This window comes from Trichosurus vulpecula, chromosome 1, assembly GCF_011100635.1.
Source record: "Trichosurus vulpecula isolate mTriVul1 chromosome 1, mTriVul1.pri, whole genome shotgun sequence".
Lineage (NCBI taxonomy): Eukaryota > Metazoa > Chordata > Mammalia > Diprotodontia > Phalangeridae > Trichosurus > Trichosurus vulpecula.
The window spans coordinates 547,123,553-547,411,910 of NC_050573.1; the positions used below are offsets into that span (position 1 = coordinate 547,123,553).

A 288,358-nucleotide genomic window follows, 5' to 3' on the forward strand; every position below is an offset into this window, starting at 1 on the left:
TATCCTTAAGGAGTTTAAATTTTAATCGGGTAATACAATTTATTAAAAGGAGCTGAAAAGCAGGGACTGGGGAGGAACATAGTTCATCCTATTCATTAGTCTGGAGAATCAGAAGCTGAAACAGAGCGGGGAAATGAAAGATGTTTTGTCTGGGCTACTACCCAAAATGGAGGGTTCAGAAGGAACTCACCAATGGGAGATAAGGCCTGGGGATACAGAGAGAGGATCCAGGTATTGAGGGAGTCACTAAAACTTTCTGGGTTTCAGCTTCTTCATCTGTAAAATGGTGTTGGTCTAGATGGCTTCTGAGATCCCTTTCAGCTCTAGCTCTACAATCCTATTATCACTATTCAAAGTACAGAGGCAATTATTTGTAGGTCTAATAATAACGATACAAAATAATTTTGAACTGGGAATGATAGAACAAGAAAAAAAGGGAAGTGATACCCAAGATTAATAAGGAGGTAGTTAAAATGTACTTATCTGCCCTTGAATTCAAGTCACTTGATCCTAATGAAATACCTCCCAGGATCCCTAGTGAACTGGTAGATGTGAATGTTGAGTCACTGCTAGTGAAATCTGAAAGATCATGGAAAGTAAGAGAGGTACCATAAGATTGGAGAAAGGCAAATGCTGTCCCAACTTTTGACAAAAAGTTGAAGAGAGTCTGCAAATCACATGCCAAATGAGCTTGACTTCAATTTGTGGGGAAATTGTAAAATATATCATGAAAGAGATAGTTGGTGACCCCTTAGAAAGGGAGGTGTTCATTGCGAAGGATCAGCATGGCTTCATCAAGAACAGGTCATGACAGACTAACCTCATTTTCTTTTTTGACAGCATTGCTAAACAAGTGGACCTGTGAAATGCTGTGGATACAGCTTAGATCTTAACAAAGCTTTTGATAATGCATCTCACACTATTCTTATACAGAAGATGGACATATGGATTAGACAAGAGTACAATCAGATAAGTTCAGAGTACAATTAGATGGTTAGATAGCTTCAATCAATGAACAGTCCTTAAGGGTTAAACACCAATGTGGTAGAAGGTCTCCAGTGGAGTACCCCAGGGATTTATACTGGGCCCCCTGTCGTTTAGCATTTTTATCAGTGACTTAGATAAAGTTGCCGATATCATTTCATCAATATTTGATGAGCATAGATGGCATGTGAATCAAATCGGCAGATGACAGCAAATTGGGAAGGCTAGCTAACGCAGCGGCTTACTGAATCTGGATCCAAAAGTTTAGAGCAATGAGGAAGGAGACATTTATTAAGTACTTACTACATGCCAGGCACTGTATTAAGCACGTTACAGATATTGTTTTATTTGATCCTCACAACAGATCTGAGGGAGGTAGGTGCTTTTATTGGCCTCATTTTTTAGTTGAGGAAACCGAGACAGACAGAGGTTGCCTTGGGTTACACAGCTAGTAATCAATTAAGCAGAAACACAACAGGGATAAGTAGAGTCTTGCTCTTAAATAATAACTCTAAGTAATAATAATAATGATAATGATAAAAACCTACTCTAATAGTATGAAATGGGGGAGGCCATGATTAGATAACAGTTATAAAAATGCCCTCAGAGTTTCAGTGGACTTCAAGTTCAATGTAAGTTAGTAATGTGATGGGACAGCCAAGAAAACTAATATAATCTTGGGCCTGTGGTATGAAAAGCATAGTTTCCAGGAATAAGGAAGTGATGGTCTCTTTGTCAGACCTCATCTGGGGTACCATGTTCAGTACTGGGCACCATGGTTTAAGAAGGATACTGATAATCTAGAGAATGTTCAGAAGCAAGCAATTTAGGATGGAGAAGGCCTTGAGGCCATCTCATATAAAGATCAGTTGAAGGAAACAGGCATGCTTAGCCTTTAGCAGAAAAGCCTCAGGGTTAAGAAGTAGAAGAAATACCTAGAACCTCTAGTTCTTTTCCTTAAAAATCAGTCAATCATTAAATATGTATTAAGCACTGTAAGAAAAGTAAAAACATGAAACTTGCCCTCAAGAAGCTTCCATTCTAATGGGGGAGAAAACATGCAAACTACTATGAACATACACAATACATACAGTGCAAACAGGAGGTAATCTCAGAGGAAAGGCAGTGGCAATAGGGGATGAGGGAAGCGTAGAACAGGAAAGGCCTCTTATAGAAGGTGGGATTTGACTCAGATCACCTTGAGGTGATAAAGGCCTGTACCCAGGGTGGTTGGTGTGAGTGGAGAGAAGGCATATATGAGAGATGCTGCAGATGACAAGACTTGGCAACCAATTGGACTTGGTGGGGTGGGAAAGTAAGAAGCTGAGGATGGCAGCAAAGTTGTGAGCTTGGGTAACTGGGAGGATGGGGGTGGGTGGATGGGAAGATAATGAGTTCAGCTTTGGATATGTTGAATTGAGGTGGCTTTGGGAAATACACTTTGAGATGCCCAATGGGCATCTCAATGGGTAGAGATGATAATTGAATTCTTTGGGGGCCAGTGAGCAAGTATAGGGGGATAAAAGAGGAAGGCCCAGGACAGAAACCTGGGTACACTTTCAGTGAGCAGGCATGTCTTGGAAAAAGATCCAGCAAAGGAGACTGAGGACCAGTCAGACAAGCAGGAGAACCAGGAAAGAAAGTTGCTTTACCTCCATGGGCCTCAATTTGCTTGTCTATATATCCATAACATGGGGTTGCATTAAATCAGAAGTTCCCAAACTTATTTGGCCTACTGTCCCCTTTGAAAAAGATTACTCAGTACCCCTGTGGAAAGCTACTTTCTTTAACCCTTTAACTGGGTCTTTTTTTTTTAAATTTGCATTACTTCAAAAAAATATAAAATATATATATTTTAAAATGACACATCTTAAATTTAATAATTTATTGTAAATTTGTGGGTTTTTTCCAGCATTGAAATTTTGATGATGTAATATTGCATCATGTAACCATATAGTATCATATTGCAAACAAGTCTTTACAGGCACATATTCCTGCCAATGAATGCTGGACTTCCCAACAATGTACAACACACTCTCCTGCCAACACTTGCTTGTTAAGAAATGTCAGCGGACTTAACCGCTGATGGGTTATAACTTGCATTTTGTGTGTTTATTTGGAAGATAATGTAATCACTATCACTTTAATTCTGTTACACAACAGATAAAACATGTTTGGTTTTTCAAAGTTTTCTTCTCTTCTTTCCTTATGCTTCCACTGCCCCCTTATTTTTAATGTCCCCCAATTGCAAAAGCTACTACAGCGCCCCTGGTATTGTCCCCTTTGGGATCCTCCGGAAATGATCGCTGAGATCTGCTCTAAATTTATCATCCTATAGAAATCAAATTCAGGTTTTTTGACTACAGGTCCAGCCTGCTTACAACTTCTTTTAACTGCAAGTCCAGTGCTTGTTTCATTGTGCCTGGTGAAGAAAACAGTGAGCAAGTGCATAACACTGTTTAGGGTAAAGACACAGAGAAGATAAATACCTACTTTGGGAGGAGGGGAAGGGAGGAGGGAAAGAGGTCATTTGAAGGGTATAGAAAATATATTCTTAAGAACAAACTTTTATCAAGACCTAAAAGCCTCCTTAGTTCCATGGAGACACTCCTTTCACCCAACTCCATTTCCAACACCTTCTTTCCAGGGTTGAACCCTTCTTGGCTGGCTATCCAGATCCTTGAAGATATTTCTAATTATCCATAAACCATGGAGCAAAACTAAATATAAAATTAAAAGTGTGTGCATATATAGGGGTGGTAGAGAGAGAGAGAGAGAGAGAGAGAGAGAGAGAGAGAGAGAGAGAGAAAAGCATGAGAAGCATGGTATTCTGAAAAGCTAGCTTTGGAGGCAGAGGGTCTAGGATCAAGTTTACACTACCTGTGTGACCATAGGCAAATACTAAGGTCTCCACTCCCTGGTCTCCATTTTCCCTTCTGTCAGACTAAGTACCTGGATTGGATGACCTCGAAGATCCCTTCTGGCTCTAAGGCTATGAAAATAATGGTTAGACATGGAGAAGACTTTCTGTACTTGCTTTCTGAAGCAGGGGTTCAGGCCAGAGATGTCATGAGTATCCTGGAAGTTTTCTTTACAACCTTCCTTTTCAGTGTCCCCTTCTAAGCTACAAGAATTTTTTTTAAACATGCGAGAAGCTCAGCCCCATCATGCTTTCCCCCTCCTCCTTCACCCCTCCTTAGATTGGAGGGGATTGGTTACTATTTGTAAGATGTAGGGGAGTCAGCCGAGGTGACAACACATATACAGAGATCCTAAGGATGGAAGGGATAATTTTTTCTTTTCAGCTGCATCAAAGGGAAAAGAAGGGAAGGGGGGAGAGGGAGCGAGGAAGGGAGAGTGGGTGGAGAAGAGAGGGAGGGGGGAGGGAGAGAGAGAGAGAGAGAGAGTGAGGTGGGGGGAGAGAGAGAGGAGGAGGAAAGCCAGAGAAAAGAGAGACAGGAGAGGAGAGAAAGGGGAGAGACATGGGGGACAGGAGAGGAGAGAGAGAAGAAAGATGGATGAGGCAGATGAGAGAAGGGAGAGAAAGACAGAGAAGAAGGGGAGACAGACTAGAAGAGAGAGGTGTGAGAGAAAAAAGAGAGATGAAGGAGAGGAAAGTAGAGAGAGAAGATAGAAGGGGGGAGGAAGAGAGAGAGAGGAAAGCCAGAGAAAAGAGAGACAGGAGAGAAAGGGGAGAGGCATGGGGGGCAGGAGGGGAGAGAGAAGAAAGATAGCAAAACAGAGAAGAAAGACAGATGAGACAGACCAGAGAAGAAGGGGAGACAGACTAGAAGAGAGAGGTGTGAGAGAAAAAAGAGAGGAGAGGAAAAGAGAGAGAGAATATAGAAGGGAGAGACAGAGGGAAGAAGAAGGAGGAGGAGGAGAAGAAGAGGAGGAGGAGGAGGAGGAGGAAGAGGAGGAGGAGGAGGAGAAAAGCGAGAGACGCGAGAAGAGAAAGAGAGACATGGGGGACAGGAGAGGAGAGAGAGAAGAGGAGAGGGAGAGAAGGGAAGAGAGGGGGAGAGAAGAGAGAGGGGGGAGGGGGAAGTGGGGGAAGGGAGAGAGAGACACGACAGGAGAGAAATATGAGAGAATGAGAAAGAGGAAGAGAAGGAAGAGACTGAGAGATGGGGACAGAGGGACTGACTTACCAGGAGCAAACCAACGAATGACTTGCCCCAAGGCCAAGGTCGGGAGTGGGGAGGAGGGAAGCTGGGGAAGGAGGGAAGCTGGGGAAGGCAGGAAGTTACAGCCCGGGGCACCCGCAGGGATCCCCTGGGGCGGGCGGGGCTCCCCAACCACCTCCCCCACCCCAGCCCAGTCATCGCGGCCGCGGCTGCGGAGGGGCGGGCGCTCCCTCCGTCGTGACCGCGCTCCTCCTCAGTCCACTTTGGTCCCTGAACTTAGTTTGTGCTCTGTGCCCGGAAGCCTGCCCCTGCGGGCGCCAGCTCTCCGCCGCCGGGGCCGCCCGGTTCGTGCCCCTAGGACCAGGACCGGGACCGGGGCCGCGCCGTCCAGGCCCCCCCCCACCCCCAGCTCGGAGGCGGGAGGGCGATGCCCATCCCCGCACTCGGTCGGCCGCCCAGCAGTGCGGGCAGCGCTCTCCAGGCCGGCCCTCGGGACAGCTGAGCAGCGGCGCCGCGAGCCCACGGGGTCCTCAGCCGATCGACGGCGGTCCCTTCCTCCTCCTCCTCTTCCTCCGCTCCTCCTTCCCTAGCCGCTTCCTCCTCCTCCTCGCCTGCTCCTCCTGGGCTGGGGCTGCTCCCAGGCTCGCGCTCTTGCTTCTGCTCCTCCTCCTGCTGGGAGCCGCCGCCGCTTCCTCCTCCCTCGCCTCCTCCTCCCGCTCGGGCTCCCCGCCTCCTCCTCCTCCACCGCCGCCTCCTCCTCCTCCTCCTCCTCCTCCTCCGCCGCCGCCGCCCGGCCGGGCCCAGGCCGCTCCAGAGCAGAGCCGCTCCCGCCCAGCCCGGGGCTCCCGGCGGCTAGCCATGAGCGGAAGCGCGGCCGCCGCCGCTCCTGCCCCGGCCGCCGCCGCCGCAGCCGCTCCCTTCCCGCCGCCGCCGCCCGGGGCCAGCCTCCCGGAGCACGGCCGGCGCCACCGCCACCGCCACCCAAGGCAGCCGCATCGCCCCGAGGCCGGAGGAGGGGGCGCCGGGGGCCACGCCGCCTCCGGCCCTACCGGCCCCGGGCACCAGAGGGCGGCCCCCGGCGGCGCCGGCAGCAGAACCCACGGAGCAGGTAGGGGGGCTGGGGAAACGAGGCGGGGCCGGCGCCGGGGAGCCGCCGGGGGGCGGGGCGGGGCGGGACCCCAAAACCCCCCCACTCCAGGCTCGCTGGGGCAAGTGGGGTGTGGGAGGGAGCGAGGAAGACCCGCGAGCTCACTTGCCCAGATGTTCAGTTAGACTGACTGACACTTTCCCCCGGGGCTGGGGCGGGGGAGGGGGTAGCAAAGGGCAGATGTTGGGGCATCTTGGCAGGGGGAGGGAAGAAAGAAGCTGGATCTAGGGAAAAGGAAACTGGAGCGGGCGGGGGGGGGGCGGGAGTGGGAAGTGGAAAAGAAAAAAAAAACGGAATGAGAAGTGTAGGGAATGCAGGGGAGAAGGAGCCTCCGCGTTTGCAGGGCTTTTAGAAAGAGTTTTAGGGTGAGGGAACAGGGCTGCGAATGATTGTGAAACTTTTCGGCCGGGGGCTCTGGCAGTGCCCGGGAGCCGTGGGACCACCGGCGTGCCTCACCTGCTTCGCGCTTTCCAGCCCTTCCTCCTCCCTGCCTGGCTAACCCCCCTCCTACCCTTACTCTCCAACCCCACCCCACCCGCTGCAAAAATCTTCCACTTAATTAATGCGAGACCTTCCTCGCTTTTGATGAGACCGCAGTGAGTTTGTCACTATATTTAAAAAAAATTCCATCAAATGACTTTATCCCTAAATGAAAGTGAACACGTGCTTTCCCGCACAGTTTCCATAAGAAACCCTGCGGGCTACCACTTAAGACCACACCTTGAGAACCGCTGGACTAGGGGGCGGTCCTGGGGAAGAATGAAGGGGTCCGAAGAATAAGGAGTCAGTCCTACGGTGCAGGAATGAAGGAAGTTCGGTAGATTGGACACTGGTGTGTTAGGAAGGGGGAGAGGTAATGGGAGCGGTGACCCGGAGGGCGAAAAGGAACTTTCTTTTGGATCTTGGTGTGGTTGTTTGTGTTTTTACTGGGGGTACAGCTTGAAGGGGAGAGACTAGAGGAATCTGTTTTTACTGGGGGTGCAACTTGAAGGGGAGAGACTTGGAGGAATCCTTTTTCTTGAGTAGGTGGAAGTGAAGGAAAACTGATTTGAAAAAAAGTAGGGAAGAAAGGAAAAGAAGTCTTGGCTTACTTTAGAGGGGAAGAGAGAATGGGACAGAGGAGAGGGTTAGGGTGTCTCATCTAGAGGAGAAGGGATTGAAAGTTAACTGAGTAATAGATTTTTATCATCTTGAAAGTGTGGTAGATAGTGTGTTGGAGACTTAGCAGTTCTTTACTATTTTGTTATTTCATGAAGTTCCCTTTGATTTCCTTTGATGAACAGTGCTTTAAAAAAAGTTCTCTTCCTTCTCATACGAGGTTCAATCTTTGTCAGTGCTGAAGATGAAAGAATAATTAGCAAATTCATTAGAACCCTGTCGTGCAAGGTTTATTTAAGATAGCTGCTCTAACTACAAAGTACACTCATACAATTCATGTTATGTTTGAATTTGAGTTTTATGTAGGCAGTCAAAATTTAGGATCCCAAGCTAATTATTTTTCATATTGCAATAGCCTGATTCATAAATTTGCTAATTGTCCTCCAACTAGACCGTTTTGTCTTTAATCCTAACATGTCTATGAGGAGTGTAGAATTAACAAATGGTAATTAACATTCAGTAATGGCGTATATGAAATAATTTATCCATGATGTGTAGTCCTGAAATTTCATTAGAAAAGGGACTATGCCTGATGTTCACTTTGGAGAGGAAGCTTTGTACAATGTACTTCTTTAAAAATATTTGTCCCGTATTAGGTGTTGATTAGATTCTCATGGTAGGTCTCACTTTTGAACTATGACAAGTACTTCTGAGACTTTAAGAAGGTTGGCTAAGTCAGTCATTTAATTTTGGACCTATATCATGTGTTTTTGAGGCTAAAGGTCAATCAGTCATTCCACCAGTATTTATTATAAGTGCCTGCTGTGTGCCAGGCACTACACTAAGTATGGGGAATACAAAAAACAAAAAGGCAAAACAAAACAGTCTGCTAGAGTTACTGTTCTGGGAAAATTCTCCTTTATGAGAAGCTTATATTAGATCAAAACCATACACTTGACCTTATCACTGTGTTCAATTGAGCTGAGATTATGCTTAAAAGCTGAAAGTTCATTCATAGGTATGTATCCGAATGTATGCCTACATACACACATATAAATATACCTGTATATATAAATAACTAATTAGAGAGCTCTGAGATATATTAAAGAAAGAATCTATAGAAATAGTAGGGTATCTGGGGGGAAAAAGAGAGAGGAGTAACTTTTTCATATTCTTGAATTTCAGTTTTGAGTCCAAAGTAAAAAAAAAACTTATTCATGTAATTTTCCCTTTAGTGAGTTGTCTCAACTAAAAGTTGTCTTTACTGCAGTTGTCTGCAGTAATAGCCCTGAATCCCTCTGAGGTTAGAATGGTGGTGTTCTAGATAACATATTCTGGAAATATTTGCCTATTTTGTCAAGGGTTGTTATTTGTTTTTATCTTTGGGAGGGGAAGGAGGGGGAGATGGTAACGAAATTTCTGCCCTCACAGGATTTTTTAGAAACAATAGCAGTGTGTCTTGACAGCAGTTGGCATAGAAGGGCATGATTTTACTGGCTCTAGGTGTAGTGGTGTGATTGAAGTGGTGTTTTCTTACTTTTCTCTTTTATTATTTTCTAAAATATGTTTGAGAAAAGGAAATGGAAGGGTTATTCTTAGGTGCTCTTACTGATATTTGACTGAATTTTACTTTTCACCTTTCTAAGGGGATGAACATAAAAATTAAACTATTCTAATAGTGTCTGATGATAAAACTAGGAAAATAAATCATCTAAATATTTTATAGCAGATTTGGACACAATTACATTTAAGTGGTTATCTCAATCTTTAATATTCTGATTATTTAGAAATTAGTTATGCTGATTGATAATGAACTGTAAGGAGTAGGTAAATTATGCTGTAGGGACTGCTTTGGTTTTTGAAGACCTGACTAATCTAATAATGTAAAGAATTAACATTTAAGTGTTTACTACAGACTCCTCAGCTTTTGCAGGAGGTTTTCATCTCTTGGCATGATCTTCTCAATCTACTGATGAAAAGGCAATAGGATGAAGTGGAAAGAGCACAGACCTGAGGGTCAGGAAAATTGAGTTCCGCTCTTTAGTCTGCAGCTGCCTAGCGGCTACTTTACTTGTGTGGGTGTCATTTTTCTCATCTGTAAAATTGAGAAACTGGATGTCTAGTAATTCTTTTAGCTCTGAAATTCTGAAGATTATGGCCTGGAAGGTACCTCTCAGCTCCCGATGACCAGGCTATGGAAGAGATTTGTACCTGAAACTGAGGTGACAACTGTTGCTCCCTCTTTCTCGGCTACTCTTACTAGTGATCTGGCCCTGAGGACACCAGAACTGACCCGGACATTCTCCATAGCAAGGCTGATTTCAGAAAGATATCAAAATTTCTGGAACACAGACTATCTCATAGAGGTGGTTAGGTTGGAGATGGCCTAGAAGTATTTAGTTGGAAGGGTGGAGTTAACAACTAAATGCAGATAATTTTTAAAAATTATCAATTGAAAGTTGGCAATTAAAATGATGGGGACATTTTTGGATAATTAAGATAAATTTTGAGGTTTTATATTTAAAACTTTAGAAACTTAAAAATATAATCTTTTAAGGGAGTATTTTGAACTGGCAAGGTACTGAGCTGTTATTTCGTTAAATTGTAAACTCTACAGGACCATACCCAGAAGGTATTTATGAACTTGTATGAATCATAGAATTTCAGAGTTAGCAGTGACCTCAGAAGTTACCTACTTTAACTACTGACTGAAGCATGTATCATTTTTATGGCATCCTCTACAAGTGGTCATCTGGTCTCTGCTTAAAGATATTCAGTGAGGAGGAACTCATTACTTAATAAGGCAACCCATTCCACTTTTCTTATTCACTAAGCTCATTGAAACAGGTGTTGTATTAGAAAGACCTTGAACTGAAATCTTCTTCCTTTACCTTTTACCAACTAACTGGTCTTAGTTCTGCCCTTTTGGACTGAGCAGAATATGTCTAGTTCTACTTCCAAATGACAGTACTTCAAATATTTTAGTACGTGATTATATTCTATCCCATCCCCCTGCTCCCCATCATGCTTTTCATTTCTTAAAAACAATATTTTGTTGATGTCTGTCTTAATAATATCATCGTTTCTCCTAGGGTCCCACTTTGAGAACCGTTCCATATTACAGATAGTTTTTTTTTTAAAGACAGACAAAAGAACAGGAGTAAAAATCAGCATAACTGATCAATACTTCAAAAAAGTTTGAAAATATGTTCAGTGTACAAAACTCGTATACCTTCTACTTCTGCAAATTGTTGGGGCCTCATCACTTCTTTTGAGCCATTCTTTGTTCTTTAGAATTTTGAAGGATTCATTGTTGGGGTGTGTGTGTGTGTGTGTCTTTCCATTTACATTTTTGAAGTTGTGTGTATTATTTTCTTGGCTTTGCTTGTTTCATTCTGCATCACTTACGTGTAGATCTTTCCATCCTTCTCTGTATTCATCACATCTCATTTCTTACAGCACAGTAATGTTCCAGTGTATTCATGTACCACAGTTTGTTTAGCCATTCCCCAATTGATGGGCATCTGCTTTGTTTCTAATTCTTTGCTATAGGGAAAAAATCCAACATGCTTTTCTTCAGGTGAATCATTTCTCATTTAACACTGTGTTTCTCCGTGCTGGTTACCCTTCTCTGGACACACTCAAGCTTATCAATATTCTTGTTTATATGTGTCTAGGCCAGACCACATCTGGAATATTACATTCAGACAGGGACAGAATATGGTTTGACTATCACTAACCTTCTCCTGGACCCTATAATTTTACCATAGCAATTCAAGATCAAATTAGCTTTGTTGTATTAACTCATTCAGCTATGCTAAAGCTGGCAAGTCTAACCATGTGCCCCACGCTTGGCACTTGTAAGATTTATTTTTTGAACCTAAGTGCTGGGATTTGACTATTAAATATCTTGTTTGCTTCTGGCTTACGCATATCTTTTTTAGGGTTAGGAGTAGAGTCAGAACTGTGCATTTAGGGTTAGAGTTGGATCTTTTTCATATCATTTTTAACAAATTAGTTATCCCTCTAGGCTTTTTGTCTTCTCCAGATTGGACAAATATATTCTTTTTATCTTTATTTTGCCTTTGACACTAGCTATGTGAACTTGAGCCTCTTGGCTATAAAATGGTGTCACAAATACCCCTAGGGGTAGTAGGAGACTCACATGGGATGATGTTTGTAAAAGCACTTTGGAAATTGTAACACACTATATAAGTGTCAGTTATTGCTACTATCACTTTTATTTTTCCAAATCATTGATAGAAATGTTGGTCTTCATGCAGGATGCTGAATTTCTTGTTTCTTGGAATTTTCATTGGCATTTTCCCATCCCTGGAATTGTTTCCTTCCTCATTTCTATCTCTTGCCTCCCCTATTTCCTTCAAGTCCCAGTTAAAATCCCACCTACACATAAGAAACCTTTTCCGATTCCTCTTAGTGCTAGTAAATTCCACCTCCCTGATCGTCCTTCTGTATCTTATTTGTACATAGTTGTTTGTGGGTTGTCTCCCCCATTAGACTGAGTTTTTCTAGAGCAGGGATGATTTTTTGCCTTTCTTCACACCTCCAGAACTTAGCACAGTGCCTGGCACATAGTAGGTGCTTAATAAATGCTTTTAACTTGACTTGTAAGCCATATCTTTTTAAAATTATTATTCATTCTTCTTGTTTGGGCTGTACATAGGCAGCTTATTCAGAAATAATTTCCACATCAGTAACATCTTTGACTAAGACTTTTGAGACACCCTGTATTTCATTCCTTATGGTTTTTTTTGGTGTTCACCATTCCTGCCTCTCTATGTTAAAAGATGAGGTAAAGTGGGCATGTTCTTCATAATCAGCTGTGTACTTTTTGTCTTGGAGCCACATCAGGTTCATCGAATTTGCCTTTTTAAAAAATTATAACTGGAGCACTTCCTGCTATTGCTCACAAATCTTCAGAAACAATAGTTTACCAATCGTATTTGTAGGTTCATTCAGTGCCCTGCAATGTAATGTGAGGTTTTAGTTGCCGTTTGAACTTTCCTACTATATCCTTTTCAATGCAGAGATTGATCTCTCAGTTCTCCTTTCCCATTAGAATGTGTTATCATTAACCCATTCCTTCTATGCTACGGGCTTATCCTATCCTTAGTCTTCAGTCTGCGTGCTGCCAACTGTGGCAGCGTGGCACGGGACCCAGGCCCGAATTCTAGAACAGATTGTTAAATTGACTAGTTTGTGAGACTGCTTGAAAAAGGTTCATTATATATGTTTGTGATGGTAGAATGATTCATTGAATTTTCTTCCAGAGAAAGCTCATCATCTCTTAGGCATAGTTCCTACGCATTTGATGTTGAGTAAATATTGGTTTTCTTTCTTTTAGCTGATAACTGTATTTTCCTAGTTTTTTTTTTTAAATAAGATATATTATCCATTCAAAATGAGATGTTATTTATATTATGTTTATTATGTTAGTTGCCTTTTATTTTTAACTTTTAATGGAGGTTTTTTTTTTTTGAAAGCCTCCAGCACACTTAATTAATTTCCAAAAAGCATTTATGAAAGACTTTGGTAGGAATCCTAGAATGAAAAAGGGTGGAGTGGTTTGTCAGTGGAGGCAACAGCCTTACTGAAGTAGTCATGGATTTGTCAAAAGAAGAATTTTATTTTTTGTCTTTCTCTTTTTGGTTAGTGTATTAGGAGGGCAGAGTTTATAATCTCAAAGAGGATCATAAACATGTCTGAAACGTTCGGAACCGCCGGATAGAAGAAACTCTCAAAGTAGAAGGCAGAAGAATCAAAACATTTATTTAGGCTCCACAGTAACCAACCCATGAACCAGCAACCCCATTTTGATATATTGATCAAAAGCTTCCAGGCCCAATAAGTACGCCTTGAAAGAGTAACCAGGATGCTACAGAGAAGCATGATTGCGTAAAGCAAAATCATGTTTCCCCCTCTATGGTAATAAGATTACCCACTGGCCTGAAGTCTTTGTTCAGCTTTCTCCCGTAGGTCAGCTCTGCTACTGGCAGCTCCTGCTTCAGCTGTGGCTGTGGCTGTAACTGTAGCTGTAACTGTCGCTCTAACTGTCGCTGTAACTGTCGCTGTAACTGTCTCTGGCTCCAACCGGAAAAGGAAAAGAGGATCTTCAAGCTGTCCTCTCCCCTCTTATAGAGTTTTTGACATCATCAAGCACCGCCTGAACGACCAGGGCCGATTGGTTCTTGACTTGGCCCCTCCCCCTAGCGTAGCCGTTAACACCTCCCCTCAGCCAGCCCCATGACTCATCACACAGGAAGTTGTCTGCTTCCTGGAATGCTCTTTGGGCTTCCTGCCCCGGAAGAGCAAGCCACAGTGTCCAGAGGCTCAATGAGGTAAGCTGAGTCATTCAAAGAAAACAAAGGCCATTCTGGCTACAGTTAGTAACTTTAAAATGCCACGGTCTTGTGGTATTTAAGAATAAAAAGCTCTTATCTAAAATGATATCAAAACCTTGTTGGCACTGGAACCAAGAGGTCAAGTAAGTAAAGTTTTGTTTTTTTTTTCAAACTCACAGGATCATGTGGAAGAGTATATGTTGTATCACCGCTCACTGCCTGGTGGAATGCTTGCACTTTGTTGGGAGATTTCCTTTTTTTCTTCTTTGTAGCTCTAGTGCTTACACATAGTTGGCACTTAATGAATGTTGAACTTTGTTTAAAACAAAACGCTAATTACAGGGCAACTGTGCTCCTAAAGCATTATGGATGGTGACCCCAAAAGATCAAAATTATTAGATTAGGATATATAATATTCATAATGTTAATTACAAAATATATGCTAATTGTTATATCAGTAATATAAATTGTTAATAATAGTGATGTAGCAGCAACATTTGTATAGTGTGCCAGGCACTGTGCTAAGTGCTTTACAATTATCTCCTTTGATCCTCACAACAACCCTGGGAGGTAGGTGTAATAATAATAATATTAATAATTATAATAATAATAATAGCTAACATTTATATGGAGTTTAATATGTGCCAGGCACTGTGCCAAGTGCTTTACAAATATTATGTCATTTGATCCTCACAGCAATCCTGGGATGTAGGTGCTGTCATCATCCAACTTTACAGGTGAAGAAACTGAGACAGAGGGTATATGTCTTGCCCAGGGTCACAAGCTAGTATTTATAATTGCATAAAATGAGTTTTATTATTTTAGTTAATATTATTATTAACAATACTAGTACATTTATATAATGCTTTGCAGTAATAAAGTATTTATTTTCTCAAAAATAAAGTATTTTCTCGTAAGCTTTCTCATTTTGTTCTCAAAACACCTCTTTAAGGTAGGTAGTAAAAGTTTTATTTAACCCTGTTTTACAGGTGGAGAAGCTGAGACTCAGAGAGATTAAAGTATTTGGCAGATTAGAGCCTTGGTCTTCTAATTCCAGATCCAGTGATCCAGTAACTCTTTGAATATTATAAATGAGGCAGTTCGAGAAATATATATCATATATAAAGAATATTCTTTAGTTCTGACTTTAATTCCTTGTGCCCAGCATGATTTTTGTCTTGGCATCAAAAAGTCATTTGATTTATTCACAGGGATAGCAATGTGGTGTCATGAGCTAATTTGGTTCAATATTTTTTTATTTTTGGAGAAACAAACTGACAGTCATTTCAGAAGTGACATTTCATTTGAGTTTTGAAAAAGACAAAGAGAATCCATTTTATCTGTTTGTAAATAGAAATGAATCTAACAATTTATCTTTTTACTTTCTGTTTTTACGAATATGCCAACGGACCATAACTTTGATAACTTAATTGTTGGGGAAGTCAAGAAAACTGAGTTCAGATCCACCCACTTACTAGATGTGTGATTCTGGGCAAGTTACTTAAGTTACTTAACTTCTGTCTGCCCCAGCTTCTTAAGATGTAAAATGAGAATAATAATAATAGCACCAACCTCCTAGAGTTGTTGTGAGGATCAGATAAGACCATGTTATTGTAAAAAAGTGCTTAACAAAATGCCTGGCACACAGTAGGTGCTATATAAACGCTCATTCCCTTCCTCCCCTTCCTCTTAACTGGAAAACTTGATTTTCTTTTTGTATTTTTGAATGACTTTCTTCATTAGCATCATGCCATTCTTTTTTTTTAATACAGATATCTTTTCTAGGTACTAAACTCTTTTCATTATTCTTTTGCTTTCTCATTAGAAGGTGCTTGATTCTGCTATCCTGGAATGGTTCTTGGGTGGTTGGGCCTATAGTGAGGGGAGGAGAAGGGAAGAGGAGCTCTTCACAATTGTGTTTACTCTTTTCGAATGCTAGTAGCCAGTGGGGGGCTCCATTGTCTGTCTGTCTGTCTGTCTGTCTGTCTCCGTCTCCCGTCTCCGTCTCCCTCTCACTCGCTCTCTCGCTCTCTGGCTCTCGCTCTCGCTCTCTCTCTCTCTGCCAAAATTTAGACTGTGTATTACAAAAGCCCACCAAGGAATAATGACCACCAGTCTAGCTAATTAGTAGATCATGACTTGATATTTCTAGAAACATTGGATTTTATATTTAAGGGTGTAGAGGGCCAGCTCTGAGAAAGTCCATTCTGGGATAAGATACAGGCCAAAGGCCTGTTCTTCCTCTTGGGCTGATAACTTGGCACATAGGCTCTCCATCACCTACCTCAGCATGCACCTGCTGCTCAGGTTGAAGGCTCTTCAAGCCTCCTTGGTACACACGTGCTCTCTCCAAAACCCCCATGGCACACACGTGCTAAACACCACCTGTGGGCTATTGACACAATATCATTTAGGGCAAAAGGGGAACAAAAGCAGGAGGAAATCATGCATTATGCAAATTTGTTGATTCTGCTTGCCTAAAAGGTATATAAAAGCCTTGTCCCTCAGTTAAATAAACGGAGCTGTTCCTTACTCTTCCACCTGGCCTGTGTTGTGTGTTTTTCTTTTCACTCTCTGTGACATTCCGCCGTTTTGGCACCACAGCCGCTGGTGGCATAAGGGTCATCAAAAACACTTAGAAAAAGAGTGTTTAAACTCTGGTTACATTTCATTGAGAGCAGAACAGTAAATGTGAGTGAAGTTTATGACTTTCTCAGGCTGACAGAATGATGGAATATCACACAGCTGGATAGGACTTTAGGAATAATTTCATCTCAGCACTTTATCGCTAAGGGAAACTGAGGCCTTCAGAGTTTAAGTTCAAGGTCTCAAAATTGTGAAATGGTGGATCTAGTAGTAATGGGTAAATGTTGCAAAGAGATACATTTAATGGCTTTGTGTAAGAAGGATCTCCCTAACAGTTAGAGTGATTCCAGGGCGGGTTAGGTTGTATCTGAAGGGAATAATTCCCTTTCACTGGAGGCCTCGAAGCAAAAATTAGACGATCACTTATATATGTTATTGAGGGAATTCTGGTTGTCCTTTTCGGTTCTCAAATTCTGTTCTGATAACAGCAACAGCAGTAGTGATAAGAGCTAGCATTTATACAGCGCCTTAGGTTTTACAGAGTATTTTACAAATAATATCTCATTTGACCCTTGCAACAACCTTTGGAGGTTGGAGTTACTACTGTTATCCCCATTTTACAAATTAGGAAACTGAGGCAAACAGTGACTTCCCCAGGGTCACGCAAGTAGCGAAGCATCTAAGGCCAAATTTGAAATTGGGTTTTCCTGACTCCAGATCCAGCATTCTATCTGCCGTGCCACCTTGCTGCCTCATCGGGTTCTTTGTCTTGCGCTTTTCAAAATTATATCATCAAAAATGTTTGTTTGTCTCCATTAGATAGAATGTAAGCTCCTTGAGATCTGGTTCTGTCTGTCTTTTCGGTTTATATCCCCAGTACTTAGCATGGTGCTTGGCATATCGTTAAGTGCTTAAATTCTTTTCATTCATTCAAAAGTGGTATTTCTAATGAAACATTGTATGCATCAAGTTTTTGTGTGTGTCTGTGTAAGATGCTTGTGTCCAGTGGGCTGTCTCAATGTGTCTCAAGGGAGGCATTGATAGATGTTTCAGGGATCTTGCCCATCTCTCCAACCTGAGTTCAAATCTAGCATTGGACATTAACTGTGTGACTCTGGGCAAGTCACTTAACCCCTGTTTGCCTCAGTTTCTTCAACTGTAAAATTAGGACACTGTAATAACATCTACCTTCCAGGTTGTTGATATCAAATGAGATGTTTGTAAAGCACTTAGCACAGTGCTTGGCACCTAGCAGACACTTAATAAATGCTTATTTTCTTCCTTGCTTTCCTTCTCCAGTGGAGGCTCAGATTCATGCTTTGAAGGGGGCTGGGGGAGTAGGAGAAGGACCATGAGACACTGTTCTTTTCTCTAGTCTCTGAGAGGAATACTGGATTAAAATGATATCTACAGTCTTGCCCACCCACCCCCATTTTTTTTTACCCTTTTAAGGGTCATTATTTTAGGTTCAAAACAAAAACCTGGTGCTGCCTTTTAAAGGGAGGAAGAAAAGTTATCCAAAATTTACACCAGCAGGTGTATCTCCTTCCTCTCAAACACTTTACACAAAAGACCATGCCATCTGATAGCAAGCAAACCCATTTATCTAAGCAGGAAACCGGGGACATGTCCCCTACAAGTCTATAGTGTCTGAAGTCTTTCTCTCTCCATGTGTCTGAAAGAGACTCTGACACCATTTATGTCTCTTCAAATATTTTTCACTAACTCTGCCCCTCATGCAGATCCACAGATCTGTAGCCTTTGTCAGTATTCTCTCTAGCTGTCCATAGTCTGCCTCATTGAAAACACCCCAGGCTTGAAAACCTGAGTTACGCTCAAGTAGGTGTATTTAGCCTGCTCCTTTAACAAAAAGAAACCTTTTTAATTTCAAATTTTACCTACCATTATTTTTTAATATAACTTTTACTTTTTTAATTAACAAGCATTACATTTCTCACACGCCTACCTCCATTGTCGCCATTATTTTTAAATAGTTATTTTATCCGCTGTCATATACCTTTCCTTGCCAAATTTCTAAGAATTCCATAAATAAAATCATTTGACATTGTCAGTAACTTTACCAAATACAAAGGGGAAAAATCCTACTTTAAAAACACCTTTGTTACTGGGTAAAATGGGAAGAATTTTTGTTGAAGCAAGAGATGAATTACATCAAACACAGAAAAGTCAGACGTAAAATGTTCTTCTATATACGCTGTAACTTAAAATGTAAGCAAAAGTTAAATGAATAATTATTTGCTTTACAAAAAACTCATTTCACACATTTATTCCCACCCAATAGGATTTGCTGACCCACTCATTTGGCCTTGTGTTTTCAAATACATTTGATTTAAATTTTTATCAATATCTTTTGTTTCTATGTACTCTTCATTTCCAAATATATCTGTTCCCTCCGCTCCCAGGGAGCCTGCCCTTGTAGCACTAGCAAAAAAAAAAAAAAAGAAATAAGAAAAAAACAACAGTTCAGCAGAACTAATCAGTGTATCAATTGAGTCTGACAGTATATGCAGTGTTCCATACTCATTCTCCCACACCTGCAAGAAAAGAAAGGAAGGAACATTTTCTGACATTTTTCAGGGACAAACTTGGCCGTATAACTTAATTTTTAAGTCTGATTTATAGCCACTTTCCAGACACACCTGTTTTATACAGATGTTCTAGTACTCTGGAAAAACTCCAGATTCAAAAGGAAGAAAAAAGCCTTTTCTGAAGGGCTTTAAGATAAATTATGTACTTGTCCTTTTTCCAGAAATTAAAAAATGGATAACTTAAAATAATTCCACTGATTATTAAAGCTCATAATTTTAATATCATTTAATGACATTGAATGATGACTGTTGCTTCCCAACTTTATAGAGATTTTGACAAAAGGTCTAAATCTATGTTCTTATCAGCTAAAAGATTGGGATATAAAAATATATGTAAGTATATATATAAAAATATAAAGAGGTGTTCACATATTGGGTTACAGGGTTGTTGTGAGGCTCTATACAAATACTATTATTATAACTAATTATTACAATATTATTACTAATATATTTTTAGCTTTAATGGAAGAACTATGTTAATAAATACTACATACACATGTTAATGCTTATGGAGCAATTAAATAAAATTAATGTTATCTTGTCCACCCTGTTCCTCAAAGCTACCATGTAGCTATCTAAATCTCTCCAGAACAATCACTATCACCATCACCGCTGCTTTAATGTTCTTTTTTTAAAAAAAAATTCTAAAGTATCACCATCTTCCTTACATTGTAGCTTCTTTATCTAGGATCAGGAAAGAGACTGATACACTAACAACTGACTTAGAAACCAGAAGAAAAAAAAGACAACTTTATTGAGAGTCAACAAAAAAATTATGAGGAAAAACCTGTAAACCTGTAAAAACTGTGTACTTGGGTTGGGTAGTAAGCTTCATATGGCGCTAAATTCTACAAACCTTAGAAAAATTTGCTAATAAAAGAAGTGGTTCAGTCAGTTTTCAATTGTGTGCAACTCTTCATGACCCCATTTGGGGATTTCTTGGCAGAGACACTGGAATGGTTTACCATTTCCTTCTCCAACTCATTTTGCATATAAGAAAACTGAGACAAATGGGGTTAAATGACTTGCTCAGGGTCACACAGCTGGGAAGTGGCAGAGACCAGATTTGAACTCAAGAAATGAGGCCCCAGCATTCTATCCTCTTTGCCACCTAGCTTCCCCATAAGTGAAGATGGCTGCTACAGGTTAAGCCATCATTAGTATTAGAACAGTGAGTACAGAGGTACATCTCTTAATTTGATGGAGGTTAATAAATGTTATCTAGGTGATAGATTAACTTGTCTGGAACTCAACATGGTGGCAGATATAAATGTTACCTAGAGGTTGACCAGAAGGTACTATTTACCCACCAAAGATAGTTTGACATCATGTGGTTATCAGTACTATTACTCTACTGAGAAATAGCTGCTTTCCCTTGTTTTTTAATTCCTGAATTTTGGTAGTGTTTTTCTGTTTAAAACCTTCCATTCGGGTGTACTGTGAAACAGGGTTTCTTTGGGGTAGATATGTTTTAAACCACATAGATGTAAATTAGCCTTTCAGTTACTACTCAGGTGTGTGTGTGTGTGTGTGTGTGTGTGTGTGTATGTGTGTGTAAACCTAATATAGATCAAATACTTTTTTGAATATCTGTGTACTTAGGACTTTTGGGGGGCACTATACAAAAAACTAAAGTATTTTATACTATTTGAGACTAGATCCATTTGGAGAGAATTCTAGATAGAAAAATGTCTTTTTTCCTATTTTATTATTTAATATTTTTAGTTTTCAACATTGATTTCCACAAGATTTTGAGTTACAAATGTTCTCCCCATTTCTACCCTCCCCCACTCCAAGATGGCATATATTCTGATTGCCTTGTTCCCCAATCAGCCCTCCCTTCTGTCACTGCTCCCCATCCCCTTTTCCCTTACTTTCTTGTAGGCCAAGATAGATTTCTGCTCCCCATTGCCTGTATATCTTATTTCCCAGTTGCATACAAAAACAACTGGTTGTTTTTTTGAGTATCTGCTTTTAGAACTTTGAGTTCCAAATTTTCTCCCTTCTTCCCTTCCCACCCACCCTCCCTAAGAAGGCAAGCAATTCAACATAGGCCACACTTGTATCATTATGCAAAACACTTCCACAATAATCATATTGTGAAAGACTAACTATACTTCCCTCCGTTCTATCTTGTCCCCCTTTATTCGGTTTTTTCCCTTGACCCTGTCCCTTTTTAAAAGTTTTTGCTTTTGATTACCTCCTCCCCTAATCTGCCCTCCTTTCTATCATCCCCCCTTTCTTATCCCCTTCTCCCTACTTTCCTGTGGGGTAAGATACCCAATTGAGTGTGTATGTTATTCCCTCCTCAAGTCAGATATGATGAGAGCAAGATTCATTCACTCCCTTTCACCTGCTCCCTCTTCCCTTCCAACAGAACTGCTTTTTCTTGCCACTTTTATGTGAGATAATTTACCCCATTCTATCTTTCCCTTTCTCCCTCTCTCAATATATTCCTCTCCCACCCCTTAATTTTATTTTATTTTTTAGATATCATCCCTTCATATTCAACTCACCTTGTATCCTCTGACTATATATATGTATATTCTCTTCAACTACCCTAATACTGAGAAAGGTCTCATGAATTACACACATCATCTTTCCATGTAGGAATGTAAACAAAACAGTTCAACTTTAGCAAGTCCCTTATAATTTCTCTTTCCTGTTTACCTTTTCGTGCTTCTCTTGATTCTTGTATTTGAAAGTCAGATTTTCTATTCATCTCTGGTCTTTTCATCAAGAAAGCTTAAAAGTCCTCTATTTTATTGAAAATCCATATTTTGCCTTGGAGCATGATACTGAGTTTTGCTGGGTAGGTGATTCTTGGTTTTGCTCCTAGCTCCTTTGACCTCCAGAATATCATATTCCAAGCCCTTCAATCCCTTAATGTGGAAGCTGCTAGATCTCATGTTATCCTGATTGTGTTTCCACAATACTCAAGTTGTTTCTTTCTGACTGCTTGCAGTATTTTCTCCTTGACCTGGAAACTCTGAAATTTGGTGACAGTATTCCTACTTTTCTTCTTGGAATCTTTTTCAAGAGGCGATCGATGGATTCTTTCAATTTCTATTTTACCCTCTGGCTCTAGAATATCAGGGTAGTTTTCCTTGATAATTTCTTGAAAGATGATATCTAGGCTCTTTTTTTGATCATGGCTTTCAGGTAGTCCAGTAATTTAAATTATCTCTCCTGGATGTATTCTCCAGGTCAGTGGTTTTTCCAATGAGAATATTTCACGTCATCTTACATTTTTTTATTCCTTTGGTTCTATTTTACAATTTTTTTATTTTTCATAAAATCAGTAGCTTGCACTTGCTCCAATCTAATTTTTAAGGTAGTATTTTCTTCAGTGGTCTTTTGGACCTCCTTTTCCATTTGGCTGATTCTGCCTTTCAAGGCATTCTTCTCCTCATTGGCTTTTTGGAACTCTTTTGCCGTTTGGGTTAGTCTATTTTTTAAGGTGTTATTTTTTGGGGGATCTCCTTTAGCAAGTCATTGGCTTGTTTTTCATGGTTTCCTGCATCACTCTCATTTCTCTTCCCAATTTTTCCTCTACTTCTCTAACTTGCTTTTCCAAATCCTTTTTGAGCTCTTCCATGGCCTGAGGCCAATTCATATTTTTCTTGTAGGCTTTTGATGTAGGCTCTTTGACTTTGTTGACAACTTCTGGCTGTGTGTTTTGATTTTCTTTTGATCTTTTGTCACCAAAAAAAGATTCAATGATCTGTGTCCTTTTTCGCTGCCTGTTCATGTTCCCAGCCTGCTACTTGACCCTTGAGCTTTTTGTCGGGGTATGACTGCTTGTAGAGTACAGTGTGCTTTGTCCTAAGCTTTAGGGTCCAAGCGCTCCTGTTTTCAGAGCTGCTTCTACTCCACAGTCACAGCAAGCTCTGCCATACCAGCACTCCTCCTCCCCCAAGAACTGCCAGTCAGGACCGTGACCCAGATCCAAGCAGGGCAAAACAAGAGAACACTGCCTCTGTGCCAGGAAAGCACTCCCTGCACTCCCTCTCTGATGCACTGCTTGATTCCTCCCACCAGATGGGCCTGGGGCTGGAAGCAACCACAGCTGGAGCTCTGGAAGCAGCCACAGGAGCTTCTTGTTGCTGCTGCTGCTGCTGCTGTAGCCCCAGCTTTACCTCCACCGCCCCTGGGGCTGGGGCCAGACCTGCACTTCTGTCTCCCTGATCCAGCAGTTTTCCCACTATCCTGCTACCTTGTCTTTGTGTTTGTGGGTTGTGAAGTCTGGTAACTGCTACAGCTCGGTGATTGATGGCCCTATGGTCTGCTCTGCCTGATCTCCTCAGTGCCTGGTTTGTCTCGGTGTGGCCCATGCTGGGCTGTGCTCCATTCCCAGCAACGTACAATAGACCCTTCCCAGTGACCATCCAGGCTGTCCTGCGCTGAGCCCTGCTTTCCTCTGCTATTTCGTGGGTTCTGTAGCTCTAGAATTTGTTCAGAGCCATTTTTATAGGTGTTTGGAGAGATTTGGGGTAGAGCTTAAGCGAGTCCCTGCTTTCCAGCTGCTGTCTTGGCTCTACCCCAGAAAAATGTCCTGCTGAGAGTATTTGAGCCAGGTTGATGTGCCCAGGGTGTCCAGGCTGCATTTACTAAGTATCAAGAAGGTAACTGTAGGAATGAATTTATTGCCTTCATCACTCTATGTTACTGCTAGAAGGAGCATAGTATGAGGAAAAGCTTCCGTAACAGTCATATGTGGACTCAGTGGAATGTTGCTGGGGAGAGAGAAAAATTGTTCTGCCTCAGGATTTGTGTATTAAAGCAAGTTAAAGGAATTGATAGACAGGAATTCATATGTGTGTGTGTTACAACCTTTTGGCACTATCTTCTTTAAGCCTCTTCTGTAAGCTTATGTTGTTTTAACAGCCTATTTTTCTCTGTTTTGGCTGCATTGTCTGTAATATCTTTCTGTTTCCTTTTGTTACCATTAATTTATTAGTATTTATTTTATTCATAGGTACCCTGTGTTAGCAAGGTTATCTGTGTCACTGTGGGTATTAGGCAGATCATGGGAGCTGAATGGGCATAAGGAGATGAGTCATGATTGCTCCACAGAGAGGTATGAAATAAAGACAAGAAGCTGAGGTTAGGGGTCTACCCCCATGTGGATAAGAGGTAAACCCTTGAGAAGTACTAATGGACAGCTAGGTGGCACAGTAGATTGAGTGCCAGAAAGACTCGTCTCCCTGATTTCAAATGTGGCCTCAGACACTTGATAGCTTTGTGACAAGTCACTTAGCCCTATCTGCCTCAGTGCCTCATCTGTAAAATTAGCTAAGAAAACCCCAAATGGGGTCATGAAGAGTCAGACGTGACTGAAACGACTGAACCACAACAAGCAAAGTTGATGGAATGAAGTCAACTAGCCTTGCCTGTATGTTAGCCCTCTGCCTGCCACTTGACTCATTATCTCTTTAAAAAAAAATGTTGTCATCAAAAAAAAAATAAAAAAAAATAAAAAAAATGTTGTCATCATGAGCTCTAAAGTAATCCATTGATATGCTATAATTTTTTCCTCATTCATACTATTGCAATGTCTCATTAATTAGCTAGTGCCTCCCACCCCAATACTTTAAATATTGCTTATTTGATGAATGATAAATATTATTTATTTAATGAATTGAAGAAATCTCCTTTCCCTGTAGTAACTATGCTTATTTTTATGTGGTCTAATAAATATTAAAATTGTTGAATATAGTTTGCACAGTGTAAGGGAAGGGATTCCAACCCCACCTCAACATAGAAGGCCCAGAAACTTCAAACGGATCAATGAATAGTTAAAACGATGAATAGTTTAAAGTAGAATTTTATTACAACCCCATTAGGATTTCCTCAAATCCCACATTAGTATTAATGTCTAAAGAAATTTCCTAACAATTAGAGTTCTGTGCAAGTAGCACTGGTGCCGCCAGAGACAATTGATTCCCTCTTTTTTGAAGGTTTTTAAGCAGAGACTCTGGCTGACCACTTGTGTATTTTATAGTTTAGTGTATGGGTTCAACTTCATGGCTACTGAGGCTCCCTCCAACTCAAATTTTCTGATTCTGTAATCCTGATTACTGAGTATATATAAAATGAGGTTTCTCCAATCTTCAAAAAAAAGTTCACATCAGATGGCCCCAGTTTTCTTAGAATGTAAGTAGCTGGGTCATTTAAGTATGGGGAATGGGATACAGTTGGTGACCAATAGAGAAGTTTGGACCAGTAATTTTCTAAAATGAGACAAGGATATGATGAAGAGTAGGCTTGTCAAAGAGAAACAAGGACTGAGTTCAGGTTATGTTCCATGATTTTGTGCTGGGTAAAATTAACTTTTTAATATCATGACTTTGTTCAGCAATGCTTAGTAGTCTAGGAGCAAAAATGAAGAATTCAGGTGAGGAGGGTTACCCAGGGATGAGGATCCATAAATAAGGACCTGGAGAAAGTTGAGGAAGCAAAAGATTTTAGATAATAGTGAAATATTAAAGTGCTAGCTGCTGGATTGTGGAAGCAAGCCAAAGCAGAGTGGGGAAGCTGGATTGAGAGGCTAGGATCAAGGACCCTCCCTTGGCTGTGGTGAAGAGTAGATTAAATGTGTGAGACAGTGAGAGAGGGAGAAGGAGGAAGGGGAGGAAATGGTACAATTCCAAGAGATGTTGAGGTCTAAGTTGTGACCGTGTCAGCGGTGGCCAATGTGGAGATTGTTGGAGTTGAGCAGGTCAAGGAATATGTGGTCAGGTTTTTAGAGGGATTGTTTGAAAGGAATAGTGAAGTTCATGAGGATAATAACAGGGAATGGAGTAGAGAGGAAGACCATAATTCAGGTACTAGGGTGATCAGCAAAGTTATGAAAATATCATTCTAGAATATGTATACCCTAACCAAGAATTTACTGGTACAACCTTAAAGAGAATACAACATAGCTGTATTCCTGAAACTGATCTTTCTATAGCTTCTGTGATTTCATTTCCTATCTATAGATCCATTATTTTCAGTTCAGACCAAGCAAATCTGAACCATGTTTAAAATTCTCTTTAGTAAAGCTCAGCTGCCTAAAACTTTTGTCCTCACTGGCATGCATGCTAAGGCTTAGTGACCCTGATCCCTTGAACCAGCCTCGGTTTCCCACCAGTCTTCCTCAGACTGATGGGTTTTTTTCAGACCTTGAGCTCATATTGGACAATTCATCAAGTCCCAGTTTTCAGCCTCCCTAGTTTCCACTTACCTATAAGATCCTGAATAAGACATTCTGTGAACCTGCATCTGAGTTTTATATAAAAGAATCTTGGGTAGCCTTTTTGTTTTGTTCCATTTGTTTCAATTGTGTCCAACTCTTTGTGACCCCATTTGGAGTTTTCTTGGCAAGGATACCAGAGTGGTTTGCCATTTCCATCCCCAGCTCATTTTACAGATGAGGAAAGTAAGGTAGAAAGGGTTAAGTGACTTGCCCAGGATCACACAACTTGTAAGTGTCCTCAGCCAGATATGAACTCAGGAAAATGAGTTTTCCTCATTCCAGGCCTCACTCTGTACCACTTAGCTGCCTATGCTATAAACAGTTAATGGTAAATAGGTGGACTATAGCCCTTAGTTTATCTTGATGGTCTATCCCTCAAACACCAAGAAGGAGTAAGATTTCTCAGAATGTCTTTTTTTTTTTAAAATAAGTTTTTATTGATGTTTTCTGTTTTTTACATCATCATAGTTTTATGCAGTATCCTTCTCCCTCCACCTCCCAGAGGGCCATCCATTAAAACAAATAGTATTTTTTAAAGACCCCCCCCCAAAAAAAGGAAAAAAAAATAGCTGTTCAATACATTGAAAAAAATCTGAAAATATGTGCAGTGTGTTAACACCTGTGGATTTGTATCCCTCTAGGAAAGGTTGGGGTAGAGGTGTCCCCTCATAGCTCTTCATTCAAGTCATATTTGATCTTTATAATTTTGTTATATTCACTTTTTATTTTTTGACATGTGGTTCTTTCCATTTATATTGTTGTTAGTCATCCACAAATTCATCAGGGCCTCAGTGCGAACTATAGTAATTTCCTTGCTCATCAAATGAATTTGTTTTAAAAGTCTAAAAATATGAAGATGTCGGGGGGAGGGGGGAAGAGGAGTAGGAAGAAGTGGAAAAAGGTCAGGAAAATTAGTTTTCACTTTCTCCTTCCCACCCCTAAAAGAAAATAATAAAATGGAAAATTCGGGGAATGATTTTCTTTTAGCATGATGAAGTGAATGTTTAATATAAAGAGCTCATATATTGCCAGTTGGCCTTTATTTCTCAAAAAAAAAAGATGTCTAAAGGACATGCAGTGGGAATATTTTAAAATTAAACTCTGTGCAATATAAAATATCATGTGAAAAATGCTTTACTTAATAAGTCAAAGAAGGAGGAGGAAATGGAGGGGAAAAAACATTGATCAAAACAGCTGAGGAAACAAAGACAGATTGGAGAAGACCCCATGCAACAAAAATTGAATTAAATGAATTTGGGGTTTTTTTTTCTATTCTCTCCATTCTTCCTAGCTCCCTTTTAAAAATAGTATTTTATTTTTTCCAATTATGTGTAAAGACAATTTTTTAACATTAATTTAAAAATTTTTTTGAGTTTCAGATTTTTCTTTATCCCTCCTTCCCCTTCCCCCTCCGTAAAACAGCAAGTAATTTAATATAGGTTATATATGTGCAATCATGTAAAACATTTCCATATTAGTCATATTGTGAAAGAAGATACAAACCAAAAGGAAAACAATAAAGTGAAAACAGTATATTTCAATATGCATTCATTCTCCATCAATTCTTTCTCTGGGTATGGATAGCATTTTCCATCACGAGTCCTTTGGAATTGTCTTGGATCATTGTATTGCTGAGAAGAGCCAAGTCATTTAGAGTTGATTATCACACATTGTTGCTGTTACTTTGAACAGTGTTCTCTTGGTTCTGTTCATTCCATTTGCATCAGTCCATGTAAGTCTTTCCAGGTTTTTCTGAAATCATCCTGCTTGTCATTTCTTATAGCATATTATTCCATTACATTCATATACCACAACTTGTTCAGCCGTTCCCCAGTTGAAGGGCATCAATTTCCCTTTTTTTGCTGCCACACAAAGAGCTGCTATAAACATTTTTGTACATGTGGGTCTTTTTCTATTTTTTATGATCTCTTTGGGATACAGACCTAGAAGTGGTATTGCTGGGTCAGAGGGTATACACAGTTTTATAGCCTTTGGGTGTAGCTGCAAATCGCTCTCCAGAATGGTTGGGTCAGTTCAAAACTCCACGGAGAATCCTAGCTCCCTCTCTAAAGCTGAGTGCTTACTAATTTAAAAAAATGTGTTTTATCTTTGTCTCGTTAGATAAATTGTATTATTTTTCTGTTCTTAAATGTATAAGTATGTGTATGTGTATATGCATACATACACATATATAAACACATATCTATACATATCCATACATCTGTGTTCAGAATTCTCAAGCACCAGCAACCCATCAGCCTCACCGTCTGTCTAGGAGCAGGAATTACCAGCAAGCGCCATTGTGCCCAGTCACGTCCTCAGTTTTAAAATCTTTTTCATTTATCTCTGTTTCTCTGCCAGAACCATATGATTATTATTTTTTTGATTCAGAATTTGGTGCTTTTAAGATGTGAGCAGGCTATGACAAGAATTTCTTCGCATTATTAGCTTTTCTGAATACAACTCGTGCTACAACTGATACTAGGTGTCCCAAAAGTCTTAGTGCAGTTGGAGCACCCTATATTAGCTGTAGCAGGAATTTGTCTTCAGGAAAGCTTGGCCTCTTTCTGTATCCCCAAGAGTTAGCAGAGTTAGCCTGGCACACAGTGGGCATACTTACTAAATGTTTATTAATTGATTGGTTTATTCCAATGATAGATCTGCTTGAGGCTAGATTTTTTTTTAAGCTTTAATACATTACCATTGCACTAAAACTTTTGGGACACCCCGTTTAATTACAAAGAAAGGGTCTATCGTTATTTTCAGACTCTGAAATGATGGTCTGGATGGTGTTTGATTTTGGTTATGGTTTGCAGCAAATCTGTTTCTATAACCGTCATTGCCCCTCTCCTGGTAATGGAGACCTCTGTTTCTATGCCATTTTCAGGGCTCCAGCTCCAGCTCCCCCCATTCCTTTTTACCACAAACAGTTCAGCAGTACTCATTAGAAAAGCCTACCTAAAAGGCTCCAGCTGTTCTCTGAAACACAGTTTGGTTCAGGAACTTTGGAGAAAGAAAGGTTGTGTGACATCCTTCTCTTCCTTTTTCCAAGTTTGGAGTACAAGTTGTTCACTTGTTTATTACTAGAGGGGTGTGCGTGTGTGTGTGTGTGTGTGTGTGTGTGTTCTTTCAGGATACCCACCTGTTGTTAATGTGATTTACAGCAATGTACTTACATTAAATCAAAGGACCATTTTAACAGAACATTTAGATGTTTCTTGCAACAATACTCCGTACTGCCTCACCCTCCCAGTTCATAGTTGGCTACATCTCATGATCAGGATTCTAGGGTCTTTTTGTAATGCTGTTGGCTTGAGATATCATTCCAGCTCTCCATTGTTATTCACCTAGTTCCATTTAACCAATTAGCATCAATTAGCTTTAAATAAAATAATAATAAAGGATAATAGGCAACGTTTATATAGTGCTTACTATGTATCAGCCACTGTGCTAAGAGCTTTACTATTTTATTATCTCATTTGATCCACACAATAACCCTGGAAGGTAAGTGCTATTATTATCCCCATTTCACAGTCGAGGTAATTGAGGCAAGAAGTGTCTGAGGTCAGAATTGAACTTAGGTTTTCCTGAGTCCAGGTCTGGTACTCTATCTACTAGGGGCCTTAAGCTGCCCATTAAAGAAATATTTTATTTTGAAGATACAGAAAGAATAAAGACTAGAAATACAAATATTCTCCCTTATGATAGGGGTGGGGGGGCAGCATGCAACGTCTACTCCCTCTACCACCCTAGTCCCTGAGGAGAGTGATGTGGTGTAGCTGGTGGTGAATGAGGTTGTACCTCTGTTGTTAAGCAGGTCTCTCAGTTCTTCACTCCTAAGTGTCTGGTTTCCAACAAATCCCAGCATGGACTCCAGGCCCAAGACTTCTAGTGGTTTTCTTTCCTGACCTTTCAGCACTCACAAAGTCATAGACAGAGCTAATATTCCACCTAATGGGACAGAATGGACATAACAGAGACAGAAGCAGGGCTATGCACTTTCACATTCGTGCCGGAGACCCACAACGGCTCAACCTCCTTGCCTAGTGACAGGCGAGAATGAGAATGCCCTTGCTTTGGCTGTTGAATGCCTTTTGAACCCACTTCTGGCTTTGCAGCCAAGCCGTGTTTAATCTCTTTATCACGTTGGCACACCAGAACCAGTTATAGAATGGCTCTGAATTGAGAAGTTGGCCCTTCTATTATATATCATCATGTCTTTCTGGAAGCTTGTTCCCCAGCCTTTTCCACGTGGGGATTTTATGTCAATTCCCTGTTACATTCAAATTATACATTTAGAACTGGAAAAGACCTTAGAGATGATTTATTGCGTGACTGCTACTATGTCAGTTATTTTCTTTTTTTGGCAGGGCAATCAGGGTTAAGTGACTTGCCCAAGGTCACACAGCTAGTACATGTGTCAAGTGTCTGAGGCTGGATTTGAACTCAGGTCCTCCTGACTCCAGGGCCGGTGCTGTACTCACTGCGCCACCTAGCTGCCCCAGTTAGTTATTTTCTAAAATACTCTTAGGTTTTTCTCTAACATACTTTATTTCAGCAGTTCTCAAAAGTTTTGGTTTCAAGACCTCTTTACACTCATAAAAAATTATTGAGGAACCCAAAGCACTTTTGTTTATGTGGCTTATATCTTTTGATATTTACCATATTAGAACTAAAGCTGATAAAGCTTTAAAATATTTGTTTATTTAATAATAATGCTAAACCCACTATATGTTAATATAAATAACATTTTAAAGAAAAATAACTACTTTTCAAAACAAATATTCGGTGAGATTACTTTAATGTCTGACAACAGAAGACAGCTAGATTCTCATGTCTGCTTTTTCATTCAGTTTATTGTGTGGGTTTTGTTTGAAGTATCTCAAGAAAATCCAGCCCCACACAGATCTATGACTGCAATTAATCAGCATTTATTAAGCACTCACTATGTGCCAGGTACTGCGCTAATTGCTGGGGATACAAAAAGAAGCTAAAACAAAAACCGGTCCCTGCCCTCCAGGAGTTTACAATCTAAGGAGAAAGGGAGGATGAATATTTTAATAGGGAAATAATGTCTTACTGTTATTATGAAAATGATTTTAATCTAAAATTCCCTCTGAAAGGGTTTTGGGGACCTTCAAGGGGCCCACACCCAGAACTGTTGAAAGAACTGAGTCTTTATCATAAACCCCAATTTGAGAGCCAAAGGCTGGTGAGTCATCTAAAAATATTATATACCTATTGGTTGAATTCAGAGGTGCTAAAGTAGTGCCTCTTCTCTGTCGAAGATTTTTATACTAAGTTATTTTGTTAGTTGTTAGATAATATCTCCAGTGAAAATTTCTTTCCCATCTCATGTCCACATCGCATCTTATCTTTTTTTCCATCTCTGTTGCCTAAATTCTATCCCATTATTCTAGGCCCAGTTCAGTGATATCACCCAACTCCAGAAGGCTTCTCTGATATTTCCAATTGTATATGACCTCTCTTTCATTTAAAAACAAAACAACAAACCAGCCCTACCACTTTTTGTCTTTTATCATATTGTATCTTTTGCTACAACTTAAGGGGCCTTGTCTTACTCATTTTTATATCCGCCGTGATAGTAGGCACTCTAAATATTTGTTGAATTGATTTGGCAGTTAAGATCCATATATTAACAAAAAGGAATGAGATATCTTTCAACTGTATTGCTTGGTATTTTGCATTGATTTGATTTTTATTTGTATGACTTTGGAAGTTATGTCCTGACTTTCATCAAATTTGATTGACTATTTCATCAAGAAACACCTTCTCTGCTTTTTTTTTTTTTGCCTTAATTTGCTATCTTGAAACAAAGTAATGGCTACTATTAAAAGCATTTAAATAGTCACTACTTCTTTACCATGCGAAAGACTGCAGCAAATTTTGGAATCTGGGTAAATGTGAAAGAAGAAGATAAAATCCTTAGAAAAAATTGTAAAACATTGTAAAACAAAGTGAGTTTATTTTCCACTGCTCTCCATTGCCTAATTCTATACTTATGAAATTACTAGCATATACAGTCAATGAGAAGTTATATATTAACAGATTGTCCACATTGCTGATTATCTGAGGTAAATATTTTCAAATTTGTGTTGCCTTTACTCTGCTTAATTAAGTACTGTTTTGTTGACATTATCCGTAGCTTTGTCTTACTTTAGCCCAGCAGGAGTAAGAAGAGGTTTTCAGCTAAAACAATTACATTCCTGCAGGGAAGGAATGAACCAGCAAGTTTTTAGAGAAAGCCCAGATTCAGTCTTTTATCAGGCTGACCCTTTGTATCAATATGAGAAGCAATTCAGTCCTTTCCCTGTTGATGACAGGAGGCAGTAGGTGGGGAGGGTAAAATAAGCAGTTAGTCTTTTACGGGTACATTATTTGGAAGAATCAGAAATTCAGAGTGTTAGACATTTCTATGTGAAATATAAATACAAAACTACATTCTGAAGCTGTTTAAATGATTTTTGATTTTTCTTTCACCTAGAATTGTCAGTACCATCATCTGCTCCTCCTTCATAATTTTAGATGGTAATGACCCTATCTTTCATCATAGCAAATTCTTTCTCAGTGACATGCCTGACTTTGACCATAAATTAAATACAATTTTATCTCATGTTGGCTAATTAATTATAAGGAGGTTATGTTGAAATTATTTTTATTTCTGGGCTTAGATTTGCTGTTGGCTTAGTTGCAGACTTCTCTGAGTTACTTTCTGTTTTCCCATGATTATCTTATACAAATGTAAGTTACTAGAAGACTTACTGTTAAAGCAGCCCTTAAATTTGGAATATAAGTTGTTCAAAATTATTCCTTCGCTTATAGTAATTGTAGTGAAGCCTATTATGTTTGATTAATTTTAACACCTATTTATAGTGAGCACTTTTGTAATACCAATGAACAGTGTTATACTTCAGATATAAATATAGCCTAATCCTATTTTTAGTCACCGGCCTCAAACAGCATGTTCCAGAAGTTTTAATGGCAAATTTAAGCTTTAATAGTTTAAAACTAAGACTTTTGGGACACCTTGTATAAGGGCCCATAAAAGAAAATGATTTTTTTAAAAATCACTTCCTCTCAGCCTCAGTTTTTTCATGTATAAAATAGGGGCTAGATAATCTCTAAGGTGCTTTGTTGCTCTAAATTCTTAGCTTGGGGTCTGTTAACTTGGGTTTAAAAAAAAAACACAAACATTTCCCTATTTCATTGTAATTGGCTTCCTTTGTAATTCTGTACATTTTATTTTAGGTATTTAAAAATATTATTCTGAAAAGGGTCCATAGTCTTAATCAGATTGTTAAAGAAGGGGTGGGATTCATGACAGAAAAAAGGATTGAGCCCCTCCCTCAGATCCAGAGATCCCTCTTCTATGTGTTTACTCTAAGGAGATCAAAGACAGAAAGAAAGGTCTAATATATACCAAAATATTCACAGCAGCAGGTTTTTATAGTAGCAAGGACCTGGAAACAACGCATGTTCTTATCATCTGGGAACAGCCGAAAATTATGATACCTGAATTATGACATTTTAAGTGTGCACCAATGCTGAGTGAAGTGAATAGAACTTGAAAAACTGAGTGTGTGTGTGTGTGTGTGTGTGTGTGTGTGTGTGTGTGTGTAGAGAAAGAGAGACCGAACAGCAGTGAAAATAAGAATAAAATAAAAACAAATGCTGTATAATAATAATGATGAAGGTTGGTCTGAGAGTTTGGGGACTATAGGTATGGAATGTTGGGTTGATATGTTGGTTGCTTTTGCTGAACTATCTTTTTTTCTTTTTTAACCTTTGCTACAGGGAAGGCTTGTTGGATAGGGGAGTAGAAAGGGCATGTTTGGAAAGAAACTTAATGTAAAAACAAAAAGCAATCAGTCTTTTAAAAAACAAAGAAAAATAAATCCTCTGATAATCCTATCTTCTGGGTAGAAGAAGAAACACCACCTTCTATACTATTTCCAAATGGATATGAGATGAGATTTTTAGTTAGATTCATTTCTTTTTTTGTCTTAAATTCATTTCTTGCATAAATTCAAATTCTGTTAGGCCTTCAGTACTGATAGGGAACAACCTTAAAGTGTATAAGCACAAAATAGTGGTTTCTATCCTGTCTTTGACTGTGACCTCTGGCAAGTTAATCTTTCTGGGTTTAGTTTCCTCCTCTGTAAAATGAAGGGGTTGGATTAGATGACCTCTACGGTCCCTTCTAGCACTGGATCTATGCTCCCCTGATTATATTAATGGGTATTATATGGTCCACTTTAATGGAAGATCCAAATTAATTTTTCACAGATATTTAAAATCAGAAATTTATACTACTCTGTGGGAGTTACAGGAAAAAAAGAAATTTGTGATAAGTGGTGTATATAGTCCCATATACTAAATATTTTACACAATAAGGAAAATAAAACTACCATAAGATAATATATTAAAAATACTGGTACATATCAAGTTTAATAAATTAAGGCAAAGGAGGAACTATGAAGATAATTTCTAAAATCATGAAAGGTATGGATAAATTGAACGTGGATTTACTGAATATTGGAATTGAGGGACCTCCTTTGGAACTTGAAAGAGGAAGTTATAAAATAATGTTAAAAGAAGTGCTGCCATACACAGTGATTACTAAATTCTGAAACCCCAAATTGGTATAGATAGAAAGTATAAAGAGATTTCAGAAGGGTTTATACACATTCATTGATAATAGAGGTTTGTGTCATAGATATCTCCACACTTCATAGATAGCTCCATGCTACCATATGAACTATCCTGGGACATCAGAGTTGGAGACCAGATACTTAATTAAATGGATCATTTTGCTAACCTGAGACAGCAAAGATGTGTGATAGTAAATGTTTAACAACTAGCTCTCCAGAAAAAGAAAGTATGCATGACATTTTAAAATTTAATCAACATTGTTAACATTTTATGCATCACTTTCTCAAGTTTAGATAATTAACAATACAATAAATCAAGCCCTAAAATATAGCATTTGCTGATTTCTGAGCTGTAAATGCTCACACTAAAATTTAATAATCAGCTATTGTAAGCCATGGCTCCAGCATACCTCTCATCTTACATGCTTTCTTAACAATAAGAACACACACACACACACACACACATACACACACACACACACACATACACACACACCCCCCTTTATCATATCATTGATTCAGTCATGTTAAGGACAGGGCCTGTGCTGTATATATCTTTATATCATTAACATTGCCTTGAATTATAATAATATTAACTAGCTCACAGTTATGTAATGCTTTAAGATCTGGAAAAATACTATATGTCATTTTATTCTTAAAACAAGGTCAGACATGGTATAGTAGACAGAAAACTGGCCTTGAAGCCAGGAAAACTTGGGTTCAAGTCTTGTTTCTGATATATACTAGACATGTGACCCTGGACTAGGCACTTAACTTCTTAATCCAGTAAACATTTGTTAAGTACCTATGTGCCAGACTTTGTGCTAAGAGCTGGAGATGCAATTAATAAAGAGACAGTCCCTGTCTTTGAGGAGCTTATAAGCTAGTGGCAATGATGACAACACACAAAAGGAGGCAGGAAAAGGGGGTAAGACGGGACAAATCTGGCACAGGAGCAGCTCGTTCCATGGAGTTATAACCAAGCAGAGCAGCAGATGCAAAATGGAGTGAGCTGAGAGTCTAGTTTCTGCCCTTTATAAGGGAAGTCATTGGAAGGAATTTGGTGCTCTACCCTCCAGCCCTCTAATCAGAGGGGGAGGAGGCTGAGGGAGATGGTGTCATTCAAGGTTGAGTTAGCAGCATGGTTTTCTAAATCAGTATGCATCCTGCAGGAATCCTTCTATTTGAGTTTAATGTAAAAGCTTCATTTAAATCCAAGTATAGATGTCTATGTCTTTTATATCTACAGTATTTCCCCATGTATAAGATGCACCTTAATTTTGGGGCCCGAAATTTGAAAAGAAACATATTACATAAAGTTATTGAACTCAAGTTTTATCCATCTGCTCATAGCTTTCAGGCATCTTTTGGGCTAGTCTGGTGCATGTACATATGCTTAGTCCATTCCATTTCATGAACCTGAAGCACCAATTGTGTCCTCCTTTGAAATCAGTAACTTCTTTTTCATCAGCAATTCTTCTTGCCTCATGCTGAACCATCTTTGTGGACACAGAAATTCCAATTGCCCTTTGCTCTTCAATCCATATCTTCAATTCCCTCTCTAAATCAGGCCATTTTGCTGACTTGCCTTTCATGGCCTTCTTCTGCCGTGGCATTTTCAGTAGCGTTTCTTCTTCCCGTAGCCAGTCTCGAAGTGGGAGGAGGACCACAGTGTAACCAGAATGGCCTTTGTTTTATTTGAGTGACTCAATTTATCTCAGTGAGCTTTACTAGGTGCTAAGCCTCAGGCCCAAACCCCATTAGGTGTTAATGTAATCCATGTGGATGTGAACCTCCCAGGGTCCTAAGGGGAGGGGCCAACTCAAGAACCAATCACCAGAGCCTGAGCCCTGGTGATTCAGATGATGTCTGATGATGTCTAAAGCCCTATAAGAAGGGAGGACAGAGCTATTGGTGTGGGGCTCTGGAGATGGTGTTGATGAGGAGACTCCGGGCAGCTGTAGCTAAGGAGCCCTCCAGCTTGTAAACCCGGATGTTGAAACTTTGTTGAACTGTGGTAACTATCTGTTGGGACTTGAATCAGACAAAGTCTATTGATGTCTGTAATTTGCATTTTGTTTTGAAGTTCAGGGTGCTGGTTTTTTTCCCCTGAACTAACTGAATGATATTTGAATTAAAAGTAAGCTTGTCAACCCCTTCACCTTGCTTTCCTTAATTAAGCAGATCGAAAGGACCTGTGCTGTTGGCAGCTTTCTGGGTGTTGGCTGTGGGTGAATCTTATACCCCCACAGAAGCTGCCAGCCAGGTTGTTGACACATATGGCGTAGTCGGCAGGATCTGGCTTTAACAAGGAAGCATGGCGTGTTGGGGTACTGGGTTGGTTGAATGTTTCCCAGGTTTTGGATTGCTCTTTGTACTTGGAGTGGCTATGGTTCTGTGCAGCCTCAGGAGCAACAAAGTCCTGAAGGAAAACAGGCTGGTGGAAGTGCTGGGCGTGGTTTCCCAGGGGCCCAGAGCAGATGATAATCCCTTCTTCCCAGGGCTTAAGCTGATAAGCCTGGCCCCGGAGGACTGTGCTAAAAGGATGAAAGTCTTGGGATTATATTGTATATGGAGTTTTGAAACAGGAGTGGAGAATGGCCTTGGAGAGTTGGAGAATGGCCTTCCTACAGATTTGGCAGGAGGGGCTGGTGAGGAGAAAGAAGAAGCAGACAGTGGCTGCCAAAATATTGATCCAAGAGACTGCCTGCATAAGAACTTTGGAAAGGTGAGAGCAGTGAGCTGCTTTCCAGCTGACTTTGGTGAGGTGAGCACAAAGATGGGGAGCCACCTACATCAGGATTCCAGGAGAAGCCAGGTGAGGCCAGCTGGAGTTGGAACCCAGGAGCCTGAAATCCAGCCCTGGGGCAAGATGAAAACTTTGCAGCGAGGCACTGAGTCTGCCTTTTTGGTCCCTTCAGCTTGGGCTGCTTGGGATCCAGGAGGGCGGCATGGATTTGTTTTTGTTGGGGTGGGGGAAGTGCCTTGGACCCCCAGGGACCCCACCCTGTTGGCTTTATTGCCCAGCAGACCCTCCGGACTTGGAACCGGGGACTGGAACTCAATGGGGAGAACAGACCCTAAAAGAACTTTGTTTGAACTCTTTCTTTGAAATTGGGACTTTGGGTGCCACGTGGAAGCCTGCAATGCCAGTGTGCTGCTGAATAAGCACTTTATTTGGACACTTTATGAGTTAAAGAGATTAACTGGCTTTGACCTAGGGGTGGACATTTGAATAGTTTACAGTTATTTTGGGAATGATTGATTGAAGAAATTATCTTGCTGGGACCTAGGGGTGGGTCACATTTGAATTGTAAATCAATATTTGGGAATGTCACTGAATGATATGTTTTGCTTTATTATGAATGACATGTTTTAGTTTCCTTTGTAATTGGATCACAATGTATGTTCTAGGACACATGGCTGATTAGATTATGTATCCTAGAACAAGGGGTGGAGTGTAACCAGAATGGCCTTTGTTTTATTTGAGTGACTCAATTTATCTCAGTGAGCTTTACTAGGTGCTAAGCCTCAGGCCCAAACCCCATTAGGTGTTAATGTAATCCATGTGGATGTGAACCTCCCAGGGTCCTAAGGGGAGGGGCCAACTCAAGAACCAATCACCAGAGCCTGAGCTCTGGTGATTCAGATGATGTCTGATGATGTCTAAAGCCCTATAAGAAGGGAGGACAGAGCTATTGGTGTGGGGCTCTGGAGATGGTGTTGATGAGGAGACTCCGGGCAGCTGTAGCTAAGGAGCCCTCCAGCTTGTAAACCCGGATGTTGAAACTTTGTTGAACTGTGGTAACTATCTGTTGGGACTTGAATCAGACAAAGTCTATTGATGTCTGTAATTTGCATTTTGTTTTGAAGTTCAGGGTGCTGGTTTTTTTCCCCTGAACTAACTGAATGATATTTGAATTAAAAGTAAGCTTGTCAACCCCTTCACCTTGCTTTCCTTAATTAAGCAGATCGAAAGGACCTGTGCTGTTGGCAGCTTTCTGGGTGTTGGCTGTGGGTGAATCTTATACCCCCACAGAAGCTGCCAGCCAGGTTGTTGACACACACACTTATGTTCAGCAGCACAATTTCCATTCACTTTTGTAAACTAGATCACTTTTAACTTGAATTTAGCACTGTACGAAAATCTTTTCTGAGCCATTTCTGGGCAGAATGTGGCAAAACATAACCTAATATACTGGTAACAAATGCGAAACAATGAGTGAAAAGACAACAAGCGCGAAAAAGCGGGAAATACAAGTAAAAAAATCTACTACCACTGTGTAAGACGCACCCAGTCTTTAGACCCCAAATTTTTTGAAAAAGGGTACGTCTTATAGATGGGGAAATACGGTAATTACATGCTTTTATAACTTAGAGCTTTTAGTCAAACCCCTTCATTTTTACAGATGAGGTCACTGATGTACAGAGAAATTGAGTGAGAGATACACCAGTACTAGGCAGAATCAAGATTCAAACCCAGGTTCATTGACTCCTAATTAATCAGTTGGTTGGCTGTTCATTCTCAAAAAGGACCAAAAATGACAGTACTATGTTAGAGTCAAGTTACAATGTATCTGACTGTGGCTAGTCAGACCAATATAAGGTCAGGCTGCTGTGCCACAGATTGGACACAAATAGTCCACGTGAACATTTAGGATAGATTCTTTAAATGTGCACATCTCATGTTTCTTTTGAGCTATTTCAGTTCTGCTTTGCTCAGAGAGCACAGCACCTTCCTTGATGTAGGGACACCATGCTGGGTAGTCCTTTGCCAGTGTCTTCCATGTCATGCAATCAATTCCAAAGTTCTTCAGAGAGACTTTGAGAGTATCCTTGTATCACTTCTTCTGACCACCATTGCCTTGTGTGAGTTCTCCACAAAATAGTCTTTTAGGCAAGCGTATGTTTGGCATTCAAACACCATGGCCAGCCCATCTGAGTTGTGCTCTCTGCAGTAGAGTTTGAATGCTTGGCAGTTAAGTTCAAGAAAGGACCTCAGTGTCCGGTACCTTCTCCTGCTAGGTGATCTTTAGCGTCTTCCTAAGACAATTCAAAAGGAAGTGATTCAGTTTCCTGACATGGCACTGGCAGACTGTCCAGCTTTCACGGGCATGCAACAAGGAGGTCAGCACAATGGCTCTGTAAGACCTTCAGTTTGGTAATCGGTCTAATACCTCTTCTCTCCCACACTTTCTTTTGGAGCCTTAACACTGACCTGGCTCTGGCAATTCATGTGTCAACCTCACATCAATGTGTACATCCCTAGAAAGTATCCTGCCAAGGTAAGTGAACTTATCCACCGTATTCAAAACTTCTCCATTTGCTGTAATCATTGGTTCCACATATGGCTGGTGAAGTGCTGGCTGTGTTTTCTTGATGTTAATTGTTAGGCCAAAATTAACACAAGCAGAAGAAAAGCTATCCATAACTTTGTTGCAGCTCACCTTCAGAAGCTGAGTGCATCTACAGTCATCTACAAATGAGATCACGTACCAACTCTCCCTCTACTTTAGTCTTGGCTTGTAGCCTTTTCAAGTTGAATAATTTACCATCAGTGCTGTAGCTGACCTTGATTCCATGTTCATCCTCATTGAAGGCATCTGACGACATTGCTAAAAACATCAGAAGCACGGGAGCAAGCACACAGCCTTGTTTCATTCCATTGGTGACTGGGAAAGCACGAGAGCATTGTCCATTATCCAGAACCTTGGAAAGCATGCCATCATGAAATTGAAATACAATACTGATGAACTTCTCCAGGCAACCAAATTTTCACATAACTTTCCTTAAGCCCTCACAGCTGACAGTAACAAAAGCTTTGGTCAGATCGATGAACATTGTGTACAGGTCTCTTTTCTGCTCCTGGCATTTCTCCTGGAGTTGTCAGGCAGAAAACACCATATCGGCTGTTACTTAGCCCTTTCCAAACCCTGCTGGCTCTTAGGTAGATGGCCATCTTCCAGGTGAAAGATCAGCCTATTAAAGGAGGACTCTGGCAAGAATCTTGCCATCGGTGACTAAGAGATAGGACAACCCCCCTTTCCTCCCTTCCCATGATTATCATAGGACAATTTATTTCCTTTACCTTTATAGAGATGGACAATAGAGGCATCCTTGAACTCCTGGGGGATAACTTCTTGCTATATAACCGGGAAAATTTCAGTCAGCTTTTGTATGAGCAGTGAACCCTCTACCTTGTAAATCTCAACTGGAGTAGAATCAGCACCAGGTACTTTGCCCACAGGAGAGGAGCCTAATGGCATTCAAAACCTCTTCTTAAGTTGGAAATTTGGCTAGAGAGGGATAGACTTAAACCTCAAGTAGATGGTTGCTGGCTTCAGCATTGATTGATGACGGTTTGTTGAGAGTACTATGGAAGTGTTCAACTTCTCTCTTAATGATCATGCCTTATCGTTAATCAGTGTGGCTCCATCAGCACTGAGTAGTTGGGATGCACCACATGTCTTTGGCCATAAATAGCAAATATTTAGCTTGGAGAGGATAAATCTATGATCGGTCCAGCACTCTGTGCCATACGTTGTCTTTGTCACTCTCACATCCTGTCTCTTCTCCTTACAATGACATAGTCTTTTAAATGCCGATGTTTGCTGCGAGGGCGCATCCATGAAGTTTTATTGTGTTTAAGTAAACATAAGACAGTGTTGGTGCTGAGAAGGTCAGGAGATACACAAGTCTTCAGTAGTGAGTGACTGTTGCTCTTGCATTTTCCAACTCTTTCTCCCAAGGAGTCCCTGCCATGTCTGGTAGTCTGAGCTTACTCTAGGATTAAAGTCACCCAGAATTATAAGCTTGTCCTCTTTTGGCACACTGATGATGAGGGTCTCCAGGTCTTCATAAAATTTTTCTTTAACTTCATCAGGGTTCATCATGGCTGGAGCGCAGGCACCGATGGTGGTGGTGCGGCAATTTCCTGCAAGCAGCAATGGCGTTGTCATGAGCCTCGTTGACTAGATTAGTTTTGATTTGAAAACCTGTGCCAGTTTCATGGCATTCCCCTTCCCTGTAGCCATTCCAAAAAGACATGTGTCCAACTCCAGATTTGGTAAGGTAGCCTTATTTCATTCAGGGCTGCTATTTGGATGTGACACCTGTTCAGTTCTCTCACAATGAGAGCTGTTCGTCTTTCAGGTCTACCGGATTTTGTGTTGTCCACAAATGTGAGCATATTCCATGTACTGATGGTGAGTAGAATCATCTTTGCAGAACTTTTCGTAGATATTTTTGTGTTTCAGCCACTGGATGGAATCTCTTCCTGCTGCAGTCATCAGGCCAAGGTTGGATAAGCAGACAATTTTTAGGGCACCTTTTCTAGCCCCTTCCTCACACCAGGAGGTGAACAGTGAGGTCCTTAAAAAGCTGCTCATTCACCCAGGGGGCTGGATGACTCAATGGCCTGGGTCACCTGTGTGCAGGGTTGTGAATACAGCTCCCAGTGTATCCACACCTGCTGCTCTGTCAATTGCCTTTTTCCATGGGACTTTGAGATAGGTAAAAATGATAAAGTGGTATGTTATGTCTTTTGATTAATGCATAAATTGGATTTAAGTGAGGTGCGGTTGCACGAAGTTGTCGGCTTTACTCCCTCTTCCAGAGTTGTCACAGTCCAGTAGCAGGACAGAGTCAAGACGACTGGTGATGGCTCAGGATGACCTTGGTGTCTTTGATGTCTAACCCCAAGCACCTCCTTCAGCTGCCTTCACGGCCTTTGGAACAAACTGTTCTTATCCTCCCATTCCACCAGGGGAGTGCTTGGGGTAGATAACCCCGTAATTCACCAACGGGTTTAAGGCCTATTAGTTACCCTCAACCTGGTTTAGCCTATCTGCCAAAACAGTTTACTGGCATGTGGCCACTGCACATACCACAGCCTCTTGGAGGTAGAGGTGAGAATTGAGTGGATCAAGTAGACACCAAAGGTGAAAAGCAGACCTCACGTCAGAGGTACTAGTCTTCCCTGAACACATCCTATACCCCAGTCAATCAGTAAGCTTTTATTAATCACCTAATCTGTTAGGTACTGTTCCAGAGCCAAACCAAAATAGCATTTCCTTTTCTCAAGAGGAAGCAGCACATAAATGTATAAATAAAAGCAAAATATAAACAAAATATGTAAGCTTTTGTTGGGGGGGTCTCCTTCCCTAGGAGAAGTGCAATTAGGTGGTGCAGTCTTCCCGACTCCAGGCCTGACACTCTTATCACTGTTCAACCAAGAGATGATAACAAGATCATTTAGAAAGCATTTAGTCCAGCCCTTTCATTTTGTAAGCACTCTGAGGTCAAGAAATTTTCTTAGATCCTGGCATACATTGGGATGCAATAGATGTTTCAGTATTCAAGCTGAACAATGTTATTCTTGGTCAAAAAGTATTTTTTTGTGGACCAGAGTCATGGTTTCTCCGACAGGACAATCATTGGGCCTCAGTTCTCTGCACCTGGAGGGTGCAGAATGTCTCAGGTGCTTCAGAATTTCTGCATTATAAACCTGGTTGATTCTTTAGTTTTTTGCGGGGGAGGATAAATTCTGTTTGAATAACACCATTAATGTCAAAGAAACAAGTCAACATCACCTTCATCCATGATTTTTGGTGAATATGATTGCTGAGCTGATATCAGTGATCACTGAAAAATCGGGATAAATGGAAGTATGTACCACAGGACTAGAGAAGGATACATGTCCCATATCTTGGAAGGTGGAAGAAAGTAGAGACTTAAAACTATAGGTCAAAGAGCTTGATTTTAATTTCTGGCAAAGTTCTAGAAAGTGTTATTAAAGGGATGTTTGTGATCGTTTAGAAAGGGAAGTACTGTTACTAAATGTCATCATGGCCTCATTAAAAGCAAGACATGCTAGATTAACCGAAATTTCTCTTTTTTTGGACAATTATAAATATATATGTGTGTGTATATATATAAAAGTATACATACATATGTGTACATATATACACATGTATGCATACATATATACACACACACATACGCACAACACACAAAGTATATCTGGAGTTCAGCAAAACATTTAACAGTCGCTCATGTACTTGCTTGTAGATAGGATGGAAAGATGTGGGCTAAATAAGTATATTCAAAACTGGCTGAATTATGAGACCAAATAAATCATTTTCAGTTCACAGTGAGTGCTGTAGTGCAGTGCCTAATTTTCGGCCCTATGTTGTTTTAAATTTGTTTGCAAGGCTTGGATGAAGGTATAGTTAGCATGTTTATTGGATTTGCTGATGAAGTGAAGCTGACAAACAGGATGATAGGATCTCAAACAGCCTTAATGGTGGGCAGAATCTAAGTGCAGGTTAAAGGAAAGGGTGGCTCCACAACGTATCTGGACTATTTAGAGCACTGCAAAGCTATGTATGAGTTCATTGTGTGACAAAGCAGCCAAAAACACTTAGTCATTGGCTGAATTTAAATTATCCAGGATAAGAGCATTGCTTTTTCCAATGCATTCAGCCCTGGTCTCATCACATCTAAATTATTATGTGAAATTCTGGACATCACATATTCAGAATGACATTGATAACCTGGAGAGAGAGCATTTAGAGGTGGGAAACCAAGATATGACTGTGTCATGTAGAGCTTGGATGTTTGTCTAGCTTAGAGAGGAGAAGATGTCTGAAGTTGGGGAGAAGGGAGCCATGATGGCTCTCATAGTATTTGAAGAACTGACATAGGAAAAAGGAAGCAGACTCATTCTGCTTGGCCTCCAAGGGCAGAAGTAGGAGTCATGGGTGGAAGTGGAAGTTGAAGATGGGCAAATTCAATCAGCAAGCATTTTTAGTGCTTTCCATATGCCAGGTACAATGCTAAGTGTTGGGGATACAAAGAAAAAAACAAAATAATCCCTGCCCTCAAAAAGCTTACATTCTAATGGGGAAGACAACATGCATATACACAGGTATGCATCACAGTAGATTGAAGTAACTTTAGAGGGGAAGGCACTAGTAACTGGGGGAGGGGAATGAGATACTGAAAGGTCTTTTGCAGAAGGGGGGCTTAAGCTGACTCCTTAAAATTTTTTTTTTATTTTAATATATTTCCTTCCCCTCCCCCTTCCTTTCCCTTCCTCTTCTCCTCTCCTCTCCCTCTCCTCCCCCTCTCCCAGTGCTCCTGCCCCTTGATCTGACTCTGAGGTGAATTCTTAGAAGCAAAAGTAAGGACAAAAAGCATTCCAATCATGGAGGACAGCCATATGCAAAGACATGGAGAAAAGTGATTAAGAAATGCAGTGCATAGGGTGTAAGCAACAACAATCCATCTACTCTGGTTGGATTGTAGAGTGAATGAAGGGGAATGATAAGGAAAAAGATAGGAAAGGGCCATATTGTGAGGTGCTTTCAGTATCAAACAAGTATTTATATTTGAAACTAGAAATAATAGGGAGCTACTGAAGTTCATTGAATAAAGGGGTGACATGGTTAGATGTATGCTTTAGAAAAATTATGTTGGCAGCTGAGTGGAGGATGAATTGGTGTGGTGAGAGACTTGAGGGAAGGAGTCTAGGAAGGAGTTAATGAGGGTCTGAAATACGGGTTGTGGGAGATAAGAGAAGGGGATATACATGAGAGAGGATATGGCAGCAGAAGTGATGAGATTTGGCAACCAATTGGATATATGGGGTGAGTGAATGTGAGAAGTCTAGAATGACATCTAGGTTGTGAATGGAGGTGATTGGGAGGATGGTGGTACCCTGAACAGTAATAGGGAATGTGGGAAGAGGATGAAGTTGTTGAGTGACAGGTGTTGAACCTGAAAGTTGGTTGAAGGAAACAACAGGCTAGGTGATAGAAAAAAAAATCATATTGCTTAGTTATTTATTCATCCCCTTCAACTTAACAGATACATGCATGCATGGGGGCCAGACTAAGTCTGACTCCTCTTATGACTCCCATGTATGTTAATTATGATACAAGACAAGGATTTTCCTTAGTGGAATAGATTGTCAATGCAGTAAGTCAGGATAGTTGACAAAGTGTCAATTGAAATTACAACCCAGGATCTCTGTGTTTAATTTGCCATTAACATTCCAGAACGTAGTATATGCCCATAAAATATTAAGATAAGGAAAAGTCACATAATTCAAGATAGTGTCTGGGGTCAAGGTTCTCACCCTTAATGGCCATGGACAGAGAAAGGAATGCTCTGAGTGTGTTGACATAAGAAGAGGCATCTCTGAGCTTACTCAGAGAACAAAGAGACTGTTAGGATCAGGCTTTTCTTCTGGTTAGTTCAGGCTCTGAGTCTTATTAAAATTACAAAAATGATATAAAATGGTATAAAATGTTCCACACAGGTTTGGTTTTGGACCAGAGGCCCACAGAACAAACAGTCTGAAATATTTTGATGTAAATGTGGCATGGGCATGGCATCCACCCCTTTTCCTCTTTGGGTTGATTTACTTAGCCAGGGTATACTACCTATGGCTGGTTAGGGATTCCAGAAAGGTTGGCTGTTCTGCCATGAATCATTGTTAGGGAACCCAAGGATAACCCTGGTGTGGGGAATGTTTCTACTGTTCACACTGTAGCACCTGAGGCTTCACTAGTATGCAAAACTTGAGTTCTTATTCTGTCTGGCCATGGGCCAGTTACTTTTCCTACACCAACCTCGGTTTCCTTGTCTCTAAAATGGGGACGATAATAACAGCTACTGCACAGGGTTGTCATGAGAATCAAATGAGATAGCATGTATGAAGTGCTTTGCAAACTTTTCAGCCTTATACCAGTATCATGAACAAATCAGTTAAGATGATACCATTAACTCCTAATCTGAAGTGCTTACTAAACGGAAGGTAGAGCAAGAAGAATTAAGACACAAGACCCTAGCCATCATTGAGGGACACACTTTTGCCATTATGTTTGTGGGAGTGGGGAGGAAAGTAGACACAAATCTAGAGAACCATAGCCTAGAGGCACTTATGTAGGGAATTGCCCGAGGCAATTCGGCCCACTGGAATGAAGACTTTAAAGTCCTTTGACTCCATCCGGGACTGTCTGCACAGCAATTGGGCTACCTACTGCTTTTCTGGGCCTCTACCTTCTGCTGGCCTGGGTTACTTTTCTGTTGATTGGGCTGCTGAAACAGAAACCCCAAGCCTGAGCTCTATAAAGAAAACAGAAACCCTAAGCATGAGATCCTTTTCTCTTTGGGTTGGTTTCGCAGTATCTCTCATAAATGCTCTTGTTTCTGGCTCTTTCCCATTATTGTAAGTCTTTAAGCAATTCCTGGATGACCTAGTGTCAGGGATATAATTTATTGAGGGGATTCTTGGTTTGATACTGTTGATGAGAGAGAGGAAAGGGAGCAGCTAGGTGGCAAAGAGGGTGCTGGGCCTAGAGTCAGGAAGACTCATCTTCCTGAGTTCAAATCTGACCTTAGACACTAATATTTGTGTAACCCTGGGCAGGTCACTTAACCCTGTCTCCCTCAGTTTCCTCATCTGTAAAACAAGTTGGAGAAGGAAATGGTGAATTACTCCATTATCTTTGAGAAGAAAACCCCAGATTGGGTCATGAAGAGTCAGACACAACTGAAAACAACTGAACAACAACAAAAACACAAGAAATCCCTCAATTTCCAGCTCTAAAGTTGCACCCCTACATCTGTTGGGGTCTCGTACTCTTGAGATTTTTTGGCCTTGATCTCGTTGTGCTAGAAAAGCAAACCTCATAAAAATCATGACAGTTTTGTTCTAGAGGCAAGTATTTATTGTCAGAATTCAGTCTATAAGGGAATTCTTAGCTCAGTAATAAAAATCTGGCCCATGAAAGGAATCATAAGTTTAACAACATAAATTTTATGAAAAATGGCATTTAAATAATTAAAAATGAAAATCTTTTACAAGAATCCTAGAAATATAATACACAAAATAATCCCTTAAAAGAGGAATGGGATTGCCTCTCCTAAATCCAGTTGGGCATATCTGGACATACATCTGTATGGACTTTACTAGAGATAGATTTAAAAAAGAAGAAAGGGACTGTAAAGCTAGACCTTCATCATGGCTTCCAGGAAAGGAAGAGGTCCCGAGCACAGCCCAGAGGTTATTCTCTTATCGCTAGTCTGCAGGAAAGAGGAGGGAAAAGTCTGGGCAGAGCTTCCAGGCTCCTATACCTCAGCAGACAGGGAGGGAACAACAGGGATAGGAGGCAAGGTGAAGGGCCAAGACTCAGGAAACATACCTACCAAACTAGTCATATCTTTTCAGTATTGCCTTCTCCGTTGATTAAATGTTTCACTGGAGTTCTGCCAACAAGAACTAATTTCGAACACGGGGAGTGTGTTAATGGAGTGAGAAGTCCCACTCCTTCAATTCTGTGACCATTGGGAAACATTTCTATGCTGGCAGAAGCTAGTTAGAGAAGAGATGGGTTTTGTACTGCCCTCATCCCCGTTCACAATAGCCAAAACTGCTTACCGTGGCACTACCCAATATGGGGGTACTAAAAACATGGCTACAAAGTATCAGTTATTAACTCTATTATTTCCAAGGAAATTGGTGCTGCAAGACTACAACAGCCAGGTTGACTGGAGGACCTTCAAGGTCTATTCCATTTTTGAACTTCTTTGATGCCATAGTTTCTTTCTTTCTTCTTTTTTTTTGTTTGTAACCTCAAGGATTTTGGAGTTTTCCAAAGAAAACCTGACTTTGACTCTGTATCTCTGGTTCATAGTCAGATCACCACATTTTGTTATAAGTTTCTGTTTCTCTTAAAAATATATAATTTTGTCCAGCTTTCTTTGCCTTCAAAAAAATCAGAAGAAATGGCGTCTTCCATCATGCATTGTTGATTATTTAAGATTCTTTCTTGTACAACTGTTGTAGAAGTTTTGCCTATGCTTTTGTTTCTTTATTTAAAGTTAATGTTTTAGTCATCATTTTTCACAGGTAATCGTCATTAAAATGAACTAACTCTCTGACCTTGTCATAATTTTTACTGGTTCTGGGGGTGTTTGGAGATGATTTAATGCATTATTGTTAACACCTATGCTTCTTTAAACTTTTTATTTTAGTCAGTGACTCTTGACCTTGACCTTATTTCATCCCAGATGAGTTTCTTTTAAGAAAATGACTTGCAGATTTAGCTCCACAAAATTTAATTCTTTTTTTATTTCCATGTTATTTGTTTTATGTTGATAGGAATCTACGTGCACTTTTCATTATAGCAACTAGGACAGGAATGATCTGCCAACTTTGAAAGTGCTGTTGCTTCGGACTAAAACATTCACACAGGTATAAGCTGTCATCATTTTTCTCTTTTGTGACGCTGAAACTAGGATGACTTGCTGCCCAAAACACACAAAAAAATCTAAAACTTTGAGCTGTTCTTAGGCCATTTGACATTGTGGTCACTTTAAGGGGAACAAGCATTGATAAAGTGCCATCTATGGAGCTGGCACTGTGCTAAGAGCCATTATCTCATTTTGTCCTCATGACAACCCTATGAGATAATAATGTTATTATCCTCATGTTGCAGTTGAAGAAACTGAGACAGACATAGGTTAAATGACAGCTAGTTTGGGGTTATGGAGAAGTGGGAGGATGAGAAAATAAAGGTTTGTTAAATCAAAAATAAAATAAAAATATATCCAGGCTATTAATAGCCTTATGGAAAAAGGCTCCAAATCAGTAATAAAGAAATGCAAATTAAAAAAATTCTGTAGTTCCCCCTCATGCCCATCAGATTGACAACAATTTCAGAAAAAAAGGATGGTGATTTGGAGGAACTGGGAGAAAACAGGAACATTAATGGACTGTTGGTGGAGCTGTGAACTGGTCCAGCCAGCCTGGAAAGTAATTTGGAGTTATGCTCAAATTACTTTTCCAATAGTTTGGAAAGTTCCTGAATTTACCAAAATTTAGTGAAATTTGTCACTAGTTACGAAGTCACTAAAAAGTAGTCATATTCTTTGACTCAGAGATACTAGACCTATTCCCCAGAAAGATCAAAGAAAGAGGGAAAGGACCCATATGTCCAAAAATATTTAAACAGCTTTTTTGGAGATTGTTGTTGTGGCAAAGAACCATAAACTGAGAGAGTGCTCATCAATGGGGGAATGGCCATGAACAAATTACTGTATATGAAGGTAACACTGTGATGTCCTACGAAATTATGAAAAGGGACTAGGTTTGTATGAACTGATGGAGAATGAAATGAGCAGAACCAGAAGAAACATTTATATAGTTATAAACATTATAAATAAGACAAATGACTAAAAGACTTCAGAAAAAAGAATGCTGCTCAGTTCAAAGCCTAACAGATAATTTTCTTTTTGATCCTGGAGGCAATGGGGAGCCAATGCAGCTTATTGGACAAGCAACATAACATGGTCAGACTTGCCCTTTATGAAGATCACTTTGACAGTTTGTTAATTGAAGAAAAGTAAGAGAAAAGTTAAAAGAGAGTGAGTCACACCAGACTAAACTAATTTTGTATAAGATTAGGAAACTGGTAGGTGAGGGGAGTACTGTAGATGCAGTGGCCTAGATTTGAGTGAAGCTTTTGATAAAGTATTTCATGATGTTCTTTTGAAGAGAATGGAGAGATGCGGGCCAGAGAAAAGATTTTCACCCCCTTTTTTACCAGTTGGTGTCGCTGTGGAGCAGAGTTTTGGCTACAAAGTTTGTTTTTCTCCTGTCTCCTTCCTTAGGAATTTGGTGAGGAACTGTTTCCTCACACTGGGCTGCCTGTGGCAGCCCACTAGTCTACACCCATTCTATCCTATCCACTATGGAGGCAGGAATTTCCATTAGCCGTACTGAGCAGCCACTGGCTATAGTAACTAACTGTTTACTCTTAACCCTAAGGACAAAAGAAAAGCCCCAGGATCTAGTTTAAATTCTTCCTGTTGAGGCAGTTTGTCACATATGATTAATAAAATCACAATTTTGAGGTTCTCTCACACGATCAGCTCTGGATCCCTCACATCAAAATCAAATCCTGACATTTTAAAATTCTGTGTGTGTTACCTCATCACTGGTACCTTTCATTTCCCCCTTTTATTCTGTTTATTAGGTTTAATATGGGGGTGGGGAGAGAGCCAAAAACTTCCTAACAGTGAAAGCTGTGAAAAGGTGTAATGGGCAGTCTTAAAGAGGTGATCAAGCAGAAGGAATTTGGGCATTCCTTCCATGTGTGGCTCAGATTTGAGAGCCACTGATTTCAATTCTCAAATTCTGCTATGCTGTCAAATGCAGAGTTTAAAAAGCAGAATAAAAATACAGGCATGTATGACAAAACATTCACAGTTGATCATGGATTTTTATGTTAAACAAAATCAGCATGAAAAAAATAGAAAAATCCTATCAAGGTTATCTATTAACAAATAGGCATAGGGACAGGGGATTTGGAGAGAGTAACTTTTTAAATGATTCCTCCTTTTTTAAAGTTATGGTTATAACTGGCATGTAGACTAAGTTCTGCCCAGAAGCTCCCCTTGTAAGCTTAAATCTCTAGACTTGGAGCCCATACTGTACCCCAAGAAACCTTCAGCACCTGATCACCATGATGCTGATGCTGTTGCTTACCTCTCTTTCTTCCACAGACTCACTCTAACTCCCTTCTCTGTCTCAGAGTGATTCAAAGGGCAAATCTCCATTCGCACAGGGCCTTGCTACTGTCTGGTCTTTCTCAAAGCTTGGGAGGGAATGCTGGCCTTCAAAAGACTATAGTTCTCATGATTCCTAGTGAAGTGAAAGTGTCAAAGCTGTTTCCTCTGCCCATGAAACCCATCTGAATACCCTGTAAAATTATTTGCAATGGGGTTCCATAATGTAAATCCATCTTTGCACTTTATTTATTTATTTATTGCACTTCTCGTTGTATCAGTTGTTCATGTGTTTAATTGTGTTCAACTCTTTGAGACCATGTATGGGATTTTCTTGGCAAAGATACTGGAGTAATTTGCTACTTCTTTCTCCAGTAGATTAGGCAAACAGAGGTTAAGTGGCTTCCTCAGGGTCACACAGCTAGTGAAATGTCTGAGGTTAGATATAAACTCAGGTCTTCCTGACTCCAGACCTGGCACTTTATCTACTGTGTTACTTAGCTTTCTCCAAGTTAAACACAGGTTAAGTCACTTGCCCAGGGTCATACAGCTAGTGATTATGTGAAGCTGGATTTGAACTCAAGACCTCCTGGCTCCAGGTCAGGCACTCTATCCACTGAGCATCCAGCTGCCTGTTGGTTACCTACCTCTAAAATGGGATTTTATCAACTGGATGGAGAAGGTGTAAATCAGTTGATGTTTTCTGTGTGTGTGTGTGCGTGTGTGTGTGTGTGTGTGTGTGTGTGTGTGTGTGTGTATCTGTATCTGGTTCCTGATCAACTACCTCCCCCCACCCCACACCCACACATTGTATCTTACCACATTGATTTTGTTACCTAACAAATGCATGGTGTCCCAAAAAGTTTTAGTGCAGTTCTAAGCTTTAGTAGCTTAAAACATTCCTTTCCCACCACACACCCTTTGATATCAAACCCTCCTTTATAACATAGAAAAAGTTAAATAGAACCAGCTAATCCAGAGACTGTGGCTGAGAGCCTGTGTAGCAGCCAGCATCCATAGTTGCTCAGCTTCTCCACAAGAAGTAAGTACTGTGTTTTATCATTTGTTCTTCAGGACAAAGAGCAGTCATTAAAGTTAATCAATGCTCACCTGCCTTTCTGGGATGTTTTTTATTTGCATTATTGCAATCATTTTCCATATTCTTGTTCTGCTTGTTTATCTCTGCATTTGACAGAATCCCAGAGTTTGAGAGTTGGAAGGCTCCTCAGTGGCTCTCATATCTGAGCCACATATGGAAGGAATCTCCACTATAACCTACCAGACAAGCATCTGCCTGACCACCTCCACCTCTTGAGATTGCCCATTCCACCTTTGCACCTTGTCAGGAAGTTGTTTTTTTTTTTCTCTGACATCAAATTTAGATTCACCTCTCTACAGCTTCCACCCATTGCTTCTGGTCTTTGTCCCCAGGGGCAAACAGAGCAAGTCTGATCCCTTTTCCACATGACAGCCCTTCAAATCCTTGAAGACAACTGTCCTATTCTTCCCTAACTCTTCTCTTCCTCAGACTCAAGGTCCTCCGTTCTTTCAAGCTATGCTTATAACGTTCTGGACTTAGAAACCTTCACCGTCATGGTCATCCTCCTCTGGATACTCTCTATCATATCCAGTGATTTCTTAAACTGCAGTGTCCAGAACTGAACATGATACTCTAGACTGGGTGTGCTGAGGGCCAAGGACAATGAGACCCGGCCCCTCCCTATTGTCAAATCTGTACGTCTCTTAATGGAGCCTGAGACTGCACAGGCTTTTCTTTGGGCTTCCTTGACTCGTACTGCTGACTCGCCTTGAGCTTACTGTCTGTTAAAATCTACAGTTATTTTTCAGACAAGCTACTGTCTTCCTGTGGTACTTCTGAAGTTGATTTTGTACCCAAGTGCAAGACTTTACATTTGTCCCTCTTGAATTTTATCTTAGTGATTTTGCCTAAGGTTTTAACATTTCAGGATCTTCTTGGATTCCAGTTTTGTCATCTATCATGTTAGCTGTTCCTCCCTGCTGGATGTGATCTGCAAATCTGATCAGACTATCATCTATCTTTTTTTTAATTCAAGTCACTGATAAGTGGGTTGGACAGCAAAAGGCCAGTACAGATCCCTGGGGTACTCCACTAGAGACTTCTTGCTATAATTGGCATTGAAATATTATCAAGTATTTTGTGACTCTAACCAGCCAGCCATTTCTGAACCTAAATGTCTCATTGTTTATAATTGTCTAAATTCATCTTTCCATTTTTTCCATAAGAATAATGAGATACTTTATAAAAAAATTCAAATTGAATTTTGTAAAATTATAATAGCTAAGTTTAACCCTAAAGAAAGATATAAAGAAAACACCTTCCTCTCTCTTTTCTCTCCTTTCCCCTCCTTGCTTCTTGCAGTGGTGAAAGACCCTAAGTGTGAAACACTTTAATATATACTTGTAAAAATAAAAAAAAGAAGAAGAAAAGGGGCAGCTAGGTGGCACAGTGGATACAGCATGGGCCCTGGAGTCTGGAGGACCTGAGTTAAAATCCAGCCTCAGACACTTAACACTTACTAGGTGTGTGACCCTGGGCAAGTCACTTAACCCTGATTGCCTCACTGCTCCCGCTTCCCCCCCCAAAAAGAAATACTTGTTAGTTTTGCCGAGCTTTGTTTCTTCTATTTCTTTCTTCTTGATTATAAAGGGATGGCTCTCTAGTCAGGAGAAGGGAAATGTAGGTGATATAAAAATCAAGCATCTCAGTAAAATTTATTTTGCTTTGTCACAATCTAGTAAAACTATTCCTACAACATACCCCTCATGCTAGTTAGTAAACCTGTCAAAAAAAAGGAAATGAGGTTTAGTCTGGCATGACTTGTTCTAGAAGAAGCTTACAATTTCAATGCACTGGTGATGAAACTGTGAACTGATCCAGTCATTATGAAAAGTACATTGGAATTATGCCCAAAAAACTATTAAATTGTGCGTGCCCTTTGACCCAGTGATACCACCACTACTACAAAGACCTCAGAGAAAGTGGAAAAGGACCCATGTGTATAAAAATATTTATAGCAGCTCTTTTTTTGTGTGTGGCAAAGAACTGGAAACCAAGGTGATACCCTGTAATGGCAAGCAAAGGGGACTTTTTGTTTTGCTCTTTTTTTTCTTTTGGAGTTCTAGTTCTTCTCAACACTAAGGCGATCAAGTGCCTTTGATTGAGACTTGCCTTTGTTTGAATCAAGAGTCTTTGATGACTTGCTTAAGTCAGAAGAAAGTCTAAGTCATATGAGTTGGAGTTACATGGTTGTGACGCCCTCTGTGGGCTGACCCTTAAGAAGCATATATATTCTTTGAAGTTAGCATTTTGCCTTGGGGGCTCACTCATTGGAAGAGCATTCCTGTGATTTTGCCAGAGGAGACTCTGGGTAGTCGTTAAGGAGCACGCTGTCCCTCCCTCCTCCCCAGCTTTGGTGCTTCTCTCTCTGGTAACTATGTGTGTATTGCTGTGGACGGACAGAAGCTCCATCTGCTGATTTGTGTTATTTGCTCTGTTTATACAATTTCTGCTTGTAATTGCTGTTTGTGTTTTCTCCGAACTTCAGGGTGCTGACTTTTTCTCTTGAACTAAGTGAATGATATATGTATGTTTAATTAGAGTAAGATTGTAAACCCCTTAAAGTTGCTTTCCTTACAAAAGCAGATCAGAGAACCTGTGCTAGCAGCCTTCCTGTGTGCTGGTGTTGTCGGTCTTACACCTCCACAGCAGCTGCAAGCAGCATTGTTGTTACATGCCCACAAATTGAGGAATGGCTGAACAAATTATGGTATATGTATGTGATGGAATACTCTTGTCTTATAATAAATGATGAAAGAGGTAGTTTCAGAGAATGCTGGGAAGACTCACATGAATTTATACAGTGAGGTGAGCAGGAGAACAATTTATTCAATAACCACAATATTGTAAAGATAAACAACTTTGAAGGACTTAGGGACTATGATTAACACAATGACCAACCACAATTCCAGAGGACTCATGATGAAAAATACTGCTTTGTTTTGTTCAAGTATATGTATTTTTTTTATTTTTTTTTTGGCATGGCAATTGGGGTTTAGTGACTTGCCGAGAGTCACACAGCTAGTAAATGTGTCAAGTGTCTGAGGTCACATTAGAACTCAGGTCCTCCTGACTTCAAGGCTGGTGCTCTACTCACTGCGCCACCTAGCTGCCCCCCCATATGTATTTTTAACAAGGCTTTTGTTTTTCTTGCTTTTTCAATTGGGGGAGGGAGGGAAGGAGGGAGAGGATAAACAGATGAGAGGGAAAGAATGTAGACTTGAAAATAAAATTTAATAAAAATGCGATGTCTTTTTAATCACGACTTCCTGTTCTAGATGTTTGCTGACCATCTCTTTAATGATCTATTCTTTTTTTAAAGCTCCCCCCGCCCCTCAAATGTTATGGATTTTGGTTGTGGTAAGAGATACCAGTTCATAGTACTGTCTGTAATGAAATACTGTGCCTGTTTCTCTATATTTCTCTCTTTAATTTCTACTTAGTATATTTCTCTATATTTCTTTTCTTTCTATTATTGATTTACTCATATGGATCTGTGATCCCATCAATTCAGCAGTTCCCTTCAGGGATACAGATTGCAACTTATCCATGCCTCTTCATTTTCTGTCCAAGTCCTTCAGAATATTCATGACGAGGTGCCTACCCAGTATGCTGAAGTCCTTCCTTGATTTTTCCTGACATTGCAAGAGTACCAAAGGATCACTCTGTCTACCTGTAATCTTTCACTTGTTTCCCATGACCAACTCATCATCTCTTCCTGTCATACATTTCCTTGATGATGACTCCTATTCTGAGTTAATTGGCAGTAGGTTGCAGCCTATCCATAGCCATCATGTGCCTCTCCACTACACTCTGTATGATACTATTTTTAGTTCTGAAGCAATTGTATTTCACTTCTTGCTTCCATAGAACAATGCCAGAAGGATTTTTAGTATGTGGCTAGAAAGTAATTTTTGGAGGGGCTATGGGAAGAAAGGCGTACTAATACAACGTTAGTGGAGTTGTTAATTAGTATGACCATTCTTGAAAGCAATTTAGAACTTTGCCTAAAAAGGAATTAAACTCTGCCTTCCCTTTCACCCAGTGATACTGTTACTAAGCATATACTCCAAAGAGATCAGAGTGAAAGGGAAAGGAAGCATAGGTACAAAAGTATGACAGCACTTTTTGTTGAAGCAAAGAACTGGAAACAAAGGAGTGTCCATTAATTGGGGAATGGTTGAACAGGTTATGTCATATGAAGGTAATAGAACATCATTGCATCATAAGCAATGACAGAAGGCATAGATGTAGAGAAATCTGGGAAGATTTTTGCAAACCTGATTATTTATCTTTCTTTTAGTCAGCCAAGATTTGCCTTCTCACCTTCCCGTCCCAAATTCTGCCGCCATTGGGAATACAGAAAACAAACAAACAAACTAAACAACCCATTATGCACACATGTACACAAAACAAATGTCCACATTGGCCATGTCCAAAAAACAATTTGTCTCATTCTGCATTGAGACTTTCACTCCTTTACAAGAGCTGGGAGGCGTGTTTCATCATTAGTCCTCTGAATCATGTTTGGTAATTAAACTGATAAAGAATTCAGCACAATAGTATTGTATCACATTTATATACCATAGCTTGTTTTTTCATTCCCTAATTTATACGCACCCCTCAGGCTCTCATTCTTTGCCACCTCATAAAGAGCGTTGTACATCCTTGGAATTTGTTTTGCTTAGAAATAATCCCTCCATCTAACTCACCTCCCCCCTTCTCCTATTTCGCTGTTGAGTGAAATATATTTCTATTCCAAACTCTGTGTATATTATTCTTTCTTTTGACCAGTTTTAGATGAAAGCTAGATTTAAGTGTCAGCTGCTCCCTTTACACCAAGGAGGTACCTCCTTACCTTCTTGTGTGTGTAGAATTTTACTTGTGCACCCTGATTTTATGAAATAAATTTCCCTAACCCTCCTTTCCTTTCCCCTTTCTTTGCCTTCTGGATTATCATAGTCCAAGTTCACTACTTTATAGTGGTGTGATCTAAATCATGTGCAATCCTGACTTTGGCTCCAAGAATCTTTGAATTCTTTCTTTTTGGCTGCTTGTAGTATTTTTTCTTTGACCTGGAAGCTCTGGATTTTGCTTATGATGTTCCTGAAAGTTTTCGTTTGGGTTTTTTTTTTCTTGGGAGGTGACTACTAGATTCTTTTGATTTCTGCTTTGCCCTCTGGTTCTAAGAAATCCAGAAAACTTTCTTTTAAGGTTTTTTGAAATATCTGGAATCTTTTGTGGGTCATGATGTTCAGATAGTCCAATGCTTTAAATTTTTTCTCCTTGATTTGTTTTCCAGGTGAGTTGTTTTTGCTTTTTAACCTTATACCATCTTCTATTTTTTTCAGTCTTTTGACTTTGTTTTAGTATTTCTGATAGCCTCATGGAGTCCTTGGCTTTTATTTGGTTCATTTAGGTTTTCAGAGAGTTTGTCACTTGGGTAAGGTTTTGTGCCTTTTGTGTGAAACTGTTAATTCTCTTTCCAATTCTTTCTTCTGTAACTCTCATCTCTTTTTCATTTTTTTTCCCTCAAGCATTCTCATTCCATTTATAAAAACATTTTAAAACCTTTTTAAAAATCTTGCATCATCTCTTCCAGGAATTCTAGCTGAGTTTGTGCCCAAGCTGCGTTTTTCTCTGGGGCTTTGTAGATGTTTTATAGTCATTTCTTCTGTCACCATAGTAGCTCGTTATGATGGAGTTCTTTTTTTGTTTGCCAGATATTAAGGCTGGGCTCTGTGTCATTTCTGGAGGGAAGGTCTGGGCTGGTCCTGTTGCTGTTTTCAGGAACAGTTTGGAACCTTCATGCTTTCAGTACTCCTAAAGTTGTCTTATTCAGGACAGAGTTTGAGCTCTGTAAATTCCTGACCTGAATTTGAGTCTGATCAAGGATAGACTGCTGCTGTACTCTGCTCCTGTCAGCCAACTGGAAAGCTCTTAGCTCAGAGTGTCAGAATTGTAGGCTTCCTTTTGGACCAAGATTCTCTTCCTAGTTATTTTTCACCAGGCTTGGCTGGAAGTGAGACCTCATTTTGCACCTGTGATCTGAGCCACACCACTGTTTCTGCTGCTGCTTCCGCTGGCTTTTGGACTTCCTTCTTCCACATACCATGTAGGGTCTCCCTACCTGGGAACGCTGCTGTGCACAAGTCTCCTCACTCCACCTTCCGATTGTGACCAGTAACTGGGTAGTAGTTGACAAAGCTGACACTTGACACCTATTCAGTCCCTGTGCCCCAGTGTATGTGTCTGAAAGTGTCCTAGTATGTCCCTGAGACCTCCTCATGCCCTAATTCTCAACCTCTCCGTGGGTATTGTAGTGCTGCATGGGCAATGTATTCCTGACTGATCCCTCCTTAGTGTCCACAGACCTCCCTGTCTGACTCCTAGTGCAAAGCTGGGCTGGACAAAGGATTCATTGTCACCTTTTATGGATTCGCCCATCAAGATTTGATCTGGAGCATTTTCTAGATCTCTTAGAATTTCGTGGAGAAGAACTCATTGCATTTCTTCCTATCACTCTGTCATCTTGACTTTGCTTTTAGACGATGATTCTTAACCTATTTTTGTGTCATGAGCTCCTTTGCCAGACTGGTAAAACCTATGGACGCTTAGAATAATGTTTTTAAATGCATAAATATTGACATTTCATTGTCAAAATATTTACAAAAACCAAACACAAGTTTATGGACTCCATGTTAAAAATTCTTACTCTAGCTTGTAGCTAGGTGGGACTAGGGAAAGCCTCCTGTAGAAAGTGCTGTTAGAGCTGAGTCTTGAAGTCTTGATGTCAAACGCCTCTTGGTACAGATGTAAGGACTAGGTGCAAAATGATATATGTGTGTATATATATATATATATATATATATCTATATATATATATATATTTAAAGTTACCTTTTTTGTTGTGAATTTAACAAATAACAACAAAAGGACATTTCTATATACAAAGTATATACTGCATTAAGCTCCAAATAAATGTGACCTAGTTATAAAATATCATACCATGAACAAATGAGATGCTGTAGCCAGAATGGACTTTGTTTTCTTTGAATGACTCAGCTTGCCTCGTTGAGCTTCCCTGGACTCTGGGGCTTGCTCTTCCAGGGCAGGACCAGAGCTTCCTGTGTGATGAGTCGTGGGGCTGGCTGAGGGGAGGTGTGTTAACGTGGTCTACGCTGGGGGAGGGGCCAAGTCAAGAACCAATCGGCCCTGGTCGTTCAGGCGGCGCTTGATGATGTCAAAAACTCTGTAAGAGGGGAGAGGACAGCTTGAAGATCCTCCTTTCCTTTTCCGGTTGGAGCCAGAGACACCTACAGCCGAAGCTGAGCTGCCGGTAGCAGAGCTGACTAGAGGCTAGTGGGTAATCTTCTTACCGTAGAGGGGAAGCATGTATACGATTTTGCCTTATACCATCTCGCTTCTCTGTGGCCTCCTGGTTACCCTTATAAGGCGGACTTATTGGGCCTGGAAGCTTTTGATGAAAATATCAAAATGGGGACGCTGGTTTGTGGGCTTGTTATTGTGGAGTGTAAATACATGCTTTAGTTCTCCTGCCTTCTGCCTAGAGAATTCCTTATATCCTGCGGTTCCGGACCTTTTAGGCACATATGAGATTCTCTTTGAAATCATAAATTCTACCTTCCTAATATAGATGCAAGAGACATTTTTACTCACAACCAATGCAACACCAGTTTGTCTTATTTAACTGTAGTTATTACAGTGTAGGGCTTTTATTTAGCAGGGACAGGAGAGTGGGAGTAATGATAGTGGTAAAAAAAAAAAGAAGAAAATTGAAAAAAAATGAAATATTTTAAATATATACTAAAGAGAAGAGAAGAAAGCTGAGAATGAATACAGATAAGCAGGACAATATTAGTTTTACCACTATATATATTTTTATATATGTATATAATTAAAGTTATACGTGTGTGTATATATATGTTAGATGTGTATATGTGTGTATGCCTATGTATACAAACACATACACACTTTTTTTAAAGGTTAAAAAACTTCCCTGGCTTTCAGCACAGCTTTTCTCAGAGTATTCTCTTATGATTCAGACACTCTTCCCAACTTTGTCTTCTTAAGTTCTGTTTCATTTTCTTTGCAGAGCACATTGTAGGCTGAGGTGTTAGTGTCCAAGTGTCACTGATGATGAAAATACATGGTTCCATTTTCTATTTGTTGTTCTCCTTCCATTCTCACCTATGAATATTTTGTCAATGAGGTGGCTCAGGTGTCATGCCAAATTATCCTTAGACTTGTTTTCACTTCCATTGTGACATTATTCATAATCTTCAGCGCTCCTCCTCCATAATGTTTTACCAAGGACTTTGTATTCTAAAACAATGTTGCCCTCTTCCTGCTGTCTGTGACATTACTCATAATCTTCAGCTCTTCCCTTTGAGTTTATATTCTAAACCAATGTTGCCCTTTTGCTGCCAACTTTCTTCACTTGGCAGGTAAATCAGTTATTTCTCTCAGATGGTTTTGAGGTTGTTATAACTTAACTAATTGCGGTGACTTTTTTGGATTGCTTCAACTTTTATAGGATACCCAGTGCCCAATTGATGGACACTCCATTAATTTTCATTTCTTTGCTACTGCAAAAAGTACTGCCATAAATATTTATATTTGTGAGTCCTTTACTTTTGACTTTGACTTTTGACTTCGGTACGTGCTTAGTAGTTCTGTATTTCTGGTGAAATAAGTAGACAAAGTTTAACGACTTTCTGGGTGTAGTTCCAAATTGCTTTTCAGATTGTCAGGACCAATTCACAAATCTACCATACTGCTTTCCTGTGTTTGTCTTCCTATAGTCCTGCTAATAATTATCATTTTCCTTTTTTGCCATCTTTGATAATGTGATGGGTATAAGGTAAAACATCAAGATTGTTTTAATTCCCACTTTTTACATAATTTCCCTTGAAATTCTTGACCTTTTTTTCCTCTAGATAAATTTTATTTTTTTATAGCTCTATAAAGTAATCCTTTTATAGGTTGATTGGTACGTCAGTGAACAAATAAGTTGATTTTAGTAGTTTTGTCGTTTTTATTATATAGACTCAGCCAATCCATGAACAATTAAATATTTCTCCAATTATTTTGGTCCTTTATTACTGTAAAATATTTTATGCCATAAAATTCCTGTGTATGTCTTTCTGTAGTGTCTAGGTAGGTAAGTTCCCAAATATTTTATATATTCCATTGTTATTTTAAATGGAATTTCTCTTTCTACTGGATTTTGTTGGTATATAAAGAAATGCTGGTGGTTTTGTGGATTTACTTATATCCTGCAACTTTGCTAAAGATTATTGTTTTTACTTAATTTTTTACTTGACTCTTTTGGCTTTTTTAGGTAGACCGTTAGATAATCTGCAGACCATGTTTTCTCTTTGCTGGTTCTTATTCCCTCAATTTCTTTTTCTCATCTTACTGATAAAGCTAGTTCTTTATACTCTTATACACATTCCTCCTCCGCCTGCTTTACAAAGAGGAAAATGGGGTGAAAAATGAATACAATCAGCACTAGAAATCTCTGATTAAAACTATCTGTTTTTGTTTTACTGTCCCTGCTCTTCTCCTTGCCCTGACCTCAGTCACTGATTCTTATCTTTTCTTTCTTTCCCTTTAATCCTTCCAAAACAGAAATTTTATTTTGCTTGTGACCATTCCTTCCCTGACTCTACTCATCCTCTTAAAACTTGCTCTCCCTTTTTTTGTTCTTGCCTGTCTCCTTGTTTAACTTAATGTATTATTAAGCCTAGCTCTTGTTTCTATATTTGGATAGTGCCCATGTGTATATGAGTTCAACCTTCCTCTGTATAGTTCAGAAAAGAATGAAGCCCAAATGATGCCTGGTTTCCACACACCTTACTCCTTGTTTTTATAATCCTCTCAGGCATCTCAATTATGAGAAAGAATCATTTCCATCCCCTTCTTCTTCATCTGTTCCCTAGTGTAGTCCTTTCTTCCTCCCTTTTCTTTACTTTTTAAAAATCATCCAGATAGAATAAACCACTCCCAGGCCTTCTCTTACTCTTATTTTCCTCCATATATGATCCTTGAAGACATCAAGATTTTGAAGAGACACATGTCTTTGCTTTCCCTATCAGAAAAATTACTTGTTCATCATCTAGCTCCTTCTAGTCACTCAACTCTATTTACCTTTTTAGGTTTCTCATGGCTCCTGTGTTTACCTCTAAACGTTTATATTAAGTCCTTAGTGTTTAAGTCCTCCCTTCCATTAAAGGTTCAATTTCTTCCCCTGTAGGATTATGCTTCTTCTTTCAGCCTAAATTATTCTTGGTTGTAAGCCCTTATCTTTTGCCTTTTGGAATACCCTTATCTCGGGTTTTCCTGTTATTTGTAGTAGCTACTATCAAGATTTAGGTGGTCTTCGTAATCTGAATTTTTCTAGTAGCTTACAGTATTTCTTTTTTGGCTTTGATAGTCTTGAATCTTTTCAGTTGGCATCCCTTTCAGGAGCTAATTGGCCAATTCTTTCCATTTTTATTTTGCCCATTAATTAGATCTGGACAGTCTTATTTATGACTCCTTGAAATATGGCACCCAAGGGATTCCCTGCTCCCCCCTCCCCCCATAATTTTCAAATAGTCTGATAATTCTTAAATTAGTTTTCCAGGTTAGTTTTTTTTTTATAGTAGATACTTTATATTTTCTTATATTTTTTCAATATTTTGACTTTGTTCCAATATTTCCTACTGTCTTTTGGAATCAATGAATTATTTACTCTGTGCCCATTTTCAGGGATTCTGTTACTTAGGTAAGGTTTCTCACCTCCTGTTATAAAGCATTGATTATCCTTATAATTTTTTCCTCCAGAGTGCTTTTTTCTCTTTTAGTTTCATTTTAATCTCTTGCTTCATTGCTTCCAAATTCTGTTTGTGGCCAAATCACTTCTCTCTCCAAGGCTTTCTTGTAATTTGTTCAGTGTCTTTGCTTTAATCATATTTCCAACTTCAATTCCTGGTTTGAGGCTTTGTGCGAGGCCCAGACTCCACTTCCTTCCACACTTCTAGATGGGTTTGGTCACACCCTGTTTTGTTCTGACTTTGGATTCTTGTGTTCCTGCTGTTGTCTTCCACCTCTCTTGATGCTTTTGTGCTCAGAGCTCTGATAGTTTTCAGGTCCCTCTGTGCTGTCCAGGGTCATAGTATTGTAGTCTTGAGGGCTATTTGGGGTCTGCACAGGGTCAGGGTCATCTCAGGACAAAGTCTGCCTTTTTGTGTTGTCTTTATTGTTGTTGTTTTTTTTTTTTCTCTTCAGATTCCTTGATCATTATTCAATCTGATGCCTTAGATCTTTGCAGAAGTAAATGTGAGAGAGCTGGTCTCCAGTACAATCTTTCCCACTATCTGCTCCCCTTGCTGCTCTGAAGAGGTGGGGACATACTGAATATAAAATCAGACTTTTATAGCATGTTGGTTAGTTTTGCTAAACATAACTTCCTTAGCCACTTAGCAGTCTAAAGCTGATTTTAGATGGGAGAATCATGGGAGTCTTAATCAACATAAAGCAGAGTTTTACAGCTTAAAAGAGGGGAAGAAGGAAGAAGGAAACTGAGAAAAGAATATGCAAGGAATGTAGCAAGTATGCTGCCAGACAGTTCTCCAAGGATGATAATCGTTATTCAAAGGGAGCATGGAAAGAGGGGAGATGATGTGCTATGACCTTGACAATCTGCTCTTCTTGCAAACATGCTGCCATGGTCTAAAGTTAAGAACCACACGTGATCCTCTGGGTCCTTGCCTTTTGACCCAGTGCAAGTTCTACAGAGCAAATCCTTTTATTAAGGGAATTTGTTCTGTGAAGTATGGATTCAGTCAAAGGGCTGAGCTTGAGGACCTAAAGGGCCACAGCTTCCCTACCCCTGTTCTAAACCAACTGTAATTGTAGTATAGTATGCCCTTCTGTAGTAGGACAGGTAGTCCACTGGTTTAGTGGAAAGGCTTAGATAACTTTATCTTCATTCCAAAGAAAAGACTACAGTCTTTGGAACAGCTAGGGAGAAGGAGGGAGGGAGCAGAGATTTATCTTTATGATTTGAGTTTATACTCACATACTTCAAAGGATTTTTTTCAGACTTCAGTCACTTTGTGAAGATACTTAGATTGACAGCTCCCTCCTTACTCATTTTTTACCAGCTATAGATTATATTAAGAACCTGAGTTTTGTTGGTCTAGGTTTGAATTCTAGCTCTGCTATTACCTCATTCTATGGCCTTAGGCAGATTATTTCATCTTCATGGGTCTCAGTTATTGCTGGAAATGAGAGAGTTGAAGTAGGTAGTCAACAGACTTTTCGAAGACTTAAATTCAGTGAACTCTGATGGCTCTCTGTTGCCTCCAAGATCAGATAGAAAATCTTCTGTTTGCTGTTTAAAGCAACCTGGTCCCTTCCTGCCTTTCCATTTTTTTTTACCTTTCCACCTTGATGTTCCTTAAGGAAGGCACTTTATCTCTTTACTCAGGACGTTTTTTTCTGTCTGTCTTCTACCTGGCACTCTTTCCGTCTTTGTCTTCTTTGCCTTTTGATTTCCATCAAATCTCAGCTAAAATCCCACCTTCTATAAGAAGCCTTTTCTATTTCTCCTTAACATTAGTACCTTCCCTCTGGGTTTATCTCTGATTTATCCTGTAATATATATATCTTGTTTGTCTATTGTTGATTGCATGCTATCTTCCCCACTCTATTAGACTGTGAGCTCCTTGAAAGAAGGGACTGTTGGAGGAGGCGGGGAGAGTGGGGCTGGGGGTGGCGGAGCCAAGATGGCTGCTGGAAAGCAGGAACTTGCTTAAGCTCTCCCCCAGGTCCCTCCAAACACCTATAAAAATTACTGAACAAATTCTAGAGCTGCAGAACCCATGAAATAGCAGAGGGAAGCAGGGCTTCAGCCCAGGACAGCCTGGATGGCCGCTGGGAAGGGTCTATCTCATGGAGCTGGAGTGGAGTGGAGCAGAGCCCAGCGTGGGCTGCGCCTGGACTAACCAGACCAGGAGCCAGACGGAATAGGCTGTAGACTCCATGAATCATTGAGCTGTGGCAGTTACCAGACTTCTTAACCCACAAACAACAAAGACAGCAGAGAAGGTTAGTGGGAAAAGTTGCTGGGACAGAGTGAAAGGAGTTAGTGATTTGGCCACTGCCCTGGGGGCAGCAGAGGTGATGCAGCTCTGAGGCTGCTTCCAGAGCTAGAGCCGCAGTTGCTTCCAGCCCCAGGCCCACCTGGTGGGAGGAATTAAGTGGTGGATTAGAGCAGGAGTGCAAAGCCTGCTTTGCCCTGCCTGGATCTGGGCTGCAATCTAGGTTGGCGATTCTTGGGGGAGAAGGAGCACTGGTTTGGCAGAGCTTGCTGTGTAGTAGTAGCTCTGAAAACAGCAGCACAAGGCCTCTAAAACTTGGGACAAAGTACTCTCTACTCTACAAGCAGTCACACCCCAATGAAAAGAAAACTCAAGGGTCAAATAGTTGGCTGGGAACATGAACAGGCAGTGAAAATGGACTCAGATTTGGACTCAGACTTTGGAATCTTTTTCTGGTGACAAAGAAGACCAAAACATAAAGCCAGAAGAAGTCAACAAAGTCAAAGAGCTTACATCACAAGCCTCCAAGAAAAACATGAACTGGTCTCAGACCATGGAAGAGCTCAAAAAGCAAGTTTTGGAAAGCAAGTAGGAGAAGTAGAGGAAAAATTGGGAAGAGAAATGAGAATGATGTGAGAAAATCATGAAAAACAAGTCAATGACTTGCTAAAGGAGACCCAAAAAAAATACTGAAGAAAATAACACCTTAAAAAGTAGAGTAACTCAAATGGCAAAAGAGCTCCAAAAAGCCAATGAGGAGAAGAATGCCTTGAAAGGCAGAATTAACTACATGGAAAAAGAGGTCCAAAAGACCACTGAAGAAAATACTACCTTAAAAATTGGATTGGAGTAAGTGCAAGCTAGTGACTTTATGAGAAATCAAGATATTATAAAACAGAACCAAAGAACGAAAAAATGGAAGACAGTGTGAAATATCTCATTGGAAAAACTACTGACCTAGAAAATAGATCCAGAAGAGATAATTTAAAAATTATTGGACTACCTGAAAGCCACGATCAACAAAAGAGCCTAGACATCATCTTTCAAGAAATTAACAAGGAAAACTGCCCTGATATTCTAGAACCAGAGGGTAAAATAGAAATTGAAAGAATCCACTGATCACCTCCTGAAAAAGATCCCAAAAAGAAAACTCCTAGGAGTATTGTTGCCAAATTCCAGAGCTCTCAGATCAAGGAGAAAATATTTCAGGCAGCCAGAAAGAAGCAATTTGAGTATTTTGGAAATACAATCAGGATAACTAACCTAAGATCTAGCAGCTTCTACATTAAGGGATTGAAGGACTTAGAATATGATATTCTGGAAGTCAATGGAGCTAGGATTAAAACCAAGAATCACGTACCCAGAAAAACTGAGTATCATGCTCTGTTGGGGTCCTCTGCCCCAACACCCAAGTTGTTGGGGTCTGTTATCCCCCAACACCCAGGCCTTTGTCCAACAAAGGACCTGGTCCGTTTTATTCAGGTTAAAAACAAACTTTTATATCTTTGGTTACATAGGCTTTAGGACTACCCTGGTTCCGCCTACTCTCTTCCCCTTCTCTTCTCCTGCTAACCCAAAGCTCCCTGCGGTCAGGCAGTCCAGATAAAGCCCAGACAAAGAGCTGGAAGTGCCATGTGGTCAAGCAGGTCGGGGCAAAGACCTGCAATTGCTACAGAGGCAACAAAGGCGAGACCCCTCCTCCTGGCTCCACCCATATCTCAGAGCCCTGAGTTTACCTCAGCAGGCTCTGGGCGTGGAGGTCCGAGGAGGGCAGGGGTCAGCTCTAACTCACCCCGTAACAATGCTCCAAGGCAAAATATGGATTTTCAATAAAACAGAGGACTTTCAAGCTTTCTCAGTGAAAATACCAGAGCTGAATAGAAAATTTGACTTTCAAACACAAGAATCAAGAGAATCATGAAAAGGTAAACAAGAAAGAGAACTCATAAGGGACTTACTGAAGTTGAACTGTTTTGTTTACATCCCTACGTGGAAAGATAATGTGTGTAATTCATGGGACCTATCTTAGTATTAGGGTAGTTGAAGGGAATATACATATATAGACAGAGGACACAGGGTGAGTTGAAGATGAAGGGATGATATCTAAAAAAATAAAATCAAATTAAAGGATGAGAGAGGAATATATTGAGAGGGAGAAAGGGAGAGATAGAATTGGGTAAATTATCTCACAAAAAAGTGGCGAGAAAAAGCAGTTCTGTAGGAAGGGAAAAGGGGGCAGGTGAGGGGGAATGAGTGAATTGTGCTCTCATTAGATTTGACTTGAGGAGGGAGTAACATACACACTCAATTGGGTATCTCACCCTACAGGAAAGTAGGGGGGAAGGGGATAAGAGAGGGGGGATGATAGAAGGGAGGGCAGATGGGGGAGGAGGCAATCAAAAGCAAACACTTTTGAAAAGGGACAAAGTCAAGGGAGAAAATTGAATAAAGGGGGACAGGATAGGAGGGAGCAAAATATAGTTAGTCTTTCACAACATGACTATTTATGGGAGTGTTTTGCATAATGATACATGTGTGGCCTATGTTGAATTGCTTGCCTTCTTAGGGAGGGTAGCTGGGGAGGGGAGAGGGGAGAGAATTTGGAACTCAAAGTTTCAAAAGCAGATGTTGGGAAAAAAAAAGTTGTTTTTGCATGCAACTGGGAAATAAGATACACAGGCAATGGGGCGTAGAAATCTATCTTGGCCTACAAGAAAGTAAGGGAAAAGGGGATGGGGGGAAGTGGGGTGACAGAAGGGAGGGCTGACTGGGGAACGGGGCAATCAGAATATATGCCATCTTAGAGTGGGGGAGGGTAGAAATGGGGAGAAAATTTTTAACTCAAAATCTTGTGGAAATCAATGCTGAAAACTAAAAATATTAAATTAATAATAAAATTAAAAAATAATTTAAAAAAAAGAAAGAAGGGACTGTCTTTTGCCTTTCTATGTTTTTCCTGGTGCTTATCATAGTGCCTGGCTCATAGCAGGTGCTTAATAAGTACTTGATGACTTGACTTACCAAATCAATTGATAAACATTTAAGTACTTACTACGTTCAAGTCACTGAGCATATAAAGACAAAAACAAAATAATCCTTGCCCTAAAAGAGCTCAAAATAACATGGGAAAAACAACTGAAATTTACATAGGACTTTAAAGTATAGGTGTATATTATTTCATTTTATTCTAATAGCTTCCCTGTAAGTATAGCTATTACCTTTTTTGTTTTAATCATTGAGAACCCTGAAGCACATAGAGGTTGTGACATGCCTATACCCACATAGCTTATAGATTTCAGAGGTAGAATTTGAACCCAGTCCTCTTTTGACTCCCAAGTCTAATACTGTCCATTATACTGCACTGCTGTTAAATCCCAAAGGCAGGATTTAACCGAGCTTTCTCTTGGCTTCAAGTCTTTCCAGTAGAGAACACTTCAAATTGTATTTGTTTTATGGACATTAAACGCTGAGCAATATGTCTGAATTCACAGTCATAGAAGTACAATACGTCAGTTTCCTAAAAAGGTTTTGGGTATGGTCCTGATTGTGGCCTATATGTATGTATCTTTTCTGAGGACTAGAAATTTTTGACCACAGCAACAAGTGAATAACTTCTATTAATTTATAGAAGGTTTGCGATTTCTATCTGGAGGGGAAGATACTTTTGGTAACAAATTTGCAGTTCTTTGGAGTACAAAAAAAAATCATTATAATACCTGGGGCCATCTTTTGGCCACTCCTGGAGTATTGTTTAGAAATCTGCCCATTGTATGTTATAATTGAATTCATTTAACATTTACTGAACCATGTGTTAGCTGTAGGAAAACAAAGATGTGAACAAAACAAGGTTCCCTTCCTTAAAGGAGCTTATAGAAAATCTCTTCTGATCCATCTTCCACACAGCGCCTGAGTGATTTTTCCTAAAGTGAAAGTGCTGGCAGCATTCCACATCTGTAGCACTCCCCTCACCTAATTTAAAAAAAAAATTAGCAGAAATCTATTTTCTCTCTTTCTCATTCCTTACCCCATGGAGGGGGGGTGGGGTGGAATCTTTTTTGCATGGTAAAGCTAAAGAAATTTCTTCAGTGGCTGTATACAAATGTGTGTGGATTCGAGTGTGTGTGTGTGTGTATATTCATATACACACCCACCCACCATATATATATATTATACATGTGTATGTGTGTGCATATATATATATATACACACACCACATCTATATATGATATATAAATGTGTACACATTCTGCACCCTGAATCCATTACCTCTGTGTCATGGATACCATGTTTCATCATTCATCCTTTAGAATGGATAGTCATTGTATTCATCATACCTCTTATACCTTTCAAAGCTGTTTTTTTTTTTACCATTTTGTTACCATATAAATTGTTCTGCTGATTCCATTTTTTATCAGTTTATAAAAGTCCTAAGAAGAAATATTTGACTTACCTTCTCCATAAATTCACAGGTTCACAAATTTAGACCTGAATTTAGAAGTCATCAAATTCTTCCTTCTTGTTTTATAAACAATGAAACTGAGTCCCAAGCAGGTTAAATGACTTTTCTAAGGCACAGGCTACATGTGATGGTGTTGGGATTTGACCTCCAAATCCCATGTCTTTTCAGGTATATAACATTTCTTACCAAATTCTATTACCAATCTTTTCCCTCTGCCATAATGTATAAGTGACCGTGTTTGCAATTTAGGCCCTTCACAAACCAGTATAATTATATATTTTTCTCCATACACTCCATGTTGCAGCAGAATTGGCCATCTCTATGATTCTTCATGCATGACACTTCATATCCTGCCTCATGCTTTTGCTGTAGCTGTCCCACGTGTCTGGAATGGACTCCCTTGCCCCCTCTAATCTCTAATTTCCTTCAAGACTCAACCCAAATGCTACCCTCTGCATGAATCCTTTTCTTATTCCCCCAGCTGATAGTGCCCATCTCGCAAATCATCTTGTATCTACTTTGTAGATAAGTATGTGTGTGTGTGTGTGTGTGTGTGTATGTACATGTGTATGTGTTGCTTCCCTTGGCTAAGCTAAGCTATAAGCACTTGGACAGCAGGAATGATTTCCCTCTTGTCTTTGTATACCCAGCACCTAGCATAGTATCTGACAGGTACTGGGCACCCACAAATGTTTATTAGTTAGTTGTATTATGAGGTTAGCAAAAAAAAAATTATTTCATTTTTTACTTAATAGGACAGATAAAATCTTAATCTCTATCCTTGACTTCTGCTTTGAGCCCTAGTTCCATTTTTCTGCTGGACATCTCCACCTGATTGTTCTACCAATACCTCAAACTCATGTGCCTAAAACTAATCTCATTTTCCTAGCAAAGCCTCCACTTCCTCCAACTTCTGCATTTTTACTGAGTTGATGGCAACGACATTCTTCCTGTCATCCAAACTCAGAACCTTAGCATAATTTTCCTTCTCCTTCATCCCATCAGCCCACTCAATCCTACTTTCTGGAATTCTACTTCTGGCTTCTGTGGGAGAAGTTTAGGGGAGAAGAAACGGGAGAAGGGAGAAGAAAGGACCTTCTTAATGTACCATATGTTACACATTCCTTTTTATTAGTCAGTCTACAACCATTTATTAACCACTTAGTAAGGGCCTAATTTCCTTAAGAGTGTACCTTCTTAGACTTATGATGGAAAATACTATCCACCTCCAGAGAAAGAACTGATGGAGTCCAAATGTGGATTGAAACAAACTTTTTGACTTCATTTTTCTTGGAGGTTTTTTTGGTCTGTTTTCCTTCACAACATGACCAATATCAAAATATATTTTACATGACTGTACATGTATAACCTATATCAAGTTGCTTACCTTCTTAGGGGGGAGGGGAGAGACAGAGAAAGAATTTGGAACCTAAACTTAAAAAATGAATGTTAAAATTGTTTTTTTTTACATGTAATTGGGAAAAAATAAAATATTTTTAAAAGAGTATATCTTCTTAATATATAGTGCTACAGATTCCTTTTTATTAGTCAGTAAGCATTTATTAACCACTTAGTCTGTTCTAGGTGCTATGCTAGGCACTGGGTATACAAGAACAAAAAAGAGAAAACAGTCTCAGCCCTTAGGAAGCTTGCATTCTATTGGGGAGATAACATGTACAACATATAAATGCATGTTTGACCATGTCACCCCCTTACTCATTAATCCGGGTCTTTGCCTTTATATTCTTAGAGCGTACCACAGATTCTGGCACATGGTAAGTGCTTAATAATGACATTTGTTGAGAATGATGACATACTTCTGTATATGTACAGGATAAATACAAAATACTAGTTTGGAAGGGAGGGCAGTAGATATTGGGATCAGGAAAGGCTCTGTAGAATTCTGAAGGTGATCCCTGAGCTGCATTTTGAAGGAAGTGAGGTATTCTAGGAGGAAGAAGTGCATTTCAGGCCTGGGAGACATATGTTGCAAAGGCAGGCACATGGGACAAGTACATGAGTGAAGAATGGAGAGAGAGCCAGTTTGGCTGAACTAGACCTAGTGGGAATTGGAATAATAGGAAAATTAGATGGAGCCAGATTTTGAAGGGCCATCCTAAGAGAGGAATTTCTATTTTAATCCTAGAGGCAGTAAGGAGCCACTGGAATTTATTGAGGAGGGGAGTGACTGGTGCTTGAGGAAAATCACTTTGGCAGCTGTGTTGGAGTTGAATTGGTGTGGAAACAAATTTGAGGCAGGGAGACTCATTAAGAGGCCCATTTCCGAAGTCTAGCTTAAATGTGGTAAGAGCCTGAATTGAGGTGGCAGCAATGTGAGTAGAGATTGGATCGCATATGAGAGATGTTGAAGTTACAGAATCTGGCAATGAAATCGATGTTGGGTTGAGGGTAAGCGAGGAGTTGAGGATAATGCCAAGGTGTTACAAAGCTAAGAGACTAGAATAGAGTTGGGGCCCTCTACAGAAATAGGAAAGTTTAGTACAGGGGGTGGATATGGAGTTCTGTTTTGAACATGTAAGTTTGAGATGTCCTGTCCTTCACATATATGTTGAAAAGGTATTGGTAAAGCAAATAAAGATCTGACTACAGCTCTCCCCACTCCAAAAACTCCAGTGCCTTCCTCTTGCCTCTAGGTTAAAATATACAATTCTACGTATTTAAGCCCTTCACAATCTGGTTCCATCTTAACTTCTTGGCTTATTACATTTCATTCACTTACGTGAGTATGTCTTATTCAATCTTGGTATCTTTTGTTTTTATATCCCTTACGTTTCCCCCATATGCCTTCCCTTTCCCCTTCCCAGAGAGCCATTACATATAACAATTTTTTTTTAAATAAGAGGAAAAAAATCAGCAAAACCAGTTAACACATGGGGAAAAAATCATTACATGCAGACCCCCTGTCTGCAAAGGGTATGAGGGAAGTGTCTTTCCCCAAATTCCTTGCTTTTTTTGGCAGGGGAAAGTATATAATAAATTCCATGGAAGAGCCCTCTGCTCCTCTTCCCTCTGAAGAGAGATTCCTCTGGGCTTTCTGTTTCTTAACCCATGTCTAGCGCGGCTAGGAAGGCTGCCAGCTTGACTTCCTGCTCTGGCTTTGGCTTTACTTGTAGCCCCCTTCCTTATTGCTTGTGGACTTCTGGATGACTTTTCTTGCAGGTTTGGGGTGGCATTACTCACAGTTATTTCTCATTGGATTTCTTGATAATTATTTGAAGTGCTGCAAGTTTTAAGTTTTTGTTTGGATTGGTATGTCTGTTTCTGTTCAGGCAGCCATCTTGGCCAGAAGATGTTTATCATTCAAGACTTGTTTTCTAATTATAGGTCTCCATTCCACCAATCTGTGGTGATACAGTGAAGTCAAACTTATCTCCTTTGATTAGGTTCACATAGCTTGTTACCCATACTTTGTGTTTCTGTCTATACAAATCCAATACCATGGGTTTTATTTCTGACTTCTTTCTTTGATTTTGTCTCCTGCGGATATCTGGGCATTTCTATTACTGTTTTTCCCCTACATCATTTTTAATTTCTAAGGTATCTGTCTTAGTGGATATAGGCGTGCCACTTTCTCTGGCTCCTTTTTCAGTTTAAAACCCTTTTTATTAGACTCACAAGTTCCCAGGCAAAAACATTTTTTAACCAGTTCCTGTTAGGCAACTTAATCTCTTACCCAAGAATCCATCATTCCTATATTTAAGGAATGATCTCAAAATGCGAATCCCTTTCTTGGACATCATCATTTTCTTTTTTTAAAATTGTATTTATTTTAATCTGAACTTTAAGAAATAAAACAAGCATTTTCATAACATTTTCATTTTCATAACAGAAAAAAGATAATTGTATATGAAACTGCAAATCTATTATGTGCAACTTGCTATTCTTTTTAAATATGTACTAGTTTTGTGACTTTTTTTCTTCCTTCTACCTCTTCCCACCCTAGACATGACTATACTGTCAGGCATAAGTGCATGTGTGTATATGTAAGTAAAACCATTCGATATATACTTCTATTGATCAGTTCTTTCTCTGGATGCAGATAGTGTCTTCCTTCATATGTCCATTGTAGTTAATAGTCAAAATGACTTAATTACTCAAAGTTCTTCTTAAAACAGTACACAATATTCTCTTGGTTCTGCTCATTTCACTCTTCATTATTTTGTTCAAGTTTTTACATGTTTTTTAAGATCATCGAGCTCATCACTTCTTATTACATAGTAATATTCCGTCAGAATTATCTACTGCAGCTTCTTTAGCCATTCCCCAATTGATGGATGTCCCTACAACTTCCAGTTCTTGCCACCACACAGAGAGCTGCTATAAATATAGGTTCTTTGCCTTTTTCCCTAAGCATCTTGAGAAATAGACCTAGTAGTGGAATTGCTGGATGAAAGGGTATAGGCAGTTTCATAACTCTTTGGACATAATTCCATTATCTTCTTAACCATTAGACTGTGAGCTCCTTGAGGATAGGTTCTGTCTTTTGCCTCTTTTTGTATCTCTAGTGCTTAGCACAGTGCCTGGCACATAGCCAGTGCTTAATAAATATTTATTGACTGACTGACTGACTGACTACTCGGCTGTTTACTTCCTAAATTTGTTTTTTATCTTCCAAAACTCTTGTCTTCAATTGGTAACAGTAAGGAAAATTCCACCTGGGCCCTAACTCTTATCAAAGACTTTGTAATCCTTAGCAATGCTTTCTAGATTCCTCCTGGCACTATTCATCTGTGCTGGAAGTGAGCAGTGGTTTCTTGTTTGACAAGTCTTGGTGGTTTTTCTGTCATGCTAGCTGCCCTGGGAAGACATAGAACTATCTTTTGTTATCAGATTGATGTAGAGGAGATTTGGATATCGGTTGAGTGGTCTCCAGGACACGAGGTATCAGTTTATCAAGAGGGAAAAAAGGCAGCAAAGGTGAGCATAATGAAGTCTTCTGTCCAGTTAGGCCTCACCTAACCAAGGCTTTTAACTGTAGAATGTAGAATGTAGCAAGACTTATAAAGAACTGAAGGTCTCATTTCAGCAGTTGTAGAGGACAAGCGGAATATTCTGATTACATGTAGAGATCATACATATAGATCATGTAGAGATACATTCCTGTCACTGCTACAGAACAACACATATGCATTGCACAAAATGCAAATTGGTCTCTTTATTACGAAGGCAGAGAAGGCCATTCTGCCCTTCAGATGGCTGGAGGAATGAAGTGTTTGGTTTTTTTTTTTAAGTGGACAGAGTGTTTCAATGGGAACATGAAGGAAAAGAACCCAGAGAGACATAGAGGTAATCCTAACCTGTGTTGTGAAGTTGAGGAAGGATAGAATTTAAGAAAGACAAAATGATACTTAAAAGCTTTGTGATAGTTTTGAGAAGCTGGGCCCTCTTTGATCTCCCACCTTTCTCAGTAAAAATTTTTGAGTACCTATATAGTTGGTTACAAATTTACATGTGTACTACTATACTGATAAATCATGTATATTATAGACACATATATAAACTGAGAAAAGATAAGATAAAGATTAAACAATTTGTAAAAATATTTTTATTTCATTTATCAGTGGGGCAAAAATTCTTTGCTCACTTAAACATGAATAATAATAATATATGTAGCAATGTAATATTAGATATAATACATGTTTGTTGTTGTTCAGTTATGTCTGACTCTTCCAAGACCCTGTGAACCATGCTATCCATGTGTTTTCTTGGCAAAGATATTGGAGTGGTTTGCCATTTTCTTCTCCAGTAGATTAAAGCAAACAGAGGTTAAGTGACTTGCTCAGGGTCACACAGCTAGTAAAGGTCTGAGACTGGATTTGAAATCAGCTTTTCTGACCCCAGGCCCAGTGCTCTATCCTCTGAGACATCTAGCTGCCCCATAAAAAATGTTATATATAACAATGTTTTTAGTGAGAACAGTGTTATCTAATAAATACTTCGTTTTTCTAAACCCTCTGTGTTTGCTAGGGGATAGGACAGACCTGTTGTTTATTCATTAATCAATATTATTAAGTTTATTTGATTAATGTAACTAGCCAAGCAGGTGAATTTCTTTTTTAGATATCTTTTAATTGAAAGATAAAGTAATTTGTTAATGGTTATTAATTATTCAGTTTAATATAACTAGCCCAGCAATTGAATTTCTTTTTAGATAATTTTTATTGAAAGATACACCTGACAATCAAATAATACATCATAACAGTAAGCATAATTTTTCAACAGGAATCATGTCTGTATACATGCACCATATACTATGCAAAGTGACTTGCAAAAGTGAATTGTCTCAGATTTCAAGTGAGCAGAAAGTTTCCAATATAAATACATTTCTCCTCACGTAGGTCTTCTCTAACATTTTTAGACATGCTCGGTAATTGCTTAGTTCCTAAACTTTCAAGTAACAGAAAATTTTGCTGGAACATTTTTCTGTTGGGCCACCTTCCCATCTTTCCTGAATTTGGAGTCCTGAGATGTCTGAGCTCTTAGTGTTATTTTCATCTTTTATAGGAGCATTTAAATTTAGCAGCAGCTCTAGTTTTTTTGTCCAAATAATCCGCAGCTGGTTTCAGTGGGTGAGTGGTTTTCCAATGTGCCTCTGAAGAATATGGCCTGAGTCTGTCCCTACCTGTGGGCAATGGATGACTGGCAGCATTAGAGATCACATCAGAAATAGGCCACAAGGGCCCGGCCATCTGATTGGCTTACCCAGCCCCTTTCCACCATCTTCTTTTTTTAACTTCATCTATTGGAGCTCTAGAGGGCTGCAGACTGGACAAATGTAGCAATCACACTTACCCTGGTGGTAAAGGCACTTCTTTAAGGACTCAGACCAATGACTCAAAGTCTACATAGAAGGCTGAGATCTGTTTAGGAGGTGTTTTCCTCTGCAAAATGAAACTATGAGGTGTCACCAGAAGAGCTGAGCAGGGCACTGAAGTCTACCATCTGTGATTTTCGTCCTCCTCCTTTTTTTTTCTGCCTATCTCAGTATCTTGATATCCACTCCAGTTAGAGACAGTCTGTCCTTTGGAGTAGTTTCATTCCTGGCTTCTTAATAGGTTTCCGGATTTTCAAACTCTTGACAACCTGGTTGCAGCCTTATTATATATTATATATTATTGACCATCACACAGTCTTTGATTCAGCCAAATTAGCCTTCTTACTAGTCCTCACGCAGGATACTCCATTTCCCATTTCCCTGTCTTAGGACTGAGTGTCCTGGACTTGGAATGTACTTCCTTCTCATCTCTAACTCTTAGAACCTCTATAGAGCTTCTGTCAAGGTTCAGTTCAAGCCCAAATTTCCACATGAAGCATTTCCTGATTTTCCAGCTGAGTATGGAGTCAGGAACACATGGGTCCAAATCACACCTCTGACCTTTACTAGGCATGTGACCAAGTCAGTTAACTCCTAAGCCTCAGTTCCTCATCTGTAAAATGAAGGGGTTGGACTATAGGACAGAACAGTTCTTACAGATGCTACTGACAGCTTACTCTAAAGAAAACAAAGAAATGTTTCTGTGTTGGTATTAGAAGCTGCCCAGATCCTCTGGAGTGTGTAGACTAAAGAGTCCCAAAGAAGAAAATTCTATCGTCTCCTTAAATAACTTGTTATTTCTCCTTAAAATTTTTAGGAAATTCTTTCTGAACAAATCTTAATCCATATCACTATAATTTTAATGCATTTCATCTTATCCTTTATGAAGAATATTTAAGTATTGTGATGAATTTCTGGTGCCTATTTCTGGAATACCCTCGGTCATCCTGTGTGAAATTCTCAAATCAAAGTTTGATTTCACTGAAGATTAATAGAAATGCAAGACTCACCACTCTTTTAGGGGGAGGGCCCTTGGGATGTGGGTAGGGAGTCATGAAATTAAGCAATCCCTGCTCTTGGAAATCATTGGCTTAGGAAACTATTTTGAATTTTTAAAATGGTAAGTTTTGGAAAAAAGCCACCAAGAGTCAGTAATGTTTAGTCCTTAAGTGTCATAAAGGAAAGGTGTAAGGGGCCTGGGTTCTAGTTGTGACTGTGCCATTAACTAACTGTATAACCTTGGCAACTCATTTAAAGCTCCCTGGCATCAGTTTCTTCCTGTAGATCTCCACCATCCCTTAAGCTCTTAGTCTGTGATTCCATATAGTGATTTTCCTCAAAACAATGCTGCAAGAGGTTTGAGTTCCCTGTTCCCTGGAATCAGGAGAGGGGGCCACCTCACCCTCAACTCTCTCCCCTATTTCTCCCATTTCTCCCCATCCCAGCCCCTCCTATCCCCCCACCCCCATCCCACCCCCTACACTTTCCTTCCTTTCCTCTTTCTCTTCATCTGACTGGTCCCAAAGGATCCTACATGTGTGTGTCTGTGTGTGCATGGGAGTGTATGAGGGAGGGGAAAAAAAGTCAGCCTAACTGATAGATGCATTCACAAACGTGTGCAATGTGAAACACCTGGTGACCCATCACCTCCAGGAAGAGGGAGGAAAAATAAATGTCAGCTCAACTACGTAACACACAGTCTGGGAACATTCCTGGTACCAGAGGCTTACTCTGTAGAAACACATCTCTTCTCAGAACACTCAGAGGACAAGATGCTCGTGGCAGGAGAAAGTCTTTCTTAGTACATTCCCATTACTACAGCCTTGCTCTCTGTGGAGTCAGAGCTAATCTCAGACCACTGAGAACACAATATACTTGTATGTAGTATGACCCATAGTCTTTGATAACATTTAAGTTGCCTCATGCTTGGTGTCTATAAAAGCTAATTGGTCATCTTGGTTATGGTCCATGAAAAATAAAGATAATCTGAGGCACAAAACAAAAACGAAAATGCAGCAGGACAAGTATTAATATCTCCTTTTCACAGATAAGGCAACTGAGGTTCTGTAACATTGAATGGCTTATCTAATGTCACACAGCTAGTAAGCTTGGGGCGGGAGGCAGGGTGGTGTAAGACTTGAATCCAGGTCTTTTAACACCAAACTCAATGAATTTCTACTATGCAATGTTGCCCTCACATAGATAATACAAAATGCTCAAATAATATAAAGTGGGTCGCAATTATTTTTTGAACATCATTGTCACCCTCCTATTCAGTCAACTCCAGTAGCTCCCACTTGCCTCCAGGATAAAATGTAAAACTCCCAGGCTTTTAAAATCCCCCATCACCTGGCCTGTTCCTACCTTTGTAGTCTTATTATTCCTTGTGCCTCCCCAGTACTCTATGATCCAGTGACACTGGCCTGCTTGTTCTCCCAATCACTAGATACTCTTCTCTAGACTTTGGGCATTCACTTGCTTTCCCCCATGCCTGGGATTCTCTCCATCCCCATTTCCACCTCCTGGTTTCCCTGACTTCTTTGAAGTCTCAGCTAAAATCTCACTTTCTGCAAGACACCTTTTCTCATTTCCCTTCATGCTATTGCCTTCCCTTGGTTGATTATTTCCACTTTATGCTGTATATGGCTTGTTTGTATGTTATTTCCCTCATTATATCATAAGCTCCTTGAGGGCAGGGATTGTCTTTTGTCTTTCTTTGTGTCCCCAGTGCTTAGCACCGTGTCTGGCACATGGTAGAAACTTAACAAATGATTGTTGATTTATGACAGCCATCAGTAACTTGCCATTTCTTCCTTCCTTCCTTCCTTCCTTCCTTCCTTCCTTCCTTCCTTCCTTCCTTCCTTCCTTCCTTCCTTCCCCTTTCTCTCTCTCTCTCTCTCTCTCTCTCTCTCTCTCTCTCTCTCTCCAGGGGGAAAGGCAGGACAATTCGAGTTAAGTGACTTGCCCAAGGTCACACAACTAGTAAGTGTGTCAAGTGCCTGAGGCTGGATTTGAACTCAGGTCCTCCTCACTCCAGGGCTGGTGCTCTACTCACAGCACCACCTAGCTGCCCCAATTTCTTTCTTTTTAAAAAAATATGTTAGTATTTTATTTTTCCCAGTTACATGTAAAAATAATTTTTAACATTAGTTTTTAAAACTTTGAGTTCCAAATTCTTTCCCTTCCTCCCCCCCCACCCCGCTCATTGAGAAGGTAAGCAGTTTAATATAGGTTATAAATGTGTAGTCATGCAAAACATTTCTGTATTAGTCATATTGTCAAAGAAAACATAGACCAAAAAAATTGCTTAGAATACCTAAGTCATCCACAGCTGATTGTCTTACAATATTGCTGTTACTTTGTATACAGTACATTTCACTTTGCATCAACTCATGTAAGTTTTTCCAGGTTTTTCTGAGAGTATCCTGCTCATTTCTTTTTTTTTCCCTAGTTATCAATTGCATTGATTTTTTAAAAATTTATTTAGTATTTTATTCTTCTCCATTGACATATAAAACAATTTTTAATATTGATTTTTGAAACTTTGAGTTCTAAATTATTCCCTTACTCCCTCCTTACCTCGCCTCATTGAGAAGGCAAGCAGTTTGATAAAGGTTATACATGTGTAGCCATGCAGAACTTTTCCATAAGAGTCATTTGTGAAAGAAAACATAGACCAAAAAAAAAAAACCTCAAGAAAAATGAAGAAAGTAAAAAAAGTATGCTTCAATCTGTATTCAGACAATTCTTTCTCTGAGGATGGATACCATTTTTCATCATAAGTCCTTTAGAGGTCTTGGATCATTATATTGCTGAGAACAGCTAAGTTGTTCACAGCTGATCATCTTACAATATTGCGTTACTTGATACACAGTACATTTCACTTTGCATCAGCTCGTGTAAACCTTTCCAGGTTTTTCTGAGAGCTTCCTGCTTGTCATTTCTTACAGCACTGCAGTATATTCCATTGTAATCACATACCACAATTTGTTCAATCATTCCCCATTTGATGGGCATCCCCTCAATTTCCAATTCTTTGCCACCAGAAAAAAAAGCTTCTATAAATATTTTTGTACATATAGATCCTTTTCATTTTTGTATTTGACTCTTTTGGGGTACAGATCAAGGAGTGGTATTGTTAGGTCAAAGGGTATGCGTGGTTTTACAGCCCTTTGAGTATAGAGTAACTTGCTATTTCAAAGTGCCACCAACTCCCAGTTTTCCATGTCAGGATTATTTTTGCATTGCTCATTAATTACATTTTCTCCAGCAATCTTTACTTCTGCATTCTTAATGTCCTTTCTACTGCTGTTGTGGAAGTTTCCTTCTTTAGATACTAACTAGCTATGAGATAGTTGGAAAATCCCTTAACTTCTCAGAACCTCTGTTTCTTTATCCATAAAATGGGGATAATAATACCTACCTCATAAGAATATTGTGAAGAAAATGTTTTGCAAATGTTAAAGTTACCCCACCTTTGCTTCTTATAAGGACAGTGCCTGTCTACCTCTCTGTCCCCTCTTACACATTTTGATCTTTCCAATTCAGAGGCTGCTATGGTTAAACCACAGGAAGAATATTAGCCATTTTGTGTTTTTCTTCCCATAATGCTGATTATCAAAATTATATAAACGTGTCTACAAACTAAAACAATACAACCAAGTGTTTCATATATCTAGGAGAATGAGTGTGCTTTCCCCAAAGTGAATTTGATCCCCTTTCAACAAGGAAGCTTTTTAGTGCTAAATAATTGTCCAGTTTTCTATTGAGAACACAGTAACAGATTTCAAAAGTAGGTTGTCCTGGAGGAAAACAAATCAGTGCTTATTGACAGGCTGGATTTAAAGTTTTTGGGTTTTTTTCCGTGTATTGCATGATGCTTCTGGGAAGGTCGATGGAATTTTTCAGTAGTTGTGTTTATTTTCATAGTATGGCGTCAGTCTCCAACTACCTTCCAATTGCATTGGTAATTAAGATGGGCTTTTAATACTTATTCATTCAAGTGCCCTTAAAGAGTTTGGCCTTAAATTAGGAGTCCTTGAAGAACTCATTGCCTCAAGGGAAAGCCTAGTTTACATGGGTTTGAGTGACATGTTTGTGACATCAGAGGCTTTTAGACCACGTGGATTTAAGTCACATTTTTGTGATGCTTTTAGGTCGCGTGTGTGACTCACCTTTGACCCTGAACAAGATATATAAACCCAGAGGTTGGCATTCTCCCTGGGGGCTCTGAGCCACAGGAGGAGTAGCGCATGACTCTGGGCCAGCCGTTTGTTATGAGCTCCCAGCTCCTGAACTCAGATGTTGGTTTCTTGGTAACTATGAATTGTATTTGGTCTGTTTATAAATGTATGTTTGTAATTTGTTTGTATTTGCTCTGAAGTTCAGGGTGCTGGCTTTTTCCCCTGAACTAGGTGAATGATATATGCATATGTTGGATTAAAGTTGTTAACCCCCTAACGCTACTTTCCTTAGTAAAGCAGATCAAAGAACCTATACTGGAGGACCAACCAGACCAGGAGCCGGGCAGAACAGGCAGTAGGGCCCTGAATCATTGAGCTGTGGCAGTTACCAGACTTCTTAACCCACAAACGCCAAAGACAGCAGAGCAGGTTAGTGGAAAAACTGCTGAATCTGAGAGGTATGCAGGGTCGGCCCCAACCGTGGGTCAGCAGAGGTGGTGCAGCTCTGGGCATGCTTCTGCAGCTTCTGAGCTGCAGTTGCTTCCAGCCCCAGGCCCACCCGCTGGGAGGAAATAAGCGGCCAATCAGAGCAGGAGTGCAGAGCTTGCTTTGCCCCGCTTGGATCTAGGTCGCAATCCTGGTTGGCAGTTTTTGGGGGAGGAGGAGCACTGCTGTGTATAAATAGCTCTGAAAACATCAGTGCAGCCCCTAAAGCTTGGGCCCAAATACACTCTATTCTACAAACAGTCGTACTCTGAAAAAAAGCTCAAGGGTCAACTACTTGCCTGGGAACATGAACAGGTAGCGAAAATGGACTCTGATTCAGACTTAGACTTTGGAATCTTTTTTTGGTAACAGAAGACTTTTCAAAACATACAGCCAGAAGAAGTCAACAAAGTCAAAGAGCTTACATCAAAAGCCTCCAAGAAAAATGTGAATTGGTCTCAGGCCAAGGAAGAGCTCAAAAAGCAAGTAAGAGAAGTAGAGGAAAAACTGGGAAAAGAAAGAAGAGTAATGCAAGAAAATCATGAAAAACAAGTCAATGACTTGCTAAAGGAGACCCCCAAAAATAATACCTTAAAAATAGACTAACTCAAATGGCAGAAGAGCTGCAAAAAGCCAATGAGGAGAAGAATGCCTTGAAAGGCAGAATTAGCCAAATGGAAAAGGAGGTCCAAAAGACCACTGAAGAAAATACCACCCTAAAAATTAGATTGGAGCAAGTGCAAGCTAGTGACTTTATGAGAAATCAAGATATTATAAAACAGAACCAAAGGAATGAAAAAATGGAAGACAATGTGAAATATCTTATTGGAAAAACCAATGACCTGGAGAATAGATCCAGAAGAGACAATTTAAAAATTATTGGACTACCTGAAAGCCATGATCAAAAAAAGAGCCTAGACATCATCTTTCAAGAAATTATCAAAGAAAACTGCCCTGATATTCTAGAGCCAGAGGGTAAAATGGAAATTGAAAGAATGTACTGATCACCTCTGGGAAAAGATCCCAAAAAGAAAACTCCTAGGAATATTGTTGCCAAATTCCAGAGCTCCCAGATGAGGGAGAAAATACTGCAAGCAGCCAGAAAGAAACAATTTGAGTATTGTGGAAACATAATCAGGATAACACAGGATCTGGCAGCTGCTACATTAAGGGATCAAAGGGCTTGGAATATGATATTCTGGAGGTCAGTGGAGCTAGGAATTAAAACCAAGAATCACCTACCCAGCAAAACTGAGTATAATGCTCCAAGGCAAAATATCGATTTTCAATAAAACAGAGGACTTTCAAGCTTTCTCAATGAAAAGACCAGAGCCGAATAGAAAATTTGACTTTCAAATACAAGAATCAAGAGAAGCATGAAAAGGTAAACAGGAAAGAGAAATCATAAGGTACTTACTAAAGTTGAACTGTTTTGTTTGCATTCCTTCATGGGAAGATGATGTGTGTAATTCATGAGACCCTTCTCAACATTAGGGTAGTTGAAGGGAATATAGTGTGTGTGTGTGTGTGTGTGTGTGTATACATATATATATATATGTGTGTGTGTGTGTGTGTGTGTGTGTACAGAGGGCACAGGGTGAGTTGAATATGAAGGGATGATATCTAAAAAATAAAATTAAGGGGTGAGAGAGGAATATATTGAGAGGGGGATAAAGGGAGAGATAGAATGGGGTAAATTATCTCACATAAAAGTGGCAAGAAAAAGCAGTTCTGTTGGAAGGGAAGAGAAGGCAGGTGGGGGGGAATGAGTGAATCTTGCTCTCATCGTATCTGACTTGAGGAGGGAATAACATACACATTCAATTGGGTATCTTACTCCACAGGAAAGTAAGGGGAAGGGATAAAGAAAAGGCGGGATGATAGAAGGGAGGGCAGATGGGGGAGGAGGTAATCAAAAGCAAACACTTTTGAAAAGGGACAGGGTCAAGGAAGAAAATTGAATAAAAGGGGACAGGATAAGATGGAGGGAAATATAGTTAGTCTTTCACAACATGATTGTTATGGAAGTGTTTTGCATAATTGATACGGGCCAAGTTAGAGCCGAGCCCTGCCCTTCTTGGACCTCCAAGCCCAGAGGCCTGCTGAGATAAACTCAGGGTCCTGAGATACGGGTGGAGCCAGGAGGAGGGGTCTCACCTTTGTTGCCTCCCTAGCAATTCCAGGTCTTTGCCCAGACCTGCTTGAGCACATGGAACTTCTGTCTCTCTGTCTGGGATTGCCAGAGCACATGGAACTTCTGGTTCTTTGCCTGGACTGCCTGCCCGCAGGGAGCTTTGGGTTAGTGAGGGAAGAGAAGGGGAGGAGAGTAGGCGGAGTTGGGGCGGTTCTAGTACCCAGGTGTCTTGATTTTTACCTGTCCTTCACCCACGTAACCAAAGAATGTACCTATGTCACTAAAGATATAAAAATGCTGCTTGCTGAAATAAAATTCGGAGTCATTCAGCATCTTTTGGCTCCCGCCCCATACATTGTCCGAGAGATCAGGCCCTTTGCTAGGCAAAGGCCTGGGTCTTGGGGGGATCCCCGAGTTTGTTGTGAGGCCGGGGACTCGCAACACATAATGATGCATGTGTGGCCTATGTTGAACTGTTTGCCTTCTTAGGGAGTGTGGGTGGGAAGCGAAGAGGGTAGAAAATTTGGAACTCTCAGATGCTCAAAAAAAAGTTGCTTTTGTATGCAACTGGGAAATAAGATATACAGGCAATGGGGCATAGAAGTCTATCTTGCCCTACAAGAAAGTAGGGGAAAAGGGGATGGGGGGATGTGACAGAAGGGAGGGCTGACTGGGGAATGGGACAATCAGAATACATGCCACCTTGGAGTGGGGGGAGGGTAGAAATGGGGAGAAAATTTGTATCTCAAAATCTTGTGGAAATCAATGCTGAAAACTAAAAAATATTAAATAATGAAATATGGAAGTAAAAAAAAAAGAACCTGTGCTGGCAGTGTTCTTCTTGTTGGGCTTATGTTGGTCTTTCACCCCCATAGCAGCCGCTAGCCGAATTGTTGTAACACCAATCAAAATGTTTTTCCTGCTATGCACATCACAAATACTGCTTGAAAAATTGAACTAAACTGAATTGAAAGTACAAATGGCTGTTACATAAATATCTTTTTTATTACATAGTGATGGGGAGAAGAAAAATTTTAATTGGATGGGGATTTCGTATAATTTATATCTTTTTTTATCTCTCCTTACTGAAATCCTGTTGCCCAGTTGAGTTGCCATCTCCTCCATGAAACCTTACCTGATCTCCCCATGAGAAGTAATCCCTTTTCCTGTAGCTCCTAGAGCATTTTCTCTACACCAGATCAAGTCAACAAAAATTTATTAAGCACCTACTCTGTGCTGGGCACTGTGCTGAGTGCAGTGGATTCAAAGATAGGCAAAAGGTAATCTCTGCCCTCCAAGAGCTTACAGTATCATGAGGGAGAATACATGCAAACAACTGTCTATATAGAGGATAAATTGGAAATAATCAACAGACAGAAAGTGCCAGCATTAATGATGATTAGGAAAGGCTTCTTGCAGAAGGTATGATTTTAGCTGAGACTCGAAGGAAACCAGGAGGCAGAAATGAGGGAGACAGTTCTAGGATAGGGAGACAGCTAGTGATAATGCCTGGAATTGGGAGATAAATTGTCTTGTTGAGGAAATAGCAAGAAGGCCAGTGTGCCTGCATTATAGAGCAATTGGAGGGAAGGAAGGTGTAAGAAGACTGGAAGAGTGAGAGTGTGTGTGTGTGTGTGTGTGTGTGTGTGTGTGTGTGGGTGTGGGTGGGTGTGTTTGTTTGTTAAAAAGACTTTAAAAGGCAGAGGTCCAGGAGTCAGGAAATGAGAGCCTGTACCAGGGTTTGTCCTTGTCATGTTCTACCTCATATCATTTATTTTTACACATTCATTATATTCTAAGTTCCCTTTCTCTCTCTCTCTCTCTCTCTTTCTCTCTCTCTCTCTCTCTCTAGCATGAAGGTCAAGATATTGAAAACAGCAAGTACTTAATAAATACAGGATATTCCAAAAATCTTAGTGAATTCTTAAGCTTTAATACCTCTTCACATCGCTGAATTGTCACTTGAGTTTAATATTTCAATTAAATGAGGCCATAATCTATGTATTTCCTATTTCTCTACTCTGCCCCAAGAAGCTCATTATTGGGACAACCTCGTCATCCTGCAAGATCTCACTAGCCTTAGTGCTCCCCCTCATCGCTCCCCTCTGATTGGAAGGGTGGAACCATGAACTCCAAAATCTTCCGTTTGAGGAGGGAGGTCAGTTCCGAAATCTTTTCATTTCTTACCTGACTGAACTACTCTGGGACTTCTCTTACTCATCTGCCGTGTCCTCCCTCTCCCTTTCAGCTTCCTTTTGTGTGTTGTCTTCACCCATTAGGTTGTAGACACTTTAAGGACAGGGAATTGTGTGTGTGTGTGTGTGTGTGTGTGTGTGTGTCCCCAGCACTTAGCACAATGCCTGGCACATAGTAGATGCTTAGTAAATATTTATTGACTGATGTTTCTAGAGCAAGTGGTATTTGAAGTCCTTTAAACAGTTACAAGTCTTGATATAATATAGGTGTAAAGTCTTGTAGAGCTAGATTAGTTGGTACTGTATACCATATAGACTCAGAAGTCTAGGCGCCCAATTTGACTACAATTGGTTGTTTCTTTTAAAAATTCAGGTCTTTTGTACAGTGACTGCCTACAATTAAAGCAGCTGTTATGCACTACTTAGTATGGTGTAATTTAAATTATTGGAGTTGATATTAATTAACTTTTGTCTTCTCCCTTTGCTTAGGAAGGCAAATTATTCTTAGGAATGAGTTGTGTTCACCAGTGAGATGTGACTGATATTTATTTACCTGACATTTTTCTTTCCCGAGGTGCTTTTTCATCAGATCACAGAATCATTGTTGGAAGGAACTTTAGAGGTTACCTTTTGCAACTCCTGCATTTTGTAGATGAGAAAATTGAGGCCTAGAGAAGTTAAATGACCTGCTCAAAGTTATGCCAAGTAATTATCTTGATGTATGTATATTAGAATTCAGTTAGGTACAACAGTGGATAGGGCCTCAAGTCAGAACACTCATCTTCCTGAGTTCAAATCTTGCCTCAGATACTTACTAGCTATGTGACCCTGGGCAAGTCACTTAACCCTGTTTGCCTCAGTTTCCTCATCTGTAAAATGAGCTAAGAAGAAAATGGCAAACCTCTCAAGTGTCTTTGCAAAAAGAACCAAACAAACAAACAAAAAAACCCCAAATGGAGTCATGAAGAGTCAGACACTGGGGAGTACCAAGAGTTTAAGTGACTTTTCCAAAATCCTACATCTGGTATATGTCAGAGGTAGGACTTAAATCTAAGTAGGACTTAGCTCCAGTTGCCTGGATATTTACTAGGCCTTTAATATCACCCCCAACTTTCTCCTCCCTTCAGTCAATGAGATGGCCTTTCTCTTTGCCAAGGCCAAGCCCTCCTAACTTCTGTAAGGGATCGTGACCTCAGTCTTTCATCCTCTTTTCTCTCTCCTCTCCCTCTCTTTCCATCCTATCCCTTACTCCCTTCTTCCTTTCCCCTCTTCCCGTACCTCCTCCTTTCTCTGTCTTTTGCTTTCTCTCTCCAACCCCAGCTGCCTACTTTTTGTTTCTTCCTCTCTTCTGGTTCCTTCTGTGTTGCCTTCAAACATGCTCATCCTTAAAAACCCCTCACTAGACCCTACTGTTCTCTCAAGCTATGGTCCTATATCTCTCCCCCCTTTCTCAGTCAAAACTCCTTTAAAAAGCTGTCTATGCCCGCTGCCTCCTTTTTCTCAGTCCTCAGACCTTTGCAGTCTGTCTTCCAACTTCATCATTTAATTGAAAACGCTTTCTCCAAAGTTATCAGTGGTCTCTTGGTTGTCAGTGGTAAAGTCCAGGTGAGGACCCAGGTGGAAAGGGATGCCAAATGAGGAGAGCTGAGCCTGAAAAACAGTTTATATGCTGATTATGATACTGTAAAAAAAAAAAAAGGTTTGACAGACTCAAGAACTCTGATCAATACGATGACCCATCACAGTTCTAGTGATTGATGATGAAACTTAATACCCAGCTCCCAACAAAGAGGTGATACACTCACGGTGCAGAATGAGATGAACATTTTTGGACATGGCTAATGTGGCTAATAATTGTTCTTTTGATTGTGCATACTTGTTACAAGGATTTTGTTATCCTTTTGGTTTTCAGGGGGTGGGGTAGGTGAGATGAAGAAAAATGCTTGTTATTTGAAAATAAAGTAAAAGTTTAAGGAAAAAAAAAGATTAAGAACTTGCCACATGCCAAAGACCATGCTAAGTGTTTGGGAAAGAGATTCAAAAAGAGAGACACACTTTTCCCTTAAGGAGCTCATGTTGTAATGGGGAAATAACACATATGAGGGGATATTGAAGGGATATTTTGGTTTGAGATGTTTCTAAGGTGGTGGGAGGGTACACGGGTTTAGAGTGATCCACCACTTCTTGAAGTAATTTGAAGTAATGACAGTTTATTTGATCGTGGTTCAGAACTGATAATTTTGAGTCGGGAGTGAGGTGGGGCCAGAGGCAGTACGGTAGCTGGTAAGGAGAGGATGGGGGCTTAACTCGAAGTACATGTGGTAGGTTACTGAGGCGGTAAGCAATCATAGGGGGCCTTCCAGGGATTAAAGAGTTAAATTCACTGGGACATGATTTCTGGTTCAGGCAGCCTGGTAGCTGTTCTGGAGAAGGCCAAGGATTGAAGTAAAGTGTAGCTGGAACCCAGGGGATGAAATGATCGGGAAACCTAGGGTAGTCAGATCTTCCAAAGGCCAGTGGTTTGTGGGCTTGTTTGTTTGTTTTTGCCAAAAAGTATGGGGAGCCAAAATGTAGGGACATAGCCACAGAATTGGTGCTTAGTTTGCATTCAAGCTGTGTCTTGGAAACTCAGGTCTTTTTTATTCTGGAGGCTAATATTCACAGCTCATAGCTAGTCTCGGTGGCCTGCTACTATTTCTGACTCAGCAATACTTGCTAAATTGTTGGCCATTATTCCTGGTTCTTTACCCCAGAATTCCTCCCTGGATTGGTGTTCCTGGTTTGGTAAAGTACTGTTAAAGTGTGGTTGGATTGGGGATGGGAAGGTGGGTAGGGTTTCATACAAGCTATGCTGACTTTCACATCCTTTTCTTCAGACCCTTCGTTTTGCCTGTGCACTAGGTTTAAGATTCTCCCTTGCCTTTGTGAACCAAAGCTATCCTATACATTAGATTTTCCCTGCAGGTACATCATTGGTAGTGGTAGGTGAGCCCATCTTGGACAGACCAATGGAGTATGTGGTGGATACACACTGGGGAGGATATTTCCTGCCAGCAGGCCTATAAACTTAGTAAATTAAGTGTGGAGAAGAGACATATTGCTAGGTAGATTGTACCTAGATTGTATTTCCAAGATAGTCATTGGGTTTGGCAACTATTGATAGTGAGACTGTCATATTCAAATCTGTTATGGATCAGTACTCTCTTCACCTAGAGATCTTTGTGGCCAGTGGCAAGTTAGAGCATCTGGCAATCTGAACACCACTAATTAAATGTACACATTTTTGCTCAAATATAATGAGGACCATCAAGTAAATGGAATCATAGATTTTGAATTTTAATAGTTCCTAGAGTCCATCTAATCTAATCCTGTCATTTTAAAAATGAGGAACCTTAGACCCAGAGAAGTTAAGTGACTTGTCCACTATCACACAGTGTGCAGAGCCAGGATTTGAACCTTGATTCTCTGACTTCAGGGTCATCACACTCTCATCACACTACCAACCAGGAAATTCCTAACTCAGTACAAACATACACTGAGAAAAAGCCCTGTTTGATTAGAATAGAATACTTAACAATAATCCTAAATAACATAAGACTTAAAATTGTTTTTGAAATGAGTGTGACAATGGATATTTCTCTTGGGTCTAGTTGTGCCTAACTTTAACTTGAGCCAATGCAGACTTTACAATTCTTAGTAGTGATAAAAGGAGAAAGAGAGACTGCAGGTACCTCTCCTTCCTAGCCAGAAGAGAATGAGCAAGGGTGATTTTAAAAGACTTGTCTTCAAGCCTCATGTACGACTGCCAGCAATATCAGGTCATATGGAAGAACCTAGTTCTGCTCAGCCTCACCTTCTGAGAGCTAGAGGCAAGATTTTATCTGTGATCTGAAGACTACTATTTTTCTGTGGAAGGAAGGAGTCTAGGGGCAGCTAGGTAGCCCAGTGAGTAGAGCACCAGTCCTGGAGTCAGAAGGACCTGAGTTCAAATGTGACCTCAGACAGTTAACACACTTACTAGCTGTGTGACCTTGGGCAAGTCACTTAACCCCAATTGCCCTGCCTTCCCCCCTCCAAAATAAATAAATAAATATAAGGAAGGAGTCCATTTTGCATCAGGGGTCCTGCACTATTCATAACACCTTTCTTCATAGTGTGGTCAGTATGACTTTCAGGGAACACTGATTGTTCTGGCTGGTGCCCGGTGGAAGAAGGATGAGGTGCTGTCTTTCCTCCAGCCCAATTCCAAGTCAGATTTCTTTGCTTTACCTGCAATAGGGTCTTGACCTATGCAATCAGAGAATGCATGTTGAATTAGATTAGATTAATATGATTATCATTATTAATTTTGTTATTGTGAACTTGACAAACATCAAAATATATGAACATTTTCATATACAAATAACAGAAGAAGAGAACTGTATATGGTTGTTTATTGTCCTTCGTGCTTGAAGAGGACCAAAATGACACCACTATGTCAGGGTCAAGGTATAGTGTATCTGATTATGGCCGATGAGACCAGTATGAGCTCAGAGGGCTCTGCCACAGGACTAGCGTAAATAGTCCATATGAACATTTGGAGTGGAGATGTCTCCGTATGCAAAGAACAAAAAAAGAGAACTGTATATGAAACCATAAATCTATGTGCAGCTTGTGGTTTTAAAGTATATAATAAATTTTGCACGATAGTTCCCGAATTGTCCTTCCTTTTTAAAGTCTTTTTTCCTGCATATTTTAAAGTATGTTCTTGATACTTCTTTCTTTTTGAGGAATCACTATCACTGGGCTCCTCTCTTCCATAATTCCCCCCCCCCATTTAAGTACATATGTATATAGGTATATATATACATATACACCTTTCCCTGTAACAAATAAGTATAATCAAGCAGAACATATTCACGTATTAGCTATATTTAAAGATGATGTCTCATTATGCACCACCAGGCCATCCGCTCTCTGTCAAGAGGTAGGGAACTGTGATCCATTATCACACGTATTCTGGAGTCATGGTGGTTCTTTGAATTGATCAGAGTTCATAAGCCTTTCAAGGTTCTATTCGTTTATAATGTCTTATTGTATGAATTTTTCTCATGGTTCTGCCCATTTCACTCTGCATGAGTTCAAACAAGTCTTCCCAAGTTTCTCTGAAACTGTTGCTTTCGTAGTTTAAGTCATACAATGGTCAGACCATTATGTTCATATATTACAATTTGTTCAGTCCTGAACAGATTGTAGCCATGTCCTTTTTTTTTAATGTTCTTTGTTATAACAAAAAGTTCTACTGAAAATATTTTTTGGATGTTGGTCCTTTTCCTCTTTCTTTTGTATCTTTGAGATATATGTCTCTTAGTGGTACCCCGGATCAAAGGGTACACACAGTTTAGTGACTTGTTGGGCTGAGTTCCAAATTGCTCTCCAGAATGACCAAGCTAATTTATAGCTCCATCAACAATGCCTTAGTGTACCTGACTTCCCACAGTCCCCCCCACCTCAATTGCCATTTTCCTTTTTTGTCATTTCTTTCAAGGACAAGGGATGTGAGGGAACGGTAGAAGCATCATCTCTTGCTATTCTGGTTGGACTTATGGTCATATGACTGGGAAGGTATGAGGATAAGAGCCACGTGTTATTATTTTAATTGAGACACATGGCATTAAGACTGAAAAATTGCTGCCAGATAAACTAGCATTTCCATAAAAGGCAAGGAAACTGACCCCCTGAGACTTAATTGGTCCAAGGAATTAAGGCTTTAAATTGTTGACATAGCTTCCTGGTTGCTTAAGGCTTAAAAGTATAGCTTATAGATTAGTAGGTGCTCCTTAGTCAAGCTTGTTGGATAGAGCACTGCTGTTGGCAAATGTTTAGTTGAAAGGAGTTACACCCAACTAAATCAACACTATCTTTACAGAATATCCTATCCGTACTGTTGTTAAAGTAAATTTTTTTTATTAACTCTTATATAGCCTGTGGCTGTCTTCTTTTATTCCATTCTTAAATCTGAAGTACCATACTGCCATAAGTTAGGCCTGGTCTAAAACATTTGTCATGACTAGTAAGATTGTATTGGAATGACTTTATGGCTGATGTATGCAGGAAAAGGTATGTAGAGAAAGAGGAGCTTTGGGTAATTGCATGGCTTACCAAGGGAGCTTTACACCCCATTACTGCCATACTTGTGGCCAAATACAACCAAATCTTAATGAAATAGGAAGGGGCACCTCGCCAACACAGTGGGATTACCCTGTTTGGTGTCAAAGGATGAATGCACTTCCAGGGCTCATAGTGCTTAGCTATTGCTGATGTTCTATGAAAGGCTAGATCACCAGAAAGAAAAAATTACATTGAACCCTTATGAGATCAGGGCTGTAAAGGAGGAGAATGAGAATCAGAGTGACAATCGAGAACCCATCCCTATCCTTGGATTTGCCCTACTCCTACCTCCTGAGGACGACTTCCTCCACTGGGGGAATTGGAGGTCAGGCTTTTACCATATAGAAACTTGAGAGTTTTTAGAATAAGTTTAAATAATAATTGATGAAGATGCAGCCTGGCAATCTCACAGAAGTCTTACAAAGTGAACTAAATTGGTTAGAGGCCTTTTGCCCTTTTTTTGGTGGTTAACGTGAGGAATTACAATAGGTTTGGTGGTTTGGCTCTCTATGCACAATACTTTGCTATGCCAGCTCCCTTCATACAACTGTGTGGCTAACAAGGAAGGTGGTTGGCACCTTGCTGTTTATAAAGAGGATTGTAGCAAACTCAACAAAGCTGTCATGCAAATTACTACAGCTTTACCTGATCTCAACAGTGTGATCAGCCAGAATTAATGATACCTTGACCTACAAGAGTCACAGCACCCCCCAGGAGTTCAGGTAGTATGGTAGGCCCTAGGAAGATGGACAGCAAAATCATCAGCAATGCAGGCAACAAAGTGGGTGTCAGCACAGGCAGTGATGGGGGCACCAAATAGTATGCCAGTAAGTCATTCATAGCTCTTCACTTACTGCAATATGGAAGTAACAAAGCTACCCTTTACTGTTGCCAGTGAAGTGTCTATAACTACACTCTACCCAAGAAGAAGGAATAGAAAAAAGACCCTGAGCTAACAGTAGAGTGAAGTCTTAAAGCAGCAGTTTAATTGTCATTCTTTGACCCCTCAGTTTGGGTTCCTACCTCCCACTTTAGGTGTCCGTGACAAATCTATGCAACCTCGTGAGGGAGAGCATTCTCTGATCTAGTGGTTCTTGGATATGGCCTCCCAAAGGACATACTTGACCAAGATGGGCCACTTTAAGATAATGTCTTGGGTCACATACTCTGACCCTTCTCTGTTCCATCCTGTTATGGGGTTTGCCCAAAACCTTGAGGTCCCTGCCTTCTCAGAAGACTCTGTATATCCTTAGGAAATTGCTTCTGTATCCCTTAATTGGTAGGCTTCCTTTGCCTGTGATGGCTTAGACAGCTTCTTCCCAGGTAGGGTGCGGGGATTCCAGTAGGTGAGGCTTTGGGGAGATGCCTTGTTTTCTAACCACACAGGGAAGATAAAACTATTTACTTGGAGGTAAGAGGATCCCTTAGTTGACTTGGTGGCAATCCTGAGTTACTAGGTGTAGGTGAGAAAGAGCTTTTGCTAAGTCCTGTAGAAGAAAGGTGCAGGTCCTCAGCAAAAGTCTCAGATGGACCACAGATTTGATATCAGCCCTCCACCTACCCACAATAGGGCACCCAAGGAGGGTAAGGTTCTACCTGCTGAGCACTGAGTAAACCTCAATATTGACTCAGGTTTTTTAAGTGATGGAAGACGGACTTTGTCACCAAAGGATGGGATGTGTTAGGAGCAAAATCTTACTGGTATATAATAATCTTATTGGTAACTGTGATAGCAAGATTGGAAGGTCTCTATGACATAGGCTACTTTTTCCCAAAAAAGCCAAAGAAACCGTTCTTGACACCTAATTCATTCATGGAATTAAGGCTCCAACTGTTGAGATAGCTTCCCAGTCACTTAAGATTTAAGCTCTTAAACTTTTTCCACTTGGCATTGCATGACCTGAGGGCATGCACAGTGCAAAGTGCACATGCTTTGTGTTCAGAACCAAGGCTTCAGTGAAGTTTCTTGAGGCAACATGGGCAAGTGCTGCCAGAAATACTTTGGATCCATTATGCATTTGATTTTTAATCAATTTTTGGTTGTTGCAAGTTCAGAAACCTTTTACTATTTCCAAATTTTTCGAGACCCACAATTTCAGAAGTGCTAACTTAAGGCATTAAAAATGCAGGCCATGAGCAGTTGGAACTCCTCTTGGTTGACTATTGTCCCAGTGCTTTGATAGCTAACACATCCTTCTGACTATGGCAAATGTGGAATCAAAGCTGTACCCAGCTGAAGCAACACTGTAGATTTCCTGAATATCCTTTTTTAGGCCATTGTCAACTAAACTTTACTTAAATGGTGTATGGCCTACTACTGTTTCATTTCCTTCTATACCAAGCCTGAACCACTGGGCTATCCAGAGTCAGGGCTTGATGAGAACTGAGATGTAACCTGAGTTGTTTTAATTTACATTTCTTTTCTGGACAGTTGGTGGTATGTAATGGACCTGGAGTGAGGAACAGCTAAACATACTTACAAGCTATGTGACCCTGGGCAAGTCACTTCACCTCTGTTTGCCTCAGTTTCCTTGTCTGTAAAATGGGGATAATAATTATCACCTACCTCCCCGGGTTGTTTTGAAAAGTGTAAAGCACTTAAGACAGTGCCTGGCACATAGTAGGTGCTATATAAACGTTATTATTGTTGTTAATACGGAACATTTTTATATGGTTGTTGATATCTTGTATTGCTTCATTTGAAAACTGCCTGTTCATATACTTTGAACATTCGTCTACCGGAGAGGAAAAACTCCTGTACTTGTGCATTTGCATGTATAATGACTCTTATCAGAAAAGTTTCCTGGAATGATTTTCGCCCCCAGCTTCCCTTCTGAATTTAACTGCATTGGTTTTGTTTATGTAAAACATTTGATGTATGAAAAATTGTCCATTTTATCTCCTGTGAGCCTTGCTATCTCATGTTTGGTCAAGGAATCTTACCTTATCTACACATGTGAAAAGTAGCTCCTTCCCTGTTCCTCTGATTTCTGTATGATGTGACCTCTTGCATCTGAGTTGTAGATCCCTTTTGAGCTTATTGTGTTGAATGGTGTGAGCTGTTACTCTAAATCTGACTTCTGCCGGATGGCTTTACAGTTTCCCCAGTAGTTTGTATCAAATATTGAGTCCTTCTCCTCAGTAGTTGATGTCCTTGGTTGTGTTGAACTCCATGTGGTTATGTTTGATTGTTCCTGGGCCTTGTTTATCTAATCTGTTCCATTAATGTACTAGTCTATTTTTAACTACTACCAAATAGTTTTAGATGATTACTACTTTGTTATGGGAGGGGGAAGTAGGAATCAGAAAAGCCCTCATGTGGTACATAAGCTTTATGTCAAAGGAGACCAGGTTTTCCCAGTGCTAGAGGTGAGGAGGGAGTACTTTACAAGAATGAGGCCCAGTCACTATGAAGGCTGAGAAACCAGTGATAGTATGTTATGTGTATGTATGTGAAACAGCAGAATATGAAGGGAATTAGAAGAAGACTGGAAAGATAGGAAGGGGATAGGTTCCAAAGAGATTTAAATATCTGAATAGTTTATGTTTTATCTTTGAGTCAATAGACAGGTATTGGAGTTTTTTGTTGAGAAGGTGGGGTGACATGGTCAGATGGGACTTGCCCAGAGTTACAGAGGTAGTATTTAATAAGCATTTAATAAATATTTGTTGAAAGAAATCTAGACCCTCTGCAATATGATTGTACTTTATATGTTTGAAGCTATAGATTATAATGTTGCCCAAGGCTTCCTCAAGCTAAGCATACCTGGTTCATCTGAGTAATTTCTCATATTGTTTTGGACCCTACTCGCCTTACCATCTTAGTATCCCTTCTCGGGATATACTTCAGATTATCAGTATGCTTCTTAAAATGTCATGTCTAGAGCCAAAGAAAGCATTCCAGATACAGTCTGACTTTGGCATAGGACTACTCTAGAGCCACTCACTGGAGCTGAGGGCTCTTGTTGTGAGTTACCACATTTGACATCAGTACCCTTTCCTAAACTCCACATCTGTACTCACAGTGGAGAGAGAGGATGATATTCATGCATAAAATTTATATGTCCCAAAGAGATTGACTGAAGGGTATTTCATATAGCTATTTGAGGCTTCAGGAAAATTGGAGCTGGGAATGGGATGCTGTGTCTATATTGGGGTAGTGGCATGGCAGTTCCAAAGATGGCTTCTTAGCCTTCCCTTTTTGTACAGGAAAAGTTCTGTCTCTGACATGTTAGAGGTGATCCCTTCTTTTAAGGGTTTGCCAGGATGGTGATTGGTGGGGAGCAAGATCTTAACTATTAACCCTGCTTTCAGATGTACACTTTAGGATCTTAGTAATTTCTTAAGGAGATGCAAATATGGAATAGGAATAATTCCCATTTTATTCAACATTAACTAACATGGAGGATGTGGGACCCTATCTGTGATATAAAGGGATATAGGACTGTTAAGACCCAAATGGACGTATTTATGAAACTCTAACTGGGGAAATGGATAGATTTTCTTGGCTAGTTTCAGTAATGAAAGGTGAATATAGCAAGAAGCCATTTAAAGGACTACGTAGATGTACAAGACACTAGCTCTTGAATATGGGCCTAAGTCTTTCCAGGGAGTTCTGTCTCTAAAGGGTCTGGACCCTGCCAGGAGAATAGCCTTAAGATCTTTTATCAAGTGATGATCAAAAGTGGTGCTAACAACTTTTCTCCTTGGGAGTCCACCTGTGAATGCTAACTCAGATTCTATAGGGGAGGGAGGAATAAACTTCCAGTACCAAAAGATTTTAACTTGCAGAGGAAGGCCTCAATTATTAATGGACAAATATGCATGTCTATCAAGCAATAGAAATTCATTTGCATTTCCCAGAGGAAGGAAAGCACTTGCATTTACAAGATTCTAAGAAGCTAACATGTCTTTACACCCAGCATAAGAAAGGTCATAGAAATCATAAAACAGATACTATGAAAGGCTGCAGATACAGCAGTCATTGTTTAAAGGGCCCTACAGCAAGTATTGCTTGATTATCGCCTTTCTTGCTTCGTTTATACCAAATTTTGCAGATTATGTTGTAACAAAATGATACATTCAAATGTGAATTTAAGTATTATGCAGCGTGGCTATAGCTGGGCACTGTGTACCTTTCCATGTAACTTAGGATGCTCTTTACTTTTTTGGTTGGCATTGTGGTCTCATCATGAGTTTAAACTACTAAAATTTCCATGTCTTTTTCACAGGAACTATTGTCTAGTCATATACTTTTGTAGAGTATAGAACTTCAGTTAATCATTAATTTTTTTTTACTGGATTCAGTCTATAATACTAGCCTATCAAGATCATTTGTTATTTTGACTATTATCCAGTGGATTAGTTATTCCTACCTCTACCCCTGCCTTACCACAGGCCATGTCACCAGATATTTGAAAAGCATGCTACATATATCTTCATCCAGGTCATTGGTAAAAATGCCAAAGAAAATGGGACCAAGGACACATCCCTAGGATACTACATTAAAGACTTCCCTTTATCAACTAATAACTATCAGCCTATTAATGCCTTTTCTTTGGTTTCCATCATTTTATCAGTTTGAAATTCATCTTATTGAACTATTATTCCACCTCCATCTCTGCATCTTGTATGCAAGGATAGCATCAGAAACTTTATTATATGCTACCCACCTCCAGATAGAGAACTGATGGACTCTGAGTGCAAATTGAAACATTTTTCCTTTCTTTTTCTTCTGTGCCCTGCCCCCACCCCAACATGGCTAATGTGGAAACAGGTTTTGCATAACTTCATAGGTATAATTGGTGTCATTTCTTGCCTTCTCAATTTGTGAGGGAGGGGTAGAGGGAAGGAAGGAATTTGGAACTGAAATTTTTTTTTAAAAAGGAAAAAATTAGAAATTTTATTATGCTCTGCTGAAATGCAGTTATATCTGTAGGGTTTCCAGGATCTTCTAGTCTAGGTAATCTGTCAAAAAAAATAAATAAAATAAAGAAGGTTAATCTGGAATGACTTTTTTTTTCTTCTTATGTGAGATTGATTAGTGTGCTGTTTTTATACTGCCGTAATTTCTTGATGCAGCCTTGCCCCTTTTAAACTCTTTTCTAACAAAAAAAAAGATAGTTAAGCAAAACCACTTTTAAAATGAGCCAGCATAGTCAACATTGTTTTCCTTTAATTCCCTGACTTCTCTCCCATGAACAGGAAAGTGTGCCATCATCTGTTCCCTGGGACCAATATTGATCATTGTAATTAGTCTGAATTTGTCTTTTATTGTCTTCATTTCTATTATTGTCATCATGTATGTTATCTTGGTTCTGTTTGCTTCACTCGGCACTAGTCTATACAAGTGTTTCCATATTTCTCTGAGTTCTCGCAGTCATCATTTCATATAGTGCTTAGAATTACATACCACAATTTATTTATCCATTCTTCCATCAGTCAGTGCTCTGTTATTTCTAGTGTTTTGCTACCACAGAAATGCTACTATGAATATTTTGATATATATGAGACCCTTCAATGAAACCTATTCTTTTTTTAAGGTTTCATTAATACTTTTAATATCCCTGTCATTTCCTACTAACTGCTGTCCACAGTAGGATCCCTTCCCTCTTTATAACAAAGTACATACAGTTAAGAAAAACAGACTAACATGTGGACCATATTTGGTACATGCCTCATTCGTTATCTCTAGTTTACTATTTTCTCTACCAAGAGGAGAGAGGTCTATTTTTTCCTCAGTCCTCTAGAGTCAAAATTGTTTGTCGCATTGTTCTGAGTTTTTGTTTTACTTTACATTATCGTGGTTGTTGTTTAGATATTATTCTCTTGGTTTTGGTTGCTGGTATGGGGGGGAAGTGCTTTTTATCCTGGCTTTAAGCTAACTACTGAACATTTTAAGTTTTTTTAAAAAAAAGTCAACTTATTTTTTATAGCAGAGAGTCAGTTTTTGCCTTATGCCTCCTTCAGTATCGAATGCTTCATAGATTAACTGGGGGGGGGGCAGTTAACTGTATTCTAAAACAGTTGATTATTTTTGTATTTCTGGAAATGAAATTCATCTTGTTAGGGTTCCAGACAGACCTCTTTTATTCTAATTTTTGTGCTTGAGCAGCTTGTGTTATAGAAAAGCTCTACATTTAAATCTGAATTTAAGTATTTTGCAGTATGGTTGTATCTTTGTCTTTCTCATAGAACTAACAAATTGAATTTTAAAATTATGCCATGTCCTGCAAGAACCAGTATTTCTGGTGTGGAATAATTTTAGTCCCCTAACAGAAGACATATAAAAAAACTAATTTCTAAAAGAGTGCAGTATTTAAAATAGTCCAAGAGGGTATTCATGCATTAGATAGTGGTTTGTGGTACATGTCCAGCTCTCTGAGATCCTGTGATTTGATGAATTCAAATTAATTGAATTAATTTGAATTGAAATGCTAAAAATCACACAATTTCAGATCTTGAAGGAACATCAGAACCTATAACTAAACTAAAATTTCTTTTACAATATATCCAGTGTGATGGTATTTCAGCTTTTGCTTGAAGACCTCCAGTGCTGGTAAACCTTCCTCATCTGTCCCAAGACAAACCATTCCCCTCTTTCTAAGCTCTAATTATGTTAGGTTTGTAGCTTGTACCCATTGCTCCTAGCTTTGTATTCTGGGGCCCAGAAGAACAAGTGTAGTTAATCCCTCAACCTTTGACAGCCCTTCAAATATTCTACAATAGTTATAATGTCCCCTACCCTGCATCTCCAAGGCTAACAACCAGATTTCTTCAGTGGATTCTCCTTGTCCTCTGAAGGCCACTTAACTTATCAACGATCTTCCTAACCTGTGGTGCCCAGAACGAAATGTGATAGACGTAGCTGGCAATATCACATTCGTAGCCTTAAACACAGTGTACCACCACCATCTACCCCACCCACATACACCTTTTAGTGTTTTTTTTTATTTCTCCTAAAAATTGATGCACATTTTACATACCATCTCCGATGTTTACCATCGTCTCTAGTCTAAGTGAAATAATAATAATTACTTCAAAGAGAAATCTCAGGGGAGCAGATAAAGCTATTACACACAAAGATATAGAAACATTTTAAGTAGCAGAAATATGGAAACACCCCCCCAAAAAACCTCTACCTTCTAAATCCAGAAAATATGATTTGCTTTACATACCAGTGATATTCATGAATGTTGTTATTGATGCAGGGGAAAGACTACTGTGTTTGCTTTCTGTGAATGACTTAGCAGCTGCACATAGCATGGAACCCAGCAAACGAAAACATCATGAATGTATACTTGCAGAATACGTTGGCAAGACAAGAGAATTTTTCCAGAGAAAATTAAGATGAACTTAGTAAGCGAAAACAGACTTTTAAAAAAATCCATGTCTGGGAAGTCACAAGGGTGGCTTGCAGTTGTGTAAAGTTGCTTATAGAATTACTAAATGTAAAAAGCCTTCCCTCTGCAGTATTCATCCATCTGGAAAATTCCTCCACATATTTAAATTCTTGTCATGTCTGACTTTGACTCTTCTGGGTTAGGAGGGGAAAAAATGTCATGGAACCACTCACTTTGAATTAAACAATGGAGACCAGTTAGACTTAGGAACTTTTTAGCAACCCAGAGAAAGAAATGAGTGTGAGATCATGGAACTGATCTCACTTACCTCATCTCTTGCTTGAGCTCCATGCTGTGGTATCGAATCTCCTGTGGGAATGTTGAACTGGCTGCATACTATGGCTTCTTGTTAAGATGGAAGTATCCTCAGGGTTGCCATATCACTCAACTATTGGCCTTAGAACTTATGTGGAGACTTTCATGAAGCTATTATTGTATGAGGGAATTAAGTTCTTTGTTTTTAAAATCAATTCCTTTAAAATAAGTAGGCCTTATGCTACCCTTCCTTAGATCACTCTAGAGAAGGGATTGGGTATATTTTTTTTATTATTTTTAAAAAATGCTAGTTCCATGTATAGCAATTGCTGTGAATGGTTCCATTTGCCGATAACATGATGAGTAGGAGAATTGTCCATATGTTTGAAGATTTTTGAGATCAATTGAGACACCAAATTTTATTTTGCATTGTAAATGGATAAAGCAGTAGAGGTGGACTTAAAGGCACTCATTTGCACATATGTACAATAAATTCAATAGAAAGTAGTTATTTCAAGTTAGAGAAATAGGGGAAAAGAAGGAGCTTGGAGTAAACAGCTTCAGTTTTCTCGGCAAAGAGTAAGGCAAGGGGCTGTATGTAATGAGGCTGGGCTAGGACAGGTTGGGGGTGGTAAGGAGAGAAGGAAAAACTTGAAACTGCCACTCTGGTGAGACAGAAAATTAACTAATGGAAGCAAAAGGATTGCCTTGCTGCAGTGAGGACCCAGTTAAGAAAATGTAAATTGGTAATGACTTTGTTCAATGGTATTTAGCAGTAAATGAGTAGGAGCAGAGGAGGCAGGTGATGGAAGTAATTTAGGAATGAGGTTTGATAAGGCAAGAACTGATATAGGACAAGGGGGCAAGGAATTTGAGATAGAGGACTGTGTGGTACTGAATTGGCTAACTTGCAGAGTCAGAATTAGCAAGGGAGAAAAATGAAGCCAGGACAGCTCATTCCTGTCTTTCTACACTGCCTGCTCAGCTGAGGTTTCAACTCCCTATTAGCCATTTTTGCTTTATCCTTTCTAAAGCAGAGATCTTTCTCCTTGGTTGGGGGAATGAGAAGCAAATTTAGAGTTGGGCAACTCTGCTTTTCTCTATCATTATCTATTTTTAATTTTTTCAAAAATTTATTTATTTATTTTTAGTTTATAACATTCAGTTCCACAAGCTTTTGAGTTTCAAATTTTCTCCCCCCTTGTCTCCTCTCCTCCCTCCTCCTCAAGATAGCATGCAGTCTGATATAGGCTCTACATATATATTCACATTAAGCATATTTTCACAATAGTCATCTATCATTATCTATTTCCTTTTCCTTGAGCAGCAGTCCTATCTCATCTCTTACTTTACTTTTTTTCCCCAATACAGTTTTTTCACATTAATTTTTTTAAATTTTTGAAATTTTTGAAATTTTAATTCTAAATTCTCTCCCTCCCTCTCCCTTCCACCCCAGTATAGCTTTTGTTTTAACTCAACAACATATTTTTGTTATTTTTAGCTCTCCTTTACAATGTCAGTTCATTCTGAGTTTTTCAACCCTGTTCTCATAGGACCATGGTGTGCTTTGGCATTCATCCTCCATTACACTATTTTCTGTCCATCTTGACTCACACATGGTATGGGTTCAACAAATGTTAGTTGACTGACTGAATGGTGATTTGAACATTAAAGATCATACCATGAAATAATTAGAAGGGAAGCTACTTTTTGTAGTTAAGAATAGGAGATGAATTCTTAACCAAACAGGAGAGAAGCAATTAGCAACATTTATTTACATGAAACTGAAAGGCTTTTTACACAACAAAATTAATATATGTGGGATGAGAAGGGGTCATCTGGGAAAAATGTTTGTCTCAAATATCTATGATATGACTCTGATATCCAAGAAATATAGATAATTTATAGAAAAATATAAGTGGTGCAGTGGATAGAGTATTGGCCCTGGAATCAGGAAGATTCATCTTTTGGAGGTCAAATCCTGCCTCAGACACTTAATGGCTGTGACATTGGGCTAGTCACTTAACCTGTTTGCCTTAGTTTCTGAAACTTCTTTAAAATGGGGATAATATAACAGCACTTACCTCCCAGGATTGTAGCGAGGATCAATCAGTATAATATTTGTGAAGTACTTAGTGCAGTGCTTTCTATATAAATGTTAGCAATTATTATTACTGTTATTAAATATATAAGCCCCAAGGCTATTCCTCAGCAGATAAGCTGTGACAGGATTTGAACAAACTGTTACAAAAGTAAAATTTCAAACTGCAAGCAACTACCTGAAAGATTATCCACTATGCAGAGTCCCAGAACTGGAGCCAGGAAGACCTGAGTTCACATGTTGCTTTAGACAGCTGTGTGACCCTGGGCAAGTCATTTCTCTCAGTCTGCTTCTTTTTTCTATAAAATGGGGGTAATAAAACACCTACTGTGCTCACAGAGTCATCCTGAGCATCAAATGAAACAGTATGTCTAATCTTCTTTGTGAACCTTAAAGTGCTGTATGCATTTTTTTAAAATAGAGAATGCACCAAATCACTAGTGATAGGAGAAAAGCACATCCCATAATCTTCAAGTTTCATTTCACTTCTTAACCACCAGGTTGGCAAGGATGACAAAAGGGAGGAAATTTTGTTTATCTTTGCTGTTTTGTTGTTATTGTATTAAATTGTTCCCTTTTTTTCCTCTTCATCAGTTCATGCAAATTCTTCTAGGTTTGTCTGAAACTTTTCCTTTCATCATTTCTTATGGTACAGTAATAATGCTCTATTACATTTACATTTTACAATCTGTTTAGGCATTCTACAAGGTGGGCACCCTCTTAGTTGTCAGGGTTTTTTTTTTGCCACAACAAAAAGAGCTGCTATAAATATATTTGCACATATAAGCCCTTTTCCTTATTCTTTGTTTTTAGGGTACACAGCTAGTAAGTTGTATTCTTGGATCAAAGGAGATGCACAGTGTAATGATTTTAAGAGTTTAGTTCCAAATTGTTTTCCAGAATAGCTGGACCAATCCATAGCCTGCACAACAATGCGTTAATATGTCTCTTTTTCCTGCTACCCTCCCAACATTCCTCATTTTCCTTTTTTTTTTTTTGGTCATTCTTGCCAATCTGAAGTCCATGAGTGATTTTTTACTTGCAAATTTCTTAAGGCAAGATAAGATATATAGAATGCAATAATAAGTCTTTGCAGCTTAGTCCATTAATCAAGTTAACATAAGATCTAGCAGCTTCTACATTAAGGGATAAAAGGTGGCTTTTTTTTTTTGAAAAAAAAATTCTTACTCCTGCAGTTGTTTAATTATCCATATTTTGATTTTTTTTTTGAGCATCTGCTTTTAAAACTTTGAGTTCCAAATTCTCTCCCCTCTTCCCTTCCCACCTAACAATTCAACATAGGTCACATATGTAAAACACTTCCACAATACTCATGTTGTGAAAAGCTAACTGTATTTCCTTCTATCCTATCCTGTCCCACTTTATTCAGTTTTCTCCCTTGACCCTGTCCTTTTTGAAAAGTGTCTGCTTTTGATTACCTCCTCCCCCATCTGCCCTCCCTTCTGTCATCCCCCCTTTTCTTTATCCCTTCCCCTTACTTTCCTGTGGAGTAAGATGCCCAATTGAATGTGTATATTATTCCCTCTTCAAGTCAAATCTGATGAAAGCAAGATTCACTCATTCCCCCTCACCTGCCCTCTCTTCCCTTCCAATAGAACTGCTTTTTCTTGCCACTTTTATGTGAGATAATTTACCCCATTCTTTTTCTCCCTTTCTCCCTCTCTCAATATATTCCTCTCTCATCCTTTAATTTAATTTAATTTAATTTTTTAGATATCATCCCTTCATATTCAACTCACCCTGTGCTCTCTGTCTACATATATATATATATATATATATATATATATATATATATATATATATATATGTATGTATGTATGTATGTATTCCCTTCAGCTACTCTAATACTGAGGTCTCATGAATCGTACACATCATCTTTCCATGTAGGAATGTAAACAAAACAGTTCAACTTGAGTAAGTTCCTTATGATTTCTCTTTCTTATTTACCTTTTCATGCTTCTCTTGATTCTTGTATTTGAAAGTAAGATTTTCTATTCAGCTCTGGTCTTTTCACTGAGAAAGCTCGAAAGTCCTCTGTTTTATTGAAAGTCCATATTTTGCCTTGGAGCATGATACTCAGTTTTGCTGGGTAGGTGATTCTTAGTTTTAATCCTAGCTGCATTGACCTGGAATATTATATTCCAAGCCCTTTTATCCCTTAATGTAGAAGCTGCTAGATCTTATGTTATCTTGATTGTGTTTCCACAATACTCAAACTGTTTCTTTCTGGCTGCTTGCAGTATTTTCTCCTTGACCTGAAAATTCTGGAATTTGGCAAGAATATTCCTAGGAGTTTTCTTTTGGAGATCATATTTTGATATTTTAGAGGTAGAGTCTTGCAATTTTGTTGACTTCTCCCTTCTCTCCCTTTCTTATAGGTAATTTTGGTGCCTCTTTCCAGTGCCAGTCAATACATCATGACCACATCTGTAATGAGGACAGTGACAAGGTGAGGTCTCTGTTAATGTCTGCTTAGATGAAATGCATGATGCCTTTGTTTCTATTTTATTCATATATATAACTGAGTGGTGAGCATATGCCTAAGGGATGAAAATGAAGGGATGAGGAATTCTGGCATACTTATTTAGCCCATTTCCTATTTGTCAGCTACTCTAGAAAATCTGATTTTAATTCTTAAGGGATGAATAGAGTTCTTCTGTGTCCTCATACCTCTTGCCTTCATCACTCTGTCCTTTTATATAAAGTCCTAAGGGAACTGCCTTAGAATTAGTCTGATCTAGGGTCGTTTTTCATACTAACAATATTTGCCCTTCTAGTATTGAAAACTGTTTCTGAAATGTGCTATTACATAATTTGAGATATCCTTCAGGGTTTTCTTTTTTTAATTTAAAATTTTTTATTTTTTTATTATGAAATCATACATCAACAAGTATGAACACTTCTGTGTACAAACAAAAACAAAAAAAAAGTTCGTATATGAAACTATGGTCTTTAGATACAGAGTTTGTGTGTTTTTATTAAACATTAAAATTATATTATTGTATACAAAACTTCTCTGCTTCTTTGTGCCCTCTTCTAAACTTCCTTCTCTTTAGGGTATTTTAAAATGCTTTGTTAACATTCTTTTTACAAATTTTTTTTCCTATCATTATCACTATTCATCCACTCATTCCAAAGCTCTTCTAATGCATAAAAATCTTTATATGTAATAAATATGTATAGTCATGCAAAACAATTCACATATGGGCCTTGTCTAAAAATGTACCTCTGGTCCATTGCCTCCCACTCAAGAAGCATTAATATTCTGGAGTCATGATTGGTGTTTTCACTGATTGGATTTCTGAATTCTAAGTTCTTTTTCTTCTTACAGTGCTGTAGTCACTCTGAATCAGTTCATGTCTTCCTAGCTTTCTCCAAATACACCCCTTTTGTTGTTAAGCTATTTAACAATTAATGGAAACTTTGTTTCTTGTTATTTGTCACTACAAAAAGAGCTGCTACATATGTTTTGGTACATATGGAAGGAAAGAAGAAAAAAGAAAAGGAATAAACAAACATTTATTAAGTACCTATCCTGTGTGCCATGCACTGTGCTAAGCTTTTTATAATTATTATCTCATTTGTTCCTTGCAGCAACCCTGGGACTTAAGTACTATTAATTATCCCATTTTACAGTTGAGGAAACTGAAACAAAAGTTAAGTGACTTCCCCAGGGTTACACAGATAATATGTGTCTGAAGCAGGATTTGAACTCAGAACTTTTTGACTGCAGACCCACTTCTTTATCCACTCTACCACTTAGCTGCCTCTGTGGTTGATTTCTAGGTATATATACCTAGTAGTATTTTCATTGAGTCAAAAGGTAGACACATTTTAGGGGGACTGGTTAAAGTTTATTTTCCTGAATAGTTGGACTAATTCACAGCCCCACCAATAGTGGATTAGTACACTTGTCCTCCCACACCTCCTATAGCAATTGTCATTTTCTTTTTTTTTTTTGCTTTGTTTCCTTTTCCACCTGACGGGTGTGATATAGAACCTCAGAATTGTTTAATGTATATTTTCTTATTATTAGTGATTTGGAGTATAATTTCATATCATAAAAATCAACATTTATACAATGCACTAAAATTTGTACAGTGCTTAGCATGTGCATATTATCTCATATGATCCGATGCAAGTGGCTGTTGATTTTGTTTACGTGAAAGGTTTTATGCAATCAAAATTGTCTGCTTTCTCTTTTACGATCTATATCCCCTGTTCAGTCAAGAAATTATCTTTTATCTATAGATGTTAAAGGGCAGCTAGGCAGTGCAGTGTATAGAGTATCAGGCCTGGAGTCAGAAAGACTCATCTTCTTGAGTTCAATTCTTGCCTCAGATACTTACTAGCTATGTGACCCTGGGCAAGTCATTTAACCCTGTTTGCATCAGTTTTTTTTTTCAGCTGGAAAATGAGCTGGAGAAGGAAATGGCAAACCACTTCAGTATCTTTGCCAAGAAAACCTCAAATTAGGTCATAAAGAGTCAGACACAACTGAGAAGCAACTGAACAAAGTAGTTGTTAAAAGGTATCTCCCCCTTTTCTCTTCTCATTTGTTTATGAGAGGAAAGTGCCTTTTATATTTGGATCATGTATCCATCTGGTGCTTAATATGGCACATAGTGTGAGCTATTAGTCTAAACATAATTTCTTCAAGACTGCTTTCCAGATTTTCTAGCAGTTTTTAATCAAATACTAAGTCCAATGCTGATAGTTGAGGTGCTTGTGTTTATTGAACACTATGTTACTGTGACTGATTGCTTCTGGATCTTATTTACTTACCTAATATGTTCTACTAATTAACTTTTCAATTTTTTTAAAGGGATACCAGATAGTTTTGGTGATTACTGCTTTGCAGTATAATTAGGCATCTGGTACTGCTAGGCCTCTTTGGGTCCTGCTTTTTCTTCATTTCCTTTGATATTCTTGACCCTTTACTCCTCTAGATGAATTTTGTTATTATTTTGCCTAGTTCTATAAAGTAACACTTTGGAAATTAGATTGGTATAGTATTAAATCTATATATTAATTTAGGAAGTGTTGTCATTTTTAGTATATTAATCCAGTCCAACCTTGAGCAATTAACCTCTCTCCTGTTAAGTCTTCATTTCTTTCTATTAATAAGTATTTTGTATGTGAATTCACATAATTTCCTTGTGTGTCTTGGTAAGTGTACTTATTTTAAATACAATTTCTTTCTCTTCCTGTTATGTTTGTTTTGTAATATATAGAAAGGTAGATGATTTTATGAGGTTATTTTAAATTCTGCTGCTTTACTGATTTTTTAGTTAATTTTGTTTTTTTTTTCACCTATCCTTATTTCCTCAATTTCTTTGCTAGCATTATCAATATAGCTGACATTCCAAGAACAATATCAACTAGCACTGATGATAGTGGACATCCTTGCTTTACCCCTGATCTTACTGGAAAGATCCCAAGGGTTGTTCTATTTTAGGTAAACAAGAGTATTTTAGGAACTCTTTGTTTTAGATAGATACTGTTATCCACATTAAGTTTTATTCAGCAATTCATTGATTTTCTTTGCTTTTAGTTTTATTCATCTCTTTAATTTCAGAATTTCCATTTGTGTGGTAAGTTCGGGTTTTTAAATTTTTGCTCTTCTGTTGTTTTTCATAAGTTGCATGCCCACGTTATTTTTTTTTTCTTTCTTATGTTGATGAATATGTTTATAGATTTAAATTTTCCTGAAATGTTTGCTCTCATTGCATCTTAGAAGTTTTGGCTATATTGTTTCATTGATAGTGTTTTCTTTGAAAGTTTTTTTGAAGTTTTCCATTATTTTTATGTGGTTTTTCAAACTTTCATATTCTTTTGGATAATACTTTGTTCATTTAATATTGAACCCTTTCTTTAGATACCATTTGTTGATTATAATTTTTATTTCGTTGTGGTCAGTGAGATGTGTTTAACATTTGCTCCTTTCTTCCTTTGCTTGAGTTGTTATATGATAATCCATGTAAGCTATTTTTGTTAGGTTTTTATGCGTACCTTTGAAACATATATATGCTTTGATTCTTATTTAGTAATGGTCAGTGTTAACATAACTAGCTTTCAGAAATGTTTTACAGGTCCTTAATTTCTATTCTTTATCTTTGTAGTTAAATTTTCTAGGTTTTTAATGGGTCACTACCATGGGGTTGCCATTTGTTTCTCTCTGCAATTTGATTATCTCTCATTTTAGCTACTTAAATGCTAGGTACCATTTGGTTAAGTATTTGTTAAGTATTAATATTATATATAACTATCAATTATTTCATTATCAATACACTAAGCATAATGTTTTTTTCCCTGCTTATCTCTTCACCATCTTTTTGTTGTTGTTTCCTTTCTATGGAATCGTTATGACTATTCCTTCTTTTTCGTGTTTGCTTGAGGCATAATAAATTCTGCTTCATCTTCTCATTTTTCCTCTTTGTAAATCTGTGTTTCAAGTGAGTTTCTTTTATAAAGGATTTCTTTTTGGATTCTGTTTTCTACTCCATTCTACTACTCTTTTCTTTTTTATTTAATGAGTGATTTCATCTAATTTATATTCGCTTTTATGATGTTGGTTATCAATCAGTTGATAAACATTTATTAAGCACCTACTATGTGCTGGGCACTGTGTTAAGGCTGGGGATACAAAGAGGCAACAGACAATCCCTGTCTTCAAGGAGCTCACAATCTAATGAGAGAGACAATAAGCAAAAATATATGTACCACTAAACTCTATACAGGATAAATAGTAGATAATTAACAGAGGAAAGGTACTAGAATTAAAAGAGATTGAGAAAGGTTGTAGAAGATGGGATTTTAGTTGTGACTTGGAGGAAACCAAGGAGCTCAGTAGGAAGAGCAGAGGAGGGAGAGCATTTGAGCTATGGGGGTGGGGAGGCAGTGAGAGAAAATACCCAGATATATGAAATGGGATGTCTTGTGGGTGGAACAGCGAAGACTGAAGAGTACATGTTAGCAAGTAAAGTGTGAGAAGACTGGAAAGGTGGGAGGGAGTTAGGTTAGGAAAGTCTTTGAATGCCAAACAGTGCATTTTGTATCTTCCCCTAGAGGCAATGGCAAGCCACTGGAGTATTGAGTAGAGGGGTGACCTGAGCTTTAGGAAAATCACTTTGTAGGCTAAATAGAGGAATGAAATGAGGAGAGACTTGAGGCAGGCTGTTGAAGTAGTCCAGGCATTAGGTAATGAGGACCTGTGCCAGTGAGATGATGATGTCAGAAAAGAGAAGGAAACATATAGGAAAGATATCGCAAAGGTGAAGTTTGGCAACAGCTTATATATGGGGGTGAGAAAAAATAGGGAGTCCTGAATAACTCCTAGGCTGTGAGCATGGGTGACTGGGAGGATGGTACTGCCCTCTACATTAATATGGAAGGTAGAAGGTGGGGAGGGTTGCATAGGTTCCCAAAGTGGGTGATATTGCCCCCATGGGGGCGCTGCGTGATTTGGGGGGTAGTAGGCTCAGATGCAGTTGGGGGGGTGTTGAGTAAAAATAGGGGGGTGGTGGAAAGGTGGTGGTGAAAAGCAGTTTGTAAATGTTTCATGTGTTGTGTAACAGAGTTAAAGTCATAGTGATTACATTATTTTCCAAATAAATACACAAAATGCAAGTGGTCAAGTCGGCTGACAGGTCTTAATAAGCAAGTGTTGGCAGGCAAGCATGTCATGCATTGTTGGGAAGTCCAGCATGCATTGGAAGAAACATGTGCGTATAATGATTTGTTTACAATATGATACTATATGGTTAGATGACTCAGTATTGCATCATCAAAACTTCAATGCAGGAAAAAACCCACAAGTTTATAATAAATTATTAAATTTAAGATGCATCATTTAAAAAATATATTTTATATATTTTAAATGATGCAAATTACAAAAAGAAACCATTAAAGGGTTGAAAAAATTAGATTTCCAGAGGGTTGCCGAGTAATTTTTTTTTTTTTGAAAAGGGGGAAGTAACCCTGGCTACAAGGTAGGTGTCCATCAACTGAGATGTGATTTAACCAATTGTGGCATGTGAGCATAATGAAATGTTATTGTAACTTAAAAAATGAATATGAAGAATTCAGAGAAACTTGGGAATACTGGTACTAACTGATGCTGAATAAACTAAGCAAAGCTTGGAAAACGATGTACATAATGACCATAACAATGTGAATGAAAGCTATGCCAAAATGCAACTCCGATTAATTGTAATGATCAGTCTTGATCCTGTAGAACTGATTATGAAACATACCGCCATCCTTTCAGTACAGAGATGGCAGACTAGGGATATTGAATATGATTATGTCAAAAATGGTCTTGTGTTTATTATTACTCTTGCTGAAATGCTTTTCTTTTTTGCAAAAAAAATATTGGGGCTGGTGTTAAAGGAAAATGATTTTGGTAGAAAAACAAAAAGCATTAATAATATTCTAAAATAAAATTCATGTGCTGAGTTAAAAAAAAAAAAGAAAAGGGGGAAGTAGGCCAAATAATTTTGGGAACCTCTGGTTTAAGGGGAAAGAGAATAAGCCCTGTTTTGGAAATTATGAGTTTAAGATATTCTGTTTTTCTGTCTGTCATATCTCTGTCATAATTTTTCCTTTTCTTTTTCCTTCCCTATCCCCTTTACAAGGAAGAATAAGTGAGGGAAAGAAAAAGAATGGGTTCTGTAGTAGTAACCTGTTACTGAAGTGATCTTTTATTTCATTCTTCTGCTGGTCCTATCTTTACTCAGCTCAGATCCTTATCACTGGTTTTTGACGTTTTATTTCTCTTCTATTTAGTCCCCCCTCAGAATTTACCTTCTTGATTGTCTTAGAGCCTAGGATGAGAACAAATAAGGAAAATGAGCTAATAACAAGTACAGAAAAAGCTGATCACCCCACCTACACTTCACAAAAATATGGTCTACTCTCAAATCCTGTACCACACAAGGACCCATGTTTGAAGTTTTGTTGTTTTTCAAAAAAAAAAAATTTATCACAGGATTATCTCTCGTTATTTACCTGTTGTAATTTATAGAATTATAGATGCAAAGTGACTGACATTGTATCTGGTGATTAATGATGTTCATTTGTTTGTTTTATGGTTTTATTTGATACATATTAATTGTATACAGCTTTGTTTATTAACACATATGCTGCTTGTTAAATGATTAGTTTAGCATCATTGGTCTGCCAAATAAAATTTTTATATCGTCACTCTAGAAAAAAATGGAAGTTGACATATTTAATAAGCATGGTATTGTATTGCTTTTGAACTGGAAACTCATATGCATCACCTGATTTTATAAGTGGACCCAGAGAATAAAAATGAGAATATAATTAGCACATGGAAATGGAAAAAAAAGAATTGAGATATTAAAAATTAATTCATAGTAAGATCAGGGCTGGGGAGACCAATCAATATTCTGTTAATAACCTGATCTGTTCGATCATGAAAAAAATACCATATAAGCTGACGGTAGGATATAACACTTGGAAAATGGTTTTACACATCCCCTTCTGAAGAGGAGTTGATCAAGGGAGTTGAGGCCTTAATTAGAAAAGGGGGCCTGATGACAAGTTAGTTAAACAGAGTTCTTAACAACTCCTCTGCACTTGTGAGAAGGGCTGAAGTTAGATCCCCTTCAGCAGAATGAGATAACTCCCCTGTGGGTAAAGTTACTCCCAAAGTTGAACAGGGAAACAGTGCCTGTGGGGAAAGGCTGAAAGTAGGTATATATCATTACAGAGGGTCAAGTTAGTTAGGAAATTCTTCTGGTAAACTACCATGTCCTTCCAGGGAACAAACATGAGAAGTTTAGGTCAACAAGGTAACAGAATTACTTTGGACTTGACAGGCATCTCATTTAGCAAGGATAAGTAGCTTTTTGACCTCCCTCAGAAGATCAGCTTTTGCACTTGCACAAGATTTAGAGAAAACGGCTTATCCTCACATGGCAGACCTGTTTGCAAAACTTAGAGAGATGTTTTGGTGTCCAAGAGTTGCCAAGACAAGCTTATGATTCCTTTGTTAAGACTATAATTTGGTGTAAAGGGGAAATGCCTCCTGATTTTGTAGGGCATCTGAATGCTGAATTAAGGAGACTGCTAAAGAGGAGAGCAGTAAAGCTGGAGAAAGCAGATGAGGTCAGGCTGGAAAAAGTGGGTGATGAGATATACCTTAGAGAAAAAACAATGTCCAGTTGTTCTTTATCTGTACTCATCACCATAGTTTCAAAAAATCCGTGGTCAAAAGTATGCAGGATGGACTGGGAACACAAAACTGCCTGAGGGCACTTACCTTGAGAAGATTCACCCTCACCTAGTCCTAGAGCATTCTTTCCTGTAATGGGCTACTTACAAGCGCATAACAAGAAAGTTGCCCTGATAATATTGATTCTAATACAAAGTTTACAGAGATCTGTTGTAAGGTGACACTGAAGACAAAAGACAGAGAAGACAGAGGTTCATAACAGTCTTAGGCAAAATCACCACAAAGTAAAAGAAGCAGTATTGTCATGTGTTACAACGGTGGTCTAGATCAACACATGAGTGGAGGAATACACCTGAATAAGGACTTCAGATTTGGAATATAAGAAACTTAATTCTAAGGAATGAGTATTTGGTAAATAAATTTTTAAAAAAAGAATGATAAAGACAAAAGGAAAGGGACAAATATTTGATGAATGAGCAGTTGGTAATAAGTGAAATTATAATTTTTATTCATAAATATTTTTAAAATATAATACATTAAATATGCAAAATAAATGAAAACAAAGATACTTTTAAAAATATTTATTGTGTGGATGAAAAATAAATGAATAAATTTCTAAACAGAAAAAAAAGAATTAGTATTTGGAAATAAAGATGGGGTCAAGGATGGAGCTCATCTCAGACCCCCAAAATAGCAAGAACAACCTCATCAGTCAGATCACAGCAGTTTTAGATAAAAATATGATCGTCATGATACGAGCAGAGAAGTATAATTACTTTTCATTTAAGAAATGTGGACTAGATGGCCATAAATAGGACAAATGCCCTTGAGAGAAGAATTATCACTTGGTTCAGAGGAAGCAGATATCCACTATTTAGAAACACCAAGCTTTTTTTTTTTTAAATCAAGGACTGAAAAAAGATAGTTTTACTGAAAAATTTTTGTGTTTAAAGATTAGGGAGACTTAATAACCAGGTAGAAAAACTTAAGTGTGGGATATCTCAGATGAAGAAGAAATTGAAAAGTGAGGTAAACAAAGTTCTACATTTGTAAGAAATCAAGATAGTTGTATTTTGGATATAAAGAAACAATCAAAGGAAGAGGGATGAACCCAGAGGCAGAACTTTTCTTGCCTAACACCTTAGTTGTAAAGCTCCCAGCATAAAGAGACGAGTCTTAGAGTTTAGAAATACTAGTAATGAGCTCATGTCATTAACCAACTTAGGTATAGATGGAGAAAGGTCAATGTATGTCATAAAAGAATTAATCAATAAGCATTTGTTAAGCACCTACTATGTGCCAGGCACTGTGTTAAGTGGTGGGGATACAAAGAAAAGCAAAAAAAAAAAAAAATACAGTCCCTGCTCTCAGGGAAATCACAGTCTAATGGGGGATACAACAAGTGAACAACTATGTACAAACAGCATATGCACAGGATCAATTGGAATAATCAACAGAGAGAAGGCATTATTACTAAGGAGGTTTGGGAATGGTTTCTTACAGAGGGTGGGATTTTAGCTGGGACAAAGCCAAGAAATGGAGATCAGAAGAGAGAGAGAATTCCAGAAATGGGAAATTGCCAGTGAAAAGACCTAGAATCAGGAGATGGAGCTTATTTGAATACCTGCAGAGACAGTGTCACTGGACCATAGAGCGTTGAGGAGGAGGGCAGGAGAAAGTCATAGCAAGTCTGGAAATACAGGAAGGGGCCAGGTTAAGAAATGCTTTGAATGCCAATAGTGGATTTTATATCTGATTGTAGAGGTGACAGAAAGTCACTGGAGTTTATTCAGTGAGATAGAGGATGGGTGACTTGGTCAGACTTATTCTTCAGGAAGATTAGTTTGACCACTGAGTGGAGAATAGATTGGAATGGGGAGAGACTTGAAGCAGGGAGATTAATCAGCAGACCATTTCAGTAGTCTCCAGTAGTCCGGGAATGTGGCAATGAGGGCCTGAGGTGGTGACAGTGTTGAAGGAAGAGAGTGCTTAAAAGATATGTTATAAAGGTAAAATAAACAAGATTTGGAAACAGGAGAGAGTGAAAGAATGAGGAGTCAAGGATTGTGAGCCTGGGTCACCGGGAGGGTGGTAGTGTTCTTGACAATAGTAGGAAAGTTAGGAAGAAGTGTTGGTTTGGAGCAGGAAAGATAATGAGTTTGGTTTTGGACATGTTGAGGTTAAAATGCCTATGGGACATGCATTTTGAAATGTCTAACTGGCATTGAAGATTTGAAATGGGAGGTTATGTCTAGATAAGTCAATCTGGGGATTTGCATAGAGATGGTAATTTCATCCAAAGGAATTGATAAGATCATTAAATGAAATAGTGTAGAGGGAGAACAAAGTGGGCCAGGGCAGAACCTTGGTGGCTATCCAAAGCTAGTGGGCATGACTTGGATGAAGATCTAGCAAAAGAAAATGAGGAATGGTCAAACAGGTAGGAGGAGGAGAGCAATGTCATTTAAAAAAAAACCCTACAGAGAAGAGAGTTTCAAAAAGAGGATGATCAGCAGTGTCAAAGGCTGCAGAAAGGTCAAAAAGGATGAGGATTGAGAAAGGGCTATTGGATTTGACGATTTGGGGAGAATAGTTTCCGTTGAATAATGAGGTTGGAAATCAGACTATAGAGAGTTAAGAAGAGCGAAAAGAAAGAAAAGACACCAGTTATAGAAGGTCATTTCAAGGAATTTAGCCACAAAAAGAGATACAGAACCATAGCAGGGATAGACAGATGAAATGAGCATTTTTTGAGGATGGGGGCAACAGGTGCATGTTTGTGGAGCAGGAAAAGCAGTGAGTAGACAGGGAGAGATTAAAGATTAGTGAGAGAGTAGGAATGATAAAAGGGATAATCTGCTAGAGAGACAGAATTGAAAGGGAACACTTGTGCAGAATCAGGGTTTGCTTTGACTGGAAAAAAGTCCACCTCTTCATATGACATAGGGGTGAAGAAGGAGATAGTGATAGAAGGCATCTAAATTAGAACCATCAAAACTTTTAATAGTTTAAATTATGATGTTGCAAGAGAAGTGCTTACTAGACATAATTCGTTGTTAAATTATATATAATGTTGATTTGAACTTTATATGTATGTATACATATATACATATAGAGTTATATGCATAATGTGATATTATTAAATTTAACTATCATTACCACTGTTCTTGGTCTTGTATTTTTTTGCTCTTCTCTGAAAGGACATACTTTGCATTTCAGGTGAATTATATGTAATATTACTAAGAGTTTGATGTACCTTGAAGGCACCGTAAGTCTTTTAACTCTATTTCCTCCAGGAATTTGTTCAGTTCCATATTTTCCCTTTTGTTTATCCTTCTATTAGATTTATCCAAAACTGAGAGAGGGATATTAAAATCTCCTGTTACATTGTGTTACTGCCTATGTCTTCTTATACCTGAGATAAATTTCCTTTTTAAATATGGATACTAAGGCATTTGGAGTGTGTAAGTTTATTACTGATTCTAGTTTGTTGTTTATGGTTCCTTTCAGCATAATATAGTTCTTTGTTTAACCCTCTTTATTTTTTCAGTGTTTGTTTTTGCTTTGTCAGATACAATGTTTGCATCTCCTGCTTTTTTTGATTCACTTAATCCATAGTAAGTTTTTTCCATCTCCTTAGTTTTATTTTGTCTATATCTTTGTTTTTTAAATGTGTCTCCTGGAAACAACAGCTTGGAGGGTTTTGTTTTCTTATCCAATCTGTCACTCTTTTTTGTTTTATTGAATTGTTTAATCCATTCACATTTAAAATTGTGAGAGTTAGATTTATGTTTTCCTCTACTTGTTTCTAATACTGGTTTGTTGTTTTTTTTTTCCCAACTTATGATTGCCTCCCTCTTCTGCTTTAAACACAATACCTTCAGTTACTTTACCTTAATCTTTTTTTAAGATGGCCTTGTTCTCACTGCTTCTCTTCTCCTCACTCCTGATTCTCTCTCCTCCTTTTTTACCCTTTTCCCTTTGAGTTTTGCTTATTTGTTCCTTTTTTTCCTGCTTCTGCCTGATTAAGTAGTTCTTACACCTTTTCCCCCCACCTCAGTCAAGCAGATTCCTCCTCCTTCTCCTCCCCTTCAACTAGTCGTATGCATTAGTTTATTATCTAACTAATGCCCCTTTCCAAGGAGGATTTCTCTAAAGCTCTTCATTATCCATCCTCTCTTTCTGTTTGCTCTAGATCTCATTCTCTGGTTCATGACCCCCATAAACATTTTCTCTGTATTCCTAGTAACGTACAAACTTCCCAAGTCTCCACTCTAGGCATTCCCCTGCAGGCAGATTCTGCCACTGCCTTGTAGAGCTTGCCTCATGGATTCCTCTTTTCCTTGCCTCCGTCCTAGCACAATGCCAGTTATTGCAGAGAAGACACTGCCCCATGGTAGGGCCCTACCACTTCCCTGATTGTGCAGCCCACCACTGATCTATATACCTTCCCCCATTTATCTCAGAATTTTCTCCCTGGGTTCATGTAATCTCCCACTCTCCTAAAGGCCAGTTGCACCAAAGGAGTTCCAGTTCCAAACTCTCCCTTCCTTCCCCAACCAGCTCAGACCAGTAGACTTTTCAAGCACCAAATTCTCCACGCCACACTCAGCACCAGGGCCCTATCTCCCTTCACTTACTCATAGAAGCGTTCGTTCATCAGTGGAAGATTCCACTATCACCAAAGCAAAGACTTCTTCCTTTCCCCTCTTTTTCAGTTTTCCACCCCTCTTTACCCAGGCTCCAATAGCTTCTTCTCTTTCTAAGACCACAGGAGTCATCTTCCCCTCACTGCCAGCAGTAGATTTGACACTGGCACATCACATTCTTCTCTATCCCCCTACTCCACTCTTCATCCACTCCTGCCCCCCTCTCCTGTACACTCCCGTGTTTCAATGTCATCCCACAAAAGAAGTATTGATTCACCTGTGTCAGGGGGTCACCAAGTTCTGTCCATCATACCCCAGGCCCACTCCTCACTGTTCTCTCCCCAGGACTTCACCCCTTGTGTATATTTAGAAAGAAATCACTCACTGGTTGGTCTTTTTACTGTTGCTCTGTTGCTGTTGCTATCCTTGACTGCTGCATTTATTCATTTTCTGCATTTCTTTTATTTGTGGTATTCAAGAAGCAAATAGTCTCTTTAGTTCTTATTTTCTTTCTAAAAATGTTTCAGAAACACCTCTTTATTTTTGAATGTTCATCTTTCCTCATTTGTGGTTAAGCTCAGCCTTGCAGGGTAGGTCTCTGGGGGTTACATCTTGAGTTCCATTGCTCTTTGGAATGCATTGTTACATTCCCTCCTATGTTTTCTGGCAGGTGCAGAATAGTCATAAGTTATTCACATTCCCTTTCTCATGATCACATGCAAAACACTTTGTTTCTGAATTCAGTTGTTAAATTTAACCAATGTGTATCTTGCAGTTTGCAGCTTTGGCTTTTTTTTTTTTCTCCTGGAGGCAATCTATGAATTCTTTCAATTGATATTTCCTTTTCTATGTTCAGAAGTTCTCTTCTATTCCTTCATTATGTTGTTAAGGTTTTTTTTTTTGTCCTATAGTGTTTTTCTGGCAGACCTATGTTCTTTAGGTTGTCTCTACGTATCCTGTCTCCGAGATCAATGTTTTGCTTACATAATGAGCATATTCTCTTTTAATGTTACTGTTTTTTGTTTCTCTTCTTCTAAATTCTCCTTCACTTCCATGTATTTGCATTCCCAATCTATTGTTCTTTCTTTTATGTCTTTAGTGGGACATCGCAGAGTCGAGTTGTTTTTTTTAAATTCTGCTTTATTTTTGCTATGCAGGCCATAAAATCTGCTCTTGTAATTTTCATTTCTCTTTTGACCTCCTCAGAAACAGTGTGTTGTGGTTCCATGCTCTCCTTATACATCACAGGGTCTTCTATCTCATTAAGTGCTAGATCATTTTCCTTTGTTTTGCAATATTTATTCATAGATGCCTGAACTCATTTATGAGATCTGGAGGTCATATTTCCCTCCATTGTTAATGTTTTCCTTGTTGATTCATCTGCTTATGTTCAAGGTCTTGAGATCTTTGGTAATTTCAATCTTTATTTCCCTGGCGCCGCCCCCCCCCCCCCCATTTCTTCTTACTCGCCTTCTGACTCTGTCCTCTCTGATGGTGGTTTCCTTGGGGGTAGCCACCTGCCATGCTGACTGTGTCACTTCCTGAACAGACTTCTGAAGCCTGGAGGTTGGGTCCCCACTGCACCGGAAAGAAGGAAGAGAGACCAGGTGTGGGGTTAGGTTTTGTTGCAAGCTCCCACACATGTGTCAGGTCCTTGGGTCTGCTAGTGTAGCCTCCCTCTCTGTAGTGTGAGAGGTGGGAGAGGGGTGCTCAGTGAACTCAGGGTCCCCATGTGTCAGTTCATGGATTTTTTTTTCCTCCTTTTGGATTCTGGGTGTCCTAGACCATGGAGACAGCTAAAGTTGCTTTATCTTTGGTACCTGTTCTCTATTTTGGAGAAGTTTAAGAGATCATGAGGATCAGAGAAAATGTCTCATCATCCGTCTTGTTGCTCATGTGACCCGGAACCCCTCTTGATGTACCTTGAAATAATTTTCAAAGAGTGAAAGTTTTTCTTCAGGGAGAAATGTAACACCAGAATCAATAACTCGTCCCTCAGAGGTTGTAGATACTGGTACTTTTCTTTAAGAGTCAGTGGAGTCTTGGAGTTAAAGATTTAAATGTCATTCTGGAAGTAGCCTATGAAACAGTTTCATTCCCATTCTGGAGAGATTATTAATTTACATGAAGAGAAGACAAAGAAAAATGACTAAGAGAACTTATTCCTGACATTGTTCAATTCTTATTTCAGGAAGTAATATCTAGAGGATTCTCTTCTCCCTCCCCACCCCACCCCCACCCGTTTAAAAAACAATTCTGACCTTAACAAACATCAACTAAAATGAGTCCTTCCATACCTTGTCATTGCTGTTCCTTCAGTTCTCAAAGACCAATGATATCACGTGGTAATGTCTTGATTTGTATGTGAATTAGATTTAAGTGAGGCAGAGCTGTGCAAAGTCGTCAGCCTCTCTCTCTGTTCCAGAGTCATTGGAGTCCAGGGGCAAGACAAAAGTGAAGAGTACTGGCAATGGCCCAGGATGCAGCGGGTGACCTTGGCCTTTCTAAATTAAAATCTTTCCCAGACCTCATTTTGTCTGAGGCAACGCCCATTCAATGACTAAGGGCTAAGTAAGAATTGTGACAAATGGACTAATTTACTATCACAAAAATATTCATCTGGGAGGGATTTTCTGTTCTGGCCAGAAACTTTGAGGGTCATACATGCAACAGGTAGAGGGACAATCAATAGGTCTACAGAAAGTATAATAATTTTGGTTGTTGGAGGAGGTAGAGTAGAGAAGAGATCACCAGTCTTACTAGCTCTAGCCTACCCTCTTGTCTGGTTTGCATGGGGATGGGAAAATGGAGATGGGAAAGAATCTCCTAACCCATCTTCACTAGTATCTTTTGCTGGAAAATGGTTTTTCCTTGAATTTGCATATAACTCCTCTGTTTGATGTTCTTCCTCAATCTTAATTGGAGGAGTTGCATGAGAGATTTGAGTTGTTTTGCTGCCTCTTACTCAACTATCTGCCAGGTTCCACATCAAAGGTCTGCCTGTGTAATTTTGGACAGGTCATTTGGCCTCTCTGGGATTCAGTTTCCTCATCTATAAAATAGAAGATTAGACTAGATCGTAGATCCTTAATCTTCTTTTGTGTCTTTGTCCTCTCTTTGCAGGACTAGAAGGGGAATTTTTACATGAAACTATAGATCTCTGTTATGTACAAACTTTCTTTTTGTTTAAGCACATAAGAAATTCATCATGTTTTTTTCTTTTTCTTTTCTTGAGGGGGGAAGGCAGGGCAATTGGGGTTATGTGACTTGCCCAAGGTCACACAGCTAGTGTGTCAAGTATCCGAGGCCGAATTTGAGCTCAGGTCCTCCTGACTCCAAGGCCGGTGCTCTACTCACTGCGCCACCTAGTTGGCCCCCCATGTGATTTTCAAAGCTGCCCTGCTTGCCCATGATTCCTTTTGCCCTTCATTCTGTTTCCTTTTGTGCACTTAAAAAAACATGTTTTCACTAATGCAGAAATATGTTGTACATGATTGTACATGTATAACCTATATCAGATTGCTTGCTGTCTTAGGGAGTGGGAAGGGAGGGAGAAAAATTTGGAACTCAAAATCTTTCAAAAATACATGTTGAAAACTATCTTTACATGTAATTAAAAAAATACTATTAAGTTAAAAAAAAATTCCAATGACCTTTTCTTACTTTTTTTTTGGAGGAGGTAGGTGACAAAATAATTCTGTCTCCCTTATTCCTCCAGACCTCCACAAACTGAGAAAAAAAACAACAACAACAACAAAGCCTTTATAACAACTATGCATAGGCAAACAAAACAAATTCCCACATTCTCACTACCCAAAAATGTATGTCTCATTCTGCAATGTGAGTCCATCACCTCTGTGTCAGGAGGTTGAGGACTAGTATACTTGAATTTCAGCCCTCTGAGATTGTGGTTGATGATTACAGGGACCAATGTTCTTAAGTCTTTCAGAGCTTTTGTCTTTATGTTGGTTTTGTTGTATAAATTATTCTCCTAGTTTTGCCTACTTTTCTCATGATTAGTTCATACAAATCTTTTTTTTTTTTTAGAAGGCAGAGGAAGTATAAAATTTATTTAGACACCAGAGGATCAGATTCCAAGACCAATAACTCCAATTTGACATAGCAATAATTATATTCCAAAACCAGTAAGCCCACCTCAACGTAGCAGCAAAGAAACTATAAAATAGTATTGCGGCAAAGAACCAAGTCATCCTGTAACCTTCCCTTCTGCAAAGGCCTTCCTGTAAACACTCACTCATGAATCCCAACTGCTAGGGATTCTGTGTTCTGTGTTCTCTTCTCTCAGTTCTCTGGTCTCTGAAGTTCCCTGGCTTCCACTCTTCACTTTGCACTCTCTCTTACTTCTATGTTGACTCAGAGTTCCTGCTCCTTCTCCTTAGGCTGAATTCTGACTTCTGACTTCTGTGCAGGGTGGGGAGTAATGTATAAGAAAATTGTAAATGGAGGAGCGAGTTAGGTTATGAAGTGCTTTCAATAACCAAGGATTTTGTATTGGATTTTGAAGATCATAAGCAATCAATAGTTTATTTTTTTTCAATCAACTGGCATTTATTGCTCTCCCAATTCTTTTTTTTAAAATTTATTTAACATATTTAGTTTTCAGCATTGATTTTCACAAAAGTTTGAATTACAAATTTTTTCCCCATTTCTACCCTCCCCCCACTCCAAGATGGCGTATATTCTGGTTGCCCCATTCCCCAGTCAGCCCTCGCATCTGTCACCCCACTCCTCTCCCATCCCCCTTTCCCTTCTTCTCTTGTAGGGCAAGATAAATTTCTATGCCCCATTGCCTGTGTATCTTATTTCCTAGTTGTATGCAAAAACTTTTTTTTGTTGTTGTTGTTTTTGAACGTCTCTTTTTAAAACTTTGAGTTCCAAATTATCTCCCCTCTTCCCTCCCCACCTTCCCTAAGAAGGCAAGCAATTCAACATAGGCCACATGCGTATCATTATGTAAAACCCTTCCACAATATTCATGTTGTGAAAGATTAACTATGTTTTGCTCCTTCATAACCTATCCCCCTTTATTGAATTTTCTTACTTGACCCTGTCCCTTTTCAAAAGTGTTTGTTTTTGATTACCTCCTCCCCCTGTCTGCCCTCCCTTCTATCATCCCCCCTTTTTTATCTTCTTCCTCCTTCTTTCCTGTGGGGTAAGATACCCAATTGAGTGTGTGTGGTATTCCCTCCTCAGATCACATCCAATGAGAGCAAGATTTACTCATTCCCCCTTCCTACAGAGCCACTTTTTCTTGCCACTTTTATGCGAGATAATTTACCCCATTCTATCTCTCCCTTTCTCCCTCTCTCAATATATTCCTCTCTTATCCCTTAAATTGATTTTGTTTTTTTTAATATCATCCCTTCATATTCAACTCACCCTGTGCCCTTTGTCTGTGTGTGTATATATATATATATATATATATATATATATATATATATATATATATATATATATGCATATTCCTTTCAGCTACTATGATATTGAGGTCTCATGAATCATACACACCATCTCTCCATGTAGGAATGTAAACAAAACAGTTCAACTTTAGTAAGTCCCTTATGATTTCTCTTTCTTGTTTACCTTCTCATGCTACTCTAGATTCTTGTGTTTGAAAGTCAAATTTTCTATTCAGCTCTGGTCTTTTCACTGAGAAAGCTTGAAAGTCCTCTGTTTTATTGAAAATCCATATTTTGCCTTGGAGCATGATACTCAATTTTGCTGGGTAGGTGATTCTTGGTTTTAATCCTAGCTCCATTGACCTCCAGAATATCGTATTCCAAGCCCTTCGGTCTGTTATCCTGATTGTTTTTCCACAGTATTCAAATTGTTTCTTTTTGGCTGCTTGCAGTATTTTCTCCTTCATCTGGGAGCTCTGGAATTTGGCAACAATGTTCCTAGGAGTTTTCTTTTTGGGATCTGTTTGAGGAGGCGATCTGTGGAATCTTTCAATTTCTATTTTACCCTCTGGCTCTAGAATATCAGGGCACTTCTCCTTGATAATTTCTTGAAAGATGATATCTAGGCTCTTTTTTTCATCATGGCTTTCAGGTAGTCCAATAATTTTTAAATTATCTCTCCTGGATCTATTCTCCAGGTCAGTGGTTTTACCAATGAGATATTTGACATTGTCTTCCATTTTTTCATTCCTTTGGTTCTGTTTTATAATATCTTGATTTCTCATCAAGTCACTAGCTTCCACTTGCTCCAATCTCATTTTTAAGGTAGTATTTTCTTCAGTGGTCTTTTGGACCTCCTTTTCCATTTGGCTAATTCTGCCTGTCAAGGCATTCTTCTCCTCATTGGCTTTTTGGAGCTCTTTTGCCATTTGACTTAGTCTATTTTTTAAAGTGTTGTTTTCTTCAATATTTTTTTCAGTATTTTTTTGGGTCTCCTTTAGCAAGTCATTGACTTGTTTTTCATGGTTTTCTTGCATCATTCTCATTTCTCATCCCAGTTTTTCCTCTACTTCTCTAACTTGCTTTTCCAACTCCTTTTTGAGCTCTTCTGTGGCCTGAGACAAGTTCATGTTTTTTCTTGGAAGCTTTTGGTGTAGGCTCTTGCACTTTGTTGACTTCTTCAGGCCATATGTTTTGGTCTTCTTTGTCACCAAAAAGAGATTCCAAAGTCTGAGTCTGAATCTGAGTCCATTTTCACTGCCTGGCCATGTTCCCAGCCAACTTACTTGACTCTTGAGTTTTTCGTCCGGGTATGACTGCTTGTAGAGCAAAGAGTACTTTGTTCTAAGCTTGAGGGTATGCGCCCTTGATTTCAGAGCTATTTCTATACAGCCAGCTCTGCCACACCAGCACTCCTCCTTCCTCAAGAACTACCAACCCAGAGCTGAGCAAATCTTCGGCAGGCTCTTCACTCCCGCTCTGATCCGCCACTTAATTCCTCCCATCATGTGGGCCTGGGGCCGGAAGTAACTGCAGCTGTAGTTCTGTAGCTGCACCTCCCCCGCTGCCCCTGGGGCGGTGGCCTAACCGCAAACTCTGTCCCCCACAGCTTTTCCCACTAACCTTCTCTGTTGTTTTTGGTGTTTGTGGGTTGAGAAGTCTGGTAACTGCCACAGCTCACTGATTCAGAGTGCTAGGGGCTGTTCTGCCCAGCTCCTGGTCTGGCTGGTCCTGCTGCCTCCCACGCTGAGCTCCGCTCCCCTCCACTCCCTGCGCGATAGACCTCATCCAGTGACCATCCAGGCTGTCCTGGGCTGGATCCCTGCTTCCATCTGCTATTTTGTGGGTTCTGCAGTTCTAGAATTTGTTCAGAGCCATTTCTTATAGGTTTTTGGAGGGACGTGGTGGGGAGCTCACGCAAGTCCCTGCTTTCCAGCCACCATCAGTTCATACAAGTCTTGCTAGATTTTCCTTGAAAAGTTCCTTTCAGTCATCTCTTATGGTGCAATAAAATTAGGTTATTTCATATACCAAAACTTGTTCAGCCATTCCCCAATTGCTGTGAACCTCCTTAGCTTCTAGGCCTTTGATAAATCAAAAGAATTCTCAAGAAGAGATTTTAATTGATATTCTAAGCAAACTGAAAGTTGGGACATTGTTTTTAAAATTGAAGACAAATTGTGGTGACTTTGGTTGTAATCTTTTTCCTTTCTGATACAACTGAAATAATTATGTTGTTATATTGTTTGTTACACTGTTAATAAATAATATAGTTAGCTACTTTGATATTTAGTTAAACCTAGGAGATTAGGTTTGAGATATCTATGTAAATGTATACACACATATGTAGCAAGTGAGAGATGTAAGTAAATGCTTATGTGAAAATAGAGGTTTCCATTTTTATTAAATAAAAACTATTTAGTAAACTTTGGTGGTTGCTGAGACCTAATTTCTTAGGGAGATGTGGAAATATCAGAACATAGTTCCTTGATTGCTTTAGAACTGGGAATGAGAACAAATCAGAAAATGCCCTAGTATTTTGGTAGAAAGCAGATGATGGTGGTCAGTTCTAAAACATATCTATACTGTGTTTACTGTCTTATTTGTGTTTATTTCTTGGGCTTCTCTCAATCCTTAGTATTTATTCATCATATCAAGTTTTTTTCTCTTTGCTGCTAATTCTAGGCTTACTTCCTCGATTGAGACTGTACCTGGCCAGTCTCTCCTCACCCCCCCCACCCCCGCTGCTGCCCCTTGGATAGTATAGGATGGGCACAGAACCTTTTTCCTTCTGAACCTTCTGTAGTCTAGATGTTGCTGCAGCTTCCTGACACAAAGATGCATAGAAGATCTGGGAGCAGTCTCTGCCCTCTGCCACAGTCTCTGGCTTTTGCCTCTTTCTCCTATTGGCCCCATGCTGACTCTTACCTTTGCCCTGTTAGTCACTTCCTTCTGCAGTCATTATCTGGAAGTAGGCTCTAGAGATTGCACAGGGCCCAGGTGTCGTGGAGGGACTCAAGTCATGAGCCCTGTCTACCCCAACTCTGTGTACAGTGAATTACTGGGAGCTGGCTCCTTCCTCCATTGTGACTCTTACAGGCCAGGATCCTGCCTGCTTAAGTCTGCAGTGAATAAAGCTGGCTTCTCCGAGAACACTGATGAATGCTGTTCGCTTACAACCTCTGACTGTTTGGACTTAAAATTATTAAATTATTATTATTATTATTTTAGTTGAGGGTTATCTATTCTTAGGACTTTCATTCCCATTTTCTATGTCTTGTGCACAGGAGTGTATCAACTGGCCACTAACTTTCTGGTTGAAACCAAGCCAAGGAAATATTTTCTCCATCTTGTTGACCAAGTTCTTTGCTCCTCTGGCTACAGCTAGATCATCCTATTTTCTGATCCTCAGAGAGTTCTGGAAGCACTTTGGAACTTTCTTTATTCTGTCTCTCTATGATATTCACAGCCAGATTTTGAGCCTGTTTCTCAAATGTATGATACAATTCACATTCATTGAGGTTTTTTTTTCCTTTACTGTAGTAATCAAGAGCCCTAGATTATTTCTGAGCTCCAGACCCACACTTTCAATTGGCTATTGAATATATCTTTCTGGATGTCCTGTTGGTGCTTTAAACTCACTTTAAAAACATTACTACGTGTCATCCAAAGTGTCCTTACCCTTCTGAGTCCCCTGGTTGCTGGTAAGAGAATCACTGTTCTCTTAGGCATTCTGCCTCAGATTCCTTCCCCTGTTCCTTTCTGTATCCAATCATTTCCCAAAACCTTTTGATTCTGTCTCGAATAGCTCTGCCACCCCTCATATATTAATAATGATAATAATAACAAAAATAAATGCTCACATTTTTGTGGTTCCTACTGTGTGCCAGGCACCGTAGTCAGCACTTTACAAATATGAACTCTTTTGATCCTCACAACAACCCTGCAAGATAGCTGCTATTATGATCCTCATTTTACTGATAAGGAAACTGAGACAAACAGGTTAAGTGACTTGCTCAGGGTCACATGACTAAGTAAATGTCTGAGGATGGATTTGAAATCAGGTCTTTCTGATTGCAGGCTGATGCTCTCTCTATCCGCTGAGTCACCTAGCTGCCTTCACTAGTCCACTTCTATATATAAATAAATGAAACATGACCTCACCCACTTCTTATCTGACCATATCATTTATTGACAGCATACAAATCAGTGATCAAATATACACTAATTCAAAAGCTTATTAGAAAGCATGTTTTTGTTCGGTGGTGGTGGTGGTGGCAGCAGCGGCGGTGTTTTTGCTTCCCAACTACCTTTGGTTACTGATTTTGGCCTGGTTCTAGTAAAGGAAGCCGAGCATAGAACCACAACCCAAGAAATAGGCTCTATCCAGTCTCTAGAATGACCCATCATGACCCAAGGCAGTTGAAGGTTATTCTGTTTTTATTATGAAGACCTTTCTGCAAAGGCACCAATCTAGGCACCTGTGAGTATACCAATTTTGGTTGATCTAGATGTGGATAAAATTAGGAGATGGAGAATCCCTTTGGTATAAAATAGTAAATTTATGAACTCAGTCATTCTAGCTGTCCTGTTCCCTCTCCTTCCCTCTGGCATCAAACATGTTGCCTGTGTGAAGGCAGCCTACAACATTCTGAAGTCTGGCCCAAAGCAGATTAAAATAGAATGTGGCAATATTTAATGAAATAAATGAAAATGCGATAAATGTAGATGACACCACATTTTGAGACCAAGTCAATCTGCAGGCCTGCAGGGATCCTTACATTCAGTGGCCCCTGTTTATATTTGAATTTGGTACCATTGATCTCTACTAACCTGCATCATATTCTCTTTTTTTATCTGACAACTAGATGATGCAGCACATCAAAGTCAGGAGGATCTGAGTTCAAATTCTGAATCAGGAATGAGAGAAATGATTATTTCTCTCTTTTATTAATTTCTAATTATTGAATCAAAGCCAAGGTTTTTTGCCTTTTCTACTTCCTCATCCAGAAATCAACCAATGTGGGAAATCTTTCTCAAAGACAGCCAGGCTGATCTAAGGGGTAGATTCCTGCTCATTGTATTTACTCTGACAAGTCTGGGAAAATGTGGATTCTCCCTTTTGTTGGACAGGTGACATGGAAATTGAGAAGTCTCTGACCATATTTTGGGTGTTCAGTCAGTACTCCCAAGACCCTCATTATAATATTTTCTCATTAATTGTTGACCAATCAGAGTTGATTGCCACCCTCAGGAATACCCACTCTTCCAAAAGTACAGAAACTGGGAGCCCACAGCCATGAGGGTGTGTTGGTAAGCAAAATGGGCACTTAGCACTTAGTTCAACTAAGTGCCCTTGAAGAGTTTGGCTTTTGTTCCCTTTGAGCAATTCAGTGTATTTGATTGAGCCTTACTAGGTGCTAAGCCCCAGGCCCAAACCCCTATTAGGTATAAAACCTATGTGGGTGTGGATTGGTAACTAAGGTGGTGCCCAAGGTGGGGCTAACTAAGGGGAGGTGCTAACTCAAGAGCCAATCATAGCAGCCTAAGTTCTGGTCATTCAGATGACATTTGATGACGTCTGAAACCCTATAAGAAGAGAAGACAGAGCCATTTGCATAGGGCTTTCACTCTTGGTGGCCTTTGGAGACTCCCAGGCAGCTGTAGCTAAGAAGCCCTCCAGCTTGTAAACCAAGGTAGGGCTAACTCAGGGGAAGGCCTAGTTTACGCATGACTTTGAATGACATGGCTGGGACAGCAGAGGCTTTTAGATCATGTGGGTTTAAGTCACCTCTTTGTGACGATTCTAGGTCACATGGGTGTGTATGTGTGACTCACCCCTGACCCTGAAAAAGATATAAAACCAGGGGTTGGCTTTCTCTTCTTTGGAGCTCTTTACCACAGCCATGGTGGCACGCGTGACTCTGGGCCAGCCCATGTCATGAGCTCCCAGGCTGAGCCTAGGTGTTGGTAACTAGGAATCTGTATTTGGTCTGTCGATGTTTGTAATTTGTTTAGGGCTCTCACTCTTGGTGGCGTTTGGAGAGTGCGGGCAGCTGTAGCCAAGAGCCCTCCAGCTTGTAACCCGGATGCTGGGACTTTGTTAAACTCTGGTAACTATGTATTGGGCTTTGAATCAGACAAGGTCTGTCTATGTTTGTACTTTGTTTGTATTTTGCTCTGAAGTTCAGGGTGCTGGTTTTTTTCCCCTAAACTAAGTGAATGATATTTGTGTGCTGAATTAAAGTAAGCTTGTCAACCCCTTAACATTGCTTTCCTTACTAAAGCAGATCAAAAGAACCTGTGCTTTTGCAGTGTGTTGGCAGCTTTCTGGGTGCTGGTTGTTGGTGGATCTTACACCCCCACAGAAGCTTCTAGCTGGATTGTTGAAACAGAGGGCTCTTTGGTATTTGAGAGTCCCGCTTCCCTATTTTATTAATAACATACTAGTCTTATTAATAAAATGATTAATAAATTATGTCTCATAAATAAATTGTGTCTCAATTGTTTTAAATGTCATAGGTACTTACTAGTTATATGACCCTGGGCAAGTTGCTTAACCTCTGTTAGCCTCAGTTTCCTCATCTGTAAAATTGGAGTTGTAATGGTACTTAATTCAGTGTTGTCATGCGGATCACATGGAAGAACATGTTTTCACTGTATAAATTGTTCTCCTAGTTTTTCTTACTAAGTTCTCAATCATCTCATAGAGTTCTTCCAGTTTCATCTAAAACTGTCCACTTCTAATAGCACAACAATATTTTATTACATTTATATATCACAATTTGTTCAGTCATTCCCCTTTAGTTTCTTATAGAAGGATATTCCCTTAATTTCTAATTTTGGGCTACCATGAAAAGAGCTGCTATAAATATTTTTGTACATATAATTCCTTTTTTCTTCTTTCTTTAGGCTGTTGGCCTAGTGGTAATATAATGCCCCTGTCACCTTTTTTAGGGCAGTTTCAGAGTTATCTCTCCTTCTTTGCAGTAACCTATAATTTTGGAATACGTACATAGATGTGCACAGGTAGATTTTGTCCTGTCTATTTGTTGTTGGTCAGTCATTTTCAGTCATGTCTGACTCTTTCTGACTTCATTTGGGATTTTTTTTTTTTTTTTAGCAAAGATACAGGAGTGGCTTGCCATTTCCTTCTACAGCTCATTTTCTAGATGAAGAAACTAAGGCAGACAGGGTTAAGTGACTTGCCCAGGGTCACACAGCTAGTAAGTGTCTGAGGCCAGATTTGAACTCAGGAATATGAGTCTTCCTGACTCCAGGCTTGGCACTCTCTTACAGGGTATGCTATTGTTTATAATGTCCGAGCAATCATCCCCTTTTACTGATAGATATTTTCTGTACAAAAACAAAATCTCTAGAACATTAAGTTTTCTATCTGTGTTAACTCCATGAGATTTGAAGTGAGACTACATGATTGTAGGTTTTGAACAATGCAAAACTTTTCTCTTAAAATGATCACATTTCAAAGGGACTAGCAGGAATTTAGGTAGGCGATAAGACTTTTCCACTTTCCTTATTCTAAAGCAGATATGCTTAATCCTATAGCTAAGATCTTGAGATGATGATGGAGAGTGCTAGGAAAGTTTTGGTCCTATATCCATGTTTCTCACATTGAGTCTAACTTTCTCCTGATAGAAAACAGTTTATGGTCCATAGAGTTCCAGCTCCCCCAGGACCAGTTATGTAACTTGAAAATCAATAGTAGGGCTAAGCAAATGGCTAAGCCTTGTAAATTATTTTGTGAACTATCATCTCACTACTTTATCTTGGTTTCAATAGTTCAGTAGCTCATAATACTTCTTGACTAGTCTATGAAGAGGGACCTTTAGAAGAACCTAATCTTACCCACTCAGCTCCTGGCATCCCAAGAGAGAAACTATCTCAGTTTGGCAGCTTTTGAAAAAATCACATTAACGCCCGCTTAGGGGCAGCTAGGGTCTTACTCACCTCCTGGTTCTCAGCTGATGGATTCTTTCCTGGACTCTCCTGAGCCTCGGTCTTTGAGATTCTCTTTCATTCTAGGTCTTTTCTTCCCCATTTCCCTCTTTTGCCCCACCCCTTTCTTCTTGAAAAAGAAAATTAGCAAGTTTTCACTAGAAACATAAATCATAATCACTACCACATATTATCTTGTTGATCAAATGAGATAATATATGCAGAAGCACTTTGAAAAACATAAAGCGTTATACAAAATGAGAGGGTGGTGGTGTTTTTCACCTAGATGTTGAAATTAGTCAGAACTTGTGGTTAATGTCAACATAAACTGAAGTTTCGGTTTTGAGTGGTGATGTATTTACTCTAAGAATAGAAATACTAGCTTATGGTAAGCCAATATATCTATTTTGTTAAACGCCTTACTCATGTGAGGTGAACTAATTTTTCAGATGCTGGCTTGCTATTAAAATTATTTTTATTATTATGAACTTGACAAACAACAACAAGCATAATTATTACCCTATGCAAAGATAAATTTGCATATGAAACTATAATCTCTATTACTTATGGCTTATTTTCTTTAAAAATAATTTATAGCAAGTAATTCCAAAACTGTCCTGCTTGTATGTGCCTCTGAATTTGCTCTTACTTTCTTCCGTGCAATTTTTAAGTGCTTTTCGACACTTTTTTTTATTCTATTCTTTCTTTGGCACCACTGTAATTCCCCTTCTCCACCCAGCCCCCAAGTCTTCCCTTGTAACAAACAAGCAAAACAAATGCATACATTGTCCATGTCCAAAAGTATATGGCTCATTCTGTGCCTCTAGTCTGTTCCCTCTCTTGTCAGTCAGTCAAACATTTATTAAGTACCTACTGTGTGCTAGGTTCTGCACTAAGCACTGGGGATACAAAAAGAGGCTCAATAAGTGAGAAAGCAGCGTCCATCATTGGTCATCTGGAGTCTTGGTTAGCTATTGCATTGCTCAGAGAGCTTAAGTCTTTCACAGTTTTCTTTACAATGTAATATTCATTGTATAAATTGTCTTCCTTGTTCTGCTTCATGCCTTCATGCAGGTCTCCCCAGTTTCTCTGAATCCATACTTTTCATCATTTTCATAGCATAATTATACTTCATTGCATTCATTTGGCATAATTTGTTAAGCCATTCCCCAATTGATAGTCAAAAACCATTTCTAGTCAAAAACTGTTTTGAGTCAAAGTTTTACCTCGGACATACTGGTTTTTTGGCCTTGGGAGTGGGGTCTAAACCAGATTAAAATGTAATTAGGAACATTTAATAAAATAAGGAAAGATACAATAAAACCTAGATGACAATTACATTTTAAAACAAAATCAATTTGCTGCCTGCAGGTATTAGTGTAATAGCTTCCACTTCCCATCCCCCTCTGCCCCTCCATTTGACTTTGATGCCACTGGTCTAGGCAACTGTTAGACTCTTAAGTTACAGAGGAGGTGCTGACCTACAATGGTAGAGGGAGTTTCTTCATCTTACACCAGCACTGAAATCACAGGTCTAGTACCTCTCCCTATGAGGGGAAACATCTGGCAAATTGGAGCATGTGGTAGCTTCAGCTACTGCAAATGGTTTGTAACCAACAGTGATCTTTTTTGTGTACAAGTTTGTGTGCTCTGACCAAGGCCTAGTCCTTGATAGGGCTGCCCTAGAAGGGGCTCCTGTACCACATCATGTCCCTAGAGAAAAGAGGGTGCCTTGTTGATTGCTCAAGTGGATCTACTCAACCTGTCCATACAGTTAAGATGTTTGAAAATTGCTATCCTGTATAACGTTACTGAAAGGCAATGTAGTATAATGGATAGAGAGCTGGCTTCAGTTTCAGGAAGTCTTGCCTTTGACCAGCTGTTTGAACCCCAGATGAGTCCCTAAACCTCTGAGTACTTTAGGCAGCTTGATTCAGTAGTAAGTGGTTGGAGTGCATTAATGGAAGGAATTTTTTCATCCCAGAATTCCCTATACCAATGGAATCACAAGGCTTGTCCCTGGTCCCTCCTACTATGTTTACAGTTCTCCTAATATTAAATAAAAATTTGGGGAAAATTTTTTAAGTATTATGTGCAAGACTCTGAGGGAGATTCAGAGATAAGTAAAATACACCATCCTTTTAAGGGGAAGTTGAAAAAGGGAAGTTAAAGAAGTAAACTTGTAGCACATGTATCAGGTTACTATGGAACCACTAGCTTTCTCAGTTAGAGTGCGGGGCTGTTTTTGACCATCAGAGTTACGAAAATGCAGTTCAAGTCTCTATCCAGTATAAATGATGCAGCCAACCAAGCAGGAGCTAGAAATCAAATAGCCAAGTATGTAGTTGAAAGACTAGCCAGAAGAATAACAGAGAAAAACAAAGCAAAAGAATCATTTTCACCATTCCAGCATCCTACCATGCTTACTCTGAGCTTTGGCATCCTGCTGTGCCTTGTTGTTTCTGGGCTGTGCCTTTGGCAGCTACCTTGCCTGGGTCCTGAATCTCCCCTTACCACTACAGCTTCAGTTGATTTCTGCAGACATCATCTATTGAAGCTGCATTCTCTCCCATTGTTCTCTGCTTCCAAAGCTGCCATTTTTCTGTCCAGCCGCTGCAGCATTGGGTTGTTCCTGGGGTGAGGGTGGGGGTGGGGGTGGGGGTGAGGGGAGGAAGAGATTGTTCATTTTGGAGACTGTCGACCAGAGAGATAGCTAGATACAAAAAGAAATTATTAAACACTTACTATGGGCCAGGCACTGTGCTGGTTCTAGGCATACAAATAAAGTCTGTCTCAAAAGTTTTAGTTTCAGACTTTTGGAACACCTTGGATAAGCAATCGAAACAGACTCCATCCTCAAAGAATTTATATTCTATTGGGGGGAAGAGCTGGAAGAGAGGAAGGTACAGAGCATGGTTGGAAATATACAGGAAGTCTTGTGGAGGGTTAGAAGAGAGCAAAATAAGGTCAAAGTTAGTCTGTCAAAGCCCAAATGCATTCTAGGGGCAGAGTCCAGTTTTTTGGTGGGGAATAAGTGGAATTGATGACCGGAGTCAAGTTTAGGAGAGACACCTGGTTTAGAGTTATTGCCTAAGCCAATATGTGTTAGAACTGATCGATATAGATTCAGTTCTTTTATTGGAAAGGCCTTGCCACACCTCGCTGACACTCAGATTATTCAGATAACTATTAAGATACTGCCTTTTTTTTTTTCTTTTTGACCCCTTTCTTTCCGAGTTGTTTTTCTTTACAATGTTGTTGTAATTGTATAAATTGTTCTCCTGGTCCTGCTCACTTCACTCTGCATTGACTCCTATTTCTCAGGATTCTCTGATGTTGTCTCTTTCTTCATCTTTTACAACATAATAACACTCCATTCCATACATATTTTGGTGATAAGTGATTCAGGATGATAGAGGGGTCCTTCTGTTGGAACAGGTGGTATGGAAAGGGATCTATTTTTGTGCATGTAGAGAGTTCCTTGGCAAGAAAGAACAACCTCATCATGTGAGACAGAGGTGAAGAGAGTGACAGAGGCAGAAGGCATCTGGGTGAGATGAAATGAGGAGGAAGGGAAAAGAGAAAGATCTCCATAAATGACCTAAATTTTCTCAAAAGAGAGGCAGGGTTCTCATCCGAGAGGTTGCAGGCAGGGACAGGGACAGCAGGGAATTCTGAGGAGGGATGAGAAGATTTGGAAAAGTTACTGGGATAAGTGAGATAGTGACTCAATTAGGGGATGTGTGAAAGGATTGCCTTGCAGCAGTGAGAGCTCAGTTGAGATTATGTAACATAGAGTTAGCACGATTTTGAGATTTTCCCCAGCATCATTCAGCAACATGTGAATAGAAGCAAAGGCACCAGATGTTGGGAGTTCAGTCTGGGGCTGAGGCTTGACAGGGCAAGATCAGTGATAGGATAAGGGAGTAAGGGACTCAAGAGAAGAGGACAGTAGAGTTTAACTGGCTCACCAACAGGTCTGATGGGGAAGGTAGAAGAATGTAGCCACTGCAGAGGTGATGGTCTGGGAGAGAACTAAGGAGGTCAAAAGATTGGAGGTTTGGGTGAAGATGAAGAACAGAATTTGAGGCTACAAATCTAAGGGAGAGGTGGCATGATAAAACATTGGGGTCAGGTAAGGCAGTTTTAGAGTTTGTGAACATGGAAGTGGTGCATTTGTGGATTAAGGGTATCATGATCTCTGTGTGTAGCTGAGGTAGGGTGGACAAGTAGGTCATAAGAAATGACTAACTTGAGGAACTAGAAGATTGGAGTGTCAGTGTGTATACTGAAGTCTCCTAGTATGAGGGTGGGAGTTAGAGATGAGAGAAAAACTGAACCAGGTACTGAACTCATTGAGGAAGGAAGGGGGAGTATCCTGAATGCTAGTTTAAAAAAAACAACCCAAAACCTGCCAGAATATTAATTGGGTGGTAGATAGGAATTGAGTGAATAAGAGAAGTTGCTGAGTGAACTTGGAAATGACAATGAGGAGTAAAGAGTATTCCCACTCTTCCCAGCTTGACCAGTGAGTCAAAGGGAATGAGTGAAAATGCAGCTAGAGCTGGAACAAGAGACCAGGTCTTAGTGAGAGCCAGAAGATGAAAGAAGTGGGAAAGGAAAAGATTAAAGATGAAAAGAACTTTATTATCTATTGAGCAAGCTGTATCAGCAAGGCAGTAATCACAGCATAGATGATAACTGTCAAAATGCCTATGTGGTTCTATATCGCAAACTATAAGAGACTCTCCACATAGACGGTAGAAGAAGTAAGCCATTTATTCAGACACCAGAGGACTAGATCCCATAACCACTATGCCCAGTCCATCACAGCAGCAAAGAATTGGATACCCAATACCACAGTAGAGAACCTCTCCATCCCCAAACCATCCTCCCCGTGCTGGGCCTTGTCACCAAGAAGAAAACTTACAGCACAGCTGTTACAGGTCTGCTCTTTCCCTCAGCTCTAACTCTTGTAACTGCTCTCTTAGCATTTCCTGTGACACAACTTCCTTTTCCTCTCAGCAAGCTCCTCCTACCACATGTGACTCAGGCTTCCTGGTCACATGGGCCTGTTAATGGTGGGAAAGATCTTCAAATCTAAATTGCTATTACAGAAGCATTCTGGAGAACACAGTTGTAAAGGACAGATAGCTTTAGAGTGGGACATTGGACGGGGTTGGGTGTTGGGTTGAGGGGGATGGGAATGAGGAAGCAGGCAGTTGGAGATAGATAATAGGGTTTGAGTAATGACAGCAAGGGGTTCAGAATCACTGGGATGGGGAGAGTAGTATCTTAATCATCTCTTTAACATTATTTCAAATTACTTTTCATAATGATTGGACCAATTCAGTTATATTGACAGTGTATTAGCATGACTCTACAACTTCTTAAACATTGATTTTTCCTACATTTTGCCATCTTCTTTAGTCAGTTCTTTTGAGTACAGTTTATTCACTCCATCCCTCACTACTCCCAAATCTCTTCTCCCTTATGGAATGACTGTTGGTTTTATATGTTTGTGTTAATTCCCTAAATAGCTTAGATTTTAGACTCAATCAGAGATATTTGACGCTAAGGTTTTTCCCCCCAGTTGATAGCAGCACTTTTTATCCTATTTATGTTTATTTTGTTTTTGTTTTCCAATTTTATGTAATAGAAATTATCTATTTTATCTTTTGCAATTGGCTCTGTTCCTTATTTAAGAATTCTTCCCCACAGCCATAGTTATAAAAAGTACTTTATCTGATTCTCTTTTAATATTTTTATGGTATGATCTCATTACTCCTTGTTACTGATCAGATTTTGCCCATGTAACAAAATGGAGAACACAAATGGTATATATCTAAATACTATGTAAGTTATGGGTTTTTGAGTGGAGAGTCACTGAAGAATATCAAATCCAGTACAACTTAGTCATTTGACCTAAATCATCAAACAAGAGAATGTGTCCAGACACTGTAAGTTAGTGATCATGGTGAACCCAAGTTTATTTTTAGGGTTAGTTATAAAGTAGCACCTGCCATTCATACTTCATAATTCACTGAGTACTAAGGATGTTCAGAGTAAATGATTAAATCAATTTGTCCTCTAATCACAAGATCATTCCTGCTATTTAATTAAGATCTCCTTAACCATGAAAAATATTTATTTCCCAAAGTTCTTGAATATTATATCATAATTGCTTACTAGAACAAAAAATAAGTAGTGGATAAATAGGCAATGTTTTCAAATAAAAATTTGTTCACTGAAAAAGGCAAGAAAGACAGTAGTAGGTTTTAAATTGTATACAAACAAATTCTGTGAATATTATGAAGTTAAACATTGAGGTTTGGAAAGAAGCAAATAGTAAATAATTTAGTAGGATAGACAATGCATTTTTTTTTAAAGTTTTTATATGATGTCATTCACACTGGTGAGACAAGGTTCTTATTTAAAAATAAGTGGTATAAGAATCTCTCCCTCAGAAAAAGGAAGCTGGTCTAATTTGAAGCATTTTTATAGTAGAGGTTGGTGATCTCTAAAAAACTATAGTTACTTAATATAAGTAGGGACAAGTAAAAGATTTCTCTGTGTTTCAGAAATGCTGCTTTAAAAGATTTGATAGAAAAGATTAAATCTTTGGAGACATTGACATTCTGTGGTTATTTATACATTTCCCTTATTCATCCTAAAGTTCTTTACCAACAGAGGTAATTGAAAATTGGTAGGCTGGAATGGTATATGGCATTTTAATTGCCTACTTATTTAAGCCAGATACAAGTAATTGTTCCAAATCATTTAGAAGCTTGTTCTGTGTTATATCAGTGATGCTGTGTCTACCAGGGTTTTGGAGCCATTAAACTTCATTATAGTAGTTTGTATGTAAATTTTCTGGAATAGTTCCCCCTCACCCCCATGTACCTCCAAAGTGGCTACATAGATTGCATTCAGAAACAATGGTGGGATCATGGCTTTAGGGTTCATTCTGCCCTAGAGCTAATTCCACAATGAATGAATATATTAATGAATAAGCTGTTTATTAAGCACTGCCTATATGCCAATGACTGTGCCAAGAAGGCCTGTAAATGCAGATGGAAAAATTTAGATTGTCCCTGATCTCTTGATATATGTATACATATTTTTAAAGTTCATCTTTAGATGGAAAGGGCCTGGAGGGCCCAAGGTTCAGATAGAAAGGTCACAGGACAGTTAGGTTAAGTCAGTGGGCCAGATGATTCTTCTCAAGGCCTACAAGGCATAGAGGCAGAGGAGACGATAGTGCCTGATGGTCCTTTGCTTCACCAGAAGGAATAGAATCATTGACTCCTACCTTACTCAAGTTATATGAACAGTGAAGCAGCTTGGATAGGTCCTAGGTAGCCTTTGCTGGGGGAGAGCAGAAAGGGGGAAGGTAACCTGATGGTCATGGTCTTCCTAACCGCTCTATTGGTGCCCCCCCCACACACATGGTCCACTTGATCAAGCCAGCCAGTTGCGTACCATTATTGTTTCTCTCCCCAAGTGGCCCAGCATGATCTGCCTCCATCCTATCTAATTGTACATTACTCCTCTTCGCACACCCTATATTCTGGCCAGACCAGATTCCCCATAGTTGGCATTCTCTCTCCCATATCTATGTCATTGTATATACCTTTTACCCATTCTTACACTTGTCTCACTTCCCCCTCTTAAAATCCCTAGCTTTGGGGCAGCTAGGTGGTGCAGTGGACAGAACGCTGGCCCTGGAGTCAGGAGGACCTGAGTTCAAATCCAGTCTCAGACATTTGAGTTCAAATCCAGCCTCAGACACTTGACACTTACTAGCTGTGTGACCCTGGGCAAATCAACCCTTGATTCCCTCTCCCTGCCCCCCAAAAAAGAAAATCCCTAGCTTCCTTCAAGGGTCAGCTCAAAGGATACCTCCTTACAGGAGGCTTTTCCTGATTCTTCTCGTTTATTAGGGACCTCATCTACCTCATCGTATTTCTTTGCATACATTTTGTATTAACTTATCCATGTATCTCTTGTGTCTAGTCACTCCCTCACCATCCTGTACACCAGTAGAATGAAAGTGCCATGAGGACAGAGGTTAATTGTGCCTTTGTCTTTGATTGCTAAGAGCCAACAGTTCCTGACACAGCCCCAGCTCAACTTCATTAGAATGTAAGTTCTTTGAAGGCAGCATTGTTTTTGTTTCCAAAGCACCTAGTACATAATAGACACATAATGTGTGTGTGTGTGTGTGTGTGTGTGTGTGTGCATGTGTATGTGTCTCACATCCTTATAAATCTGTCCAAGTCAAATTCAGATTATTGGGTTCCCAGCAATGATGGGTAAAAATCAATATACAGGGCAGCTAGGTGGCACAGTGAGTAGAGCACTGGCCCTGGAGTCAGGAGGACCTGAGTTCAAATCTGGCCTCAGACACTTGACACACTTACTAGCTGTGTGGCCTTGGGCAAGTCACTTAACCCCAATTGCCCTGCCATCCGGCTCCAAAAAAAAATATATGTATAGTCAGCTACAGCTTATAAGTTTGCTAGGGCTGCACTTTGATTTGAATAATTTTTGGTACCACAGAAATCTACCAACATTATGCCGTACCTTCCATTTCTTACATAGCCAAAGGGCTCAATTCAAAAGTTATCTAAAACTAGTTACCTTCAGATTTCTGTTCTCATGATAAATTATTTTTAAAATTTATTTAATATTTTTAGTTTTCAGCCTTGATTTTCATAAGAGTTTGAATCACAAATTTTCTCCCCATTTCTACCCTCCCCCCCACTCCAAGATGGCATATATTCTGGTTTTCCCATTCCCCAGTCAGCCCTCCCTTCTGTCACCCCACTCCCCCCATACCCTTTTCCCTTACTTTCTTGTAGAGCAAGATAAATTCCTATGCCCCATTGCCTGTATATCTTATTTCCTAGTTGCATGCAAAACCTTTTTTTTTTTTGAACATCTGTTTTTAAAACTTTGAGTTCCAAATTCTCTCCCCTCTTCCCTCCCCACGCACCGTCCCTAAGAAGGCAAGCAATTCAACATAGGCTACATGCGTATCATTATGTAAAACCCTTCCACAATACTCATGTCGTGAAAGACTAACTATATTTTGCTCCTTCCTATCCTGTCCCCCTTTATTCAGTTTTTCTCCCTTGACCCTGTGCCTTTTCGAAAGTGTTTTTGATTACCTCCTCCCCATCTGTCCTCCCTTCTATCATCCCCCATATTTTATCTCCTTCCTCCTTCTTTCCTGTGGGGTAAGATGCCCAATTGAGTGTGTATGGTATTCCCTCCTCAGGTCAAATCCAGTGAGAACAAAATTCACTCATTCCTCCTCACATGCCCCCTCTTCCCTTCCTACAGAACTGCTTTTTCTTGCCACTTTTATGTGAGATAATTTACCCCATTCTATCTCTCCCTTTCTCCCTGTCTCAATATATTACTCGCTAATCCCTTAATTCAGCTACCCTAGTACTGAGGTCTCATGAATTATACACATCATCTTTCCATGTAGGAATGTAAACAAAACAGTTCAACTTTAGTAAGTCCCTTGTGTTTTCTCTTTCTTGTTTACCTTTTCATGCTTCTCTTGATTCTTATGTTTGAAAGTCAGATTTTTTATTCAGCTCTGGTCTTTTCACTGAGAAAGCTTGAAAGTCCTCTATTTTGGCTTGGAACATGATACTCAGTTTTGCTGGGTAGGTGATTCTTGGTTTTAATCCTAGATGCATTGACCTCCAGAATATTATATTCCAAGCCCATTGATCCCTTAATGTAGAAGCTGCTAGACCTTATGTTATCCTGATTGTATTTCCAAAATACTCTAATTGTTTCTTTTTGGCTGCTTGCAGTATTTTCTCCTTGATCTGGGAGCTCTGGAATTTGGACAATATTCCTAGGAGTTTTCTTTTTGGGATCTTTTTCAGGAAGCGATTGGTAGATTCTTTCCATTTCTGTTTTACCCTCTGGTTCTAGAATATCAGGGCAGTTCTCCTTGATAATTTCTTGAAAGATGATATCTAAGGTCTTTTTTTGATCATGGCCTTCAGGTAGTCCAGTAATTTTTAAATGATCTCTCCTGGATCTATTTTCCAGGTCAGTGGTTTTTCCAGTGAGATATTTCACATTGTCTTCCATTTTTTCATTCCTTTGGTTCTGTTTTATAATATCTTGATTTCTCATAAAGTCACATGCTTCCACTTGCTCCAGTCTAATTTTTTTTTATTTTTTTTTCCAATCTAATTTTTAAGGTAGTATTTTCTTCAGTGGTCTTTTGGACCTCCTTTTTCATTTGGCTAATTCTGCCTTTCAAGGCATTCTTCTCCTCATTGGCTTTTTAGAGCTCTTTTGCCATTTGAGTTAGTCTATTTTTTAAGGTGTTATTTTCTTCAGTATTTTTTTGGGTCTCCTTTAGCAAGTTGTTGACTTGTTTTTCATGGTTTTCTCACATCACTTTCATTTCTCTTCCCAATTTTTCTTCTACTTCTCTAACTTGCTTTTCCAAATCCTTTTTGAGCTCTTCCATGGCCTGAGACCAGTTCATGTTTTTCTTGGAGGCTTTTGATGTAGGCTCTTTGACTTTGTTGACTTCTTCAGGCCGTATGTTTTGGTCTTCTTTGTCACCAAAGAAAGATTCCAAAGTCTGAGTCTGAATCTGAGTCCATTTTCACTGCCTGGCCATGTTCCCAGCCAACTTACTTGACCCTTGAGTTTTTCAGCAGGGCATTACTGCTTGTAGAGCATAGAGTACTTTGTCCCAAGCTTGAGGGGCTGTGCTGTTGTTTTCAGAGCTATTTCTACACAGCCAGTTCTGCCACTCCAGCACTACTCCTCCCCCAAGAACCCACAACCCGGACTGGACTGAGATCTGAGCAGGCTCTGCACTCCTGCTCTGATCCACCACTTAATTCCTCTCACCAGGTGGGCCTGGGACTGGAAGCAACTGCAGCTGTAGTTCTGTAGCTGCACCACCTCCGCTGCCCCCCACCCCCCGGGGGTGGTGGCCGAACCAAGAACTCCTTTCACTCTGGCCCCGTGACTTTTCCCACTACCCTTCTCTGTTGTCTTTGGTGTTTGTGGGTTGAGAAGTTTGGTAACTGCCACAGCTCACTGATTCAGGGTGCTAAGGCCTGTTTCGCCCGGCTCCCAGTCTGGTTGGTCCAGGCATGGCTTATGCTCGGCTCTGCTCTGCTGCATTCCCAGCTCCATGGGATAGACCTTACCTCGCGACCATCCAGGCTGTCCTGGGCTGGAGCCCTGCTTCCCTCTGCTATTTCGTGGGCTCTGCGGTTCTAGAATTTGTTCAGAGCCATTTTTTATAGGTGTTTGGAGGGACCTGGCGGGGAGCTCACAGAAGTCCCTGCTTTTCCAGCTGCCATCTTGGCTATGCCCCCTCCTCATGACAAATCTTATTCTTGTAGTGTTTCCATTGAAAGAGAAAATGTCATTTGTCAAGCCACTGCTGCTTTTGGACTGATGACAAAGCCTATTTTGGAAGAACGGACTTTAAGTATTTTTTAAAGTGTGATTCTATGATGTGTATCATTTTGTTATAAACATGGAGAAGTTATTCTGGTTTTAACCAGCACACGTGGTTAGTCAGAAGCTGGCAGGGCAACTCTGTACTTGCTCCATGGGGTACAAGCCCTATCATATATATACTAGGATTCTTGATACTCAGGTTGTATTTTTTTTTAATGTTTTAGCATTTTTTAAATTAATTTATTCTTAGTTTTCAACATTCACTTCCAAAATATTTTAAGTTCCAAATTTTCTTCCTCTCCCTCCCCTCCCCCTGCACCAAGACAATGAACAATCTGTTATGTAGGCTTTATATATACATTCATATTAAACCTATTTTCACACTAGTCATGTTGTATAGAAGAACCAGAACCAATAGGAGGAACCACGAATACTCACTTTTTAAAAATATTCACAATGGTACCCACCACCCCACTCAATCATATTTTCTTTTATTTAGCCCTGCAGATGGGGCTTAATGGTTATAGACGCCAGGACAGAAGTGGGAAAGGGGTAAGATTTTATACATACGTACGTACAGATATATATATATATATATATGATTAAAAAGCCTCCTATTGCAATATAAATAAGCAGGTAGAGAGAAGAGTATAGTTATGGGAACCTTAAATTGGACATTTCTGTAATTAAAATCTCAGTACTCTAAGAGCTGTTTAGTTTTTTCTTCTCTGGAGCATTTTTATCATTTCAAATTATAATATACCAGGGTAATTTATTCTTATTCTTTCCTGGGAAAAGCTCATAAAGAACAGACTGAAAATGAATGCTTTCTTGAGTTCTTCTTGAGTTCAAATCTGGCCTAAGATACTTATCTAGCTTTGTGACCTTGGACAAATCATTTAACCCTATTTGCCTCAGTTTCCTCATCTGTAAAATATAATAGAGAAGGAAATGGCAAACCACTCTAGTATCTTTGCCAAGAAAACCCCAGATGGAGTCATGAAGAGTTTGGACATGACTGAAACAACTGAACAACAAACAAAAGCAAAAATGTACTGGTTCCTACAGATGAAGTTCTAGGTTAAACTCTGACACTGACTGGCTGTGTGAACCTGGGCAGTGTATTTCAGTGTATCTGCCTGAGTTTCAATTCCTCTTTCAATAAAATGAATGGATTGGACTAAATGATCTCTAAGACCTTTTTCAGTTTTAATGTTTGGTGATTTTATGAACTTGGCATAGTATTGAAAACAAAGTTTTCCAAGCTGTGGTACAGCCCCCACCTCCCCAGGGGGAGATCTTCATTGCATGGAGCAATGCCAGACTCTTGTATATTTTCAAGTACAATTTCTGCATAAATACATCCTTTTAAAAAATGTTCATATCAATCAACAAAAGTGAGACTAACAGGCAATTTCTTTCCAACTAATAGTGCAAACACAACTATTTTTTAATACAGTGTTCACAAATGAGGTTAAATGTGAGTCTCTTTCCTGTGTTATTTCAAGGTGCTGCAGAGGCTTGTCCATTGTCACAGGCAGTGGAAGTAGGCTTGTGATGTAGCTGAGTTGTATTCTTAAGTTGCTTGCTGAATTTCAATGTGAAGTGTATAAATGTGAAGTGAAATGATATGTAATTTCTTAACATCATTTTAGTCAATACGATAAAACAAGCTGGTTTTTCCCCCATGAACTTTTTTTTTAATGGAAAAACTGAAGAATAGTAATTCATAATCATTTGAAATTTTCAGCTATTAAATTAAATTGTCAATTTTTATAGTCCCTTAAAAATGAAATATCCCTTCAATATAAATACAGATTATACAAATAAATACATAATATTTAAGAGAAAGTCTGTGTTCAGTACATTTATTGACTGACTGGAGTAGATGAAAATAACACAAGAAAAGATAGCTTTGGGGGGAGAGAGGGAGTTTAGTGGGATTGGAGAGGGACTGCACCTGTGACTTAGATAAGCTGCCCCACCGAGGAAACTTCTGTCATTGCAAACCTACCCCATAACCTAGTGTCTTAAGAGAATAACTTTTAAGAAAGACAGTGTAAGAAGCAGTAATACTGAAACCCAAAGTATAAAAAATAAAGAAACCTCAAATTAAGAAAATATCCACTGTGTTTATCATTGGGATTCACAAGTGCTGTTGGAAAGACCACTGTTTGCCCTGTACAAATGTGCTAGCAGCTGCAGATTGAATGAAACCTAACAAATGGAAACGTCTTGAAAGTGGACATGCAGAATTTGTTGGCAAGACAAGGGAATTTTTCCAGAGAAAACTAGATGCTTTTAACAAGCAAAAACAGACTTAAAAAAAATTTTTGTGGCATTAAAGAGATTGCTTGCGTTATATAAGTTTGCTTACAGAATTGCTAAGTGTAAAAACCTTCCTTCAAGTGTTAGTGCTACCTACAACTACTGATGTGGTTGAAATGATGCTTGGCAAATTGTGTGTGTATGTAAAGCAGCTTAAAATAGTTCCACTTAAATATGTTTAACATGATTGCACATTTATTAACCCATATCGGATTGCTTGCTGTCTTGGGAAGGGGAGAAGGAGAAAAATTTTGAGCTCAATCTTATAAAAAATGAATGTTGAAAACAAACTTTACATGTAATTGGAAAAAAAAATACTATTTACATAACAATAAATAAAATAATATGATAGGAAGAAAAACTTTGCCCATATGTTTGAAGAGCTTTGTGATCAATTGATTGAGAAACTAAAATCTTATTCTGCATGGCAAGTGTGTGAAGGAACAGATGTAGAACGAAAGATTCTCATTTGACTACATTTATACGGTATGTTGCTGAAAGTGAGATTAGTGAAGATTTACTTTGCAAACCTAATAATGACAATGCCACATTAAGAAAAATTTTCAAAAAAAAAAAACCTGTGGTTTGAATTGACAGATACATAAGATGAATGTATCCTAAAGAGGAATGCAGCATTAGTGTGTCAGTTGCTAAATGCCAAAGAATCAACTTCTAGGAAAAGAAGATGAGACCAGGGATCCAGGCCCTCCTGGGTCCTGAAAACAGTGAGAATGACCTCATAATTACTTAGATCTCAATCATTTGATACAAGAATACAACCATCAAGATAAAATCAGAGAGACAGAACTGTTTTCTGTTTTGACTATAAAATAGATGTGACCACAAATATGTGAAGTGCACTCAGGAAGAGAATTTTCATTTGGTTTGAAGGAAGCCAACACCCAAGGAGCCAATATTAAGAACAAACAATAGTTTGAAGCCCAAGTTTGTTATGAAGAATTAAAATTCAAGAAGGAAAGCAACCCCATCTTCTTTCTCTGTCTTTTCTAGCTTCTCTCCAGTCCTTACTGGAAAAAATACAGCTGTTTTTACAACATTCCATTTGGCTTCTTTAGATAAATAATAGTTATCTAGAGTCTCTGTGTGAGAGCCTAGTGAAACAGATGTTACAGTTATAATGTGGGAGAATGGGGGTGGGGGGGGAGCAGCACCAGGCAATTTGATCACATTGCCTGCTTCATAGACAGTCACTTGTATCAAGAACATAGAGAGTTACTTGTATCAAGAAACAATAATGAGGAGCTACATAAAATTTTTCAAGTCATTATCAAGAATTACTTTATTCTAAGAGGTCCATTAAAAGGAAGGCTCTTTGTGAAATCTTGTCATGAGAGTGGGGTGTAGGATACTTTTATGTTACTGCCAAACACTTTAGCTTTCTTGTGTTGACATAGTTCAAAGGGTTTTTTGAGGCTAAAAGCAGAAATTGTCATTTTTCTTAGTAATAATAAAAGTGAAGCAAATTACTTTTATAACAAAAATATCTTACCAAAGTTTAGGAATTTGGATAATTTTGGAAAACTGAGTGCTCTAAATAAGTTTAATTCTAAGTCTTTAAAATCATCCTCTGATATAGTAAAAATAAAATGATTGCACATATGAAAACATTTTGTTTCCTAATTTTAAGAAATGCTTTCCTGGAAATAAAATAGAAAGAAGCAATAACTTGCTTATTAATCTCATGATTAGCCTATAGAAGGAATTTTAACAATTTTGAAGAGCTAAATATGAATGGAAAAGGAATCCAAATGCCAGGGACTAATATGATGCATTTGAGGTTACTCTGTTTGAACAAGAACAAACTATAAGACTAGATTTTTTGTATATTGCGATGAAACAAGCAATTTAACCTGAAATTTTCATGTTTTGGCTATAGGTGAATAAAAACCCAAGTGATACACATTTTACTACTGATTCCAACATCTTATCTGTGTAAAATGGGGGTTTTTTTGCAATAAAGATAAAATACCAGTTTTGATTAATTATTGAAAAAGAATTACCAAAGCAGTCTCATCAATGATACCATGTTTGGAGAAAATTTGTGGCCCCAATCCAGCCTACTCATTACTGTAGTAATGATATTGTTAGACTTATTATATTTTAAGTAGGAAAATTTTATTAATTTTATGACTAAGTGCCATATTTTTCTATTTTTGTGAGCTACAAAAATGTGATGAACTCTTAATTTTATTTGAATAAATATGAGATAGGAAAAATATTTGTGCTAAATTATTTTCTGGAAACTGGAAAAGGCAGAAAAAAATTTTTTTTGTGGAAAGTGGTGGTATTGCTACGTAACTTAAGCTAATGTTTCAGGACTGGTTTGTCAAGATTCCCATCCTTAGTCAGCTATACAAAAATGTAAAAAACTACTTAAAAATGTTTGTAGGATCTAATTATTTACATCTGATGTTTCTTTCTCCTCTCTACCTATTTTGTCCTCCAACCTCTTGTAACCTGGATGATTTCCATGTCTACTATTCTACTACAATTACCTTTTTTTCAGTTCATAGACTTCGAAGTGGGAAGGATCTTAGATCTTAACTAATCCAGCCCCTCTCCTTTTACAGATGAGTAAATTGAGCCCCAAAGAGGTTACTAGCCCAGGATCACACAGGTAGTAAACATTCCCTTCCAACTTCAAATGTATAATCTTGTGATATCTGTTTCACATAAGTCCTTTGTTGGATTCCTTAACTTTGACCCAGATTGCAACTGACAGTTTCATGTATATTATATATGAAATGTTTGACTCTAGGATATCTACTCATCATCATATTGGCCTCTACAAACAGATCTCTCTACTCTCTATTCTTCTGTTCTAGGAGAGAGAGCCAGAACGACCTCTGACACATAACTAACTAGTCACTTAACCTCTCAGCATTCCAGGCCATTGGTCTTCATTGTGGGAACTGTGGCCTGACCCCAAGGGCTATCAGCCTGTCAAGAGGGGAGGAAGATGGGTGGCCTCCCACAGTCCCATGGATAGCCAGTCATGGGGCTTTTCCCCAAAACAACTATACCTACCTTTATCATCTAGCCCCTTCCCCTTTTTCCCTACCACCCACTCTCTCCCCTTCATATACTTTTTAAGCTCCTGACAGCCTCTATTCTGATCCAGGCATTGGCTCCCAAAGGCAGCTGTAACCTAAACCAGACCCAGACACTGGAAGCAACAGCTGCTAGGTGCTGTTGGGAAAGTTCCCTTCTTTTCCCTCCCACCCCCCCAACTCAGCATATCTATTCCGGTCCTCCAAATTACCACATGGCTAGAGTGGGCACCCCTTGGAGGTGGGCTCTGCGCTCCAGGGTAGTGACTGGTAAGAACTTTACTTTTCTCCTTGTCATTTTAAATTGGACAGGATGAATCCAGCATGATGAACAGATGTGGATGGGTTGTTACCTGTGGAAGGTCTTCTTCCATTATATTTCCTCTCAGGCCTACCCCTTTTCCAGACTTCCCTATTACTTTTTGGGTACTTTTATAATTGAAATCACCAGAGTTCACTACTCTCCTTCACCCTACATATCCACTAAGTTGCTATGTCATGTCATCTCTACCTCTACTTTTGGGATGCTGGAAAGAGTAGTGACTCAGAAGTCAGAGGACCTGGATTCAAATCCTCTCTCTCTTGTCTCTTCCCTGTGGATTCCATGGGGTAAGTCACTTAACTCACTACTCAGGTGCCAAAGTGATTTCTCTAAAGATCTGACCATATTCCTTCCCTACTCAGAAAATTCTAGTGGCTTCTCATAGATGCCTGGATCAAATATTATTTCACCTTTAACTCAGTCTTTTCTATTTTAAGTTTTATAAGGTACATAATTATTAGTACAGTAGTAGATATGTATAATTTGTAAAATGGAGAGCTAAGTAAATATTGGGAATGTGTTCAATTATTTTTTTAACTGATGGGGTTTGCGGTCCAAACAATTTGGACATTGCTGCTCTAGTAAGGCCATATGATGTAGAGGAGGTGCCGGCCTGCACTGATAGGAGTTTCCTCATAGACAGCTCTCTATACCAATGAAATCATAGGTCTCGTCTCTTTCCCCCTTTTTAAGGCACCATAGACTGGCCTGTAAGGCCCTTTTTCAGCTCTTAGATGATCTGATTCTCTGCTTCTGCTGAGTTCAAGTAATGACTTTTTCGTTTAAATATTCCTGTGACCATAAGCCGGTAGGCTTACTTTTAGAGTTATTTCTGTTTTCAAACAATGTACTTAGATGCAGAGGTAGGAGCATAAAAAAGGAGAATTAAGAAAGCCTTTTCGAAGCAGAGGTGATGGAGACTGAACGCAGAGCAGGAAGTTCACCAATGCTACTGATGCAGGCACTGTCACATTGTGCTGGGTAGGTCCGGCCCTTTCCCTTTCCCTTTCCCCTCCAACTGTTAACTTCTGCAAGTGGCCTTTCCCAAACCCTTTTAATTCTAGTGCCTTCCCTCTGTTAATTTTTTTCCTGTACATACCTTGTTTGTAAATAGTTGTTTGTATATTTTCTTCTCCATTAGAATGTAAGCCCTTGAGGGCAGGGACTGTTTTTGCCTTTCCTGTATCCCCAGTGCTTAATTTAGTGCCTGCTTAGTAAATGCTTCTTGAAATCGCTTTTCAGTTCTGATGGGTATGAAACATAGGTCCGAAAGTTGCGTTGCTTTTTCTTCACCGTAATTTATTACTTTTAGACTATTTCACAAGCACTTTTCCTCCTGGCGCCGTTATTGAGGGGGTAGCTGCCCCGCCCAGTGCTAAGTTTATTAGGCGGGGGCGGCGGGGGGGCGGGGGGAGCTTGAATATTTTAAGTGAGAAGGTTTTCCGGGCAATAAGAGGTGGATCTCTTGAACGGTTAGCTCGATTGGAAATTCTCTCCCTTGTCATCTCCACCTCCAGGGCTTGGGGTCAGGAAGAACTGAGTTCAAATTCAGCCACAAATACTTCCTAGCTGTGTGATCGGGGATACCGCCCGGGGCCGTCAATGAGGATCAAATGAGAGAATAATTGTGCAACGCTTAGCACTGTACGTAGTAGGCGCTATATAAATGTTAGCTATTATCATTATTAAATGTCTCAGCTACAATACCACCGTAAGAAGCTTTTGCCAAAGCGACTTAATCTTTGTGCCTTCCCTCGGAGAAGGAATATACGAAGGGTGTCCCAAAAGTCTTAGTGCAGTTGTGATCGTATTGCCCGCTTTGGGGACTTCCTGCACGTCTTGTTTGTACTGAGTTGTGTTGCCATGCCGTCTCCCCCTTAGGACTGGGGGCTCCTTAGGAGCAGGGACTGTCTCTGGCTTTTCTTTGTCATCACCAGCCTTTAGCAGCCAGCAGCGTTGTGCCTAGTACCTAGCAGGCGCTTAATGAATGTTGACTGACTGACTGAGGCAGCTGTGAGGGCTCCTTGGCTGGGGTAATGGGCTATTTTTCAGTCGGTCCCCGAGCTCGGGCAGGGAAGGTGTGGGAGGCCTGTCCCTTTAAACTTCGCCTGGGGGCGGGGCGGGGCTCTCTTCCGGCGGACCGCGCGCCCGCCCGAGGGTGGAGGGGTGGGGGGGGAAAGAGAGTGAAAACAAAGAGGGCTCGGCCGCTGGAGAGCGGACCGGACACTCTTCGGGAGTCTCGCGCGTGCCCCGCCCCGCCCGCGCCGAGCTCTTCTAGGAGGAGCCGGAGAGTCGCTCGCGCGCGCGCATTGCGGCCTAGTCAGCTTGGGAAGCGGCGGCCGCGCGGCCGAGGGGCTGTCGCGCCGGCGCTCTGAGTGCGGGCCGGGTGGGCGGGGAGGCCAGGTAGGTGAGAAGCCAGCGAGGAGGGGGGTGGTGCAGCTCAGCGCGACGCCCGGACACCCAGCCTGGCGCCCGCCGGGAGGGCGGGGGAGGGGCGGTCGTTTAGGGGGCTAGGAACGAGCGGCGGCGGGGTGGGGGGGCGGAGGATGGACGGCGCGAGGAGGCGGTGAGCGAGTCCGGGAAGCGCGGGCTCAGCGGCTCTTTCCTGTTGTGGCTTCTGGGATGGGAGGAAGGAAGCGCCGGCTGAGCCTCGCGGTCACTGGCTCGGCGGCGGCGGCGGCGGCGAGAGGCGTATCCGAGAGCAGGAGGTGGAGGCGGAGGAGGAGGAGGAGGTGGCGGCGGCTGCTGCCCAGGCTGAGGCCGAGGAGGCGGAGCGGCGCCTGAGCAGCTGGCGGAGGAAGCGGCCGCGGCCATAAGACTGCGGGGCCGCAGGGCCGACAAGCCCGAGAAGCTGCTCCGAGGGGCGGCGCCTCCACCGCAGGTACGGCGGCGGGCTGCGGCGCCCGAGTCTCGGGGCGGGAGGCGGCGGGGAAGGGGCTGCGTCCTCTCCTCCCTTCCTCCCCCCTCCTCTTCTCCCTCTTCCTCCTCCCCTCCCCCAGGGACCGGGGCCAGGTGTTGTTCGAAGAAGGAGGGAAGAAAGGGGGCAGCTCTTCTGCCCCTTCTCCCTCGCCCCGGGTCTTTCGTAGGCTCGGCTGCTGGCTGTGCCTCGTAGGGGCCCCGGCTCCCCGGCGCTGGCGGGGAGGGGTCTCGTCCGGCGAGGCTCCCCCTTCTCTGGACGCTGGGGGGCTGCCCGGGAGTAGTTCTCTTTGTTTTTGTTCGCCATCCGGCGGGGTGGTGCCGGCCCGGGATCGCCGCCGCCTCCTTTGACAGCCAGGAAAAATAGCCCGACTACGGAAGGCTCGCACCCCTCCTCCCCGGAGGACAGGCTCAGCTGCGGGGGGGTCCTGCCCCTAAATAACATTTTTGCGCCCCCCGAATTTGGAAAGTGTGCCCTGGTTGGTGGCCGACCGGTTTACGAGATTTGTTTTTTTTGGGGGGGGGAGAATCTTGTCAAGAGATTAAGGAAGTTTCTCTTGTTTAGCTATATTTATATAGCACCGGGAATGTTGAGGATTGTTGGTTGAGGAAGTTTTTCGCTATGTCCCTACTTTTTTTCTATTCTCTCTCTTTGGGGACCAGAAATAAAACCATTTTCTTTTGGAAGAATAAATATATGTGGCTGTAAGGAATATTTTTTCACTTGGGGCAAGCTTTAGGGACTATTAATAATTAAAGTATTACATATGGCCATTTTAATCAAACGAACTGTTTTAGGTTGAATTTATATTACAGTTCTTGTAGAAATGTGGCAAAGCCAATGCAACATCACCACCACCCCAATTTAATTTGTTAAATTTGAATTGACAGCCTTAGCTGTCAATTTTAAGGAGATTTGATTACTTGTTAATTAGGTAAATCACTAAATCTCTCTGGTGCTCAGTTTACTTATTTGCCAATTGAATTAGATGGTCTCAGTGAGGTCCCTTCTAGTTCTTGAGAAGTAATTCTTTGTTTTTATACATTGTATCGATGAGGGCATTAACTTTGAATAAATGTTTGTTGAACAGTTTGCTTTCCTTTTGACAAGTTGCATAAAATTCATGTTGTGTTGAATAACATTAAAGTAAGTATTTTGCCTAAAATAGTTTGTACATTTTTATGTAATCCATCAATCCCTACTTAAAGCCAAAGTATCATAGGAGAATACAAAGAGGCAATGGTCACTGCTCTTCTGGAACTTTGTTTAGCTGGATAATAGGACATACATGGTAACCATATCTGTGTGATTATACAAGTAAATATTAAATCTTTTTAATGAAGTAGGCCATATTTGTTTCAAAGTGTTAAATTCTTTACCATCTTCTTAAAGGGGAGGTCTTATTTGGTGCTTTGATGCTTGATATACTTTTTTAACCTACCTCACAGTTTGAAAAAAAAAACAAACCAAGAAATCTGAAATTCTTACAATGTAGAAACTGGTTTTAATTTCACTTCAAAAGTCCCTATTAAGACTTATTCCTATTACAGTCCCGTCTGAGCTAAGCAGATACATTGTTTCTGTTATCTTGTCATTTGCCACTTCATATATGATCAGATTAAGTTGTGAATTGGCAAATGTTGATTAAAGTAAAAATTAAGAGCTGTTTCTACTAAAGGAGGAAGGACATCACAGTATTGGAGTGGGGAGCGAGCAATCATTTGTTAATCATCTGTGTGCTAGGCACTGTGCCTGCAGAGAGAGAGAGATACAAAGACAAAAGTCAGCCTTGAGGAGGGGTCAGGAAAAAAGTATATACACATTTATAGATAGATACAAAGCAATTTTAGGGAGAATACATTGGCAGCTGGGGAGATCAGCAAAGGCTGGTGTAAAAGGTGTGATACTTAAACTTGAGCTTTAAAAGAGACTAAGGTTTCTGAGAGATGGAGATAATTAAAAAAAAACCCAACATTTATCTAGTGCTTGTTATGTGCTAAATGCATTACCATTATCTCATTTGATCCCTACTACGACCCTGGGAGGTAGATGCTATTACTGCCCCCATATTACAGATGAGGAAACTGAGGCAAACAGGTGCAGTAACTTTCCCAGGGTCACACAGCCAGTAAACCTTCATTTGAACATGGTCTTCCTGACTCTAGGACCTGGGCTTTCTCCACTTTGCTACCTAGACATGGGAATCCATCAGGGAGGTGGGAGATGGAGTGCTCTTTATGAGGAACAAGAAGACAACAAAGAGTGCTTGGAGGGAAGTAATGTATAATGAAGCTAGCAAGGTTGGTCAGCACCAAGTTGTTTAATGGCATAGTTGTATCTATAATTAAGGTAGAAACAATAAATCTATGCTAACTACTCATGCTGCCAGTATTGGTAATGAGTGAAATGCCAGAGTTGGACACTAGATGAAAGGGGGAATGGGTCACCAGAATACTTTTGGTTTACTTCTGGTCTGTACAGGTTCATAGAATTATAGTTGTAGAACTGAAAGAGACCCCAAAGACTATCTAGTTCTACCCTGTCCTTTTATAGAAAGGAAACGGAAGCTCAGGGAGGTTAGGGTAATTTGCTTCATGGTGTCTCACAACTGGTAGCCTTAAGAAGTGGGCTTTGACTTGAGTCAATTTTTTTAGAACCACCTAATATTTTGAGTATGTGCCAGATAATAGAAATTTATATTACACCAATAAAAATAAAAGTGAGCTTTTTAAATTAACCTCATTTCTTGCACAATAACTGCTTATTAATTCTTTTGAGAATCCATTGACAGATAAGAATATCCTAAAGCCAGAATTTGTCACCTTCCCCCCCCAGCGCCTGGCACATAGTAAGCGCTTAAATACTTTGATGACTTCGAACTGTATATGAGGATGGAGGGAGGAGGAAGGTTCATGAGTGAGAATACTATCTATCCACAGCTGATACAACTTGATCCTTTTTTTTCTCCCTTCACACTGTTGGAAGATTTTTTTTATTTTTTATTATTTTTTTATTATTGTTATTTTATTTATTTATTATTATTTTTATTATTATTTTATTTTTTATATTTTTTCCCCAACTTTACCATAGCATTTGCTCAGAGGAGAGATTGTTGCCAACGTTTTAAAGAAATTTACCTTTGGACTTGTATTATTCAATATCAGAACATACTTTTATTTTAGTTATGAGTCAATTTTGCTTTTGAAATAGTCTGACCATTTTATTTATTGATGTATCACCAAACAAAGGTAATTAAACTAGCATACAATTCGATTCATAATAACCATTAAACCTTTTTCGGTTTTCAGTTGCAACAGAAGATTTCTACTCTAAAAATGCCTTATTGAAATAGACGATCATCCATGTAAATTGAGGGATTACAATCTTGACACAATTTCCTATTTGTCTCATTTTCATTCTTAAAAATCTAACTGCAAATAAAAGTGTTTGGCTACCTGAAGTAGAAATAATTTAGTCAAGAAAAAAGGAAATTTATTCATTGTGTAGTTGCTAGTTCAATGCCAGCTGCCTAAAATGAATATAACTTTACATTATCCACATGGTAGACTATCTGTATGTACCAGCTGGTCCTGTGCATGCTTTTATTACATTCACATGATCGTACATTCGTTTTCTCACTTTTACTGAATTACAAAGGATTCACTTTCTTTCCTTTGTTTTAAGACTCAGTGCTATTTTATTAGAGTTAAATTTTGTTATAGTAAATCCATTGATAGAAACCGAATCTTCATGACTTAGATATGTACTTGATATTCATTTATATTGTGAAATAGCAAGTGAAATAATGATGAGCTCAATTGGGGAAGGAGAGAAAGGGGTTACTGCTATCATCTATTTATTTCTTCTTCCCACTTAAATATTTTTTGTGTATTTGTGTTTTGATGAACGATTACACTGTTTGAAATGAGAAGGAATATGAGCATTAAAACAAACTTAATAATAAAGCAAAAGAGTTCTACAAAGAGGTCAACTAGAATACAGTCAATACAGTATAGACAGATTGATTTGTGCTGAGCGGGATCTGGATATGTTAAAATCCTGCTAAAGAGAACTCAGTAATTTGACATGCTGGAAACTCTCCAGCATGCGGTGTGACGAAGTAATAAAAGCTAACATTTATTAGTGCTTCCAGATTTGTAAAGCACATAAGCAACTCTGTGAGGTAGGTGCTGATGTTAACCTCATTTTACAGATGAGGAAATAAGCAAAGAAACGTATAGAGATTTGTCCGGGGTCACACAGCTAGTGTCTGGAGAAAAGGTTTGACCTCAGCTCTTCTGGCTCTAGCATTCTTCTCACCAAACCACAGGCTTGTATCAAAGTGATGCACATTTTCCTAAGATAAGAGGTTCATGCTAATTTAGTATAGAAGTCTGTATACATTACATCTGGAATTTTGAGAGGGAGGGGAAGCAAAGAAATATACATCCATACCATGCAAGATTGTTCTTGGTGTGATTTAAGAGTATGGTGGCAGCAAGGAAACAGTCTGCCTTGCTTTCAGTGTAACAAGCTCCAGGTGTTCTCTCTTTGCCCTTAAGTGACCTGGCCACAGGAACAGCTTTGAGTTGACACTCAAAATGACCATTCCAGTGCCAGTTATCATCTCATTTTCACTTATTAATATCTGCTTCTCATAGATGTCAGCAGTTTCTGAAGGGAGCTTTCCCTAATACTTATTTCTCATTTTCCTTTACATATTTCTCCACCTTTCTTCAAACAAGAAATAATGTATTGTGACTATAGTGTTCAAGAGTATTGTGCTCTGTGGTTATCGAAGAGTTATCTCTAAGGGGTTGGTGTGTTCCTAATTGATCTTCAGATATATATTGGGAGGGGGACACAGCAGGGACACTTAAGGATGCAAATACCAGATGCCTTGTACTGCCAGGGCACTAGCCATGTAGCACCCGATGATAATCTGCAACAAATCCTTTCTCACATGCTCTGCCACTACTAACGTTTTTAAAAAATGGATTCAAAAGGAAAAGGTTTAAGGGTATGTGTTTTCCTGCACCAGTATTTTAGATTATTAATCCTAACAAACTCATATGCTCACTCTGTCTTCATCTCTTTTCTTTCCTGGCCCACCAAGAATCCACCTAGAGCAAGAATGTCTGTTGTCCCTTTAAAGGGGTGGGTTTCCCTCCTCAAACCTCGTATTCAAGAACTTGTACATAGGAGCAAATAACCATAGTTTACTTGTAGCATTAGATAGCATAGATACAAGTAGAACATTACTTTCCATTTCAGGCTGTAGTAGCACTATACTGGGAGGGTACTAGCACCCCTTTTGCTTTCCTTCCCCACCCTTCACCTCTGCTAGTACCCTTAGGAGTGGTAATGAAAAGGAAGTTTTCAGATGGGCAGTGGAGAATAGTTGGTGTTCTCCATAGACTTAAGCACCCTCATGAGTAGGAAAGGGGGGGAATCTTTCTTGACCCATCCTCTGCTGTTTTACCCCACTTAGCTTAGCCATTCTCAAGTCTTTGGCTTGCATCTGGTTAGCCGCTTCTCCTTAGCTTCTGATTCTTATATTGTCTCTGTTCCTAGGTTCACAGTCCTCAAGAAAAGGTCTTTTTAGAGTGCTCTCTGTCCCACTCACTCTGGATCCCCAGGCTACTATAACCACTTACAGACAAAATGGTTTGTGTTTGGTGGGTACCCCTTAATGAAACATCTTGGTGGCCAACAGGAGCAGAAGGAAGTTTGGCTCCAGAAGTTCTCTTTAAGTTGTTGATTCTTTCCTCTTCTTGCTTCATTTCCAGAGGAGGGGCAGACTGTACCTCCAGATGAGGATTTCATTAGAATTCAAATTCTTAAACTCTTAATAATTTGGAGTACCAAGAAATAGAAATCAAATTGGCTTGTGTTTATTATTTTAATAGTGAAGTGTTCTTTTTCTCCATAAAGAGCAGTTTCTATACTTAGAACTTCTGGAAATTATGAAAACAGATACAGCGCTGTGCTGTCCAAACTGCAGCCCTTCTTTGCTCCTCTCCTTCCATTGAACTATTTGAGCAACAAATTTATTGATATAGATTAATTGTATTTTAAAGTAGGGGATACGAACTAGACTTTCAATGGTATAGAGTGAGGAAACTCTACTTGCCAGTGACGGTTGGTACTTTTTCTTCAAGTCGACACAGTTAGATGACTTATCCAGGGTCATGCAGCCAGGAAATGTCAGAGATAGGAACTGAACCCAGGTCTTCCTGGTCCCAAGGTACCCTCTCTCTCCGCCACGCTAAATTGCAGTTATGTGTTATCTTGTCCTACCGCCCCCCCCCCCCCCATTGTGTAGAATAGGAAATTGAGGCCCAGAGCAGTGGTGACTCATTCATGCTATGTGGTAGAACTAGAATTTGTGTCTAGATCCTCTAACATCAGATCGAGCGCCCCTTGCCATTGCCTTCTGCCTCTTGAATGTCAGCAACTTCAAAGGCAGTATTAATGCCATGGAAGAGGTAAAGCCAAAGACTTTAGCTAGAAGTTGGAAAGGAAGGAAAGGGATCTTCTGTCAAGGATGATGTAGCAAAGCTTCCTAAAAGAGGCATTTGCCATTTGACCTGGTCATTAAAGTACTGATAGGAATTTCATAGGCAGCGATGGACAGAACACTTGCCAGCCTGTTGAGCATTAAGCAACAGGACAGAAATAAGTCTGAAACTAAGTTAAGACTGTCTTCTCTCTTCTTTTTTCATTGTTTTCATTTTTTCTTTTGTTTCATGTGCTAATTCTCTTCTGTATTGCTGTGGTCCTACTGTTGTGAGTTGACTGCATTTGTAGTTGAGGAAAATTACAAGATGATTAGCTAATTATTCTTTATCTTCAGTTGATAGAGCAGATAAATTTTTGTTACCCTAATATAGTATTTTAATAGATTTTTTAAATGTGATTTATAGATTTGAACATATATATATATATATGTGTATATATATATATATATATATATATATATATATATATATATATAATAAATACAAATATTCTCACTGACAGAGACAAACTACCCTTTGAAATGAATATATGAGGGTTATGTTGGGTGACTTGGGCTTATGTCTTTTCTGTAAGTTAGTTCAGAAAATAAAACTTATGTTTACCAAAACTCTCCAGGAAACCACTTCTTACATAAAGTAAGATATACTTATTTCAGAGATTACATATATGAGATTATAGTTTTATATTATCAGAGTTCAGTGTAGTTCAGTCTTAATAACTTCCCTAAATTAGGAAACTAACCTGAAGATTCAATACATCGACAAGGGGGAGAATTTGGAACAGAAAAGTTTTTAAAATTGACTTAAAAAAAGGGAAAAAAACCCCAAAATTCAGTACATAGAATTCAAGCCTATACAGCTTTGTTTTATTGTGTGTGCTATATGATTTGTTAATTTACAGTTTACTTTGAATCATTTTCTTTGTCATGTTCTGGAATCTCTCTTCAGCTCAGATCATTTAGCCAGTAACCAAATAAAAAATGATATTTTACTACAGAAAATATTAGAGGAGAGGGAGGACTTTTTATATAAACTGAATGATTCTATTCAGTACATCATATCAGTTAAATCATCATCTTGTGTTTTTTCCTTTTACATTATGCCTCCCTCCAGAAACACACCCACATACAACTTGTCCATGCTTTCTTTTCATCTACATTTGATTTATTTTGGTAGAGTTTTAAAATCACAGAAAGGAAAACATTTGTTAAAAGTTATACATTTATCATATCCTTAGGTAAATTACTATTTTAGCATGAAGATGGGAAAAGAGAATTTAATATATAAGAATTTACATTAAAAACAACTATTTAGAAAACCATCTATTCCATTATATTAGATGTGCATCTATATTGTCTCAGTTGTTGGCTTGAGAGAATTATATAGTAAGAAACTGACAAAGCTGAATTGAGCCAACATGAGAATAAATGAAATCTTAGCTTCTAGATACTGCCCTTGGAATCAGACACACCAGTTTCCCAATTTTTTTATATACTGGGCACAGGGGAGAAAAGCACAAGCATCACCTCATGATTAAAGAGTTTTGTTTTGTTTTGTTTTGTTTTTACCACCAAGGTAAGAGAAATACCTAGGTAGAAACAGATGTTCAATGCTAGCCAAGGGCTGGTCTAAAGTTACTCACTATCAGAGATCTTTGCTATTTTATCAACCCCAAGATTTCAGGTTCTGTTTTTAATAAGATTCCACTTGAAATCAACTTCCATGAAGGTCCATGCCTAAACAGGTTACCACTTTGGTAATCATCGATTATTACTTATGAACACTATTGTCAATAAGGTTTAGAAATGAGTTTATTCTTTGGTAAGGGACATCTAACATGATGACGTACAGGATGATGATTGTAGTTTACAGAAGCAAGTGATAATTACACTTAATAATCAATGGCAATCCAGATGCTACACTGAACTAGTATCTTTAATATAAACATGGCAATAATGGATGGAGAAGAGCATTGATGGAAACAATAGAAATTAGATAAGCAAGGAGAAAAATCTGGTCGTTGAAGTCCTGGAGTCTTAGAAAAAAAATTTGGGACGAATCCCTTTTCTTGATCAAAAAACCTATATTGCTACTTTGCAACTGATATCCACTGCTCCCGGTTCCATGCTTTGGGTTAAACAGAACAGGTCTATCTGTCTTTCACATAATTGAAGGACTATTATGTCCTTTCTGAAACACTGCGTATAGTATCAAATTTATTGATATGTTAGTTTTGCGAAAAAGCTGCTTTTTTTTTTCTCCTTCTTGCTCTATTGTTATATAGGCTTGCTCCCTGGCTAAGAGAGAGGGGTTGGAGTGTGTGGGCGGGGGTGAGGGGGAGATATGTTAGAATGAATCAATAAATGAAAAAGCATTTATTAAGTGTTTACTATGTGTCAAGATCTGTTAAACAAAGGGAATACAGAAATGGAATGTTCTCTTATCTGAAATAACTTGGATTCTAGTTATTTAAACTTGGAAAATTACAGAAATGGTAAGTGGAGCTATAGGAGAATATCACTGTCTCTACTGATTTGATTATGGTCCCAGAACTGAAAAAAGGTGTGGGGAGAGGGCAGAATAGCTGGTGAGATGGCTAAGGAGTAAAGTGAAATATGACTGTGCCTCCTTAGAATACAGTAGTGGGCCAGGTGAGGAATTTGCCAATGGGGGAGGCGGTTAGGGTTAGGAGAGAGTGACAGTTATGGAGCTGAAAGGGTTAAGTTTTCCAGGACATGATCTTCTGTCCCATTTGGAATTTCTATTTGGAAATGTACATAATGTGCATACCCAATGTAATATATCTAATATACATATGTGAATATACATAAACCCAAAATATGTAAGATCTCTCACCATATTGATCCTGGCCACCCTCTTCCAAAGACACCTAAACATTGGTGAACAATACTAAGCATAACATAATAGATGGGATCTCAATCAGAGCAGCATTCATTCAGCCTTTACCTGCTCCTTAGGCCTCTCTTTCAATGCAGCCCAAGATCACATTAGCTTTTTTGGCTATCATAGCACGCTCCTGTCTTAGGTTGAGGTTGCATTGCACTAAAACTCCTAGATATTTGTAAAACTATCCCTCCCCTGATGACACTGAGCAGAATCCTTGGTCATATGCTACGGATGAATATAGTATATAATTTCCTAGCTAGCCAGTACAAGTTTTATTCTCCAAACTAAAATCTGGCAGTTTAGGAACATTCAGCATCAGTGAAATTTTTACTCAGCATATGAACTAGTTAAATGGGGCATGTCCCCTGGAGTTGAATTGGGGATTTGGGGAATTATCCTGAGCTGATAGCCATTGCTAATCCTTTAATTACCAAAGTGACTTGAAACATTTGGTATTTTCTTCTATTCAAGGAGGCTTCGTTTTCCAATTCCTGATGTTAGCCCAAGGATGATGCCTAGATATTATATATTTATTTCAAATTGTTCCACTTCCAGTTTTACTTTACACGTTTCCTTCTTTCATTGACAGTCTTACTAGTGTATACTCTGCAACCTGAGAAAATGGACATGTGCAGTGAAACTGTGAAGATATAAAATGTATGCTCTTTTTTTAAAACTTAAAAATGCATATATTATAATTCAGTAAATATTTTTAAGAGTTCACGTGCACTTGGATAAAGCAAGCTAGGAGAAATCTTGATGGAGTGCCCTGCAAATTGTATTTTACTCTATTTGGGATTTTAATGCTCCTTTATAGTTGTTTTGTCCTTCTTATCCTTAATCATATTTCTTAAGCTGTTTTGAGATTTTTTCCTTTGCCTTTGCAAACATAATTCCAAACTACTTCCGCACGTCCTAGATGTACATATGCTATCCTAGCTTTACACTTTTTTCAGAAGATCCAAGGCATCTGAACAATTTACTGATTTTTCCTTATCTCTAAATCCAAATCTCTTTCTCTATAGAATTTTAGTTGGGAAAGACTTTAGACTATGTAGTGCAACCTATGCCTGAAAAAGAATCCCTTCTATAGGTTCCCCAACAAGTGATTATTCAGCCTCTTGAAGATTTCTAGGGAGCAGAATCTTACCAGGTCTCTTGTATACTGTGTTCAGTTCTGGGCATCATGGTTTAAAAAGGATATTGAAAGGCTGAAGAATGTCCAGAAGAAAGAGGCCAAGGTGGTAAAGGGCTTTGAACTCATGACAGGACAATTGGTTGAAGAAACTAGGTGTGTTAAGACTAAAGAAAAGAAGACACGTGATAGCTGTGTTCTAGAATTGTAGTGATGTCATGTGGAGGGAGTATTAGACTTACACTGGCCTCAGAAGGCAAAACTAGGGTGGACGTTTCAAGGCTAGTTTAGACTTCATATCAGGAAGAACTTCCCAACAGTTAGAATTACTCAAAAATGGAATGAGCCACGAGGTAGTGGGCCTTGTTGAGTCCATCTGCCACCGTTCTACCTCTCCAGGTTTTCAAGCAGAAACACTTGTCAAGTATGTTACAGTGGGGTTTCCTTTATGTATAAGTTAGATTAAATGGCTGCTTAGGTCTCTTTCTACTCAGATTTTGTGATTCTGTGATTTGCCATCTTATAAAGTTGATTTTTTAAAAATCTAAATGTAAGGCCATATGTACCCTTATTAAATTTCATCATCTTCAGCTCGTTATTCTAGTTTGTCATTATCTCTTTGGATCCTTATTCTGTCACCCCCAGAATATTACCTATCTCTACCAACTTTGTGCCATGTTGAGAAGGATGCCTTCTGGCTTTATTCAAATCATTGAAAAACAACTTAAATAGCACAGGGCCATGCACAGATCCTTGGAATATTTCCATTGGAAATGTTCTCTCAATTTAACTATTAATGGCTTTCAGTCCAGGCATTTAATCAATTCCAGATTCTTCTAATTTTATCTTTGTTTAGCCCATCTCTCCATCTTTTATCCCAAGAATAACATGAGATACTTTTATCAAATGCTTTTCTGATATATAGGTGTAAATGATAAAACTTTCTCTTGATTTTCCAGTTTAGTAACCCTGTCAAAAAAGGAAATAAGGTTAGTCTGGCATAACCTGTTCTTCTTGGAGCTATACTGGTTCTTTATAATGACCACTTCCTTTCCCGGATGTTCAGTAATCATCTCTTTAATAGCGTACATTGTATAGTAATCTTGTATGGTAGATCATAGGCAGTCCCCTCCACTTCATTTTCATTTAAATTCACTTTTACGCCAGATTCAAGACAATGACAGAAATACATTTTATTGTTCTTTTTTTTTCTTTGTCAAGTTATTTCCTACCCTGGTTTGTGACCATGAAAAACAGTTAAGCAGGAATATTAGATATTGCCATATCTGATAGTGTATAAAGTTTTCTTACATGAGGAAGGAATTATATTTCATATCTCCTTCAGGATCTTCTGATTTTTCAATTACCCAAATGAGCTTTTCATTTACCTGTTGTAATAATGGTGCATATTGTTCTTAGTACTGCTTATTTTTCTCTATCATTTTATATAAATTTTCTCACATCTGTCTTAAATTCATAACTTTTATGGCATAAATGATATTCCATTACATTCACGATGGGGTTTTGTTGTTGTTTGTTTTAAAGCCATTCTCCAGGGCAGTGAGGGATAACTTTGTTTCTAATTCTCTGCATCTACCAAAAGTACCCTAAGGAGTATTTTGTATGTTTTTTGATTCTGCAGGGTATATGCCCAATCAAAGACTTTCTGGGTCATAGGCTATGTACAATTGAGTCACTTCCCTTGCATAATTCCAAATTGATGTAAATAACTATTGAAGCACTTCACAGCTCTGTAAACATTGCATGTGTGTGCCTGCCTTCCTACAGCCCTTCTAATGTTGACTGTTTCCATTTTTTTTTTTCATCTTTGCCAGTTTGCATGATACAAGGTGAAACCTGAGAGTGGTTTTAATTTTCATTTCTCTTCCTGTTAGTGATTTGGAGCATGTTTTTTCATACTTTCATTTATTGCTTGCAATTCTTTGAAAATATGGTTTATACCCTTTGACTAGTTATCATTTGCAGAATGGATCTTAGTTACTTGTAAAATTTGGATGTTAGACTTTTATCAATATTCAATGGAATTATTTTTCTCACTGTACTGTTTCTCTTCTAATTCTGTCTTCATTAATTTTATTTATATTAAACCTTTCTAATTTTACAAAGTCAAAATTGTTTTTTTTTAATTCTCCTCTGTACCTCATTTGGTTAAGAATTTTTCCCCTGGCCTGGTTGCAAAAGATACTTGATTTCACATCTTCTAATTGGGGGTGTGGGAGGGAAAAGGGAGAAAATGTAAGATGTTGGTTTAAGCCTAATTTCTTCCAAACTGTGTTCTAACTTTCCAGCAGTTTTTATTTAAAAAAAAAAAAAAAAGAAAGTTCTTTACACACCCCCTTTATCCACTTGGGCTTATCAAATACTAAACTATTATTTACATATTTTTCTGGTTTTATTTACCTAGTCTGTTCCATTGAGCTCTTTTTCTGTTTAAAATAAACTACTACCAAAGAGTTTGGGTGACCTGCTTTATAATTTTAGTATGTCACAAAACTCTTTCAATAAAAGATACCTAAATAACTGGAAAAGTGTTGTGTGTGGTTAGGCTGAGCCAATATAAAAATGGTAGTACTTATTAAATTAATTTACTTATTCAGTGCCATACCAACTGAAATACAGAAAGTTTATTTTATAGAATTAGGAAAAAAACAATTCATTTATAGGAACAAAAGATTTAAAATCTCAAGGGAATTAATGAAAAAGAGTAGAAAAGAAAGGGGACCTAATAGTATTAGATCTTAAACTATATATATTGCAGTGCAGTAATCATTAAAGCCATTTGGTATTGTTTAAGAAGTAGGATGATCATTGCAACAGAGTAAGCACAATATGTACAGAAGCAAACAGGCACAAGAGTCTTGTGGATCCCACCCAAAGATCCCAGCTTATTGGGGGTAAGAGCTCACTATTCGGCAAATGTTGGAAAGTAGTCTGGCAAAAATGAAGTAGAGATCAACATCTCACTCTTTATACCAGCATAAACTCCCAACAGGCACATTAATTAAACTGTGATATAAATTAAAATAATGAAGAAAAAAATACCTGTCAGATTTATGACTTAGGATGAGTTCACGACCAAGCAAGAAATAAAAGCTACCACAGGTAAAATGGACACATTTGATTACATAAAATTTTTGCACAAATAAAATGAATGCCATTATAGTTAGAAGAGAAGCATGTAAATAGAAGGGAAACAAATGTTTGCAACACATTTCTCCAATAAAGGTCCTATTTCTAAGATATGTAGGAAGCTGATTCAACTTTATTAGAATAAGAGTCATTCTCCTGGTAAATAGTCCAAGGACATAAATAGGAACTTCAGAGGAAGAACTTCAGCCTAGTGCTATGTGAAAACAAAATTGTCTAAATCACAAATACAGAAATGCAAATTAAAACAATTCCAATTCTACCTCATACCCATCAGTTAAGCAAAGTGAAAAAACAGGAAAATTGTAAATGCTGAAGGAACTGTATGACAATAGATATAGTAATGCATTGTTGATGGAGCTGTGAACTGGTCCAGCTATTTTGGAAAGCGATTTATTTATTTTTTTCTTTTAAATAGTATTTTATTTTTCCAATTACATGTAAAGACTATTTTTTAATAAAATTTTGAGTTCCAAATTTTCTTCCGTCCCTCCTTCCTAAGACGTTAAATAATTTGATATAGGTTTTATATGTGCAATCATGTAAAACCTTTCTGTATTGTGTTGTGAGGAAGAAACAGAACAAAAGAAAAAAAACGCAAGTAAAGTTATGCGTAGTTGATCATCACAAAATATCACTGTTACTATGTACATTGTTCTCCTGGTTCTGCTTACTTCAGTTTTTTACTTTCAGGTTTTTCTGAGCATCCTGCTCATCATTTTTTACAGCACATTCAAAAAGCCACAACTTGTTCAGCCATTCCCCAATTGGTGGGCATCCTCTCAGTTTCCAATATTTTGCCACCACGAATGGGCTGCTCTAAATATTTTTGTACATGTAGGTACTTTTCCCTTTTTTTTCTCTCTTTGGTATAGAGACCTAGTAGTGGTATTGTTGGATCAATGGGTATGCAGTTTGATTGTCATTTGGGCCTAGTTCCAAATTGTTCTCCAGAATGGTTGGATCAGTTCACAACTCCACCAACAGTGCGCTACTATCCTAGTTTTCCCACATCTTCTCCAATATTTATCATTTCTGGAAAACAGTTTAGAACTATGTCCTAAAAGGTATTAAACTGTATAGTGATACCCTTTGACCCAGCAACACTAGAGGTGAAGTGGAAAATTACCTATATGCAAAATAGCTCTTTTTGTGATGGTGAAAAATTAGAAGCTCAGAAAAAGCCTGTCAATTGGGGAATGACTGAATTAGTTCATATGTTATGTGACAGAATACAATTGTGCTATTAAAAAAATGTGGAAGGAGGGATTGGTTTCAGAGAAACCTGGGAAGACTTGTATGAACTTATGCAGAATAAAGTGAGCATAACCAGGAAGACATTTTGTACAATAATATTATATCAAAAGACTTTAAAACTCTGATCAGCTCAGTGGCCAGGCATGATTTCACAGGACTTGTGGTGAAACATGCTACCCACCTCCTACCAGAGTTAATGAATTGAGATTGCAAATTGAGACTTTGGAGGGGTAGGGGAGGATGGCTAATGAAGGAATTTGTTTTGCTTAGTTTTGTTCTCCTTTCTTAATGGTGGAGGGGGTGGAAGAGGTGAATTCTTCATTGATTAAAAATTTTTTTAAAAAATAAAACAACTGGAGGAATAGCTAACACACAATATGGATTATTAAAAGAATGGTTGGCGAATAGCCAAAAAAAATTTAGTGGTGTTGTCTATTAATGCTATGCCCTCTTAATTCATGCATTTTCTCATTATTTCTAAACCCCTGGTCATTTCAAATGAACTATTTTGTCTAACTAGTTATGAAAAGCATCTGGGTAATTTGGATTGAGCACTAAAACTATTGTATTAGGTAGTGTCATTTTTATTATGTCGATGCAGGCCAACCGTGGACAACAAATAAATGACTTTATTTATAGCCCTTTATTTCTGTGGAGTTTTTTATAGCTGCATTTATATAAATCTTATTATGTCTGGGGTAGTTTAACTCCCAGATATGTTATGTATTTCATGGTCATTTGAATGGAATTTCTCTTATAATTTTTTCCTGTTTCATTATTATTTTGTTTTTCATTCAGATTTATTTTTCCATCAGTGTAGGAAGTTTCTGGTAAGGAAATTTCCTTTGATTGGCAAATGTTTTCCAATTTATAGCTTGAAAGTTGCCCAGAGCACCAAAAAGTTAATTAACTAACCCTGTGTATATATCACAGTATGTGTCAAGATGGGATGTGAATTTGTGCCAACCGGACTTCAAGGCCAGCTCTGGAGCCACAACACAATGCTGCCTTTTATTTCGTTGATACTGAATAGCGGTGCTTTGATTTCTGTGGATTTTTCATCCTGATACCTTGTTGAAGTTATTCATCTTCTCTATTAGTTTCTTTCCTTAGATAAACAAATATTCTTTGCTGAGAAACTTATAGAGAGGGGTTCAGAGGTTTTGTGGACACCATCATGACATCAGCATAAAAGGGGTATGCCTGCTGATGTTTATGGTTTTTGATTTCATCCTTTAATTGTATTAGCTAGCATTTCTAGAACTAAGTTACATAACAGTGGTGAATAGGGCATCCTCACCTTTTGTAAACCCTCTTTTCACTGGGAAGTCTACTATTTCTCCTTTGCAAACCAATGCTAGCTTTTTCAATATACAATTTTGATCACATTAAAGATGGTCCCTTCCATACTTATGATTTTTTTTTAACATAAATGAGTGCTGTTTTGTTCTTAAAGGCTTTTTCTGCATCCATTGAAATTGTGGGTTTTGCTAACTTTGTATGATTAATTGTGCTAATTATTTTCCTAATATTGACCCATACTTGCATCCCTGGTATGATTTCATCTTGGTCGTGGTGAATTATTTTTTGATATATTTATTTAGTCTTTTTGCTAGAATTTTGTTTAATATTTCTGCATTTACTATTCATTAGAGATATTGATTTATAGTTTGATCTCTGCTTTGTCTCTCCCTTGTTAGAGTATTGAGACCATACTTGTCTCCTAAAAAGAGTTTGATAAAGTGCTTCCCATCTCCATTTTTGAGAATAAATTTTCTTTTTTGTATCTTAGGTATTGTGCTTTAAATGTTTGAGTGTTGATTTATAGGCTCGAACCTATCAATCCATATATCCCTGAGGGTTATTGGCTTGCTCATTTTCTTTCTAGTCTATTAGTTCTCTAAAAACAGATATATTTTACCAATACCAGTTACAGATATTTTTATTATGGTCAGGTAATGTTTAAGTGAAATTACAGGTAGTTTTGATCACATACATATTATATTTATAGCGATACATACCTGATAATATTAAAAGTGCAATATAAAATCTAAGGAAATAAACATTACATATGTACAATTTTATTATAAAATAAACCACAAAGAAACATTAGAATACTTTATATTTCTTAACATATATACAATCACCTCTCAATATATTCCATCAAGAGCTCATTTTTATTATATGTTTGATGTATAAGTCCCTGTTCCATCTGATGGAAATCTGTACCATCAACTTTTTAATCAGGTAGTATCCATTGAACTATATCCTACATTCCTGGGTAAGAGCCTGTTATTCCTTTTATTTTAAGTTATGAGCTGAAAAGCCAAAACTTTTTCTCAAACTCCTCAAGCTCCACTGCCCGCCACCCTACCCAGTCCTGGTCTTTCTAAGCACCATTCATTTCACTACTGTCAAATTTTACTTGAAATGTTACTTTTTCACAATTCCCTTTTGTTAGGGACACTCTAATGTGGGTTCAGCTTTGTTGATGTTCTAAAATTCTTCATTAAGAGTTCTATTTTCTTCTTTGAGAGCTACAGTTTATAACCTGTATTCATTTCTAATTTTTTAATTTTATTTCTCTCTTGAACCATACAAATTTGTCATTATTCTGTGCTCTCTGGGAACTTTTAAGGTTTTATCTTTAATTAGGAACAGTTGGTTTGCCCTCCTCCACATTATAATATTTGTTTACTGAACTTTATTTTTCCTTCTGTTTTTAAGATCTTTGTTGTGCTTGGGCACTGGGGTTTCATTGAGGCTTTTTCTTTTGAGAAGAATTACAGATATAGAGCTGAAAGGTACCTTAGGTTGTGAAGTCCAGTCCATTCATTTTACAGGTGAGGAAACTGAGACCTAGAAATAAATTATTTGTTTTGGGTCACATAGCTAATAACTATCTGAGTAAATTATGCTACATCTAACAGTTCCCTTCTTGTAGGGTTGACAGGTTGAAGAAATTTACAGAAAGCTACTAATTTGCCATCCCGCTAGTCATGTGTTCTTCACATGTTCGTTTCTGGGTTCTGCTTTTTTCTTCTGAAAACTTTACCTTTGACCAACAGCAAAGGAAAGACCACCCACTGCCCTAGAGTCTTCAGTTTCTTCCCAGAGACTTGATAATACTTAGCAATGCTTTCAAAATTCCTCTCAATAATATTAATTATGCCCTTGCCCTCTATTAGGAGTAGCAGTCATCACTTTTGACAAATCTTAGAAAAGTTGTCTTTCATCCTGCTGGCTAGGTGGCAGAATGGGTGGAACACTGGGACTGGAGTCAGGAAGACCTGAGTTTGATTCTGTCTCAGACAATTATTAGCTGTGCGACCCTGGACAAGTCACTTAAACTCTGTTTTCCCCAGTTTCCTCAACTGTGAAAATTTGAATTAGTAACAGCATCTACCTTGCAGAGTTGTTGTGAGGATCAAATGAGATATTTGTAAAATGCTTAGCACGGTGACTGGCATGTAGCAGGCACTACATAAATGCTTATGTCCTTCGCCTTTCCTAGATAGATGTTCTAGGACAACAGCAGATCTTTGAAAGGATGCCTTTTAACTATCTTAGGACATCTTATCAGGGGATCACCAACCACTTTGATTCTCTGGATTTTACTCGATGATTTCTCACTTGATGGCACATGTAAATTTACTTCATTAATGAAAAACAAGGAGCTGCTTTTTTCCTTAGTAGTTCCAACTCCTTTTTCTTTATAAATAACTTTATCTGTTCCTTAGCTGACTCCAAGTATTCCATTTATTATTCTATATTTCTCTTCTGTTTCATATTCTTCTACCCTCCAATCTCCTAGCACAAATCATGTTCTGCTCTGCCTCTTCAGATCATTTCTCTTTTTTCCCCTTTTTCTTCATAAGGAAAATTTAGTTCTTCTGATACCCTGGAGAGAAGAAAGGCACTCTTCCAACTTTTTTTTGCCTCCTTTTATAGGTAAATTAGTTACTTAGTCATACCAAAAAGACAGTTACGGTACATACCATGTACGGTCACTGCAGTATTCTCTGTTTTCCGTGCTTCCGTGGATTCTCGTTCACACTTCTGTTGACCGACCTTATGGCTCTCATGTCTAACTTCCCAAAGAGAACTGAAATGCTTTTCCTTTGCTTTTCTTTCATTCATATTCCTTAGGAAGAAATTACGTTCTGTCTTGGTAAGCCTAACTATTCCATCAGTACTTATCCAATCCTCTTTTACCTCATCTGGAACCTTTATTGCTTCATCATTTTAACCCTTGTTCTTGTTTCTTTTCACTGATTTGTTTCTCTCTGAATTTTGGAATTCAGGGACCTTTGTTCAGATCCTGCTTCTGACACTTGCTAGCTGGCTGACTCTGGGCAAAGTCACTGAAGATCTCTAAAACTATCTGTTTTTGTTAATTTTACCACTGTTTTCTCAGTTATTTGTTCTTGAACCCTCTCCCTCAAGTTCAGTTACTTGCAAAAACCTACTAGTTCTTCCTCCTCCAGTTTCTTTCCCCCATCTCCTTCTTTCCATTGCTACAGCTCCTGATCTAGTTGAGTTCTTCCATCATTCCTCTGGGTTAATATAATAGTGTCCTTATTGCTTTTCCTACAGTATGAAGTTAGCTTTCCCAAAGTGTAATTGTAGTCTTGAAAAATTTCTTCCTCAGAAAATTTCAATAGGAATACTAAAGAGGGCACTTGACTTGAAGTCAGGTGAGACTTCGCTTTTGAATCATGTCTCCAACACTGTATGATCAAGGCACTTGACCTTTCTTATCCTAAGTTTCTTATTTGAAAGTAACCGTTATAATACCTGTAGCACTTATCTCACAGGGTTATCGTTAGAATCCATTTTCCATTTACAGTTATGCTTGACTTCAGCTCCATGGAACACTTGTTTGGTCATGTTTGACTCTTCATGACCTCATGGACCACACTGTCCATGGGGTTTTCTTGGCAAAGATGCTGAAGTGGTTTGCCATTTCCTTCTCTAGTGGATTAAAGCAAACAGAGGTTAAGTGACTTGCCCAGAATCCTAAGTGTGTGTGGCTAGATTTGAACTTGGGTCTTCCTGACTGCAGGCCCAGTGCTCTATCCACTGAGGCACCCACTTTCCTCCTGCCATGGAACCACTATGTCCTTAGTATCCCATGGTGGCTGTATTTAAGGCTTATTTGCTGTTCTGTCATCTAGCATTTAGCACAGTGCCTGGAGCATAATAGGTACTTAATAAATGCTTTGTCAGGATTTAATGTAATTTAATTTAACTTTGTGTGACTCTTAATGAGTTTTTATGATACTGATTTCTTCATGTTCTTCATGTGACTACTGTGTCTCAGTCACATTTCCTGGATCTTCATTTGTGGCCCACTAGCTGTGGGTGACTTAACGATGTCATCAAGTTTGATAGGAAGAGAAGATGGGCTAGTTGGTCACATGATAAGAGTGAGAGAAGATGGATGGATAGACAGTAAGGATGATCCACTGGTACTCTTGTGAACCCAAGAGAAAGAAAAGAAGGTGGCCCTAACCACATAGGATGGTCATTTGGCCTTCTCTGTCTTAGACAAAAGAAAATCATGGCAGAGGACCGTTTGTTTTGATGCCATTTTGAAAGAGGAGTGTTCAAAAGGATGGCAATCAATTCTGATTGGTTGATTAATGAGAAGTGGACTTTACATAGAAATGGGCTTACTCCAATGAGGGGTTGAAATCATGTCACCTTTGGACTGAGAGACTATCTCTATACCCAGACTACCCCCAACCTTGAACGGTTTAGACAGAAGGGTCTGTCTCCACCCAAGCTTGATTTGAATGGAATTCACATTAGACTAGCAATTCCTTGTAAAATTGGATGGGGTTGGATAGAGGAGAAAGTTAGCTCAACCTTATGAGGCTGAGGTCTTAAAGTGAGCATAGAGAAAAGGGGGAACTCTGAATCTCCCCAAATCATTAGTCATTAATCATCCTTTTTCTAATGATCTGCATCATTGCAGGGAACTTGGAAATCAATGAAATCACAGATCTATTTGACTACTCTATGTATTGTAAACATTCTCTGTGGATATTCATCTTAAGGGGCAACAGTTTATATTAGACAAGTAGGAAAAGAATGCTCATTTGATATTTTGCTATATATTCCACTCTTGGAGTAGGCAGAATAGCTAAAACTATTCTTCCAAAAATTACTTATATTCAACTTTTAAAAATACTTCTGTGTGTATTTGAATATTGATGTATTACAATTCACAAAATAACTCAAACTGGAAAAGTTACTGAGATTCCTCACCCTTTCCCTTTATGTAGTTCTTCCCTTATTGCGTTGGCTAGATGATTGGAGCATGTCGACTGCTAAAGTTGTTTACAAATGTAGAACCCAGGAAACGCAGCAGCCTGAACTTTAGCTCCTTTTTGTCCGAGTGCATGTGTGGCTGCACACAAACACGTTTCTTGTCTCCTGCTTTTATCTTCCATTCCCTCCTCCTCCTTTTTTCTTTCTTCCTCACCCTGACCCTTCAGCCAATAAAAGTAAAATCACTTAGGTTTTTTGGTTTGTTTTTAAATTCTGACTTGATATGGAAAGTCTGAGACTTGTATTTTAGGAAAAAATTCTAGAGGTTTTCAGGGGCTTCTTATAGAATGTATTACAGAAAATTCACCCGTAGAAGATACATATTTCTCTTGGATTTTGAGGGAAGACGCCCCTCTTATTCCCCAGATCATTTCTTTCTTGCCCATTGTTTTATGTAATCTGTACTCTTTCCTTGACTTCTTCTTTAGACAGGGCCGTCTCTCATCTCTGCCTTTGCACCGGTTCTTTTTCATGTCTGAAATGTTCTCCTCTGTTGCCCCTGGGTTTCCTTTCAGACTCAACTAAAGCAAAACCTCTTCTAGAAGGTCTTACACCCTCAACTACTGGTACTACCCCTCCCCTTCCAAGGTTAACTTCCTTCTACTGTGTGTGTCTTACATGTTTTTATTATATATACATTGTATCACCATTGCAGTGTAAGCCCTTTGAAGGCAGATAACTGTTTTTGCTTTTTTCTTTGTATCACCAGTGCTTAGAACAATGCCTGGCATGTAGTAAGGACTTGATAAACATCTATATTCCCTCAAGGTCTAATCTGTTTTTTCCTTTATTTTTTTTGTAATACAAACCTCGACTAGTAAACTATACAGCCTCCAGGTAATGTGTATATTTAAGGAAAATAGTAGTGCAAATCCAAAAATAATTTTACTTACATAAATATTTTATTTTCTATTTATGACTTAAGAAAGACTAAAATCTTCCAGCTCTTCATTGTGTTATGAAGGTTACTTTGAGTTCCCAAAGGCTATGCAGGTAGCATATAAACTCTGGCATGGTTTTAATTCTGACAGCCTTGTATATTTGTCATCTAGGGGCCAGCCTCTCTAATCTTGGAGAGGCTCATCACCATGTTGGCCTCTAGATGATGAATTTTTTCTAGATGGTGTACAAAGTCCAGGAGTTTTGATATACATTATTAGAGAGGAATACCTATACCTAATAAAACCGTAAATCCATTAAGTATTGAGCCTTAGGTTAAAAAACTTATTTTCATTTTCTGGATGCATGTAACTTTTATCCTAGAGGGACATCATAAAAGTTTGAGCAGAAACAATCCATTTTGCGATTTAAAATTTGCAACAGAAAGCTCACTTAAATTGGGAGTTGTCTGTCAGTGGAAAATTTGGGGCGTAATTGTAAAACTGGACCTTTTTTCCTTCTCCTTAACCCTTTAATCTGTGAGATTAAATACCTTGTTTCTGTTCTTTCTCAAAATATTTCCACTTTTATTTTGTACTCTTTTTGTCCTCTGTCCTAGCCTGTCTTTTTTAACCCCTTAACATCTCTAGCTATGTTTCTTGTCAGGACTGTAATTATGTTTGATTTGCATAAATTGAATCTTCCTGTAGGATTAATGACAGAGACCTCAGCTGTTTCCTTGTTCATGGAGTTTTACTTTACAGAGCATATGTGACTGAGGACATAAGAGCTATAGAGTTAATAGCATTTATAAAGAGCTCTGATATAGAGGACTGTATACTGAACACTTACGTTTGTATTTTAATGTAGATGAGTGGCAAAGATACCCCAAAGAGTCAGAGTGGGTATATAGGATATATGTGCATATAGGATCTCACATAATGTATAAGAATGGCTAATGACAATAGTCTGATGTCATCCCTGTTCTTTTTTTAAAATGTGTCATGGCTACCTAATGATTTCTTAACAAAACTATATTTCTGTAATATATTTCTCTATATTTGCCAGGAGTTATTTTGTCACCATTGTTGATTCCTACTTGCCACTCCTTTCTATACTTGTAATCAAAAAAAAAAGTTCCATTCTTGCATGGCATCCTTCTTTTTCATCACAAAAGAATGGAATTTTATTCTCCTTCAATTAATTAGTATATGCATTGAGAATATTGGTATAGTTGAATATTATTTAGCTCTACACTTGACCACAGAAAGTGGAAGTTTTAAATAATTCACTTATGTTGCCTCATGTATAATGAGAATTTATATCAAACATTAAAATATATAATCATTCCACCTTATTAGATCTTTTACCTTCTGGGGTCATATGATTATGTGTTGTTTTCCTTTGCTTGATGATCCCTGGAAATATGAGTTTATTATCTTTTGTGTTGAACAGAAGGAGATTTCCATAACCATAGAATATTCCTTTTCTGAGCATTTGCCTAATGAATAAAGAAATATTTCTTCCATTGAATTTGCCACAATAAAGCAAATTTCATTTTAAAATTTCCTTAAGATTAATGTGATTCCATTAGTTATCTAATGATCTTAAATTTTCTGTAGTAAAACAAATTAAATCTTGGTTCATTTAGATCCTTAATGATTTCCATGTACATAAAAATATTTTTTTTCTCCTAAGAGACATAACTAGTATAGTTTTCTTTAAGGATATTTGCATCTAATACCATATCCATCCATGTAACCTTTAAGATTTCAGAATTAGTACTTTCAAGAAAAAAATAATACTGTGATGAAGGAATAGCAAATACTTGTAAATTTAGCTATACCATTGTGAGTTTTTCAAGCTCTAATTTTCTTTTTTTAATATATTTTTATTTTTTATTCATCATTTAACAAATTTAAACAATTATAAACATTTTATGTCAATGAAAAATAAGAGGAATATATAAGAAACTATTAACTTCTGTTACGTTTCTAAAAATAATAATAACTAACACTTAAATAGAACTTTAATGTTTTCAAATCACTTTATAAATATTATCTTTTATCTTCACAACCCTAGGAGGTAGGTGTTAGAATTATGCTAACTTTAGAGATGAGGTAACTGTGAGGCAGACAGAGGTTAAATGACTTGACCAGGGTCACAAGCTCTAATTTTCAAAAGAGATGGCACTGATCAGAGGTAGTTTTTGCCACTCTCATTTGTTTTATTTAGTGTTTTAAAATGATTGTTGATTTTCTTCCCGTCTCTTTAGACTCTTCAAATACCTGAAATATCCAGACTATCCCTCATGGGGTTGATTCTCCATATTTGGTGCAGTTAGCCATGAACTATCCTTTTCTTCTCCCTCTTTTTCCCAGATTTCTCCCGGGTCCAATTCGGCACCTCTACCTGGCCATCCTAACAAGGTGATTTGTGAAAGGGTGAGACTTCAGAGCCTGTTCCCTCTCATCCCAAGTGATCAGGATACTACAGTTCAAGAGGATGCCCACTTCAAAGCTTTCTTCCAGGTTCTTATATACGTTTACCCTTCCCCTACTACAGGGTGTTAGTCAGATAAAGTTATTTCTAGGAAGGCTTGACATGAAGATGGAAATCATTAGGTCATTGTAGGTTACCATCTGACTACTTAATTTCTGGTGTGTGTGTAAGTATGGATCTTCTTCCCACAAATTATTTCTCTAATATTTCTGTTTCAGCTAGTTGTTCTGAAGAATGATTATCTTCTCTTGAACTGCTTTTTGTTCCCCTAATACTCTTGCCCTGCTTTCTGACTTTTTTGTCCTATCATATCACTTACCTTATAGGCATAATTAACCTGTAAGAAGGTAGAGAGTGACCCATAGGAAGTGTGGTGATTCTTAGCCAAGGCAAATGAAAATAATATGGGGGGTAGGGCAACTCCAAGACTCACCGTTTTTGTTTCTGTTTGTTTTTTTTTTAAATCCTCATAGCTGCTTAAATAAGCACCCACAGTTCGTTAGAGGATGCACGTTCTGGAAAGGAAAAAATAATTTCTGCTTTGGAGCTTTCATGCTAATGAAAACTTAATGAAATTGGAATTTTGAGGTTAATGTTTTATGTTAGATATTTAAAAAATTCTTAAAAATTACAGACATATATTAAGTATATATTTAATTGAATCTTGGCTAGACTTAATTTCTGTGTGATTGGCTTCCAAGAAACCTGTATTATACAAAGGTATATTCCTTATTTGCTGCTTTCTTGACATCTTTAAGAGTTTGTTCAAACACCATGCTTACTTGAAGGATATGTATATCCCTGCAGTTGATTATAATTTTGCCATAGCACAGGAATGGATCTGCTTTACATAATGAATAATGGATACATTAAGTATAGTAATGAGTTCCAGGAGATAGAGGAGATTGGGTTATAAGTTTTACTAATGCCATCAACAAACAGCTTTTTGAAACTGTGTCTGTTCTGTAGGATGATGGATTTGGAGCTGGAAGGGACTTTAGGGGTAATCTAGTCCAATCCTCTTACTTTACAGATGAGGAAACTGAGACCCAGAGAGTTCTAGGGCAAAGCTAAGTTTTGTTCTGTTTTTGGATGGAGGAAGGCAGGGCAATTGGGCTTAGGCAATTTGCCCAAGGTCACACAGCTAGTAAGTGTCAAGTATATGAAGTCAAATTTGAACTCAGGTCCTCCTGACTCCAGGGCCAGTGCTGTATTCACTGAGCGACCCAGCTGCTCCTAAAGCTAAGATTTTTAGCCTTGGTCTTCTGGCTCTAAATTCAGTGCTATTAGATGGTTCATTTCAATCTTTTCTAGTGGTCATCACCCCTTGTGCAAAGGATAATGATCTCAAATTTTGTATTATAGTTTCTAGGTTAAAAAGCCAGGTGAAAACTGGTAACAAAAAGGTCTGGAATCAGAACTTATGCTGAACAGCTCATTATAGTTATAGGTATCCACTCTCTCCTGGGAGATCAAGTCTATATTATTAGAGGCAATTTCTGGGATTATTTAGATGTTCGTTGTGCCTGTTGCTTTATGTTAAACTTCTCTGAGAAATGATAACTAAGTTGAAAAGATTAAATTGCAGCTATTGTACTTTTATACAATGTCTTTTCTTTATCCTTTTTTGAATTTGGCCTTTCCCCCAACTAGTTAGTAATATGACTACTCAGGACCAGTTGATTTTAATGACCCGCATTGTCAGTAACCAGTATTTATTCTGCCCGTTAACAATCATTTTTATTTCTTGTGCTATACAGAAGAGCAGCAGTGGCTTTAGAGTACATTCTTACTTGAAACATTATGGAGGAAGACAACAGAAGATTGAGCAGTGAAAAGATATTGAGGAGAGGAAAAGGAACATATAGAAAACTTATTACAAACCTAGCTAAGTTAGTCATTCTGAGAACATTAAGGTACAACCATAATAACAACAAATGGAAATGAAATTGTACAGCTTTGCCAGCTTTTTTTGTTTTAGAAGAAAATCTTTTCTTTAGTTATCCTAAATTTAACAAACACGAACAGTTTTTTACGCTAAGAACAGAAAAAAAGTATGGAATGGGACACCAAGAATCTCATATTGTTTTTTTAATATATACTAAATTTGATAGTTGTAACAACATTGCCCTGGTTCCATGGTTCCCCTTCTGAACTTCCTTCTCAACTCTTTTCTGTGTATTTTTTAAAATGTTCTATTGGTTTCTTGTTTCCTTCCCTCATAAAACAATAAGAACAACAACAAAAATCGTGTCATAAAAAGTTAGTCAAGCAAAACAAATGCACACATTGGTCTTACCTAAAAATGTATGCTTCCTTCTGTATCATCATCTCTCTGCCAAGAGGTAGTGAGAATGATTCACTATCATTCTTTTGGGGTCATAATTTATCATTGTGTTGATCATGGTTCTTAAGTTTTTCATAGTCGTTTTCCTTTGGAGTATTGTAATTTTATACCTTTTTCTCCTAGGTCTGCTTGCTTCACACTGCCTCAGTGGAATAATATTTCATTACATTCATATGCTATAATTTGTTCAGTCATTCTCAGTTGGACTTTGTTTCCAAATCTTTGCTTTAATAAAAAGTGGTGCTGCAAATTTATTTCTGAGTGAGACCTTTCCCTCTTTATTTGATCTCTTTGAGATAAATTTCTGGTAGTAGTATTACTAGGCCAACAGCAGTTATGTGATTAGGGGTAGGGGAAGGGTGGGGTGCAGTTGCAAGCTGTTTTCCAGAATGTCTGAATCAATTTATAGCCTTCCCTACCGTGTGTTAGTATGTCAGTCCTTCCATTGCCTGTCTAACAGTTGTCATTTTCTTTTTTTTGTCATCTTTGCTCAATAGATGGGTATGAACTGAAACTTAAAAGTTGTTTGAATTTGCTTTTTTCTTACTATTGTTGTAGAACTTCTTTTTTAAAAAATATGGTTGTTGATAGCTTGCCTTTCTCATTTTAAGAACTGCTCTTTCATTTCTTTGACCAGTTATCTGTTTGGAGAATGTCTCTTGTAATCTAAATTGTCCATTTACTCTCCTGTGATCTTTTCTTTCCCTTGTTTGGTTAGGAATTCTTTCCTTGTCCATAATTGTAAGAGATACTTTCTTCCCTTTTCCTCTTATTTGCTTGGGATGTTACCCTATATATATAGCTCGTGTATCCATTCAGAGATTATGGCATGTTGTCTGAGATGTTATGGGCAATAACAGTCACAGAATACTCGCACTGATAAACTCATAGATGCATTGAAGTAGTAAATTAATCCACTTTGGCATCCTGAACATCTGTTTTGAAAATGGAGTTATGTAGGTTAGTACATTCAGAATTCTCTTTTGTAAATTAAATGCCTTAAGGTAAATGCATATTCTAGTTTTTCAGATAGTAGGGAATGCATACTGTTTTCAAACAGTAGTGTAGCACAGATTACCCATTTATGGTTCAGTTTTAATTTAAATTCCCTTTTCCTTGATAATTGTTTATTAATCAGAAATTTTAAAGAAATGAGCCTTTGACCTAAGCTCTGTATTCTGCAGTCTGTAGAAAAAAATAGATGAAAATGGCAGTTAACAAGATTATAAACAGTTAGGTAGATAGCCCTTTAAGTCGTTTAGAACCTATAATTATCAATACCTTCATCTTGGAAAGGCAGTACAGATAAACAGTAAGCTAGGCTTAGAATTTAATAAAAAGAAGAGAGTAAGCATAATTGCGTTTGAGAAGCTCAGAAGCTCTTTCAGTGATCACAAATGGTTCCCTAAAACAGAAATCTACCTTTTTAGTATTAATATTCTTCCACTGTCAGTAGAATTATAATTGTAGGCAATAAATACATATATGGTGGAGTAATGCTGCATGTTACCAATGGTAACTTTTTTGTAAGAAGTGCTGTGAAAGATATACAAGAAACACATGATCTGAAAGGGAAGGGGGCTGGTCATACATGTATTGAAAGCAAGGCATCATATGATGGATAGCCTGAGCATTATACTGTTACTTTAGGAATATTGACCTTGAGGAAAAATTAACCATTTGATGGGTGGTTTCTTTATGTAGAATATCTTGAAGGATATAGGTAAGCAGCACTCAGGATTAGAGGGTATAAGTGATTTGTTATCTGTAATGTAGGAGGTAATGCTAACACCTGTGTTGTAAGGTTACTTAATCCACAGAGTATGATTTGGGGCTACTCAAGACCCTTTTTGGGAGGTTTACATGATCAAAACTATTTTCATGATAATACTAAAATATTTTAATCTTTAATACTGTAAATACCAAAATCTCATATAAACAAAACCAAAGTTCTTTGAGGAGTCCTCAGTTTTTAAGAGTGTAAAGGGGTCCTAAGATCAAAAAGTTTGAGAACCACTGGTCTACATTAATAAGATCAAAGATTTATTAAAGTATAAATATGTGGTCTATTTGTTTTTATCAACCAAAACCTGCCTTCTTACCCTCCTACCACACTTGTCCTCCCAATTGAGAATACAAGAAAAACAAAACCCATTACACATGTGCCTAGTCAATCAAAAACAAATTTCTACGTTCATATCCAAAAAAAATTCTTATTCTGCATTCGGAGTCCTTTACCTCTGTCATAAGGTAGATAGCATGTTTCATCCTGGATTTGTGTTTGGTCATTATACTGATAAGAAATTAGCATTGTAGTATTCCTTCATAGATATATACCATAACTTACTCATCAGGTGCACAATTCATGGGTACCCTCTCAGATTCCCATTCTTTGTCACCTCTAAGAGCTATAAATACTTCTCTGCATCCTTGGAATTTTTTTTGCTTAAGACTTAACGCCTTCATTGATTTATTCTCCCTGAAAGCCCTCCTCTTCCTTTGTCTCCTTTCCTTCCTATTTCTTCATTGAGTAAAATGTAGCATTTAAGTATTGAGTACTCTGAAGAGGATGTTGGAACTACTAAAAGATTGGGAATCTGCAAATTTTATGTTCTTCCTGTTTCTCATTGCCAAAAGTAATTGAGAATTGATTGCGTCTATTTTTAACTAATGTGATTTTGAACTTTAGCTGTAGAAGGAACCTTTACAATATGGCAGTTTGACCTTAATGGAATGATACGGTTTCTTCAACTATAAAGTGGGTGTAATAATAGCACATACCTCTCCAGGTTGTTGTGTGGATTAAGTGGGATAATATTTGTTAAGTACTTTGCACAGTTCCTGCTGCCTAGTAGGTACTGTAAAAAGGCTAGCTATTTGGTAGCTGAATTTCATTTTGCTAATGAAACTAGGGAGACATGGATTAACATTTTTCAAGTAGTAACAATATTTATAATGCCTAAGTGTTTTTTAATGTTGTATTTTAAAAATTACGCAAGAATCAGAAAGTTGCAAGGTACTTTTAGTGCATTTAGTTGAATTGCTACCTAAGAATCACCTCTGTTGCATACTCAAGGTAGTTATCTATCCATTGTTTCAAGAACCCTAGTGACTGTTCACTGCTTTCTGGCACAGCTCCTTCTGCTTTTGCAAAGCTCTTCTTGTGAGGAAGTATTTCTTTGTAGCAAGCCTAAATATGCCTTCTCCGTTTTCATCGTTGCACTTGGTTGTGCCCTTGGGACTCAAGTGGATAGAGCAAGTCTAATACCTCTTCCACATGGCAATTCTTCAGATATTTCAGGATAGCTGTCACGTTCCCCCTAAGTCTGCTTCTCCAGGATAAATATTCCCAGCTCTTAATTGATTCTTATATTAGAGTTGGATAGAAATTTCTGTAGTAGAATGTAAATTCCTTCAGGACAGGGATTGTTTTCATTTTTGTCTTTATACAACCAGTACAGTGTCTTGTACCCAATAGACACTTAAATGCTTGTGGAATCAACTTGATATAACATGAACTCAGGATCTTTTATCATTGTAAGCACCTTCGTTTGGAAGCTCTCCAGCTTAACCATGTCCTTTCTAAAATATACCTAGAACTGAACACAGTACTCCAGCTGTCTGACCAGGGCAGAATATAGCAGTACCATCACCTCCGTACCCTCTGTCTTTCTACCTTCAGCTAAAGATTTCATTTGATTTTTTTGATTGACACATTATCCTTTTCACTCATATCGAGATTGTAAATAACTAAAACTTCCATATCTTTTTCAGACTTATGGCTATCTAATAATAGTATTTAACTTTTACATAACAAAGGTTTGCAAAGTGTTTTTCATATGTTACCTCATCTGATACAGCAACACTGTGAGATATTCTTTTATTATTCTAGTTTTATAGATGAGGAAACGAACTGAAAGAGATTAAATGTCTTTTACATGGTCACACACTTAAGGATTCAAAATCAGGTCTTCCTGACTCCAAGTCTAGTGTTCTATCCCCTACAGACTAGTGGACATAATAAGGAAAACTGGATTCAAATTCTGCTATTTCTTTGTTTGTTTTTGTTTTTTGAGGGGGGAAGGCAGGGCAATTGGGGTTAAGTGACTTGCCCAAGGTCACACAGCTGGTAAATGTGTCAAGTGTCTGAGGCTGGATTTTAACACAGGTCCTCCTGACTTCAAGGCTGGTGTTCTACACACTGCACCACGTAGCTGCCCCAAATTCTGCTATTTCTTAGAAATAGCCAGGTTATCTTCAAAAACTCAGTTTCCTTATCTATAAAATGACTTAACCTCACAAGCTTTCAGCAGATTTCAAATTAATTTCAATGACTTTTTGAAAACAAAATAGAAACAATATTTAAATAAGAGGTATATAGATTTCTAGCTTGAAAAAAGCAAGACCTTAGAAGTCATCTAGTCTGTCACACTTATTTTACAGCTGAGGAAACTGACCCAGAGAGCATAAATGACGTAGCCAGTTTCTCATGGCTCAATGAGGAATTCAAACTAAGAGCTATGGACTTCAAATTTAGTAATACCCCTATTGTACTATGCCTGTCAGGTTTAAAATATTAACATAGTGTGCCTCGGGGCAGCTACGTGGCACAGTGAGTAGAGCACCGGCCTTGGAGTCAGGAGGACCTGAGTTCAAATCAGGCTTCAGATACTTGACATACTTATCAGCTGTGTGACCTTGGGCAAGTCACTTAACCCCAATTGCCCTGCCTTCTCCCCTCCAAAAAAAAATCCACAAAAAAAACAACATAGTATGCCTCTTCTAAATAGAAGAATCAATTGTGTTTCATTTAAAATACTCTTAAGGAGTGATACTTTAATTTTATTAGTTGGATTAATGCAAATTTGTCATAGACAATCTTCTTAAGTTACTCATCTTAATTTTTAACTACTGCATACTTTATTTTTAACCCTCTTTTTTATAGTTATGAAAAATTTTGTCTCTTTTGAATATTTATATGAAAGTATTTTTTAAAAAATTGCTAGTGTGAACCTGCACGGTTTTTGAAAGCATTAGATAGAGGTAACTAAATAAAAAACTTAACCCTGATATATTATAATTAGCACATTGAGACTACTTTCTGGAAGAGACTGTTGTGCCTATTTGGACATAATACCATCCTTCAGAAAAAAGGAAATTAGAGCTTTGGGGGCAACCAGCATCCAGAAAGGTGGGAGGGCATGGACCTAGAGGAGATAATGTTGTATGAGAAAGAAATTGATCATGAGGAGAGCTGGGGATAGAATTGGACTGGATGATTTGGGACATAGAGAAATTTTTGCCGTGAGGTAATGCTCCAAAGACTAAAAAAAAATGGTAAACCTTTAGCTAACCTGATCATAAAGAGCAAAAATCAAATCAGCAAAATAACAAAGAGGAAAACACATCACAACTAAAAAATATAAAAAGATTATAAACCATTATATAGTTATAGAAGAGACTTGCCTTATGAAATACAAAATATTCACCAGATCACCAACTGAAAATCTAATCTCAGAAAAAGAAAAGGAACAAGCTATAAAGGAATTACTCAAGGGGAAAAAAATGTACTAGTCCCGATAGATTTATAGGAGAGTTGTTAAGCTCTTAACAAACAATTTATGTGAATATCAAGCAGATTATTCTAAAAAAAATTGAGAATATCAAATTTTTTTAATGAGACAGATAGTCCTGCTACCTAAACCAAGGAGGAAAAAACACAGAAGATTGGAAAGCAGTATCCGTAATGAATATCAGTTAACAAATTTTAATTAATCAGACTATAATAATTTATCTAATAAATCATTCATTGTAACCAAATTGATTTATACCCAGGATGCAACATTTCAACATTATGAAAAAAAAGTCATTGCCATCATATTAAAAAGAAAAATATCCCAAACCACATGATTCTCTCAATCTAGGCCAAAAAAAAAAAACCCTTTGACGAAGTATAGAACTTCCTAGTACAAAAACAAAAACCTGCAGTTTAGCAGGATCTTCATTCATTTAAAAAAATAATTTTAAAAGCATCCAAAGTCAAAAGCAAGTAGCATATGCATTGGGGATACACTAGAAGTCTTCCCACTAAACAGTAATGATAAAGCAATGAGGTCTCCTCTCCACTGTTATTTGATAGAGTTTTATCTTCTAAGTAGAAGAATCGGTTGTGTTTCACATACGTGCTAGCCATAGCAGTAACACTAGAGAAAGAAATTAAAGGCAGAATAATAGACATAAAGAAGGAAAAAAAAACTATTTGATGACATGATGGTATACTTAGAAAATGTTAGGCATTTAGCAAATAAACTACTTGAAACAATATCTTCAGTAAAATTTTAGGGTATAGAAGGAGCCCATAGAAAGCAATAGCATTTTTTTTTGTATGCTGACAGAATCTAGAAGGCAGTAGTAGAAAGGGAAATCCCATTCAAAACAAATACAAAATGCATAAAATATTTGGGAGTAAATCTACCAAAGCACACTATAGATCCAATTATAAACTATTCCTTAAAGAAATAAAGAACAGGGGGACAACGAGCCAAGATGGCAGCTGGGACTGGCGTTAGCTCCTGCCAAGTCCCTCCAAAAACCTATAAAAAATGTCTCTGAACCAATTCTAGAACTGCAGAACCCACAAAATAGCAGAGGGAAGCAGGGCTCCAGCCCAGGAGAGCCTGGATAGTTGCTGGGTGAGGTCTTTCGTGCACAGAGCTGGGAGGGGAGCAGAGCCCAGAGTGGGCAGCGTGGACCAACCAGACCAGGAGCCGGGCCGAGCGGGCCCTAGCGCCCTGAATCAGTGAGCTGTAGCAATTAGCAGATGTCTCAACCCACAAACTCCAAAGACAACAGAGAAGGTTAGTGGGAAAAGCTGCTGGGATAGGGTGAAAGGAGTTCATGGTTCAGCCACCCCCATCCCCATCCCCGGGGGCAGTGGAGGTGGGGCAGCTACAGAACTACAGCTGCAGTTGCTTCCGGCCCCAGGTGGAAGGAATTAAGGGGTGGATCAGTGCAGGAGTGAAGAGCCTGCTGAAGATCTAAGTCCAGTCCGGGTTGGGGGTTCTTGGGGAAGGAGGAGTGCTGGTGTGGCAGAGCTGGCATGTCCCCCCAAGCTTGGAACATAGAACTGTTTACAAGCAGTCATACCCTGCTGAAAAACTCAAGGGTCAAGTAAGTTGGCTGGGAACATAGCCAGGCAGTGAAAACACACCCAGATTCAGTCTCAGACTTTGGAATCTTTCTTTGGTGACAAAGAAGACCAAAACATAAAGCCAGAAGAAGTCAACAAAGTCAAAGAGCCTACAACAAAAGCCTCCAAGAAAAACATGAACTGGTCTCAGGCCATGGAAGAGCTCAAAAAGGATTTGGAAAAGCAAGTTAGAGAAGTAGAGGAAAAATTGGGAAGAGAAATGAGAAGGATGTGAGAAAACCATGAAAAACAAGTCCATGAGACCCAAGTCAAGGAGTCTCAAAAAAATACTGAAAAATATACTGAAGAAAACAACACCTTAAAAAATAGACTAACTCAAATGGCAAAAGAACTCCAAAAAGCCATTGAGGAGAAGAATGCCTTGAAAGGCAGAATTAGCCAAATGGAAACGGAGGTCCAAACGACCACTGAAGAAAATACTACCTTAAAAATAAGATTGGAGCAAGTGGAAGCTAGTGACTTGATGAGAAATCAAGATATTACAAAACAGAACCAAAGGAATGAAAAAATGGAAGACAATGTCAAATATCTCATTGGAAAAACCACTGAGTTGGAAAATAGATCTAGGAGAGATAATTTAAAAATTATTGGACTACCTGAAAGCCATGATGAAAAAAAGAGCCTAGATATCATCTTTCAAGAAATTATCAAGGAGAAATGCCCTGATATTCTAGAGCCACAGGGCAAAATAGAAATTGAAAGAATCCACCGATTGCCTCCTCAAATAGATCCCCAAAAGAAATCTCCTAGGAATATTGTCACCAAATTCCAGAGCTCCCAGATCAAGGAGAAAATACTGCAAGCAGCCAGAAAGAAACAGTTTGAGTATTGTGGAAACATAATCAGAATAATCCAAGATCTAGCAGCTTCTTCATTATGAGATCGAAGGGCTTGGAATATGATATTCCGGAGGTCAATGGAGCTAGGATTAAAACCAAGAATCACCTACCCAGCAAAACTGAGTATCATGCTCCAAGGCAAAATATGGACTTTCAATAAAATAGAGGACTTTCGAGCTTTCTCAGTGAAAAGACCAGAGCTGAATAGAAAATCTGACTTTCAAACACAAGAATCAAGAGAAGCATGAAAAGGTAATCTAGAAAAAGAAATTGCAAGGGACTTACTAAAATTGAACTGTTTTGTTTACGTTCCTACATGGAAAGATGATGTGTATAATTCATGAGACCTCAGTATTAGGGTAGCTGAAGGGAATATGCATATATATATATATATATATATGTTTATGTGTATATATACGTATATATGTGAGTGTGTATGTATGTATATGTGTGTGTGTGTGTGTATATATATGGGGGGGGCACAGGGTGAGTTGAAGATGAAGGGAGGATATCTAAAAGAAATAAAATCAAATTAAGGGATGAGAGAGGAATATATTGATAGGGAGAGATAGAATGGGGTAAATTATCTCGCATAAAAGTGGTAAGAAAAAGCAGTTCTGTAGGAAGAGAAGAGAAGGCAGGTGAGGGGGAATGAGTGAATCTTGGTCTCATCAGATTTCACCTGAGGAGGGAATAGCATACATACTCAATTGGGTATCTTATACCACAGGAAAAAAGAGGAAGACCATAAAAAAGGGGGGCATGATAGAAGGGAGGGCAGATGGGGGTAGAAGTAATCAAAAACACTTTTGAAAGGGGACAGGGTCAAGGGAGAAAATCAATAAAGGGGGATAGGTTAGGAAGGAGCAAAATATAGTTAGTCTTTCACAACATGAGTATTGTGGAAGGGTTATACATAATGATACACATGTGGCCTATGTCGAATTGCTTGACTTCTTAGGGAGGGTGAGTGGGAAGGGAAGAGGGGAGAGAATTTGGAACTCAACGTTTAAAAACATGTTCAAAACCAAAAAAAAAGTTTTTGCATGCAACTAGAAAATAAGATACACAGGCAATGGGACATAGAAATTTATCTTGCCATACAAGAAAGGAAGGGAAAAGAGGATGGGAGAGGAGTTGGGTGACAGAAGGGAGGACTGACTGGGGAACAGGGCAACCAGAATATATACCATCTTGGAGTGGGGGGGAGGGTAGAAAAGAGTTTGTAATTCAAACTCTTGTGAAAATCAATGCTGAAAACTAAATATATTAAATTTAAAAAATACAAAAAAAAAAAAGAACAACTTAAATAACCGAAGGAGTATTCAGTGCTTGTGGCCGGGCTGGGCAAAAATATTAAAAATGACAATACTACCACAGTTAATTTACAATTTTTATGCTATACCAGTCAAACTACAAAGAGAAATTTTCCAGTTGTAGATAGGATAGTAACCAGATTTATTAGGAACCAAAGGTATTGAATATCAAAATATATAATGCTGGGGGTGGGGAGAGGAAGGTAGGAAGAAAGGAAAAATAGAACTTCTAGGCTTTTAAAGTGTATTTTAAAACAGCAATCATCAAAAACTTTTGATATTCCCTTTATAAAAAGAGAGGGGCAGCTAGGTGGTGCAGTTAGTAGAACACCTGGAGTCAGGAGGACCTGAGTTCAAATGCGGCCTCAGACACTTGACACACTTACTAGATGTGTGACCTTGGGCAAGTTACTTAACCCCAATTGCCCTGCCTTCCCTCCTTCAAAAAAAAAAAAACAGGAAAAGAAAAAAAGAGAAGTAGATCAGTGGAAAGGGCCAGACAAGGGAGAATCAGAAATAATGAAATTGAACAATAAATTCCAGAAAACGAATAATTTAGAAAATAATTCTGTATTTGATAAGAACTAGGAAATCTGGAAAGAAGTGTGCCATAAATTAAATTTTGGCCAGTAATTTACACCATTTTCCACAATAAATTCAAAATGGATATGTGACCAGCATGTTAAAGATCATACCATTAAAAAAAATTTAGAACAGAGGAGCGTACACTTTTTACAGCTCTGAATTAAGAGACAAATTCTTAGCTAAAGAAGGAATACAGGCAATTACAAAATATTAAAATACTCTTCATTACAAAAAATTGGAAAGCTTTAGCACAAACAGAATTTATGTGCTTATGATGAAAAGGCAAGTGGTTGACTAAGAGAAAATAATCTGTATCAGATTTCTCAAATAATGGTTTGGTATTCAAGGTATAAAAGAAATATTTAAGACAAAGAGCTGTTCCCCAACAGATAAGCAGTCTAGAGATATGAACAAATAGTTCTCAAAAGAATAATTACAAGCTATTTAACAATTAATTAAATGATTTTTTCATATGAAAAAATGCTTCAAATTATTAATAATAAGAAAAATGCAACAAAATAGCTCTGAGGTGCTCTAACAAAGAAGGAAGATACTTTTTCTCATTTCTGCCGGTTCATGCTTCAGTTTTTGTCATCATAGTTATTATATAGCATTCCCTTTAATTTTATTTTGCTTTTGTTTTACATAATCATATTGTTTTAATGGTTCTGCTTATTTCACTTTGTGCCAATTTATGGAAGTTCCCCCCCCATTTCTCTGAATTTCTCATATTTGTAATTTCTTGCAACATAATACTTCATCACATTTATATACCATAATTTGTTTAGCCATTGCCCAATGAACACCCACTTAGTTTCCAGGTTTTTGTTGCTACATTATTGTATTTTGGTAATATGGGACCTTTCTGTCTCTGGCTTTCTAGATATATATGCACAGCAGTACTGTCTTTGGGTCACAAAAATGAACTTTTTTCCACATAGTTCCAATTTCTTTTATAGAATGATTGGATCAATTTATAGCTATCAACAGTGGCTTAGTGTGCCTGTTTTACCACAGCCCTTCCAGCGTTGATGAGTTCCACTTCTTGTCATCTTCACCAGTTTGCTGAGCATGAGTGGAACTTCAGAAGTATTTTGATTTGCCTCTCTCTCAGTAGTGCTTTGGAATGATAGTCTTTTATATGGTTGCTGATAGTTGACAGTATTTGAGAACTGTTTATCTGTTGACTGTTAATTTACTAGGAAATAGCTCTTGATCTAAAATATTCTTTTCCCATTCATTCAACAGTTTCCTTTATCTTAAATGCTTTGATTTTATCAATGTAAAAGCTTTTCAATTTCATAGAATCAAAATTATCTAATCTTTTGTTATCTTTATCCCTTGTTTCTCCCTCAGCTATAGTTATTAATGATATCTGCATGCATTTTTCTTTCAGTTTTATCCTGTGACCTATAGGTAAATTATTTGGAAATCACAGTGTCATGTGGTATATAAGATTCTGGTGTAAGCCCTTTTTTTGACCAAATTACATTCCACTTTTCCTAGTAGTTCTTGTCAAATCGAAAATCTTTTGCCATTTTATTTGTGTTGAACCCTGAATTGCTGGATTCATATTATTTCCAATGCTCATTCTAGTTGTGCTAACATCCTTTTATTTTGCCAGTAACAAATGGTTTCATTGAATACTGATTTAAAATTACATGTCTGGAAGATGATCTTGGCAATAGCTTTCATTTCCGTTTTTTGTTGTTTTGTTGTAGCAGCATGGACTAGTAGATAGGGCCTTTTTTTTTTTTTAACTAGGAAGAGACTGGGGTTCAAGTACCACCTCTGACACATCCTGGCTACGTGACCATGGGCTAGTCAGTTAACCTCTCAGTGCCATAGGTAGGTAGGACTTTAAGTTGGAGAGAAGGTACCAGTCTGCCTTCCTAGAGGGCATTTCCTCTTCCAGAAATTCCTTATACAAATGAAATAACATATCTTATCCTTATCCCTACTTAAAAGTAAACCATTGGTAATTTTATATAGCATTAACTCCACAGCATAACCAACAGGGAGCTTAGAAGAATAGTAGTAAAGGACATGATTCGAGGACTTGTAGAACAAGGAGAGAAAGCTGCCTGGTTATATGTGAGGAATGATGGAATACAGGTGAACTACCAGAGTGCTCTATTGATATCTTTATGATGTCAGGAGAAGATTATTAAGGCCTTCAACGTTTGGGGCATACCTTGTTAAAAACTTTTGGGGAAACATGGACAAGAATCTTATGGGGTAGGCAGGCATGGATGGGTTGCAATCTGCATTGTTGTAAGTAATTCTTCTTTTTTGGTGAGATAACATGCATTTGAGTAGAGAACTGAGGATACTATTACACTATATTCATACACCACAACTTACCTATTCTGCAGTTAATGTGTGGGTGATTTCAATTATTTGCTATTAAGAGTGGAGCAACTCTGTATATTTTATACAGAAATATTTTTATACATCTTTTTATGGTACAGTTCTAGCAATAGAATGACAGTTTTGTGACTTGATGCCATAATTAATGTTTTCCAAAATGTTTGTCAGCCTGTGGCCCCACCACCTACCATGTAGTAGCCTTGGATTTTTACCACTTCAGATTCCACAGATAATGGTAAAGTAATGTTATTATTTGATATTTCACTGATTCTTAACTCACATGCCTCATCATGGCCTGGAGATGACTCTTATTTGTTATAGGCTATGCCAAAAGAGCTTAAGCTCTTGCAAGTTCTATCATGGTAGAAAGGCTATATACAGATAGTTCTTATTTTCCACATTGTACAAATTTTACTCCCCTGCAGCAGGCCTAGGGTGGGGGGGGGCTCCCAAGCATTGAAGCCCCTCCAGCTACATGGGCCCCAGGCACTGAAGTTACTTGGGCTCCTGGGTATAGAGCCATGGGGGGCGGTGGGGAGGCTAGGCTCCTCAAGGAGAGAGAGAGATCGGCAGAAAGGTCCACTTATGGTAATGTAGAACTGTACATAGAGGAGATCCATACTAGAAGTTACCCAATTGCTGTTGAGGCATTGATTTACAGTATATCTGAAAGAAGAGAAGATATCAAAAGGAATAGGGGAAAAAAAAACTTCGACCTTATTAATCCCCTTAAAAGGTGAACAAGAGAATACTAGCAAACACCGTTCTACATATCAAGTTCTCCATACGTGAAATTTTTGTGAGAATCATCTGTACTTTCATTGAGTTTATCATGAGTGCCATTTCTGTTTTTAGTGGCATGTTAAATTTTAGAGCAGCTATTTATTTTGAGTTTGATAACTAATTTCAAAATCTTTTAGTTGCTATTCGGACATACAGTCCATAATTTTCCATGCCAAAGCATGAAGTCATACCTTCAGCTTTAAATGCGTTAAATGTTATAATCCAAAAAATTTAGACATCCTTGTCTACTTAAAAATACAATTCAAAAATCTCTACTTCAAACATAAATAAATGCATATGTGTCTAAGTATAATTGCTTTTCACTTGCTGAAATATTTAGTTTGTTTCATAGTGAAGCGAATAGTTACACAAATTTTCCAGAATAAATGTTTTCTATAAGGAGCAATTTGAATTCTACTTTTTAAATCAAATTTCTAACACTACTGCATTTAATAGGAACATTTATCCTGTTTTCTCCAAGTATTTTGTACTGTTTTTGCCATCATTATTCTCTCTCTGGTAGTCCATAGATTCACAAAGTGGGTAATACCATCCCTTGGAGGGGTGCTAGAACAATCGGGGGGGTGGTTTTTTTTTACAAATTTAAAAAAACTATTAAATAATTACATGCCATGTTGGGGGAGAGGAGAGGGAGGGAGAGAAAATTTGGAACTCAAAAACTTGTGGAACTGAGTGTTGTAAACTAAAAATAAAAAATAAATTTAAAAAAAAACTGTTAAAGAAAGTAGATTACCAGGAGGCTTCTGAGTAATTTGGGGGGGGGACAGTAGTCCAGGTAAGTTTGGGAACCTCTGCATGTCATTTGTGTGTGTATATAGCTTATCTCACTACCATCTCATTACACAATGTTATTTCGTCTCAAAATTGGACAAAAATTTGCAGTTTATTCTATTTAATTGTTTTAAAAAATCAGTTATCTCATTGTTCTTGTGGTATTGCGAGGAGTTTTATGAAACGCTCATATATCCTTTTATTTAGCAAAGTTTATTATTTAGCAAGATGAATGATATTGAGAGAGATAAATGATCTTAAGAGGTTGAGAATTGTAGGTGATCTTATGGTATTTGTAACATCCATACAACGATGGCTTAACTTTGAGTCTATACACTAGAGACTATGCCCTGGAAAACTTAACCCTTTCAGATCTGTATCTTCCTGCCCCTGGCCTAACTGTCTCAATTGCTGCATGCCTTACGTTGCCTGTTATATCTAAGGTGCTCCAGTAATACTGGATTGACATCCAGGCTATCTTCTTGACTATTTCCACAAGAGTCTGCGCTCACTTTCTTCCTCCTCCCCCTTCAAGCTCTAGAACCATAATCATATGAGTGATGCTATTGCTGCTGGAGAAGCCACGTTATTCTCTCCTCTGGCCCCAGAACAAACACCTCTGTCAGGGCTACCACTTCTTACATGTCTTGTTGCTTGAAGCCAGGGAGTACTGCATCTCAAATTTGTGGCCCCAAGATTTTAGCACAGTGCTTGGAGTATAGTAAATGTGCACTAATACAGTTCTTTTTTTGTGCACATGTAGTAAGCATCATGAGGGCGCAACAGCAGTCTCTGTGGCAAATTACACTCAAATGCCCCTTGAAATTTTACCTCATTTGCACATTCCTTATTAAATAATAACTGTTCTGCATTTGCTGTTAGAGCGAAATCATGTGTTAGTTTCTCTCTCTCTCTCTGAACTTCATTTTCATTGGGAGAAAGTGGATGTATTTATGTGGCAGTTATTTCTTGCCCCCCAGCAGAGACTCATGCCCTTCCTGGGCATGAGGGCATCCCATGGTTTGGAAAACTTTTAACGTATTTCCTTAAGTGCTTTATATATGGTAGATGCCTAGTAAAAGTTTTATTAAATTTCTTTTAAATCAAAATTCACTGCAAAGTTACTTTATATTCCTCCTACTGCATTTAAATGACCAAAGTTCTATTTGTTGTGCACTCTTTTGGATCACATGTCTTGTGCGAATCTAGGTATGCCTATTCTAATTTGGAGCACTTGATAGAGAATAACCATAGAACAACCATGTCTAGTTTAGGCAAACTAAAGGAAAGTGGTGACCCGTTTTCTTAGAGAGGTTGTGAAGGATTTAGTATATTAGGAGGGTATTTAAATAATAGGAATTTAGCTTCTTAACTGACTAGGTATGTTCATTTGAGGGGGCAGGAAGTGTTATTATTTCACTCACCATATACTGCTTTGAAACAGTTTGAAATATTGAAGATTTCTGAGGTGAAGGGTACGTGTGTCTTCATGCCATTTAACTACTGAAGTTTTACAAAGCTCTGATTTCTATTCTTAGTTTTGCAGCATTTCAATATTTCAACTTACAGATCTTTCAGAAATTTCCAAACAAAACTAAAATACTTGATTCATTTTAAGAGCTAAGTGTAATCTATGATACTTTGGTCAAGTGATAGTTTCTAAATCAAACCAATTACAGCGTATCACAACTCCAAATAGAACAGTAACCCTGGATGTCTTTAGGATGACTCTAAATGTATATATCAAGTGAAACATGACTAAATGCCGTGTTCTTATTTCCATTTAACATTCAAATAGCAAGGTAATAGATTCAAACTGGAAATGAGCTTAGAGATCATCACCTTTCCTCCGACGCCCTTTTATTGTATTAATTGAAGAAACTAAGACCCAGAGAGGTATCTAGTTGACCAAAGTCACACTGATAGTAAGATTTATTTTTTAATCACTGTTATTCATTGTCAACCCATGCCCCATTCTTATGTATGGGTATCAAATCTTGCCCGTCTATAATTTTTCCTTTGTTAGATCTAAAATAAATTTTTTCATCTTCTGTTTCAGGTTTGTTTTAATATGATTGGTTTCCTAAGTAAAGCCAAGGAAAAGAAGATACAATTACTCATTTTTATTGAAAACACTAATCTCACAACAGTAATTTCATAGCTAATTTAGAAATCTTTGAGTTGCTGTTCAGACCTACAGTGTGTAAATTACCATGCTAAACCATAAAATCATTCCTTTAGCTTTAACTTTATGTATAAAAGTTCAGTGGTATTAAATGTTAACATCCATACATTTTGGCAGCCACAACTACTTGAACACAATTCAAACTATGGTCCTTTAGCAACACAAAGGGGATGTGTGTGTATGTGTGTGTAACTTGCTTTATAGGTGTATTTATTTATACTTTATTTTGTGGCCTAGTAGTAGAGTAGTATACTTGGAATCAAGAAGACCAGAGTGAATTTCTCTTAACACACTTATTGTTGTGTGACCCTGAGTAAATTGTTTAACGTCTCTTAGCCTGTTTGTTTGTCTGTGAAATGGGGGTAATAGTAATACCCACCTTACAGGGTTGTTGAGAAGATCAGATGATATATGCAAAGTAATTTACAGACCTTAAACCTATATAGAAATAGATGTGTTTACATGTTATGTGTCCTTCCCTACCCTTTCTCACCCCGCCTACATATACAGCCAGAATTAAAATGCAGTGCAAATTGATTGGCTTGAGATTAACTTATACTCAAAAATTAAGAACTTTCTCTTCCCTCCTGTTTTGAATATGTAAAAGATACTATGACATCTCCCTCCCTTACCCAGTTTTCTGCCCAGTAGGGGGCTGGACAAACAGGACTAGCCTGAATTTTGTGTTTGACATCCCACCTAAGCCACAGATATTTGACATCATGTGTTTTTAGGGTGACAAGTTACGTATCTTGTAGTTTGTGCCAAGAAAAATTGGTTTTCGTATTTGGGAATGGGAGAACAGGTTGGATGGCAGTCTTTACCCCTTATTTCATATTTTGTGAACCTGGCTAGAAATTTATTTGATCATAGTTCAGATGAATTTATGGACAGTTAGTAGGTGGTAGAATGCATACAGCCTGGAGTCAAGAAGATTCAACTTCCTGAGTTCAGATTTGGCCTCAGACATTTACTAGCTGTGTGACCCTGGGCAAGACACAACCCTGTTTGCTTTGGTTTCCTCATCTGTAAAATGAGCAGGAAAAGGAAATGGCAAACCATTTCAGTATCTTTGCCAAGGAACCTCTCCCCTCCCCCCCACAAAGGAATCACAAAGAGTCAGACATGACTGAAACAACTGAACAAAACATTCAGATGTGTTTGGTGTATTATTGTATTTACACCAGGAGGATCCTAGAGGGCCTTGAACCTGTTTTATGATCCAAAACAAAAGTAAAAGGAAATGTATAGTGTTGAGTGATAAGTATGTTCTTTGTGCCCAATGAATATGTTTCTAATCCATAGAACCTGCTATCCACACTATAATTAGTCCCTCCTTGCAAGCCATACAAATAGTAGCTGGACCAGACAGTGAAAAGGGTAGACAAGATCATCTTAGATCCTGATACAGTTATTCTTAATAAAAGAAGTGTTGGTGAGTTTGAATTTTAAATTTGTTTCCTTTGTTTTCAGTGCAGATAATGAAAATATAATTGGATTTCATAAGAATACTAGGTCATTTTGTAATTTGTGTTATATCTGAAGAGGAAATATTGTGATTTAATATAAAAGGAAAATAGTCTGATATTTGGAATAGTGTGGTTAAATAATTTGAAGTGATAAATTATAACTGCTTAGCAGTTAGTTAACATTCCAATCTCAATGAAATCACTAACTCTTTTATGTTTGCTTCAACATTTAAAAATCAGAGCAATCAGTATTTCTGAATGTCATTATATACCTGCTTTTGAAGTGATTAGTGATAATAAAAAATATCCAATTTGCTGCCAAAGGGTGCTTTAGTATAGCTTGAATTGTAGCTACCCTTTAGTGGAATTAATATATGTAACAGAGTCATAGATTTTGAGCTAGAAAGGACATTAGAGATTACTGAGGTCCACCCCCTCATTTTACAAATAAGGAAACTGAGGCACAAAGACTTGCCCAGGGTCATATGGGTAGTAAGTGTGTGAGGCAGGAATTGAATGCCTGTTTTCCCTGGCTTCAGGTCCAGTGGTCTATCTAGTATACTACTATGCCTTCTAATATTGTATGTTAGTAACTAGCTATTCTTCTAGAATTTAAAAACATAATTTTTAGCTTATGTTAATTATGATACTATGGGAAAATCAGGTCTGTTGTTGTGGGCAAAGACGGGGGGGGGGCGAGTAAATAATGAAAGTAGGAAATTGGGGCAGCTGGGGGATGCAGTGGATGGAGCAGCTAGCTTGGAGTCAGGAAGATCTGAGTTCATATGTGGCCTCAGATACTCACTAGCAGTGTGACCCTGGTCAAGTCAATTAACCCTTATTTGCTTCAGTTCCTCATCTGCTAAAAAAAGGTTGGGGGCAGGGGGATTGATCACTTTATATAAGGTGGTAGATATTGTCACCATTTGGAAATGCTATTTATAACCTAGAGCAGGGATGGGGAACCTGCAGCCTTGGGGGCCACGTGTGGCCTACAGTTTTGTTAAAATCATCTGGGAGCTAGTTTAGTTTTGAAACTAATACCAATTGATTTATGTTATTTTTCTGTGATAAAATTTTGTAACTGATCTAAGACCTAATGCATTCAGTTTTGTGTCATCTGTAGGTCACCAGTATTTACTGAATAATTTAAAATCTCATATCACTTTTTTCCCGTTTAAGGTTTATTATTGTAGTAACAGTAAAGTGCAGAGAAGAGGGGGGATTACCCTTTGTTTTAAAGTTATTGTTTTTTTACAAATGTTATGTGTGTGTTTATGGTCTGGGAAATGAAAATAAATGATTTATCCAATATTGCCTCTGTTGTAGATTTAACTGTATGATTATCACCATGAAACTTCTTTGTTTAAAATATTTTTCTTCAGAAAATTGTCTTTTTGGTTTTAAGACAAAATTTGAAAGTATCTTCCACTTTTCTGACACAACTTAGAATGTTTCATATGAGGAGTTTTATACCCACTGTATTTGTCTTATGTTGGCAGAGTGAAGACAGCCCAAGTCCCAAGAGACAACGGCTTTCTCATCCGGTCTTTGATTATACAGCATCACCAGCCCCATCACCACCAATGCGACCATGGGAGATGACATCAAATAGGCAGCCTCCTTCAGTTCGACCCAATCAGCATCACTTCTCAGGGGAACGATGCAACACACCTGCACGCAACAGAAGAAGGTTAGTAGATTAATTCTTTAGTTAAGAATACTGCTTGAAAATTTTCTTCCAAATGAAAGAAACCTAATTAGAAATCACTGTGATGGTCCCTTAACTGTGTGGAATGTTCACAAGTTTGGGAAGTATCTGTCTTCTTTTTATTTAAGTGTGTGGGAATTTTTGTGCTTACCTTGTATTGAGCTATTATTTAGAGAGATTTTTATTTTCCTTTTCATTATGAACTTAACAAATAATACACAAAAAACTACCTTGCTTAGTTGGTTCTCTTCTAAATTTTGAAGTTATGCCTTCTTTTGTGTTTCCTCTATTTTGAATCACTAATCATCTACCCCTACTCCTTTGTAACAACTATAGCCAAGCAAAACAAAGCAGCATAGTAACTGTTACTGAAAATGTGTTTCGTTCTACCCTGCCTAATCCACTACTTCTCTGTCCGAAGATAGGAAGCAAAATTGTGATCAATCATCTGGTGTCATTGCTTGGCTAAAAAATAGTAAATTTAATCAGTGGAACAGATTAGGCAATTATCTACCAAAAGAGTAGCATTATGTTCAAAAAATACAATCTATTTGTGTCAGTGCTCACTGTTTGACACGCTTCTGGGAAAACAGGAAAGCAGTCTGGGAGAAATTAGGTTTAGACCAGTATTTCACACCATATACCAAAATACTCTCTAAATGGTTTTATAACCTAAATGTACAAGGTTGTATTGTAAGCCGTTTAGAGAAGAAAGGAAGGAGATACCACCTAGAACTATGGACAAGGGAGAGTTCTTAACCGGGCAAGGAATAGAGAGGATCACAAGAGGTAAAGCAGACAAGTTTGATTATATACAATTGAAAAGTTCTTGTACAAACAAAATTAATGCATTAAGAATTAAAAAGAAAACAGTTAACTGGGAGTTAAGTCTTTGCAGGATATTTCTTTGATAAAGGTCTGATACCCTAGATGTATCAGGAACTGCTTCAAATAGATAAATAGAGTATCAACAGGCCATCCTTAAAAGAAAAAATGCCAGGTAACAACTATATGAAAACAGGCCCCAAATCACTAGTAATCAAAATAAATGTAAATTAGAAGAACTTTGAAGTTCTACCTCACATCCTTCAGTTTGGCAAAGATGATAAAAGGAAAATGACAATTATTGGAGTAGTTGTGGGAAGATAGATAAACTTAATACACTGTTGATAAAGCTGTGAATTGGTCTAACCATTCTGGAAAGGAGTTTGGAACTGTATTAGTAGCAGAACATGCTCTATAAGCTAGGCCAGCTTTCCCTTATAAGGTATTGAAACACTCTAAAACTCCTAAGAGCTTAGGCTTAGAGGGGCCAGGCCAGTATCTCATGGCTCTATCCTAGATTCTCTTATCTTATCTCTCTGCTTTCTCCATTGGTGACCTCAGTTTGCAGATATTTAGTCATCATCTTCACTGACATAATCCCAGTCCTCACTCAAGTAGTCAATATTCTACTGGAGTGGGAGGTAAGGCAGTCAACAAGTACACAGACTGGTAAATTCAAAATGTATACAAAGTCTCTAGTCCTAGTCTCTCTTCTGGATTCTATTCCTGCATTACAAACTGCTTACTGGACATTTCCAACTGAGTGTCCCACAGGTATCTCAAACTCGCTGTGTGTGAGGTAGTACTCATTATCTTTTTCTATACCACCCCTCTGTCAAACTCGAATAATCCTATCAAGAGGACTGCCATCCTTCAAGTCATCCAGCTAAAGCAACTTCAGTATCATCCTTGATTCTGCACAGTTCCAGTCAGTTATCACATCATCTTGTTTCCGCTTCCACACTGTCCTTGAACATGCCCATATTTCTACACATAACGTAGCATAGCCACTGTAGTTTAGACCGTCATCACTTCTCTCCTGGACACAGCAGTTGCTTCCAATTCATCCTTCACACAGCTGCCCAAGTAAATTTCCTAAAGTGTAGGCATTGACCATGTCACTCTCTCAGTGCTTCTCAATAAGCTCCAATGACTCCCTGAAACCTCAAGGACCAAATATAAATTCTTCTATTTGGCATTTTAATTCCTCCACAACCTTCTCCCACCCCTCCTTTCCACTGTTATTATATGTTACTTTCCTCTCAGCACTATGCAGCCTAGCCAAACTGGCTCTCTTACATAGGTCATTCAATCTTCCTTCTCCCTGCCCTCCTGCCCACTGTCTGTTAGTCAGTCCTTCCTTGTCTCCACTTCTTGGAATTCTTGGTTTCCTTCAAGATTCACCTTTAGCTCCACTTTCTACATAAGACATTTCTTTTCTCCAATAGCTCCTAATGCCTTCCACCTTCCCCGTGCCAGGATTTTGTTTTATTTTGTATTTCTGTTGTCTTTTGTGTTAGAATATCAGCTGCTTGAGGATAGGGACTATTTGACTTTTGTCTTTAAATCCCTACTGCTTAGCACAGTGCCTGGCACATAATAGCCACTTAATATTTGGTAATTGATACATTAGTATCCCTAAACTGATTCCCCTCTCCCTACTTATTATTTATTTATTATCAGAAGTGGGTCCCTAGGTATTGGGAGTTAAGTGGCACATATTTCTTGTCACTTCCCCATTACTTTGTATTTTTAATGCAATGTCTGGCACATAAGTGCTTAATAAATGATCTATCATTCATTCACATGCTCTACCCACTGCTCCTAGATCTTCCTTATCTAAACCTTTTTGTTGATTTACTTTTTATTTTTTTTCTTTAGCACCAGATAGTTTTAGTAGTTACTGCTTTATAATGAAAATTTGAGATCTGGTATCACCAAATTCCCTTTATTTCCTACATTTAAAGAAATTATTTCCCTTGGAATTCTTGACCTTGATATTCTGCCATATAAATTTTTGTTACTTCTGTATAATCCTATCAGGTATGTCTAGATGTGTGATTAGTATAGCACCAAATATTTAATTTGCTCTTCTCACCCCTACCCCCAATTATTTTTTATTTACTTGGTATATACATTTTGAATTTACCAGTCTGTGTACTTGTTGACTCCCTTACCTCCCACTCCAGTAGAATATAGGCAGATTGAGTGAGGACTGGGACTATGGCCTTTTTTTGTATTTGTATCTTCAGCACCTACTACAGGGTCTGACATATATAAGTACTTAGTTTAATTGAATTACCCATTAGCACTTTGCTGTAGCCTCCTTATAAGTCTTCATACACACACTTACATGTTCTTTTCATTTTCAAGCAACCATAATCCACTACTGCTCTAATAATATTTTTTACAAATAGATCTGGACATGTCAGTCCTCTGCTCAGAATTGCTTTGTGGCTCCCTTTTATATCCAGGCCTGCCACAACATGATGGCAAACTATCTTCCCAGTTTTATCTAATATTTCTCCTGCTTACTCTGTGTTCTACTCCAGCTTGACAATTCTGCACCCCAGATACACATTACACACTTTCATCTATTTTCTTACTTGGTTGCCTGTATTTGAAATACCTTCTCTTGCCCCCCTTTACCTATTGATTTCCTTCCCATTGTTTAAAGTGCAATTCAGGCTATACCTTCTTTAGTTTAAGATTGTTTCCCGGATGTCTCCTAGTCAGTAATGAATTTCCCCTCAGATATCACATAGCAGTTTATTTTGTTACTTCATATAATTCATTCACTGTAATTCTTATATCCTAATAGCTTCCAGTGTTGTTTTTTTTTTTTTGTCCTACTATATTGTTAATTCCTTGAGGTTAGGGAATAGCTCTTATATAAGCTTTTTCACCCCACCTATATCTAGCACAGTGCTCTTGCCTAGTAAACCCAATATTTATTGAATTGTAGCCACTCATTGTTTATTGAAGGGCTTAGGATTTAGAAGGTTTAAAAGACCTTAGGGCAGCAAGGTGGCACAAAGGTTAGAGTGCCAAGTCTGAAATCAGGAAGATTCATCTTCCTGAGTTTAAAGCCTGCCTCAGACACCAGCTATGTGACCCTGGGCAAATCACTTAACCTTGTTTACCTCAGTTTCCTCTTCTGTAAAATGAGCTGGCAAAGGAAATGGCAAACCACTCCATTATCTTTGCTAAGAAAACCCCAAATGGGGTCACAAAGAGTCTGAAAACGACTCAACAACAGCAAAAGACCTTAGAGGTCATCTAATTGAACACCTTATTTTTTTATCTTCTCATAGGCTTATGATTTTTAAGTTGTCTTTATGCATAATATCTTCAGAATCAATGTGTTTTGTTTGTTTAAAGAACATGTATTCTTTTAACAGTTTCACTTTTTGCTTCTCTTCTTCCAGAGTGTCCTTTACTTTAGTATATTTGTATTCCCAATCAGTTGTTCACTCTTTTGCTTGCTAAGTGGATTTTTAGCACTTTGGATTCAGATATTTCCTATTCTAATTATTTCTACTGCAGAGGGCATAAATTTTGCCATTTGTTCTCTTTTAACTTCTTTCAAGACTTGTTTCTTTATTCTAGAACTATTGTAGAACATCCTGCTGCAGTTCCATGCTCTTTGGGAAATCCATGGGATTCTCTTCTGGGGTGTTGGTTCTTTTTTCTTTGTCTCACAATATTTTTTTAGACACATTTGTGGTTGTTTAGTTGTATTGGTGGCCATCATGGCTTCCGTTTTAATTTCCTTCTTGATTTATCTGCTTATGCTCTGAGTTTTTAACTGACGTTTCCTCTTTCTGAGATCTCTGGTACTTAGGATCTTTTTTCCTCCTTAAAGTTACCCTATTGCTCACTTTTTGACTCCCTTCTCTTTGATAGTAAATTCCTGGGGCTAGACCCAAAGCTGTCTTAGCTGCTTCCCACACTGAGGAATTCACTTTTCATTAGCCTCAGTACAACCCCTCATGCAGATCAGTTCCCTCTGTTCTTTAGTTCTCTGCCTGAGAACTGTTGTAGCGCAGCCACAGGCAGAGCCTTCTCCTGCCTTCCTACATCTTCCTCTCTCCGGTGGGGGCAGAGTTGAGCTTTTTGCTCATAGCCACAGAATTCTAGGCAAAGGTTGGATCAAGGTGCACTGGCAGAGGCTGCAGCAGCAACAGCAAAGAGACTGTTGAGTGTATTGCCGAGCGCAGGCTGAGTGAGTCTCCTCAGGATTAGATTCTCCACTGTTCATTCCGAAGGCCGATTACCTTGTTAGGCTTCATCCTGCCTCAGCCTCTGGAGCAGCTACAGTTGCTGCAGCTCTTGTGCATAGTTTCTCTTTTGAGATGATTTTGAGAGTTAGAACTAGACCCCAAACTTCTCTAGCCCCTGGCTTTATGGATGAGAGGAGCTAGAGCCTTAATTAGGCAAAGTGAGTTGCCAGATATTAAAGAGGAGACAGTGAGTAGAGCAGGGATCTGAACCCAAGTTATTTGATTCCATATATAATGTTCTGTCTACTCTACCATGTTACCTCTCCTAGCACAGCTATCCTTTGATCCCTGTTATGAATAGTAATAATATGCCAGAAATTTTATTATAAATTTTGGGAGCTCAGGTTAAGGGTGCAAGACAGGCTTAATGTTTACAAGGAACTTTTCAGGGACATCATCTATTACTTAATCAGCAAGCACTAGTTAACTGCTTTCCATGTACCAGACACTGTGCTTGGTACTTGGGATACAAGTACAAAGAATAAAATAAATTCTTAGTCTCAAGGAGCTTTCCTGAGCCAGTCACTTAACCTTTCAGTGCCCCCCAAACAGGTCCTAAAACAGGTTTTTTAACAACCTGTAAACTTGTTTTTTGAATATTTTGATAATTATATTTCAATACAATTGCTTTCCTTTGTAATCCTAAGTATTTTATTTAAAAAACATTATTCTGAGGAGCCTATAGGTGTCAAATTGCCAGTAGGTTCATGACACAAGAAATGAGCCCCTTCTCTGAGACCACAAGGTCTTTCTTGGTATTGGATGTTCCCTGTACTAGTGAAATCACAGGTTCATGTCCCCAAATCCTCATATAATAACCAATAATGAAAGGAGGGCACATAGGATTCTATTGGCAGCCTAAAATAATTTGTCTCCCTTCTTTTTCACATTTAACATGTTTCAGTCCTCCTGTTAGGCGCCAGAGAGGAAGGAGGGATCGTCTTTCTCGACATAATTCCATTAGTCAAGATGAAAACTATCACCATCTTTCATATGGACAGCAGCAAGCAATAGAGGAGCCTCGAGCCTTCCATCCTCCGAATGTATCCCCACGTATGTTACATCCTGCTGCTCACCCACCTCAGCAAAGTGCAGTGATGGTTGACATACATGACCAGGTATAGTGCTGAAATACTCCTATTAAATAGGTACTACAATTCGTTGAGATTTCTTCCTTTTGTCAAATTTCTTAATCACAAAAAAAAGACATAGCAATTTAAGTTGCATATGCAGGATACCCTGAGTTCTTGACAAAATTGAAAAATCAGTGTCTGAGTAGTGAAAAAAAATTCATATTTTAAATGGATATTTTCACTTTACTAGTACTCCCCAATTAAAGGGAAAAGAGGTGACAGTCTTAGAATCTCCTAAGCAGCTATAAATGTCAGAAAAGGATCAGGGGAATTGTGGCTTTCTTTTAGCTCAAAGGCATCTGTGTGTCTCAGGCTAAAGAAATTGACCCAATCCTGGAGATTAGAATAGGAACTTTTAGGTTGAATAGGAAAGGATATCCTCAAGGTCTTGATCAAAGTATTCAGATAATAGTATTCAGCTTGGCATTTAAGTCTGTATGGGAGGTTCCTTTTTGGCATCCACATTCCTTCTTTCCCATGAAGTAATATGGCCTAATGAATAGAGGGCTCTCTCACTGTCCCTTAGAATCAGGAAGGCCTAGGTTCAAGTCCTAGCTCTTAAATATTAGCTATGTGACACTGGCCTATCACTTAGCTTCTCAGTGCCCCAGCCAACTGCCCAACACTACAGGTCTCCAAGGGAAGGGAATTCCTTATAAAGTTTATGTCAGAACCTCAGACCTGCTTCTTACCCCCCCAGAAAGAAGTTAACTTTCATCATGTTTGTGATAAAGTAAATGTTTCCTTTGCAAGAAAGAGCGAGCCCAATTTTATGCTATATAAGTGGAGAACTGGTTTTCCTAAATCAATTAAAAGAGTCTCCACAGAACCTTTACATTACACATTTTACAGTATAGGGGAAATGTGACAAATCTGTTTCCTAATATGAATTTTTGAATTTATTCTGTGCTGTCAAATTCTGTCTTTTTTTGGCAAGGTCTTGGCTTGATCTTGAGAAGAGCTGAAGGGAACCCAATTTTAAAAACTGTTTCAGTGGTTGCTTGCCTACTGTCATTTTCCCTTCAAACAGACAAACACTTCTATTTGCTAATTCCCTGGAGGATAGGTGACTAGGTGGGCCAGTGGTTAGAGCATTGGGCCTGAATGAGAAAGACTTGAGGTCATTTGCTAGCTGTGTAGTCCTGGACAAGTCCCTTAACCATTGTTTGCCTCAATTTCCTCATCCGTAAAGTGGGGATAAAATGACATCAGCCTCCCAGGGTTGTTATGAGGGTCAAATGAGATAATATTTGTAAAACGCCTGGTATAGTGCCCGTCACATAGTAGGCGGCATGTAAATGATGGTGATGATCATCATATCAGAAGATAGAGGATCTTCTCTCAGCTTTAGGCTCCAACAAATGTTGATTAAGCTGTAGTACCTGTTAGAATATAAAGGCAAAATGCAATAATGAAGAATGTAGAAATACCCATTTGAAAACCATTCTAAAAGTTAGAGTTGGAGGCAGTTATTAATCCAGATCACTCATTTTAAAGATATAGAAACTCAAGTGAAAGGAGCTTCCCAAAGGTCCCACAGCTTAGAGAGTGTCAGAGCTAGGATGTGAATCCAGATTTCCAGAGACTAAATCATTACCCTTTTCAATAGATTTCCACACTTGCCTAATGTTAATATTTAATCATCTGTCACTCGTGCTCATTAACATTATAGTCATCTCTTCACTGTAGCTCCATCAAGGCACAGTCCCAGTTTCTTATACTGTAACAACAGTTGCTCCACATGGGATTCCACTTTGCACTGGCCAGCACATCCCTGCTTGCAATACACAGCAGGTTCCAGGATGCTCTGTGGTTTTCAGTGGACAGCACCTCCCTGTCTGTAGTGTGCCTCCTCCTGTAAGTATTCATCTAAGTTCTTGTAAGATCTTAAGCATAATATGCCTTAGCGTGAGGATAAGAATATACTATGTAACGGAATAGGAAAGCATTTAGGAAGCACTGTATACCAAACACTGGAGATAGAAATAGAAAATGATTCTGTCCTGCTCTCAAGGTGTGCAACTTGCCTATTGCCTTTGGAGATTAACCCTGACGCTGCAGCTAGTCTTAGAGAGTTGTTGTGGGTCCATCCTTGACAGAGCTACCAAAGTACAAGTCTAACCATGTCATTCACTAGCTTAAGAAACTTCAGTAGCACCTAATTAGTCTGTAGGAAAAAATTCTTACTTCTCTGTATTCTGTCTCCACCCTACATTTCCCAGTTTGTTTCACTTTGTTCTCCTTAAAGCAGTCTACATTCCAGCCAAACTTGACATCTTGCTGTTCCCTAAACATTCCATCTCTCCATAGGTTGTTGTCCCTGCTGGAATATCCTCCTTTCTCACTTCTGCCTCTTAACTTCTTCAGCTTCCTTCAAGACTCAGTTACTGTGTCACTTCCTACTTGAAGATTGTCTCTCTCCCCCACACCCCAGTTGTTAGTACTTTTTCTTCTCAGATTGTCATTTATTTATTTGTTTACATGTTACATGCCCCTGCCCCGCATGACCCCGCGCCCAACCCCCTCATGAAGGTAAACTTGTACTGTTTTGTTTAATTTACTTTTACCTTTGTAACCCTGGCATTTAACACAATATTTCACACAGAGTAAGTGCTTAGTAAATGCTTACTGGATTGAATTGAAATAATGCAGGACCTTTTAGGAGTCTGTAGGGAAGAACAAAGAAGACAGTAAAGACTAGACTGGTCCTCTGCCCCAAGTACCCCTTGCTTTTCTTTCCTCTCCTTTTCTTTCCTCTTCTCTATCCAGTAGTATCCCTTCCCATCTCCTCTCTTTTCTACTCCCCTCCTCCTACGTGGGTACAATGAATCCAGTCTTTTTTCTCTTCTTTCTCCATAAGTGTTCTACCTGTAGGATCCCTTCTTCTCCCTCCTTTTCCTTCAGAGAGGGTCCTCCAACTTTACCACCTCTGCAAAGAATCAAGTGTGTCATAGCCAGCAGCAATCTAAAGGCAGAATGGGAAAGACCCAGAAAAAGGCTAGCGAGGAGGGAAGTGATTAAAGAGAAGGGGAAGTCATTGGTAACTCTTGGTAACCAATTTGGTGACTGGAAAGATGAAGGTGAATTAGGAGATGAGTGGTTTTATGAACATGAATGGTCATATCAATTTTAGACATGGAAATTTAGTTAATTGCATGCTCCAGATTTTTCTCATTTGTACTATTTTACTATTAATTTTACCTATTGAAAGTATTTTGGTAGTTTACCCATTTTCTCTGATAGAGAAGTTTTATTTTTTTGTGTTCTTCCAAATAAGTCATAGCCTATCCTGACCTTTTTAGGAACAAAAAATAAGTTCATGTCTTTTCTCTTACAGATGCTTCAGGCATGTTCAGTTCAGCACTTACCAGTACCATATGCTGCATTCCCACCTCTTATTTCTAGTGATCCATTTCTTTTACATCCACCTCACCTTTCTCCACATCATCCTCCTCATTTGCCACCACCTGGCCAGTTTGTCCCCTTCCAAACACAGCAATCACGATCGGTATGTATATGCTTTTATTCTTTTGCCTATAAATTTGCTTGAAAATTGAAGTCTAGATCTGCTAATTATCTGTAGAACAAAGATCCATGTACCTGATAATTTAATTTTTTGTACTATGAAAAAGAATCTATATTTTACAAATAGACATTTGGCATGAATTAATGCAGATTCACTTGAAATTAATTGAGAGTTCCTGCTTTATGTATTAGTGATGTGCTATAGTTTTGTTTTGCTATTCTTTTGTGTGCAGTCTCAGTAGTAAAAGTAAACTGATAAAATAAAATACTAAAAAATACTAAAATGCCATTAAAAAATACCTGAAAAAATAAGGCAAAACCAAAAAAAGTAAACTGAAATAAAAATCCATTTGGAGTGTAGGGGCAGGAATTATTTTGTTTTAAGATAGCAGTGAGCCTTAGTTTGGATGGAATGTGGAAGCTCTTTGAATATCGACTTCTCTTTTACCTTTAATATTCCCAGCTTTCTTAAAGGCCTAGGGTTGAGCCATTTAGTGTCTATGACCTTCAGCACATCACCTTTAACACTCCATTTCCTTCAGCTTGCCTTACATCCCTTCTTTGTAATCTTCAGTGTCTTCCTGTCTGCTGGTTCTTTTCTCTAGTATCTATCACTAGTACTACTACTACTTTCCCATCTTTAAGAAGTCCTTGCTAGATCTTATTATTATAAATATCTCCTCCTTTTCTTGGGGGTGGAGGGTAGAGAGAAGCCTTTTACATTTGGTACCTCTACTTTCTCTCACTCTCATCACTTAGTTGAAACTGCATGTCTCCAGAGTTACCATATTGATCTCTAAACTGACAAATCAAATGCTGTTTTCTTAATATTCGTCCTTAGTCTCAGCATTTGACTCTTGAGTATCCTTCTGGATACTCTCTCTTCTCTCACTAGTCATGTCAGTACCCTCTCTAGATTTTTCTCTTACCTTTTTCCTCAGGTTCCTTTGCTAGCTTTTTCATCCATGTCAGCCCAATAAGGTGCTGTCCTGAGCTATCTTCTCTCCATACTCTTTCTGTTGGTGATCTCATCTACTCCTATGGGTTTGAGGATCATCACTATGTAGTTGATTCCTCGATCTCTTTATCTAGCCCTAGTCTCTGTCCTGAGCTACAGTCCTACATCATCAACTCCCTATTGGACATTGAATACTACCTGTCCTATCAATACCTCAGTGTGTCCAGATGAGAATTCCTTAAACCCACCCCTCTTCCAAACTTAGTATTACTTTCGGGGTGCTTCACATTCTCAATTCTTCAATCTCTGTAGTCTATTACTAAATGTCATTTCTTTCTCTGTAACATTTCTTATATACCTGCCCTTCTCTCCATTCAGTCACCAGCCTAAATCAGGTTTTTCTCACCTCTCTCCCAGACTCCTAATTGATTTTCCTGCCTCAAGCCTCTTCTTCACTCCAATCCATCCTCCACACAACTGCCAATTTTCCTGAAGTGCAGGTCTGATCATGATTCTCTCATTCATTCTTTCTCTCTGTCTCTCTGTCTCTCTGTCTCTCTCTCTCTCTCTCTCTCTCTCTCTCTCTCTCTCTCTCTCTCTCTCTCTCTCTCTGTCTCCCCCCCCCGTTTCCCTCTATTCCTTCCTCCCCCCCCCCCATTCTAATGGCTCTTTATTACTTCCAGGATCAAATAGAACAGTATTGGCCTATTATCTGTTCATCACCTGTAATGTGCCACAGCCCTTCTCTGCTTTTACACTCTCTTTCCCCACACCTAGAATGTACTCCCTTCTTATCTCCACCTCTAGAATCCCTGGCTTCTTTCAAGACTCAGCACAAATGCTACTGACTACAAGAGGCTTTTTCTACTCCCCTCTCTCCTCTACTACCTCCTGCCCAAGGTACTAATTACCTTCCATCCACTCAGTATGTATCCTGTATGTTCTTATATGTGTGCACATTGTCTCTTCCATTAGAACATTTTGAGGTCAGGGACTCTTTTTGCCTTTTCTTGGTATTCCCAGCACTTAGTACAACCTTAGCACAGTGACTGAAATACAGTAAATGCTTAATAAATGCTTCTTGATTATGTTTAAAAAGAGATAATAATACCTGTCCCTTCCACCTCTTAGGTATTTATAATAACCAACTCTTCCATTTTTCAGGGACATGAAGAATAAGTTCAAGTATAATGTAAATCCACAGATGATCTAAAAACTTTATTTTAGCCATTAGTTTTGTCGGCATCTACCCAGTCATGGGCAGCCATATGGCAGGGACCAGATTAAGAGTTGTTAGGCTGGCTGTTTTGGTAGATTGTGGAGTATGATGTAATCATGGGGCTATGGCTTTGTAGTCAGTAAATATATGTGGTTGGGGAGCAGGGACATAGGTGATATTCAGGAGGGAGATGGTCAGAATGTCAGTCCCAGGTTTGATAGCTGAGGGAAAAGGTAGGTAGCAGTTTCTAAGTAACTATCCATAATCCTCAGCCAAGAAATTAGGCGAAGCAAGGGAGAACGAGCAGAGATTAAATCCTAAGTAGTGGGTAGAAGACAGTATCCTGAGCCTCTGCATATTCCATAACCATTAACCGTAACAGGGTTACTTGTCCCCATTCATGCATGGTCTCTTCCATCCTGTTGCATGTAGGTGCAGTAGCAGGTGAGCGCTGGGCACCTCAAGCAAGGCAACAGTTATCTTAGATATTCATATTAGGTGATTGTGGCATAAAAGACTGAGCTGTTAAAATATTTCTGCCTAACAAGTTTTTATTTATCTTCGTTTTTTTTTTAAAGAACTAAGATATGTAAAAGTAGAAGTAGCCCTCAGTTTACAGAATTTCATTTTTATAGAGAGCTCAGCTAAAAAAGAATCCTTATGTATACAGAAGAAATCACCATATGGATTTTTTCTTCAGACGAAGATTTATTTAAAATAGCATGCTGTTTGGGTTAGAATGAGGAAAGACTTGTGCCTGAAAACTCAGAACAATTTATTCCTTATAAAAAAAACATGAAAATGACTGAAAATTGGAGCCAATTACAATAAAAACTGATTTTCAGTATTTCTAGAATCACAATGTCAATAGTTGATATTTCTGTGTAGTAGATACACACATGCTGTCCTGGTTCTTAGTTTAGAAAAATCATATATATTCCACTAATTGATGCATTACATTTACATGTTTTAGGTGGCTGAAAATCATGATTATGTCAAAAGACTGTGAAACAGAAGCGATTTTAAGCAATGTGCATATCCTACAATGCTCTTTTTCTTCCTTTATGTGAAAAAGGATTCATATAGTAAAAGTATCCTTTGAAGTCCTAAATAGTGGAAACGCATAACAACACCTTTTACTTTGTATATTATTTTCAAGTTAGTAAAAACTACAGTAAAGTTCGTTGTGCTGTATAGTCTCACTTAGTGTCAGAATGGTGTTGTTGGCAGGAGATTCATTGTCTGAAATAGCAAAACTATTGTGCAAAGATTTGTTTCAAATCATAAGCTGAAAGTGATCTCAATTTGTCTGAATGTGGAAATAAAGTTTGGTTGTTTTTTTTTTCATGTGTGTGTGTGTGTGTATATATATTTAATCAGCCATTACAAAGGATAGAAAATGAAGTCGAACTCTTGGGAGAACACCTTCCTGTAGGAGGCTTTACTTATCCTGCATCAGCCCATCCTCCAACATTACCTCCATCAGCCCCTCTCCAGTTCTTAACACATGATCCTTTGCACCAGGAGGTATCTTTTGGAGTAGTAAGTTTCTTTTTTTAAATCACATTACTTTTAGTACTTTTAGTAATTTTGCAATAGTTAATATTTTATAGTAAAATAATATAGTATTTTTTTTTAATAATTGCTTCACAATTTGCTTATTTAAGCCATTATTTTATTTCTAAATTTTTTTTTATTCTACCACATGACAAAAGTTTAAATAGTGATAGCTGTGGATAAACAGTTTAAAAAAATTTTTTTTTTCATTTAAGGATTTTTTCCTGAATATAATAGATTAAATAATGTAATTTATTTTATGCAAGTCTTATTTGTACATTCTGCACGTGAAGTTTTTTTTCTGTTATATTTTTTCTGAAGTTTAGAATTTGGCTTGAAAATGAACAAAAATAGGGATGTAAAGGGAGTAACTAATAATGTGTTAGGGACACCTACTTTAAAATCTGTTAATTATGTTTGCTTTTTCCATTTAGCTTCAAGTAAATAATTGGGTGGTCAGCTCCATTTAAAGCTAAAAAATACAATCAAAAGAATGCAATAGCACTGCTTTAGAAAAAATAAAAAGAAATTTCACAAAAACAAATTATTTAGTCGGGAATTTGTTGGAATTAAAATTCAAAGTGGCCTTTTTTGTTGTTGTTCTTGGCTTTAATGTTACAAAACATGTGACAAGTCTTTTTTGTTAACCAGGTGTACCCTAACCTTTGTGGTCTTCCATCATAAAATCAGGATTTTCAAGGGGTGCTCGTATACTTTTTAGTCACAATTGGGTACACCAGTTCTTACTTCCACAGAAAAGAATCTGGGGATTGGGCCAAGTGACCTCTGAGGTCTCTTCCAACTCCAAACCTATTCATAAAGAGGTCTAAGAATGTTGTATATCTTGTCAGATATAGATATTGGTTTTGCTAGAGTGTTTTCCTTTGTCTGTGAGGGTAGATTCATTATGTATTTAAAAGGCATCTTTTTCTTTAAAAAAGCAGGGGAAGAAAGAAAAATAGGGATGTAGAGTAGAAGTGGTATCCTTCACTGCTGATTTATAGTTGTTTGAGGGACCAAATTAAGAATATTTGCTAAGGCAAACACTTTGAAATTCCATCCTTCTTCACCTTCCTTGACATAGATAGACATATGTTTTAAGCCTTCTCTCTAAACATAACGTATCCATGCCAGCCTTGCCTCTTTCTGACATTTCAGTCCTGTAATCATAATTCTGTTGTTGCCTACCTCTACCTAGATGCACAACATGAGCATCTCTGACTCAACATGTCCAAAACTGAACTTCCCCCCAGACCAGCTGTTCTCCTTGACTTTATTCATTATATTAATAGTGGTTCTGTTCTTCTAGTCTTCTTGAACATTAAAATAACATTCATCACTTTACTCTCACATTTCATCACTTATCCTTGAGTATTAGTGTTTTAGGAGAAATGGGATTTTTTCCTTCAAATGTGATTTAAAAAGGTTTGCTGCATTCTCTGAGTCTCAGGATCTTTCTCTCAGAATTGAAAGGGACACCTGTACGTGAACAAAAATAGCCTTTGGACACACCTATCAAGGATCCTCCTGCTTCTCCTGGAATATTTCCAATAGGGGACCCACTCCTTCCTCCTGAGGCATCTCATTGCACTTTTGGGACAGCTCTCATTATTAGGAAGTTTTTACCCACATAAAACCTAAATCTTCTTCCTCACAGCTTCTGCTGGTTTCTCCTGGTTCTGCCATGCTTTTTTTTTTAAAGTCTCTACATATTTGCTTTCAAAGTCAGGCTGAACATCCATAATTCCAGATTAGGAAAAGCTGTGTTCAAATCACACCTTAGACACATACTAGCTTTGGGACCCTGGGAATTCACTTATACTTTCTGAGCCTCATTTTCCTCTGTAAAAAGGGGATAATAATCCAGTGAACTAGGTACATTGTGAAGATCAAATAAGATCATGTACGTAATGCTCTTAGCAAATCTTATATATGAGCTGTGGGTTGTTGTTTATCCTTCCTTCTCAGAGAGTACCATGACATCAGGGAGGTGATGCCCTGACTTGCAAGTGAATTGGATTTAAGTGAGGAAGGGCTGTGCACAGTCACCAGTCTCACTTTCTTCTCCCAAGCTATCTGGGTCCCATTCCCGGATATAGATCGGGACAACTGGAGATGGCCCAGAATGTAATGGGAGACCTTGCCCTTTTCAAGCAAAGGTCTTTAATAGGTCTCAGTTTGACTGAGGTAAGGCTTATTAATAAGAAATGAGGCAGAGAATGGCTTCTTTGCCTAGTCAAAAAGAAAAAATCTGTCTTGGAGGGGAAGACCCTCGGGGTTTCTGGCCAAAATCAAAACAACTATTATTTACATTCATTCTGAGCCCAAACTATGACAAGTAGGGTTTGGCCTGGGAACTATTGTTGGCCAGTCTATGACAACCTGAGCGATTTGGGTCCTAAGGCTGGTCTATCAGATAAGATAATGTATGTAATACTTTTTACCAAATCTTATATATGATCTGTTGGTATTATTATCATTATCGGTAAAATATCCTTCTATGGTATGATCACTGTCCAATTTATCAGTGTCCTCCTTAAACTATAGTGCCTGTAACTGAAAATAACAATCCAGATGTGAGCTGGTCACAGCAGCATTTTTACTGAGTTCTCAGTCCTGACCCTGTGCTCCCTTAGTGCATCTTACACCACAGAAAACACTTTGGCTTGGCCACTCTCTCACACCATTGATTCATAGGAGGTTGGCAGTCTTCTACAACTTCTAGCCCTTCCACCCCTGTTATATTTGTGAAAGTGACTTCGAACCCAAGGATAAGACTTTACTCTTTATCCTTATGAAATTTCTTTTCCAAAATGTGCAGATCTGTTACATACTGAGCCATTGTTTTTCCAAAGGCTAGAATGAAGTTGGGACAAACTGGATTTGATTTGCAAAGATTTGCCTGAGAGATATCGTTAGCTTTCAGAAAATGAATACCAATTAAAGCCTGGTTATATAATGGACAGACCAACCTTGGAGTCAGTCCCAGGACAGCCTGAACTTCAGTGCCACCTCTGACATGTACTGGCTGTGTGGTCCTGGGCAAGTCACTTAACTTCTTAATGCCCCCAGGCAACTGTGCATATTTTCATTGGTAGAGGGCATTTCCTTCTCAAGCGTTTCCTATAGCAATAAAATCACAAGCTTATCCTTCTCCCAAGAAAACTTTTCAAAGTTTTTTTTTTCAATGAATATTAAAGTGAATGACTAGTCAAGTGCACGGGCAAATAACATAGTTTTGTGGGGTTTTTTTTCTTACAGCCTTATCCTCCTTTTATGCCTCGAAGACTTACAGGACGTAGTAGATATCGATCCCAACAGCCAATACCACCTCCCCCTTATCATCCCAGCCTCCTACCATATGTACTGTAAGTTCTATCTCAGCTATCTTAATGTTTTTCCCTAGTTATCAGACATTTATTGCTTTTATGATAGTTCGACCTATACACAACACACACACACACACACACACACACACACACCCCTGTAAAACTTAATTTAAGCAAAATAATATTGATGTGTATTTTAGGGGTATTTCATATTCAGATTGTTTTGCTTTATTTTCAAGATAAAAAGATAGCAAGATAAAGGATAATTCAATTTCAAGAATATTTTTCAAGTACCTAGGTACAAAGTGCTGAAAACAAAAATGAGAAGTTTCTATCCTCAAAGAATTTACATTTTTCTGTGGGGTGTAGATATGTACCAGAGAAATAAACTTGTAAGCTAGCAGTTCTCAAAGAAGATAGGAGACCATAGAAGAAAAGATTCAAAATGAGAGGTTTTGTTTTTGTTAAAAGTATACCTGGTTTTGTTTTTGTTAAAAGTATACCTATCACTGCTTCTGGTTATTCTATTGTTCTTGCTTCTCTTAGGAGAAAGAAGAGTAGCCTGTCTCTGAGACTTAGAGAAATACCTTCTAAAGGATTCTTAAATTCCCAGTATATCTCTCAGTTTTCCATCAGTTTGATATCTTTTGTAAATAGATTCTTTTGTCACTGAAAGAGCCAATCTACTTTGAAACCCTTTTTTTACACTTAATTGTAAATTCTCTTTGGAGGTTGAATTTTTTGTCTAAGTTGTAGTGGCTTTAGAAGAAAAGATGTGAAAACAAATTAACTTGTGTTAGTTTAATGAAAGGAACCTTCCTTGATAATGTGTAACTATTTAAAGAATTTTCTCTGTTTTAGAGAATTAATAAAATTAGTTAATACATCTCAAACTCAGCATTTTAGAGCTGGAAGACTACTTGGTTTTTAAAGTGTCCAGTTCTTCAAAGGTAGTCATAATTCATATTTATTATTCTCTGTGAAATAGTAGTAGAGCTACTTATTTAATGGTGGCACAAATTTTTTTTTTTCCAAACCACTATGATGCATGAGATATAAATATCCAACCCAAAGAAAATTTAAAATGACAAAAAAATTTAGAATAGAATATCTCCTATAAATGCCTAAAGCTGCCCCTAGAAGGACTGAACATTGGAATTCCATGTCTGTAAAAATAGACATCTGTCTCCTGCCAGACTCTCGTTAGGGACTTGTCCAATTAAAACCACCTAAGTAACAATGACTGTTACGCTATTGATAAAGTTATTAAATTACAGGAACATGAGATATAAACCCTGGACTACCAAATCTTTCTTTCTGGCCACCATGCTTGACCTCTCTTATTTTGCCCACTACAACTGAAATGATTTTGCTCCACTTTCTCACTGCAATCTGCTACTCTGATGCTCTTCATAGGAAATGTTCTGGCGATATTCTTCAGGGATAATTCTGTCAATTTTTCTCTTCCACCATAGCTCATCCCACATTCTTTTTTCCACTTAAGTTTGCTTTTCTTTACCAGTTCTTTGCCCAAGCTGTTCCCCCACCAAAATGCGTTGTTCTTTTTATTTAACTAGCCGTTTGTGGTCAGCCTTTTCTAGGAAGGAGGCCTTTCTAAAACACAGCAAAATAGTCCTCTTTAATTCCAATCCACTCCCAGTATTCAGTGAGCTTTTAAATGCATTAAATAAATAATAAAACTTAACGTGTTCATTGTCTGTCTTGTAGATCAATGCTTCCAGTGCCACCTGCAATAGGTCCAGCCTTCAGCTTTGAATTGGATGTAGAAGATGGAGAAGTAGAAAATTATGAGGTTAGTAAATAATTTTTAAATCAACTTTGGGAATAGTGATAAACCAGTATATTCCAGATGCTCTTCCATAGAGAAAAGAGATGTTTATTATTATAATAATAGTTAAAATTTACATAGGGCATTTAAGGTTTTCAAAGCACTTAAATTATATTTCATTTGATCCTCATCAACCCTGTGAAGGTTGGTGCTGTTGTTACCATTTTATGGATAAGGAAACTGAGACTCAGAGAGGCCAAGTCACTTATGCAGGGTCACACAGCTAGTAATTAGCTGGGGCAGGTCTTGAACGTAGGTTCTCCTGTTTTCAAGACCAGCAGTCACTCTCCTAAGTCATACTTTCTCTTTAACAAAGACTCGATTCTATTTACGTAGAGTAATTTTACTATTCCAGGTACATTCCCGAATGGAAAAACAATTATACTGTGATAAATGTGTTTATTTCAAATATATTTACTATCTTGCTTTTCAGAAGTTTATGTTGTAATATAAATGCATACAGCACATTTTTTGGAAATAACCAGTCATCTCTTTATTGAGACCACGAAAATGCTGCCTAACTAAATGATTAAACAGCTGTTTAATATATTTCCAACTGAGGGTTGTTGAGTTCACTAGGGAAGTTGTAGTTTAACTGCAACTCCCTGGTCATTCAAAGACTATTGAGTGTATACTCTGTTGTTTCTGTAAACTAATGTTACTTTTCTTTAAATGAGTGTTGGGGTTTTTTGAGAGTTCTATCATTATTTGTTTTGGAGAATTCAAGTTAGGATTCTCTTTGCTTGTGCCATATGTATTCTTGCCACTTTATTTGTAGCATATTATTGCCTGATGTAATGCTCTGAAAAAATATTTCTAATTCCTTTGATTTGATGTCTAGCTTCTTTTTTCATTATCTTCTGACATCCTGATTAATTTTTGTACTTGTTACTGTTTCTTCCGAATCTCTGTTGTTTTGTTTTAATATATACACTGATTGTCTTTTCAGTTCTATTGCTTTTCCAGGTTTTTTCCCTTCAATTTTATTTTTATTATCTATTGATCTTTCTTTGATTTCATTAATTTTGTTATTTGCAGCTTCCCATGGGTATGACTAGATCTTGGATGGTGTTTCGCAGTTTCCCTGGCTGTTTTGTTGTCTTGTGTTAGTCTTTTTAAAAATCTGATATTGGGGCGGCTAGGTGGCACAGTGAGTAGAGCATTGAGCCTGGAGTCAGGAGGACCTGAGTTCAAATGTGGCCTCAGACACTTGACACATTTACTAACTGTGACCTTGGGCAAGTCACTTAACCCAATTGCCCTGCCTTCCCCCCTTCAAAAAAACGAAAAAAAATCTGATATTAAGGTACATCTATTATCCAATTTCATTTTTCCTTTTGTACTTCTGTCCCATCCATTGTTGCTTCAACTTGGATTTCTGTATCCCTTGAGGCTTTTCTGTGTTGCGTAAGTTAGTTCCTTATTAATTTGTGAGTTTTAAACATTGCTTCTATTGCTCATTTTTATGAGATTAGAAATAGTACCTGCTATCCTTTACTGGTATGGAGGGTAAAGGTCAGGGATTCTCTAGGTTTCTGTAGTGTGAAGTGGGTAGGCTCCACCTTTCTTTTCAGGCCTGGTTGCTGCTCTTAATTCCCTGGGGACTTGATTGAGCTCCAGTGAGCCACAGAAGTCAGGAACTTTGCCTCCTTTCTTACAAGTTTCATCATTTTGGGTATTTTCAGTAGCCCTACATGTCTTATAAAGGCTTTCTAGGAAGCAAATATAAATTTTTTTTCTTGATAAATTTCCCTGTCGCAAGGAAAGTATTAAAGCCATTGTAGTGGTTAATTTTTTTTTAAGTCCTCACCAAGGACTCTAGTTGTGAAGGTTTGAAGACTGGAACTGTTTTTGAGTCAGGTGTTCTTGTTCACCTCTTCTTGGCTTTCCCTGCCCTAACATCAGCAATGCTACCGCACATTGCGTTGTGCTAAGGAAGGGAAAGGGAAGAGAAGTTGGCACTGGAACTTTAAAAAAAAAAAAGTATTATTAATAGTGCCTTTTGTTTTTTACTCCATAGTCATTTCCCAATATTCCTAGCCCCTAGAACCTCTCCCACTCATCCCATAATTATTTTTAGTGACAGCCTGAAGAACCACCTTTTTCCCTTTTTAGTTGTCTAAGTCACTGTCCATGGAACCCTGCTTCAGAAGCATTTGAGTAGATAAATGTAACAGAAAACAAAGTGGGACAGCTAGATGGCGTAGTGGATAGAGCACCAGCCCTAGAGTTTGGGGGATCTGAGTTCAAGTCAGCCCTCAGGCACTTACTAGCTGTGTGACCATGGGCAACTCACTTAACCCCGATTGCAAAGTTAATTATACAGATGAATAAAACAAAAATCAGCAAAGTTATGCATCTGCAAATTATACAGATGAATGGTGGTAGGGGTGAGGTGTATTTTAGGGGGTAGAGCGCAGTTTAAATCAAGTTTCTAGCTGAGTCTTCTTCCAGGCTCCTCTTCCTCACACCGCTCCAACCACCATTACATTGTCCTGATGATGAAGTATATTTAATAGAGAAGGCACAAAAGTGGCTAATGCTAAAATCATAAGTAGAATTTTAAAATGAGTTAAATACCTTGTTTGTATTTACAGGCATTACTAAATCTGGCAGAACGACTGGGAGAGGCTAAGCCACGTGGATTAACAAAAGCCGATATTGAACAGCTGCCATCTTACCGGTTCAATCCTAACAACCACCAGTCAGAACAGACTTTGTAAGTCTTTAACTGTTGGTTAAATCTATGTTAAAGCACATGTTTTTATCTCTTGAGTTTGGATTCTACATTGATCGTTAGGAAACCAGATGATCTTTTTCATTTATTTCACATTCCATATCTTTAAGTTAACTCTTAAAAGTTTTGCAGATAGTATAAAAATTGATAATATACTTCTTTACTGCAATAATCTCTTTGTAGAAGCACCTTTGGGGTATTAAAATAGGAGTTATTTTATATTTGCTCAGAAGATACTTTTATTATGATTTTTTAAATTAAAAAACACCTTAGTATAAAACTTACAAGATTTCTTAAAGTTTGTTCAGTTTTACATGTTAATTTCAGGACAATTGTATATTAATAATTTCAGTTTAAACTTGTAATTTAGGAGGAAATGTGACAGGATCCTGATGTATAGTGTGTGACAATTTCTAAGATGTCTCCAGATATAACAAAATAAAAAGCCTCTAAAATATTGTTTTACTTTGATAGCATTATTCCATTGTTTTGTTTTCTCCTTAGGTGCGTAGTATGCATGTGTGATTTTGAGTCAAGGCAGCTACTTAGAGTGTTACCCTGTAACCATGAGTTCCATGCCAAGTGTGTTGACAAATGGCTTAAGGTAAAGTAGCAGTTTCTATTAGATAAATTTTGGCATATGCTTTTGTCTTCTCCTCACCATAAATGTAACAGGTTCCCCAAAGCTCTCATGTTGAGGTTTATTTTTGATGGAAAATATTATGTGGTAGAGGTGCAGGAGACGTGCTTTGGAAGAGGCACTTAAGGAACATTCCAAAATATTACAAAGGCTCATTCCAAAAGTATAAGCAAGTTAAGAGTAACTGAAAAAATATGACCTTGTCATTATTAAAGAAAAGTAAAGACACTTCAGTATCTAAAACACTGACAAGGTGAAAGTTATACATATATAAAAATTCTTAGTGCTGGTAGGAAGTAATTTGAAAGACTTGAACTGTATTATGGTTTATGTAGTGTTAAAAATGAGTGTCGCAATGGCCAGAGTGAGTAAAAATGTAGCTTCTAAGTATTCTTAGGTGCTTTAAAAAAAAAAAAAAGCAAAATGTAGCCATTTCACTGAGTCAGCATTAAATGACTGGGCTTTATTGAAATTCTAGGTATGATTTATACATAAAGAGTCTAAGGAAAGAGATTACTTCGACATGAATACCTTTTGAGTTGAAGTCCATATTAGTATATTCGTCACCCAAATTCCTGATCTTACAAGGCCTACCCTGAATTTAAACCTCCTGTGACACCCACTCCTTAGAACAGGTGTCAGCAAACTACAGCCCAGGGCCAAATCTTGGACCTCCTCTTTCTGTATTCATATAGCCCAAGAAGCTAAGAATTACTTTACTTTTTTAAATAAAATTTATTGCATTCTAACTGGATTTGGCCTTCTGGATTATTTTATAGATTTCCTCCTTCTCCCTCTCCCTCCATGTAACCTTGTAGGCAGGAGGACTGTTTTGATTTTTTTCCCTTGTATTTCCAAGGCTTGGCATATTGCCTGGCACCTGGTAAATGTCTAGTAAATTTAAGCTTATTGGTTACTTGATTTGCCAACATACTTGGTAACAGAGCCATTTTGGGGAATGGTCCTTGCTTTTTGAAGATACTTTTGCCCCAAATAATCTCTTCAGTAAAATTTACCAAATTCAGTAAACCCCAGATTACCCAAAAAATTCAAGTTGTGTGCCTGTGAATTATATGTATCTAAAAATTGTCTTCATTACTAGGTGGTAAGTTCCTTAAAAATCTGTGTTCATCATTGTTTTGCACCACCCCTTCCTCTTCCTCCAGTAGTCTTCTTTAGTATATTACACATAAAAATTTTTCCCTCCAGGAAAATTTTTTTTTTAATTTTGAATTCCTGATTCTCTCCCTCTAGTCCCTCCCTGATCCATTGAGGAGGCAAGCAATGTGATACTTACTATACACATGTAAACATTTAATAAATACTTCCTGAACAAATTAGTATAGTCCATAGATCTAAAGGAAAGGTCACCAGCTCAAATGTTATTATTACTTGAGAATGACACCAGCTCTATTAGGAGAAATGTGTAAAACCACCACCCTGTAGAAATTAATGGGGTAAGGAGCCAAGATGGCGGCTGGAAAGCAGGGACTAGCATGAGCTCCCCGCCGAGTCCCTCCAAAAACCTATAAAAAATGGCTCTGAACCAATTCTAGAACTGCAGAACCCACACAACAGCAGAGGAAAGCAGGGCTCCAGCCCAGGACAGCCTGGATGGTCTCTGGGTGAGGTCTATCCCACACAGAGCTGGGAGCAGAGCAGAGCCCAGCGTGAGTGGCGCAGACCAACCAGATCAGGAGCCAGGCGGAGCATGCCCTAGCACCCTGAATCACTGAGCTGCAGCAGTTACCAGACTTCTCAAACCACAAACACCAAAGACAACAGAGAAGGTTAGTGGGAAAAGCTGCGGGAGTGGAAGGAGTTCGCAGTTCGGCTACCTCCCCGGGTCCAGCGGAGGTGGTGCAGCTACAGAACTACAGCTGCAGTTGCTTCTGGCCCCAGGCCCACCTGGTGGGAGGAATTAAGTGGCTGATCAGAGCAGGAATGAAGAGCCCGCTGAAGATCTAAGTCCAGTCCAGGTTGGGGGTTCTTGGGGAAGGAGGAGTGCTGGTGTGGCAAAGCTGGCGCATCCCCCCAAGCTTGGAACATAGTTCTCTAAACTCTACAAGCAGCCATAGCCCACTGAAAAACTCAAGGGTCAGGTTAGTTGGCTGGGAATATGGCCAGGCAGTGAAAATGCACCCAGATTCAGACTTTGGATTCTTTCTTTGGTGACAAAGAAGATCAAACATACAGGCAGAAGTTAACAAAGTGCAAGAGCCTACAACAAAAGCCTCCAAGAAAAACATGAACTGGTCCCAGGCCATGGAAGAGCTCAAAAAGGATTTGGAAAAGCAAGTTAGAGAAGTAGAGGAAAACTTGGGAAGAGAAATTAGAAGGATGTGAGAAAACCATGAAAAACAAGTCAATGACTTGCTAAAAGAGACCCCAAAAAATACTGAAAAATATACTGAAGAAAACAACACCTTAAAAAATAGACTAACTCAAATGGCAAAAGAGCTCCAAAAAGCCAATGAGGAGAAGAATGCCTTGAAAGGCAGAATTAGCCAAATGGAAAAGGAGATCCAAAAGACCACTGAAGAAAATACTACCTTAAAAATGAGATTGGAGCAAGTAGAAGCTAGTGACTTGATGAGAAATCAAGATTTTATAAAACAGAACCAAAGGAATGAAAAAATGGAAGACAATATCTCATTGGAAAAACCACTGACCTGGAAAATACATCCAGGAGAGATCATTTAAAGATTATTGGACTACCTGAAAGCCATGATCAAAAAAAGAGCTTGATACTATCTTTCAGGAAATTATCAAGGAGAACTGCCCTGATATTCTAGAGCCACAGGGCAAAATAGAAATTGAAAGAATCCACCGATTGCCTCCTCAAATAGATCCCAAATTCCAGAGCTCCCAGGTCAAGGAGAAAATACCGCAAGCAGCCAGAAAGAAACAATTTGAGTATTGTGGAAACACAATCAGAATAACCCAAGATCTAGCAGCTTCTACATTAAGAGATAGAAGGGCTTGGAATATGATATTCCGGAGGTCAATGGAGCTAGGATTAAAACCAAGAATCACCTACCCAGCAAAACTGAGTATCATGCTCCAAGGCAAAATATGGGCTTTCAGTAAAATAGAGGACTTTCAAGCTTTCTCAGTGAAAAGACCAGAGCTGAATAGAAAATTTGACTTTCAAACACAAGAATCAAGAGAAGCATGAAAAGGTAATCAAGAAAAAGAACAAGAAAAAGAAATTGCAAGGGACTTACTAAAGTTGAACTGTTTTGTTTACATTCCTACACGGAAAGATGATGTGTATGATTCATGAGACCTCAGTATTAGGGTAGCTGAAGGGAATATGCATGCATATATATATATACACACACACACACACACACGTATATATATATATGTATAAGTGAATGTGTATGTATGTATATATGTATGTGTGTATATATATATAGAGAGAGAGAGAGCAGGCACAGGGTGAGTTGAAGATGAAGGGACGATATCTAAAAGAAATAAAATCAAATTAAGGGATGAGAGAGGAATATATTGGGAGGGGGAGATAGGGAGAGATAGAATGGGGTAAATTATCTCACATAAAAGTGGTAAGGAAAAGCAGTTCTGTAGGAAGAGAAGAGAAGGCAGGTGAGGGGGAATGAGTGAATCTTGCTCTCATCAGATTTGACCTGAGGAGGGAATACCATACATACTCAATTGGGTATCTTACCCCACAGGAAAGAAGAAGGAAGAAGATAAAAAAACGGGGGGGATGATAGAAGGGAGGGCAAATGGGGGTAGAGTTAATCAAAAACAAACACTTTCGAAAGGGGACAGGGTCTAGGGAGAAAATTTAATAAAAGGGGACAGGTTAGGAAGGAGCAAAATATAGTTAGTCTTTCACAACATGAGTATTGTGGAAGGGTTATACATAATGATACACATGTGGCCTATGTTGAATTGCTTAACTTCTTAGGGAGGGTGCATGGGAAGGGAAGAGGGGAGAGAATTTGGAACTCAAAGGTTTTAAAAACCGATGTTCAAAAACAAAAAAAAAGTTTTTGCATGCAACTAGAAAATAGGATACACAGGCAATGGGGCGTAGAAATTTATCTTGCCCTATAAGAAAGGAAGGGAAAGGGGGATGGGAGGGGAGTGGGGTGACAGAAGGGAGGACTGACTAGGCAACAGGGCAACCAGAATATACACCATCTTGGAGTGGGGGGGAAGGTAGAAATGGGGAGAAAATTTGTAATTCACATTCTTGTGAAAATCAATGCTGAAAACTAAATGTAATAAATAAAAAGAAATTAATGGGGTACAGATTATGTGATCCAAATGTAATCAACTGTTTTGCCCAAATCGAAAGTGCTCCACACAAAATTTCCAGATTGCCACTAGATGTCACTCTGCCATATTTTATCAAAAAATTGCCCTGAGGTATATCCACTTTTGATTGCTTTCCTAAATTTGTTTAAACCAAAAGTTGAGAGATTTTCTGTTAAAGGCCACTGTCACAAAAATATCAGAGGCCATGAAGAAAGAAAAGGCAATTTCAGTTAGGCTGGAGGTGTAGAGAGTTATTTTGTTGCTATTTTATATGAAATGGAGAATATGACCACATAAAATTCTATTCAGTAAGTAAAATTATAAATATATAATCCAGTTCTGTACAGCTATGGCTACTTAAGGGGGGAGAGAATAAGGGTGATAAGTAGAAGTAAAATTCACATAGATTGCTTTCATTGTTATTCTATCCTTGTAGCATCTTAGTGACATTAATTTCTACCTTAAGAAGCAATTTAGGGGTAGCTAGGTGGCCCAGTGAGTAGAGCACTGGCCCTGGAGTCAGGACGACCTGAGTTCAAATCCGGCCTCAGACACTTGACACACTTACTAGCTGTGTGACCTTGGGCAAATCACTTAACCCCAATTGCCCTGGCTTCCCCCGGCAAAAAAAAAAAAAAAAGAAAGAAAGAAAAAAGCAATTTGTCAGTTTTCTTATTTTAAATTTCAGAGTATTTTGTTTTACTTAAATACTGGTTTATTTTACCCATGAAAATCTGAAGGAGTTGGCCAGGTAGGAAACTATTACTTTGCTTTAAAAGTTTCTGTTGAAACCTCAAAAAGTAAAGAATTACAGGTTTAGAGGAGGAAGGATCCTTAGAGTTCATCTAGTCTAATCTCCGTTATAATTGAGGAAACAATACCAGAATGGTGAAGTGATTTGTCCAAAGTCATATGGGTAGAAAGTCGCAGAGTCAGGATTCAAACACAGGACCAGCTAAAAACACTTTGCAAATATGTCATATGCAAAACCTAGATGTTACTATCTAATACCAGATCAGGTGGTCTTTTCCATTACACTTTGCTGCTTTCAGTTAATTTGTTGTAACTGTAGGCCTGAAAGACCTTTTGATTAAAAGCTAAATGCTGCATTTATTGTGGGTTTTTTTTTTGAAAGATTGACTGATTTTATTCCATACCACCTAAAGATTATACTTAACTGTGTCCATGGGTGAAGTGAAGCTAAATGCCAAATGTTCCCCAACCTAATCTAATAGTAATTCACTTTTGTATTTTACTTTATAAGTTTACAAGAGGCAATACTATTTTTTTCTAGTTTATGCGTGAGAAAACTGAGGCACATACAGATTAAGTGGCCTACCTACCACCAGCTAGTATGTGTCAGGATTTCAAGCCTAATTCTTTCTTATTCCAAGAACGTTCTTTACTATACTGATTTTCCCAAGCTGAATTAATTTTATTTTGATGATTAGGATACAAAATGGAAGCACAATACATAGGAATACAAATAGGAATACCAAAATGGAAATCTTCATTTGAACAGTAAATGTCATAATGGAAAGAAATGTTTTTCTTTGAATGAATATGTTTCTAAATCACAACTCATCAAGTCTTATTTTGCCTTCATCTTACAGGCAAATCGTACCTGCCCAATTTGTCGAGCTGACGCTTCGGAAGTGCATCGTGATTCAGAATGACCAACCTAAGAGCACAAATTTAGTTTGGGTGTTCCTCATCACATGTATATATGGACTCTCCATTGAATTTACCTGTGTGGCTTCCAGCCTTCCCCTTACCAAAAAGGTCAACGGACCTTTCTTTGCACTGTGTGATTTAATTAATTATAAATCTTACAATTAGTCGTCACAATTATGGGATTGTTATACTAACAGTGTGATTGGAACTCCAAAGACTTTTTCTTTAGCTTAATTTTGTGTGTGCACTAACATTCCCTGGTTTTTGTGTGATCATTCCGAGTGTTGCTGCAAGATTACTGTGGACGTGATCTTAGCATGTGCTTTTATACAGAGTGGTAGCTCCAAACAGTATAGCAATCTACCTTATATAGAGCCTTCAGAAACTGTGAGTGGAAATGAATGAAATGTATGAGTCTGATGATAATATATCCATGTATGTCTGGAAGTATGCAAGTATTTGTGTGAGGGTATGGTAGCACAATGTGTGTGTGAGATCCTATATACCAGCATGTACTGAGAATGTGTGTAGTGTTAATTATGCTGCAGTGTATAATCTTGTGTGTTATTTAAGCAGTACTAGTACTGTACACTGGTTTCTTTCCTTGTGTTTTGCTGTGCACACTGAATGCTAAGGGTGCATCAGTTATAAGCATTTAATATCCCTCCCCCAATTCCCTCCCAATATAATTAATAATGCAAAGACCATTTTATTCTTCAGGTGGCTGTTATACTCTGGCCACTTACAGAAAAAGTGTACCAGGACCTGATTTTTAGATTTTCTTACGAAAGTGAATTTTAAAATGTCAGGCTTGCTGTTTCCTTTTAGAAGGGTGCAATATCACACATAATCAGTTAGCAATATTAACATGTTCAGTCGGTAATTTGAATGTTGATTATGTTCCTGTCTCCTTAACATTTCCAGTCAGCTTGTTAAATAATGTACCTGTGATTTTTTAAAATGGTTTGCTTTTTATTTGTCACTAAGGATATCCCCATTCCCACGCAGTTCACCCCTTCTGAAATTTGGCATTGTCCTTCACCAGCATCTTACTTTGTGTTAACCAGATGAAACCTGGATTCCTGGCACATGGTCCTTGTTGAATAGGGCAAGCAAAATTAACTTTTGAGGAAATGACATTTCTCTTCCTATAAAGTATTTTAACTAAAATTCTGATTCTGAACATAGTCTGGCTAATTCTCGTTTGGAGAGTACCATTTCCCACCGTTTTCCCTTTAACTTGTGCTGTATGGATAAACTCCCTGACAAGACCCCTGCTTTTTTTCTTGGTCACACCTGGGGTTGGGGATGTGTTGGGTTTTTTTTTCCTTGCATGAATGAGTAAAGTGTAATACAATCAGTGTCCAGGATGTCAGCAGTATAAAAGAGGATTCCGTTCTTGGATTAGAACATAATGCTGTGAAAAGGAGTTAACCTCCCATCAATTGACCTGAATAATGTTATAGTTGTGGTTTTGAATAAACTGATTCCCTTACCGTATCTCAGATTGCTTTAGGCTGTTTTTCAGTAATAGAATTAGACTGAAAAGAGTCACATTTCTTGAATCCCTCTGCTTCTTACCTAGGGTGAACGTTGTCACTTTGGTTGCAATACCTGAGCAGCACGCTTAGTTAGTAGTCTTGTCCCAGCTTTAAGTTCCTCGTGTCATAACTTTGAATGCTTCGAATGCCTTTCAGCTTTAGCGTCAGTTATTTTTTTCAGACAGTGTTATTGCTACCACCATGCTGCTTTGCCCTCCTTAGAAGGCTGTACAGACTAATCGCAACTTGAAGTTGAGTAACGTAAAACAAGCACAATTTTGCCCATTTTTCAGACACTTGCTGACACCTACCTAGTTAAAACAAGAAGATAGAATTATAAAACTTTTTGGTCTGCCCATGTTTGTCAGATCATAAGAGCACTAATGAAATAAAACAGTGAGTAAAAATACACAGCATACTATTTTTTAAACTGTTATAGACCCCTCCCCAAAAATGTGGTAGAGTGGACTTATTGACACAACCAACCACAAACCAATTAAATCATGTATAGCTAACCTTTATTTTTTTAAAATAAGGAAATCATGTTTAAAATTGCATATGCCACACATCTTATACATACTCTTTTATATAGCTGCAAAAAATCTTTTTATCTGTACAGATCTAACAATGACACAACTACGCTCAGTATTCACTTTATTAAAGCATGCAGATAAAGCACTTTTTCTAACTTAGGTAGAAATACATAATTAACAAGGCACATTGTACTAATATGTAGATAAACTAGTCCCTTTTTTCCCCTTGAACTTAAGAATTGTCGTAACGTCCCTTTTCCGGTGAAGTTCTGTGAAGCAGTTGACAATTTAGGAGGCAGTAAGGACTAATTTGGTAAAATACTGAGTTTAATTGTTGCACTCTCGTAGCTAATCTGAAATTTTAAAAAAAATATTATTATTTGCATGGGACTCTTGGAGATGTGTGCAGATTTATTTCATATGGTTAGTGTGTATTTAAAGCACACATGCATGTGTTCTGAATCAGCTCAGACTAGCTACATTGAACCTCCTCCCCTGTTCTGGCTGACAGAAGGGGAAGGGAAGGGGTTTTGTGCTCAGCTGTTACTGCCTTTGGATTAATGCACACTTAAGTGTCTGACGCCACACCCTACAGTGGTAGTTCACAGCACCAGAATTCAATACAATATTTAGGTTTATTGCCTTTCCCCTTTTTCCTTCCAAAAGTGAAAATGATTGGCTTTACCATCTTAGCTCTGCTGTGTTGTTGCATGAATTGTCAACTTTATTTGATTATTTTTGAAAGAGAGATGTCAAGGCCTCCAGATATCAAAATCTCATTTTCTCACTGAAAGTTTTTCAAGCAAAATGGGGGAAATGTGTAAGTATGTTTAGGTTTTATACAATCTCTTAACTGTGATTTGTTAAAGCTCTTAAAATTTAGGCCTCTTGTAAATACTTTGGATGGGATCTACCAACTCAGTTTCATTTTAGGAAAACATTTTTGATGGAGATATCTTTGGGCCACCATTAAAACTGTTTTTATTTTCCTTTTGGTACATTCAGTTACCTCATTTTGCTGTTGGTTTCAAATTTGCTAATGATTATGAAAGCTTATGAGTTTTTTGTTGGAAATCATATTTGTTGAGTCTTTTCCTCATCGTACTCTATTGTATCATTTAATGTAGTTTTAAATGTATTATGAATACCTGTAACCAAATCATTTGAAGGCTTGATAAATTTTTAACAAAATTTGTACATTTTTTATGAAAGTTACTAGTAATGCTTTACTAAGTAGTGCAATGAATTTTTATTTTTAATCCCTTTGCCCTATTTTGGAGTTGAGAGGGTTGTTCAGTAATAAATGTATGACGTATACTTAGAATTTCTTGTCATTCTTCCTGGTTTTGTATTTGAGTATGTAAGTGGATTACACTTGGAGCCCCCAAACTTTATGTTTTTATAAATAATGTCTGAGCGTTTGGAGGATACACAGAATACTCCTTCACTCACTGGATTGAACAGTGAAGTACAGAACACAGGGTATCCCAAAAATTTTAGTGCTATTTTACACCATTAAGGCTTTTATAAAGCAATTAGTAAACCTTTCAGCCACACTGTGATTTTAGCGACATCCTCTATAATCTATGCTTCTTTTTAGAACAGTACATAAAATATGGCTGAAAAGCATCACCAAAAAAGCCTTTAAATGTAAGAGCCTTTTATCAAGTAATATCCTTGGGCTGGGTGTACATACATAACGAAAGTGCTTCTCAGGCCTCTTTTAGACAGCCTGGTTCACCACATTGCTGATCATCTAGACTTGTGTGCATGTTTCTGTTTTATGTGCTGCCCACAGGGATGGCACAGGAGGATGTCAGAGTCACTAATGTTTCATCGTCCAGAATTCCTATTCTCTGATTTTTTTTTATTTTGTTTTCTCAGTAACTCAAGATGGGGGGGGGGTTAAATTTTCTTCTCTTTTGCCCCAACTACACATGGAATTCTTTTTTCAGGCTGGTTTCTTGACACCCCTCCTAGCTTATTCTTCCCGAGAAATACTACCATTTTCTACTTAACATGTTTATCTTCTTGATTATATAAATTGTTTCAGAAGTAATTTATAGCCATCTAAAACAATGTAGAATGGATATACAAGAAGAGTTGGGATAAAGTAAGTCGAGCTTAATTTTCTCTTCTTCTTTGGATATCCTGGGGGAGAAAAACTTAGAGATTGTGCAAAGCATGGATAGGCCCTAAAAGCTCTCTGCTTGCCTTGGGTCACAAATAATCTGAAGGGAGGAATGGGAATTCGTAACCCAAGTAAACCCTATGACAGATATCCCAAAATAAAATTGGAAAATGGATCCTCCTTCCTTGTTGCTTACTTTTTTTTTTGTTTATGGCTTTTATATGATCTAACCTTCGCCATTAAACTTTATTAATGGTTCTGATTATAAAAGTATCAGCTTTCAATTTTTTTTCTTCAAAACAATGTGATTCTTTGCAGCAGAGAATAAAGTTCTTGTAGTTTACTTGGTGTTTAAAATGTGAATGTTTTTGTAATCTAATTAACAGATCATATGATACTCCATGTAAAAAAATCTGAGTTTTGGAATATTACACCTTCAGAATTATAATTTAATAACTAGAAAGGGACCTTAGAGATTCAACTCCTCATTTTCTGAATGAGAATACTTAGGTTCTGAAACATTGTGAGTCTCCTCATATCATTTAAGTAGTAAATTGCAGAATCAAGAATTTGAACCTTGATCAAGCAATAAAGTTTTAATAAATATAAAGAAATCGTTATTTTCCTGATTCCAAAGTTCAGTACCATTCCTCGGTATTTTTAGTAATGGCTTAAAATGATTCCAAAATGATTGGCTTCTTAATTAAGCATTGCTCACATTTGTATAATGCTTTATAGTTTACATAGCACTTCCCTCGCAGTAACCCGGAGAAGCAAGAGGTATAAATTTTATTACTCCTATTTCACGTACTTAGAAACTAAAGAGAAAAGGTTCATAAGATCATGATGAATGGATATAGCCTCTCATATCAGCCCCATCCCACCAGTGTCCTTATCCCATTCTTTTCTACCTGACCATTATGTCTTCTGGAACCCCTGTGTCCTGTGTCTTAGACCTGTACCTTTTCCCTTCCTACCCATTATTCAGTATGTGTTTTATATTTACATGGATCTATTATTTTCCCCCAATAGAATGTAAGTTCCTTGAGGGCAAAGACTGTAGTTTTTGTCTTTGAATCTCCAGCCCACAGTAGAAACTTCATCAATGCTGTGGCAGATCTAGAACCCAAACCTTTTGAATGCAAGGCAGGAGCAGTTTCTATTATCCTGTGCTGCTTCTCAGTGAATGGATTCGATTTCAAAAGGTACTTGATGGTTTTTCTCTTTAGCTTTTTCTTTGTTATTTTTTTTTGTTTGTTTGTTTAAATATATCTTCAATATCCTCAAAACAGAGCAATTAACTTTCTGGTAGTTGGTAAAATGAGGATGGTGATGGTACTTTTGTATATCTACTATCTTGAGCTAAAAAACAATACAGAATCTTCTGGCAGCTGTTTGGACAGAATGTAGGATCATTTGTTAGGAACAGAAAGAAAAATTCTCTTTTCAAGAAAAAAAAAATTATAATGGTTTTAAAAGCAACTACAACAGGAAGACTTACTGTTACTCCCAATAAGATGAAGAGCAAGACTTTTCAAACTATTTCAGGTACTATGGGTGGTATTTTCCAAATGTAAATTGTGATACATGTGAAATATTTTAATATTTTAAATCTTGGGAATATGTTGTTTCTAAAACCAACTCTTTTCTCTTCCTCCATCTCCAAATTACATTTTCATCTTCACCATCTAACAGTCAGTCACTTGTTCTTCAGTTCAACAATCCAATGGGGGTTGTCCAGAAACTAAATGATGGAAGTGTTACCGCCTATAGGCATAAAAGTGATTATATCCACTTTACCAGAGAAGAAACCACATAAAAATAGAGAAATTTTATTGCAACTTCAGTATCCAGCTTTTACTAATATCTTTGCCCTAATATACTAATATTTCTGGCTTCACCATTGCCCTTTAATACAGATCAGTGACTTCAGTGTGAAATTGGATTTATTTCCGATCGTTCATACACAATCATTAAAACTTGACCATCTGATAAATAGTCTATTTTTAAAATTTGTGTATGTAGATAGTTTTTAAAAACCTATCTAGAAATAGCATATCAAACCTGTAACTCTGAAATTTAGCTGCTTGCATCCTCTCAAATATGTTTTGGAATCATTGATTTAAAAGTGAGAGGTTTTAAAGATCATGGAGACAAACCAACTCATTTTACAAAGGAGGAAAACCAGGCCCAGAGAGAGCACGTGACTTATCCAGGATCACAGAGCTAGCAAGTAGTGAAGGTCAGAATTTAAAGCTAAGTCTTTGGAGTCCCAAATCATGTTTTGTTGTTTTTTCCACCTCTTTGTCCTTTCATCCAGACCAATAAGTAATGGAATATTACTCTTGTAAGGGCTATGTCCCTTGCTTTTACATTAATGTCTTCTGAGCCTATGCAGTGGGAAAGTTTTTGATAATGCCAGTCGAGACTATAGGTAGTTAATACCAAAGAATGGTTGCTAGACTAGTGTTTGCCAGAGGACACCTCGAGGCACATGTGTTGAACTCCTTTGGACCAGCAAACAAGTCTCCTAGAGCCCCTCTTCTTATTCAAGGCAGAAATAACCCAAATAGAAATCTCTTCCTTCGCCCTCAGTGAGTGACTCTGAGGCAGGGGACTTAGAATGTAACAAAGGCTCTTTTACTTGATTGTTTGATCATGAAAGACAGTCCTCAGAGACTGAAGTGTAACACTGAGGTGGCTAGCAAGTTAATTAACAATCTTGTTAATAAGCCTCTACTATGGGGCTCACCAGGAAAAAGCCAAGGTGAGATTGCACAAGGTATGTCTTGTGTTTTTTTTTAATTTAATATATTTAGTTTTCAGCATTGATTTTCACAAGTTTGAATTACAAATTTTCTCCGCATTTCTGCCCTCTCCCCCACTCCAAGATGGCATATATTCTGGTTGTCCTGTTCCCCAGTCAGCCCTCCCTTCTGTCACCGCACTCCCCTCCTATCCCCCTTTCCCTTCCTTTCTTGTAGGGTAAGATAAATTTCTACGCCCCATTGCCTGTGTATCTTATTTTCTAGTTGCATGCAAAAACTTTTTTTTTGTTTGTTTGTTTTTGAACATCTGTTTTTAGAACTTTGAGTTCCAAATTCTCTCCCCTCTTCCCTTCCCATGCACCCTCCCTAAGAAGTCAAGCAATTCAACATAGGCCACATGCGTATCATTATGTATAACCCTTCCACAATACTCATGTTGTGAAAGACTAACTATATTTTGCTCCTTCCTAGCCTATCCCACTTTATTGAATTTTCTCCCTTGACCCTGTCCCTTTTCGAAAGTGTTTATTTTTGATTACCTCCACCCACATCTGCCCTCCCTTCTACCATCCCCCCTTTTTTTAGTCTTCTTCCTCCTTCTTTCCTGTGGGATAAGATACCCAATTGAGTATGTACGGTATTCCCTCTTCAGGTCAAATCTGATGAGAGCAAGATTCACTCATTCCCCCTCACCTGACTTCTCTTCCTACAGAACTGCTTTTTCTTGCCACTTTTATGTGAGATAATTTATCCCATTCTATCTTTCCCTTTTTCTCTCTCTCAATACATTCCTCTCTCATCCCATAATTTGATTTTATTTCTTTTAGATATCTTCCCTTCATCTTCAACTCACCCTGTGCCTGCTCTCTCTCTCTCTCTACATATATATATATATATATATATATATATATATATATATATATATATATACACACATACATATATACATAAATATATATATATATGCATATTCCCTTCAGCTACCCTAACACTGAGGTCTCATGAATCATACACATCATCTTTCCGTGTAGGAATGTGAACAAAACAGTTCAACTTTAGTAATAAGTCCCTTGCAATTTCTTTTTCTTGTTCTTTTTCTTGATTACCTTTTCATGCTTCTCTTGATTCTTGTGTTTGAAACTCAAATTTTCTATTCAGCTCTGGTCTTTTCACTGAGAAAGCTTGAAAGTCCTCTATTTTATTGAAAGTCCATATTTTGCCTTGGAGCATGATACTCAGTTTTTCTGGGTAGGTGATTCTTGGTTTTTAATCCTAGTTCCATTGACCTCAGGAATATCATATTCCAAGCCCTTCTATCTCTTAATGTAGAAGCTGGTAGTTCTTGTGTTATTCTGATTGTTTTTCCAAAATAATCAAATTGTTTCTTTCTGGCTGCTTGCATTATTTTCTTCTTGATCTGGGAGCTCTGGAATTTGGTGACAATATGCCTAAGAGATTTCTTTTTGGGATCTATTTGAGGAGGCTATCTGTGGATTCTTTCAATTTCTATTTTGCCCTGTGGCTCTAGAATATCAGGGCCGTTCTCCTTGATAATTTCTTGAAAGATGATATCTAGGCTCTTTTTCTGATCATGGCTTTCAGGTAGTCCAATAATTTTTAAATTATCTCTCCTGGATCTATTTTCCAGGTCAGTGGTTTTTCCAATGAGATATTTCACATTGTCTTCCATTTTTTCATTCCTTTGGTTCTGTTTTATAAAATCTTGATTTCTCATCAAGTCACTAGCTTCCACTTGCTCCAATGTAATTTTTAAGGTAGTATTTTCTTCAGTGGTCTTTTGGATCTCCTTTTCCATTTGGCTAATTCTGCCTTTCAAGGCATTCTCCTCATTGACTTTTTGGAGCTCTTTTGCCATTTGAGTTAGTCTATTTTTAAGGTGTTTTCTTCAGTATTTTGGGGGGGGGTCTCTTTTAGCAAGTCATTGACTTGTTTTTCATGGTTTTCTCACATCCTTCTCATTTCTCTTCTCAATTTTTCCTCTACTTCTCTAACTTGCTTTTCCCAATCCTTTTTGAGCTCTTCCTTGGCCTGAGACCATGTTTTTCTTGGAGGCTTTTGTTGTAGGCTCTTTGACTTTGTTGACTTCTTCTGGCTGTATGTTTTGGTCTTCTTTGTCACCAAAGAAAAATTCCAAAGTCTGAGACTGAATCTGGATGCGTTTTTGCTGCCTGGCCATGTTCCCAGCCAACTGGCTTGACCCTTGAGTTTTTCAGCAGGGTATGACTGCTTGTACAGTAAAGAGAACTATGTTCCAAGCTTGGGGGGATGTGCCAGCTCTGCCACATCAGCACTCCTTCCCCAAGAACCCCCAACCCGGACTGGACTTAGATCTTCTGCAGGCTCTGTGCTCCTGCTCTGATCTGCCACTTAATTCCTCCCACCAGGTGGGCCTGGGGCCAGAAGCAACTGCAGCTGTAGTTCTGTAGCTGCCCAACCTCCACTGCCCCCGGGGCAGTGGCCCAACCGCAAACTCCTTTTTTTAATCTGTCCCCAGCAGCTTTTCCCACTAACTTCTGTTGTCTTTGGTGTTTGTGGTTTGGGAAGTCTGGTAACTGCTGCAGCTCACTGATTCAGGGCGCTAGGGCATGCTCCGCCCAGCTCCCAGTCTGGTTAGTCTGCACCACCCACGCTGAGCTCTTCTCCGCTCCCCTCCACTCCCAGCTCCATGCAGGATAGACCTTACCCAGAGATCATCCAGGCTGTCCTGGGCTGGAGCCCTGCTTCCCTCTGCTGTTTTGTGGGTTCTGCAGTTCTAGAATTGGTTCAGAGCCATTTTTTATAGGTTTTTGGAGGGACCTGGCAGGGAGCTCACGCTAGTCCCTGCTTTCAAGCTGCTATCTTGGCTCCACCCCCCATGTCTTGTTCTTTTAGAAGTGGGGTTGTCAGATTCCACGTTTTAATGCTTTCCTAGCCCTCAGGTATTTCATGTATGTTACTGAGAGGCCTTCCATCCTCATTGGAGACCCTTATTTGACCTAATGCCATTTAAGTATTGTCTTGGAAAGTTTTAAGTATTGCTCCCTAAATGATACAAGTCACTACAAATGCAGTGGATATAGATATATAGCCCAAGCTCACTTATATTATCATATATTAACATGATTCTGACTAATATGATCAGGGATCAGTAGAAAGGGTTGGTAGCTCCAAAAGATACATTCATTGTGATCTTTTTTTATATACCATTTTTAAAATTTTATTTTTAGTTTTCAACATTCATTTTCACAAGATTTTGACTTACAAATTTTCTCCCAGTCTCTACCCTCATCTCCACCCCAAGGTGGCATGTATTCTGATTGCCCCTTTCCCCAGTCTGCTCTCCCTTCTGTCACCCCACTACCCCATATTCCCTTCCCTCTACTTTCTTGTAGGGCAAGATAGATTTCTGTACCCCATTGCCTGTATATCTTATTTCCCAGTTGCATGTAAAAACAGTTTTTTTTGACATTTGTTCTTAGAACTTTGAGTTCCAAATTCTCTCCCTTTTAATTGTGATCTTAATTAAGGTGTATACAGCTAAAATACTGAATATAATTGTATGCCAGAGGAATAAAGTGTTCTGAGGAAAGAGAAATCACTTCTAGCTTCAGGAACTTGAGAAGGCTTCATGGACAGGGGCAACCTTGAGAACCGGGGAATGGAATCCATACAAAATTCTCAGGCTTCTAACCCCATAGCTTCTCCCTTAGGTGCTTAACCCAACTTCCTACAGCAAATAATAGCTAGCATTTATAAGGTGCTTAATATTTGCGAAGCGCTTTGTATCTTACCTTATTTGATCCGCACACCAAACTGGTAAGGTGCTGTTTAATCCTCATTCTACAAGGAACCTTAGAGGTAACTTTCCTGGAGTTGCCCAATCTGAGGCAGAATTTTAATGTACATCCTTCCAACTCTAAGTTCAAGCCATCCAGTCTGCCACAAAGCTGCCTTGGTGCTACAAATGGTGTTGACCTCCCGTACTAATCTCCCTCCCGACTAGCACCCGTACTAATCTCCCTTCACATCGGACAACCTTATTATCCTCCAAAGCTCAATTCAAATGAACACACTGAAATTTGTAATTGCACCAATTATACGTATGGGTCAGAATATAACATCTACATTTCTGTCATCTAAAAATTAGCAAGTTTTTAGTTATAGACAAGACTGTTGGTCCAAAGTAAGAGAGAAGGGGAAGGAAATAAAAACTTATTAAATGCCTACTGTGTACCAGATATTGTGATAAGTACTTCAGAATGAAATAACTCGTGATCTCCACAACAGTCCTGGGAGGTAGGTACTATTATCTTCATTTTATAGTTGAGGAAATGGAGGCAGAACTCAACCTGTTCAAAATTGCATTCATCTTCCTTTCCTGCCCCACTCCCCCCAAAACACTCTGCCTCCTGTCTTCCTTACTTCTGTCAAAAGTTCCCCCTCCAGGTTTCCAACACAGGATTCATCCCCGACCCTTCACTCCACTCTCCTACTGTAGCCAGTCAATTTCCAGTTGTACAGACTGTTCACTGTGCCTGACATGCTGTCCTTTATTTCCACTCAGAACCCCCGGCTCCCTTCATCTTAAGCACCACCTCCTTTCCAAGGCTTTTCTTGTTTTCCCCACTTGTTACTATCCCCTTCTCCAAATGACTTAATAATCATTTTGTTTAAAACATGTTGAGTCTCTCCCAATGCCCCAGTAAAATGTGAAGTCACTTTTGTATTTGTATCCTTAGTGCTTCCTACACTTTAGGTTTTTTGTGGTTTTTTTTTTTTTTTAATTGGTCTAATGGACCAACCTAGGGCTTCATTGGTATATGGAATCTCTGGTAAGGAAACTCCTCCCAAGGCAGGTTAAATTTACATACCTCTCTAAATTTTATATCATCACAGAGTTGCCTTGGGCTCTGAGATGCTAAGTCATTTGCCCCAGAGCCCTCAGGGCCAGGATGTGTGAGAAGCAGATCTTCCTGACTCAGAAGCCAGCTTTGCACTGCCTTTTGCTTGGTACTCGATAAATGGTTGTAGTCCATTGATTTTTATGTCTAATTCAAAATGAATTGCATATAATCTGTGTCTTTATTTTGTATTTATAGCCTACCTTCCAAAAAGGATTTGAGAAGGCTTAACATAAAATAAGGTAGTTCAGTAATTCAAAAGGCATTTAAATGCGTACTCTCTGATAAAAGCAAGTAGTAGTTATTACCGGAGAGCCGAGATGAGCGGATTACTACGACTGACCACTGAGTTTAGCTCTACCTAAACCTGAAGGCATTGTAGTAAGCAGTAATTTCATGGCAAAAGTAAATATTTGTCTTCTGCTTGAAGTAAAACGAAGCAGGAATTTACCAGGCAGGTCCTTATGTCAGAATGAAGGCAACAAATTCCACTATGGTTTTACATAGATACAGAAACAAATATTTTTAAAGGGATAATTGCTACGTTCACTTTTAAAGCCTCTGAGGAAGGGAAGATTACTACGTGTCAGATTTGATCCTCACAACCCTGTGAGATAGGTGCTCTTGTTATCCCCAAGCAGAGAGGTTAAGTGACTTGCCCAGAGTCACACAGCTACTGTTCATGGGCGCAGATTTGAACTGAAGGCTTCCTGACTTCAGGTTACAATTGGCAGTTTTTTTGTTTTTGTTTGTTTCTGGAGGGGGGAAGGCAGGGCAGTTGGGGTTAAGTGACTTGCCCAAGGTCACACAGCTAGTAAGTGTGTCAGGTGTCCCAGGCCGGATTTGAACTCAGGTCCTCCTGACTCGAGGGCTGGTGCTCTATTCACTGTGCTACCTAGCTGCCCCAGTTGGCTGGTTTTTTTTTTTTTTCAAGGGAATGATGTTCCCTTGTGAGGTCTCTGCTGGTCTATTTATGTGGGACTGGTGCCATTTGGGAGCTATTCAGGACTTGGAGTTGAATTGTTCTCAGGCTAGCTCCTACCACTCACACTCACACTAGAAGAGAAAAGCAAAACCTATCACAAAAGCAAATCCTAGGCTCTGACCCTTTATTATAAGATGCGATGGTTTCAGGCAAGTTCAACCTTGCCTGACATTTTCTTCAGCCACCTTGAATAATTTCCCATATTTTCAAACACTGAGGTGTTGCTACCACTCAGGCATTTAATAATTGTTTTCTTCTGTAATTTAGAACCTTCTGGTTTAATATTCAATAGTACTGATTTTGGGGGGAGGGGTAAAGATGGAGGAGTAGCGGAAGTTCTATAGCCAAGCTCTCCAATTATTCCCTTCCAAACAACTTTAAAAATAGCTTCAAATCGAATCCTGGAGTGGCAGAGCAAACAAAAAGTTGGGGTGAGACATTTTTCCAGCTCAAGATAACCTAGGAGATCAGAAGGAGAGTTCTCTGACATTGGAATAGGGGCTGGCCCAGCGCCCATGTGGTAACAACACCAACTATGGGACTTTGGAAGCATTGGCAGCAGTAGCAGCAGCTTTGGGAGCTCTCAAGCCAGAGGAGTAAGAGGATCTGGCAACTGGTCAGAAAGAGATTACAAGGGACCCCTGTGCTAGCACTGGGCACGGGACCAGACACTATCTGGCAACTCCAGTAACTATACTTATTTCCAGGTCACAGTTCCAGGATAGGAGTGCCATGCCAATCAAACTACCAAAGAATTATTTTATGGAGCAGTTTAAGATAGGACTGTAGTCTCACATTGCTTAAGGAACATCTCCAAAGTGAGCCCTAACTACCTCGCATGCATTTCCACCCTTGTTCATAAGGCCTTACTAAGTTGGTGTAAAAGTCCTGAAGTAACACAAATTCCAGAGTATTATCAAGAAATTAAATGCCTAGTTATCATAGAGTCCCTAAATATCATGAAGTTCCTTAGTCAAAAGGTGTAATAGAATCTCACATTGGTAACAGTAAGAGACTGATTACAGGAAAAATGCTACTGCTCCTAGAATCCTTTTAAACAAAGGGAACATCTTAAGGTGAGTCTTAAGTAGTTTGCATAAATTTCTGCACATGTTCTAGATATAAATGTTATTAGATTTTCCAGTAAGATAACACAAAAGAGCTCATATCTAATATTGACTACTTGCTTTGATCATAGAAACTTCCTATAGAAGGAAAAAGAGCAGGGACATGTGACATACCAAATATGACAGGATAAAACATCCTTAGCTTTGTTTAAATTCAGATAGGGTCACAGTTCTCCAATCATGCAGGATCTGTTTCTCCTCATAGCCAGACTCAGGAATAGTCAGATGGGAAACATTCCTTTCCAAAGGAACACAATGGGGAAACTGAGCCAGGAGGATCCCATACTAGATTGAGGCCAAGATTGTCCCCTCGGCTTTGCCAAATGCAAACCTCCACCTGTTAATAGTACAGGATCACATTCCCTCTGAGTAGCTTATCTTGTGGTATTTCTCTCAGATACTGATTTAATGCAGACAACTATACCCAAATTCAAACTCAAAACAAATTAGTTATGGTCCCAAGCACCTTTTGCCTTAAACATCAAATCTCACTAATCACAGCTTTTAGAGCCAGATATGGTTGCTTTTACTTTTAAGGAGTTGCAATAAGGAATAAAGATTTACTAGGACTCACATATATGAGATTCCACTAAACATCTTTCCCTTCCTAAATTTAAACTTGTCGTGGAGTAAAAGCCAATTGTTAGAATCCTTTCTATCCATTGTACATAAACTTGCGACTTCTCAGCAAGCTGCATGCATTGTTTAGGACTTACATAAATCAGGTTCTTTTCCTGGAGCTGATTACCTTGCCCATACATAGTTTCCAGGAGCCTTGGCAATTTCACAAAATAAAGAGAATTAACATGGACCCCAGGAAGAAGTTAATCCTGGTGCCCTTTGCCTGCTGACTCCCATGCATACAGGAAAACTGTTCTGAATGGGCAGAACCAAATCAATAAGGCTTTACACAATCCCTTTCTTTCCACATACAGTAATCAATTAACCATTTTTGGTTTTAGCATTAAAACAATAATCAACAAAATAACCAAACTGCTCTTAACTGTAATAAAAACAATAAATTTCAATGACATCAAATACATTTCTAGATCATTAAAAAATAATAACATTTATAAAAGGATAAGCTGTCTTATCCTAAGTATGGACACTGTCTGGCAGGCTTCTCTGCCTTTGGCATCTTCGTCTACTTCCTACTTTCTTCTACCAAAATGGCACTAGCTGCCACTGCCTGTACACATTCCGGCCAGCCTCATGTGACACTGAGTCTAATACTTAAGGGAGGAACACCACTGGTTTACACCACCACCCCCCCATTCCTTTTTTTATTTTCATCCTTTTGCCAGGTGGGGGAAAATCTCTCTCTCTCTCGAATCTGATCTGGGATGAGAAGGGTTAATAGAAAAACCTTGGGCCTGTTTGTGATCCTTTTCTATTTCTCTGAGCACATTTATTAAAGATCGATCCAAAGACACAACAAACCTAGGAACGAAACTTAAATAAAATTTTAAAAATTCACAGTAGGTTTAGACATAATTGTCATCAATATCAAATTGCTGCAACAGATTAGTTTACAAATAGAAATTTAGGAGGCCTTCTAAAAATCATCCAAAAGATTTTACAAAACATTTCTTTATAAAAATATTTCCCTTTCTCAAAAACAGCTTACAATTTATCCTGATATTATTAATTCCTAAGTACTAAACAATTCTTAAATTTGATCACCAAACCTTTTCCACATAATTAAAGAGAAGAAAAAGAGAACTAAACATACTTTTGTAAATGCTTGATTTATGCAATAACCAATAGCTTAGTTAACAATCTCACAAATTTCCTAAATGATAGCAAAACAATTTTAACTGAAAATCCTTTTAAATAAAGACAAAATTTGGTAATTTATGGTTTCTTAAATTACAATACTTCAAAATATTATAATACATGGTCAAATAGAATGACTTAAAAGTTTCCCAACTCATTCCCCATTTTTACAGTACAATTCCTAACCTAACAACATTTAGCTTATAAGAGAAATTGCATTTCTGACAACAAATGATACAGTTACTTACCAAATTATGCAATAAAGGAAAATGTTAGAAGTACAGCAATACCATAAACAATTATCTATTTAAACTTTAAAACCAAAACCAATTACCAATCTGGGTTGGATGTATTTCCAGATTCATTTCATCACCATTGACATAAATTTCACATCTAAGAAAATCCGCATAAAGATAATGAATATGAAGCAATTATATTTAACATAAACAGTCTACATTCAGACAGCATTTGTTTTATGCCAAGCATTGTGCCAAACACCTTTACAACCATGTGATCTTTGTAATATCCCTGGGAATGAATTCCGCCACCATCCCCTTACTGAACAGTAAACTAAAGTAAATAGGACTTCGTTAGTTAATAAATTTCTCAATGCCAAATAATAATATGTACTTTTAAAATTATACAAATATACGTTTCTGAGTTCAGTACACTTTAAAAAGGAATATTATCTACAAATTCATATATTTCTTCAGTATTTCAGTTCCCCATTCACATTTTTCTTGGGAAAGTTTTACAGTTTGAAATCACCTATCATAGTCAGGTCAGGTCAGTTTAAAATGTGCTGGGCCAGCACATTTTGGCCCAGGTAAAAAGAAAGCCTAAGGAATTTGAATCATTGCTGACAAGGTATACTCCAGGCAGAGGAGTTTGATAATTAATTGAACAGTAATAATAACTCACAATAACCAATATCTTTACCATAGCCAATATCCATATTAGATTTAATAGAACCCACCCACAGATCTCTCCAGAACTTTATCTATTGGTTTTTAAATTAGGCTATCAGCCTTTCACTCTAAGCTGCCTGCTTAAGATTTTTGTTTACTAATCTTACTTTAGTGCCAAATAGTAAAATAAATTCTAACCTATCTTAAGCACTAAATTAGGAATGACACATTACACTTTTCATATTTTTAAATACGACCAGAATGAATTCAATTTTTTTTTCCTGGTTGGGTCCTATTACACAAAAATTTTTCTCTTTTAGGTAAGGCAGGGAATGGTTAAAGGCTTATTTAGCCTGCTTCCCTTTTATCTGAAGGGAACAGATTCACCCTCCTTTCCTCCTTATCTTTCTCTCTTCTACTTTCAACAACTTGGCCAAAGTTGGAATTCGGGAGGGAGGAAGAGAATATTTTCCAAGAACTCTTCAAGAGTTTCCAAACATTTTTACTTTCAGAACTTCTACTAAAATAGATTATACCTTCCTTACACTTTCCACACATGCTCTTCTCGTATGGTTGAACTTTCCTGCCTTTCCTACTTATCCCTTCTGGTGGACGTTGATTAAAGTCCCTTTAAAACTGCACATACCTTATTTCCCTCTTCAATTTGCCTTTTTCCATCATATAATCTAAACAATAAAATGCTTTTCTCTCTCCTCCTCTCTCCCACCTACCTGCTCCTCTGAAGAAACTGGAGTCAGGAAGAGAAAGAGAGAGGTAGTGGACCTTACAGGGTGTCAGATTATACACTCCACACAGAGACACAGAACAAATACAGAAAGAAAATGACAGAGAGCTCAGAGAGGATTCTTAGAAATCCACTGCACAAATTAGACATTGCCAGCATTTTTCTTTTGTCTTTCCCTTTATACTTTGTTAACTCCCAATTAGCTAGTCTGGCCCCTAGTCAGCTGAGGCTCACAAGTTCTCGCTTTCTGAAAGAAAGCTCACCTATCTTGGCCCACCCATCTTAGACTGAGTTGTTCCCCACATGGCTCACAAATTCTCGCTCTCCTTTTCTAGAAGTGAGGGCTCACTGATCTTGCCAAGGGGAGCGGGGTGAGGCTCACAAGTTCTTGCTTTCTAAAAGCTCACCCATCTTGCCCCAACCCCAGGCTGAGGTTCACAAGTTCTCATTCTCCTTTTCCCAAAAAGAAGCTTACCAATCTTGCCCCAACCCCAGGTCACCCAGGAATTGCTCACCAGTCTTGCCCTCTAGAGGACTCATGGATCTTGCTCATCTGGGATCATGCGCATGACTTATGTGACCAGATCAATTTGGCCATTCCTCTGGGTGGACTTCCCTAACACTATCAGGAGTTCCGTTCCACTTTAATTTTTGCCTCCTGAGATGGTCTTTCTTCAGGTGCTTATCTAATCAGGAGGCAGGTTTCACAGACCATCCCTGAGCCACCTGCAATTTACCGATGGGCACCTGCCCTGGGATTTGATATGTGAAGACCCCTCCCAAAAAGGGGATTCCTGGTCAATGCACCAAAACTGTGTGGGTCTGAGACCATTATTCACATTAAAAATAGAGACCGTTCTTGAGAAAAGGCAAAAAAGGAATTTATTGTTTTCTCATGAGAAAGGACACACCCCAGCGTGGCCCAAGATGATGCCAGCAATGTGTGTGTCTTGCATACAGCTCAAAGCAAGTTATATAGACCCTAACACAGAGTTCTCCCACCCTCCCCACTGGCTCCTCTTCCCATTGACTGGGTTTGGAGCTCACATTCTAAATGCGGAATCTTTTCCCAGCAACAGAGAACAAAGAACAAAAAGAGAGGTGTGAGACCAGTATTTGGCAAAGAGAGTAAAAGCTAGATAAACAGGACCTTGCAGGTGTCTGTCTCCTGATGTAATTTCTTATCTTCACTTTCTCAGCAGAGCAGTTTCTAAAAGTATAGAAGGGGTGCAGGGTGGGGGTGGATGGTAGGAGAGGTAAGGTCTTGTCCCATACTGAGGGAGCTTCACTATTTCAGCCTTCCACTCAAACCCCACTATCCATTTTCCCTGTGTTGATGCAAAGAATATAGCCACTAATAGGAATAATAGAGGCATCCAGGTGGTAGTAAAATGAGCTGGAGAAGGAAATGGCAAACCACTCCATTGTCTGCCAAGAAAACCCCAAATGGGGTCATGAAGAGTCACCTAACTGAAATGACTAAACAAGAAATAGGTATAATGAACTTCATACCTGGGAGCTAAGATGGTAGATTAGCAGGTCAGTATAGCCAATCCCCCCCCCCTCCATAAGACTCCTCTAAAAAGACAAAAAATTCACCAGACCAGATCCTTATGGGAAAATCCAGAAAAAGTCACAGTGAGTTGTCTGGCCCGGGTCCACACACGGACAGAAAGGTCTACAGACACTGAGGACAGTGTCAGGCCAGAAGTATTACACATGAAGAACATACTGGGGCAAGAGGAGATCCCAGAGCCATACCATGGCATCACCAGACCCATAAAGGAGCACTGAAACAGGGACAAGCACCTACTGGTAGCTTTGTCACCCACTACTCAGTTCCAGGTCATGGATTCAGGGGTGGTGTAACCAGGCAGAGAGGCCCTGGGTGGTATACTGAGAAAGGAGGAAGGCCCAGAAGCAAGCAGCAGCAGCAGGGCTCAGACCCGCAGGAGCAGAACAGGGTCTCAGTTCCAGCATCTAGCCTGGCCTACAGAGGAATAACTAGGGTAGGAATCTGAAACCAAAGTAGAACCCAAATTTCTGTCATTCTGAACCAACAAAGCTCTCAAGCTGACTGATGGGGACTGAATCTAGCAGCTGTCTGCTATTGCTCAGACTGAAATCCAGGTTAGGAACTTGCAGAGCTCAGATGGGTTTGGGGGGGAGCTTGGAGGAGGGGTGCAGCAACCAGACATTGCATTGGATAGGACCACTTTGGCAGCATTGAAAGCATGCAATCTTATCCCTGAGATTGTGGAATAATACAACACTCAATACTCCAAGAAAGCAGCAAAACGACTAATCCAGGACTTTTTTCCAGAAGTGAGCAGCACTCACACCTAACATCAAGTCTGAAGTAAGGAAATAGGGTGGAAGAATGGACAAACAGGAAGAATCCCATCATTAAAAGCTATTACAGGGGCAGCTAGGTGGCACAGTGAGTAGAGCACCGGCCCTGGAGTCAGGAGGACCTGAGTTCAAATCCAGCCTCGGACACTTGACATATTTACTAGCTTTGGGCAAGTCACTTAACCCCAATTGCCCTGCCTTCCACCCTGCAAAAAAAAAAGGCTATTACAGTGACAGGGAAGTTCTAGACACAAACCCAGAAGAGAGTAACCCCAAAACATCTATGAGCAATGCCTCAGAGAAAAACACAATTTGGGCACAAACTCAACTAGAATTCCAGGAAGAGATGAACTGAGGGTTTTTTTTTAAGAGTGTTTTTTAAAAATGAAATGAAAGTGCTTGAGGAAAAAAAATGAAAAAGAAATGAGCTACGAAAGAAAGAAGTGGAAAGGGAATAAAAAGCTTAGTTTGAAAGGCACAACACCTTGTGAAGCAGCAAACTATGGAAATTAGAATGGACCAAATAGAAGGCAATGACTCTGTGAAACAATAACAAATATTCAAACTGAGTCAAAAAAAAAAACAAAAAAAATGGAAGAAGATGTGAGGTATCTCATAGCAAAAACAACTGACCTGGAAAACAAATCAAGGAGAAAAAACTGTAAAACTCTTGACTACCTAAACAGCATGACCAATATAAGAGCCTAGACATCCTATTTGAAGAAATCTTAAAAGAAAACTGCCCAGATCTCTTAGAACCAGAGGGCCAAATGGAAAAAGAAAGAATTCTCCCAGTCACCTCCTAAAAGAAACTCCAAAATGAAAACTCCTAGGAACATCAGAGCCAAAATCCAGAGCTTACAAGGCAGTCAGAAAGAAAAGTTTCCAGTGCCAAGGAGCCACAGCAAGGATCATGCACAATTAGCAGCCACCACTATGAAGCAGAACAGAACTTGGAATAAAATATTCCAGAAGGCAAAGGATATGGGCTTACAGCCAAGAATAACTTACCTAGAAAAACTGAGTGTAATTCTTTAGAAAAATGGGCCTTTAATAAAATAGAGGACTTCCAAATATTACTGATGAAAAGACCAGGCTTTTGGAGAAACTCTGAAATCCAAACACAGGAGTGAAGAGAAACACAAAAAGGTAAATAGGAATGAACAATGAAAAGAACTAAACAAGGATAAAATGCTTACATTCAAATATGGGGAAAGGATATCTGGGGCTCCTCTGAACCCTATCATCATCAGGTTTCATAAAGAGTATCCAATTAGACAAGGTCTGGGAGTGATTCTATTAATTTTAAGAATTGGAAGAAAGGGAAAGAGGAATACACTGAGGAAGGGAGGGGGAAAAAAGTTAAGGAAACTTATCTCACAAGTAGAAGTCTATATAAACAAGAAGGAGGGGGCAGGGGTTGGGACAAAAGGAAGAATACAGGCACACAGAGTTAAGCATAGAAAAACATTTCATTCAACAAGGGAATAGGAGGTAAAGGAAAGAAGGGAAGAGGGAGAATTAGAGGGATGGTTATTGGAAGGATTAGAACAAAGCAAAACAAACTCTAGGTAAGGAAGTACAAAAATATTTAGAGCTCTTTTTGAGGTGGCAAAGAATGGGAATTTAAGGAAGTGCTCATAAACTGAGGAAGGAATGGATAAGTTATGGTATAAAAATATGATAGAATGCTACTGTGCTGAACTCTTATCAGAGTAACAGCCAAAGGATTGCAGAGGATTTGTGATGGAATGTGCTACCCATCTCCTTACAGAGAAAGGAAGGACTCAGGATGTAGGAGACAAATACTTTTTTGGAAATGGCCAATATGGAAATCGATTTTAATCAACTATACATGTGTGTAATGGATTTTGTTTTTCTTTTGTTCTCAATGGAGGATGGGGGATGGGGGAAGGTGAGAAAGTGGATTTTTACCACATTTAAAAAATATAATTTTTTAAATTGCCCTATTGTGATACCTGAAAGAAAAATTTAGAGACAGTCACTATTCAACCAATTTTATTTTCACTCGAAATTCAGAGAGATGCTGTCTCTAAGTTTAAACACAATTGGACTTCACTTTAGGGCTTCTTTTATAAAGAAAAGCAACCAAATCAAAGGAGGTGCTTGCTCTATTTTAATTAGCTAGACTAACAAGGTACAGGAATATGAGTTCAGTGTTTGTCCCACTCTTTGTGACCTCATTTGGGGTTTTCTTGGCAAAGATACTGGAGTGGTTTGCCATTTCCTTCTCCAGTTCGTTTTAGAGATGAGGAAACTGAGGCAAACAGGTTTAAGTAACTTGCCCAGGGTCACACAGCTAGTAAGTGTCTGAGGCCATATTTGAATTCAGGTCTTCCTGACTCCACCCCTGTCCTAAGCTTTGCAACCAAAAACAATCTAAGTATGTCATCTATAAAAATTCTCACAGCTGCACACAAACCCAGAGTTTTCTAACTTATTAAAAATCAACCAAATGAGTTTCAGTGTGTTTTGAACCCACTTGTTAAAAATATAACATGTAACACTTTCAGATTAGTTTGTAAGAATAACCAATTAACGTCAGGGCAGATGGAAATCTACTCAAATTTCAGTAAAACCTTTACAGGAGATTTAAAAAAACAATTGTTATGATATGCTAAGTATAGTGCCAACAAAGCACTTCTTCCGTTTAGCTCTTTATGCTTTTGTCCTGTATTTTTATTAGCTCTGACAGCCATCAATAGTTTCGTACTGACACAAACTGAATTTGAATGACCTTATCACCAAACATTAAACTAAGCTGTTCGCAAATAAGGAAGCATATTCGATCACATTGCTCTCACCACTTTTTGTAGTAAAAGTAAAAATGATTTTTGTAACATTAATAAGTAAAACTTATTTTAAAATCTTTATTTCATCTATCTCATTTAATTTCTATTTTCATGTATATTTTATAATGCACACAATATATTAGTACGATAACGCATTTATATAATTTATAAATAAATATACATATGTTGGGGTGTGTAGTCAAAAAATCTTTAATGGTGAGGTGCACAAACACTTTGGGGACCACTTCACTATACCTTATTCTCTTTCTCAGCAATTGGTTATGGTACTTTAAAAAACATGCCACTTTAAGCTAGCACCTGCTGGCAGATTTCAAAATTGAAACTGCAGTTTTGAGCCTGAGGGGAACTAACCAGCTAATTCAACCCAATTAAGTGATGGCAAGCATTAAAACCCCTGGAAATGTTTCTACCTTGTGGAGGGAACAAAAAGAGTGTTGACCAAAGTGAATGGAGTCAGTGGCACTATGAAGGAAATGGAGATAAAGACAGGACCTGTGATTTCCCTGGTATGGGGAACATCCCAATAAGGAAATCTCTACCAGTTCAGGGAGGTATCTTCTCTGTAATACAAAGTCTTAGCAAGTTACCTAGGGCTTTGAGAGGATAGCACAGGTCACCCAGCCAAGATTCGTTACAGCTCTATCGGTCTCCAAGACAAGCTCTCTATCCACTATGACAATAATCCATGAAGATGCACCCTGAATGAATAATACCAAACAAGTTGCATTTCAAAATGCCAATTAGGATTGTTAAATTTGATTTTTCTTGAAAAAGAGAGGTAATTGACTTGGAAAGGACCAATAATACTAAGTGTAATTCACTTGAATTACAAGTGAACCAAATTAGTTTGTTTTTCCCCTATTCTGTGCCTATTGACACTATGGTCAAGACCTTATTGGTGTTTAAACCTTAAGTATGTTTCCAACTAATCATGCTAGCCTAGTGGCATGAGATTAAATTCTCTGTCTTGGTCCCACAAGCAAAATTTCAGATAGGTCTCCCTAATAATTGATTTACTGGCAAAATGGAGCGATATCTAGTCCTCCCTGCAGTGAAGCGGGTACTTGGGTAGTTTATGTGTCTAACACAAGCAAGAAGGCAGCTATTAAGGGGTTTTCTCTCATTCTTAGACATTTGACTTGAAGTTTAAAGAAAGCACTTCTCTATCTAGCAAGTTAAGAGAATTCGTTTGTGTAAAGAGACATTTCCAAAGAAAAAGAAAAGTGGTTTGTTATTCACTGTATTAAGCATAAATACTCTAAAACACCAGAAAGTAGTCAGAGCTTCCAGAATCCTAAAACATTTCACTTACATGCAATCCCCACTTCAACTAAAACCTTCCATGTATGTGGAGGCTCCTCTATGTAGGAGGATACAATCCTTAATGGCCTACTTTGGAAAACAAAGACAAAACCAGCTTTTCATTAATGGTAACTCCCAGGGGCCCACGATTGCCCAAAGGGTCCAATCACCCATACGTTAGACTTAAACTAATATGTGAAAGCTCTCTTTCTCGGTTTCTCTTTCTCTCCTCCTCTCTTTTCTTCTCCTCTTCTCTCCCACTACTCTGTCTCTATCTCTTTTTCTGTCTCTGTCTCTCTCTGCCTCTGTCATTTCTCCTTTCATCGTGCCTTCCAACTCTACTTGTCTCTCTAGCATACCCAGCTGACTCCCCTGAAATAGGAAGGGAACACATGTTCTTCATTCATTCAACAATTATCTCTATAGACACAGTAAATATGTGGATTTTGACCATGCTTATTTTTTTTTTACAAGGATAGCGTTTTTCTTTTCTCCTTTTGAGTGGGCAATTTGAGGGGGAAAGGAGAATAACAGATAATGTTGACCAAAAAGAAAAAAAAAGAAAAGAGGGTCATTGAGACAGTTTATAAAATGCACTAAAGAGAACAGAGGAAATTCAGAAGGAAACAAACAAGCAAGATAGTTTTGAAAGTAATCTATGCTATTTTTTCTTTTTTTTTCTGGAATAGGGATAATGTGGAAATAAGTTTTACATGATATCTTCTGTACAATGGATATCATATTTCTTTTTTCTCAATGGGGGTGGAGTAGATGGGGAGTAGAGGATTTTGAACTAAAAATAAAATAAAAATTTTTGAAAAGAAAGTAATCTATGCTAAATTAATCAAAAAATAAAAGCTACATAGAATAGGAATTCTCAGTTTTGCATTTGGTTCTCTTTTTCTGTTCTACTTTGTACATGGAAATGTTTGTGGGTTTTTGATAGTTAAGCTCATTATAATATAAATTTAAACTTTACAAAAATCCAATATCCCTTCAGCCTGAGCAATAATAATCTTTTCATTTGTTGAAATAGGGAAGCTGCAAAGTTCAAATGGGTGTTAAGCAATGTGACTTGGCACTTAGACTTGGTGATCAAATACCGAAAGGGCTGAGAGATCACAAAGTTCATCCATATGAGACAGAGTTTGGCCGGGCTGCTCATGGTCCCACCTTCAGAGAATCCATCTCTAGATGGGTCTGAATGAGATTACTGAAATTAGGGCACACACACACACACACACACACACACACACACACACACAGACACTACTCTCAATGCTAAAATAGCCTCTTTTTTAAAATTTTCAGACCAACAGAATACCTGCCAGTTACGTTTTATGGGACAGCAGCTCAGGACTGAATAGGCATTGAAACACAGACAGTGGCAAAAGAAGGCAAAAGAGCCATTCTAGGAAACCCAGATGTGTGATCATGGTTCTTCCTATGAGCATTATGGTGTAGGTTGCCTCCAGCTGGTCCTATTGGGGCTGTGTTGACATTTCAGACACAAAACATTCTTATTCTTGGTCATGGGGGCGGGGGAGGGGGAAAAATCACAGTCCAAACCTTCTATTTTTACAAATACAAGAAACATTTTTTTGAAATGAAATTCTTATTTTTTATGTTAGGAGGACCTCAATAGAGAAGAAACTAACCAAAGGAGAAGATGGCTACAATCTGTTCATGATAAGTTACTATGACAACATACTTCTACTCACACTCTCTCTCTCAAGGGTACCACCTGCTGGATGCCAGTCACCAGGCTCAGTCTTATGACACATCTCCAGGACACATCCCTTTCCATTATCTGACACTGTCACCACTCTAGTGCAGGACCTTATCACCTGGGCTCTGTAATGACTACAGTGTATGTTAGAACTTCCCTTCTTCACAGGGGAGTAGGACAATAGAATTACACAAAAACTAGCCATTCAGAAAAACTTCTGAAGCCCCAAACTGCCTGACATACCAGTGATCCTTTGCAAGTGAACTCTACTTGAATTTGGAGGTGCCTGTAGCTGCCAGAAACCACAGAACCAGCCTTGATCAACTCAGGGGCAACCTTGAGCTGAAGTTTCAGACTCAGGACCTTGCTCAAGACTTTCTAACATCCTGCTGCCTGGCTTATTATGTCTATAGATGTGCTCTCCCTTGACCACAGCTCCCCAGCCAAAAGCTTCTAGAAACTACATCTCACCCTTTCCCGCTTCCCTCTGAGCAGCTGAGAAGTCGCTCCCTCTCTGCTCCCTTGTAGAATCTTCTCTGCTCTGCAAGATTTTTTTCAGACAATAAGTGCTTTTAATTGGTGTATCAGACTCTGTTTCATTTCAGGTCCCTTTATGGGCCTGGGGTCTTTTGTTAACACACCTCACACCTGGATAACTGCAGTCACTGGCAGGAAGGTATGTGCTTCATCCTCCACTCAGCTACCAAAGTGATCTTCCTAAAGCCCAGTCTGGGCTTAATAGTAGGTGCTTAATAAATGTACATTGACTAACTGACCAAAAGATGAGAGCCAGCTTTGGAGAGCTCCTATTAGAGCCAGATTGTGAAGGGGCTTTAAATTGTCAAGCAGAGGAGATGGGAGAATTCTTCAGTTTTTTGGGAGGAGGCAATTGGGGTTAAGTGACTTGCCCAGGGGCACACAGCTAGTAAGTGTCTGAGGTCAGATTTGAACTCTGGTCCTCCTAGACTCCAGGGCTGGTGCTTTATCCACCGTGCCACCTACCTGCCCCAGTTTTAGAGGTCGGACAAGAAGAGAAATCTGGTTCAGGATCACCATTCCTCCGTTTCAGTATTTTCTTTTCACTACAAAGTCACAGTTAATAATGCTACATCATAGCTTAATAGTATTTAAGGCAGGCGGAGCAAGTATAATCCTCCCTATCATAGAGATGAGGAAATTGAAGCCAGATACTCGGTGACAAGGCAGGTGCTTCCAAGTCCTACTCCTATGCTCTTTTAACTTCCTCCTGATGCCTGTTGGCTCCCTTACATTCACAGATAGCCTGCTAAAGGGAAGGCAGTGTCAGGCGGTACCTTTTACAGCAGTGAGGTGGCATTGTCCTCTATCCCATCTTTGCATCACACGTGTTCAGGAGTTTCATAATCGAAGAGAACGAGGCCAATGACATTGTATTTAGGTGCTCAGGCACCCAGGGAGGCAAGAAGCCAACAGCCTTGACCTTTCAAGACAAATGAAGAGACCTTGACCAAGGAAGGTGTTTAATAAATATTTGTTGAATTGAATTACGAGGGAAATTGTGTAGGTTAGGGGTGGGACCAGCCCTGTGTGTCTAGCTGTTTATATCTTACTGTCATTTCCTTAATAGCTTGGGGCGTGTGCTTATGAACACGAGGCTATCCCTAACAGCCTGACCCTTCCCATGTCCCCGTGGAAAAATCGATTTACTCTGAACAGCATCCTGGGGGGCAGGAGGGGAGGGTGGAGAGGAGCTCTCCAAAGCTGGCCCTTGATCAACTTTATAGGGCAAGGAACACGTTCCACAAAGGGCCTTGTGTCTTTCTGTGGCTTTGGATAAGGATGTGGACGAGGAACTTGTGACTTGAATATATGTTGTATTTTCGTGAACTTTCCTTTGAAAGGGTGGGATTATGTTTCTTAGATATATAATTCACCCTCTAGGTTTTAAAATTCATGCTAGAAATGTACTCAGAAGATGTGGCTTGTAATATAATAATAGCTCAACTTTATGTAACCTTTTTTGGCTTACGTGCACATGTGTGTGTGTGTGTGTGTGTGTGTGTGTGTGTGTGTGTGTGTGTGTGTGTGCTGGAGCACACGCTGTAACAACACTAATAACTCACATCTACCCAGCACCACAAGGTTCTCAAAGGACTTTTTCCTCATCGAAACCAAGATGGAATATTATTTTCCCCATTTTACAGACGAGGAAATGGAGGCTCAGATTTTTCTGAAGTCACATACTTAGTAAATGGCAGAAAACAGGACATAAAATTCCTCCATCTACTCACACCCTTGCATCTTTATCTCTTGGCTTGCTCTGTAGTTATTCGAGTTATAAAACCTTTCAATATTTGTTTTCTCTTTTATGCTTAGTGCCTTCTCTCAGTTAATTATCTCCAATTTACCCCATATAGAGTTATTTGCATGTTGCTCCGCCCCTTAGACTATGAACTCCTGGAGGGCAGGGTCTGTGTTTCAATTCTTTGTATCCCCAGTGCTTAGCACAGTCCCTGGTACATAATAGGTGCTTAATAAATATTAACTGACTGATTGACTACATTATTAGGGTCATCAAGTAAATTGTTCTGCTGGTTCTACTTACTTCACTCTCCATCAACTCAACAGCTCTTTCTGTACTTCTGTGAATTCGTTGGCTCCCCCATTCTCTGATCAGTGCTTACTCACACCGTCTCCAATGTTTTACAACTACAAAATACGCTATTATTGATCATGTTGGTAGCTTGGAGACAGTGGGGTGAAGCAGTGGACAGTGCGCAGGGCCTGGAGTCAGGAAGACCTGAGTTCAAATCGAGCCCCAGACACTTCCTTCTTGCGTGATTCTGGGCAAGTCATTTAAGCCCTGTCTGCCCCACAGAGTGGAGATTGTGATAGCACCTGCCTGCCAGGCTGTTCTGAGGATCAAACGGAATAATAAATGTAAAGTGCTTGGCGCAGTGCCTGGCACATAGTAAGCACTACATAAATGTTAGCTATTATTATTCTAATATTGGTGGCACGGTGGATAGAGCCCTGGGCCTCGAGTGAGGAAGACCTGAGTTCAAATCCAGCCTCAGACACTTACTAGCTGTGTGAAATGCTTGCCTCAGTTTCCCCATCTGTAAAATGAAGTTAATAATGGCACCTACCTCCCAGGGTTCTTGTGAGGCTCAAATGAGATAATATTTATAAAGCACTTAGCACAGTGCCTGGCACATAGTAGGCATTTAATAAATGCTTCTTCCCTTCCCTTCCCTTCCCCTCCCCTGTATTTTGGATAATAGGCAATGATTCGGAAACCTAATTGTCAGCAGAAGGCCCTGCCCAGAGTCCCATCAAATTAAAGTCCTTGGTGACCACCTGCTGGGCAGGGATGGCCCTCCACATCCCCCCCACCCCAGCCAGGGTGTTATACGGCTGTCTTGGCTCTGAGCCCCCTGTTTGACCACATCAAGTGAGGCTGCTGGGCCCTGGGACAGTGTGGGAGGGTGCTCACACGCAGAATGATCTCTCAGCAGCGGCTTACAGAAATGTCTCTTTTCCCATCACATTCTGAAACTGGAGGAGACAGCCTAGAGCCTCTGCTTTCCCAGAAATGGCTCATAGGCGCATGGTCTTGGAGCAGGAAGGGGCTTGAGAGGTGAGCCATCTAGATCAACACCTGCATTTTGCAAAAGAGGAAATTGATGTTTATTTAAATTTATTGTTTATGGGGCTTGCATAACTATTAGTGATAGCTACATGGCACAGTGGATAGACTTGGGGTCGGGAAGCCCTGAGTTCAAATCCTGTCTCAGACACCTGAGAGCCGGCCTCTGCTTCCTCAACTGTAAAACAGGGATAATAACCGCACCTACCTCATAAAGTTGTGGGGATCAACTGAGATAATATATGTAAAATGCTATGCAAATTTTAAAGTGTTTAATAACAAAGCATGTAAATAATATAATAATAAATTGTGCAGAAATGTTAAAATGTAAAATAGAGTAGGAGATATTAATAGCATAGACTTAATAATGACCAAATCTCTTTTAAATGAGTATAATGGATAAAGGAATCTTTTATCTCCTAAACATAGAGTTATGATGCAAAACAAGATCACATTCATCCAATGAAAACACCCATATTTGTCATCTCTTGAAATGTATCTGAAACCCTATTCAGCAGCTCCTTGCCCTGCGGCCCCACCTTTGGATAAATCTTCTGCTGTCCTCTCATGCCACTGAGGCTCATAGTTCCCCTTGAAAGACACTAGTTACCAGAGAATTGGCTGTAGTCTTGACCAACTCCTCTTTTCCCATCATAGACAAGATGCAACTGACTGAATTTGGGGACTGGGGAAGACAGAAGTCGAGGACGGAATTCTCCCTGTGACTTCTCCTAGAACCCATCTCCTGGCTCTGGTTTTCCCCTTTTCACAATTCAAATCAGCAAGCATGTTTTATGCATATAATAGGTGCTAGACACTTACTAGCTGTGTGACCCTGGGCAAGTCACATAACCCTGTTTGCCTCAGTTTCCTCATCTGTAAAATGAGCTGGAGAAAGAAATAGCAAACTACTCCAGTATCTTTGCTAAGAAGCCCCCCAAAAGGGTTCACAAAGAGTTAGACTAAGCAATGACAATAGGTGCCAGGCATTGTGTTAGGTGCTTTGGGTACAAAAGCAAAACAAAAAAACAACAAACAATTCAAGAAAACCCCACAAGTCCATCTCCTCAAAGAGATTACATCCTACTGAGAGGAGACGTGCACAGAGAAGGAAATGCAAAATATGGAGCTACTGTCTTTATCTAGCTTCTGCCTGGAAATGCACAATCCGGGCATCAAGTCAGAGAATGGAGAGGAAATACCCAGAACTAAAACGTGTCAAGATATTACAACTGGTCGTTTTGAGTGCATCGCTGTAAGTCAATCAGTCAGGAAACATTTATTAAGCACCTACTAGGTGCCAGGCACTATGCTAAGTACTAGGGATACAAAGAAGGTGAAAGACAGTCTCTGCTTTCGAGAAGCTCATGGTCTAATGGGGGAGACAACATACAAAGACCTATGTACAAATAAGATATGTGTAGTATAAACTGAAGACAATCAACAGAGGGAAGGCACTGGCATTAAGGGGGATCAGGAAAGGCTTCCTGAAGAAAGGTGGAGTTGTAGGTGGGAAACCAGGGAAGCCAGGAGGCAGAGATGGGGAGGGAGGGCATCTCAGGCAGGAGGGAGGAGCAGCAGGTGAAAATGCCCAGATGTCACAAGCTAGGAACATCAAAGAGGCCAGTGTCAATGGATCACCAAGAGGGCGGAGGTGAGGAAGGTGTAAGAAGTCTCGAAAGGCTTAAAAAAATTAAAAGTGAGATTGTTCTCCTTGCCTGGGATCCAGAACGTGCACCTGACACATTATCTACCATAAGAGGGCCACCTTATGTGGTAGTGGACACTTTATCCCTCTTTCAGGTGGCAGGCCGGGGTGGGAGCAAGTGTTGGAGCCCAGGGCCTGTAGGATGCTAGAGGAGGAAGCAGGGAGAGCCACACTGAAGTATGAGTCCATTAGGACCCTCTTTCTTCCTAAGACATTGACTTCAGGGAGCACTGCCCTAATAAAGCATCTAGGGTCACCTGATTATAGGTGCTGAAGACATAGGGGATGGGGCAGGGGCGGGAGCGGGGAGGCTAGATTCTCTGGCTTCTTTGGGAAGAGTAAAAGTGAGAACTCAAGCCATAACTGGAGTCTCAGTATTGTATTTTGTCACCTTTAAACTTGTCGCAATAAATGTACTTACACGTGTGTGTATGTGTGTGTGTGTTTTCCTTCGGGGTGCATGGGAAACTGGATTGGAAATAAGTTAGCTAGATGGTGCAGTCCGCAGACAGCTGCACTTGGAGTCAGGACAATCTGAGTTTTAATCCAGCAAGTCATCCGTAAAATGAGGCTAATAGTAGCACTGATCTCACCGGGTCGTTCTGAGAACTAGATAAGATAATGCACATAGAGTGCTTTGCAAGCTTTAAGGGAGTATGGAAATGCTATTATTAAAAGAATTTTAATGGGAAATAAGACATGAAATTTTCCTATAGCTTGAAATTTCGGGTAGAGATAAGGTATGAACCAGAATTGTCATAGATTTATGAATATGTGGATTTTTACATTTGAAAAACCCCTGTCCAAGCCTAGATAAACCTGGACCAAGATAAGTGGAACAGGCATTTGCTGCAGTCAGAATAACTTCCTCCCTACCCTCCAAGACAGGTAGGGGCAAACTCTTTTTCCTTTGCTTCCTTTTACGAGAAGGGAATCAAAATCTTCACCATTTCAGAGATCTTCCATCCTCATCACTATATGTGGAATGCCCACCATATATCAAAATAAGAACAAAGTAATTGGGGTTGGCAGCAGGAGGGAGCACTACACCTAGTGGAATCAGGAAAGGTCTCTTTAAGAGGTGGCACTTGAGCTTAGCCTTGAGAGGAGTCAGAGATTTCAAGAGAGAAAGGAGTGTGTTCCAGGTATGGGTGATGGACTATGCATAGACAAGAGATAGAATGCCACGTATAGTAGGATGGTTTGGTTGGAACACAAGTAGAGTGTGTGAGGAAGAATAAATGTGAAATCAATCTTTTTAAAAAATAATATTTTATTTTTCCCCAATTATATGCAAAAACAATTTTTTAACATTTGGCTTTTTTTAAGTTTTGAGTTCCAAATTCTATCCTTCTCTCCTTCCTCACTACCCTCCCTGAGACACTAAGCAATCTGATATAGGTTATACACGTCCAATCATGTAAAATATATTTCCATTTATTCCATTATATATTCCATTTCACTATATATTCCATTCCATACTCCATTAGTCATTTTGTGGGAACCAAAAAATGGAGAAGAAAAAAATTGAAAAATAGTAGGCTTCCATCTGTATTCAGATGCCATCAGTTCTCTCTCTGGAGACAGAAAGCATTTTTCATCATGAGTCCTTTAGGATTGTCTTGGATCATTGTATTGCTGAGAATAATTTAACTCATTCATAGTTGTTCATCGTATAATCTTGCTGTGTACAATGTTCTCCCGGTTCCATTCCCTTCACTCTGCATCAGTTCATGTAAGTCTTTGCAGGTTTTTTTGAAATCATCCTGCTTGTTATTTCTTCTAGCATAATAGTGAAATCAATTTTAAAGGAAATAGAAATAAAAATTGGGAAGTTAGGAGAAGCGGTAAGTTTAGGGGAAAGATGATGAGTTGTTTTGGACATGTTGAGTCTGAGATGCTTCTCACCATCCGCTACAATGGACCTGATTTCCCTCCTACCAATCCAATCATCTTTATCTCCCCTGAACTTTAGTGATGTAGCTAGAGTATCTCTAAATCAATAACTTCCTTTAGAATACATATGAAAGTTGGGGGATGAGTGATGGGAGGCATCCTACTGCTTACTGATGCTCTCCCCTTGCCCCTTCCCAGGTCAGGCTCCCAGGTCATCCCACAAAGGGCTATTGAATCTATGATGTAACTCAAGGCAAGAACTAATAACATTAGACAAGAAGTCATGAAGACCAGTGCTGATGATGGGAGATGAAGCGGGGGAGGGGGATTCTCTCCCTTTTGGTTTCTATTTCCACAACCAGTCCTGACATTTTGTCTCTTCCGTGGACCTTGAGACAGGTCAGAGGCATGCCCCACTCTAACCCCAGACTCCTTTCTTATTTCACACAACCTTTCCCTCTTTTGAAATGGCAGATTGGGGGACATGTTGGGAAGAACTTTAAATGCCAAGCAGAGGGTAATCCAAGTATTACAATGCAGCCAATGGACTTCAAAAAGACTTAGTACAAAGCCTCTACAATGCTGGTTATATCTCTCATGGAGTAATCATGGGAGAATAAAAATATGAATTATATAGAAGGCATGAATGGATTACATGGATCCATTGAAGAGCAAGGTTTCAAAGCTCTCTCTTCATGATAACTCAGTGAGGAGGGTTATCATCCTCATTTGACATATGAGAAAATTGAGGTTCACAGCTGGAGTGATTTGCCCAAAGTCACATGGCTACTAAATATTGGAGCTCATAGCGGAACCTGAGGTTTCCTGACGCATGGGCCTCAAGTATTTTTCTCAATGCTTTTTTTCTCTAGTGAAGATGCTTGTCAATTAAACAAAAACAAAAAGGTATGTGACTCTGGATTCATAGTAAAAAATTCAGCTGCAATGGACAGTTTCTTTTGCAAACACCTATAAACTTGTTTGTTTAGGGAAATTTTTACTTTACAAGGAAATTGGCAAGCATTTGTATCAGCGCTGTAGTCTTACTTCCTTCAGTCACTTACTGGAAACATTTTTATTAATTTTGCATTTTCCATTTTAAGAAATCATTGTGACTTTTGGTCATTTCTCCCAACATCATCAATAAAACGAAATGCTCTTGATTTGTTTGTTTTAATGCAGACAAGAATTGTTAATTTCTGCACATGTAGCAGGTAGCATATTGTAGAGAGATTTGGGGTCAGAATGTAGGGCTCTAGACCTCAGGGATGTTACTTCACCTCCCTCTGAATACATCTGTCTTCTTGTCTGCAAAAGGAAGGCACTGGTCTAGATAGATGAGCTCTGTAATCCTTTCTGGTTCTAATAAGCTGAGTCCATGACATAAAAGATAGCAAAAGACATTATTCCACAATAAAATGCTCCAAAAAATTCATTTCTTAAGAACCAAATGAAATCCCTAGTTTCAAGGCAACGTAGATAACATAATATAACATAACATAATATAACATAACATGACATAACATAACATAACATAACATAACATAACATAACATAACATAACATAACATAACATAACACAACATGACACAACGCAAAATTATGATATGATATGATATATGATATGATTAATATAATATAATATTTTTCCAGGGAAATTTGCGTTTTCAGAGAGACCTAGGGAAAACAGTGGCGGAATTTCCTCACTGAGACATTTCAGATACTTTAGGGTCAGGAAGGTATCTGGGAGTCAATGGGACCCTTTGAGAGACAACTCAAATCCCAGTTCATTTAGTTGTTCAGAAGCTAGCATCAGTCCTTCCTTAGAGTGGGGGATACAAAGAGAGGAGGAAGAGGAAAGGGATCACAGTCTGAGGTGGGCAGGCAGAAAAATTAATCAAGCAACAAATGTTTATTGAGAACCTGCTACATGCCAGGAGTGTGTTACTCCTAATGCATGCATGTATCAGTGTATGTGTGTAGGTAAGGGAAGGGGCTGATGAGAAATAAAAAAGAGGTAAAAGATGAGGAGACAGAAATGGGAAAGATGGGAGGGGGAGACATTAATCTATAGGTGTCAGTCACTTTGCATCTCTAGTAAATACTTAGAAAGAATAGTAGTGCAAGATATTAATCAAAAGAAATTTGTTTGGTCAGTAAATCATTTTTTAACCGGAGGCAGCTCGGTAGCCCCAGGTCTGGAGTCAGGAAGATCTGGATTTAAATCCTTCTTCAGATTTACTTACTACAGCGTACTTACTGCAGATTTACTTACTTGCTGTGTGACCCTAGGCAAATCACTTAGCATGTATCTGCCTCAATTTTTCAGCTGTGAAACAGAGGTCATAATAGCACCTACTTCTCAGAGTTGTTGTGAGGATCAAATGAGGTAATATTTGTAAAGTGCTTAGCACAATGCCTGGTACACAGTAGGTGCTTCTCCTTCAGTCATCTCTGACTCTTAGTGACCATAATGCCCATGGGATTTTCTTGGCAAAGATATAGGAGCAATTTGCCTTCTTCTTCTCCAGTAAATTAAGTGACTTGGCCAGGGTCACACAGTATCTGAGGCTGGCTTTGAACTCGAGTCTTTCTGACTCCAGGCCCAACATTCTATCCACCTTGTGGCTGCTCTTAAGTACTTAGTAAATGCTTGTTCTTCCCCCTTCCTTCTACCCCCTCTTCTCCCCAGTAACCCTGAACTCTCCTGCATTTCACTCATGTCTTTCATAAGGCTGCTCACAACACTCCTGATGCTCACATGTGTCTTTTTGTTCTATCTTCTGGCTCCTTCCATCTACCAGCTTTAATATTTAATTTTGGGAAATAAATTTGCTTAAGAATTTCCGAGGACAAACAAGACAACTTAACTCACATCACCTGCTCTGACTTCTGCCCAGAAGACAAATATGTTTAAAATCATTTACAGTGTTCACATCCTGTGTGTGCCAGAGGTGTGGCACAATTGCTCATGCCAATTAAACATTAAATTAGGTTTGCCCAGAGACCAGAGGAGCCGAAGACCAGTAGTGAAGGACACCATGATGCTTTTGTGTTTAAAAAACCCCCGTGTCAAGAGATCCTGATAAAATAGTTGGCTCCCAGTCAGAATCTTTTACCTCCTGAGGAGCCTGGCACTTGCAACCATCTATTCCACCCCTGACCAATTGACAAAGAAATATTTATCAAGGACTTGATATGTGAAGGGTACAAAGAAATATTAAACAGTTCTAGGATCATTGATAGAACGGGAAGGGATCTTAGTAGTCATAGAGACCAACACCCTCATTCTTCAGATGAGGAAACTCAAACAGACAGAGGTTAAGTGACTTGCCCAGAGTCAGGCAGAGGTAGAATTTGAACCCAGGCCTTTCTGCTTCTATGTACAGTGCTCGTTTGACTATGCCAGGTTGTCCCAGCTCCTGGCTTGCATCCTAGTTGGGAGAGATGAGACATAAATACGTGACATATTAAATAACAATACAAAAAGTAAATAACAGTGCAGCTGTACAAGAGCTGTCAAAAGACCCAGCTAATTATCAAATGAATTGTCTAGATAAAGGCTAGGTGGTGCAGTGGGGAGAGCTCTGGAGTAAAACCTGGGTTCAGTTCCAGCCTCACACTAGCTATGTGACTCTAGACAAATCATTTAACTTCTGTCTGCCTCAGTTTCCTCATCTGAAAATAGTGATAATAATAGCACCCGCCTCTCAGGACTGTTGTGAACATCAAATGACATAATATTTGTAAAGTATTTAGTACACAGTAGATGTTTAGTAAATCCTTCTCTCCCTCCTTCCCTCTGTTTCCTTCCTCCCTCCCTTTTCCCTTCCTCTCTTCCTTCCTCTCTCCCTCCCTCCTTCCCTTTTTTCCTTCCTCTCCCTCCTTTCCTTCCTTTCTTCCTTCCTCCCTCTTTTTTCCTTCCCTTTCTCCCTTTTTCTCTCCCTCCATGCCTTCCTCTGTCCTTTCCTCCCTCTTTTCTTTTCTCTCTCCTTCCCTCCCTTTCTCCCTCATTCCCTTCCTTTCTTCCCTCCCTCTCCTTCTCTTTCTCCCTTCTTTCCTCCCTTCCTCCCTCCTTTCCTCCCTTCCTCCCTCCTTTCCTTCCTTCCTTCCTTCCTTCCTTCCTTCCTTCCTTCCTTCCTTCCTTCCTTCCTTCCTTCCTTCCTTCCTTCCTTCCTTCCTTCCTTCTCTCCTTCCTTCCTGTCTCTTTCCTTTCCTCTTCTTCACTATACTGCTTGGCATATAGTGTCACAGGATCCTACTATTATTATGGGCTATAGATCCTTGGTAGCTCGTACAAGGAGCTCACAGCTTAGGAACTTGAGGATAGCAAGCAGAAACAAACAAAACCAAAGCTCCGTTAGATCTGTGCACATGGCTTAAATACCTAACTGAAATATTAATTCTCAAATCCGGTCTACAAGTTTGCAAACACTAAATAAGTTACCATTAATTCAGGGCTTTTCTTCGGTCCTTTAAATATTGGAGTATCTGGCCTCTGTCAACAGGACCAGCAGGCAAGTACAAGGGGTGACAAAGGTGTCCATTAGAGGTGCTCATTAAGGGACTGAAACGGCTGCCTCTTCAAATGATGATGATGATAATAACTGTCGTTTACATAGTGCTTGGAGGTTTGCAAAGTGCTTTACAAATCTTATTTTACTGTCACAACTATCCGGGGAGGTAGTATCATTACCCCCATTTTACAGAGGAAGAAACAGGCAGACAGAGGTTAAGTGACTTGCCTAGGAACACGCAGCTATCAAATGTATGAGGCTGGATATGACCTTAGGTCTTCCTGATTCTGAGCCCATCCTTCTATCCACTACGTGGCCGAGCTGTCTCAGCTATGGTTTCCCATTCTGGATTCAGATTTCTGGGAAGAAAATGCCTTATTTTTTTCCATGACTCTGTACCTGGCAGACAGAGTAGGCTGTGGAAGACACTTGGAAGAACAGCACTCATTTCTCCTAGATATTAAATCCCTGGACACTGTGAATTCTTAAAAGGCAATGAGATACTTGCTTTGAACCCTTGTGTAACTCGGGGTTTTATGCCGGGAGAACAAAACCTTGGATAGTCACAGAGCCATACTCTGTGTCAAAGGTCATATTAGAAAGGATATAATTAAAGTTAAGAAAGTCACATTGTAAGCTTGGTGATCTCATGATGATGACTTTTCCTTTCAAATTATTTTCCTTGAAGCTGAGACATAGAAGCAAAATGACTTTTAACCTTTGCCATCATGGACAGTGGAATGTAGTAGAAAGTTTTGCACTTACAGACCTCAATTGCCCTGCCTTCCCCCCTCCAAAAAAAATTAAAATAGGGTGAAGGAGGGGTCATTATGTGAGCACATGAGGCCCATAAGGTCATTCATAATTTTTTACAACTCTCATTAATCTTTGAGCTTTTTACTCATATGCATTAAAGAAAGCTATGAAGTAATCATTGACCAAAACTAATTGGAATCTAGGGCTCTTCTGCCTGCTTTTCTTTAACAACTTTTCCTGGTTTAGAGGGAGGAGAAAACTCAATCATTTATGGACAGATTTTAAAGATTTACAGGACAAGGCTCAAGAGAATGGATTAAAAGGTAAGGATTTTCTTTTTCTCAAGTTTGAAGTTAGGACTTAGCTATCTTTGATCTGTGGTGTATGGGGCATTCAGGGAGGACAGACCTCTGGTGTGAGGCCTCACTGAACCCTTTTCAAGCTCTTCATCCTCCTTTGGCATCTGCCTTTACTCAGCTCTCACCTGCGGCTCCAAGAAGCTGCAGTATCTGCAGTGGCCTCACCCTGGCAAAACCATCTGGGTCAACAGGTTAAACTAGGCTGAGGAGAACCAGCAGGCCTCAAACCTGTCTGTGAGTTAGGAGCATGTGAAGACTTTCTCCAGCAGAACAGGCAAATGAGAAAAGTTTGTTCTAATGGTCATGAAGGGCACTAAAGCAGGTGCTGCAGCGCTCCTAGAACTTGGTCAGACATCTAAGATGCCCAGGTCACCCACCGCATCCTGGGCTGTCACCGGCCTTTTGTGCTGTCACTGGCCTTTAATGACTCAGAAAGAGAAAGTGAGGTTGATGACTTTATACAACTCTGCCTCAATTAAAACCAATTCATAGCAAGATAAGACATCATCTATGACGTCATTGGTTCTCTTCAAAAATGAAGGACTGATGGACAGCAGCATCTTTGATCTAGAAAGAGGGAAGGACCAGGCAGCTGCTGTAGCCACAGATCACCGCTGGTGTCTCCTCAAAGACTGAAAGTGTGGCATGAGTGTGTTGGTAAATATTCAACAATCAGCCCTTTGTAGAGGGCCAGCTCTGAGAAAGTCCATTCTGGGATAAGAGACAGGCCAAGTTTTCACTGAAGCCTATTCTTGCCCTTGGGCTGATAACTCAGGTTGTGGGCTCTCCAAACCACCTCGGCTAAACACCACCTGTGGGCTGTTAACACGATATTGTTATGGCAAAAAGGGAACAAAGCACGAGGAAGTCACACAATGTAACAAATGTTTCCCATGAGAACTTGTTGATCTGCTTGCCTAAAAAGTATATAAGGCCTTTCCCTCAGCTCAATAAATGGAGTTGTGCTGTACTCTTCTGCCTGGCCTGTGTCTTCTTTTCACTCTCTGCGGCATCCTTTTACCCTCTGGTGGCCTGGCCCTACGGCCGCTGGCAGCAAGTGGCTCCTGAATAGATGGACCTGAAGATGAACCTGAAGCAGATGAAACCAGAGGACAGAGACTCTGAAAGAGTGAGCGGGAGAGGCCTTGACAAAAATGGAGCTCCAGTCAGCAAGCAGAGTCAACTAAGATGAGGGCGATGATCTTTCCTTTCCTTTGCTTTCACTTTCCTATTCTAAGGTAATCACCAGACTTATACCGGGATTAGAGAGATGGGGCAGACACAGTTGTTACTATATGAAAGCCTTAGAGAGGCTAGTAAGAGAGAGAGGTCTCTTAATAACAACTGCCCAATTACAGGAATTTCTAGAAACAGTAGAAAGTTGCCCCTGGTTCCCAAAAGAAGGAACAATGGATCTTAAAGATTGGGAGGTTGTAGGAAACCAAATGAGTGAATATTTCAGAGAAGTACGGTCTGCAGCCTTTCCAGTAACAGCCATTTCTATTTGGAACATACTAAAATTTTGCCTACAAAAACTGGAAGTTGTATTTGTAGCCACAAAAATTTTAAAGATAGACATAGCCACAGGAACATCTGAGGAAGAGCAGTCAGTCGAAATTCTAGAACTTCACTGGAAAATCACAAAAACACTTGATTCACAGCAGGAAGAAGTCACTCCATCTGCTCCCCCGCCCACGTATAAGTCAACATCACAAATCTGGGCAGAGAGTTAACAACCCAAGAACCTGAGGGAGTAGTGGAAAGAGCAGTTAGGATTGCTCAAGAACAGGGAGAAGACATGCCCATAGAAATGACATTCGCTTTACCAGTCACCAAAAGACCTAATCCTCGAAATGCTCAACAAGTCGTTCGGGAGAATACAACAATAGATTTAAAAATACTTAAAGAACTGAAGCAGGGGGCCTCCAGCTACGGAGCCAATAGCCCCTATGTACAATCTATCATAGAAAACATAGACAAGCCATGTTCCCCCAAGACTGGTACACACTAGCAAAAACCACACTTGACAGAGGAGATTACTTGGTCTGGAAATCAGAATTTTTTGAAAAGTGCCTAGCAATCAAAAAGAAATCAACAAACAAATGTAAACATTTCGTTTGAACAACTTACCAGGGCGATTCACTGATCTGAGAGATCAGATCACATATGAATTACATGCCTATGAACAGATAATGAACTGTGCCAAGGCAGCTTGGCAGAGGATACCTGGCAAAACAGATCGGAACTCTTCATTCACTAAGATATTACAGGGGGCAACAGAGATATTCCCAGATTTTCTTAATAGACTCACACAAGCCATCCAAAGGAATGTAGGGGACACTGAAGATGCCAATGTATTGTTGCAAAAGCTGGCAGTTGAAAATTGTAATGCCGATTGTAAGAGAGCCCTTCTAGGTGGGGGACCTCATATGACCATCTCTAAGATGATTCATCGATGCCAAAAAGTGGGCACACTGGCATACCACGCTGAGGTAGTGGCGGCTACTTTTAATCAACAGCAGCCAAAAACCACTTTAAATATAACTGTGGAAAGCCCGGACACATGAAAAAGGAATGTAGAGCACCACGTAAAGGGATATAGAAAAGTTCTGCCTCCTGAGCAACCACATTGTGCCCTAGGTGTGGAAAGGGGAACCAATGGGCATCAGAATGCCGTTCAAATTCAGGAAGCCTCTCTCAGGGCCAGCCCTGGCCCCGGCAAACAATAGGGGCCGCCCTTTCCCTAGTTTCCCCTCACATGGTTCCAACTACGAACACACTTTCCCCCTCACCATAAAAGACTTCCTTCGTGTTACTCCAAGCAGTGCGGGTCTTAACCTTCCCTCTGCAAATGACTGCACTGTATCTCCATCTGCCAGAGTTCTCTCTGTCCCCACCAGAATATATGGCCCACTGTCTACCCTAACAAAGGGACTCCTCATAGGGCACAGTAGCTCCTCCCTCAGAGGGCTCATTATAGTCCCTGGGGTAGTAGATTCAGATTACATGAGAGAAATAAAAATTTTGTTATACACAACTTTGCCACATCCCATACATATAAGAAAAGGGGAGAGAACAGCACAATTGATTTTGATAAAACATGAAACCACAGGGAATCATTTTCAGAAGATTTGGGGCTCACAGGAAGCACAGGAAGAGAGGCTTTCTGGGTACAAGATATTACAGAAAAAGACCAACTTTGAAAATAAAAATTGAAGGCATAGAATTTGAAGGATTGATAGATTCCGGAACAGACAAATTAATTATCGCAGACCAACTTTGGCCAAAAGCCTGGCCACTAGTAACAAGTGACATGTCATTGCAAGGAGTAGGGACAGTCACCATCCCAAAACAAAGTGCAGGATGGTTAAGCTGGGAGGTAGAGAAACAGAGAGGAAAATTCAAACCATATGTTTTATCACATGTACCTATAAATCTATGGGGGAGAGACCTTCTGGGATAATGAAGGTCACAATACAATCTCACCCCTACCCCCCAGGATTTTTAGGAAGGGCCACTGTCATAAATTCTAAGAATAGGTTACCTAAGATAACCTGGAAGGATGGGCCCCTGGTATGGGTCAGGCCCTTACCGATATTGTTAATGAACAGTTAAAGGTGGGGCACATTGAAAGCTCCAACAGTCCTTGGAATTCTCCTATTTTTGCTATAAGAAAGAAATCTGGAAAATGGAGAATGCTTACTGATTTGAGAAAAATTAATGATAGAATGGAAACTATGGGAAATCTTCAACCAGGACTCCCCACACCTAACATGATACCCAAGGGCTGGCCTTTATAGATTTAAAAGATTGTTTCTATATTATTCCATTACATCCCACAGATTGTAAATATTTTGCCTTCTCCTTGCCTTCTGCTAATCTCAAGGAACCTCACAAGAGATTCCAATGGAAAGTCCTGCCACAAGGGATGAAAAATAGTCCCACCATGTGTCAACAATATGTTGCACAAGCGTTACAACCTATAAAAGAGAAATATCCCAAAGCTTATCTCATTCATTACATGGATAACGTACTGTGCTCATATCCATAGGCAGAGATTTTGAGCCTCATTTTACAGGAAACTGAGGCACAATTAAAAAATTACGGACTCGTCATTGCCCCAGACAAAATACAACTTGCTCCTCCATATTCATATTTAGGGCAGACACTGAGTCCCACATCAGTAACAACTACAAAAATCTCTCTTTGTAGACAAGAGCTTAAGACACTCAATGATTTTCAAAAGCTGCTTGGGGATGTTAATTGGGTTCATCTTCACCTACAAACTCAAGAGTTGGGAGAACTATTCAAGATCTTAAGGGGAGATCCACACCCCAGTTCTCCTCAACAATTGACCCCACAAGCCTCACAACAACTGACAAAAGTTGAGGAGGCTCTTCAAAAGTGCCAAATATATAGGATTGATTCCGGGGGCCTGCTAGAAGTTACTATCCTCCCTACACCAAAAATTCCTTTTGAGGCTTTACATCAACAAAATGACATCATAGAATGGATTTATTTGCCATTTCAAGAAGCATTTCTCCTTACCCTCAAATGGTTGCTCAACTCCTTCAGAAAAGCATAAAAAGAGTCACGTTGCTGACAGGGAACAGACCACATGCTGTTCATCAGCCGTATACTAAAGAACAGGTTGAGCTTCTACTAGCTAATGACCTTGACTGACAAGTTTTCCTAAAGATGTATCGAGGTCCCATTGATTCAATAATTAAACACCCCGTATTCCAATTCTTAATGCATTACTAGTGGATATTTCCCACAATTGTTAAATCCTACCCTATATTCCACGCTAGGACAGTATTCACTGATGCAACTCAGCACCACTAAGCATGCTATTTCTCCCCACCAAATATAAAGCAAATTATTACTACACCATTTTCCCCTACGCAGCAAAATGAGCTGTATGCTATAATAGCTGCATTAAGGGACTTTACTGAACCACTTAACATTATATCTGATAGCACATATGCTGTCTATGTAATCCAACATACTGAGACTGCCCAAAGAAAATTTGCTCAAAATCTCTCTATAAATCAGCTTTTCCTCGACTTGCAGCATCTTATTCAAACACGAAGAGAGCCAGCTTTTTGTTCTCACATTTACTTGCACTCCACATTACCAGGCCCATTGACTGAAGGAAATTCGATAGCAGATCTACTAACCACATGCTCCTCTTCAATGATGGAAGCCCAACCATCCCATGTGCGCTTTCATCCGTCCTCTAAAATGCTACACACACATCACACGAGAACAGGCTAGAAATATAGTAAAATCCTGCCCGCGATGTATAGCACATTTACCTCTCCTCCCTCCCCAATACTGCAATCAACGCTTGAGGCCTTAAGCCTTTACAACTTTGGCAAACAGATGTGACTCACTACCAACCATTTGGTAAGCGTCAATACATCCACGTTACAATAGACACCTTTTCTTCATATACTATAACCACAGCACAGTCAGGGGAAGTCTCTACACAGGTGATAGATCATCTCTTAGCCTGCTTTGCAGTGGCTGGTGTCCCAGAAACTCTAAAGGCAGATCATGGCCCAGCTTACACCAGCAAGTCATTCAAAGAATTCTGTTCCGCGTTCCAGATAAAACACATCGCGGGAATCCCACACAACCCAACAAGACAGGCCATTGTAGAAAGACGTAGCAAGGACATTAAAATTCTCTTAGAAAAACAAAAGAAAGGGGGAGGCGGGCAGGAAAAGAGGATAAGAAGAAGGTTGGATCAAGTGTAACACCAGATAACCAAAACTTAACCCCAGCACAAAAACATTTTAATACACAAAAACAAAGATTCTGGAATGATGAGGACATACCAATCATGTGGAAAGACCCAAAAACAGGATGTGGGGAAGGGCCAGTTAGGTTACTAACATGGGGCGAGGGTATGCTTGTGTCTCCCAAGATGACGCAGAAAAATCAATTTGGATCCCAGAAAAAAAAACAAAAACATCCGACCCTGTGACTACATTGGCCAACAGGATAAGGATACTCAAAATACAGAAAAACCCAGAACAGAGAAGAGGAGAAGAAACCAAAGACCCAGGAGGGGGGGCAGCTGCAAGAGCCTCACTACCCTTCTCGCCACCATGGCTTAGGCTCACCACCTGGCGGAATACAACCAAGCTGCCAGGCGGCCTTGAACTTGTCTGGTCCAGACAGACAGGATGTCATGGTCACCATGAGTCCCATCACTGTGAATCACAGTATATGGTACACACATCATTTGGGGGAGGGGGATTACTATGTACAGGCTTGTCTCCCATATCCCTATTTCTTTGTATCTACAAATTTATGGCGTAATCATAATGTGACACAAGATATAAGTGACTTAGAATTTATCATCCACCTAACTGAACACAGCAGAGCCCCAGGAATTGACTCTGAAGGCATCACCAATGAGTTATTGCAACTCCCAAAGCAAGTCAAAGCAACATTGTTGCCACTTTCTTCCCTTGTTTGCCTTCCCAGCACTACTGTGTCTCATAGGGCCCTGTCTTCTACAAGTCATTATTTGACGCATCATTAACTTAAGCTCCATCTTAAAAAAAAAATGGGGGGGGATGTAGAGGGCCAGCTCTGAGAAAGTCCATTCTGGGATAAGATACAGGCCAGGTTTTCACTGAAGCCTATTTTTGCCCTTGGGCTGATAACTCAGGTTGTGGGCTCTCCAAACCCCCTTGGCACACACTTGGATAAACACCACCTGTGGGCTGTTAACACGATATTGTTATGGCAAAAAGGGAACAAAGCACGAGGAAGTCACCCAATGTAACAAATGTTTCCCACGAAGATGGCGGCTGCTAGAACGGCAGAACCCACAAAACAGCAGAGGGAAGCAGGGCTCCAGCCCAGGACAGCCTGGATGGTCTCTGGGTGAGGTATATCCCACACAGAGCTGGCAGCTGGGAGCTGGGAGCTGGGAACGGAGTGGAGCAGAGCCCAGCCTGAGCTGCGTGGACCAACAACACCAGCAACCGGACAGAGCATGCCCTAGCGCCCTGAATCAGTGAGGTGCGGCAGTTACGAGACTTCTCAACCCACAAACACCAAAGACTGAGGAGAAGGTTAGTGGGAAAAGCTGCAGGAGTGGAAGGAGTTCACGGTTTGGCTTCCAGCCCCGGGGGCAGAGGAGGAGGGGCAGCTACGGCTGTTGCTGCTTCCGGCTCCAGGCCCACCTGGTGGGAGGAATTAAGTGGCGGATCAGAGCAGGGGTGCACAGCCTGCTGAAGATCTAAGCCCAGTCCGGGTTGGGGGTTGGGGAAGGAGCAGTGCTGGTGTGGCAGAGCTGGCACCTCCCCCCCAAACGTGGAACATAGAACTCTGTAGTCTACAAGCAGTCATACCCCACTGAAAAACTCAAAGGTCAAGTTAGTTGGCTGGGAACATGGCCAGACAGCAAAAACGCACCGAGATTCAGTCTCAGACTTTGCATTCTTTCTTTGCTGACAAAGAAGACCAAAACACACAGACAGTAGAAATTAATAAAGTCAAAGAGCCTACAGCAGAAACCTCCAAGAAAAACATGAACTGGTCTCAGGCCACGGAAGAGCTCAAAAAGGATTTGGAAAAGCAAGTTAGAGAAGTAGAGGAAAAATTGGGAAGAGAAATGAGAAGGATGCGAGAAAACCATGAAAAACAAGTCAATGACTTGCTAAAGGAGACCCAAAAAAATACTGAAAAATACACTGAAGAAAACAACACCTTAAAAAACAGACTAACTCAAATGGCAAAAGAGCTCCAAAAAGCCAATGAGGAGAAGAATGCCTTGAAAGGCAGAATTAGCCAAATGGAAAAGGAGGTCCAAAAGACCACTCAAGAAAATACTACCTTAAAAATTACATTGGAGCAAGTGGAAGCTAGTGACTTGATGAGAAATCAAGATATTATAAAACAGAACCAAAGGAATGAAAAAATGGAAGACAATGTGAAATATCTCATTGGAAAAACCACCGACCTGGAAAATAGATCCAGGAGAGATAATTTAAAAATTATTGGACTACCTGAAAGCCATGATCAAAAAAAAGAACCTAGATATCATCTTTCAAGAAATTATCAAGGAGAACTGCCCTGATATTCTAGAGCCACGGGGCAAAATAGAAATTGAAAGAATCCATCAATCGCCTCCTCAAATAGATCCCAAAAAGAAATCTCCCAGGAATATTGTCACCAAATTCCAGAGCTCCCAGATCAAGGAGAAAATACTGCAAGCAGCCAGAAAGAAACAATTTGAGTATTGTGGAAACCCAATCAGAATAACCCAAGATCTGGCAGCCTCTACATTAAGAGATCGAAGGGCTTGGAATAAGATATTCCGGAGGTCAATGGAGCTAGGATTAAAACCAAGAATCCCCTACCCAGCAAAACTGAGTATCATGCTCCAAGGCAAAATATGGATTTTCAATAAAATAGAGGACTTTCAAGCTTTCTCAGTGAAAAGACCAGAACTGAATAGAAAATTTGACTTCCAAACACAAGAATCAAGAGAAGCATGAAAAGGTAAGCAAGAAAGAGAAATCCCAAGGGACTTACTAAAATTGAACTGTTTTGTTGACATTCCTACATGGAAAGATGATGTGTATGATTCATGAGACCTCAGTATTAGGGTAGCTGAAGGGAATATGCATACATATATGCTTATGTATATAGATGGGTGAATGTGTATGTATGTATATATCTATGTGTGTGTATATATATATATATATATATATATATATATATTGGAGAGAGAGAGAGAGAGAGAGAGAGAGAGAGAGAGAGAGAGAGAGAGGAAACAGGGTGAGTTGAAGATGAAGGGAAGATATCTAAAAGAAATAAAATCAAATTAAAGGATGAGAGAGGAACATACTGAGAGAGGGAGATAAGGAGAGATAGAATGGGGTGGATTATCTCGCATAAAGGAGGCAAGAGCAAGCAGTTCTGTGGGAGGAGGGGAGAGGGCGGATGAGGGGGGAGTGAGTGAATATTGCTCTCATCAGATTTGGCCTAAGGAGGGAATACCATACATACCCAATTGGGAATCTTACCCTACAGGAAAAAAGAGGGAAGAAGATAAAAATAAATGGGGGGGATGATGGAGGGGAGGGCAGATGGGGGTGGAGGCAATCAAAAACAAACACTTTTGAAAGGGGACAGGGTCAAGGGAGAAAATTCAATAAAGGGGGATGGGTTGGGAAGGAGCAAAATATAGTTAGTCTTTCACAACATGCGTATTGTGGAAGGGTTATACATATGATGTGGCCTATGTTGAATTGCCTGACTTCTTAGGGAGGGTGGGTGGGAAGGGAAGAGGGGAGAGAATTTGGAACTCAAAGTTTTAAAAACATGCTCAAAAACAACAAAAAAAAGTTTTTGCTTGCAACTAGAAAATAAGATACACAGACAATGGGGTGTAGAAATTTATCTTGGCCTACAAGAAAGGAAAGGAAAAGGGGATGGGAGGGGAGTGGGGTGACAGAAGGGAGGGCTGACTGGGGAACAGGGCAACCAGAATATAAGCCATCTTGGAGTGGGTGGGAGGGTAGAAATGGGGAGAAAATTTGTAATTCAAACTATTGTGAAAATCAATGCTGAAAACTAAATATGTTAAATAAATTTTAAAAAAATAAAATAAAAAACAAATGTTTCCCACGAGAACTTGTTGATCTGCTTGTCTAAAAAGTATATAAGGCCTTTCCCTCAGCTTAATAAATGGAGCTGTGCTATACTCTTCTGCGTGGCCCGTGTCTTCTTTTCACTCTCTGCGACATCCTTTCTCCCCCTGGTGGCCTGGCCCCATGGCCGCTGGCAGCAGCCCTTTGGGGGAAAAAAGTACTCTCAATGCACTTTTTGGTTAAATCTGTATAATTGACATTTTCGCCATCACTTTCTTAAGTCTGGACAACTAACAAAGCAATAAATCAGGCCCTGATTTTTAGTATTTGCTACTTTCCAAGTTGCAAATGCTCACACCAAAAATTGAACAATGGCCCTCAGGAGCCCTCCCAAGCTGGCTCCATCACACCCTGGGGGTGTATGCTTTTGGGAGGCTATTTATCTATATTCCCAGCCCAAGAAAGGAAATAGAGATAAAGGAATAAAAAATGAGGCAAAAGAAAACCGAGTCAAGGTAAAGGAATGGTTACTAACTCTTCTATCACCTTCCTTCTACCTTAGTCAGATGTAAACCCAGTGCTTTTAATTTAACCCCTTGTTTGCCATAGTGAAGATAAAGCATATTCTGCTTAGAAAAAACTTCCATTGGTAGTGTATTTGATGTTTCCAATTTTCTTTAAGGAGTCATTATTTCATTTTTGTGGGTACTCCCTTGACTGATACAAATCATAACCTCTCTATTCTTTAGTAGATAGTCTTTTTTTCCAGTTGTTATGGCCAAAAATATTTGTCACCTAATGTCTACTGTTCTCATGATGAAGAGGATAGTACATGGACAGAGAACCAGAGGAGCTGGATTTGAATCTCATTTCTAATGCTAACTGGCTGTATGACTGTGGGTCAACCCCCTTACAACTCTGGGCCTGGGTTTCAGCATCTGTAAAATGAGGAGGCTGGATTAGATGACCAGTAAGAATTCTTCTAGTCCTAAATCTATGTTCTGATATTCTCCATGATTGGTTAGGCTGGTCCTTAAGTAACAGACACACAGTTCATCACTAGGCCCATGTTAGAAGCCCCAAAGCTGTTCTGAGGTTTTTTAAAAAAAATCATTAATGAGAACTGGGGAGAGGATGCCTATGAAGCATGATTCTTCATTTGATTTTTTCCATAATCTGTTTGGAGGCAAGGGAGGCAATATTTCAATAAATGTTCAGTTGCGTCTGACTCTTTATAAACCCATCTGGGTTTTTCTTGGCAAAAACACTGAGTGTTTGCCATTTCCTTCTCCAGCTGATTTTACAGATGAGGAAACTGAGTTAAGTGACTTGTGCAGGTCGTAAGTGTCAGAGATTGGATTTGAACCCAGGAAGATGAGCTTTCCTGCCTTCAGGCAGGGTACTCATCCACTGTACCACCTAGCTGCCATTTCAACAAATATGATTCCACTGTCTCCAATTCAAGTTATCAAAGTGGAAAATTACAGTACTGTCTATTGAACTTCTGAACTCCTGGTGTAAAAAGGCCTCTGTACACAAAAGTGAAAATGTAGAGTATAATATCCTATAAAGTGGATAGAGCACTGGCCCTGGAGTCAGGAGGATCTGAGTTTAAATCTGGCCTTAGACACGTAACAGAGTGACCCTGGGCAAGGCCCTTAACCCCAAATGTCTTTCAAAAAAAGAAAGAAAAAGAAAAAAGAAAAGAAAATCCTATGAAGTGAATGAAAGGAAAGCCAGGAAGAATGAATTCCAAAACAAGACAAAGTGGTGTCACTGGACAAATAAAGGCTTTTTATTACGTAGTCACACCTTAAAAACTGATTTATCCTCATTTTTAAAATTTTACCTCAGTTGATAACAGGCCTTGCCATTCATACTCAGATCATGTACTACAGTTTGTTGTGTCCCCACCCCCCACCCACCAAGCACAGTACAGCACCTTGCCCATACAAGGTATTTGATAAATACCTTTTCCCTAGAATTGAGGCTCCACTGGTCCTCCAGTTTTACTTGAATTATGCAGGTCCTCACATGTTGTAAGACCTACGTGCTCTGAAAACCTGAAAGTCTGGTAGGCGTCATGGAACAGTGATCAACCTGTTGACTGTTTCCCCAAATAGGCCTGTTTGGGTGGAAGAACGAACTCCAGCGAACCTGTCTGGTGAACGGATGGGAGCTTAGTATCTCACTCCTGTTACGCACTGGTAGAACTCTGAGAAAAGTGAAGTCCCTTTCTGCAGACCAGGAGTAGGCAAATTACTGCTGGAGGGCCACACTGATCCAGCCACCTTTTTTGTACAGTCATCAAACTAAGAATGATTTTGTATTTTTAAATACAATAAAACTTTATTTTTAATGTAAAAAACATTCTTAGTTCCCTGGTGGTGCAAAAACAGGCTTGGCAGGATTTGGCATTTCAGGCCATATAGTTTGCAGACCCTGCTCTAGGCACATTCCCCAGTGGCAAAGTAATGCTGTTTTCCAGGTCCATCAGGATCCATCACTGTTTAAAACAGATTTTGCCATGGCTGGATAATAAGGAACATTTGTAAGAGAGGAGAGAGCTTGGTGGAAGTGGCTGGTGGTTAACGCTGGACTGCTGAGGTTACCCTGAAGTGTTAGGATGCAATAGTATCTACCTAAACCCTTGGGGCATGGCTCCTCTGCCTCCCTTTATCTCTGCCTCACTCATATATGGGGAACCTCAGGCCTTGGATAGTGATAGATGGCACCCCTATAAACACACATATAAGGGTAAGCTTAAATATAGACCTGCCAATGGTGCAAGGGGAATGAGAAATGCCAACTTTCCAGGATCATAGGATCATAAGTTTCAAATGAGAAGGAAATCTCATATAATCAAACAGCATTTTATAGATGGGGAAAATGAGGCTCATTGAAGTTAAATAACTTGGCCAAGGTCACAAAGAGCCATGGTTTGAAGCAGAGACCTTTGATGCAGCTTTCTTTTGATGACACTATTAAAATCCAGAAAAGGGCAAAAATTACTGGCAAGTTGACCAAGGCAGCTCAACTGTAGAGTAGATAGGAGGAGTAAAGAGTAAGGAGACTGGAAATGTAGCAAGGTGCCAAGATATGAAGGATTTTATTGACCAAATGACTTTATATTTCATCTTGGAGGTAATAGGGGCATTGGAGGTTATAGACTAGGTTATTGTTGTTTGTCCTTTGTTCTTGAAGAGGATCATGACATCAGGAAGGTGATACCATGACTTGCAAGTGAATTGGATTGAAGTGAGGGAGGGCTGTGCAACGTCACCAGCCTCATTCTCTCCTCCTGAACCATCTGGGTCCAATGGCAAGATATAGATCAAGATGACTGGTGATAACCAGGGATGTAGTGGGAAACCTTGGCCTCTTTAGGCTAAGGTCTTTCCCAGGTCTCAGTTTGACTGAGGCAACATGCATTCAGTGATTAAGACTAGGTAAGAAATGAGACAACGGCCTCTTTTATCTAGTAAAAAAAAATACCAACCTGGGACAGGTTGACCCTCAGGGTTTCTGGCCAAAACAGAAACAATTGCTATTTACATTCACTCTGACCCACTAGGGCCCAAACAATGACCATGTGGGGGTTGGACTGGGACCTATTGTTGGCCAATCAATGAGAGCAAGGCTGATTTGGGTTTAAGGTATGATCCTTAAGAGAGAAATCTAGCCTATAAACCCCAAGATATCTCTTGAGGTTTCAGAAATCAAAATTTATATTCCTTTGGGAAGAACACCCGTAGGTAAGGGTACGTATGATACCCTATGTGGACAAAAGAGAGGAAAGGAGAAGAGAGAAGAGGACCACAGAGGATGAAGGAAGGAGCTGCATTGCTCAACTGGAACTGGCCAGTTGGGTCATAGGTTGTTGTTTGTCCTTCGTCCTTGAAGAGGACCATGACATCAGGAAGGTGATGCCATGACTTGCAAGTGAATTGGACTTAAGTGAGGAAGGGCTGTGCAAAGTCACTAGCCTCACTTTCTCCTCCAGAGCCATCTAGGTCCAATGGCCAGATATAGACTAGGAGGATGATATAGACCTATGCTTTAAAAAATTCACTTGATATAGAGAAACTAATTCGATTAGGCTATTCTAATAGTCAGGGGCAGCTGGCTGGTACAGTGGATACGGTGCCCTACCTAAAGTCAGGAAGACTCATCTTCCTTGTGCTCAAATCTGGCCTCAGACATTTACTAGCTCTGTAACCCTGGGCAAATTACTTAACCTTATTTGCCTCAGTTTCTTCATCTGTAAAGTGAGGTGGAGAAAGAAATGGCAAACTCCTCCAGTGATTTTGCCAAAAAAAAACCCTAGTGGGGTCATGAAGAGTCAGACGCTGGAGAGTACCAAGAGTTTAAGTGACTTTTCCAGAACTGGCAAACCACTCCAATATCTTTGCCAAAAAAACTCCAAATGTGGTCACAAAGAGTCAGATAAGACTGAAAAACAATGAACAGAAACAAAAATTGTAATGGTCCAGGCAAGAGGTGATGAGAACCTCTTGGTGCATGGTGATAGAGAGAAGGGGATGTATGCAAGAGATATCCTGGGGGTTGGAGCAACAAGATTTCTCACTATATCATATATATGGGTGAGAGTGAAGATTTGCAACACCTAGGTTAGAAGCTAGGGAAGATGGTGGTACATCCAACAATAGTATGTAAGTTGGGGGAAGGGGAGGGATTGAGGGAAAAGGTAATGAATTTTGTTTTGACATGTTGAGTTTGAGATACCTAGAGGCCATCCAATTTGAAATATCCAAAAAGCTGTTGGTAATCTGGACTAAAGCTCAGGAGAGAGATTAGAGCTGGAGATAAAGATGAGAGACTCATCTGCAAAAAAAATGATAATTACCCCAAGAGGACTGATAAGATTAACAAGCAAGATAGTATAGAGGGAAGAAAAAAAAAAGAATGCCCAGGTCAGAGCTTGGTGGCAATTACAGTTAGTAGATGAGACCCAGAGGAAGACCCAGCAAAGGAGACTAAGATATGGCCACACAAGTAAAAAGTGAAACAGGAGAGGGCCCTTGTGAGGTCACTTTTAACTTTGGAGTGAGCATTTTCATTCGAATGATGAGGCCCAAACTCAGGTCTAGAGGGTTTAGAAGGGAACAAGAGGAGAAGAAATGGGACACCTACTGTGTAGACAAGGGTTTAACTAAGAAAGGGAGAAGAGACATTAGACAATAGTTAACAGAGATAGATCAAATGAGAGGTGTTTTTTTTTAAAGGATAGGGTGGGCATTTTTATAGGCTGAAGGAAGACCCAACAGATAGGAAGAAATTGAAGATTAGAGGAAGAATAGGAATGATAGTGGAAAAAATCTGCTGGAGAAAGCTGGAGGGGATGGGTTCAATGGCCTTGGCAGGAAGAAGGGCTACCTCTTCATGCAAGACAGGAGTGAAAAAGAAGATGGAGGAACATGTCTGAGTGGTGTGAGATAAGGAGAAGGTGAAAGGAGGGGGCTTGCAATGGAATGGCCTTTTTTTGGTAAAAGTATGAGATGAAGTGCTCAGTTAGAAGGGCAAGGGGAGAAATGAAAAGTTTTGGAACAGCTGTGGTGGTGATATCAGTTAGGGAGCTATAAAAGGATCATCTTGCTTCAGTGAGAGTCCAGTTTAGATTATGTAATAACTTTGTAGTGAACCTAATTAGCATAGTACCATGATTTTCTCCAGCTTTGTTCATTTATTGAAAAACATTCAATTCAGAGCCAATGGAGTCTGAATGCAGATCGAAGCATACTATTTTTTCACTTTATTTTTTCATGTTTTTTTTTTCTTGGGTCTGTCTTCTTTCACAACATGACTAATATGGAAATATGCTTTTCATGATTGCACATGTGTGACATATAGCAAATTGTTTACTCTATCAGAGAGGGGGGAGGGAGATGGGGGGAAGGAGGGAGAAAAAATGAGTGTTAAAATTGTCTTTACATGTAATTGGGGACAAATATTATTTAAAAATTAAAAAAGAAAAGAAACATTCAATTCAACCAGTATTTATTGAGTGCTTCTTTTGTTCCTAGTGTTGAGATGAAGTCCAGGAGTTCCCAGACAGGGTTGTTGAAGGGGGGTTACCCTTCAAGGATCCAAATACTGGAGATGTCAGGGCTGTCTGGAATGAATTCATGGACTCAAGCATTCTTTAAGTCAAGGTGGCAAAGATTTATTATGCTTTTCAGCAGGCAAAAGTTCTTAGGGAACCTGCAACCTTGGAGGGGTACAGGTAAAGTTTATATAGGTTAAATTTATATAGGTTAAACTTTAGTAAAACATGTGCCAAATATATTAATTAGGTGATTCAGGGTGGGATTAAAGAGTGGTTAAGGAGTGGCCAATTCTTAAAGGAACATGTACTTTATGTATCTACTTCACAGGTATCTTACCCAGAGTTCACTAGGAAATAGGCCAAGGAGGGGGGCTACACGGAGGTATGAAATGTCACGAAGTCAACTAACGGTCAGGGCTGATTGGGAAATGCCCAGGCTGCTTCCATCAATGTCTTGTTAGACAAGATAAATGTAAGGGAGTATACATATGTCTTGGTCTAGCATGCATATGATAGGTCAGTGAGTAGTAAATATCATTATGACCCAGTACACAGCCAGTTCAGCATGTACACAGCTGGTTCGAACTAATAAATTCTATAGGTACAGCTGGCCACTGTATTAGGAAGAGAGATAAATGTTTTGCAACTTCTTGGTTTGTCCTTCACAATCTGTCTTGACCACAGTCATATCCATGTCAGATAAATGAGACTGGGGAAGGCCAGGGTAAGAGTGAGGAGGAGACAGCATCCTTTTAAAAAAGAGAATTTTTGGCTTATCCCTTGCAAGTTGTGGAGTTGAGAAAGGCGGGGTTGCCTTCTTCACTTGTACATTAAAAGGAATAAGTTGATTTCCAAATATCTGGGTTTCTGGACAGGCTGTTCTACTGAGGTTATCACAGTGGTTCTCATAGATAGATTGGATCATCCATCCATCCATAGATGGCACTAAACTTTCATGATTAAATCTCCAGGTTCTCCTCTAGCCCCTAAATGCTAACCTAATTAGCACATGTCATCTACTTTTGGAAGTCAACGGTTAAAGTGATTTGGGCATCATTTTATTCAGTTTGTAATTTCACACTCTTGGAGTTGTTGGCCTACAATCCATTCTTGGGAAGTGCTGGTGGTATGCATGTGGAGTCTAGCCATGGTCATGGAGCCGCAGCATTCTCCTGAGGTTTTCCTACTATTCTCAGTGATTCAAAATAAGGTACAGCTCTTATCCACTGTGTCAAGGTGGATCGGGCCCTTGTCTTTGGACCCTATGACCTCAATTCTCTTCCAGCCCAGTGAAATTCTCTGGACAGTTCCAGATCAGCAAACTTGTTCTTTTTCCCTCTTCTGTATCAAATCCTTCTCTGCGTTACATTAAGATATAAATGAATGGTGATAACAGCTTAGGCCACTTGCCCTGAGTGATGAAGGATTTGCAGTTTAGTTGGGATCCAAATCTTAAGCTAAAATATCTGAGATTAAGCATTAGCTGGTGAAGGAGATTCGGAGCAGCTATCAGGATTTTGACTGGAAACTCTTCTTTCTAGGTCATACCCTGGATTTCCCCACCCATGCCCCAGCTCTTCATCATGAAACCTCCTCACTCCAGCTCCAGAATTCACACATTAGAAGTACTCTCCTCGCCCTCTTGCCTCTCCCTCTGATTGGATGGATTCTCCCAGAACTTCCATTTAAGGAAGGTGCCCAGGTCAGTACTTCTCTAAGCTTTACTCCTGGCTTCCTCTACCATACATACTCCACCCTGATACCTTAGTCTCCCCCCTCTTCCCCTCTTCACCTTCCGTTTATGTGCTATCTTCCCCAATAGAATATAAGCTCCTTGCGGGGAGAGACTTCATTTCTGCTTATACTTATATTTCTGCTATATATTTATATATATTAGTTGTATTTGTATATCTACTTAGTGTAGACCAGAGGTGGGGAACCCATGGCCTGGAGGCCACATGTGGCCCTCTAGGTCCTCAAGTGCAGTCCTTTGATTTGTTTGGATTTGGTCAAAGGGCTGCACTGATTCTTCCTCTTCAGCCTTATATTTGGTATTCTTTCACCTCCTTAGGGCTATAGGAAACAAAAAGTAACAACCATCCCGTACTGCAAGGTGATCTTATTTCCCTCTCCTGTGCGACACGTGGAAATTTTACTTTCCACACCACTTACAATCAAAATGGCAGCCTTTCAACATGCCCTTTATTTTCTTCTGAAACAGTGATAAGCTTATCCTCTCCACTGACAATGACAGTGATGCGTAGCCTCGCAGCTTCTGGAACCGTACAAACTTACAACTTTCCTCCAACCACAGAGACATTTGAGAGTCTCCTTTTCAGCCCAATGTTTATTGAGCGTCTACCGTGTGTTCCAAACTACGCCAGGTGTTGATGATATAAAGATGTCCAAAACACGGTCCCTGTCCCTCAAAGAGCTTATAATCCATTTGGGAAGACAAGAAACACACACACACACACAGAATAGTTAAACCACAACATGAGATAATTAAGTGCTGAAATGATAAAGACAACAGTTGCATCAGGACTTAGACAAAGGAGAGGCCAGGATGGGCTGTAGAGCCCAGGAAGACTTTGTCTACATAAGTGAATTCCTCATCACTTCAGTCTACTGACACTAGTTGGAACACATTTCTACTTCTCTGGAACAGGGAGGTTCAGGTAAGATTCAACTTGATCCAAGTCTGTAGTTGAAAAACAGAGGTCAAGTCACTTCTACAGCATGGGCACAAAGAACCTTGTCAATGCAATTGCATATTCTACAAATTTGTTTTGCTTGATTGAACTGAGGAAAACTTTCATGGGAGGGGGCAGGAAGAGTTGGATGAAAAGATTAGGAGGTAGTGTTGACGATTTTTGAAAAGAAGGAAAAAGCCCCCGGGAAGCATATGAAAAATATAGAGGAAAATTAGGAAGCAGATGCAGACAAGAAGAGCAATATTGGTCTGACCACATTACATTTAATATATTATTTTTGTAAAAAGTCATATGCAATAAATTCACAATGTCATACAGAAACCTTTTTTCTGACCTCTGTATATTGGAAATGTTTGTTTGCTGATAATTTTCTACTTTGTAATTTAAAAAAATTTTTTAAGTTGTATGTTGCTCCCTATTCTCAGGACATCATTTGATCTCCATATTCCTATTAGACATTTTCTTCCATATTAAAACTAAATATCACTAAGTCGGGTCCTGATAGCTTATTTTCAGGACTTTAACAATTGTTAAACATGTTTAGGAAACTTTCATAATAACTGTACATGAATTATGATGTGTCAAGCCTGGACTAAAAAAAATCTTATATTTTTGTCTTCTTTTTTATTATAAATGTTTATTATTTCTCCCTCCTGATCTCACTCTCCCCACCCCCAGCCAAACAATTAAAAAAAGAAAAAAAAACTCAAAATAAATATGACAAATTCCCACATTGGCCATATCCAAAAATAGAGGTCTCATTCTGCACTTTAAGTCATTACCTCCCTGGTAAGAGGCGAGTTGTGGGCTTTGTCTTTGTTTCTCTGGAACCATGGGATTATCAATCACTGATCCAAGTTCTAAAGTTTTTCCAAGTTGTTTTTCTTTATAACGTTGTTGTCATTGTATAAATTGTTCCTGTCCTGCTCTCTTCAATCTGTATCACTTCACAGTCTTCCCAGATTTCTTTTAAACTGTCTATTTCATCATTTCTTATGGCACAATGCTCTTCTATTCCAGTCATATGTCATAATTTCGGCAATAGATTCTAGGTTTTTGTTAGTACAAAATAGGTTTCTATAAATTTTTTTTGCACATATGGGTCCTTTTCTTCTTTCTTTGAAGATTATAGAATTTTAAAAATTGTTGTTGTTTGTCATTCATTCTTGAAGAGGATCCATGACATCATGAAGGTGATGTCTTGATTTGTGGGTAAATTGGATTTAAGTGAGGCAGAACTGCCCAGAGTTGTCAGCCTCACTCTTTCCTCCACAGGCATAGAAGTCCAGTGGCAAGAAAAAGGTCAAGACACGATCGATGACCTAAGATGCATCCAATGGGTGACCTTGGACTTTCCAAATTAAGGTCTTTCCCAGGTCTCAATTTGTCTGAGGCCATGCCCATTCAGTGACCCAGGGCTGGGTAAGCTGGCTCAATTTGCCACCACAAAGAAGGGGAAGCGAAGGGGGAGGGGAAGACCGTCACAGTTTCTGGCCAAAATGATTTCTATTTACACTCTTCTAAGCCATCAAAACCTAAACAATAAGCCACGGAGGATGGATTTGATTTTAAAGCATAGTCATGTAGCCCCATTTAAAGCACAATGAGGTTTTTTTTCTTTTTTTTTCATTTTATTTAATATATTTAGTTTTCAGCATTGATTTTCACAAGAGTTTGAATTACAAATTTTCTCCCCATTTCTACCCTCCCACCCACTTCAAGATGGTGTATATTCTGGCTGCCCTGTTCCCCAATCAGCCCTCCCTTCTGTCACCCCACTCCCCTCCCATCTCCTTTTCCTTTCCTTTCTTGTAGGGTAAGATAAATTTCTATGCCCCATTGCCTGTGTATCTTATTTTCTAGTTGCAAGCAAAAACTTTTTTTTGTTGTTTTTGAGCATGTTTTTAAAACTTTGAGTTCCAAATTCTCTCCCCTCTTCCCTTCCCACCCACCCTCCCTAAGAAGTCAGGCAATTCAACATAGGCCACATCATATGTATAACCCTTCCACAATACTCATGTTGTGAAAGACTAACTATATTTTGCTCCTTCCTAACCTATCCTCCTTTATTGAATTTTCTCCCTTGACCCTGTCCCCTTTCAAAAGTGTTTGTTTTTGATTACCTCCACCCCCATCTGCCCTCCCTTCTATCATCCCCGCTTTTTTATCTTCTTCCTCCTTTTTTCCTGTGGGGTAAGATAACCAATTGAGTATGTATGGTATTCCCTCCTTAGGCCAAATCTGATGAGAGCAAGATTCACTCATTCCCCCTCACCTGACTTCTTTTCTCTTCCTACAGAACTGCTTTTCTTGCCACTTTTATGCGAGATAATTTACCCCATTCTATCTCTCCCTATCTCCCCCTCTCAATATATTCCTCTCTCATCCCTTAATTTGATTTTATTTCTTTTAGATATCTTCCCTTCATCTTCAACTCACCCTGTGCCCCCCCTCTTTATACATATATATATATACATACATATATACATACATACACACATATACATATATACACATAAACATATATATATATAATATGCATATTCCCTTCAGCTACCCTAATACTGAGGTCTCATGAATCATACACATCATCTTTCCATGTAGGAATGTAAACAAAACAGTTCAACTTTAGTAAGTCCCTTGCAATTTCTTTTTCTTGTTCTTTTTCTTGATTATCTTTTCATGCTTCTCTTAATTCTTGTGTTTGAAAGTCAAATTTTCTATTCAGCTCTGGTCTTTTCACTGAGAAAGCTTGAAAGTCCTCTATTTTATTGAAAGTCCATATTTTGCCTTGGAGCATGATACTCAGTTTTGCTGGGTAGGTGATTCTTGGTTTTAATCCTAGCTCCATTGACCTCAGGAATATCATATTCCAAGCCCTTCTATCTCTTAATGTAGAAGCTGCTAGATCTTGGATTATTCTGATTGTGTTTCCACAATACTCAAATTGTTTCTTTCTGGTTGCTTGCAGTATTTTCTCCATGATCTGGGAGCTCTAGAATTTGGCAACAATATTCCTAGGAGATTTCTTTTTGGGATCTTTTTGAGGAGGCGATCTGTGGATTCTTTCAATTTCTATTTTGCCCTGTGGCTCTAGAATATCAGGGCAGTTCTCCTTGATAATTTCTTGAAAGATGATATCTAGGCTCTTTTTTTGATCATGGCTTTCAGGTAGTCCAATAATTTTTAAATTATCTCTCCTGGATCTATTTTCCAGGTCGGTGGTTTTTCCAATGAGATATTTGACATTGTCTTCCATTTTTTCATTCCTTTGGTCTGTTTCATAATATCTTGATTTCTCATCAAGTCACTAGCTTCCACTTGCTCCAATGTAATTTTTAAGGTAGTATTTTCTTGAGTGGTCTTTTGGACCTCGTTTTCCATTTGGCTAATTCTGCCTTTCAAGGCATTCTTCTCCTCATTGGCTTTTTGGAGCTCTTTTGCCATTTGAGTTAGTCTGTTTTTAAGGTGTTGTTTTCTTCAGTATATTTTTCAGTATTTTTTTGGGTCTCCTTTAGCAAGTCATCGACTTTTTTTTCATGGTTTTCTCACATCCTTCTCATTTCTCTTCCTAAGTTTTCCTCTACTTCTCTTACTTGCTTTTCCAAATCCTTTTTGAGCTCTTCCATGGCCTGAGACCAGTTCATGTTTTTCTTGGAGGCTTTTGTTTTAGGCTCTTTGACTTTGTTGACTTCTTCTGGCTGTATGTTTTGGTCTTCTTTGTCACCAAAGAAAGATTCCAAAGTCTGAGACTGAATCTGGGTGCGTTTTTGCTGTCTGGCCATCTTCCCAGCCAACTAACTTGACCCTTGAGTTTTTCAGCGGGGTATGACTGCTTGTAGAGTTAAGAGAACTATGTTTCAAGCTTGGGGGGATGTGCCAGCTCTGCCCCACCAGCACTCCTTCTTCCCCAAGAACCCCCAACCCGGACTGGACTTAGATCTTCTGCAGGCTCTGCACTCCTGCTCTGATCCACCATTTAATTCCTCCCACCAGGTGGGCCTGGGGCCAGAAGCAACTGCAGCTGTAGTTCTGTAGCTGCCCCACCTCCGCTGTCCCCAGGGCAGTGGCTGAACCTGGAACTCCTTCCTCTCCTGCAGCTTGTCCCACTAACCTTCTCTGTTGTCTTTGGTGTTTGTGGTTTGAGAAGTCTGGTAACTGGTGTAGCTCACTGATTCAGGGCGCTAGGGCATGCTCCGCCTGGCTCCTGGTCTGGTTGGTCCGCTCTGCGCACGCTGGGCTCTGCTCCGCTCTGCTCCCAGCTCTGTGTGGGTAGACCTTACCCAGAGACCATCCAGGCTCTCCTGGGCTGGAGCCCTGCTTCCCTGTGCTATTTTGTGGGTTCTCCAGTTCTATAATTGGTTCAGAGCCATTTTTTATAGGTTTTTGGAGGGACTCGGTGGGGAGCTCACGCTAGTCTCTGCTTTCCAGCTGCCATCTTGGCTCCGCCCTTCCCCCACACACACACAATGAGCTTTTTAAAAAAAATGTTTTCATAGAGCCATATTTCAAGAAATAAAAAATGAAAACAGCCGGAAACAAAGTAAATTGTCTTAGCTTTTTTAAAAAAGAAGAAAGGAGAAAGAAAAAGGACAAAGAAAAAGAGGAGTGGGAAGAAGAGAAGAAATAACAGCAATCCCCAATTTCTGCTCAAATTGTCAGGTTGCGTCCTATGGAGTGAGCTCTGTGATGGCTGTACTATATGCTAGAACTTCCCTTCTCCACGGGAACAGGACAATGGAGTTATGCAACAACCAGCCAATTAGAAGGATTTCTGAAGCTCAAAGCTGCTTGCCATACCAGTGATCCTTTGCAAAGTGAACTTTAGATGAATTGGAGGTAGCTACAGAGGTTGGACCAACCCTGAATGGCTCAAGGCAGCCTTGAGCAGCAGCTGCAGACTTGGGACTTTCCAAACACCTGGCTTATCTATCTACAGATGTCTTCTACCTTAAACCACACCCC

The 288,358-nt window shown here is 39.0% G+C and overlaps 1 protein-coding gene across 7 annotated transcripts; it reads left to right on the top strand.

Annotated features, from left to right (window-relative positions):
* Positions 1–6,148: 6,148 nt before the first annotated feature.
* Positions 6,149–229,894, top strand: RNF38 (ring finger protein 38). Of its 7 annotated transcripts, none has more exons than XM_036741571.1 (13): positions 6,149–6,219; positions 106,214–106,284; positions 176,750–176,899; positions 198,269–198,459; positions 204,490–204,703; positions 206,408–206,575; positions 208,056–208,226; positions 211,801–211,962; positions 215,239–215,345; positions 217,035–217,119; positions 219,753–219,874; positions 220,397–220,496; positions 226,436–229,894. In XM_036741571.1, exons 4-13 carry the CDS (start codon positions 198,353–198,355, stop codon positions 226,496–226,498), a joined length of 1,299 nt encoding a protein of 432 aa, XP_036597466.1. In that variant the 5' UTR covers positions 6,149–6,219; positions 106,214–106,284; positions 176,750–176,899; positions 198,269–198,352; the 3' UTR covers positions 226,499–229,894. The 7 variants fall into 7 exon arrangements, with proteins under 7 accessions (XP_036597466.1, XP_036597468.1, XP_036597469.1 ...); XM_036741573.1 differs by having other exon boundaries at positions 176,750–176,797; XM_036741574.1 differs by lacking the exon at positions 176,750–176,899.
* The last annotated feature ends 58,464 nt before the right edge of the window (positions 229,895–288,358 follow it).

Bases quoted from the DNA above. Each gene is read 5' to 3' on its own strand.
- RNF38 (XM_036741571.1), top strand. From the start codon at position 198,353: ATGCGACCATGGGAGATGACATCAAATAGGCAGCCTCCTTCAGTTCGA. The intron at 208,227-211,800 runs GTATGTATATGC...ATATTTAATCAG, and splicing joins AAACACAGCAATCACGATCG to CCATTACAAAGGATAGAAAA. The intron at 211,963-215,238 runs GTAAGTTTCTTT...TTTTTCTTACAG, and splicing joins AGGAGGTATCTTTTGGAGTA to CCTTATCCTCCTTTTATGCC.